The following is a 288,358-nucleotide window of genomic DNA, read 5'->3' on the forward strand; positions in this document are numbered from 1 at the left end:
TATTTAAATATTTCCCTCCCAAGGTTGTGAAGAAGAAAGATCCTCACTGATGTCTCCAGATGGAAATTAGCCCTTCACATATAATTTGACATATTAAAAGAAAAGCTTCCCAGGAGAAAGCAAGATATTTGTTGCATAGATTGAACTCTTTAAAAGGGAAAAGCTTGAATGAATTTTGAGATGGCTACTTCACATTTTCAGAAGATGGATACTGAAAAAAAATTAAATGTAATGAAAAAAACCCCACTAATATAAAAAACAATAATCTGTTAATGCTGTCTTTCTAAACACATATGCAGATTTTTTTTGATGTAATGACAAAATATGATCCACTGCACAAGTGTGATATTTCTAAAAGAGAAGAGAAAGAAAACAAAACAACGCTGGAGAACACTGGCTTAATATTTCAGAAAACAGTTTAAATATTAAACTAATGTAGGATCAAACTGATAAAGCTTCTATTTTTCTCCTCCCATTCAGAATTTCCATTATTATGACTTCAGGCAACTATCAGAAATTCTATGTTGGAATTCATTTTAGTAAGGCACTCAAGCCTGGTCTTAATTTTGAAAGCCAGTGAAAGTAAGAGAATTACTTGCATGCTTAAAGTTAAGCACACTCACAAGTACTTTTTCCCTCCAGAGCAGCATCCCTTCATCCCTAATGAAATCAAAAGGGTATCTTATACCTAAAATTAAGATGCTATACCTTTTATTAGTATCCTGTGGATACTGAGGTCAAAAGCTGATCTGAATGAATGAGGCAGTCAGGCATCCCAAATTGCCTAGAGCTATCACTGATTCTAGGGTGCCTCCATTTTAAACACTAGTAGAATGTATAAGTGAGGATGCTTTCTGACTTAGCTCTTTTCTTGTTGTCCTTGGCGCTTCTGATATGTCCTTGACAGTGACCTTTCTTCACAATGCACTACTCAATGGAAGTGCATGGAAAGTGCATTCTCTTTCTATGGAAAGAGAATAAGACCTCAGCCCAAGCACTCTAGTCATATATCATATCAGTTGCCATCACAAAGATATTTGACAGGCACCAGCTTAAAGCCATAAATTTTTATCATTTCAGCGACCTTGGCTCACCTAGCTTATCAATGTTGAATACCTAAATAATTATGAAAAGGCCATGTTGAATGCGTCTTGGAGCAATTTGGTCAGGTAGAAGATGTCCTGCCCATGGTATTGGGCTTGGAACTGGGTGATCTTTAAGGTCCCTTCCAACTCAAGCCATTCTACGATTCTATGACTCTATGATTCTATCATGACTTTCATTCTTTGCATCAGAGAAGGAAGGCAGGCAAGATTGACTCCTTTCAGTTAAATTATAGCCATGACAGGGACAAATCTCAGAGTTAGAGTGATTCATGGACCACTGGTATTGATGAGATCATGGTGGATAAGCATGCACCAATATGCAGATTTAGTGTGAGTGTTTTACGCTAAGGTTCAGCTAAAAAGTTGATGATGATGTTACTTGCTTGCTTGTGAAAAACAGAAAGGAATTTCTAGATCCGAAGAGCTTAAGGGTTATAATTTGTTCCACTTCAGACAGATTTTAGCATGCAATCACGGAATCACAGAATGGTTGAAATTGGCAGGCATCTCTGGAGGTCATCATCCAACACCCCACTCCAGGTGGGTCACACAAAGCGAATTACCCAGGAATGTGTGTATATGAGGTTTTTTTAAATCTTCAAGGAAGGACACTCCACAACCTCTCTGTAAAACTTGTTGCAGAGTTCAGCCAGCCTCACAGTAAAAAAATGCTTCCTTCTGTTTATGGAGCCACTTGTGCTGACACTAAACATTGTAGATTTGTCTTGTGTGCATGGCCCCTTCAGGTATTTACATACGTTTGTAAGATGCCCCATTAGGCTCCTCTTCACGAGGTTTAATGGTTCCAGTTCTCTCAGCCTTCCTTACATGTGAGGTATTCCAGTCCTTTAATCATCCTTGTGACTTTACAGTGAACTTCATAGAATGTTGAACAGAGTTTCTGTTGATAGAAATATTGGCACTTTTATGTGCCACAAAGGAGAATAAAAAGTAGACTTTCAGAGGAAATGTCCCTGTGTTTTGATGTAAAGTAGTGAACTCCAAACATGATTGGAAAGAGCTATTTCACACCTGAACTGAGTTCTGGAAAACATATAATTCAGCCATAATCAGCCATCTTTTATTGGAGATATGATGTAGATGACATAGCCAATTGTTTGTAGCATCTTCTATTTGAGTAGAGATTCTGACCACTATTCTGATCAGCATTACTCAATAAGTAAAGGACTACATAAAGAGGTAAGAACTTCTAATAAAGGCAGACGGTAGCTAGACTATAAAAAATATTGCTTATTAATTTTTTTCCTTTGCTTCATATGGTGATTCTGCTATTGCAGGCTGGGTGCCAATAATTTGGGGTGGTGACACATGGGACTAATACAAAATGTGTTCAGTTTATAGTTGGGCTAAAATAGAAGCAAAGTTGAAAACAAGCAAAGTTTAAGTCAGGCAGTTTCAACTTTATAAACTTCCTTGCTCTAGTTTAGAAATATTACTTGTGATGAAGCAAATCTGTTGGTTCTGGTGGGTGTAGAGCCCCCAGTGCAAGCTGTGAGATCTCTAGCCCAAAGAATCAATAAATCTTCTAATTGTGTCATGCCACGTCTGTGATTTAGACTGCAATATATTCTGTGATTTGTTTAATAAACTTGCAAGCTTAAATACCATGCTTTTGTGGGATGCTCCCCTGGGATTCATCCTTAAGGGTGCCCAAATGTATCTCCTCTTCCAGTGACCTACGTAGGAAGTGACATGAGACATGTGGTGGTTTAATTAGCAAAATGTTGGCATCAGATTAATAAAGAAGAGAATATCCTTTTCTAGAGTTTCTGTTTCATATAAATATCTCTCGCAGAGCTCTGGTTCCATATGGCAATTAGAAGTACTTGTTAACAGTTGTTTAGGTATATGAATAATGAAGGTGAATTTTCTCCAAGACTGAAAGAAATAAGGATGGACAGACTTGTTCAGAGGGAATCCAAACTCATCAATCCACAGATAAATACTCATTGATTTTTTAAAATTCAAACTTACATTGTAAGCTTCTAATATTCTCATTTCTGGGTAGGTTTTAAAAACTATAATTACTGTCTTTAATTACTTTTTATTTATTTTTGCACTGCTAAGGGTTACTTGGAAATAAGAGTCATTTTTTCATGAGAAAAATCAACATCTGAAAGAAGCACTCATATAGGAATTGGAAATTTTATTATCTGCATTAGTTGAGTATAGTTTTTAAATATAGTGAAACACGGGGTACTGGATTTAAAAAAACAAACCCACAAACAATAACTATAGTTCATTTATTCAGCTGAACTACTTTTTAACTTTGGAACACCCATCAGAAGACAAAAAGAAATTTTGAATTTAAACATATTCAGAATCTTTCAAAGATTCTTTCATTCTTATTATTTGAGAGGTGAATTGCAAAAGTCTGCATTTCATCCATAATATTCAATATTTTTTTGATGACAACAGAAGTCATAGAATAGCAAGATTGCACATATGTGCAAACTAGAACTGCAAGAGGAAAATTCTTTGGGGAAACTTCAGTAAAGAAAAAAACCTTGAATTAAGACTGCTAATGTATAATTGTAAAATTTTCCTCCTTGTCTGGAAAAGAAATATCTTCAGCTTTCTTGGGTTTAGGAATGTATTGTTATGCTTTGTATAATTGACACTAAGATTGCAAAGATAAAGGAAAATGGAGGTAAAACTATGATGAATATTTTTCATTTTTTTATTAACCCAAAAGTGGACTTTGGGAGTATCACAATCCTCACTTTTGCTCTTCCTTTGCTTATTTCAACTTCTTAAAAGAATAATTAGGAATAGTTCTGTTATTTGTATGTCTTCTGTGGCAACTTTTAGCCACATTAAAAGAAGACCTTAAAGATATCAGACACAGATCTCGACAAATAGACTAAATAGCCAGACAGACAACTGATGATCATGACTGAAAAAAAAAATCCTTTAGTCTTGTCTATCTCTATTAGAAGAGCACTTCACTTTCTTGGACTTCTGTCATCTTCTGTGATGAGGAAGGCCAAAGCCCACTTGGAATTGAGTCTGGCAAGGGATATCAAGGACAACAAGAAGGGCATCTACAAGTACATCAGTAGCAAAAGGAAGATTAGGGAAAATGTGAGGCCACTACTGAATCAGATGGGTGTTGTGATAATGGAAGACACAGAGAAGGTGGAATTACTGAATGCCTTTATTGCCTCAGTATTTACTGCTGAAGTCGACATTTGGAGTACCAGACCTCGGAGGTAACAGAAGGCTGAAGAAAGGAAGACTTCCTTTCTTCTTGGTTTGGGTTAGAGATCAGGTAAACAGACTTTATACCATAAACCCATGGGCCCTGAGGAGATACACTCATCAGTGCTGAGGTAGCTGGCAAATAGCGTTGCTAAGTCATTCTCCATCATCTTTGAAAAATGATGGAGGATGGAAGAAGTGGCCAATGAATGGAGGAAGGACAATGTTACTACTATCTTCAAAAATGGCAAGTAAGAAGACCAGACAAACTTCTGGCCTGTCAGCCTCACCTTCCTTCCATCCCTGATAAAAAGATGGAGCAGATTGCCCTGGAGGTCATCCCCAAGCACGTAGAAGAAAAGAGGGTCATTGGGATGGTCAGCATGGATTCACCAAGGGGAAATCATGCCTGACCAATCTAAAAGCCTTCCATGATGACATGGCAGGATGGATTGATAAGGGGAGAGAAGTGGAGGTTGTCTACTTTTACTTCACCAAGGCTTTTGACACTATCTTCTGTGACATCCTTCTTATGAAGGATGTAAATTTGAGAAATGTGGATTAGATGAGTGGACAGTGAGGTTGTTCAAGCACTGGCTGAGCACAGAGGATCATGATCAGTGGAGTAGACCCGACTGGAGGCCTGTAGTCAGTGGCATTCTGCAGGAATAAATACTGGGTCCAGTCTTATTTAACTTGTTTATCGATGACCTGGGCAAAAGATAGAATGCACACCCAGCTGATGATTCAAAACTGGGGGGAGTGGCTGAAGGCTGTGTGGGCATTCACCAGGACCCTGGTAGTCTGGTAGAGTTGGGTGGAGGAACCTAATGAAATTCAACAAGAGCAAGTGCAGGGGCCTATCCCTGGGGAGGAATAACCTCAGGTACCAGCACAGGTTGGTACTTGACCTACTAGAGAGCAAATCTGTGGAGAAGGACCTTGGAGTCCTGGTGAATGACAAGCTGACCATGTGCCAGCAGCTCTCTTGCAAACAGAAGGACCAGTGGCATCCTGGACTTCATTGGGAACAATGTGGCCAGCAGATCGAGGGAGGTGGTCCTCCTCCTCCAACTCAGCTCCAGTGAGGCCGCATCTGGCTCTGTGTACAGTTCTGGACTCCTCAGTACAAGAAAGCCAAGGAAAGGATTAAGTGGAGTGCCACAAAAATTATTAGGGATGTGAAGCATCTCTCTTATGAGAGACTGTGGGAGCTGGGCCTTTTAATCAAGAGAAAAGACTGAGAGGGGATGTCATGATGCATATAAATATCTCAGAGGCAGATGCCAAGAGGATGGTGCCAGACTCTTTTCAATGGTGCCCAGAGACAGGACAGAGAGCAACAAGGCCATGAAACAAACCACAGGAAATTCCACCTCAGCATGAGGAACTCCTTTACCTTGAGCATAGCAAAGCACTGGAACAGGCTGCCCAGGGAGGTCATGGACTCTTCCTCTCTGGAGACATTCAAAACCCACCTGGATGCATTCCTGTTTCACCTGCTCTAGGTGACCCTGCCTTGGCAGAAGGGTTGACTAGATGATCTCCAGAGATCTCTTCCAAACCTAACAGTTCTGTGAGTCTGTGAATCATGAAGTCATGGGCTAAAATATTTTGGTACCCTTCTGACTGAATTAATTCATAGATCGTTTTAATTCTCACATGACTACAAATAAATAAATTCTACTTAGTAGTGTTTTATGTTCAACCACATATTCAGAATGATATTATTTTTCACATTTGCCTTACAATTATAGATATCTTATTATCAGAATAGAATATTTTATTTGGAAGGGACCTACATTGGCCACCTGGTCCAACGGCCTGACCAATTCACAGCTGATCAAGTTATTGCATGTATTTAAGGCCATTTCCAAATACCTCCTAAGCACTGCAGCTGTCAGCTACCTCTCCAGTAAGCCTGTTCCTGAGTCTGACCATTCCCCCTGTAAAGAAATATTTCCTAATGTTTAGTCTGAACCTGTATTTTGCACCTTCAAGCTATTCCCATGCATCCTATCGCTGGACATGGGAGAAAAGAGATTAGCACCTCTCTCCACTTCCCCTCCTCAGGAAGGTACCAAGAGCCTTAATGCCTCCAAACTCGACAAACACAGTGTTTTCAGCCGCTCCTTACAGGACATTCCTCAGGTCTTATCACCAGCTCTGTTGCCCTCCTCTGGATGCATTCGAGGGCCTCTACATCCTACTTAAATGGTGGGTACCCCAACTGCACAAGATGTTCATGGTGAGGCCACACCAACTCTGAATGCAGTGGGATGGTCACCTCTGACTGGCTTATAGAGCTGTCTGATGCACCCCAGGATGGGATTTGCCTGCTGGGCTGACAGGGCTCACTGCTGGCAAGACTCCCAGGTGCCTTTCTGTGGGAATGCTCTTCAGCCACAACTTCCCAGCTTGTGCAGGAAAATTTGTACTTGAGCCTGGCATCAGAGTTAATTGTGGTTGAAAGCTTCTCAATTTTATTTATTTGTTTTCTTGTTTATTATCAGAATGGTTGAATATCTGTTGTAGAATTTCAGATTGCTTGAGCAATGTGTCAAATTCTCTTTACATGTGATGAAATTGTTTTATTCTGCAAAGACTGTGCCCCGCAAAAGGAGAGGAAGCCCATTTTTTTTTTTCTTAAATGTATGTAGGTTAGCAAAAACATTCTTCAAAGGATTTGAGTGAGACTTATGGAACATATGCAACTAAATTATGATACTTGTAGAATTCTTCAAAGACTGTGCAACAGGATATGGTTTATATTGTTATCTTGGTAAAACTATAAACTCAAAGAGCAACAGATCTGCAAGAATGATTTTCTCAGAAAACATGCCACTTATGCAAGCTAGACATTCAAAGCTAAAACATTGATTTAAAATACTTGGGGTTAGATTTAATGAAAAGAATAATAAAGAGTCCTTGTGTTGGTTAGTACAGACAGGCATAACATAGGCTTCCACAATTTATTTCATCTATTCACCTTGTCCTGCTGTTTCACCACTGCTATTTCAATTTTGAGCTTTGTGAACAGAGGCATATCCATGTTCTGAGCTCTACTGGTTAATATAACAGTGATTCTGTTACAAAGGTAAAAGGAGAATAAAATAATCAGGTTTTCCTTTTTTTTTTTTTTTTTTTTTCATTGTAACCTCTATGTTTGAAGCTAAATTCCAGTAACAGAAAGGTTAGTATCTTCATTGAACAAAGAGGTCTTCATGGACTGACTCCTTTGAAATCAATGGGAGTTTGTGAGAATCATAAATGGCATTGGCAGGGAGTAATTGCAGGGTCAAGGAACAGTGTGTCAGAGCACTTACCTCTGAGATATTTCTCTCTGCCTATCTGTTAGCAGCAACAAAGAGAATTTCTTTCATTTTCTTATAGCAACTGGGCCTTTTTAAATAGAGGAAGAAAAATAAAACATGAATTCATTCTTACTCAGATTTGAATTGAATGAATAGAACTAATGTATAATCTTCTTTCTGCAAAGTGATAAATATTTACAGTGTGTAATGAGATTTCATGTCAAAAATTGATGGTATTTATTGTGTTTTAATAAAAGCAGATTTGAAAATGTTAGTTTTATTAAAGAAAAGAAGTGTTGAAAATATTGCCATTTTCACATTTGCTTTTTCTATGGAGACCTTATATGCAAAGACAGATTTTGAGCTAACTATATTACTATGGAAATCAGTTGCAACAGAGTAGAAATGGTATGAAATAATGAAAACATTAATACTTCTTTACACCTTCTTTCATTTATTTATCAGTTACACTCTCCTTTTTTTTTTCTTTGCTATTAAGGCTCACACATTCCAATAATAAAAAGGTTTTCCATCTCTTTTCATAATTTCTTTTCTTGATGCAAATTTCCAGAATTTATAACAAGAAACAGACATTTCATACACAGAAATATGGAAGGTAAGGGCACTGCCATGTAGGGTGTTCAAGTTAAGTGCTACACAGAGCTTTGTATCTCAGTGAAGAAATTATTTTCAGCAATATGCTGTTGTTAGAAAGAAGCTGTATCCTCTCTCTTCTCAATGATGAGTCCTACCATCAGTTACTTCCAAACTGACTTATGGCAGTACCTTAACAAATGTTGCCATTAAGTAATCTGCTTAGTCTATAGAGCTCAGCTTTCTTGGGGATCTAAGACACATTAGTCAAAATATCAGTACACAGGTGCTGAGTGCTTGAAAATATCTATGGGGTTCCTTCCATTTGTATAAAACTTTTAATCATTTAATGTTTCACAAATAGATGAAGCAGGTGATCAGGCTTATTTTTAAAAAGCTAAAAACTCTAAGCACACTCTAAAGTAGTTCAATAATATTTAGTTTCCAGGTCATGTAGCTTCAAAATCCCTGTTGGCTGGTATTTATGTTAAATTAGTGAATGATTTTCAAAAGGATAAATGTGCAAGGAGTTTTTGTTGTAAGTTAAAAATATAAAGGAGGAAAGGTGAGGGCCTATAGTAGGATGTGAAATTTAGCCTATTTTGTGCAATAATGATTTTTTAGATTGCATGTATGTAACATGCATGTGTGTATTAGCATGTGTAACTCCTTAGATCAGCATTTGTTCTTCAGGCAAACAGAAAGAAACCTCTTACAGCGTCCCTTTAACTGGCATGAAGCCAACCTTGCTCATTTTCTGCAGCTGGCATGAAAATAAACTCATTTTCCAGAAGTGACCCCCATTATTTCATTTTTCCTAGCTCCCAACAAGTTGATGAGCTATAATACAAAGCAAAGCAATTAATTGTTATATGGCATCTTTGTTAGAATAGTAGTGGTGATCAGCAGTTGGGGAGGAGGAAATAGTCTTGAGCATGTAGTAAAATACAGATTTTCAGCAGAATAAATAAGTAAAATGGCTTCAGATAGAAGTTACATACTATTTAGTCATGGGTGGAGAGGAAAAGAAAGGTCTTACGTAAAGTGGCCTGGAGATTTCCCAACTAATTGAGAGAGCTTTGGGGAGCTTTTTGGTTTTTCCTTTATTTTTGTTTGCTTTTAAAATTCTAACTCTCCCTTCTGCACTTGAAATGCAAGCTTCAGCTTTGACAAGGATGGAATTCTCTTCTAAGAAAAGGTGTTGCCCTACAGTGCTGCTCTGCCATGGAGAATTGCAAACCAGAGAAGAAAGTCACCCAGTTAATCAAGATTAAACATTCTATGGCATAACACCAGACATGGCCTGGGCTTCTGTCTACGGGGCAGCTGCACCCAACCAGTAGATATTTGTTGTGTTTCTTGTTGAATTCTGTTCCACTCTATATCAGTGACTAAATATTGATTGAAGTTGCACCGGAAGTTCAGCCTCTTCCTATTTCAGCATTGCAAATGTGAGTCACTGGCTGTTCTGTTAGTAATTGAGGTCTCTTCCTTCTTTGTCACACTGTCTTTCTCTCAGCACTTCCATACTAAAAATGCACAGGAACTTCCAGGAAATTTTAACCTCCTACAGATTCTTCCCTGATTCTAGTTCTGAACTAGGGACATTTAGTGGGAGGCCAAACCAGGGAAGACCATGATAAAATATAAGGTATTATAAAGCAAGTCAGTGAGGCCATTACTGTCATTAGAAGTGGAGATTACAACTCTACTTTTGTAGAGAACTGCCAAAGCTGGACAAGATTTGGGAGGGATTTTACAGCAATGAATGACTAAGAAGACAGACAGTAACTCCTAGAGAGAAGGTGAGAGTAGGAGATCATTAAAGTAAAAATGGAATATTGCAAATAACACATTTTGGTACCTGATATTTGTCAGATAAAGAGAAGAGCAGCAAGATGTCTTGCTGTTGAAGAAGGATGAAAGAAGCAATTGTAATCTGGATCATCATCTGGATTCCATGGAAATGACAATGAATTAAGTCTACTACCTATGTTACTTTAGAAGATACCGTAGAAAGGAGAAGAGCCTGGGGAAACAGGAATGCAAATTGAGAAATTCTTTTTAGCAGCAGTATGACTAACACAGTCAGGTTAAAACAAATTTATTTTAACAGATTATTTTTAATCCTTGTCAGTTTATCACATTCCCTTGCTGCTGGGTGTACATCTGAAGAGTATAAAGGGTGTGGGAACATTAAGCCAGGGACCAGAAGGATGAGAGGGAAGATCTAGGCTGTTTAAGATGGTGCTTTTATCAAGACCATTCTTTATCACACTATAACTTTTCTGCATGCTGTGATGCAGGCCACATTTCTTTCCATGATCAAACAGCTAAAACCAATTCCTTCTCTGCACCTACACAAAGAGATGAAAGATAAATTTGGAGTGGGTAAGTCACTTGATGAGAACTTAGGGTCCAAAATACCTCTCCAGTTAAGAACATTTATCTTACGGATTTACTACAGGTCTTTGGAAGGTTATCAGAAGCCCCTAATACAAGTTATATATTAATGTTTTAGTTGTTATCTGCAGAAGGACTTATCTTTACCAGTAGTGATTCTATTTTTCTTAAGCCCTTTCTTAAACTACAGAATAAGCAAATCTTCTGCCAAGCTGTATCTCAAACCTGGGCTAGAAGACCTTACTACAGACATAAAGGAAGTAGTCAGGTGTCTGTCACCTGAATGTGAGGTTCTAATTCTCATGTTCTGAGACAGCTGAACTGTAGCAGATGTCATGGGTATGTATTGTGTTTGGAACATCTGCCTTCTTCAAGGCTATCTGAGAATGAGGTTTTTTCTCTTTTCATGCTGTATCTTTTGATGAAACTGGCAAATGCAGCAACTTTGAACCATGAACCACTTGAATGGTATGTGTACTTGTTTCCCATAAAAGACAATGTTTTCTGTCTTGCTGACAACTGTTTGAACAAACCTACCTCACTGCAGAAACATGCAAGTTTGTGACAAATGTGTCTCACGAAGTCTTGGTATTGCTGTACAAATGTAGGAATGACAGTCACTGTGTGAAAGTGAGTTGGTGAAGAAGCACCACAGCAGCAACAACAAATATTCTCTGTTTGGTCCTTAATTTTGTGTTAGAAACTACTGTCCCAAGGAACTACGATAAATATCTTGAGAGAAATTTAAAGATTGATCTCTTGAATAGTCTCTGGTGGAAAGCAGTTTCCACCTATGACAGAGGACAGCAGGAGTCTTGGACAGCAGGAGAGAGAAAGGAGGGGAGACAGTGCTGTCCATAAACAAAATGTTGATGGAAGAACAGTGGCATGTAATTTCCTTATAATGTGGCATACAAGGAGGAAAGATGCACAGCACCTCTCTATCAGGAAATCCACTTAGAAGTATAAAAACCAGCAATTATTCAGCTGAAAACCCACAACAAGAACTCAGTTAAAGGTTACCCAATGGGGTGGCATCAGTAATATTTACTGTGACCTTCTGCTTTAAGGGAGAAAGGAAGAAAGCCTGCTGTAATTGGAACAGTAATGTCTATTAAAACGTTTTTGAATTCTGTTAGCATTGCATTTCTATTTGGCAGGACTTCTAAAATACTACTAAGACTGACTGTAAGGCTATAGTCCTACAAACAATATATGAGGAGAATATATGTGACTAGTCCCCATACAGGCTTGTGAAGACAGTCACAAGAACAATCCCATGGAATTTGTAGATCAGAAAAAACATAGAAGGAGGACATGACAAAATAATGAAGAAAAAGCACACATATGTATTTGAGAAAATATTGAATAGAGTCTGAGTGCTATATTCTGGGTAAGAGAAAAGAATTAGAAAGTCTTTAATTGTTTTTATGATTAAAAATATCTAACAATACTGAAATGGACTCCCATGTTATTGAAGAACATTTCTAGGCAAGTGAAGACTTCACAACTGTTAAATTTTGATTGTATGACACTATTTTTATAAATATGTTTATAAACAGGAAAAAAATCTGAAAAATTTTGTTAAACCATCTATAATAATTATTGGTTTATGTTTTCTGCAAAATACAGTTCATGTTGACCATTCACTGGGTAGCAGTGGGAAGGATTTTTTTGTTTCAAGACATTACAACATGGCTTTGATAATATTAGTGACAAATCCATCCCAAGTTCAAGTGACAAAATCACAAAGATGGAAAGATTGTGGAAACTTCAGCCCACCAGTGAGATAGTTGGCCTACATAAATCATATTCTACTGAATATCCTTTACTTTGTTATCAACCCGAGATTGACCACTGGACCCATCAAATCTGTAATCTTTTGCCTGTTGGAATAGCCAATACACTATAAACATTTAAAAATAACCAGATCAAAGGCCATTAATTTAGTTATCAGTGCTTCCTGTAATGATTCACTTCAACCTTTCTTCTGATCATCTTATCACACATAGGTTACGTATTTTGTTCTGGTCCTGGATATAAATCAAACTTAAGTCCATTTCAGCAAAGAGTGATACAAAAGAGATTAGTGCTGTGTTCTGAGACAGACAGGCTGACTGTCTCAGCTGGCATAAGCTGTTGTAGTTGCAGGAGGGCTAAGTTATTTTACCCTAGATGAGAATCTCTTTATTGTGTGTCTCAGAATAAGCCTTTATTGAACCAAGCCCAAGGGGAGAAAGGGAGAGAAGAATGATAGAAAGAAGGAGACCAAAAGGTACGCAGGGCAGAAGTAGACAAAACCCTCTTCCCCTATCACTGATTACAAATTATTATACAAGCTGAGCCCCATATTGTATACTTCATTTACAGTAATTGTACAACAGCTGTATAATAGGTGTAGTTTAAGGTATGAGTGTTGCTCAGAGTGTAGCTTAAATGTCCACAGTGAGATGTGAATATGAATATGAATGGTCCTGACTGCATAGTAATTGGTGGTATTATGGGAGTGAATGGAAAAGCTACATATGGATGAATGGGTGGGGCTAGGGAAGGGCGCAGCACAAGAGACTAATGGTAGATTTTATTTTCTCACATAGATGGCTTTTCCTTTCAATAATTAGCCAGCGGCAGTAGAAGCAAATGAACAGAAAGAGAAGGAGACTAGTTTGGCACATTGGAGCTCTATACTCATTACATTAAATCATTCCAATTTCCCTCTCTTCACCCCACCTACCTAGACATTGATTCATCCACGTTAAACTTGTAACAAGTTCCAGCCTGCATGGGGAAAAAGGTTTTGAGAATGTGATAGCATTAAAGCAAAAGCATGGTTGTACAATATACCTTACCACTCTAAATAAACCAGCCAGAAGACGCCCAAAAATAACCAGTCTGGAACAGAATAATTCTTTTTCACACATGCTACTGGATCATGTGTGTTGCTGTTAGGGTGTTGAAAATGAGAGGTGTATGATGCTGTGCAGGAGTGATGATTTTGGAGTCAGAGCTAAGCACAAAATTACATTTGTTCAGTTTTCATCTTTTGTTACAATAAAATTTGGAAAGTGTTTTTCTGGTTTTGCTTGGGGGGTTTTTCCCTTCACAAAAAATAAAAATTCACAAAATTATTTTTGTGAATTCAAGTGCATGGCAATTTGTCCCTTTGATCCAACTGAATATGTGGTTATCAGCCAAATTATGAAATTTTTGACTGCTTGCGTGATTTGAACAATTTATTGCTATATCCTAAATTCTGTAAACGCAAAGCAAGAATTACATTTCACGACAGGAAAGAGACTTAAAAAAATCTTGTATCTGCAGTATCACAGATACCACTCATATTGAAAGTTCATATAAACTCAGAGGCTGATCCTGCAGATGTTAACACTTCAGAAAACTTGAATTCAGTGTGATTTGCTCTTGCAGTACATGTGCTCAAATCCATGACTGTTTGGGGGTTCTCCCTCCAGCTAAAGCGTATGAACCTGATTTTGCCTTTTAGGTTGTAGTGCAAAGCTATACAGTAAGAAGTAGCAAATTATAAAACAATTGAAATAGATTATGTATCACATTAAGAGAAAAAATATATTTTGTGTTAAAAACTTGACAAGTTGGTGTTATGCATATTGTTGCTCCTCCAGGTCCTTGTCTTTTTGATGACCATTTTTTATTTTGCCAAACATGATTTCCTAGAGAAGACATTAAAACCAGAAAACCTAGTATTGCATCATGCCACCTATTTATAAATTCTAAGGAATAAACACAGCAAAAATTAATTACAATTACTCTTGTTCTTGAAAATGGCAGTACATCTTGAAAATGACAAGCAAGAAGGGTCACTATTGCTCACTCCTTTTTTAAAACAATCTTTGTTTACCTAGTTCCCAAGTGTTAAGAGCCAGTACGGTACATTTGCATAGGATAACTAACATATACCACACCATTTTCACGTCTGCAAGTACACGTGAGTAACCGTAATTACACGTGACACCAATTACTCTATTACTTTGTATTAAATTATAATGGAAAATTCCACTAGAGAATTGAAGCCTAATTGCATCTTAATTTGCATATTTTTGCATATTAATTACATCTCAGATGAATAATAAATTTCAGCAGATTTTTAATTTATGCATAGACACAAAAACAAGTGGAGAAATAATTTACAAAAAAATACCAGCAACTATTACTTAGGGCATTCAACTAATTTTGCTTAGTTTAGCAAAACAAAACTTGGTTTGTTTAATATAGCATCTTTAAGCTGATTGCTGTTTATTGCACAATATGTCAGTTTTGAAGCACAGAGAGAAGCTGAGTCTTTTTAATAGAAAAAATAAATGTTAATTCAGACCATTTTAAGTTGAGGGATTTTATGTTTTTGAGCAAAATGTTTGCAGGACATTGCTATTTAATTAATTTGAGAATGGGCTTAATTGTGATCATTTTTTTACTTATAAGACATCTTATTTAGTTGCATTTTTTAATGAGGGAATAAAAAATAGAATATTAAAAAAAGTCTTGATGAGGAGGTTTCTCTGTTAATCAAATGTGGAATGTTTTCTTGTTTAAAGACAGCAGTTAAGCCACTACAATTTTGATGACTATCAGTTTCAAACAAAGGGCAAAATTAAGGCCAGGAAATGCGTAACACTTTAAATCAACATATATTTAAATAATTCTGGAGGTATTCTGTTTATTTCAGAGTAATTTTTTACACCAGAAAAATAGCTACATTATCAAAATTCACCAAAAAATAAAATCTTACTTAAACCTGCAAAGCTTTTCTTAACTTTAGAGACAAAATCATCTAAGTTTCCCCCCATTAAATTCAGCTGGACAACTCACTTATACAAAGTTAGGAAGGTAGGAAAAGGCAGAGTCAATAACAGTGTTTGCTCTTTTTGGCTTAGCAGTTCTCAAATCTTTCTTTGAAAATAAATATATATATATTACATGTCTCTGTAAAATTTATTTAACAAAAAACAATTAACAGTACAAATTTCAAAAAAAGACTTTGCTTCCATAAATTTCAGCCACATTATCGACACACTTAATGCTTTTCAGCCTAGTTTATAAAACTGAAGTCCCTTTACGCTGTCAATTCATCCCAAAGCCTAATCTGGTATGATGCCTTTTGTACCTGCTGCCGCAGTCAATCTGAGACTGCCTGCACAGAGAATAATTCTATTGATCATTTGCCAAATTGTACAAAGAGAATGGATGTCAATGCTCTAAATCAGGAGACTGTCAAGATGAATGAACACAGTTGTCTTCTCCTTTGCTCCAAAAAAATTTTTAAAAACCCACACAAAACCACCAAACCCTAAAGAAGCATATATTTTCTAATTTGTTTTGTAGTGCTGCCACTGTAGGGGCTAAGCAGAATAGGAGAAGACTGTGTAATCTCCAAGAGTCCACTCCATATATCTTCTGGTGCAGTATTCTGGATTTTGCCAGTTGGAATATCCTGGGAGACTGTAAAAACAAATATTTCATAGCGTATGTTTACATTGTACCAGTTACAGATCATTTGTCAAGCAGGAATCTGAAGAATACCGAGCTATTCTTTTTGTTTTACCGTGACTCTTTTTAAAATTAATATATCCCTAGGAAAAGTTTTCTTTTTCTCTAGAAAGCACTGAACGTAGCAAATGTGTTCTTGTTGTGATGTCTATTGCTATCATGTCTCTGGTTTCTGGTATCAGGCGCCTGTCACTTGGTTCCATCTGCATAGCACACCAAATCCCATTAGTAGCACCATCTTTAGTACCCTTCTTGTTAAAAGTTAAAACAGTCCAGCTTTCAAAAATAGCATTCTAATGAGGATCAGAATTGTCCTTTTACATTCTGAACATCCCATTTGGCAGGGTTCAGATAGGAAGAGGGAAATTGCTCTGAATGAACTGAAACGGGGATATGAATCTTCAACTGTTAAACAATAGTTCCCTCTCATGGACGATGGGAGCTACCACAGTTTGCAAAATGTGGCTGGAGAGTGGCAGCATTAAAAAAACCCCAACCAAACAAACAAAAAACCACAACATTTTATTTCTTCCATGCACCATACCCGAGATATTTGCTTATGGAAGGGAGGAGAAATGGTCCCTACAACACTCACCCTTACCCTAGTCTATGGCAAAGGCAGGTAGGACTGCAAGGTCTTTTTTACACTTGGCAAAGGCATGTACTTTTACTTTTCTTTTTTTTTTTTTTTATAAGGGATTTTAACTGGGAGAATACTTTCCAGGAGGTTTATAATAATATTATGTATTGTTTATTCAGTCCTCACCATAACAGAAAAACTTAACATTTCATCTCAATAAAGTACGAGTCAGTGTAAATAACTTGATCGAATGAGATTATAATGGATCATGTATTTTGTAGTTATACTTCAGATCAGTCTTTGATATCTTGAGATTGAGTTGGATCCTGCAAGATAGTACAGCCTGGATCTCCTTTTGGAATTTGGAAATGTAAAGCAATCCCAGTAATCTGCATGGATGTGAGAATTCTCTTCCCACAGCACCTTCCTTCTCCCTTGCATGCCCACTGCAATATTTCAGGAAAAAGTTATCTACTTTTCCTTAAATTGGTGTTATTTAATTATTGTGCTCCTACTTCGGTAACATTAGGTTGCTTTTTCCCTTTCCAGTTAAGTACCACACTGGACATCACAAAGAAAGCAGAAGAGAATTTGCCAGTTTATTTTCTGTATTTACATGTCCTAACAAAATGCCTTTTAGTCCTCTGCAGATCTATTTGGGCTTTGAATGTTAACATTCTCCGGCTTTATTTTGGAAATCAAGACCAGCTTGGAACTGCACTCTTGCAGAGATCTGTTTCAAAATCTCTGAGTAATCTCTCTTTCAGATGTATAGTTTGATCAATCAGTTTAACAAATGCATATAGAAAATGTTGAAGACAGATGACATGTGACATTTTTCCTGGATATAATTTTCGGTACTTAACTTAAGACAACCAGGATATTCTACTCCTCAGATTCCAAATTTATCTTGGTACAAGACATTCTTGCAGATGTTAACAAAATTACTCTTAAATTCAAAAGAATTTCTTTAAAATTACTCTTAATTTCAGAATTGCTAAAGACATAACAAAATTTTTAGAATTAGGATGGAAACAGAAATTATTTATTTACTGATTTATTCTAGCATCTTAAAATGTTTTGGAAACATTTTTTTAAAATCCAACACAGCTGTCAAAATGAACTGTTTGTAAGGGGGGATTCTATTGTGGCATATGTGAAAATATTTTTGTTAATTTTCCAAAGTGTAAGAAATTTGCAGGGAAAAGAAGAAGTTCATTTAATGTGAATTTCAAAATGGAAGTAATGGACAAAATTTAAAATCAATGTTTTTGATTTTAACTCAAATGCTTTTGACATTTGTAATATAATGTCATTTCTGAATCTATGTAATGTTTGTAAAAATATATTGCATGTACAAAATAAGAAAATAATAGTGAAGAAGACATGATTCTGAAAGTCACATCACAGGGCTGTGTGCAGGCGGAAGATATTGATACAAAGGCTTGAGAAATAATTTCTACTGTTTGTCTATAAAGTATGTAAGAAGGTGTGTCAATGCTTTCCCAAACTGCTTTATTCTTGTTCTGATTAATTCAAAATTAGAAGTTAATTCTTGGCTTCTTTTCAGAAGGTGAGCTCTAAGTATCAGTTCACACATTTATGTGATGTGGATGCCTGGCTTCAGGGAGATGAGTTAGAATAACAGCTCATTTCACACAGAAGTATCATACATATAACTGAATCCTAATTTCCCTCCTTTTTAACTCTAATTGCCCCATTTCACTGTGCCATGCACCTGTAATACTAGAGATAAATAGGCTTCTTTGAGGCTGTAATGGTAATTTTTGTCATCCCTGTCCACTTCAAGGAGCAACAGAAGATGTCTGTTTCCACTAGCAACAGAAAATGAAAAAGACGAATTGCAAATCTGGTGCAGCCATGCCTTGTGTAGGCATGATCTTGTCCAAGTGACCAAGCTGGAGTGACCCTAATGAGCTCTAAAATTCAGCACTTGCCTGATACATTTCAAATTTAGGGTGTTTCTGTGATTTCCTCAACTTTTGTGTTGGGATAGATACTGAGAATCTGCATGTTTTACCAGGTGAGATTTCTCATCTGCTATGCAATGTTGTTGAAGGGTAAGCTGTATTTGCAACACAAAACACAAATCCATCAATCCTGGAGTCAAAAGACTACAGCAGCCAAGTGTGACCTGCATAGTCAGGGACTGGCTACCAAGCCTCAAAGCAAAGTAGACCCAGGTCACAGATCATCAACAGGAACAGTAGTATCCTAGAAAACTAAGCTGCTCTTGTGTTTCTACAGTGGATTACATTAGGACCTGGCTGTAGGGCTCACTTTTCCACAGTAATCTCCTCTACCCCATAGAAACAGTAACTTTGACCGCACAGGGCTCTCCCTATCCTGTGTGGACCACCTTAGTTTTCATCTGTGTGCTTATTTTTCCATAGCTGAGCATCCTGACTTTGAGTTAATATTGATCTGTCATCTTTGGGGTTGCAAAAATTAGTTTTAACTCACTGCTGAGATGCCTGGTGGTGGGTCTGGTGTGAATAATATGACAATTGCAGTTGCTTACTTATCCAGGTGCAGGAAAATGCAGGAAACTTTAAGTAAAACATCTGAATACAAGGCAGAAAATGCTATAGAGATTTCAGATACTCTTTTGCTTTCATTTATTGCTTTGGGGTATTTATATGTTTTAGTTTGATATGTACTTAAAACAGTTTTGTACTTTGTTATATCTTTCAGGAAAGCTTGGAAGTAGAAACAGGAGAAAGAGATGCTGAAATAAAACTGATCCATTTCCCTCCTTTACAAGCAGATATAAAGAATAAAATCCATGTGATGAACTGATTGTAGTTGTCATGCGATTTTCTTTGACACTTTTTCACTTATTTGTTTGCAATGCAGAATATAACAGGAGAACGGCCTCTCTGTCCTATTTAGCCAGGGGCTTGGAAGGAATGCTCATCATTGCCAGGTACGAAGATAGGAGTATCTCTCAAATGAGTGGATGTTACTTCAGTCTTCAGAGACCTTGGGCCTACTCTTTTCCTTAAATTACACTCTCATTCCTTATTCATAAGGTTGCCATTTTCCATCCCCGCTTATGCTTTCAAATCTCAGCTTTGGCAAGGCAAGGTTTGCTGAGTCAGTCGTTTTAACTGGGGTGGCTCAGTATTTTACTTTTCCCCGTAGTTTTTTTCCTTTATAGCACCCATGAATGTTAATCAGGATGGGAAAGTATTGGGGAAAGCCTTTCTTTAAATCAGCAAAATATTAGCTGCAGAAGAAAAAGCACAGTGTGATTTGTAGCTGCCAAAACATTTTTGGGTTACTAAGCTGCTTACCATGTTCTTTGTCTCCTATCTACTATATAAAAAGACTGTTTAAAAACTATGTGAAAATTTTCAAAAACACCTTTAAAAGATTCCATTACTTAAAGTGATTTGGATAATTGTGTTCAATGGTAGCCATTATTTAAAAATATAATTAGTTGCTGAACTCAGAGAAGGAGGGAAATTTCTGCAGGTGTTTCTCATTATTTGCTATGCATACAAAATATCTGCATAAATTACCATTATTATTTCAATGTATACTAAGAGACAATAAAGCATTAGCAAGCAAAGGAAAATGTTGTTGACCCACAATCTGTGTTAGCAGCATAGAGTTTTGGCCTTCAGTGTTTTTGAGGCACATGTGCAACAGCATTCAAGATTGAAATTACAATTTTGCACCTGTAACAACATTAAATATGTAACAAGAGTGTATCAGAAGAGTATTGAAAATGCAAAGACATTTGGAGAAAGACAGTAGCACATGCTACATGACTGTGCCACACAAAATAAGCATTGATAGGCAGAACTTTTTGTTCTGTATTAAGGTTTCAGGTAAAGAAAGTCATTTCATAAGATCTGAGCCTCCAAGAATATATTTTTAAATTTATTAAAGCTGCTACAAAATTATTTGTATGTGAAGTGCAGAGGCCAGTTAGGAGCTTCTGACCTTTAATTCTGGTTCTGAGCAAGACATTCTGCAACTTTGTGAAAGATTCTATTTCTTATTCTGTGAAATGGAGCAATAGTAACTATAAGAGATGAACAATAAACAGAAAAAAATCAAGTTGTCTACTAGATCAGTCACTTTGAATATGTACATTCTTCATGAATACAAGTTAGAGGAAATTTCAGGCAATCTTGAATTTCATAGAAATTTATTCAGTTTTAGAAACCTGAGTTATTCACTGTTTTATATGTTGGTGTTTTATAAGCCCTTTTAAAAGTAAGCTTTGATTAGTTTACTGGAATGTTGATGTAAAAAAAAGCATTTACTCATTGCAACAAAAGTTTTATCTTTCCTATCTGAATGTGTTTTATTTTCGTCCTTTTGTTTTTAGAATGTTATCCAATAAAAGGGAAATGATAGTAATCTGAAGTCAATGCATACCCATGAACAGTAAACAAATTAGTTCCCTCTTATTGATTATGAATGCTTCACATCTTATCATAGTAAGTGGTATTCATAACACCCCACCAGGTAGAAAGAGCTGCCTTGAAGGGAGGAATAAGATTTTCTCACAGCAGACACACAGGATGGAATGGTGTCCACATCAAGACTTTTTTAACACTTCAAAGTTCATAAATTGATGATGAACTTATGCTCTGAAGTATTTATGCTGTGAGCAGACTTTGCATTTCACAATACAATCCTATGATGTTTCGTTTCAATGAGGGAGATGCAGTCTGTCTGAGACTCAAGTCCACAAAAAGTCTGGAAGGGCAAAGGATCGTAACTAGAACTCCAACAGAAAATATTAATATACACTTCAAATGCTCATTTGATGTTTTTTACACTAGAACAGAAATTTTTTTATTAGTTTTACAACCCCCTTTAAAAAAAAATCAAAGGAAAATCTGGTGGTAATTGACTTGCATTTTTTACTAAAATAATGCGATATGTATAAATGCAAGATAACAGAGTGTGAATAAAAGGCTTCAGGAAGACTGAAATGATTCACTGGCTATCTACATAGAAACAGATTTCAGTGTTCTCCATTCCCTATTCCTGGGATAATGCAAGACCTTAGACAAAGGTGTATAGGAAGTGACTCAGTTTTTTTTGACAATTCTGCATTTGTAAGTCTCCAAAGTTCTTCTGTGAATTCAAGGATGGAAATTGATATTTAAAGTCACTAGGAAGCATCTCAATGTTCAGGTTCAGAATCAATAGCAGAAAATGAAATGGTTGAGCTATGTCTTATGGGAATCAAAACTTTTCAAAATTTTTGAAAATCAGTTGCATTGGTAAGTAGTCAAGTTAGAAATTTTTAGTCATCCGCTGGTATTTTTAGACCAGTTCATTCCATATACTTACCAACTTTGAATGAGCATTGTCTTCTAGTGAGCAATACTCCTCTATCCTTACTATTCTAATTTCCCTTGCTTGATGTAAAATATTTTCTCTTCTGAGTAGGATGTTCCTTTGGCTTGTTTTGATCTGTAAATTCTTTTTAATTTGGAAGGCCAATATTTTTTTGTACTGTTCTTCGTGGTTTCCTTGTTTTTAACTGGAAAGGGGTAAGAAGTTGTCTATAATTATTTGAAGTATGATTATCCAAAAATGTAAAAGTTGCAAAATTTAAGTAAAGGAAAAGTAAGAAGTCCAGAGCACATGAAAAATTTAAGGATATACCGTATAAAGGTGTCTGGCCAGAATAACTATGTTGTGTGACAAAGACTGTTCTTTTAGAAAGCACCATATCTTTCTTTTACCTAAAAACTAGCTCCATTTAATGAAATATTGCATTTATAAAACTATTCCTCATCCTCCTAAAAAAAACCCTGTAACTTGAAATTCCATGTGGTATACTAATACTTTTAACAGTTCAAGAGAATAGCTGGATACTAGCCTTGAAATTTATAAGGACTCTGATCTCCATAATTTTGGTGCTGTATCACAGTAACATGAAGGAGCAGATTTATTCATTCTTTCTTCTGAGATTAAATGTAATTGGTTTAAAGAAATAATAATTCTTTTGTTTGAGTTTTATGCATTTCTTATGAAGAGCTAACACATTTTTCTGCAGTCTGACAAAGTGAACGGTCTTTTATCCTCATTTCCCAGTGGATAAATACTTTGTTAATTAATAAAGTATTATACTAGCACTTAGTGTCTGCATTTAACAGTGGAAGGATTTTATTCAGATTATGTTAATAGATTGTCTGCTTTATTTTTGCATTAATTACAACCTTTTCCTATGGTGTAGTCATAAAAAAATTGTCCCTATGAATACAGCGGACTTGTTTGGATTATTTTTGTTTGACTGTTCTGAAAAAATGCCTGTTATATATTTTTATTTATGCTATTAGCTGGATGATTAATCATATACTCCCAATTACAAAAAATTGCAAATTTAACTTTTTTCTGCTTCTTAATTATTTACAAGTATATCCTGACACACATATGTATGTGTATATAAGTATTTAAAGCATGTACTAATAGGAAACAAATTTGTGAGTACCTTAGGTTTTCTTGGTGCACTTTTTTCTGATTATGTGACTTTTATAATATCAGCTAAATCACATCCTAGAGTGGTACAGTTGCTAAAGAAAACATATGAGATTTTTTGTTAAGCAAGATTGAGGAATGAGAAAAAACAATAACCAGAATGAAAATAAAATTTCACCATAAATACTTTACCTTTGTAACGGTGTTGTAATTCTGTGCATATTGCTGGTTTGAGTTGGTGCAGAGAAATGTGTAATTGCAGTGGCAGGTTTTTGCATCTAGTCTATGAGACAGTGTATGTATGTGGGAAATAGAGCACCTTCACTGAATGGTAATGTAGGACATTCTTAGTTAGCCCTTACCTATGCTATGTCTATCAAATGAGAAGAAGAAACAGTTTAATTTTCAATGTCTTTTGGACACATTTCCTTGAAAGGGGAAATTATTTGTCACTATAGGAAAGCACATTGTACTATTTGGTTTTATATTTCATGTCTAATAATAGAAAGAGAATCTGCTTGTTGGACATCTAAAATTAGTGAAACCTCATTGCATTCTGTAGGAGTCTGTTCGTACTGGCCTGGTAAATAGAAAGCATGTGACATTTTTAGAATACTCAAAACAAGTCTAGATGTGACCCAAGGATCTAATTCCACATAAGATGTGTTTTAAATTATACTGCAATTAATATTTTTTTCTTCTCTATTTCCCAGTGATTCCGCTGAACTGCTGATACATTGCTAATGAAGGAAGTGCCAAGTTTTCTATTTAACCTCTTATTTATTCAGCTTGTTGTTCTTATTTTTAGAAAAAAAGGCTCTCTAAAGGCATAGATAATTTTTAAAAATCTATCTGCAATTTTAACAAAGATAATTACTACATGTGCTTCATTAAAAATGTCTGAGGTACTAAAGATATTTTCAAAGTTAGAGCTTTGCCCAGGTGCCCATGACTCAGAAGGCAAACAACTGTCCATGGCTTTGGTTTTTTGGGGGTTTTTTTGTTTGGTTTTTGTTTGGTTGGTTTTTTTAATCAATTACAAGTATTTCCTGCAAGAATATGTAATTAAATAAATAAATAAATAAATAAATAAATAAATAAATAAGTGTCTAATTTCCCTGTGTTAAAACTGATGGTCTATACATCACTATCTGCTACCAGGACGTGATTGCCCGCCCCTCTCATACACCCACACTGTGATACCACAATAGCTTAAATGGCAGCCTCTGCACAGAGGTGTCCTGCCTTAGAAGAACTGAAGCTCTGCAGACAGCAATGAGGGACATTGGCAAAACTACCTGCAGAAGCTTACTCGCAGTGCTCACAGTGTGCTAGGATCTATCTAGATCTCTCTGTTCCTGCTTCTTCTACTGTATTCATCAAATTCACCAAGGAAAATAGGTGAAAATAAAAAGGAAAAAATTACAGATACGTCTTCCAGTATTTTATATCATATAAGCCACTTCTACCATCCAAATATTGCTGGTTTTATTTACTTTACTGACCACACTCAAAAAAAACCCCTCAACTGAGTGTTAGATAGAGACAAGTAAGTTCAGGCCTGAGAAGTCTTCTGACACTGGTGAATCTAAAAGAAACCGATTTTTTCAATTTTTGAGACATCAGTTTGTCTCTTAAGAGCTTATAGAATTTTGGAGGCTACAGCATGAAAGCTTTCACAGGCATTTTTCTTGAGGTCAGGAGCATATTTTTGCAGTGAATCACCCAGTAATCCCCATTGCCGTGATGTTTGCCTTTTGAAATGGTTCAGACTTGGAGATGAAACTGAAGTGGAAGCTGTACTCCCCAATGCACGTTTTAAATAATCACCAAGAGTGTGCATGTGAGGTGTTTAGCAGCTACAGTTTTGTTTCACAGATCTGTTCCTGATACATGACCCAATTCGCCAATACAGAGTTGGCCAACTGTATACTTCAGAGGATCTGCTAGCAACCGGATTGCAGTGGGAAAGAAGAATATCATGAGCACAAAAGCTTGCCAGTAACTCCCAGTGGGATATTAGTATTCCAGAAAGGCTCTTAACCTTCTGCTGTTTTCCAAGGAGATTGGTGATCCTTGAGAAGACAACATGGACAACATTGAACATCTCCCAGTTTCTAGGAGATCACACAACTCATGATGCTTCTGGATCCTTTCCCCAGTCTGAAAGCTGCCTGCTTCTGATTACATGGTCCTACCAGATGCTAGTCCTTCATGTTGAAAACACTGTAAAGCTGTAAGAAGAAGCAGAAGACATGGACAAGACTGGCAGCTACCAAGAGGAAGATGCTCAACTAACTAAAATAAGGTCCCTCTCTTTTTTCCTCACTAAAAAAACAGGTACATAAGGGCAGCTTTACTAATTCAGTGGTGTTGACTGAAGTTCTTGCTTGGAAAAAAATCAAACATGCCCAGAAATTAATGGTATGAAGGTGACCTTCTGATAGTACAAAATCTAGTTTTTCTGTGGTACAGAACCAAGAGAACCAGAATGCATTTTTTCTTTGGAATGAAATAACATTTTTAATTATTGTGAAATGTTTAGAGAAACCAGCAGACTGGTATTAGCAACTTTTCCAGATAAACAGGAATCTTTGTCATTAAGCATGTTAAAATTTGATGCAACACATTGCTACCTTTAAAGTGGAACATTTTTCTTTATAAACCTCTAAATATTGTGATAGCTATCAGCTGTCATTCATTTAAGGACAGTGATGTAAAATGGCTGGAATTTCAGAAGCAAATCTGCAGAACCCATTATATTTTTGTAACATATTTGGAGGCTTTCCAAGCCACCCTTTCAATATAAGACTAAGATGGGCAGTATTATTGGACTATTTTTTGATAATGCAGTTTAACAGTTTGTTTGGAAAGCCCTGGGCAATTTGGTTAGTGCTGTTTGATGGAGCAGTGTCATCAGCATGAAGTGGAACAGTTCTGCTTGTAAGTGTCTGGCAGGAGATCCGAGCTTCTGAGCCTCATACCGGCATAAGCAATAAACAACATGTTATTGTATGCTCCATTTTATATTTTTATAGCTGTAGAAAATTAATAATGCATGAGCATCCAATAGGTCTCCGTAAGACTCTGCCTTGAAAATAAAAATACAAACTACAGCTTGTGGTAGAATAAATGTCTCTACTTCATATCTGTGAGCACACTTTCCTGTCTCTCGAGGCAACGAGAACCTGGGCTGAATTCTGGTCTTGCTGAAGTCAGAGCTCCACTAGACCCAGATGTGCCAGCATCTCACCCTGGTTTGCAGTGGTGAATTGTGGCAATGTTGCTGCTCTAGAGACTGCATCAGGTGCTGCTGCTGCTAGGCAGTGCAGATGGAGAACAATCCCTTTTTGTAATGCTCAGCTGCCCTTTTGTTCCCCCATGTTGGGGTTGCAGAGCAGATACTGCATAGACATTCCTTATAAGAGGATATATTTGTATTCAGATTTCCCTGTGCCCATATTCTGAAAATTTATCCTTATTTGCCTTTTATCCTTTTTTTCTGCCAAGAAAAGTCTTCCAGATTATTGATCATCTGAAGCTGCAGAAGGACAGAGGTGCAATGGGGCTGTTGACAGATGAAGAGTTGGCAGGGTCTGCTGCTAACTGTGCTTTTTGATCCAGAACTCTTGAAAACACTTGAGAGCTGGACTGGGTATGATTGTTTCCATACCAGAGCCAATGTGTGAATGCTGCTTATCTGAAACTTTCAGGTAGGATTTATTGGTTGATGCAAAACCAGAAAATGAAACACCTTGGAATTGAGGATTATACCTCAATAACTAGATAATATTGCCAAAGTGGTATTTGAAGTATTTTTAATTTGCATCTTGCAGATGAACCTTTCTTGTTTCATGAGATGGAGTTCAAATGGCATGAGCACTTGAAGCCATTTTCTGGTCTTTATGACACAGCTGCAGAAATCCTAGTTGGATATCCGCAAATTCTTGGATGCTCTGCCACTGAATTAGATCAAATATTGCTTTTCACTTTGCCTTACCCAGGATCTATACACGCTTTACAGCTGTGTGGTAACAGATTTGGGTCTGTGAAGTGCTGGATTACTTCACAGTATACACCAAAGTAACCAAAGTTAGGGTTAAATTGTCCAGGGTACATAAATCAATGCTAATATTGGTTGTGAGGGAGAAAAAAAATCACATTTAGCATAACAGTGGGGCAGTGTAGGTTGGTGGCACCTAGTCTAGAGATGATGCCTGCCTGGAAGACATACTTCCACAGTGTTTTGAACAAATATAAATATGAAAAGCATATTCTAGTTTTGGTCTTCATATTGTGTCTGTGATGTTTCTACTCTGTAAAGCTCTGAAACCTGATTTACTGTATCACATAAAGTAAATTAGAATAAATAAGCTCAAAGGCAAAGATATAATCTAGAAATTCAGCCCCACTTCACTGCCTCTGACAATGAGCCAGTCTTTGGCTGTGTAACTCACCTTTACCAGAAGTCAGGCAGAATTCAAGTGCTCATGGTAATATATAAAAATCTTTTATTTGCCCTTCACAAGAGCTAGGCTCTAATTCCTTATTTATTTATTTATTGTTTAAAGAGCAACTATAAGCAGAAAACTAAGAGGAAGAGATTTAATTTTCATTTTTAGTGTTTGATTGCACAGAGTGACACCTGATGGCTGCATAGAAGATTGTCTTTGTAATGCACATTGTGATAGATTAACAGATTTTCAAGCTAGAAGGATTCTATTAGTGTGAGCCACCTGGAAATTAGCACAGGTCTCATCATTTCCACAGGTGATTCTGGTCTAGCATAACCCTAGTGAAACAATGCCATTCATCACCTGGAAACACAGTGAGTCCTTCAACATGTTAGGGTGTGTCTGTAAAAGGATATAAATTGAATTAATGTGCCCTCATCCTAGGGTGGTTAATGATGTAGGTAACTATTCTGGTCTTCTATACTGTTTGTTGTGGTTTTTGTTATATTGAAGCTACAAAGGTGTAAAAAGTCAGCAACTCCATGGGTAAGTTCTTCTGTTATTTATATAATTTTATGATTAGCAAATGAATGTATCTTGTTGGTTTATTTTCTCTTTCCACAAATTTTCTAGTTTTGGCTAAAAATTCTGGAGCATAGCTATGATCATGTGAGTTTTTCAGATAAGGCTTCTTCTAAAGGTCCTTGGGTGAAGAGGTGGTGGGGTATTGCAGAGAAGGAGAACTTGCTAGATATTTTCAGTGGAGACTAGAATTCTTCCTACTTGCAATAGAAGAAAGGATTTATAATAAAATGTAATTTTGAGGGTTTCTCTTTTCACATTTTGTCTCTATGGGTGTACATTTGAAGCAAATCTAGGTTTCTCTTTCATGTGATGCATGCACATTCACTAGGAGCAAAGTAACAATTCCTGGTATGTCAACCCTGTATCATTAGTCTAATATAATCAATTGCATTTCAAATTAGTGATTTAGTTTAAGCAAAAAAAAAAAAAAAGGATGACGCTAAAAAACAAGGAAATAAGTTAATCTGGTTAACTTTATGTGGTTAAAAGTCTGACAACTTCTGTGGTTAGTAAGACAAATTAAGTTTCTATGCTCTTACATATCATAGTACTTAAAATACCTCTTGGATTTTCTTATTGGAATTTTCTAAGGTTTTTAATCAACATGAATAAACAATAGATGGAAGAGTATTTAAAATTACATTACTTTAAATGTCAACTGTTTTGAACTCCATGGAAAAAGAAACTTGGTCAACACTTACAAGCTGTATTCCACTGCAAAAATTAAGAGACTACAACAAAGAGCCCTTCATACAAAACGTGTACTATTTTCAGAAGCAGGGCTGTGCTTTTCAGATCAGTAGTTTCATGTTTCTTAATTTGTAGGGATTTTTATAAGTAGCTGTATGACAGCTTTTATGATAATATAGAGATCTGCAATGTTGATAAGGACTTAGATCACTAAAGAGAGAAAGCAAACAAGATCAAAAATATGAGAGACAATGCAAAGTAGTGTCTTATAAAAAGGCTGCCTTTATAGCTCATCAGTGCAAATTTCTTGTCAAAATGCTCCTTGAGCTAAGTAAGGGTTACTTATTCATGTGAACACCTGACTTATAAAATCAATCAAGCACTGATATCAAAGATGTCTGGCTTTTACATCTATTCAGGTTGATGCTTCCATTAACTTAACTTCATACTCTAAAAGCGTATTTCATTTCTAAATATGCTGTGTATAACTCATTAACATCAGAGCCCCCAGCAGTAATTGCTTGAAAGTGAGTAAAGAAAATCGGAAAAGATGAAGAGCTGAATTGCCACTTAATGAAAGAAAAAAAACCCACAGACACACACTTAAATTGGCTATCATGCAGTAGCAAGTCTCTTCTCTATGGAAAACATTCAGACTGCATTTACAGTTTGTGTTGAGATGTTGAAAAATGTGTTAAGTAATACTAAATACTACTTAAAAGCTCAATGTGCTCCTAGATGGAATTTAGCTCAGAAATTATGCTTGTTAATGGTCTTTTCTTTTTTACAATATTTTATGCTTCTTCACTCTACATATTGTGGTTATGTCAGCCTTTAGAAAGATCTTAAGAATGAAGTAAAACTCAATTTTGAGAAAGTATGAAGAAGCAGAAATCAGTTTTTCAGAAAACTTCAGGCAAAGCAACACCACCACTTCCATTATCTGATTGACCTTTGGGAACTGAAGTCTTTTGAGTCCAAGATAGGCCTGAGAATGTGCTTGCACATGTTTCTTGCTTGTGGTCACCATGTAACAGAGGGGCTGGCATCCCAGTGGAGTCTGTCAGTGTGGCTCCATTTGCCTTGGTGCAGCTGGATTGATTTCCATCAGCTGCAGATCTGTGTGAGAGTGTGCAGGGATCATCATGGAGGCAGGCAGGCAGCAGCTTTAAATGTTCTAACATCATGAAGGCAAATAAAGGCGAGGAAAACTTTTGTCAGTTTATCAGGCTACAGCATAAATTCTTGATTTGATCGTTATAATGCAGCACAAGGATGTCTTTGTGTGTGTGTGCACTACTAGAAACTGGACTGAAACATTTTGCAGAAACTGTTGGATTTAGATTGAAAACTTATTGTTGTTGGAGCAATTGACATTGATTCCTTGGGTGCTTTTACTCCAGCTTTGAGACAGAAAAAATTTCATGCTTTCAAGACAGTTCTTTCAAATTCCTTCAGGTTGCTGTTGGGGAGAAGAAAGTGATAACAGTGCACTGGCACAGATTAAATCATTCACAACTCTTGCAGGGACTCTCACTGCAGGATGAATATTTGTTATTCTTATCCTGGGAACTAACATTTCAGCTCAATGATGCAGTAAGATTTCTTTTTAAAATATCTATGTAGATGTGATCAAAGTAGGAACTAAATATTTAGGTACATATATGCTGTGTGCTAAGGGTGGGTAGGGATGAAAACAACCACTGAGAAAACTGCTCTACCACTGAGGTACAGAAGGATAGATCAATGTTTTACTGGAGTAGCTATAGAAATTAATTTCTCCCTTTTGCTTTACAGTGTGTTTTTCAAAGGGGTCCCAGGTAGCAAGTTTTGGGTTGGGTTTCTCTCATTTAAATCAAACTCTAAGCTTGACAGGGTCAGGATGGAGGGAAAAACCCCACCACTTTGCTTGGCTGCTGAAGTTTAAAAGAAATACAGTATTTTCAAAATAATAGTGGAGTCTGATTTTTTACCTTAGCAATAAAATTAGGAAACAAGGTATTTATTTTCACACTGCACCTGTTTCTGAACACCTTCCAGTCATGAACAATATGATTCCTATCGGGTCACATGCCCCAACTGATATTTTATCTCCCTAGAATGACAAATGCACGTAGACTTTTCCCACACATATGTATGGTATTTTAGGTGTGCCAAAGCTGTGCTGCATGTTTTTAGCAGTAAAGGGAAAGTTGAAGGCTGATAAGCCTTGAACAAAAGTAAACAACAGCAGTTTTCTGTTTGTTATTTGGATCTACAAAGCCTCATTTTACAGTTTTCAATGTGCTCCAGCACAAGTGTAGTTTTTCTTCTTGCTTCTACCCCCCTAACTCGTATTGAGCCTAATTAACCACTGCTGCCAAGGTAAGCACATCTTCTGTATATATTTCATAAACTGTTCTTGGATTTAAGTGTATTTTTAATACTTCACAACTTTGTGGTTTTATATTGTACATGTTCCAGAAATCTATCTTTGGTAGTTCCTCCCCTTTTCAGGCACATGTTGAGCAACTCCATATTGGTAAACCATTATGACCATCTGCCAAAGCACAGGTGCAGGAATGGCAGAAGTGTGGCTTGCCCTGGGACCTGCACCAACAGGTGGCCAGGTCTTGGTGGCATATATATTGTGGAGTGACATTTTGCAAAGGCCTGATGGCATGTGCTTCGATTGAGAAGGCAGAGCAACTTTGTCTTTGCCACCTCAGCTATGCATTGTTTCTGGGCCTGTTTCTCCTGCCTCAATCGTGTACGGACACTTTTGGAGTTGGCATGGGAGACGTGGCATGAGAAGGTACCACTGTTCCTGTGCACTGCTCTTCACAACAGACAAATGCCTGCTTGGACCTGTGCTAACGGGTGCCATGGAAACAGGATTTGTTCCTCACCACAGTCTGGGCTTACAACCACATGGCTTGCATCAGAAAAGTATGAACTCCAGCATAAGGTTGGACTCATACTTAAAATCAATCCTGAAGTAGCCATAATAACCACTCCACTAGCAGGGCTGAGCTTGCAAGAGCTACTTTGTGCCCTGAAAATGTGAACACATTTGCAGTACATTTCCTTAGTTAGTAGGATTTGTAAGTATGCATCCTGACGTAGCCTTTTCCAAGAATAGAGTCTCTAAGCTGAAAGAATAATAATTAATTTTACAGGAGACAAAAGTCCACAATGAATGAAGTATCAGGGCTTTAAAAAATAACTAAATCTAACAGCTTGCCAAAAATCCCCCACACTAATTATAAAGCTTATATAATTCTTTATGGCACTCATTAATCTAAATTGAAAACATGGGGCACAAATTTGAGCTCACTACAAGTCTGTAACCTGTTACCTTTTGTTTTCATTATCATCTGCTGTTTTTCTATGCACACAAAAAAAATTCTAATCTGAATGTCCAAGTATTTAATAAGTAATTAGATGAGTAACACTCTTGTTCCAAGGAAAACATAGTCTAATATGGAACAAAGCACAAGTAATTAAGAGGCACAAAAAGGAGATTATAGATAACATAAATGGGATCCTGCTGCTTTCTTATGATATTTTTGCTTCATTCTGGAGTTGTCAGATACTAAGTGATAAATAAAATCTGTTATTTCCAACTGCTGCACAAACATGCCAATTGCAGTTTTCTGGGCTTTACTGTTGGACCTGCCCTTGTCATAATGATTAAAGGGGTCAGTTTTCAAGCAAATAGTTTTGTTGTTAATTTGGAAAGTATTTTACAATAGCAAGTGAATGCAGAATTAAAATTTGGAAATGCTGGAGAAACTGGAATTGGAGCATTCAAGATCAACACCATTAGTGGAGTAGAAAATGTGTGGCAGTGTGCTTACATAGTACAAGAAATATTGTGAGACAGGAAAAAATGTGGGTTGCAGAGAAGAAAGACTTTTAAGGGAATATTTTTGGTAAAGACAAAATAGAAGTAGAATTAGTAACTAAAGGTTAATGTAGTGAATTTGGCTTCATTGGGCAATAGGAAATGACAGAGAAATATGGCAGATACCACCCATACTGCCTGTGGGAGGCTGGCAGAGGGAGCTCAATTAATTGTGTGTTGTTTTGAGGGTGAAAGTTTAGGTATTCTAGGGACAGGCCTCCAGTGAGACTTCACTGCTAATCCTAAGATTAGGCTTGTTCCTTAGAGTTCAAGGCTCCAGTTTCTGATACTCACACAGACAGACACATAGTTATCTGACACATTATCATTCACAATTTAAACTGCTTTATTTTTCTATAAGCTTCTAAGCCATCTCAAAAAAAAAAAAAAAAAGAGAGAGAAAAGATCTTATTATGCCTGTTTCTTTTCTCATTCTCAGCTTTCCAAAACATGCAACCCCAATTTTGCATAGTATCCTGTAAAGATCAAAAGCAAGCCCTGCTCTGTCCTGCTTCACTTCTCTCGTATTACATACAGCTGCTGTGCACAGATAGATGCACAACAGACCTTTCTGAGCTATCAGACTTCACCAATTAATAAATTTGTATAATTCAGCCTCTGTCATTAGTAACTCGTGGGAGGAGTAACAGCAAAGCCCGGGATCAGTTTTTTGTTGTTGTCTTGTTACCATTCCCATTACTCTCACCTTAAAGTCCAGCCATTTCTTTTGGTATGACTCCCTCATCCTTCACATAGCAAAGAGGAGGAGGAAGACAGCTCCCTGTCTAAACTTCTGATGCTGGATGAAGCTAGTAGGAATGACGTTTGAAAGGCCAGATGACGCCGAATTGTCACCTGCCTCCCTTGCCGGGTCGCAAAGGAGCTGCCGCGGCTGCGCTGGGGCGCAGTGCGGGCAAGGGGACGCCAGGGGGCGGCCGAGCCCCGCCAGTCGCAGCGGCGGGAGCGATCCATGCCCGATCCGGGTGGAGCGGTCCTCGGAGCTGCTCGGAAAGAGCCAGAGGGGAAAAAGGGCTGAAACACCCGCAGAAGTGTTATAATAAGAATCTACGTGTGGTTTTTTGTTTTGTTTTTGTTTTTTCCTGGACCCCATTAACGCTGTTTAAACCAGAGGTGTTGCAACAAATTATCTGAGAAAATGTTTTAGCTGTGTGCAATAGGAATTTATTAGTTGTGGGGTGCAATTTGTAACTCAGAAGTCCTGAGTGAGACACTTGAATATGTGCTAAGCTTGCTGAACAGCCTGTTTCTCTTACTTGCTTAGTTTTGTGCTTACAGTGCAAAATAAAATTTGTCAGTTCTTGATTAATAAATAAGGCTTCTACAAAGAATGATACCACAGAACTGTTTAAAACACCTGTTCCTCTGATTTAAAAATCAACACGGCTGTACCTTTGAAGAGAGTTAACTCTATGCCTGAAGTGGGTCAAAATATTTCTTAAAGTGCTGGAATGCTGTCTCTAGAGGTTAAGTGCAAATATAAATTTCTGGTTTGGGCTCATTCTTTTTGTTTGTAGGATATGTGAAAGGCCATGTTAAGTAAAAGGTAAGGTGGGTGCATGTGAAAGAAAATAAAGCAGTGAAGGAATTATTTAATAGCCATCTAAAAAAGTCCTGTGAGTTCTCCTTCAAAGAAGGTTTTGAATGAAGGACTCAAAGTATAAATACTAGTGAAATATCCTGTCCATGAAGAACAGCAATGTTGAAAATCTTCTTTTAAGCGCTACAAAACTTTTCATGGAGTATTTCAATGTTCAAATACCTAATTTTGCCAGGAAAAGCATCTAACACTAGATAAATCTAAAATTTTTCTATTTGAAACAGAATAGGTTTTAGGACACAACTGGTTTTGAAGTAATGAGACAAAGTATTAAAGTTTTGAGTTTTTTCCACAGAAAATCACCAATTACTTGTCATAATTGCTGTCAATTTCACAAATTAAGATTGTGAGATTAAGCTTCTTACTAGGTGTCTTCTCTCGGTCTTCAATCTGACAGTCAATATTCAGAATTCTTCCACTTGTGATCTCAAAAAGTTCACTCCTTGGGTTAACATAATGCTGTGGTTTGACTGGCCAAATGCCAGGCATCCAGGAAAGCCATTCACTCACTCCTCTCTGCAGCTGGACAGAGGAGAGGAAATTTAACAAAGGTTCATGAGCTGAGATAAGAGCCAGAAGTGATTATTCATCAAATCCCATCACAGGCAAACCAGGCTCAATTTAGAGATATGAAATTAATTTATTAATAACAAAATCAAAGCAATATAGTGAGAACTGAAACAAGCCCTTAAAAATACCTTTGTCCCCCACCCCTGTAGTATCTCCTGCCCCTCCTTCTCCACTGACCTTGGTGTTTGCAGAGTTGTTTTCACTCTGCTCTCCTCTAGTCACAACTGAAACTGCACCACAACTTTTGTTTCGATTTTTTTTTTCTCAAATCTTTTATTACAGAGGCATTACCACCATTTCTAATTGATCCAGCCTTGGCCAGCAGCCTGTCTATCTTTGGAGCCACCAGCAATTGCCTCTGCTGTACACAGAAGAAGCTTCTAGCAGCTTCTCACAGGAGCCACCCTGCAGCCTCCCCACTGCCAAAAACCAATGCACATAACTACCCACAAAAGTGGGTGAAGCACGGGAGGCCTGTGCTGATTTTGAACTCTCACATTCACGGAATTGTGCCTTTGGGCCAGCTCTTGCTGTCACATGTCAGACTGGTAAAGTTGTTTCACTGAACGGTTTCATACAGTGTTTTCCTGTAGGTCACTTATGGTCCCTTTATGCATGTGCTTGTCATGGTGTTTTCTTGATAATATCATCAGAAGTCACATTTTTGAGTAGGTTCTGAGGAAACACGCGTGGCCAGCCCCATCCCGCACAAAAATGAGCAGCCATTGCCTGAGTAAGAGATGGAATTATGCAAGTGTTCCCTCTTAATCTCTGAAGGAAACCACTGTAGGCTAAAGTAATTCTGTAAAGATCCAGAAATATAAAGTTTAATTATTGCAATTACACACCTGAAACAAAAAGTTCTCTAAATGACCTGGGGGGATTGGGGGTTTGGTGGGTAGATGATAAGATGCTAGACTAATCATGGTCATGTCTTGGTTCCTTAGAGAGCTGGTAATTTCAAAGTGAGGGACTCTGTGTTTGTTGTTGCATTTACAAGGTGTGGTATGCTTAGACATTGCAGCACAGCTTGATCCTCACACAAGTGGCTACATTTGCTTTTGAAACATGTGTGATTGCCTGGTGATTAATGTATGGAATAGTTGAAAGATTATGACATATGCTTAATATGCTGCTTATATATAACGTAGGAGACAAGATACTGTTTGGATTTTCTGAACCAAGCTGTTGGATGTCTAGGAAGTACTTCGTGTTACAGCCAGGCTGTAATTTGGTGCCTTTCTTCCCCTAAAAGAGGCTTTGCATTTTCTTCTTTTAAGGTCTTGATTAATCACACAAAACAAGCTGGTTATCTTAATATATGGTACATTGATAAAACTTCATCCTGTTGTATCTCATAAGTTAGTTTGTGCAGTGAGTGGTAGGACTTCTAGATGCATAAAAGCCATTTTTTCAATCTCCATTATTTGTTGGCTGTGGTATTTTAATTCAAATAAAAGAAGTTATCTGATCTGTTACAGAGGTGGCACAAACCTAGTTTAAAACTAGTTGAGGGTAGTGGCAAAGCAATTTTCTGCTGTCCTGAAGGTAAGCAGGAAACTCAAAATAGTCTTAACACCCTAGAAAAAATACATAATTTCATTCTCCATCCTCTAAATCAGTATATTTTTCTGTTATATAAACCATCATCTCTGGAAAATGCAAATGCTGCACTGAGGAGTCGCACGGAGAACCACAAATGGAAGTGGAGGGTCTCTGTGCCATTTGTGTTCTCTGTTCAACATTTCTCTCTTGTGTAAAAAATATAAAGCGTTTGTCTAATACCTGTGAATCTTTCCTGAATTGGCCACATGCAATTAAAATGTGATGGAAGTGTCTGTGTTGTTTCAATTTGTGAGCAGAGGACAACTTTAAGAAACTGCACTGTGCACTGCCTCTGGCAGCAGAGATGGCCTCAGAACCCTGTCACCAGACCTTGTGCTAGGGAACCTTGTGCCACACGTTGTGCTGACACAGATTTTGGCAGGGCTACAATATAACCTGAGTCAGAGGAAACATACAGGCTAGAAAAGGAATTTGCTTCTTGAAGTTTACTCTGAATTTAGAAGAATTCGCTGATTTGATTCATTGAGTAGCTATTAAACAAATTCCACTGCCAAAAGTAAGGAGGTGGAAACTCTTCCAGGGAAGTTAGGAGCACAAAGGAAGGAACTTGTTAAGCTGGTTTTGTTTGCTTTAGGCTGCTTTTCTGTTTGTTTGTTTGTTGGTTGGTTGTAGTAGTAATGGAATTTTTTTTCTTAGATTATATGAGAAAAGGCAAAGACTGAACACTCTGCAGGTAGAAACATTGGAAACATTCTTGTACATTTCTAGATATGTTGCTAGCCAGGTCTGAAGCTAAAGTAAACTCCCTATGCTGAGTTGATAGATTAAATTTATTTCTTATATCTTTTTCCTTTTTTTTCCCCCCAAACTGTAACAAATTCTTAGATATCCAAGCAAGAGTCACTGAGTTGCCCACAGTGCAACCAATCCAGAGCTTTTGGGCCAAAGTCTTCCTCTGCTAACTTCAGTGAACTGGAGAACAAACTTGGCAGGCCAAAACCAACTTTATGTCGCAAAGTAATACTACTTTCCATAAGTATAACCTTACCTTTGAGTGCATTCTGCTCTTTCAATTAACTGTAAAGAACTCTGCTCCTCTAGCAGTAGAGCACAAATTTTAACATGATAAGCTGCTTGTGAAGCTCTTTTCTGAGAATTGGACTTGTGCATCAGAATCATGAAACATTAGTCATGATTGTTTCCAGGTTACTTTATGTCGTTAGGAAACTGGTTTCTCTTATTTTTAATTCAGGCCATTTAGCAGTAGGTGGCATCCTGCTTTAAGATTAGAGTGAACTGTAGCCTTCCTAGCATGTGTTGTCACTCAGTCTAGAAAGTTCTTAGAATTTCTTTTCTATTTGTACTCGTGTGTAGTATTACCAAGGGAAGACTTTTTTTGGCTTACAGTAAACAGGAATGTGTATGAGTTCTGATGTGAGTACTATATGCTGGAAGCTTGCTAGTACCATGCAGTGAAATTGAATTTGGAATTTGTTTTGCAAGACTTGAAGCAGACCTTTTTAAATCAGGAGAGATGAGCAAAATCATATTATTAAAGGCTTTTATGAGAATCTGGATTGGTTTCAGCTTTCTCAGATGCTCATTGTGTTCTGTCTGCAGTACCAGTGGGAAGTGAAAATAATTAATCCTGAAAATTAGATTGAACGGCTGTTCAAAGCAATAAAAGGAAGGAAATTAATTGCTAGTATTGATACACTATCCTTAAGTCCTCACTCAATATCACAAAGTGTCAGATTATGTGCTTAGGTAGAAGCTAGTGAAAAAATATAACTCAGATGTGTTTAATGGAAAAAATCTAAACCAAAGTTTTGAAAGGAAAAGAGTTAGTGATGGCTCTAAGTGATAATGCAGAAGGAAATTGGGGATGGTAAGAGTCTTAGGAGGTGGATGACAGGGAAATCAATCAGTAACTGAAGCTGGTTTTGTGAGATCTTAATATGCTTCACCAGAATCCCTGTGACTTGAATTAGCTATTCTCTTTTCAGACTCAAAAAAGGTTGTCAGAACTGCTTTAGCAGCCTCCAAAAAGATTCCTAACTTCCTTTTCCTTCCTTCCAGTCCCCTTCCCCTGCCCTGAGGATTCTGTGTATAGAAATACACTTTCAGTACAATTTAAGTATAGATTGCTGAGGTATGCCCGAGAGCATTCTTTGAAATATCAGTGCTCACTCAAGTTTGAATGGGGACTACCAGGAGTAGGTAATATTTGACATTCAATGGGTGAGGTGGTACTTTTATTTCAGTATGTATTTATTTGTGTGGATTTTGGCCAGGACAGATTTACCTAACAGCTGCTCATTCTCTTTCTAATATGATAATTATATCATGCTGAAAAGGAAGAATACCCAGTGCTTAAATGTTTTTGTGTATCTGGCCCTTGTGATGCAAATAAGCAGCTTTTGTAATATTCAAAATCACATGGGTGCTCAACAAAAAATATTTCCTTTATTGTCTAATCTTTTCTCTTTAAGCTGATCACTTAAATCTTGCACAACAGAGCAGCTCTGTTTTAATAAGTGGTAAAAGATTTAAGCCTTGTTAAATGTTCCATGAACACGTACAAAGACATTAAAAGGTGTTTAAACGTTAGTTTGATATGAATTGTGTATTTAACTTCATTATAATAACTCATTTGCTTAACATCATTCATGTACTTATGTAACCACCTGAATGTGGGCTGTGGAGAGACAGGTTTATGAAAGATTTTTTATGGCACACACTTTTATCTCAGTATTTTTATTTCTGAAAGTAAAATGTTACAGTAACATGATAGGTCTTGGGCCGATGCACCTTGAGTATTGCTGTCTCTAGATTCTGCTTCATTACTGATGTATTTGTGAAATATATCACTTGCCCCTTTAATAATAAACAATAACACTGTGTTACATGCAGTCCTGTATTGCAGATGAAGCCTTGCTAATGTTAAAAACAGTGTTGGTGAGTGGGAATTGTACTCCTCAAATAAAATTATATCTTCCTGTTTATGTTTAGCTAATTTACCATCCTTAATCTAATTAAAAAATAGGCAAATATAGTTAGAAATGAGACATGGGAATTTCAGTATGTTAGGCTGTTTAAAAAGTGAGAATGTACTAATGAAGGAGATATAGAATGAGTTGTTGTGAGACAACACATGTGCAAAGCATTTAAGGGAGAAGACACCCCCCCCAATTTTAGTGTCAATTTTATGCTTAGACCATAGCTGGAAATATTATGTTTATATTTTTCCTATTTCAAATGTTACATAACGGTTGTTGAGACACTTTCTTAATGTTTTTAAGGAAAGAGAATGGATTGTTGACTTAACAAAATCTAAATGAAACTAATAAAAAGATCCTTCTTTGATAAATGTAATTCTGTGTACATCTAAAACTTAGTTTTTAAAGCCACATCAAATACAGCCAAGTGAATTAACTAATCGTGTCTGGATATTATTTCAATTTTTAGGTTTTTTTTTTTTTAAATGTTCATCTGATCTGGGTCCATGACGTCTACAGTGATAGCAATAGAAAACTTGCAGTGGAAGCAAGTTTCCGGTGGGAACTCACAAAATGTGTACGTTGTATAATGTTCAGAGCCAAGGACTGGAAGCTGTGTTGTATCTCCAGTGCCATCAGTACAATTACACCAGCAGAGACCTAGGCTTTCTGTCTATTCAGGAGCTTTAAAACATATAAATAATCAGGTCATGCTGTGGCTGGAGGCAAACATTGACCACAGTCCTGGAAAAATGCATGTTGAGAGTTTAATACTTGAGTATGCTTATCTTACAAAATACACTGCAGCAAGTGCTAAGGGTATTTCACTAAACAGAGCTTAATGTTAAGCATATTACCTGTCCTATATTAGTAGACGTTTTAAGTGTTTTGCTGGATTAGCTCTGGAGAACATTAAGCTTGTGCTTACAGGACTAGAGCATTGATTCAAAGTTCTTTTTCAGAAAAGTAAGTTTATTGAAAAAGCATGTACTTACTTGAGTACAAGTGGTATTCCAAATATTTGCAGCAGTTGTGTATATTGCTGAATTGAAGCGGGCCAAAAGATGCTCATACAAGCTCCTTTCCCATAATTCAACCTGTGGTCAGTAAAAATATTAATTTGAACAAATTTCTGCTAGTTATAAGTTAGAGTTATATAGTTCTAGTCAGAGTAGCATATTGCCCAATAAAACTATAGAAATGGAGGCACATGTAGCTGTGAAAATAATATCCAACCTCTTCTATCACACTTCTATAACCCAAAACCACATGAATGATGGAACTGTTTTTCAATTAGCAGTTCATTGGCTTGTATTTTCACCTGAGGAAGCAGTTGGTCCAAATTAATATTTCAAAGTGTATTTTTTAAGTTAATTCTTTCCAGAATCTTTCACATGCTTCTTATATTTTCATTAAAATTGCTTCATGTTCCTTGTGGTAAAGCTGTTCTTTTAGTGATGTAACTGCACTGGAGGAAGAGGGCCCAGATATGATGCAAAGGCCAGACTTCCAAAATGTTCAGGGTCTGACTGCATCCTCCTTCAGCAGCTGCTGCTGGATGGCTGAAGAGGCTCCTGCCCCTATCACTCATCTCTGCTCTCTGCTGACTTGTCCAGCATTGCCTGGGATGGTGGTCCTTGGAGCAGCCTGCCTTAGTCAGATTTATCAAAATGGGCTGGATAAGCAAAGGTGAGGGAATGATTATAGGGAGATATTAACACTGGGGAGAAGGAGAATGGGAGTCCTGATGGCTATAAATAATTTGCTTCGTGCGCAGTGGAGGAGAAAGTGAGAACAACTTCTCATGCCTCCATTGGGACTTCCAGAAAAAACCAGGTGATCCTCAGGAGGCAAAATTACACAGAGCAATAAACTTTTTTGTACATCCTCTACCTTTCCCACCTTCCTCTTTAATCTCCTAAAAATCTTTAAAAATTTGGTCTTTAGTTGTTAGTACCTTGAACTCAGTGTTTTACCTGACCTTAATTGAAGTTTGAGCAGGCTGAAGCTGATCCTTACCCTTTATTTTAGTCAATATGATATTGCAATCTCAGCTGTGATGAGAAGATTCTCTACTGTAATTCTTGTAATTCTCAAGTATTAGTCACAAAATGCTTTAGTAAAGATACAAATATTCCAGAGATAATTTTTGCAATTTACTTTTTGTTTATTCCATGTCCTCTTCAGAGTAAGAAAATGTGGTAATACTTAATGTGAAATGCAATGGCTGTCCATACTTTGGTTTATAGAATGTGAAAATCCAAATGCAATCTTACATTTTGTGTTATTTTAAGTAGGATAAGAGGTCCAAATATCAGAGGTGTTACAATAAGCTTTTTACTGTGTGAAATTGAATGAGATGAACTTTTAAGAGAGGGACATCAATATTTAGCAACTATGAGCTAGAGTCTGGAAGTGTACTCAAATATGCAAATATTCCAAATTTGGAAGACACACTCATAGTTTTGAAATTAAATGTTTGTGAAGAACAACAGGATTAGTCAAAAGTTTTTACAAAAAAACTGAGAACCCCAGTATAAATTCATAAACTTTGTGTGTCTTGTCAAAGAGGAGAGAATTATTTCCAAAGGCAGGTTGCCTGTTATTGGGTGACAACTTAGACTTTGCATTCTGTTTTTCTCAGTTCTGTACAAGAAAATTATTAGATGAAAAATGATAGAATAAGCCAATAGGACTCTCCTTTTACTTATCCAATAACCTACTATAGACTTTTGATTGCCAAATGCTTGTTTTTCTTGTTTGCTGTATGTAATATCACCATGATCCTTGGATTTTTCAGCAGGCATTTTCCCAGACTGTTTGCTTATTATTTATTATAATAATTCCTTTTGTTTTGTAACTGAAACAAACCCCCTAAACCTTGGTTTCTGCAATAGTTATGGTTGCATTTTTGTTCTTTACAAGTTATTCAAGTGCTAATTCTGCACATAGTTTATCATAAAATATAAACAAAAGCTATTTGTTTTGGCAATAAGAGAAAAAATAGCAAAGTGCTTATCTCAACTGCTAAAAGAATATAACAAACTAAAACTACTGTGAATGATGATTCTCTGCCCAGGGCAGTAAACTCTAGAATGTTCCAGCTGTAAATTTATCTTTCCAACCATTTACACAGCACAGATAATATCTGTTTCTTAACCTGTCTATTAAATATCTGACCTAAATTTCAAATGGAAAAACCAGCTGTTTAGATTTCAGGAGCCTATAAGTTTAATTGGCATGTATATTTTAGTAATGCTAAATTTACTTAGGAAAACTGTAAGCTAATACCAATGAGATAATACCATAAACTGCATCTACATGTTTACCTGTGTATATATAGCTTCAAACAAATTGAATGATAGAGATTCCCTTAATTTTCCTTGTTCATCTTCTGACAGATGATCAGTAGTGGAGCTATACATAAAGGTTGGTCCATAATGCTCATATATTTCTTAGTTCACTTGAGTAAATTTGTGATACTTATTTTTGTGAAGCTTTTGATTGGTTTCTCCTGTGGATAGCCTGGTAGAACAGCTTAAGTAGAAAAAATGGTACCAAAAGGTGGGAAAATGAATTCTGTCCCAATCTTGCATTCCAAACTGAATGTTTCAGCTCACCTTGAATTTGATTCCACATTATTTGATCCCACTAAACTACTAGATAGAATAATTCCCACCTCTGCTGTTTAACACTAGATCAAATACTTGAATGAGATCACAGGTTTCTGTTCCTTAGTATGAAACAAATTAATTTAAACCTTAATTTAAACCTTAATCTGAGGAGGTTTTTAGTACAAGCAGCATAATGAGACACTATTTCTTGGAAAATAAATGTGCTTCAGAAGAACACCTGGAAACCTTTTCCATGGCTGAGAAATCTCAAAACAATACTTGGAAAGTGCCCATGGATTTTATATTGTTCAGTTATTATGAGCTTGAAAGAAGCTGTGAGCTTTTTTCTGGACCATGGCTACATTATCTACTTTAATGTTTTAATTTCAGCTCTTCATGGGACAAAAAGTGCTGACACAAATTCTGTACTGAGCTTTAAACTGCACTGTAACAGCAAATGCCATCCTAGATAAAAGATTAGTCTTGAAAATTGTACCAAGAATATACCAGCTAGTCTATGCAAAAAGGATAGGGATATTAATTCAACCTGACTAGGGAGTAGATTATACTATAAATAGGACTCTGAGGCTGCATCTAATGCAAGGCTGGTAATTTCCTACAAAATCCATTGCATGTATAGGTGCCCTAATCCTGTAATATGATCCTCAGTCTAATCCTTACACCTATCTACTATGCCACACTAATTTTCCTGCGCAGAGAGCTCTGCATACCTGAGGCTTTACTTGCTTGGATCTGTTGTGGGATCAGAGCACTGCTTATAGATGGAACATAAAAAAGTGTAAGGAATATTTTATATAGAAGGTAAGCTAATAGAGGATTGACACATCTGAAATCCCAAAATCTTTGCAATATTGAAAAAAATCGGGACAGATCAAAATCTAAAGAAAAACAAAAATTCTTCCGGTTCAAAGTGTCACACGGACTATTTTGCAGTGTATTTTGGAGCTGACTGAAGTTCAAGATTTGTTTCTTCAGACAAAGTCCAAAAATAACCTGTTTCTTCCCTGTTGGAGGTTTGCTGGAAGAAGAGCACACAAAAACTAGATAGATGTGATTGCAGCATAAAACCCCTTAATCCTGATTACCACTTTCTCACAACTGTTTCAGTTACAGGCAAAAATGCTGTTGTTTTTTTTTCCTGGCCTCTGCATGATTAAGCATTGCTTGGATCTTGCTGTTCATTCTTAGACCTGGTGTGCTGCCCACTCTCCTCTCTCTTGATTTTATCTCCTCCTACTTAAACCCTGTTTTGCCTGTTGTCAAGAGTGTTGCACAACAGATTTAGTCCAAAGCTCAGTCCTGTGCCAAACATGGTAACTTTCACTTATTAGATGTTTCCTTAACTGCGTACTTCCATAGGATTTCTTTACCAATTCTTTTACTTAGTCATTGAGATTCTTTTTCTCTGAACAGTAAAACTTCTTTCCTGCCTTCTTTCTCTATCTCTGTCCTTTTGCAGTGTTCCTCTTTGCAAATGTCTGACTCAAAGTACACATTTGGGGAAGACACATTTATGAAAATCTCTCCAAAATAAGCGAGTAATATATATGTTTTTCTTATAAGGGTGAAAAGAGGGTAGTTTTTATAATTTATTTGTGAAGACTTGGAGTATCTCCTAGGTAGAGAAACATTACTTGTGTCTACTGAAGTATCTACTGGTTCTTCTGTTTAAATGGCCTCATGAGAAGAACAACTAATGAAACTCTTATTAAGATGGAAAAGAAGTTGATGAGTTGGAGAAGATTAAAAAGCAAATCAATCAGTATTAAGGCTGATCTGTTACAGCCTTGATGGATCAAGTTAGACTCCTGTTCCTTAATTACTTGCTGTTTAACTGTTGTCTTCTGAAGAACTTGTTATGTAGAAGTAAGACTTAGTGCAAAACAAAAGGTTGTGAAGGATTTCTTGTTTCAAGGGTTTTCAATTTATTTTTAAACAGTAATGCAATTGACTTAAGTAGAAGAAAATTCAGTTATTACTGGTATAACAGAAAAATCATGTAACCTGAACTGTAGTTTAAAAAAGTTTTATTTAAAATCCCTGGAAAATGGCACTTTTCTTATATTTCTGAAAGGACGTATGTATAGCAGTATCTTAACCACTTTTACCTAGTCGATGCAAGGATTCTTGAAAAAACTCTAACCTACTTCAAATAATTTTTTCAAATCAGTACTCCTTTTTTTTTTCCTTGCCCCCCTCACTATTTCTTCAATTAGGAGACAAAGCATTTGATCTTGGTGAGTCTGTATTTATACTAATAAATCTTCTTGGGGTTTCTAAAGTGCATTCACAATTTATAGACAGGTATAATGGAACTACAGGAATATATTTTAGAGTTAAACACATTTTTCTCTAAAAATTTGGGAATTTTCTTAAGCTACTGCTCATGACATTTTGATGATACTTTAAATACACTTTTTTGTCTCTGTGATCATTGTATTTACAATCTTCTATGGCAAAGATTAAACACCTCAAGATACCGTTAAAGTACGTGTCAATTAAGGTCACTTACTATATGTATTAAAGTAGAAGGTACATTTGACCTGCCATAACTATTGCTGCTGAATTATTTCTGTGTAAAACAATGCTAAAATAATTACGTTCACATCATTCACTTATTGTTCAGATATTATGAAAGATACTGAAAAATATACTGATTATACTTACGTAATGGGGAGAACTTCAGTTTTCTCTGTTGGGAGCTTTCTGAAGCAAAACCTAATATCTGACTTCAAGTCATTGCTGTTAACTTCTGCAAAGCTTGCCAATTGCACCTTAGAGAAAATGTGCTCTTACTGTTAACACCCAAACAAGCCATATAATTGAATGGTATTCATATTTACCATCAAAACCCCTAAATATCAGAGAATTATCAACTGTGTCTCTCTAGGAGGATGTTTTTTCGTAGACAAATTAGATGTCAGGTCTAATTTATATATTAAGATAAAAGTCTATTTAAAGTACATAGAACATAGCACTATCTTCTGTGTCTTTATGATATGAAGTGATTAAAAAACACTTGAATGTTATGAGCTTGGAATTTTCCAGTGCTTTTAACTCGTTTTAAACATTAATATTTTAATATTAGATTTTCACTTTTTAAAATGCAGTAAAATCAAAGAGAAAAGAAGGAATAAGACCTAGTAATGCCACCCAGACTTTTTATTAATGAATCCTCTGTCAAGGCAATTGCACTGATAAATCTGAAGATGACATCTAGTGAAGTACTACTCTGTTTCCTTTTGAGTATTCTGTGTCTTGGTAGTCTTTCGTGACTTGCACTGATTTAATACAAACAATGTTGCTCTGATTTCCTGCTCTCTTGTCACTTCATGGATGGTCACCAAAATCTTAATTCACATCAGCACCACAACAGTGCTGGGAACCAGCATAGCTGTACTGCTTAATTCTTTCAGCATTATCTGAAAGAATTAAGGTGCTCTGCAGGTCAGGAAAATTAATAAAGTCAAACCAGCTGGCGTGTCTCATCCTGCTTTTTATTGCTCTGGTGCAAGTCAGGAAAAATATGGCTGAGTCATGTGCGTTATTTTGGTGATGTTGAAGAAGCTTAAGAATAATATAAATTGTGCTCAAAAATACTGGAAAATGAAAAGAAGAAATTATTTTAGACTGATCTGATTTAAGGATTTTAAAATAGGTGTACTTACGAAGGGATTTGTTCTGTCTTTGGAGTTGCTTTTCAATAATGGTATTTAGAATGTGATCATGAAATTTGGATAGCTATTTCTCAGTGTTCTGGGGATATCTGTGTGGAAGCATGGTAGCACAATTTCTAATTACCTTGGAAGGATCTGTGGGAGGAATCACTTTTTGCACCTGCATGTAGGAAGATGATGTTTAAGGCTTAAGAGAAAATCCCATATCTAGAGCTGTGCTTGTGATTATTCTGTATTCAAAGCATCCTTCTATGTCTCTTATACAACCAGTATCACCTCTTAAACTTTTAGACTGAGTTCTCCTTTGTTTTCTCTGAGCACAATCTTGCCTTGCAAATAATTCTGATACTGTACTCTTTGAATCCAAGCAGATAAATGGTAATGGATTGCATTTTATAATGAAATTATTTTAAACTCTGGGTCATAAAAAAGTTAAGTTCTGATAGTACTATAAAGAATATTGTCAAGAGCTATTTTGATATTCAGTAAGTGAATCCACTCTTTTTTAAAAGAAAGAATTTGGAAGAAAATGAATACTCCTCATTAACAGGTGCACTGCATTGGCCACATTTTTTGAGATGTGGAATAATCTACAAGATCCTTTAACATCAGCATTGCCTCTAATGCCACAGTGAGGGTGAAAGGCTTATGACGTCTTTCACACCCAGGAAATACAAAATAAGTCATTACCATGCCTCAGTCTTTTCTGAATTCATGACCTCTCAGATTCTTTTTATCTTTATTTTACTGCAACAATTTTAAGAAAAAAATTCTGTTCCTATTTAGTCAACTATAAGGTTTGTCACCAGAATTGTAGTGTAGCTATTTTATTTTACTTTTTATTTAATATTAGTAGTATTATTTTTGAGGGATTTGGCTTTAGTTTGCAGGGGGATTTGGTTTTGTTTTCTGATGAAAACCAAACTCTACTGAAAACAGATATTGTTTATTCAGCTTTAGATGCTAATTTTGTGCATAGAGTTACATTTCTCCTTTATGCAGTACTTTTTTTCCAATAAACAATGAGTTTTTCCCCACATGATGGTGCTCAATTAATGTTAGAGCAATTGAGTTCCTTCTTAATTCCTCGTTGTTTGAAATGTGGTTCAATAACTTTCTCAATGCTATCCAATCTCTTCAATAACAACTGCTAATTTGTTTCCAGCTTTATCAGAGGTTTTTTGTGAAATTTTGTAGTTTTTTTGAACATTAACCATATCCACACAATCCTTGGAGGTGAAAATTATGATTCTGCTTTTATAGACAGGAAAGTGGAAGACAGAAATTTTATAGTCTTATTAATTTTGAGATCTGATAGTCTATTCACCTTTTTTTTTTGTTTAACAGAGCTACCTTTAGATCTCAATTCATTTTCTACTTAGCAGAAAAGAAGAGACATTTTCTCTCATTGTAAATCCAATGGACATATGAAACCTGGGTCTGTGAATGCATGAAGAGCTTTTAACCATACAAAACACAAATCAATATTGTATAAATCATTAATCTACTTAATTGAGCAATATGTATAATGGAATTAAACCTTATCCATGATTACTTATATATTTCAAAAGAAAACAAAAGCATAAACAGCAGCCTAATACAATGGTGATATCAGTATAATTAGAACCTTGTGCATCTACCACAGTGCTTTTTCAGTGCATTAGTGAATGGCATGTCTCTGAACATCAGGTTTGCATCCTTTAACACCAGTACTAGAAAGAAATGAGCCTTTTGCCAAAAGGTTTCGTGGGTGCCTGCCAGGAGCAGAGGAAAAGTGAGCTTTAAATCTTTAACTTCACTCAAAGTACCACCATGTGTGGGTTCTCCTGCCTGCTTGCAACTTCTTCCGGAACTTAGGATGTAGGAACTTAGTCTCCTCCTGAGCCAGAGGTGCTGGCTTTGCATTTAAGCTTCAACCCAAACTGTCCCTTGTTTGTCAGATTTTTAATTATGCAGCTCTGTTCTTGAAAAGTTCTCTTGTTGGCTTATGCACAACAAAAAGCAGGGGCCAGCATTTCTTGGAGTAGAACAATCATTTATCAGGATGATATTCTCAACACACACTACTTCAGACCAAATTAGCCTGTTCATTGCAGATGAACAGCAGGTTGCCATTCTTTGCCACTTTCTAGTATTTTCAGGCTTTTTCATAATTTCTTTTTTTCCCACCAAATGCTAAGGTTAACAAACAAATAAGTGGGTGGCAATTTCAAGCACAAAAGTAAGCTACAGGCAGTCCTTGTTAATTTGATTTTCACTATGTGCTTTCATTTGCATAATTGTAGCAGGTAAATTGAGGTCAAATCGTAATACCAGGGAAGCAACTCCTAATTTTTCTTCATGAGGTAATTTATGATATTGTGGAATGAGAATAGCAAAATTTGGGAAAATTCTGTTGGTTAAATCATAAATGAAGAAAAGTTATGAGCAAAAATGCTAAACATGCTGCTCCTTGCTTATATTTTGTGCAAAACTCTGCCCATGCCCACATTTCTGGGTAACAAGCAATAATATAGATTATACCATGCCTCACAATGTAATGTGCTATGTTGAGTGCCCAAGTAGCTGTGGATAAGTAGGGGGAAATGTATGGCTGAGACTTTATTTATATACTATTGAGTAATTTGAAGTGGTAAACCTTATTTTCTTAGATAGCCCTTCTGGTCTAAACTCTAAGCCCCTGAATAAACTTCATTTGCAATTTCTGGATGCTAAAGGCATGCTGAAGAGTAGCAGCAGTGCTATCAGTACTTAATTTCTCAGCTTTGGTACTGTTTATCCGCAACTCTTATACATATAATTTTACATATGCTTTTGAATTCACCTAAATCTCCACAGTGAAAAAGAAAGGAATATGGGGAGTGGGCTATTTACGTAAATTGGATATAGACTTATACACAAAAAATGAAAGCTAGATTTCAACTCTTGCTTACCTGTCCTTGCCAGCAAAAATAAGTATTAGGCACTATGTCCAGATATCCACATATTAGAAATTGATACAGCAAAATTGAAAGCTGGTTTCTTGAAACAAGATAAAAATTAAAAATCACCTGGGTTTTTACTTTAATTTCCCTTAAACATTTATATATATATATATATATGTATATGTCTGTGACTGTTCAGAATCCCTTTGCTTTTCATTTAAAGCTTAAAAATAATTTTCCAGGACTTGATTGCAAACTTTCAGCTCCTTCTTTTACCTCCCTTTTACATATGCTCAGCTCTTGTCTGCTTTTCTTAACTATTTCTTCTTTGCTTACCATAATTTCAGCCTGGTAAATTTGTCACTTGAAGTAACTTTAGGAGTTTACTGTGTTTTGCAGTAAGCTCTCTGAAGTACCACTTTGTATTAAGGAGGATTACTCTTATAAGTAAAAGTCCCTAGAATATGCTGAATACAAGTGCAAAATAGGATACTGCACTTCAATTTCTCATCTTTTGTAGTTTGAGCCTTTTTATGTACATTATTTTTGTAATATATTTTATTAGCTCTACCTCAAAGGATTTGGGTGGTTGCTTTGTGATACGTAGAACACAAACACAAAATTTTTAGGAGCTTGTTACTAATTGTCCATAGTATGTAGCCATTTCCACAAGCAATTTATAACAGTAATGGCATGATTTTGGGTACTTGTGAAGAACAGCAAACTTCCTCTTTCCTGAAGTTCTCAGAGATGAAGGGGCTTTCAGCCACATTTGGTATCCTTCCCTCTTGCGCATCAGCAGAATTTCCCTGTTGGTAAAGCTTTCACTGCCATTGCTATCACATCCCCCTGGCTAGTGGTGAATTTCAATAACTAATTTTTGTTCACCCCTATCAGCATGGAATATGCCATGTAACTCCTCTGGCACTTAACCATCCTTTCTGAGCTGTGTATTTGCATAACTGTTTGGCATTCTTTGTCCAAGTTAAGTCCTAAGGCTTTATGAAAACATTTTTGTCTCATTATTAAGAAGTCTCCAGGAGCTCTCAATAAAGTTTTAAGCTTACTGAAGCTGTTATGTCATATGGCCCTCAAAACACTATGATTAGAGCTCAGACTTGGTGTGGCCATTTATGGCCTTGAAGACTTATCAGGCAACAACTTGATTCCCCTGGAAAAATGTCTCTTTTCCCTTTTGTGATGAACAAAATTGAGAAATACATTTATACGTTTAAATGTATATATGGGTTTGCTTCTCCTGACTGCCTGTACCGGGACTAAGAACGCATTCCTTTCTCTTTCATGGCACCCCTACTTAAATGGTGCTTGGGCAGGCCATGGAAAACAATGCAAACTGAAACACAATTGCAGCACCACAAGCTACAACATAGGCAAGCCTTTTGTCAGGTTTCAAAGCTTTGGATTTATCTTAACAACCTCTGTTGCTGAGCACTTTGGCAGAAATGAAAACCTGATCATGCTTTTCAGAATTTTCCAGGTATTGAAATGAGATTTTCTTTATTTCACTAGTGAGTACATGTACCATCAAACCCAACTAGCCAGGGAGGCTAAATGGAAAACTATAAATAGAAATTAATTTTGTAACTCTGCTTATATTGAACTGGAAGATATGAAAATAATAATGAAAATTAAAAATTGCTGGTATTAAAAATTGTATACTTTAAGGACAAGGCTGCTGCCTATATACTTTAAGGACAAGGCTGACATGAATTTGATGATTATCAGGTGGCAAGAAACTGATATACTTTGAGATCTTGAAGACTTCCAAAGTACTGTACAGGCAGTCGCTCAGTTCATGTGCTACTTCTGAAAACTGATCTGGCAACTCTATATAAACTAGTTCATGAAAAGCTTCCAGTACAAGGGCAACTGGACAGAGTCATGCAAACAGACTCAGCAAAACACTGCTGCATTCTCCAGAGCCAAGGTGAGGTTACCGTGGGTAGGCTTTATATTGCACTAGAAACCCTGTGAATCAGCATTTTCTGAGGTTCTGGGGGGTTTTATGTTTCATTATCTGTCGTAAAGAAAGACCATTTTCTCTCTTTTGTAACCTCTCTGCACTGCTTATGCTAAAAAGTGGGCATCAAAGTCTTCTAACCATCTGGAGAAAGAGAATCCTAAATAAACAGGAATAGCAAAAAAATACAAATAGCAGTACTGAAAAATAGCAAGAACCCAACAGGCTTCCTCTGCACAGTGACTTTGTAGATTAGGGAGTGTACTCCCACTTCTTTTCTCTAGGGTCTTTTAATCCTGAAAGAACATGGGGAAGTTTTTCTATTGCTGCTACAGTAAGTGAAATGACTGTACTATGGAGAGTTATCTGGCAGCATTTAAAGAGCCATGGTATCAGTCTGAGCAGGTTACTCGTCTGAATGTGGAATGCCACTTCTTTATCACTATTGTTTCATATTTATTTGTTGGAATTTACACAATAGACCTTCTGGGCTAGGTTATGTATTAATTCTCTTTCTGGCTGGCAGAAAAAAAAATTTTTCAGGAATTTTTCAGGGAAGAATGTTGAAAGAATGTTATAGGATATACTAACAATCAAAAATGCCTATTCCTTAAATAAATGAAATAGCCTAACCATGCAAATAAGTCTGAGGCCACACAACTGGTGGAGAATTATCCGTGTCCCAGTCTCACTCTCCAGTGAGCACCTCCAGAGGCATTTGCTATCTGTCAAGGGTGTTTCTTCTCCTTGCAGCAAAGTAAGCCCGTGCTTTACCCTGCGATATTGTTACTCATAAGACTGAGCCGAGATGCCTGGGACCCTTCTCAGGTGCTGGAGCCGAAATGTGTCTGAGGCTGCTGGGGATGGAGGAGGCTCCGTAGCCCCCGGGGGCCGCCGTTCCCTGCGCTGCCCCGCCCCACCCAGCTCCGCTACAGGTGGATAAAGGTGGCTCTTCCCCAGCTCCCTGCTCTCCTCCAGCCCGTCCTTCCTCACGGCGGCTCTCCACAGGCGCCCCCTCCCCCTCGCCTCGGGAGGGGTGCGGGGAGGGGGAGCGGGCGCTGCCGGCCGGGGGCGCGGCTCCGCACCTGTGCGCGGCTCCCCGGGGCGGGAGCGCCGTGCGGGGCCGGGGCTGACGAGCCGGGGGCTCCCGGCGCCGGAGGCGGCGCGGCGGCATCCCCATCCTCCTTCTCCTCCCTATCCCTCCGCCTCCTCCCTCCCTACCTTCCCCCAGGCGCCCTCTGCACTTTCTTCTCGAGCCACCCTCGGAGACAAACTTTGATGGGGAACCTCGCACCGCGCTGGAACAATGCCGGTTATGAAGGGATTACTGGCACCCCAGAACACCTTCCTCGACACCATCGCCACCCGGTTTGACGGCACACGTGAGTCCGGGCTGGGGCTTCGGACTCCCGGAGAAGGGGATGCACGGGGGGCACTGCGCGTACGGTGGGAGCTTCCTCTTCCCTCCGCCCCCCGGGGTTTCCCTGGTACCAGAAGCCGGCAATGAGGAAGGCGAGGCGAGGGAGCTCCCAACCTCTCTCTCTCCCGCCTGGCTTCTCCACGGCTTTGCAGGCGAGGAGGGCACCAGGTCCCCTCCGTCTTCGCTGCCTTGCGCGGGGGCTCCGAGGGGGCTGGAGCCCGGCTCCCTGCAGGAAAGTTGCGCGCTGGGCTGGGGCTTCCCCCGCGCCCCGGGCAGCCGAGAGACCGCCCGGGAAAGGCACGCTCAGAGCCTGGGCAGGGCTTTGGTAGGAGGTTTGGGGAATTTCTTTTGTTAAGTACCCCCAGCCTTGAGGATGTTCGAAACCTCCCCAAAAGCTGAATTTCTGTGAACCGGGCTCAGCAGGGGCAGCAGCTGTTGCAGGGCCTTGGTGGAGGCAGGCAGGCGGGGACCAAGGGCCCCTCGGTGTGGCGCTGGCAGCGGCGGCGGCTCGGCTGCAGGACCACGGACAGGTCCCGGCCCGGGCGGGTCCCGGGCTCCGCTGAGCTCCCCGCCGCGCACGGCTCCTCCCGCGCCGCCCGCCCGGCCCCGCCGCGCCGCTCCCCCGGCCAGGCGCTGCCTTCGCCCGCACGGCTGGCGGGCTCCCCCTCCGCCGTGCGGGGGGACCCGCCTGTATCTTGACTTTTGCTTCTTCTTTGACGGGGATCGCGCGTAATAAAAGGAGCAGGGAAATAGCGGATTTGGGCCAAAATGGACTGCCTTCCCTTTAATTCCCTTTTAAGAAATCTAGACATCGATAGTGGAGAATAAACAAACTCAGATTTGAGTTGCTGTTAGCTGTTTCTTGACTGAAAACACTGCTATCTAGTTGGTTTGGTATCTTCTTGGTTATTGGCATTCCCTCTATGGTTCAATTACCGTGTGATTAAGACAGCTGAACTGTGATTACTGAATCAGTAAGTTGTGAAACGTCAAGAAAATGATGCAGTCACAGAGATCAATTGCAGAGAAGCACAGAACTGCATTATAACTGCTCTGCTAGTCTGAGGATACACAGATAATTGTGATCCGGGGTTGTGTGTAACTGATACTTCACTATAAAGCAATCTCTCATAAGACTACTTAGATGTACCTTTAAATTCCTTTGACTACAGATCTCAAAGTCCTTTCCCCCCGTCCTCCAACCTTTTATTTCTGTAAAGTGTATGAATATTATTTTCTGCATATTGAAGCATGTGGCTCTCATTAGAGTTTTGTTGCTGATACTGCCATTTGCCAGAAAAGCAATCCTTCCCTTCTTTGTGCTCAGGACCCTCCCCCTTAACAATGGTTTCCTTTCAAAGGATGGAGCACACAGCCTGTGAGCTGTACACACAAACACTTCACATATTCTATACTGTTCTTCAAAGATTCAATTTAGCAAGCAACATTAGTGATGACATCCAGGTCTCTTATTAAATAAAACACCGGAAAAATATCTAATCCTCATCTTCTCAGTGACACCAACAGGCAAGTGTGGTAAAAAGCTCATTTCTTAGATGGATTCTGAGCTACCTTTTTAAGCCAATGATTTTACTGGCTTTCATGAAGTGAAGGACTGACCTTTTCTTAAACAAAAAACAGACCCCAGCATCTTACATTGAAATTTAATGTTAACAACTCCTCTGCTTTTTCTTGGGATATAATTGAAAAAGAATGTAATTAGTTGTTTAAGTTCACCAGAAAGTACAGCACATTATCTATTCACTAGAGTCATTGAAATATTTATTTTTAGTTAGCTTTCCAGAAACTGGCTTAAATACTAAACAAGTGTATTCTAGAAGTTGTCATTGTATGATTACTGGCATGTGAAATATTCTGGGACATTCACATGGAAAGGTGTTTTATGTACTAGGTTTTACACCTAGAAAAACTTTGCAGGAAGATCCTATTCTGTGGAAAACTGCTGGCACATCTCTTAAAATACAGAATAATATAACATCTCCTTTAGAGTTTTAAAGTGATGAATCAACTTCATTTCACCTGAAACAAAGTTTCAGAGATAGAAATTATTTCAGTTCAGAAACAGCTCACCTGCTTTGTTGCTTTGGAAATGCTAAATTTAAATATAAAATGAATACTTTGCCTTGCCAAAAAAATTTCAAAGAAGCACAATTTTTCAAAACGTGTGTACATATCTGACCATCAAGTAGAAAAATTAAAATTATTTATTTTTCCTTTAAATTGCCTGTGGCTGGTATTCCTGAGCTTGCTCAGGTGGCTAAAGCTAGAAGTAGTACCCATGGCTAATCCTTGCAGGAATCAGTCCCATGTCTTACTTGTTTTATGGGTGATACAGTCTGTGGAAAGAGTAGGATTGATACATGACACTGAACCTGAGGTTATGTTTCACAAACTTTGACATCCCACATACTGATATTTAAATTTTAAAATACTATCTCATGTCCAATGTATTTTTCTTCTTTTTTTTTTTTCTCCTGTTGTTTTAATACAGTCTGTAGTTAGCAGACCTCTTTTCAGTTTAAGCCTCTGGGAAGGATATATTATGTTGTCATCAGTGATAGACTAATCCACCAATGCATCTTTAATCCAGAAGAGGGATAATTCTGATTCCGGGCAAAAGTGCAAGAAGGGATTCCAGATAATATTAGAAAATATGCTTTGCTTTGCACGGAATTTTCAAAATTTAATTGACAGAACTTTATAAACTATACTATTGCAATGATTTATGTCTAATTAGCAGTTACAAATTTCACTATGAAATACTGTTATACTGAATATACATCTCAAAAAATGTATAAAACAAGTTCTTGGCAGGTGCTTCAGCTGCTCAGAATTCTCCCAGTAGATTTTTTTTTTTTTTTTTGCAGAATGTTACACATCAGTATTCTTTACATATAAAACCAACAATACATGCTAAAGAAAGAAATCAGATTAATTTTGGGGTTACTATTAGGTGTGCAGGAGATTACAGAAGTCTCCTGCAAATTTCCCATTACCTGTGTTGCACATGTGGAAGAGCAGCATTAAAGGTTTGCTTCTCTGGATTTCCAAGGCAGAGCTCTTGGCTCTGCCTATGTGCTGTTATAGTGACACCTTCTTCCAACTCAAAAAATATCTTTTGTGTACATGATGTCTTAATTTAAGTTAATGGTTTCTCACAATATTTCCTTCTCCATCCCAAATGTAAACACCAAGTCATCCAAAGACTTTTTGCCTCCTTTGTTAACAATGTGCTTATTCCCTATGTGGGAAACAAACATAAGCATTTTCAAATGAGTGGTGAGGGGTTTAAGGGTTTTGGTTGGTTTAGCTTTGTTTTGCTTTTGATATTTTTAAGACAAAATAACATTTTCAAGTGAAAATATTTTAGATATCAACCTATCATTAACCCCACCACCAAGTATTATGAAACTGAATGTCTGAAGTGAGTTATTACACTTCAAATTTTGCATGAAAAATTTTCATATTGTTTCTTCTTAACCCTATTTAGATTAGGCAAAGCATTCAGAAATAGTTGCATGGTAGGAAATTATGTTCTATTGTCTTCATATATTTATACATAAACATACGTACATAAATATTTAGCATGCACCATTTATTTATTTAAATAGACTAAATACACACCAAAGTGGTGAGACTTTCTTGGGCAGTAAAGTTAACAGAGATTCAGCAAACAGCCTTATTAATTTGTATTTAAAAAAGAACAACAATTTTGCGTATGGTGATACTATGAAATGACAGCTGAAGTTCTATAATTATCTCCTGTCTGTCATTGTGATCAGATTCCAAATCAAGTGTGTACTTCACATTCTTATTGACAATTTTACACTATCCATCTAACCTGAAGATCAAGCTGAGTAAATTCCTTCTTGCTCAGTGTCAATGATGATAATTTGTTAATTCTCTATTTGCTGAACAACTTCTATATTCAAATATATTTTCCAATTAAAATCGTGCTCAAGTACTAACAAAGGGATCTTTGCACCCAAACAGCAATTTTCATAACTGTTTGGTTTTTTTCCTTCCTGATAAAATGGAATCAGTTTTCTGATTGTTTTAGTTACCCTTGAGGTGTGATTGAAAAGCACCTGATGAGAACACACCGATTTAAGCATACCAAATGTGATGTCAGCATACTTCTGCTGGCACTGTGGGTAGAACCAGGTTGTCTCTTTTGCATCATTGTCAGTTGGTACAGAGCTGAAAGCCTTTGTACGCAGTGATCTTTCCAGATTGCAGGGTCAGATTCCTCCCCCACTCTTTCCCAGCTACCCCCAGCACTTGCTTTTCTGTCTCACAAACAAACTGGTGATGTCTGCTAAGTTGAACCAATGAACTAACGCTTTCTGCAACTTTATTGTCAAATTCTGTCTCACTCAGGGTGAATCCTATTCTCTCTGCACCAGTCAATGTGCTGCTTAATAGTATCACAGAAACTTCAAAAGCAGAAAAGTGCTTTTTGGCTGCCTGGGGGTTCTCCCTCAAACAGGCTCAAGGAATTGCAGCAGTGTCAGATGTAGGGAAGCAACTAAATTTCCAGGGGGAGGAAGCTTTTCATCAGACTCCAGGATCAGAATGGTCCACCTGACAAAGACAAAATATGCTCCAGTTACAGACTGGGAGCAGAGTGGCTGGAAGGCTGCCCAGCAGAAAAGGCCCTTGGGGTGTTAGGTGACAGCTGGCTGAACATGAGCCAGTGTGTGCCCAGGGGGCCAAGAAGGCCACTGGCACCCTGGCCTGTATTAGGAATTGTCGGGCCAGTAGGACCAGACCATACATGGCACTGGTGAGGCTGCACCTTGAATACAGTGTCCAGTTCTGGGCCCTTCAGTTCAGGAAGAACATTGAGGCGCTGGAGTGGGTACAGAGCAGGACAATGAAGCTGGTGAAGGGTCTGGAGAGAATGTGCTATGAGGAGCAGCTGCGGGAGCTGGGGTTGTTCAGCCTGGAGGAAAGGAGGCTCAGGGGAGACCTTATCACTCTCTACAACTGCCTGAAAGGAGGCTGTAGCCAGGCAGGGATTGGTCTCTTCTTCCAGGCAACAAGTGAGACGACGAGAGGACACAGTCTCAAGCTGTCCTAGGGGAAGCTTAGGTTGGACTTTAGAAAGAAATTCTTCTCTGTCCCTGGAGGTGTGTAAGGAAAGACTGGATATGGCACTTGGTGTAAGCATGATGGTGTTCAGTCATGGGTTGGACTTGATCATCTCAGACATATGATCTCAGATCTCTTTTCCAACTGAGTTGATTCTGCAATTCTGTAAAATCCTGTGACCGAGGAATGGTGACTCAAACTGTGATAAGCACGGATCAAAGTCAGAGAGACTTCAAAACAGTGACAGTGGAAAATATGGTGGTCTTTCAAACTGTCCCTCTGAAGGAATAAGAGCAGGGAAGCTGGTCAAATTCATTGTCATAAAGGTGGGTTGAATTGGCCAGAGGGAAATTTCCAAAGATACTTCTATTGTTGCTCCTGTGTTGATGCAGAATTGCTTAGTGCTTTTATCATATTCTTGAACAAGTAAATAATGTGGTGTTGTGCATTAATTGTTTGTCACTGGAAAAATATACAGTCAACACTGGAAAGAATATTGCCTGTTCTTAGTTTAGAGCCCCAAAAAGCAGACCTTGCCTCTTTCTACTTTTCTCTGTAAGATGTGACCAGCACTGCTCCTTGCTGTAGCTCCATTACTAAAAAACACAAATATGATTTTTAACATAAACCAGGGATTGGCTGTTGGAACCTGTTTTGTGTTGTTACTCTTAGCTGGAAGTAACCAAGTGGCTAGATTAGGCAGCTAACTGGAAAATCTTTTCCTCTTCTTTTGACACAAGTTTTGAGGGTGTAGAACTTCATAATTTAAGGTCAGTTTATCTGGTTTTCTTCACTTTCAGCTGTTGGAGTAACTTCTGATTCTAACTTGAGCTACAATTGGACCTGAAAGATGGAATTGGAAGGGTTTCAAGGCATCTTAAGACCATGTTTTGCCTAATTTTTCAGTTCTAGTCCTAAGGATCTGATTCAAGCAAACAAAAATGTATTCAGGCATTATTTTAATGTGCAATCACTTCAAAATCATGAAAAAATGGCCATTATCCACATTTCATTCAGAGTCCATGTAATTGCTAGAGAAAATACTGATGTATTCAAATTCTTGGGTGATGTTCTTTTTTATTTTTTGCTAGACAGAAATAAGACAGGATGACAAATCTGTAGTTCTTCCATTCAGAGGCTATATAATTCAGTAATCACACTAATCTTAGATTAGTATTTTAAATATAAAGTTGGACTGATAGCACACATCATTACTTCAGAAATAAACCCTGTATTTGAATTCAAGGCAAGCCTTTGAGATTTAAGAATGAAAATGTTCATTAAATAAGGGATTTTTTTTTGCTGAGTAACAAAAGAATATTGTCTTCTGTATTGTTTTTGAGTAGAAACCTGATACACAGTGCAGTGATCAAATCAAATCTGTATATTTGAAGTTACATATATTTGAGTGAACGTGTGCTTTGTGTGAGTGGAAGAAATTTTTTAGTGTTTCTAAACCATAGATGATTATCTGGATTCCCACTGGAGAGTTTGTGTAAATGTCCCTTTATTCCCTTCCCCAAACATATATTACTTTTTTATCTGTCTACACATTTCAATGGCTAAATAGATTTATCCTGAAAACAGATTTCTCTTATTGTTATCATTACATTTGTACATTCAGCTTCTGTTTTATCAATTTTTATTTTATTTGTGCAGGTAGAAATTTTATACACATTCCCAGTCTTTTTGGATGTAAAGGAAAGATGCTCAGAGTGTTTTTCAGGGCTCTAAAAGCACTGCCTCAAGCACATGTAGTAGTGTAAACAAATAGATGTACATGAATATATTAAAATAAATCAGGCAAGATATGGGTTTGCAGAGCATTCACTGCTCCTAGTACTAGTCTGAGGAAATGAATTTTTGAAAGAAAAACAGGGTGCATATATTACATAAGCTGTAGCCTGGAAAAAGTTAAGAAAGGCAGTTGCTACAGCAGTTTTGCATTATCACAAGCAAGCTCATCTTACCTTGTGTTAAAGTGACTAAAAGAAAAAGGCAGGTAAGGAACAACCTGCTCAGAGTAATTTTGTTTCTTGCCCACTCAATCTAAAAATAAATAAATAAGAAATAAGGACAAAAGAAAGGGTGGCAAGGAAAGGGGATGGGGGAAGGGGAGGCACAGCGAGATAAAGAAACTAACACAATATTCTCAAATCTCAGAGAGGAGAGAGATTTCCTCAACAGTAAAAAAAAAAAAAAAGTCTTCTTTTGGACTTTATGGACTTTATCTTGCCAAGAGCTTCTGGCTCCTTCTGTTTTCTGAGACTGATAGTAGTATTCAAAGACTTTGGAACAGGTGTTGTTCTTAAAATACAAGCGCATTCAATGTTGAACTTGACATTAAATATCGTCTGAGCATCCCTAAAGCTTAATGCTGGCTGTCAATCATATCAGGGACAGCTGAAGACAATTGTGTTATGGAGAAATATGTTGTCTTCCCTGTTGATCTTTTGAAGAGAAAACAGCTTCCAGTGTGCCAGCACTCAATTCACTTTCTCCTCAGGCCTTACTTCTGATGACTAGAAGTCTAGGATTAGTTTGCTTTTTTTTCTCTTTTTTAAACCTACAGAAATAAAGAAGGATGCATTCTGAGCTGAATAGACCTGAAATTCATTGTTACAGCTTTTTTTGGTGGCCTTTTCTTTTTGCCTTCCATCTCACTCTATAGCTAGTTATGCTAGGCATCTTATTCCAAAGGTATGAAAGAATTCTGAGCTGGTCCTTCTGTCATTTATCTGATGCTTAGAATGAGAAAATTTGCCTTGGACAAATAACTTGATTTTTTATTTTTTCCCCCTCTAAATGTCAGATAACTCCTGGAGAAGTGATGAGTGTGTTTTTGCTTAAGTTCTGCCTTTTCTTGCATTTTAGTTAGGAATTTCTCACAATTTAGTTTAGGAATACATGCTCATATTAAAAACAATAGGGAATATTGCTTTAGAGGAAAATACTTTTGCAGAAAAACCAATCTGGTTCGTGGAAGATCAAAAAGACTCTTTGGATAGTAAAAAAACTTCAAAAGTCAATAATAATCACAATGTATCATTGACAAACTGTTTTCTGTACTTTTTTGTGTGCTTTTTAATGGTTGAAATCAAAATACATGGTATTTTGATCCACATATTTTTACTGTATGAATTATTTTTGTGAGATGGTAAGACATTCACTGCATTTATTAAACTGGATTGTTTCTTTATTGTGTTGAAAGATCTTGAGGTTTGGAATTTGGACTTAACATTCTATTTTTTTCACTTCCAGAACATTGGGAAGAAGAATGCACCTCATAAAATGTGTAGTAACAGAATTATATGTTAGTGATTTAAATAATTAAAAGTTCAATGTAGAAAAGAATAGTTAATAAATATTAATGAAAGGTCTTGAGCTACACATTTGCCAAGATTAAGGAAAATTAACAGGATCACTGATTTACAGAGGAATATATATGGCTGTAAGTTGTGTCTGCTTCAGTGCTGTAATAATTGGGTGACAGCATAGGAGGAGAAAGGTGAGAGAATAGTGTGGTTATGCACTATATTTTGGGGGCCTTTCAAGGTCTTACTGTAAATTAGTGTATGTGATTTTTAAAACATGTTTTTAATGGCCCTCTTTGAAGCAGAACTATGACTAAGTTATCTTACTCATGCTCAAGAGCTGCTTCTGCACTGGAAACAGAAACCAGAATGCGTTAGAAATCCCCACTGTCTTTGGTACCTCTTTGTATGTTTACAGGAATATTTGTTTTGGTTGTTGGTTTGTTTGGGATTTTTTTTAGTTGATGTACTTGAGATGTTTAGACTTCACCAGCAGAGTGACTCTGCTGGCATGCCTTGCAGAGCAGGCACCTGAGCGTGGTTAGAGCAAGGCATGGCCCATGGGTCTGTTACCAACCACTTCCTGCCTGGAACTAGGCGGGTGATGCTCTTCCCTCGCACTGCACTGAACACGTTCCCTGAGGAAAGGGGTGGGAGGCTTAGCTACCCTCATCAGTCGTGTGAACTCACTGCAGTGCAGCGTGGACCACAGACAGGATTCATCCTTTACACACTTACAGGTTAAAGCATACTTCCAGATTTTCTTCTGATAGGGTGGAGGTTTGCATCCAACTATTTTAAATTCCCTGTAAAATCTTGCTATTTTCCCATCTGAATCAGCAATTTTTGTTTTCTTCAAATTCATTAGCAATTACAGTTAATTATTAATTAGCAAATTTTTGTACCTGTGGAGAGTAGCCATAAGTGATGTCTGAATTTTGAAAAAGCAGTCTTTTATTCTTTAAGAACCTTTAAAAAACCCAGATTATAAGCAACCTTAAACACAAAATTGATTTTTTTTTAAAATTTACTTACAGAATGAACTCCAGTGGTGATTGATTTCTAGAGGTAAGGGATAGTCCTGGGTGGCAAAGGGTACAAGTGATGTTTGGCCAGGAAAGGAAAAAGGAGGGAGCAGCTGCAAAGAAGCAGAGAGGGTTTGACTTGATGGGCTTGCTGAGAGAGCAGCAGGTATTGCTCTAGAATGAACCAAAGGCTTCCCCACGCTGCTGATCGATCCCTGCAGCAGAGGCAGTGATCAACAACAGTCAGGAAGGACAGGTGGAAATTGCTGCAGACATTTAAACACATCAGTCATGATTCTTATATAAATAAGACAGGCAGGTGACGAACTGTGTTCATACAGCTGTCAGCAGGATCCAGATGGGAATTTGGGATTTTGGGTCCAATTACAACTCAGTGCTAATCATCAAATTAGATAGTGGGAGCAGTAACTCTTAGAGAAATGCAGAGACTTTACTTCCCGCATTCAGTTGGAGCTATCTGAATTGCAGTTTTCCCCCCTGCTTTTGTTCTGATTAAAGAAGACAGTTACATATCAAAAATATGCTTCCTTTTGATACCAACAATATCTTCAGAAAAGCAATTATCTATCTGGACATTTCAACACTTAGTATTTCAAATAAGCTTATAAATAGTGAAGCATATAGGCTGATGATAACCTACTTTAATTACAGAAGAAATAATACTTCAGATAGGATAAACAGTTCATTTATTAATTTTTCTGCTGATATGTGTCTCCTGGGAATTATTGTTTGAACTGTCAGGGGAGCTACAGATCTTCTGTTTGTGTCTTTTCTAGTGAATTATTGTAATGTTGCTAATTTCTGCTGGGTTATTTTGTGGGTATGCTTTTTAAACAGACGTAATCACAACCTGGTATTGTATCAATCTCACCTGGAATATATCAAATTAGTGAAGCAATAACTTCATATAAATAGGTATGATCACTCAAAGAAAAAGGTGGAAATAAAACCAACCACTTTATGCATCAATAAGTCTGATATGAAGTACAGGTAAATAGTTCAACTGGCACTCTCACAAGAGATAAGCATGAGGAGTGTCTCTTCCAGGGAAGCAGCAGACTAAGGTCAGGGAAATAAAAGTCATTTATTAAATAAACAATCTGGAATTATTGTAATTATTTTACTATATAGAGTAAATATTATTTCATTTATTATTTTTAAATTATTCTTCATTTAAAAACAAGTTTCCCTTTTATGAGTTCAGTATAGGCAAGGTCCTCTCACTTCCTCTTGCAAGGAAGACAAAGGCCAGGAAGCCCAATGGTAGAAATACTCTGTGACCCACATCACGATAGATGGATCTTAATAAGCCGAGTTTTAGGAGCTGAGTGAAATTATTATGAGTAAAGCTAAGAGGTTAGAATTAATTGGGAGAATATTATTAGGTTTTTCCCTAGCCTGATATGGTTGACAATTTATTTGAACTGTCATTGAAACTAATGCTTCCAGGCACTCTCTTAAAGGTTATGAGACATCTTCTGCCAACTTTACATATTCTGTTTTATGGTATGACTCTCTAAGAAAAGCGAGAATGAAGAAGGAAGTTTTTTACGTTTATAGAATGAAGGCATTGGCTTCCGACCTTTTTGATGCTCAGAAGTCTATAAAATTTATTGTTTGTATTTAATTAAGATGTACATAACTATTTATTCAATGACCTATTTTTCTAAAGCGAAGTTAATGAGAAAGAATCCTTGTACAGTGCTTCTTAGTTTGATAGTAGTTGTTTTTCTAGCTATTAAATTTTGACTTATTGCTGTGCTGAGAACAGTGATTTTATTTCATCTGTTTTAATGCTTAGAGTATTGTAGCAGTTTGCACAGCACTTGAATGTTTCGGTGTTCATTTATCATGGCTAACTCATGGCTTCCAGGGAGAATCTGTGAATGGCACAATAAACTAAATGTAATAACAGAATAGTTTGCTCTTGAAAGCAGGTGCTTCCTGATAGGTTTTTCAGGCTTGGCAGGAAAAGTTTGTGGCAGCAAAATAATGCAATGAGTGTTCCAATAGTCTGGCTGTACAAAAAAATGGAATCCTTCCTTTTTGACAGACCAGTGTTTTCCTTGGCACATAATACAATGCCATCTTGGGCCATATGATGCAGAATATCTCTGGGGCTGTTGATGAAAATTTGGATATGTCTTCCAGCCAGGGCTTGGTGCTCTGCTGCAGGGAAGCACCAATACTTCTATTGTTCTGGGAACCTCTTTTACAGATAAGTCCTTGAATAACAAATCAAGTATCAGAGCTGGCATCTGCACAAACAGTGTGGACCCCTGACAGGAAAGGGTCTAAATTACAGCACTGTCTGAAGGTCACAGGCCTGTCTGCTGGCATTAAGAGGCAAGAATCAAGAGCTGTTCTCTGTATTATCAAAAAAGTAAAATAGCTCCCAGAAATAGACCAAATTTTCTACAGAAATTTGATTTCTTTCTCTAGCACTGCTGCTCCACACTAAAGGATATATTTGTACACTTGTTAAATCCTCAATAGCTCCTACATGAAATTTATACTTGCACTTAAAATCAAACTTGTGGTGTAATTATAGAAAACAAACCAAAACACACTTCTAAAGCAAAAAAAAATTATCTTCAGTTTTTAATTATCTGAAATTTTGGATCAGTCCTGAAATTTTATCAAGTTTTAAGCTTTAGAAGTAATTTTCAGTAACATTTTACATTTTGCTATTCAAGAAATGTCATGATGACCAAAATAATTTCAAGAGCTCTTGTAGCATCCAGGTATTTCTGTTGTTAAAATATGGTGCTAGAGAACATAATAGCTACAACAGAAGAGAAATCGAGAAGTAAAAAAGTGAAGGCTGTATCTTATTTTCAGTAGTGTAAACTACTATGAGAGTTGCAGATACAAGACTTTCACCACTAAAAACCACCCTTGCACCTTATCTGTCCTATTCTTGCCATGAAAGGGAGATGTTTCACACCATTAATCCTTCCAGCATAGTTCCTTTATATGAATGGATTGTTGCACATGAGAAGCATGTTTCCATCTGTATCCTCTGTTTCCAAAATAACTCTTATAAAATGACATCCTGACAAGACTAGACTAGCTGGAAATGTTAAACTTGGCTTAGACTGTACTGATGACAAACAGGAAGGAACAAAGCATGGAACTAGATAGCCTAGGCCACAGAAACTCATCTTGCATTAGAAACAGAAAATATCTCGCTTTTTCTAATCTTATAACGGTCTCAATCACAGACTTTGAAGAAATGAAGAGGATTTTTCATGACAGGAGATTTGTAACAACCTACACTATGATGAAACAGCACGTCTATAAAGAGCAATTCTATCTTTACTTGCAATGCGTATCTTTCAGAACATTAACGCTCAGTCAGCAAGACAAAAGCTTTTCATAAAAATGTGGTTTTAAATGTCCAAGAGGAAAAAAATATTCCTCTAAAAATGTACCCTGCTTTCCAAAAAGTTGTTCTAATGACAGCTTTCACGTAGCTTTCAGACCAAAATCAGAAAGCAAACTTTATGAATGTTTAAAAGGAAAAAAAAAGCCTAAAACTAAAAGAGGAACCCAAACAAACTTTCATCATTGAAAATGGGGCAATAATAAATTGATGTTTTTTATCACATTGATATATTTTTATTTCAGAATTTCAGGATTGCAATATTGTGTTCTACCACATTTTGGGAATCATCAAAACCAGAGTGGCTTTTACTGGTATTAACTGCATTTTCTGAGGGAGAGCTGACTTTATTTTCAATCTACTGTAACTAAAAATAGAACTACTATGAATACTCTAAGGTGTCACTGTTGTTTTCCTGCTTTCTAAGTCATCAAGACCAGAACCTCCCAGCACTTCAACCAAGTGCACTTAGCTACTTCTTCAATGTAGTATCTTTTCCAATTCCTTCCATTCCAGCTGGATACCAGTGACCCAACCTGACTTTCTCCCAAGACAGTTCTTGACCCAGCTCAAATCAGTTGGAAAATTTCTTTTGCCAAGTGTGAGAGAGTTGTCCTTGAAGTGTGGGGACATTTAGTTGCTTCCTCATTCACCAGACTAACTGTAAAAGTACTGTGAGGTTTTATTTTCATAAATAATACTCAGGTTCCAAACTGTTTTGTGAGAACAATAGCACAAGCCCAAGTTTTTCTCCATAACTGAAATATTAAATCAGTGATGAGAAATGAAAACCTTTAGACCGTAGCCCTGGACTGGTCACCTTTATTATGCGGTGAATATGGTACCAATTCAAATGGAAATCTGGCAAATTTCTTTGGATAATCCTTTCCTCTTTTTTCTTAATTAATAGCTTTGTTTCCTAATTTCACAAAGTGTTGAAATTTTAACATTTAATATTTCCTAAAGTATCAGAGATAAAAATCTCTTCAGCTTTTGCAAATATGTGAAAGGGGTAAAAAAGGATTCTGTATGCCAAAGAATCCTTGTTTACCCTTGCAGTTGAGCTGCCAAATGAATATTCTGTAATCCAGTACAGTCAAGCTGACACTGAAATTTTGTGAAATTGGGGCATGAGTAATTTTTCTCCTGGCTGTTTTATAAAATTTATTGTATCCCTTCTTCCCCGATAAATATTGCCGAAAATAGGCAGAGGATTTAGTGTTGAGAAGAGAGGAGATGGGGAGAAGAATCTGGGGTGTATGGCAAACACAGTCACTTAAGTCCTGTTTATTACAAAAAGAAGCAGTACATTAAAACTTCCTTGAGAGATTCAGCAAGCATGGGCAATCCATTGCAGTTCAAATATTACCCTTTAGAACACTATGAAATAGACACCTAACTGATTCTGTATTGAAGATTTCCAATTTAAGGCTTTTCTGGCTTCAGTAACCTAAAATAAATGTGATGCATTAATTTGGAGTCTATTGCTGTGAGGAAGAAAATAAATCAGTCTAAATGCTCAGAAGATAGTCATATATGCTATTTTCCCTTCTTGCTATTTTAGACAGGAGGTTTTTTTAGCACTGAATACCTCTGAAAGGTATGGTGAACATGGCACTATTTTTCTTTGCTGAACTGGTTCAAGTTATTTGCAGAATGGAGTACAGGAAAGTGCTTTTCTTTCTTTTGTCTGCAGAGGGAATCTTACATTCCTAATCTTTAGTGCTTCTTGGATGCACTCTAATTAGAGGTCTAAAATAGACTGTATAACTCCCCTTCATAACTGCATAAAACTTACAAGAATCTCGTAATAGCTCCTCTCAAATCTCTCACATCTGGAAATAGTGAAACCAATTATGTCTTAGAGTTGCCTTTTTCTGCTTTTATGGAAGGATCTTGCATAACACCCTGAGAAGCACACCTCTTAAGAGAACTGATGCAGAAAGTGAAAGAGTGGTCAAAAGCAGAGCCACCTAGTTTCGCGTCTTGCATTTTTTTTCCATGCAGATGGACTTCAACTAATTTTATCAATAGAAATTACTGCCTAAGTGGAATAATTTATTTGCCTGAAACAATTTAGAAATAAATGACACTTAAATGAGTTTTCTAACAACATTCATTTTTACACTGTTTCAGCTCAATCATATATTAGCGCACAAAATGAAGCAGCTGGAGATAGTTCTGACACTTGAGAAAAGACTCAGATTTGTGGCCATAAATTTAACCCATCTGAGTATGAAGAATTTTTTTTTTTTAGAAATGAGTGATATTGATAGCAGTCTTAATATGCACATAATATATTTTCTGATAAGCCATTATTTGAGTATTTATTCAGTTATTTAATATCTTTAATATTGCTGAATACAGTTTTGGTTTTGCCTAAAAATATACTTGAGGAGTATGAACTCAGCTGGTTTTGTTATTAAAATAAAAATCTGGTTGCTATTTGTTTGGGTTTTTTAAAATACTGAAATAATCACTAATGTAATTGCCAATGAATCACACATTGCATGATACTCCAAATCTTCCATGTAGTCTTTTGTGGTTTTCCCCATGAAAACAGTTTCTTCCTAAAATAACAGCATTATCTGGCATGCAGTGTCTGAACATCATGTACTTACTACGTTCTCTGTTGTTCCATACAATGGTAAAGATTATATCAGAGTAGTTTCCATATAAACAGAACCATTGATTTATGACATTTTATGCCATTAAGTACTTCAAAATAGTTTTATCCACTGCTAGGATGAGTTATGAAGTAATACATTTATAACACAAAAATCAGCAGAACAGAAATACTTTTAAATATTCCTTCAGAATCAATGATTGTAAAATGCCAGAACTTTAACAATGAAAAATACATCTCCATTTTGGCTGCTTTGGCCTGCATTCATATTTCCACGTGTAGAAATGGGGTAATAGGGAACAAGTCCCCCTGACAGATCTCAAAATACAGATACAGAATTATTCTGTACAAAATCATCCATATCTGATGAGTCAGCATGTTATATATAACTTGCAGCGCATTATTTTCTATAAGTGACTTCATTTTTGGAAATATAATTTTCAGATAAGTCTAAGGAATGCAGTCAATTTTAGACTAAAATTTGAAACTTCTGGAGGACCAAATGTTTCAGTGTCTTTATTAGGAACACACTTACTAAATGGATTGCCAGACATAGGAAGGGGACAGGCGGGTCCAGATGGTGTTTTCACCATCTGAAAAGTGTCATTCTGTCCATTGATTACAGTACAGAAGTATAGAATAAATGCCTGAAATCTGACAAGACAAAAGGGACCACTAGTGGTCTTTTGTCACTGTCTTTGTATGTCTTTAAATGGCCATTGAGGCCACAGTTCTGAAGTTCAATCATTGAATAATATTGATTAATTTTAATTAATTAATTTAAAATATATTTGTGTATAAATATTATAACAAGTTATAATTGCTGCAGTGATTGAATTCAAAACCAGTCCAGAGGTAAAATTTCTTTCTGACAAACCAAGTTAGTATTGATATTTGAACTTAAGTCTACTGGCCATATTTATCATCAATAGTAGGTTACATCTGCAGAGCAGTGTGTTGAAAGCTGTGTGCAAAATTAAAACTGGGAATGGTATTACACAGGGTTGCTCTGCTTTTACTCTAGGTCTGAACTTAATTCTGTTTTTAATGAAGGTAAATTGCAAATTAAAATCCCTGTATAACTCTGGACTTTCAATGCTGAGGTAAATAGAGTAGATGTAGAAACAGATGAACGTGAGAAGCTGCCCACTCTAGGTTAAAAGGAAACAGAGGTGGGTCAGGAGCGACTGGGTAGTTGTTTGGCACTTACCTCATGTTAGTTCATAATCCCATAAGCCTTTGGGAGATTACTGCGAAACAGAGCAGTCCTGTAACAATGCTTCTCATAGTCATAATCAGGGAAAAAACCTGTTTCCCAGTAAACAGAAGGAGCTCTGTGCACTCACCAAACCATAAGCCCACTCAGGCTAGAAATACTGGCTGCTTGCCACTGTATGCTCTCCTCCACTGTTCCTCAGGAACTGGCAAGCCCAGACTTCAAAAAGGAAAGAGGGCTGAAAATGTCACTCCACAGATCAGATCATTCACAGACAGAATATTTTCCATGGGAATGTTATCCTCATCTCTCTTGATACTGCTTGCAGCTGTGCAAGGTGTTTCATTGCATAATGGGAAAATACACAGGCAGTAAGTTCATAGAAAGTACTTGATGTCTGTGCTTTGTAACACTATTATTATTTTAACTCAAACTAACATATGTCATTGCCTCTTGTAAAGGAGTTTGCATTAAAAACGAGGTGTGGTCTGAATAGCTCCTAAGAGTGGGGTTGGAACTTTAAGGTCCTTTTGAACCCTAATCATTCTATGATTCTAAGAATAGGTCTCCTATATGTCCTTTAATTTAGATAAAACCTGTATGTGTGATGTCTGTATGGTATCTGGGGCGTGTTTCACATTTGCTGTATGCCTTGCAGCCACCAGAGTGCCCTGGTAATTCCATGCAATCTGTGGGACAGGTAGAGTGGGCATGGAGACCTGGTTCATTCCTGGTCTGGAATGGCAGGAAGCATTGCTGGCACTGTGCATGATGTCCTGTAGCAACATCCAGATCCAGTGAGACCACAGTAATATGCAGATTAGACTGCTTTTCTGCAGTTTTCTGGAGGTGGTGATCCACGTGTTGCATTGGTGGTTTGTCCCTCAGTAAAGGCTTTGCCCACTATTTATGGATTTCCCATGGTCATGCTTTCTATCTTGCTCCTTCAGAAGTAAGTCTGTGGGAGTGTACTGTACAAAAATATAGGAAATTAATTTCTTTCCGAGTAGGAAGACTGAGTATGGTATGAGGGCAAATCTGAGGGGAAATTAAGATATCTGATAGTTCTAGAGTTGAGTAGAAAGGTAGAATTTTGGATTATTTAAATTATACCTTCATTATGGCTCTTGAGGCAGTTACAAGGCTGAATAAATATCAAAATTCCCTAAATCAATTTTTTCCATCCTTGAAATTAGACTTCATGTACACTTAACTTGCAAGGGAGCTCTGAAGAATATTTAATGCTTTTAAAACACCTTGAAGATGTACAATGATCTGCAAATATTGGCTATCATTCCTTAATTACTAAGAAATTATTCATTTCCCAAATCTATTAACATTGTTATTATTTTATCTTTGATTACTGCTCTAAATGAATTTATTTTTTTTAAGATATCAATTAAACTTAAAAAAGAATATTTTTTTTTACTGTGGTCCAACCTAAACCTCCTTTGGGGTGAGTGGCCAATTCCATGATAGTCCCACCCCTGTTTGGCAGAGCAGTAGGGTTGTGCTAAGTTCCAGCTGCTGCTGTGATATGTCACTCACAGAACAATACTGATGCTATAATATTGTTTGTTTAACTCCAGCTTAACCAAAACTTTGGATTTTTCAGTGATGATGCCAATTTTGTTTTGGGAAGATTTATGATACCTGCAGTTTCATGTTCTCCAGATAATATGGCCAAATTAATTGAAGCAGAAATGTGTTGTAGAAAAGGGCTTATTTCCATGCTCTTTTCAAAGTTTATATATAATGTCGCTATTACTCCTTATAATTTTGTGCCTCAAATACTCTTTTTTTGTTTCCTTGTACATTTTTTTCAATTAGAGTTATCTATTCTTTCTTAGTGCAATGTATTTTTTTTTGAAAATATCGCAATAAGAAACAAATTATAAAGGATTCTTTTCTTTTTTTTCTTTGTTTTCTTCCAGATATTTCATTGTCATTTTGAAGTTATCGTACTTACATTTTATTCCTTTCTGTGTGTGAGTGCTCTACACCCACTTTCTAGGAGTCAGAGTGATGAATAGTCAGAGAACTTAACAGCTGGAAGACCAGACTTTCTATTTGCTAAAGACTGCTGAGTCTTAAGCCAAAAATGCACATATATTACTCTTTCAGGGTTTATTGTAGAAAAATCCTACTATCATGAACATATTAGAAAGCCTGTTCCAGGAATTTCCATTTTCTTCCTTTCCTTGACTTCAGAAAGTCTCTTGGTTTGGTTTGGGTTTGGTTTTTTTGGGTTGTTTTGTTTTGTTTTGTTTTTCATCTATTTCATATTATTCAGTGTATTTTTACATTCTTATAATGCCTTTTTTTGCTTTCCCATAGAGACGGGGTGTACATGGGCAGTAGAGAGCATGATCACAAATCTCTATGGTCCTCATCCTTTCCAGCTGCACAGCTGGCTGTCCCTCCAGCTGCCGTTCAGTTATCATATCCACTACTCTTGTTTAGGAAGAACTCAATTGCTCACTGGCTGATAATTGTACTCAACCCTGCTGACTCCCGACTTATTGTGGGCCAGGGTTTAGTCTTTACTCCTTTTTTGTGCTCTATGAATTTTTTCAGGCCCACTCTTTAACTTTTTGTCTATAAATCACGGGAGCGGTGGCACTTGATCTTTATACATTCTGTAAGATTTCACCAAAAATAGTCTTTAAAACCTATAAAACAAAGTCTTATGTAATCTTAACAAGAAAAATATCTTCTGAATTGTAAAGTAAATAATTTTTTTCATGGGAATCAATTCCAGAAGTTCATACTTATTTAAATCTTAACCTTTAGGGCCTAGGAGGAAGGAAAAGTATCTACAGGACACTATAGCTCAGCAATAGCTTACTGTTCAGACTGAAATATTTAAAAAATCCTATGCCTATGTGCAGCCAAAAATACATACAATAAATGACGAATGGTGAACCTTAAATCAGATTTTTATTTGAAAGACGATAGGAGAAAATATGGGTTTTTTTAAAAACCAACATTGTAAGTCTTGTTTGCCATCCATTTTTAATAATAGTTTTTCATATTATGTGCTACAGTTTGTGCTATTTCTTGAACATTTTCATACAGACTTTTAGATCAGGATGTGCCATAAATATCAGAGTATAAATAATCTATCATTATACAGACATTTCATAAATAATGTATGGCTGTGACAAGAATGAGCAAGCATAACTTGCAAGGCAACCTTTTGAAACATTGATAAATATATGCAACAAAAATTTGTAAAATTTATTCTCAAATTGCAACAGCTACACACTGATGTAGTAAGGAGACAAAGTGAATGGTTAATACATAGAAAAAAAGAGTATTTGCAGATACTGTTAGTTGTGAATACAGATTATAATTTGCTTTTAAGCTATTGCAGTGCTAGGTGAGAATATTAATACACTATTAGTAAATCAACTAAGGAAAAAAGCTGATATATACTCCACTTCCAAAAATCACGATGTTAAGTAATGGTGTTCTGTGCAATAGTCTATGAAAACTCTTTTGGGAGTATTATCATCAGATGATAAACATATCAGAATGCAAAAGTATAACAAAATAATTCTGCTCAACTATTGATTAAAAATGCAATTTCATTTTTTCCCCACTGTTATTGATTTATCACAGAGCATAATTTTCTTCTTTGTGTGTGTGAATTTGAATCTTAAGTACTTCTTTGTAATTAACTACTTTGATTTCTTAAGCATATTTACACGTAGAATTTCTTGATGAAAACCATTCCTTTCCCTGTTATCTCTTCCAGTGATGATATGTTCCAGTCACTTCTGAAATTTTGTAGACTGTAGCACTTTCTCCCTGAAAACCCTTTCATAATTTTAATAGTTCGTCTTCATGTTTGCATTTTTGCTTCGAAAAAATACACAATTTAAAACTAGAGGCAGAGGCAAAAATATGTGGGCAATTATAAATGGAGTTGTAAGTTAAGTTTTCCTAAATATCACATATCATTATTTCTTAGGGTCTTTCAGCTCCATTAAATGACATGGAAATAACTGATTTTAGCAGAGAACAAGAAATATTTAAATATCTTGCATTATGCATGTTGTTAAGTAGGCATGTATTACACTTTTATTTAATCAATTGCAGTTACCAGCAAATGATATCATGTCTAACTTCTGGTATAATACTGAGTAAAACTATGATCATGACATACTTTAATGACATGCAGGGCTCCAAATGTTCCAATTGTTTATCACTACAGGATCATTCCTCTTCCTTTTTCATGTGTGATTTAGAAGTGGTAGGTCAGATGAGCTTTTGAATAGTGAAGCAGCACTAGGCACCTTCTACTTTCCCTTACAGTCAGATTATCCATTTACATTAATTATAGTGTAGAAAAAATACTCCAAAGACATTCTGTTTATTAATAGTTTTTAAATGCTGAAAGGAGTAACAAGAACCAGCAAAAAGTGAAATTACCCTTCTAAGTGTTTCTAAGTTTGCAGCAAAAAAATACCCAGATGTACATGTGGCTCCTAAATAGAACAGTATTTCTCTACCAGACAGTGCTATGCGTGCAAATTCAGCGTGGGGGGAAACATTCATCTGGGATTGATTGCACTGAAAAGCACAGTGAAATCCTGCATTTTTAGGAAAAAAAAAAAAATGGGGCTCTGATTATTTTGTCAGAGGACAAATCCTTTGCCTATGTTCTGTGCCCCAGCGGCTGGTTTTAAATTCTGCTCAGCAATTTGGTCCCTTTGAAAAGTGGCCTTGTTATCACACTGACTTCTCTCACTAAGTTGTTTTTCTTTTTGTTCTTTATGCTTTATCATCACACAAAGTATCTTCCAGTCCTCTCTGTAGGGAGATTAAGAATAGATTTCTGTATATATCAGATCCCAAGGGGAAGGGGACATCTTTGGGACAATAAATCATATTATTTTGCTTAAATTGCTTACCAAAACCCTGATTTAAGAAACAACTGAAACAGAAACTTGAGAGGAAATGTATGTCCAAATCTAGAGTAGGTATTTTTCTCTTTTCTCTTTATTTTGTTTTCTTTAGTTTCTGCTTGAGTGGAAAAGGAAGGACATTACATTAAGGGATAGGCTTTTTTCTTCTGATTGTGACTGAAGCTTTTGGTTTACTAGACTATGTATACTCAGCTTTTTTACATTTGTTTTTTTGAAATGTGGAACTTCATAATACAGGTGATACATCCCTTTATTTCATCAAGAAAATGATAGATATTACTTTTGCGGCCATTAAGTCTCTATTTTTTTACCCCACAAAATAGATGGTCTTTCTAATAGACCTGTCTGATCTTTCTTTTTTTTTAGCTTTTCCATATTATTTACCTCAATGACCTTTGGGTGTTTCTCAGTTCATCAGGGTTTGTATTTCTTTGACTACAATCACAATTTGATGACTAGATATTTATTGTGTATGCATGTGTAAGTATATATGTAAATCTCATAACTTCATTTTGTATAAAGGAATTTATAGGAAATACTATAAATGAGCATGTGTAAATAATGTTTTTTTAATATGGGGAGCCTAATAGAGTGTCTAAAAACTAAACAAAAAAAGTTTGTGAAAAAGCTTCCAGAGCTGTAGCAATGTTAAATGCTTTCAAAATATTTTGAACAACTTTTCCCCTTTCAGTCACAGTCTCTGGGATGAAACCAAGCACAGAATTCAACCAGTTAACCAGATGTTAGCTCAAATTTATGTAAAGGTGGTTCAGGGAGCACTTGTTGCTTAACTTACATTTTTGTTTGTAGTTTAGTTTTTGTTAGGCTTAGTTTCAGTTACGGAACATGTCAGAACCAGTTTCCTGGCATATGCTGCATCCTAGGGTTATCTTCTGCACTGCGGTGTGTCTCAGTAATGATGGAATAACATCCCCACAGCAATTACACTAAGTAGTGTTGCCTCTGTATTTAATACTCTTTTATCTATTTTAATACAGAGTAACAGGTGGAAATTGGAGGCAACCTGCCGTCAACACAGCAGCCCAGCATGATGTTTTAGCATTTCTGTGAGAGCTACATAGATGGCAGACAGATTATAATAAATGCAAGTAATTATATAAATTTTGAGAAACTCTGTCAAAGTGGAGAGGAATCAATAACACAATGGCTGTTTTCTGTTTCAGATTTGTTAAATAGATATAAAACTAAAGAGTCCTAAATGACAAAAGGGTCCTCAAACAGAAAAGATATTATGATTGGTTATAGTCCATGATGTATGATAATTTGTTTCATTTAGATGTAGATACAAATATTTGTTTAGAAAATGAACATGTGTACTTATGAATATATATCTTAGATTAGATTATATTTTTATAAATCTACTTTAAAACCCATATTTAATAGACAGTAATCTGTCACAAATATTCTGATTTGGTATGTAAATTTTAGAAGGAGGTGAAATTCTGTGAAAACAGACTTTAAAAATATAATCATGAATAGTGGTCATAATTTGTATCTTTAGGTGGGTTTGAAGTGCTGATAAGGATTAATATAATTTTCTTTCCTAGTCTGTCTAATTTTACTTCAATTTTCTTTTTCTCTGAATACATGAAATCTTCTCTTTTTGGAGCAAGGTCTGCTTTAAATTATTTTAATTTGGTTTTTCAGGGTTTTTTTTTTTCTTTCATTCCCTTTCCATACAGTTTTGATTTTTGAGTTGTACACTAGCCACTCAGCTCTCAAGCTAGCTCTTTAAAGCTTCTTCACAGGGCTTTCCCTGTCAATATGTGGTGAAAGGGGCTATCTCAGCACACTGCTGGTTGCAATTTCAGCTTCAGCTTGAAGCATGCATGGCATTTCTATAGAAAAGAACAAAACCTACTCTTCAGGTCAAGTCTCCATTTCATGTACAATCCCAGTAAGCTAACTCTATTGGAGAATGGTTTTAAATTAATTCCAGCTTCACTAATAATAACAACAGGGCCAGAGTCTGCAATCATTCCCTTCAGCCATGGTCTAATGATTATTTCACAAACAGCCATGTTGATTTACAGTGTTTGTATTCTCTCGGGGGTGATTAGTATCTTCACAGAGCAGCCAGTGTAATGGATATTATTAGTGTTCTTGATATGTTTTTGTGCAAAAAATCAGCCAACACAGATTCATATAATTTCTGCCTACTTTGTAGAGAGGTACTGAGAAATACTCAGGAGAAATATATAGCAACTGAAACAAGGGCTCGTGGTATCACCAGGTGAAGACAGATTCAAAGAGGAAGGCAGAAACCCAGTACTGATCATCTATAATGACTATGTTTACTACTTTATGCCGCTAAGAACTCCTTTAATTTCAGTGGAGTCATTTTCAGGGCACATATACCCCAAGACAGAAATTATGAGGATGTACAATTGTAGTAAATTATCCATGTGGGGCTCACTTTCTACCCATTGTGGTCTCTCCCATTATTCCCAGTAGAATCCTGGAGGAAGAAAAGCAGCTGTTTCTCTGGTGCTGCTCTTCTTCAGCAGAGACAGGCAGGTGGTTAGAGAAAAATAGTAAGGAGCAACTGAAGTCTTGAGAGCTCCTTTCTCTGTCATACATCACCAACTGTAGCTGAGGGGAAAAAAAGAAAGAGGTTTATTCCTCTTTCTTTCCTATTCTCTATTTTCTTCCCTAAATCAAAAAGACAAGAGGGGATGGAAGCCAGGTTTTATATACTGGAAGGAGCACTTACTAAATTCTCAGATCTATTTGGTGTAGAAGGAAAAATGCAGAATATGGCCCACTGATTTTTAAGTTTGAGGAAGTAATTAAAGTAAATTTGTTGTGGTTTTCACCCTGCTCTAATTACAACACAGAACACTTAAAATGTAGTTGTTGCCAGATATTTTTGCATGTTCAGTGTTAATGAAAATAAAATCATCCTGATTATCTGACAAGATACATGTAAAGTGATCATAAAATAGATGGAATACAGTATTAATTTTCCTACTGTAATGTGTTGCCAAAAACTGAAGTGTTGTGGTCCCAGAAGTGATGTATGGGTAAATATTAATCTATGAACTTGATATTACTTATCCATATCACGCTTGTGAGTCACAGGAAAGTACATAAAATATTTCATTCTGTCTTTTCCAGTTTTGAGCAGAAAGGTTATGAATCTGTGACATGTCATTATGATCACTAATAACTGAAGACTCTAGTTAAGAAACTGTTTCTGAGGAAAGTAGTCCTATCATAGTGAGCTAAACTTGTAAGAGCTTTCTTTAAAGAAAGCTGAAAATGTGAAATGAAAGACATATTGGTTACACATACATTTAAAAAGGATAAATAAGGGAATTACTCATTTTCCCTCCAAGTGTTTGGATGTATCATTGCAGAGAAGAATCTGGCTGTAGAATGATATAGTCATCTGAACTCTTCCTATTTAGATTCCACATGGCGTTTAAAAAGCTTAACACTTTTTTTTGCTTGTTTTTGTAACTTGAAGACATGTTCAGCATTAAAATAGTATTGCTGAAAATTATTCTGTTGGGCAAAACAAAGCTAGTTGTGTCATTTTCAGCTGACTAAAATGCTATGTAAAAAGGGAAAAGAATTATTTTACATAATGTAGACATTCTGATGCAGAAATTAACTAAGGTTTTTCCATTGCCTTTATTACCTTCTTTACCTCCTTCTCCATTTCATCCCAGATTTTTTTCAGAGAAGCACACAATCTAAATTTAAGGCACGGATTCTTCTATACCTGTCCTAAAATTACTGACTCAAAAAAGGTAGGAATAAGGACTGACATATCTATTATGCTGAACAGCAGACTGTCAGCAATGATGTAGATGCAAAAGGTAAAGGAGGAACAATGGAAAAATACATTATGAATTACATGCTTTGGTGAATCTTTCATGTCAGTTTTATTTTGGTACCACTTAATTATTTTTCAGAGGGACTTGTTTACACAGTATTAGAATAAATTTATTTAAAATTCTTTGTGAGTACTGAGTAAAGTGCTTAAATCTGCAAACTGGTATGTAAGATGTTCATGCAAATGAGATTTTGTGTCTCTTAGTAAACATCTCTACACATATTCTTAGGTTCACAGCATATGCAGCTATGGTTACAAGTATAATGAGTGCAAGTACTAGACAAAGCACAGATATTCACAGTTCCATTGAAGAAAATGGGAAATCTGTCTGCTGTTACCAGCAAGATTTAGCCTGTTCAGATTTCATTTAATTTCTTGTTGGCAGTGGTATCAGTCTCTGCTTCTCTTCAAACGTTAAACCATGTGCTCCTGGCATAAATAGGGGAAATGAGCAGCAACTGAAATGGCCATACACCTGCTGGCAAGGAGAGGAACGAGCTGCTGGAAAGGGCCTTGGTAAAAGCACAAAACAGCATCACGAGGTGCCTAAAGAAATACCAGTGTGGTGCCTTGTGATTTTGAGATAGGGAACTGGATTTAAAGACTTTAGAAGGAGTTATTTTGAGATTTTTTTTTTAAACTGCAAAGTTTACATTTTAGCTGAATTTTAGGAAGTTTTAATAGATAACTGAATTGCGTACAAAGGATTTTGGTAGATTTTATTTAGTAGAAATTGCTAAGTTCACATATTTGTCATCTTCCTAAAGCACACAAGATTAAAGATATATATATATATATATATATATATATATATATATATATATATGAATCTGTACACCTCTTCCTTCAACCAACAACATCATCAGCCAATTCTTGCAGAGCTGCATCTGAGGCACAAAACCATTACTTAGTTTAATATGAAAAATATGTTGTGCTGGTGCAAGGAACACTGAACAGATAGATTTGCATTACTACTACTATCACCATGCTATTAGAACCGGGTGGAGAGAAATAATTAAAATTGATTGATGTTTGCTCTTGGGGATAGTCTTTCCTAGCAGATGAGATATGAGACAGTGAATAGCCATGATAAACATTATTTTTGATGAAACTTGCATCATAGTGTTAGATAATATGTGTTTGTGATGGTATTTGTCACTAGGAATCTTGCGTTCCGAACAGAGCAACAGGCAAGGCTGACCTGGGTTTTGTTTATAGATGTAGCTTCAGAAGTTCTGTAGACTCAAGCACTGGCTTTCCAGTTCTGCAAACATTAATAATCCCTCCATTACAGCTCTTATGCCATGTCTTTTTTTCCTTTTTTTTTTTTTTTTGGCATTGACTAGTTAGTTTAACATAACAAAATGCTATACAAACAAGTGATGAAACAATAACCATACAAAGAATGAAGAGTCTTGCAGAAGTAAGTTTTGCTACCAATCTTTAAAAGGTGTATTTGTAAGATTTTATCCTTACTGGTCCCTCTTTATATATCGCTTTTAAAAAATATCTTTGAATTATAGTGAACCCTTTGAGAAATCCATAATTATAACCTTTCTTATTAACTAGTGTCTTGAAAGATTTAGTATATTGAACAGGAGGAAAAATCCCTTGAAATATTTTCACATTATAGAAAAATGTCTTGGGTTTGACTTGGAGAGTATACTTTTCTTTGAAAAAAAATTGTGAGTGACTTTGACAGATTACATCACGCAGAAGAAAGAAAATATGACATAGATTAGAGATGATGGGAGGTTTTCCCCATTGTAAGGAGGAGAAACATTTAGAAAACAAGAGTTTCTGCCACTCACCTACATGTAATTTAGTGACACATGTAGTAAAGTACTGTCCAGTGAAATATTTAGAAGTGGGGGCTTTGGTCCAATGAAATTTTTAAAGAAAGTTTAAGTGTTGACAGACTGATCAATTTTAGCTGTTGATCAGGAAAAGATGCATTTTACATAAAGGCATGGAAACTCTGAATTGCTATGGGTGACTGTGATTAAGCGAATGCAAATGTTCTTGGAGAGGTTTGACTAGAAAGACACAAAGCCCAGCACCAACAGATCTACATCACATTTGAAATGTCAATCCTTTCCCTAATGTCTTTCTGTTAGGATAGCAGATCTATTTGGAAAAGAGGTGCTGACTTCCTAAAAGAAAAGTGAATAGCTTGACTGTCCAAGATTATGCTACTTCTGAAAACTCCTGTGGCTGGTGATTCAGCCTGTAAAAAACCACTTATCACAGACAGGCTTAGGCTGTGAACCAAGGGCAATACTCCACCAGCCCAGCTGATTGAATACGCAACTTGCTATAAGCATTTTGTGTTTATTACTCTGTGTATTTGAGGAAATATATGTGGGAGATAAATGTGAGCACAATCCTGATGAATGTGTTTAATATACATGGAGAACAGGATTGGATCGTGCTGACTAAACGTTCCAGTCCTGTTCCAGTCAGAAAAATGTTCCAACTCATGAGGGAAGAAATCTGCAGGAAATTGCTGCCTAATTAGATCTTTCATTAATTTGTTCATTCCAGGCAAACCTTTCACTGTGCTTCACTTATTAGTAATGGATTTTTCAACCATATGCAATAGAATTTGGTCTGGGTTTAGGTGAAAGATTTGCAACAGAAATCTTAAGTCTTGTCTTTGAGGTTCTTTCCTTGAAGGTATAAAATGAGATTTCTTCTGAATCCACACCTCTTTAATAAGCAAAAATTCACTAAGCAAAACATTCCTTTTAATCTACTGGTGTCTGTCAAACTCCCACATTTCTTCCTCTGTTACTAGCTGCTTCTTCATAGAGTGTGCAAGATTTAGACAATGTTTAAGGTATCTTTTGTAATTGTTTTAAGTAAAATAACTTCCAAATTAAATAAATACATTAACAAACTGCACAGCTAAAGGACTGTTTTTTTTCTTTCCACTTTGGCTTTTGATGATGATGATCAGGTAAAAAAGAATAAGGTAAGGGAATGTGGTGTAACTGCTGAGTATTGACTTGTGACTGTACATGTACGCCCAAAGATGAGCCTCTGTGTCATGTTGGATAATATCAATTTAGGAGCCACAGGGGTAGAGAGAATCATTCCCTTTAAGAAAGAGGAATAAGGAGGCTTTATGCAAGTATAGGAATGGGTCTGTCTTTTTGTCAAGAGGGTGAAAATGAAAATATAAGTATGAAAATCAATGTCAGATTTAACGACTACAAATATTAGAAGCAAAACTTTTGTTTAAAGTAGATGACAAAATCCCTTCTGGCTATACATATGAGATATTAATGTGGTTTACCATGAGCCAAAGAGTAGTTTTGGAAAAATATTGAATTTGCAATCACGAAGTTAAAATACTCACTGTGACCCTTAGTATAAACTGTAATTTATACATTTGCTGAATTACTTTCTGTTTGTAGATTGTTATTGTAGATAATTGTATTTCATTAGAATGAGAGTTTGGAATTTTCATCTTATATTCTGTATCCAGCTCCTCTTCAAACTGTTTAATTATTTTAAGTATCATAATTACAATGAATTTTCTTTCTCATGTGACCTTAGTAGCAAGTAAGGATTTGTCATACGTGAAGACCATTACATAAAATTGATCTATTTTAACAGAAGTAGTAGCTATGCAGGCAAGTCAATTCATAAATATGAAATTATTATACATTTCAATGAAGTATTTCTTTTATGTGCTTGTAAGTAACTACACTTACTAGGAGATAATTTGTGGCTAGAGAGGCATTTCCAAAAGTATAATTATTTTTAAATTTTTTTTTTTCTCAACTCTTGAGAGAAATAAAATTACATTGATATTCTTAAATAGGAGACTCAGGAAGCTATGACACAGCTATATCTTCAAATGAGTCTCCAGGACAGAAATACAAGCCATATATTTCAGTAGTGCAGCACAACAAAATGGGGAAAAGCTGATGTGGTAAATACAATCCAAGCATACTCAGAGAGGACTGGCACGCCCCTGTGAAACTTGTGGTTTAAGCAGTTTTTTATAAAAAGTTGAAATCACCTATGTTTGTCATCACAAAAAAAAAATTGGTCATAATTACCACAATGGAACAGTGGATGCTCTTCCTGTCTTGGTTTGCCAGTTTGGCTGCATTCATCAAAACTGTCTCTGAAAATAATTCAGGAACAGTATAAACAAACTTTAAAAAATAAATAGAAATCCTCTTCAATGTCATCATGCATTCAGTATTTCATGTAAGTGGTGTAACATTTGCTGTTAAGAATTCTGTTTTTATATGAAATGAGCACACCCCTCCTTCGTACCTCATGTGCCATAGAGCGGAAAATCCTGCAGGATGCTTCTGAGTTCTTAGCACCTGACAAGTTCCATGTTCAGTTTTTGGCATTAGATTTTAATGCTGCTGCTCTTGTTTCCGGACCATTTTCTGCCAAGGAAATGGAATAGGTCTGTAGGTACTTGTTTACAGAATCTTATCTACATCTGCTTTTACATTAATATCATGACTTCACTGAGTTGAAGGAAATAGGATTATTTTGTTTTTTATTTGTCCCTTTATGTGTATTTGCTGTTTTCCTGATTATCTTGTAGTGTTTTGCAGGAAAATATAATGCTGAATAAAATCTTTCACTCATTTAAATCTGAATTTTCTTGAAACATAAGGGTAAGAAGTAAAATGTCTGGGCATATACATTTGAATGCATTAGAGTTTTTTCTAAGTTGCTTTTTCATTATACTTTTTTGACATTTTTCTTTTCAAGATCAAGTCCCCGTGCCTTTAGGGGTTGCTCTGTGGTGACACATAGGTGCCGCTACTTTTCTGGATCTTGTGGCTACTATCAGAGTTCAGGACCAAGGAGATTGTTTCAGGAAAGCTAAATGCTGACTTCTCTCATAATCAAGCTCACTGTGAATGTCTTAATTTAAAAGGATGACATATGGTAATGTCCCATGAAAGCTTATGGCCCAATTCCCACTGGACACATTCAATACAGCACCATCTCAAATACACTTTGAGTTTACTTACCAGGCAAAGAACTGAAAAAAAAAAAAAATCAAGTGGTAATAAAAAACTGTTGCGGTGCACTAAGTCCCGGCTAGATGATAACAGGGGTACGACAGAGCCCCCCTTTCGAGCTCCGCAGAATCCCAGCTACCAGTGGAGGTTCGGCGCAGAAAAAAAAAAATAGGCAGCAGCACAGGTCCGGGGTGGAGCTGTGGTAACTATGCGATGGAAAAACTCCCCGTCCCCGGGGTCCCAGAACCCCCAACTGAGGGCAGACAATAGTTTATAAATGGGGGAGGTCTCAGGGTATGATACAATCTTTAACTAATCGGGAGAACTGGGGCTGGAGCACAAGGCGGGGAATGCACTGTGTAGTGAAGGATTTCAAGGGAGGAGAACACCTTAAGTAAACTAATGGGGTTTCAAAGCATGCAAAACTGACAGGGAAGTTTCTAAAGGGAAGGGCAGGTTCGGGGAGGGATTGACATTTAATGGAAGGAGGAGTAAGGAAGGTTCTGGGGAAAGGGTAGGGACAGGAGGGATTAACAACTGGGAAGGGGAGGGGGTTTAAAACTTGGCATGGAGTAGCTAGGTAACAAACAGAAAAACCGACACTTAACTGAACTAAGTAACAATGAGGGAGCGAGTCTGATTTTAGAAACATAAGATACAAAATGGGGGGCTTGTGCCACTCCTAAGACAGGGGAAGGACTATACAGAGGGATTGCAAAACCACAAATTAAACAGTGAACATGCCAAATAAAGAAAACACACTACAACAACAAAAAAAACCACCTTAAACTTTCTTCTATTTTTCTAGTGACGTTTCATTTTTTAAGTGAAATGTATTTCTCCTTACGTGTATTGCAATTGCCATAGACTGAAGAATTTTACAGGATGCTACTGACTTTCTAAGATCATTTACATTGCTACAATTATTTTTCAGTGTGTTATTTATAGTGGGTCTTCCTTATTTTGAAACAATACGTGCTAAGAAAATTGTGTGAGTCTGCAAATGCAGAGCTATCCCAGACCTGTCAGAGGAAAACAGCGCCAGGCAGTCATTCCATTGCATCCAGACAGAGGGAAGGAGGTCAAGGAGGTGTGATCCATTAATGAATCAGAATGTTACAGCAGGGGGCTGAGGTACCTGCTCTCTTTTTCTCTGTTGCTGCTGTGGTCCACTTCAACTTCTGTTGGGTTACTCTTGATCAAGTTCATCAGGGGCAGGTAAGACCCTATAGATTCTTGGATTGGGTCTTTTTCTGGTTGTTGAAAGTAGAATACTTTCTATTGAGCATCTTAGACTATTTCCAAGAATGTCTTTTTTTTTTTTTTTTTAATGTGCTTGTGGGGGAAAAGAGATAGCAATGCCTTTTTCTATAAGTAATGCATTGGCCTTTCAAGTCAGCAGAAATTATATGAAATTACTAAAATGGTGTAAGAAAATATTCAAAGTAAACATAAACCAGAAACAGAGCTGAAGACATCAGACATATTCAGTTGCAGAGCCTTGTGCATATAATTAAGGAAGATAAATTATCACTTTTTTTTTGTCTGTTTCACTGGGAGTCATTTAATTCTGAAGATGGAGCAATCACAATTCATTAGCCATATGCAACCTTCTCATTCTGAAAGTGCTGTTGTTGTGGTCTTGATGATAACTAAAGAAGTTTAAAGGATGCTTATGTGAACTTTTCAACACCTGCTGAAAATTCACCTCATGTAGCTGCAATCTTCCACTTTCTGCTCCCTTCAAACACCTTTTCTTTCTGGGGTTGAAAACTGTAGCCTGTCATTACTGACCCTGTTCATATTTGCTTGAGAGTCAAGAGAGGAAAACTTGCCTGGCCAGCAGCAGCCAAAACCTTGCATCTTGTTGTAGACTGCATGGTAAGTAAACGGGAAGAGAATCTCATTCCAACACTAAGAGGTGATGGTCTTCCATACATTTTTAGTTGAGAAATTAATTTTTGAAAGCTGTTTGCACTTAGGCTCAGTCATAAACCAGAAAATCCCTTCTCAGTGATTTTCTTTTGACATTGAAATCTTTCTAATCCAGTTGATCTAAAAAAATGACATTGTTAAACAACACAGGCTATAAAAACCTGTGAAAGGGTGCAACCCCCAATGAGAGGGCTGAGGTAGAAGATTTCTGTTCAGTTTGTGTACGCACATTCCTTAGGTTGATGGTAAACTTATGCTTTATGATATGTAACCAGGAAAAGAGGAATGGAACATATATGCAGATATGCCTGTAAATCCTAATAATAAGCTTTTCATGGATTTTATTTCCTTTAATTTCCTTTTCATTTTTGAACAGTAATATAACTTACACTGGCATTTCATTTAATTTTAGAGGATTCTTTATAGCCTTTCACTGAAATCATTATTGTTATTGTACTCTTACATTGAAAAAACAATTGTCAGCAAGTGTGGAATTAATTTCCTCCCTATAAATCTAGACTCATGATGACTTTAAAAGAAGAATAACTTATAATAACAAGTAAGATTTGAGATTTTTGTTTCATTGCAATCTTTCAGTATAATATCATAAGCTACGGGAACTGCTTTGAAATTTTCCAATATTAATTTCATGGATGTAAAGTATCATCTCTAAGAAAATGTGTATGAATCATTAATTCACTGTTTTTTCATTCTCAGTTTAATTTTTTTTGTTCTAGATTTAAAAAATCCAACAAAACCAAACCCAAAACAAACAAAAAACCACACCTTAAAAAAACCCTGCCTACATTGTAGTCAGACTGCAAGTTTTACTCTTTAGTATTATAAGATATAATTTATTTCACTAAAATTCCTGTTCAGTCATTAGTGAAAAGTGAGAGGTTTCAGAGGATGGTACACAATGTCCTGAGCTAACTGTTTGCACAGTATGATTCATCCAAGCTCTTCCTCCTCTTTGGCTTATAGGTGTAGAGAGTTTCTGCCAGAGAAGACAGGTCTCAATTCAGGATGATGGCATACCTCACAAATAGCCTTATATGTTAAAAGTATTTGAGGACAGAAAAGGAAATGTGTTTCAAGTGTGTTCTCAATAGCCAATGTACTGTCTAGACTGTTGGGAAAGCCAAGATATTGTCAGTCAGCACAACCTGAAGTTTATTGCATGCTGTAGGTAACAACGGGGAGCCACAGCACAAAACTGATCTTGTGTTACTAGAGGAACTTGTGATGCTAAACAAATTCAAGGCATATTTTCTTTTTTCTCCTGTCTTCTTTTTGCCATATTTAGCTGGTTTATATACCCAAGCCCTAAGTTCTTTAAAGTCAATCTTTTAAATTAACTTTTCAGAGAGCTTGGTCAAGATAAATCACAGTGCATAGCAAACAAGGCCGTACATAGGTAGCTAAAATTGAGTCCATTGCCTTGTCAGGCCTCATACTGCCTGTAAGAAAACATTTTATGTAGGACCTGTGCTGTAAAACAGTTTTACACAAGGGCACATTCAGAATTTCTGCCCCTATTTATAAACAACATGAGTCATACAAGATGACTCATGAGAATAATTGCATGTAGAAGTGTGGGACTGTATTGAGTAAGGTTAGGCTGCTGGTTCTTGCTCAAGAAAAAAATCCTAACTTGTAGATCATTTGTGTGCTTCCTCGGCAATTCAAAGCTGTGTTCTATGCCAGTGTGGAGTCTCCTGGACTAGAGGAATCAGATATCCAGGCCAGAAAGGCATTTTCCTTCCCAAACATATCAGGAAATTACTATGAACCAGCAAGCTTGACCATGCATATTAGCTGGTGCTTCTCTATAGACTGCATTGAAGGCTTGTTCCAGGAAAAAAGTCACAGGTGACCTCAAGTTAGAGGACGTTTGAACCACTTTTGCATTTATAGTGGAGTAGAGGAATCCTGAAATGTTTGTACCGGTGTCTTCTGTAAACAAAAACAGGCACAAAATGGAGCTTAACCGTTCAAAGGATTGAATTTAAATTGTTTTCCAGTTTTAACAGGTTTTTAAAACATTTCACTCTTTTAAAATTTGTTATCCAGATTTTCATAGACCATGATTTACCTTCTAAAAGAGTAGTAGAGTGGACTAATAAAAGGGAGCTGACCTCTGCTTTTCCATGACCTTTTGGACTGTATTAAATAGGTTGTTCCTCTTCTCTAAATATCCACCTTAAGTCAAAGCCATCTTCTCCCTTTATAACTAGGGGATAGAAATAGACAACTTCAGGAAATTATTCATTTGACTTTTTTGTGACACCTACATCAAAACAGATGAATGGTGACCAGGAAACACCCATCATCCCTCTAAATGTCTTTACTAGACCACATGTCTAGTTCAGATTTGAAGTATATTTAGTCAGGGGAGACTTCACCAAGGTTTAAGGAATGGACTTTTTAAAAAAGTACAGTGAATATATACAGTCTATCTTTTCTTTCCTGTGTGTGGCTGTTGTTTCTTTCCTGTAGGTGATCTGTTGTCTAGGTATCTTTGGGGAAAAAATAGCTTCAAAGACTCTGCTACACAAATATGTCAGAACATGCTGTTATGTGGGTGGCAAGGGCATGGAATCCTGAAGTCTCTGTTTATAATACTTATTTCACAATACAAGAATTGTGAAAAATTAATATCAAAGCAAATAAACTCTTAAGTATTTGCTGTTTCTGTCTTAGATCTTGCAATAGATTTTATGGTGTCAGACCTGTGAAAGAGAAATAGGAGTCTGCAGTGGCAGCCATGTCACAGAAGGAGGTAATTTAAAAGAAAGATGGCTAAAATTTTCCTTTGTTCCCATTAATAGTACATTTGAAACTATGGTGGTCTCTGTCTTCTTATAAAGAAAGCAGCTTTTTCTTATGTACTCTTTAAAATATTCAGTCAGTCTATTAACATTGGGAAAAAATTCTGGAGAAAGAAGTTAGGGGTGACTAAAACCCAAAATGTTTAATATCCTAGGATATTGGTGACTGTGGTTGGCTCAGTCACTCTCTGACTCAGTGAATGTTACCTTTCATGTGGGGTGGAAAGGACTGAGAGACAGAAATTGAATACATAATTCAATAATCAATGTATTTACAGATTAAACCCATTTGGGATCAAATCCTGCACACTGGATAAGTGTCCAGTCTTCTTAATTTCTGATTACTGGTAAAAAAGAAGGAAGGCCACAAGGACAAAGATGCAAGTAAATCTCTTCTTCTACTAGGAAGAGGAGGCACCTCATGTTGAACAAACCTGTATTTCCAGACTACAGCATTTCTGATGAAATTGATTCTCTGTTCTCAGGGTACTCAGTTCCATGGGGCTGTGAGTTTAAAGTCTAAATCTTGTTGCAAGCTTGCTGAAGTTATAATTGACAAATAATGCTGTGACTCTTCTATGTATGCCTCATGTTGCCACTCAAGTTTATGCTCCTACAGTGTAATAAACTTGAATCATGGCATCTAGAGACCACTTTCAAAGCATGCTTAATAAATGCAACCCCTCCATAAACATTGCTTTTAAATTGGAACTGGCAGGGTAGAATACGTAATAAATGTATGCTTAGTTGATGGAAATACCCTGATTTCATTCACTCATAGAAGGAAATCCAGAACAAATAAATGTCAGTTTTAGAGTAGGGAAGTCCTGTTTGCCTGCTACAGCTCTTTATCCACAGGGGGAAGTCTGCTCATTTAGAAATATGCTGCCCTGTCAGACTCAGTTTATTGATATTTCTGCTTATATCACTTGTTTTATTTCAGATTATTGTTGCATTCCTACATACGTTTTGTGTGTGTCCAAAGAAGGCCAATAAAGCTAGGAAAGGGTCTGGAGCACTAGTGAAGGATCTGGACTGAGGGAGCTGAGGTTGTTTAGCCTGGAGAAGAGGAGGCTGTGGTGAGACCTTATCACTCTCTACAGCTGCCTGAAAGGAGGTGTAGCTAGGTGGGGGTTGGCCTCTTCTCCCAGGTAAGAACAACTGGAAAGGGACTCAAGTTGCCACAAGGGATGTTTAGATTGGTTATCAGGAAAAATGTCTTCATCAAAAGGATTGACAAGCATTTGAATGGGTTGCACAGGGAAGTGGTGGAGTTACTATCCCTGGTGGAGTTACTATCCCTGGAGGTATTTGAAAGAGTAGAAGTGACTCTCAGGGACTTGGTTTTGTGGTGGATTTGGCAGTAATGGGTTAATGGTTGAACTCAATTTTAGAGCTCTTTTCCCACAGAAACTGTTCTATGATTCTAAGCTTTTATTAGCTGACTTGGAAAATATTGTTAAATAATTGGTAAGTAGTTGTTGCAGGTAACATAATGACTGCTTAATTAATACTTATTTCTGTGTGCTTGAAGAAATATAAGTACACATTTTCAGTTTAAGCCAACTTCATTTTTTCTCAATATTGTGTTTCTAATCTTGAGGCCGAGCACAATGTCTCAGCTTAAAGTCAGTTATAAACTTCAGTCAGCTTTTCCCAGACTTGATGAATCTCTTCAAGGTGACAATCTTCTTGCAAGTCAAAGGAGAAGGTTAGTATTGGCAAGGACAGCTGCCACATGTCCTGTGTCTTTATCTGTTGAGATATATTAGTGGATTATACAGTTGGCGGTCAGGAAGGTTACCTACCCTTTGTTCTTTGAAATTGTTATATTGCACGATATAACTGGCTGCACGAATAAGTCACAAAGAATTAATTTCTGAGCTCAAAAATAATACACAAAAACTAACTCCCATCTTCAATCTCTTTGCTTATCCTTTTTCAGTAATCTTCTGACTGGGAATGTGGGACTAGAAATGGCTTGTACTGAGCTAGAGAAATTAGTCAGAAAAACATAAATGAGAAAAATTAGACAGGCGAAAGGGGAAATACTAGAAATCAGAGGAGTAAAATAAATATGAGAGAGAAACAAGAAGTATAAAATCTATCCCATGTGACAAAAAACCCAGAACTATCCCTGTCCCCAGTATAATAATTCATGGCAATCCAATGGGTTTTTTTGGGGAAGACTGAAACCCATTTTTATATAATTCAGTCTGGGCACTGATTCTCATGAACAAGTCTACTGTAACTGTTTCTGTGTTTTGATTGGTTTTGAATTTCACATTTATTCGGTTTTGTTTTGCTTCTGGTGAAAGATCAGTTGCTAAGATTGCAAAATAATAATCAGACTTGTAGAACGAGTGCTAAACAACAGTTTCCTCCAGCAGGCCCTGTATGCTGAAGCAGGATCAGCCCAGACAGCAGTTCCATGCAGAGGCAGGTCACATAACAAAATCCATCAAAAGTTCTCTTTTCTTTTAAAAGTAGTAATAAAGGTATGGTTTTGCTGTCTGAAATCTCTTCGTATTTCTGCTGTTAGTGATTTGCAGATAGATGCAATATTGCAGAGTTTTGACATGAATGAATTAACTTCTGATCTGGTGTCAGGGAAAGCACTGAATTTGTTATAGATCTTATAGAGAAAAAAATGAGGATTTTTAAGGGATTGGATGGAGTAGATATTCAGTATGCAATTGCAGAGGAGATCTCAGAAGACACAAAAACTCCATTCTAAACTTATCATAATGCTCTGTGCATTAATGATTGGAAAAATCATATTATAAATTAAATTTCAAAATTTGCATAACACTTTTAATATCTTTGGAATGTCTTTTCTATGAAAAATCTTTTGAACAGTCTATTAACACACTTTTAGAGAGATGCCATTGATGTTACTTTTCTTTCATAGTTTATAAATATTCTAAGTATATTAACTTATCAAGCAATTAGTCCTTTTGATACTATTTTAATTTCTGTCTTTAACAGATCAAGATGAAAAACCTATCAATACATGTTTCAAGCTTGTCACATATTTTCAGATTGACAGCTGAATGCTGTTTGGCACCCTTGTTTTGCAGGGAGAAAGAATTTTAAAAATGAAACAACATCAAGCTAAAAATAGCAGGAGAATAAATAATGTAACATCTGTTGTAAAGTGGAATGAAACAGTTTATTAAAGAGAGAATGTGGAAGTTTAGAAACAAATTCTATTTATTGACAGTAAAACAGCAACCTAAAATGATTATTGCCTTAGTTGCTGTTTCACTGGTTCTCTTTTATAACAATATTGCAATTCAATAAAATTGGTTAATTGCTAGATTGTGATCCTAAAATCATTGTCTCTCCTTCAGTATGCAGAGAAAATATTTTGTACAAAATGCAAATGAATATTATTGAAATCAGAATCTAATTTGCCAGCTGCCAGGGTAAAAGTGCTGGATTCAAATGAAATGTCTTTGAAAAGTGCTAAAACTTAACCCAAACTTCCAGATTTCCATCTCTTCTAGAATAAGATAAATTTATTACTGTTAAATGAGTTGCCCTGGAGATGTACCAGAGTAACTGAGAACATGGAGACTGTGATTTTAAATATATGTATCTCTAAAGACGAAGATTTGAATGTGGGAAAAAACATATATAGATAAAAATGGCATTAATTCCTTCTCAATATAAACTGCTTTTTTTAGGGAATCAAGGAGAGGAAATCATGGTGCTTATCAGGAAAGGATTTATGTTTGGTTCTCCCCTCCTACCTTGCTTCTTACCTTTATATTAAGTAGTAAACTATATTTCAAGTAGTACACAGAACCATGGAATCATAGGATCATAGTATGGCTTGGGTTGGATGGGACCTTAAAGTTCATTTAGTTTTAACCCCTTCGCCATGAGCAGAGTCTCCTTTCATTAGATCAGGTTCTCAGAGTCCCATCTAACCCGGTCTTGAAGCACATCCAGGGATGAGGCATCTACAACTTCTCTTAGCAATCTGTTCCAGTATCTCACCATCTCCATAGTAAATAATTTCTTTCTAATGTCTAATGGAAACCTATATTCTTCCAGTTTGGACCCAGTCCCATTTGTCCTGTCACTACATGCCCTTGTAAAAAGTTTCTCTCCATCTTTCTGTGGGCGTGCTACCAGTACTGGAAGGCCACAATTATGTCATCTTGTATCCTTCTTTTTCTAGGTTGAACAATTCCAATTTTTTCAGCCTTTACTTATAGGAGAGATGTTCTGTCCTTCTAATCACCTTGGTAGCCTTCTTCAACATGTTGATGTCCTTTCTGTGCTGGGAACCCCAGAGTTGGATGCAGTGCTCTGGGTGGGGTCTCACCGGAGCAGAGAGGGAGAATCACCTGCCTAGCCCTGCTGGCCCAGGATGCAATTGGTTTTCTGGGCTCTAAGTGCACCCTCCTGAGTCATGTCCTCTCATCCAGCAGCAGCCCAAGTCCTTCTGGACAGAGCTGCTCTCAATCTGTTCATGGCCCAGCCTGTGTTGGTACTGAGTGTCATCCTGACCCAGGTGCAGTGCCTTGCTCTTGGTCCTGTCAAACCTCATGTGATTCCCAGGGCCCACTGAGCCAGTCCTGCTCTCTCTGGATGACATCCCCCATGCCGACTGCACAGCTTGGTGTCATCAGCAGATTTGCTTTACTCTTTTTTTGATAACATGATTTTGGTCTGCACACTCATGACTCCAAAGAGACAAGAAGAGAAACCAAAGAGGTTGTACTTGAACAAGATTTTGTCAGGATCCGTTCAGCTGAGCATTTTCAGACAGATTCAGAATCTATTAAATGGAGAATAAAGATAGGAAGCAAAAGTATAGAATTTAACCTTGAGTTGCTAATATCACATTTACAAGAATAACCTTTTTTAATGTATATTGTGGCAGAAAAACAAGATTATATGAGACAGCTTTGGCATACATTTGGAATCAAAGTAAAGAAAAAGAAAAAAATGAAGGAGAAATAATAATAATGTGAAATAAAGGGAACTTCAGTGCTCTCACATCTCCTGTAAGAATCTGATGAAGAATTGTAACTACAATTTACATATCCAGTCAATAACAAGCTGGAGAGTTTCTATTCTGGCTACTGCTTTTTAGTTATGGATATGATGTCTTTGAACTATGATCAATTGTATTTAATTTTGAACAGTTTAACAACCCAAAGGAAGAATTAGGTTCAAAACCTCTTAATTAAAAAATAAACAAAAAAACAAAAAAAAAACAAACAAAAAAAACCACACCAAAAAAAAAAAAAAAAAACCAACAAAAAAACCAAACCCAAAAAAACAAAAAAGAAATACCACCCAAAACCCAAAATCAACCAAACAACAAAAAATGTGAAACCAAAACCAAACAACAACTACAAAAACCAGTGGGATTGTTTTTGGCCAAAAATCACTGGCTAAAAAGCCCAGTGACTGAAATCAGAGAGTCATATTTTATCTGGGCTCTTCTGCCCAGTAAAATTATAAAAGTCTATACACTGGACCTTTATACTTTGGAAAACATGGTATGGCAGTGACCTAAAGCTAACACCTTGGGATGAGCAAAACCAGTGTATTTTAGCAATTCCAAACAAAAGTAAGCATACTCTTTATCAATGACTTTACTTAATCTGAATTTATCTAAATCTGTATCAAGAAAAAGATTTGTTTAGAGATTTTCACTTTCATAATTTTCATTATATAATATCGTTGCATCATCTTACAATTCAGAGTATTAAAATCAATATCATAAAGAAAATACTTCTCTTTGCCTTAATTCCAAGAAAATGAGCTGTGTGCCCTATTATTCTCTGTCTGTTCTCTTTCCCCAGAAAGTAATCTTGGGAACTTGTTGGATGAATTTAAAAATATTAAGTTTGTGCAACTGGCCTGCAGAAGAAACAATCAGAAGCCACAAAAAATATTCCGACCCATTTGTTTGGCTCTCAGCACCTGAGAAGTTTGACTTGGCTTACTCACCTTGACATAAGGACCTCAGAAAGAAAGGGAGGAACTGGGGGAATCATGAGGGGAGCATGTAAGGAAAACTAAAACAGAGAAAAAAGAGGATTTTAAGTACCATGGCATAAGGAAAGGAATTAGGAAGATGCTCTTTTCATAGTGGACTGCACTTACAAAGTCAGGGGCTAGGAGCTGCATATCCATATACCTGATGATCCTGGACTGTGTTCCAATCTAAACAATTCTATGATTCTATCATTATACATCCCATTAAAGAAACCCAAATTTTTGTTTCACAGCTGATAGTTAAGGAAGGTCTATAACTCACTTGTTATAACTCTATTGTGAAAGGCCTCCTTAGGATTTTTTTTTTCCCTTGCAAATATACCTGAAATTTGACATCAACTCCAGGAAACACAAATGCAAAGCAGAGAGCTTGCATGCACCTCATTTTCCTGTCAAAACAAACATTGTTTTGGTGAAAGCATCACCGATGGTGCCAGTCAACCATCAGTAATTCTGCATTCTGTGCATTCTGAGATGGGGTGCTGAATGCTGTGGAACATCAATGGGGCACATTTGTCTCACAGCTGAGAAACAGGCTTCTTGTGAATTATCATGTTCCTGAAAAGTTTTATAGATTGCATATTAATGTTGTTATGAATGTGGTCTCTGTTTATGTGACTTTGCAGAGAAAAAATCCTTTTGGAAATGAAACACCTCAGTTACAAAAATAGGATGTCATGATCAATAAAATCTTGCTTACATGTCCATGTAGCAACAGAAGTGTTTGGCTAGATATGGATTTTAATTTTTCTCTGTTTTTTTTAAGAAAAAACTCGTACTGGGTTTGTAAGTGAAATGAAATAAGTGAGCCATTTGTCTCTTCTAGTTTGGTTTGAGTTACAGAAAGGGAAAACTTACTGTTTAGTTTCAACAGCTGAATAGGACTGTGTCAATTACCATCAGCTCTCACTTCTTCAGCATAATAAAAACAGCACCTGAAAATGTCTGACATGTCAGTAAGACATGGAGAAACTAATAATCAGAAATTAAATATTCCAATAATTGCATAAAAATATATTGAAAAATGTGAATGTCACTGGAATTAATTGAAAATGTTGTAACATGGTATCTACTTGTAAAGTGAAATCCTTGACATTGCCTCTTTTTACAAAGGAAAATGTTAAACGTAGATTTTACGATTTCCTTCACTTCTTGTGGAAGATGAAATATGTACAAAAGATTGTTAGGTTACTCTCTTTTCTACTGTGGGCATATAGCTGATGGAATAATCTGGTTTAGTTGTATCCCTTGAGGGCTGGCATAAGATCCAGGGACTCAAACTCTGAATGAGGCTATTCATTCTTCTCTGGGAAAGCCAAAATGGAAGAGAAAGCTGTTCAGGAAGGAGATTAGTTGTTAAATGCTGCAAAGGCAAAGGTCCACGTGACTAACCTTTGTGTTATAACCTTTTAGTACCATAGATTGAAGATCAAGAATGTGAGAGTCACAGATTCTTCCTTAATTCAAGTTTGAGGCAAATGCTATTTCTGTCCCACTCTTGTTATTTCCTGTCTCCTGAATCCAGTCAGAGACAGATAACATAAAAATCAACATAAAGCCCCTTTCCTAGGGATTCAGACCACCCAAAGAAATAGGAAATAGTGATAGTTCTGGGAATTGCAGTGGCAGTGGAGGCCAGAACAGGTGGATAAAGAGATGAGAAACAAGTTTGACCATTGTTTAAAACAGAGGGCCTGGATGACTTCTACAACTGAAATAAACTGCTGACAGTGCCTCTGGAGAATGAAATTTAGTGTCTGTGTCATGGAATTTGGTCCTCCAAATGCCATTTATATATTACCAATTTGCTTTTTCATTAAAATGTGGGGATAAAACACCAAACTGAAAATCCTTTACTGAAATATCTCCAGTGCACTATTTCCAGAGCTCCAAGCCTATTTACTCTACTTACATGCTGCAAAAATGTTGGTTAATGCATTATTGGGGCTATATCCTGAGAAGAACAAAAGCTTTGGGAAATGGTTTTCTTTATTTCTTTTCTTAATTGATTTTTTCCTCTGTGTGCTGTTTTATATTTTCATTACCATGGTGCATGAAATGGTGAAAAAAGAGCTTATCCTTATTATCTTATTACCTTTGGTTTCTTCTTATTTTTTAAAAAGCCATTTTTCATAATAAAAATTCACTTACTTGAAACTTTGATTAAATTTTTATTTCATTTTAGTCTTAGTTTAAAATATATGGATGTGTTTGAATAATTTTTTTAAGTCATACTCTTACTATGTAGAGATTATGTGGACAAGGTATTTTTAAAAGCAAATTTAAATGTTAAGTAAAAGCTAGTTTGTAGTACTTCCAGAGAAATACATTATAGACTTCCTGCTTCTGAAGAACCCTTTGAAATATAGTCAATTAGTTGTGGGCTAGAAACATAGGGAAGCACTGCTCTGGGACAGGCCCAAAACTTAATCCTATGACAGTATTCCAATTAAATTTGAAGGATTCTATTCAATCACGTATTTTTATATAGCGAAAAATAAACTTCAAGGTATTATTGTAAAAAAATACCTCTTATGATGGCTTCAATTATAAGCATATCTTAATTATATCTGAAAGTCACTGTTTATGCGCTTTTGTCTTTGAAATATCTTTAATGAAATGGAATGAGGAAGTGAAGCCAAGAGGTTAACAATCTGACCTGCGCAGATTTGTATCCCACAGTGTCCTCTGGAACTGGCAAGCCAATTATGTCACTAACAACTTTCCTGATTTCATCCCCATTTTTTAATCATTTTTTTCCCCTATTTCTACTTTTTTCCTCTCTCTGTTCACTTCTTCAATGTATCTTGATTAAAATTTTGGCCCATGATTAAAGCAGCTTAGAGGACTTTTTAAATTTTTGTGTGGATATACTCATAAAGCGCCCTAGAACATAAGCATCTAACCAAGTGCAAGTAGTTACTAACACTGACGAAGGGCAGGGAGTGCAATGGGAAAAGGGGAAAAGGAAAACCATTCAGTAGCCACCTTGGAAAGCGGTGACAATATTCATTGAAGAGTTCCGGGCATTTCTCTAGTGCAGTGGTTGACAGTAAGGTAGATGATTTTTCACCTGGTTTTTCTCTATTGTTACCCACTTTTATCAGAACCTTGTTTAACCATCCCTCCCTCTCTCCACCACTGGTTGTTATCATTAAATGAGGCATTAGTGCCGATTGATGAATTAGCCAGCAGTGATGTGTATTTATTACTTGTTAAGTTTGTGTATACACATTTTACAGGTTAACATTTATTGATACAAAGGTCAGTGTTAATTACTTGCATGTGCATGGTGTTTCAGTTCTGTCTGATAAACTGATATTGAAGTGAGATAAGGAGGCAGTGGGAATGGAGGGTCATTCTTAAACCAGTGTTTGGTGCTTACTGTGAGAGGCCATCACTATTCAGCCTTGCAGGAGCAAGGCTAGGAGAAGTGTGATATAAAAACTTCAGTATGTGGAGAATAAAGGTAAAATAATACTAAAGAGGCTGAAAATAATGCTTTGTAACCTCTCTCTGCCTCAATAATGCAGGTAGAGGTTACAAAGCCATAGTATTGCCAAGGCCAGGGTATCAACGATACCACAAAACATTTGTTCTTATTTCTGATGCAAATCCACCGCGTCATGTTTTTTATGCTTGTGTGAGGTTATTTGAGTTTAAAGGTCATGTTTCATACCTTTTTTTTTTGTTATTTTGGACCAAGAGTTGTAGGTTTTGTGAAGTTTTGCCCAGAGTTTTCATTATTGCTGTTGTAACTTAAGAAAGTTAATTTATGCTACTTTGCACAGTGTGCATAATTACCCTGTTTATTTTTATTTACAGATATGGAATGGTCTGAAATGGAATAATTTTTCTACATCACAATACAATCCACAAGTTCAGTCTCCTACTTCATGTACCTTATTCAATTAGTATAAATAGAAAACTGCCAAAACCAGCAGCCAAAAAATGTACCTTTTTTCTATTTTCTCAGACCAATTTCAAATTAAGACATTAGTTCTACAGTATCTCACCTACAGATGTTTTTTGACCTTTATTTACAAGAAGGGAAGACATGGGTACAGTCAGGTGCATTTACTCAAGATTTAGAGCCTGGCTGAGTAAATGTAGTACAGAAGTGTTCTGATTTCTCTCCTGGCTTGACATTGATGTTACCCACTTCCCGTGCTTTAAGATGCTTTAACACCTGGAGGATTTTGGTCACCACACTCTCCATATATGATAAATAAAAGTCTTTATTCTGAGTAATGCCTTGAAGATATCGCTTCCAACTGTTCCAGTGGAGTTGAACCTCCTGACCCCAATACTGAGGATGAGTAGGGTAAAGGAAAGGTTTTATACTGCTTCGGTGGTTTGGCCACCTGTTTTGCAAATAGCATTTTTGTTGGTGTTTATGATGCTGTTGGTTAAATTCTCCAACTGATTTTGAATCTCCGAACTATTTTTTTTACTTTCAAAACAGTATTTAGAGTCGCAATGAATTTCCACATTTATAGCATCAGATTGCATAGGAAATGCGGCAGTATAATCATGTTGTAATTTATAGCTTTCTTCTACTTTCGGTGTTTTCAGTAAGTGTAATTTATGGAACCTTATTTCTGTATTTTTAGTTTTTTTTTTCTGTTTTCTCAGTGCCGCTTTTACTTGATGAGATAAAGATATTTATATCTGGCTTTCTACAAATTATTTCCAAACTCTCAGAATGAAAAAGATTAATCTCTCTAGCATGAAAACTTTGCAACCAGATACAAGTACCTGCTGCCATTTGTAAAGATACTTTTCATCACTTTCTTCAGATCGGGCTCCAGAAAAACTAAGCAAGACTTCAAACTATCTCCCATAACAACACTGGAATTAGACTGCAGCATTCTTATACCTTTTTCCTGTGGAACAAAAAAGTTGTGCTGCTTATGTCTAGCAAGTATAGCACCAGCAACTGGGTTTTTTTTTACTTTAAAACATTTTGGACCTGTTAGAAGAATTTAATTAAAAACTCTAGTGGAATTTGTATGTTCTGACTGATAGAATTCTCAGAAATATTACCTGGTTCCCTAATGATACTGATTCACTGCAGTACAGTTAATAGGTAATATTTTCCTGGGATTTTTTGAGGTTTGGGACTTGCATTAATTATTGAACATTGGCCTATGGTTCTCCTGAGAGTCTCTTTCTGAAATAAGGTTTGGGGTTTTTTATGTTTAGGTAGCACTTTGGGGAAAAGAGGTGGGAAGGGGTATTGGTTTTGTTCCGTGGCAGAACAAAACTTTTGCTTTAGAAATGCCAAAGCTGGTTCTGTGATACTTAGTCTCTTTATTTCATGTATAAAAGGACTAGAAATAGAACGAAGCAAGCTGACACAAAAGGGTCTAGATTTGGGTAACTATCTTCAGTCCTGTCATTATTTTGGTGTATTTCTTCACTTATCTGCACTGTTTAAGTCCTTAGGGGTTCAGTTCAGTGGATTTCTTTATAGCAATCTCTTCCTGTATCTGATTTCTTTCATTGAGACAATACTTAGTCCAAAGTTGGTTTTTTTTTCCTTCAAAGGTAATCAAAACCTTGACAATTCCACTGTGTATTTATATATGTGCTTCTTTATTGCAAAGAAGCACCAGATGTTTTGTATCTTCAGATCATATTCATTTCTTCATCCAAAATCTGGATTTTTCTCCAGAAGACCATCTTATGGCAGTGTTCACGTCAAGCCTTTCTGGTTCCCCAAGCAGCTTCTTCCATAATTATTTGTATATCTTGCATAAACCAGGAGGTCCAAGCTCAGGTACTCCTGATATGAACTATGCCAGTCCTTTAGGAGGCCCATAGAAACTTTATTATAAGAAATAATAGCCCATGTCTATTTCATACATCTGCTTTTCCATTAAGGTTATTCTAATTATTTATTTTACAACAAAACTCCTCCTTCCACGTATTTTTAGCATTTTCCCCTGGATTTTTTATGAGATCATTCTTACTTGAAAAATCCACCATAAGATGATTAGTTTTCCTTTGACTATGATAACTTAATTACTTTCTCACCTGTAACCTCTGTCTCATCATTTTCCACCCTCAAAGTTTTGGTTTTTTACAGATCTTGCTCAAGACAATATCAGTGATCCCTGTATTGAAATTCTTAGGATATTTTTATTCAGAAAGGATGAGTTTGGGATATACTGTGTAATTCTTCATTATGGCAGACAGTGCAGTATACAACTCTCCCCTCTGGAAATGGCATTTCCTGGACACTGTTCATTATTTTATGAACAACTTTTTAATATGATTTGTGTCAGTTTTTCAGAAGAGCATTTTTGATAAAGGCTTTCTTTTCCACAGCATTATTTCAGATTAGTGTTCCTACTCTGAGAAAACTGTGTGCAGAAATCCTTGTTGTTTCCAGAGAACTCATTTCACTGGAATAGAGCACAAGGGAGTCTGCTTTTTCTCCCCATTAAAATTAACTCAAGATTATCCTTTAATTTCAGGGATTGAGAGATGAGCATATAAACTACGAAGGTTCAAACCGGTTACTCCTAAAGTTCTGACACCTTAATATTGAAGTACAATATTTATAAGGGAAAATCAATAAGTAAAACTCACCACTAGCTGTCATTAAATTCTCATGGGAGTCATAGGGGATTCTAAAAGTGACAGTGAAAAGCCCAGAATTTATGTATAAGGGCTAGTATACATGAAAATCAGCTTTGAGCCTCTGAGTAACAACTTCAAGTTAGTGTAGCACTTGTATAAAATGGAAAAAAGTTTCTTATTCAGAGAATATAATAGCAACATGTGGGATCTGAATAGATAGTGGTTTTGACATTGTCATTTAGGTATCTTGCCTGTGAAAATGAAAGTCATATGCAAAACTGAGGATCCTGCATCACCCTCTGGGAAGCCCAAGTGCTTCATTAGGCAGATGGTGCTGAGGAAGGATGACCACTGTCCCTTCTGCCTTCAATTTAAAAAACAGATGTGGGTCTGGGTTTTGTTCTGAGGCTACATAATTTTGTTCAGGTGAGGAACCTTGGTATAAAATTCCCCACTGTCACCAGAGGAGAATTAGTATGGTTATGATTCATGACTCACTGGAGTCTCTCCACAGGGGACAGCTTGGTCTGTTTCTTCTATGATCAGTTCCAGGTCTTCAAGTGGAATTTCTCCTCCTTCATTCTTGGGAATGGTGGCTGAAAGTCCCCTTTGCTCAGCATGTGGACAGTAAACACCTTCTGGCCACACATGGTAGAAGCAAGTGGAAGGACCATAAAGATTTTCCACTCTCTTTGCACTAAGATCTTTTTATATTTCTGTAGAAAATATTTGTTTTATGTCCTTACTGATAACATTCTTTTATATAGAATTTATAGAAGCCACACTTTTTTTTAAATGGTCACTTTAAAGGGGAAACGAATTTCCATGAAATCTCAAACTAGTTTCAAATCCCTGGCAATATCACTGCGTGTTCTTATATGTGGTCCTTTACTGCAAAAAGTTCCAGATTCTTTGAGTCTTCCAGACCATATCCACTTCAAGTGCTAAGATGAAAATTTCCTTGAACTCCACATCATCACATTATAAAGACACTTAGCTCCTTGTTTCCAGTATAGATGGTATCAAGATACTTCCCAAGCCCCTGTGCTACCATTCCACAATTAACACAGTCTAATAAGAAGAAAGGAGCATTAGATTTCAAAGAGCCAGGAACATGATCTTTCAAAGCCATTTCTCACTGGCTACAAAAGGTCTAGCTTATGTTCTTCCTCTCAGTTGTGCAAGAATAAAGCCTGGTAAATCTTTTCCCCTGTATTCTTACACTAGCTCTCTCAGCAGAATCTGTAACATGTGGCTGCTCATATATTGCACTATCAGTAGGAGTGCATACATTGAGTGCAAGTATTCTAAGGGTTATTCACTGCAATGGCATTATAAATAGGTTCATCAGGCATGTGTGTAGTAAAGGCAAGTCTAGGATACTAAACCCACAAAATATTATGAAATGGTGAAAATTTAGTATGCCTGTAAACCGAGCACCAGTTGTGAGTAGATGGCATAGTGCTTAATACAGCAGTAAACAAAACGGCTTTTAACTCCTTCTTTTATTTCTACTTCAGACAAGAGACAAAGGAAGCTACAGCAGGATCACATTAATAAATATTTGTTGATGATGTGGCCCTTGTCTTTGAAAATATTTCTATTCAGGAAGAGTGTTTTCTTAAACCTTTTTCTCGTTTGAACACTTGAAAGCAAGTCATGGTCTCAGGCTCTTAAATCATTGGGCTGTATGATTTGAGCTCATGAGAACCCTATGTGATAATTTGACTTATAGCAATTCCATTTCTAAATTCCAGGTGAATCTTAAATCAATGGAACAGTTGGGGAAAAAAACAAAGAGCAAATCGAATATAGTTAGGCTAAACAAATGTGGGGTTTCACCCCCGGATTGGGATGACCCCGAAAGATGGAAAAGTCCCTCCTCCAACCCGTGCCTTCGAAGAAAGACTCAGTAGTCTTCTGTTGTCTGTTCTCAAGGTTGTTTATTGTTGGTTATCTACAAGATTCTTCTCCCTGAACTGCTGTGGCCCGTTCAGCAGCTCAGACAAAGGCACTCTGCCCTCCCAGGGGGCTGGTGCTATCTTTTATATCATATATTACGTACTACATGTTTATGCTTTTTCTCCAATGCCTACTATCTATATTGAATGGTGACTTTCTACTCTAAACCAATCTGTGAGTGCCAACACCACCAAAGACATGGAGGCTAGGAAGGAGAAAGAAAGAGGACAGGGCACACCCAAGTCCCTCCATCTTAGAACTCCTGACCCCCAAGTACAAAACTTGGACCCCTGCGTACAAGGCTTAAAACCCCCCTGTACAGCACTCAGAAATCCTACCCTTTACTTCGTGACTACTTCTACTACAATATCTAAACTTTTGTGACTTCTTGTTCTTCCTGCAAAGTTGGTAAACTGTTCCATGGGTCAGATTCAAAGCCACAGGGGTTTCTGGCTGCATGCCAGGGTCTCAGATGCTTTTGACCTGGGTCTGGAACATCCGAGAATGTCTGTGGGACATTCTGAGTTCCGACAGTGGATGAACTTAAAATTTCAGTGTATTTTATTGGAGAAATTAGAAAACAAGATTCCCTTGGAAATGTGAACCTGTGCACCCTGCTGTGCAGTGGGCACTCACAAAATGCACTGAACAGCAGCTGAACTCCCTCATGAGGGATATAGGGTTCAGTTCTGTGAGAAAAACAAGCACCCAGCAAGTAAATTCTGGATGATACTGCACATTGTCACAACATATTGGTGACTCGTGAGTTGCAGTGTCTCTTGATTGCTAATATCTTCATTTCTCTGATTTTTTTCCCAGTGCCATGTGCTGTTTTACTTGCCACACTTCAATGCCTATAAAACTGGCATGTAAATATTTGACAGCTGCAATATAGCTTTTTAGTTACATCTGCATTGTGCACTGGCAATCACCACACAATCAATAACACAAATAAAGTTCATAAAATATAATATAATATAATATAATATAATATAATATAATATAATATAATATAATATAATATAATTAATATAATATTTTTTTACTGAAAAATAAAATTTTGTTAATATCCAGAAAGCTTAAGAGTGGGTAAAGAAATATTTTGTTGCAACCTTGATTCACCTGATATATGTAAGTTTGTAATTCCAGGTAAATATAAAATCAAAAACAAAGATTTATTTTAGACTAATTAATATTTCCTTCTGAGGAAAAGATGTAGCTATTTGCTTCTGCTAGTGGAGCTTAATTTTGAAGAATTTGAAAGTCAACTCCACTGAAAGTTTTTCTCCTTTACTATAGTCCACCCTTTACAATTGCACTGCTTGTTTATTTGAAAGGTGCTCTGTGATGATAAATCAGCAGTACTACTATTTCAACAAAGTCCTTCTCAGCCTTATATTATAGAGTTTAGGTAGATTCAAATGATACTGAGATTGGAAAAGCAATAGGAACAAGCACAAAGATTTCTAATGGAGGAACAAATGATTTTTTTTCCTTGCTAAGATGCCAGAAGCCCATTTTACCACGAGGTTCGCTACTGCTTTCGTTTCTCACTTTGTTTTTCTCAGATACAGTCTGGCTTTTTGGTCTGCTTTCTTACAGGAGTAGGTAATTTTACTGGTCATGCAGAAAGCTGCAGTCATTATTCCAGTATTGACCTGATGCACTAATGGCACAGAAAGCTGGGTTGGAGATCGTTAAATACCGAGTCTCTAAAGTGGCTTATGATCTTGTGTTTGTCAATAAGACTGGGAAATGATTTAGCAACCAGATGCCCAAATTTTGCTCAGATATCTCCATGCTGAACTGCATTGCAGATTAACTCTTGTAGCTATAAATATTGTATACAGTAAAGCATTTTCACTGTCAGACTAAATATTATTTTGTAAATACAAAGTGAAAGGTTTATTTCTTAGCTGCTGAATTCAGAACTTTTCTACTTACTCTAATTATTCCTGTCAGTTCAGATCAAGTGGGAACTATGAAAGCTCCCCCCTTTAGCTGAGTCCATAGGTCTGAGTACTTCAAATACTGATTCATAACTCTAAATTTGTAGCTGTTACCCAATTTTATGAATTATTGTAATGAAATGAGTAGGCCAATTAAATCAATTATAAAGGCTACAGTGAGTTACAGTTGTAGATCTTTTGTTCATCAGTCCATACTTGTACTCTATAATGCAATAATTTTGCCTCTCACTGTACTACTATAAATTCATTGGAATAGGAATTCATTTTCAGAGAAGAGTGAGAGAAAATACCAGTATAATCAGCTTTTTTCCTGATTTAGATCTAGATAAGTCTTCACCTCACATTAGTGACCCAGTCAACTGTACTGAGATTTTTCAAAAGGAAATTTAATGTCTAGAAGTGTATGCATTATAAAAATCATCTTGGTCTCAATCAGATTCAAAGGACACGAGCTGGCAAATTATTTTGAGCTCTAATTAAATTCACTTGCATCTAAATGTGCTGACATAAAGCTAAATGTTTTCATGCAGTGCTTTAATCATTCAATTAATCAGTAATCTTAACTCTTAATGTGGTCATGTTCTCTGTCACGGTAATTTGCATGAACCTGGAATGAGATTTCCCTTGTTAAGTTGCCTGTGTACAAACTGTGGAATCAAATCTAAGTGTAGTACATCCTTCCATCTAGAAGACTTGTGGACTGTTCTACAAGATGTAGAGTAACTATGTGAGTCACTTGCTTATTTAATGCAGCTTCTTCAATTGCTAAAGATTTTTTCTTTTGTAGGATTTTTTTCTCCCTCTTTAATTCTTAAATAATTTGACATCTAAAATTAGAATGGTTGTTGGCTTTTCTCAGTTGCAAAAGAAGTCAGGTGTTCTCTTCATGAAAACTTCTGGACTTTGATTGAAAAGAACTGTGAAAAGAACCAGGGAAGCACAATGATGAGGTTTACAGCAGACATAGCCAGAGTAATAAAGCAAAAATCCTTTTGTCATTTTTTGCTGGATGTGACAGTAGGATTCATGAAAGGAGTGCAGAGTATTAATGTAACACAGTGTCACTACAAACAGTCAGATAAATTGTGGGCATTATTTAGGAGGAAGAGTATTGCATAAAGCCTTTTTCTTTATCTCAATTCTAAATCTCTATCATGGGATGTTTGCTGAATAAGATTCTCTGTATCAGATGGCATGAGATCTAAATTTCTGTTATTCCAGTTATAGTTTTTGGGTATCACATCATGAAAAGAGGGCAATATTGTCTAAGCCTGTGATTGAAGGTACAGTTGTCATGGTTCTGGTTCGTCTTATTTGATTGTCTCTGGCTTTATGCTGTGTTTCTGGCAGAAATTTCTGAAAACCACATGAGTCTTCCATTGATCAATGTCCTATCCTCTCCAGTATGTTCTACTTCTGAAATGAAGGCAGGCATGAAAGTTCCTAGTAGTCTTCCTTCAAACTTTCATGTGAAAAAGTAACTTGATCTTCATGGAAAATGAGCTTAAAGTAAAAGAACCACAACTGAAAGAGATCTGCTTTTAAATTGTGCTAGCTAGCCAGGGACCTCTCTCATATTCATCCATCTCTGCTGACTTGCTGCTGAAGGAAAACCTTGTGAATGTTGGATATTTTGTGTTTAGGCTTCTTTTCCCATCTTAGCAGAAGCACTTTTAAATCATCCTTCACACAGCTCTCACAGGCTTGGACAAACAATCAAGAATTTTTATCCAAAGATAATGTACAAATATCCAGTTTGAATTTTTTTAGATTTATTTTGCACAGACTTACACCACTTAATTTCTGAGCTGAAGCCTAGGGTCAAGTGGTTAAAAAAGCATCCACTCTGCCCATTCTCTGGACTCTCTGGCAGTTTCACTCCCAGCTCAGAGACTTTTACTGCTGTCACCGAGGCCCCATCCTCGTGGGTGGCCCCAGTGACCCCACAGGTGCCTGTTTGACTCCCCGCACACCCCACACTCACACAGTCAGACCAGGTTTCCCTCCCAGACCCACCCCAGCTCTCCCAGAGCAGAGCTCGGATGACTCTTTCCTTAAAGCCATTTGCTCATGACACAGAAACACAGAAACGGCCTCAGCTGATGTCTGCAAGGAGGACCCTCAGCAAAGGAAACCCAAGGATTCTATCCCCTCGCAGTCTCTCCTCACATAAGTCTCTCTTTCTCCTGAGTCCTCTCCTGCTGTGTCTCCCAGAGTCCATCCACCTGGTTGGTACCACCCATCTTTGCTCCCTTTGCTAAGCAAAGAGTTGGCAGCTCATTGTCTCTTGTCTCGGGCTCCCACCCAGAGCTCAATTTGCATCTCAGTGAGCAGTTGGCAAACTGAGCTATCTGCACCAGATTTATTCCTCAATACTGCAGATATGTTCTTTCTTACACAGATTTTCAGCAGCTCTACTCTGTTGCTCCAAAGGCTCAGGTTTACATCTTTTTCAATAGATCAAGTATTTTGCTTGGATGTATTTTCTTATCTAAAAATAAAATTAAAAAGAAACATCTACCAGTAATCTAATATTGTCTACTGATCAACCAACCTGATCAATAAAATAACTTAATATTCCAGCCAAAGGGCTGAAAGCATAATATGGAATTCAACAACTTCTACATTATTATGGAAGTGTTGCAATCTGCACATAAACATATACCAAAATATATTGGCCTACAGATTTGTATCACTCATTGCAACTTTCCTACTGCAAGTTCAAAAATAAGCAAATGTGTTGTTTTCCATTCCATAAGTTTCTAATAAATTATTCTAAAGAAAATGTCATTTTCTTACTCTAGATTTTAAAATCCAGCTAGTTATCCTTGAAGATCATGAAATTAAATGCTGAATTTGTTATTTGTGTCGCAACGAAGACTGAATGATAGAAATTTCACCCTCGATACTTGTTTTTTAAAATATTTTATAATGTTTTACATACACAAGTAATAGCAAGTGATATTAAAGATTTGAAGCTATAAAAATAAATTACAGAGCTAAACAAACTTTTAACCAAAATATTTTAAGGTATGGGTTTGTTGGGCTTTTTTTAAAATTTTCTTTATGCAGTTGGTAAATATTAATCACTTGATAAATGTTACTGAAGAATTGGATGACACAATGGAATTACTTGGCATAATATTCCTTGGTCCTTTTTAGTATGACACGAAATTTTTTGACAAATTATTTAGATATGTCCTTTAGTTTGGGGTTATAGGTGCATCTCTCTTTTTTTTTTTTTTTTAATTCAAGCTCAAGAAGAGCAGCAAATGTAATTCTGATTGCATTTTCCTGATGCTTTGCTGTTGTACTCCAAAAAGTTCAGTAAAATTGGGCTTACAAGCCTTATCAGATACTTGCTGATATTAAGAGAAAGATTGGCTGTTATTCTAGCTAGTACTGGATTGGCATTTATAAGTAAACTGGTTTATTCCATGAATATTAAAGCAACCATAATTATTCTGGGTGTAAGTGACAATAGAGTTTGGCCACTTTATATTTTTTATAAAACCATGGTATGCTTGGTAAGCTCCAGTGTATTCCTGTTCATAATGACATTCATTCACTACTGCACATCCTCTCCTCGTTTTGTGTCCTTTTGGTGTTCCAGATTCTGCTTCATACAACTCTCAACAATTAGAATTAAAAAGAAAAACAAAACCCCACAGCAGTCTTTGCATCACATAATTGTATCGTAAACAACAAGAATCAGAGAAGTAAATTAATTTGCTAGCTACAAATGTATTTGGTATGAATAGTCTGCTGGACTTGCACTGTCACACTTTCATTATGCACAGCAAGCATATGATTTTAATTCTTTTGGCAGTGTGGGGATTTAGTTTGGTGTTGACAGGGACAGCAGCATGTTAGTGCATGAATGGTAATGATACTTATTCCCCAGTTAGGCAAATAAAAATGACAGGCTAAGTCAAGCACTGCACAGAATGTATTTTAGAAACACATTATTTGGTAAATGGGAAAAGGCTGTTTCAACACACAATTTATTGAAAGAATTTAGTTAAATTTGTACAAAATATAGGTAACTGAAGGAAAGTCTTGAGAGAAAATTCGTCATTTAATAAACCTCCATTGTCTTTAAAATATTGAAAGCAGTATAAGACATAGTGTTTTATCCCTTAGGTAATTAAAGAGTAACATAGCTGGTTTTTGGGATTTCACAAATGTAGAACTCTTGTGACAGTTCAGATTGAAAAACAGACTTATTTTTCCTCTATTTTAGTGTATGGATTCTGTTCCTCCCTTCCCAGTCATAAATAATATATCCCTTTATGGATATTAGGTATAGCAAGCTGAGTTTTCCATTAAAATAATTCATTTCTTTCTCTTTAAATTTATGAATATTTATCAAGGGATTATGGGTTAGTTAATGGTATTTCCCCTTAATACATACACATGAATTCACTTGCACATAAGTCTGAAAAATGAGAGGTGTCTGTCTTGGGACTAGACTGCTCCTAAGCTCCTGCTAGCAAGCTGTAAGATAAACATTCCTTAACAAGCAATAGGTAAAAAATAGTCTTTCCTCCCTCCATGTGAAATGTAGACAGATTCTGCCCATAAAACTTTTTTTTTTCACTTCAAGATAAGGACACACAGGCAAACCGCCTGTATGAGTAGTTCATATGTTATCTGGAAAGGGTCTCCCTGATAACTGAAAAATGCTGTAAAGGGTCAGAGTTGTTGACATGGCTTGAAGATGAAGTTCTTAGGTACAAAGCCCTCAAAAACATTTCAGAGAAGGATGGGAATGAGCTATCAAGCTGCCAACAGGTTCAACTGTTAGATTTGCCAAAGATTTGAAAATCAAATTAGGACGCCACCATGATGTCCATGTCAATACGCTACTCTTGAATGTATCATACATGATAGCTACAGCTTAAACACACTGAAAAAATATACAGAGCATTATGTAAAATGGAATGGTGAATCTTTGATGTGCCTGTTTCATATGGGAGAAGTATGGTGGGGCTCCAAAAGACAGGTAACTGATTTTGAATGAAGTCTTTTTTCCTCAATAACAAAGAAAAAAAAAAAACACAAATGAATAAAAAACAAACCAAACAAAAGATCCAAAAATCAACCCCACCTCCCATAAAAGACAAATAATTCCTTGTAGTTTAGAATGTCCCTAATTCCATGCAGCCTGGTGTGTCGCTCAACTGTATTTTTAAGGATTCCCTTGCAAAATTATATAGAATAAATTAGTTTGCTTATATAGGTCAACATTATCTTATTGAGATTTTTGGGTTTTTTATGGTGTAGCTGGGTCTGTTCAGACTGCAGAGTAGTCTGAGTGTCAGCACAACATTTGAAATTTCTCCACAATTTTGATATATGTCGCCAGTCCTTGGTCAAGTGGTTGTTTTAATGTGCTGGCTTCTATCTCAGAGGCAATTATCATAAAGTATTCCTTGAAGAGACAATGAGGCAAACTGTACAAAGCCATGAAGAGCTATTGCATATGATCTGTGGACTAGATCTTTGACTTAATTTCAGAATACTAGTCTGAAACCAGAAGTTATATCCTTGTTTGCAGGCAGTTGGGACTTTGCTTTACAGTATCTGTCCAGTTGTGCCTTCTTATGATGCTAAAGAAAGAACTGCGTCAAGCAGTGCAGGATTTACACTTTAATTCTTATTTTACTTTTGTGTTCTTCTGCAGATAGTAACTTTATCCTTGCAAATGCTCAGGTGGCTAAAGGATTTCCCATTGTTTACTGCTCTGATGGCTTCTGTGAGCTTGCTGGATTTGCACGGACTGAAGTCATGCAGAAGAGCTGCAGCTGTAAATTCTTACTTGGTGCTGAAACAAATGAGCAGATGATTCTTCAAATTGAGAAATCGTTGGAGGAAAAGATAGAATTTAAAGGAGAAATCATGTTCTATAAGAAGAATGGTAAGTCTTTCTTTTATGTTCTGTTAGTCATAAAGAAACAGCATAAATGCATATAATATATAGTGTTCATTTCTAAGTAATAATTTATGTGTGTCTATCATCAAATCTGTGAGAATAGATTTGAATTATGACAGACCATGTTTATATTGGTGTTGTTGATTTTATTTAAATATGTTACAAAGCTGCATAGATTAAATTCAGGGTTCTAAACTACATTGTGAGGCCTTTTTGCAGTCAGTATGACACTTTTTTCTGCTCTTTCTTATACTGAAGTTTTTACCTCTTATTGCTGAATCTGGAATGAAAATATTCATATTCACCACAAAACAAGCTACGTAAATTTTTCAGTGCCATCAGTAAAATGCTTGAATGTCTGAATGAGCCAAGTGATGTCTTTTCAATGCTATTATGCATAAACAAAATAATAACAACTTTCAAAAAGTGAAAAAATTATATTCAAGTATGTATTGTCACATAAAGAAAATTTCCAGGCATTAAGCAACCCCATAGACTATAGGAAATTTCAAGTTACACCAGCAGTTTTGACTCTTACGGCAAGGCAATTATAAGGAAAATTTCATAGTCAAGATGTATGAGGCACAGAAGGCAGCAACCCATGATGCATACTTCCCAGCTCCTTCCATTTATATCAGTGTAGTTTTTCCATATTTCTATTGCCACATTCATGTGATCTCAAAACAGGTGACACTAAGTTTGAGATAATGACAGGATTTCAACCACGATAATAGAGGCAAAGTGATCCATGGACTCAATGGATCCATGGGTGCTGAGTATCACTTTATCTTGCATTATGTGGCTAGAGTTTATAGGCATATGTCTAGACCACATTTTCCTCATGGATTTTCTCTTCTTCTGTCTTTATAAATGAAACATTTTCCTTTCAAATAATATTACTGCTATTATATTCTTTAAAAACTGATTTTCTAAAAGGGATTACTGCACAATAATACAGTGACAACAAAGTGATTTGGAGTGTTAGGAGATGGCAACTTCAGTTCCACTAACAAAAAAAAGGAAGAATGTTCCTTAACTGGCTTGTGTTCCTGATTGCTGCTCTTCATAGTATAAAAGTTTGAAGTTAATCTGGAAGATCCTGCTAAATGCTTCCTTGTCTTGACTTTTTGAGAAGGCTTCGGAGTGTGTGAGAGGGTTTGGTTTTGTTTTTTAGCATATAGAAGAGACTCACACAGTTTCCTGAAATAGTTTCAGGAAGGTTATGCAAATAACGTAGTTCCAAGTTGTAAAACATGTCAGAATATAGGGGGGAAATTGTTTTAAACTGGAAAGATAAGAAGTGCTTTTTGGGGTATTCTATAGTGATTACTGGGCATGATAAGAAGATATTTCAAGGTATTTAATCTAAACAAGTAAAGCTAAGACATTCATTTCATTGTCTTTGTCCTGAATGATACATTGTGATTCCTTTACATTTTGAAGGGGTGCTTTAAGTCTGTAATAGGTCTGATTAACACAGGCCAGAAAGAGATTGCAGGTCAATTATCAGAGAAGTAGCTGAATCACAGATAAATAGATAAAGAGAAATTGTTGAGGCTAAAAGAATTCCCACTCTGCATCCTACCTGCATCCCTCTGCATAATTTGACTGGAAGCTTCCCCAATACATTTTCTGCATAAGAATAAATTTCCCCAACTGCCCATTATATTTTTCATTTCCATGTGTTTCTGTACCACTGGGTAACAGAAATGAATAGGTATTAAAATAACATGAGAGTTTCTTGTATAAAAGCTTAATTTATCTTAAAAAATAATCTGTTTTTTCAAAAGAGCTGCAAAGCACAGGCTCCAAATTTGGCAATACAGCCATTTTAGCTAAATGTTTTTGCTTTTGGGTTGGGTTTGGGGTTTTTCTCAGAGGAAAAATTGAACTTCTGAAGCTGTTAAACTTATTCAACTTTGTTTTTGTCAAGAAAAAGTATTTAAAAATATTTTAAGACATAAGAACTTTGGGAATAATATTCCTGAAATTATTGCATGGATACTTTCCAGTATATCCAGTATGGAAAATCATTGATTTTTGGGCTGATATAATGCCGGGAACATAGGTCAGTGGGAGACAAGCAGCTAGCAATGCCTAGTTATCACAGAGCCACATTTCAATGTTTTGCTAGGGCTTTAGGGTGTCAGAGGGGAACCCCCATCTGCCTTTAGTCTGCTATTTAGCACAGCCTTGCTTTGTAGGCCTAACTACAAGACCAAATGAGCATTTCCAAGCCTCAGAGGTAATTCTGAGCTCACTGAATTCTTCTTGAAATCTTAATAGTTAGTACAACATTATGATTAAAAATTACTATGAGAGACATGGATGTATAAATGCAATAATTTGTTGTTGCTTTGCTCTTCTGAATTTGGTCTAAAATGTAGATCATATGTCCTGTTTTTTGGGGAAACATTCAAGGTTACAAAACTGAACATGAATCTATTCCTTAATTGTCACATTTTTCAATATTTTTAATTTGATTTAAACTTGTGTCAAAGCTGATTCAGTTTTTACCATTAAATTAAATTGTTCATTCTAAACAAGCAGCTTTGATCTTAATTTATTATGCTTGAATATGGACCTTTCACAGTTATTTAACCATCGTTAAAGAATTCACATAACACCTCTGCTCAGTAATTGTTAATTAAAGGAATGATTGCTATAATAAAAGAAAACCCAACAATTCACATGCAATTTCATGGAAATTCCAGACTGCTCTGAGCTGATACTGCAGCAAGAGTGGTGTGCTAGGAGCTGGGTAGGAACCTGAGTAAAGTGAGTTATCTGTCTGTGCTGGATGAACCGCAGTATTTCATTCTCTTTGTCATTTGGGTACGGATTTCAAGAGAAGAATGATCTTAAGTAGTTGTGCTCTGACCAATCCTTTTGAGACCACAAGAAGTGGACAAGAACTTTTTTTTTATGTGTGTTCTCATTTGGGAATTTTAATGAATTCTTAGAATAGGATAAACGGGTTGTAACTCCTCATCCTGAACATTTTCTGCCATGCTAGCAACAGAGCAATATTAGAACCATGGCAGCAGATAAAGCAGCTTCAGAGAGAGATGTCTTTTGAAAATTCAACTCAAAATATACTTTTCATCATAGTTACAGTATTTATTTTTGTTCCTCAGAAAGTTTCTTGCTTTTTCTTTGACAGAGCTGTATTAGTTTCTTGAAGACAATCAGAAAAGGAGACTATTAAAAGACAAGGAATTTTATGATTGTTGCCTTATTCAGAAAGTTTTAAAATTATATTGCTTAGGAGCTGATTTTTTTAACTTTTTTTTTCCTGATACTATTTCTACATTTTCTTTAAAACATCTGCAACAAATTAAGTTGTCAATTATGATAATAGAAATGCAAATTAATCTTTTGGAATTCAAGTGAGTAGTGAGAGAAATGCTCACTCCTGGATCTCCTGTTCAGAACAATCTAAAAGCAGTTGGACACTATGCTGAGGAGATATATTTAAATAAACCCTTCTTTTTCTCTCTGTCATACCTCTTGCGAAATTTGTCAATAGCAAGTACAGGCAGTTAAATGAGGTCTTCACATTCCCTCAAACTGAAGCACAATTAAGCAGCTGTGTGGATTTTTTTTCCTCTTTCATTACAACCTAAGATAATGCTACAATAAGCCCTATTATCAGTGACTTAGCCCAGTCTAAGCTCTCCATCTTCAGTTGCTGAGAAGGTCACAGCTTGGGTCCCTTATGACCCCATCAGATTTATTTCCTTTGTCTCAAAATTAGGTTTGTAGTGTTTGAAAAGAGGCCTGTGCTTACATAGAACCTTTTAAAACATGCAATAATTCCACAGCTTTCCTTCATTGAGAGGAAATTGGCCTCTTTCTGTGTATGTATAAGTAGTGTGAAACGCAATGTAGTCAGCAGTGGCCTCTTGTGGTTTGTGGACATTTGAGAGGCTCCACTGTGGTGACCATCATATCTGTGCACCCCAGAAAAAAGGCTGTTTGCACAAGCCTTTGTGCATAGTTAAAAATCCCCACTGTAAGAGGACTGGAGCAAGTGGGTGTTGCTGGGACTGTCTTTACAAGGTGCATTAGGACTTTGGTGCAAGCAGAGTTTGCTTTGTCTGTGACAGTTAATCAGGACTCAAGGGACACTGTCAGCTTCCATGTGAACACTGATTTAAACACTTTCTGGGACATGTCTTAGGCATGTCCTTGATCCCTAAACGTTTGGTAGGTAAATTGTAAGGTCAGGAAGATATGATGTATTCAATTTCTGTATTTATTTCTCCATTAATTACAAATCAGTAAGATTAAATCAAAGTATTCTATGTCTTCTCATCATTGCATGAGAATATCTGTCTTGATAAGGCTGTATCCATATCTGGAAGGTTTGGATTAAGGTATTTCAGATGGACAGAGCATGAGTAGAGAAAGGGTGAAAGTCAGACCCTCTTACTGAGCTCCTGGATTCATCAGGCAAAATGCTGTTTGAAGTCTGGGTGTTCTCACATGAATAGCAACGACAGACACAGGTAAATGAAATAAGGCTAAGGCCATGAGACATGATCCATTGCCTCTGCCATGTTTGTGGTTGAATAACTTGGCTAGAGAATAGCAAAGGCTACACAACATTATTTATATTTAATGCATTTCTTGTGTTAAGAAAACAGAAAAGCTTTTTTTTAGATAAAGAGTTCAATGTTATTTAAAATTTTAGAATAACTAATTAATTATGAAGAAATTGAAGAGAAATTAAGTTCTGTTAAAATGAAAGAAAATTGGTTTTTCCTCAAGCTTCTCTACAGAAAGTATCTGCCTTTAACAAATTCCTGATATACACCATGTCTTTTGGAAGCTAAGCCCAGCAATAAGAAAAGAGACATTTATTAGAATTTTCTGACTGAAAAAAAATCTGTATAAAGACCTCAATTTTCTTGTGACTACTTTCTACTATTTTTTAGTGACTACTTATTAATTTTCTACTTATTAATGTAGAGGAAGCCACTTGACAAGTTGCTTGACAAAGCAGCTTGTAGCAATGTGGTCTCACTGCTGCTCCACTGCTTCTCTGCCTTGAAAACCTCATCTAAAAATTAGAAAGCTAAAAAGCTTTTGTGGTTGGCTTGCTCACATTTGCTAAACTATAGTTCAACATACAGGAGGAGGGAAATAAAAAAAGCAAGCAACACTGAAAGATTAATCTGAAGGAAAAATCTAATTGCAATTACCTGTGCCATAAATAAATAGTTTGTAACTTTATAAAAAATATTTTATTTTTTCTTCTTTCTTTTTCTCTTTTCTTTCTTCTTTTCTCTTTTCTTTATTCTTTTTCTTTTTTTTTTTCTGTTTTCTTGTTCTTTTTCATTTTCCCCTTTCATATAACTCATTAATCATTAGGAAGTCTTCCTCTTTAAAAAGCAATATAGAATATGGACAGAAGACATGTCCTTATTTTCCTCTGTTTTACAGAATAGGGAACTTTTCTCTCCTTTTCTCTCCAAACCCTTCATTTGCTTGGCCCATGGCTTCTGATGAAAGGTAATGTGTACCTCTTAAATATTTTGATGTTTTAGAGACAGTCCCAACTTTTGCAGCAGAAGAGGAAGACAGACCAGGCTTGTGCTCCTCTGTAGTGCCCTGGCTGAAACTTTACAGAGGCCTGGGTGAAGCGGTCAGCAAAAGCCCGAAAGAAGACAAAACAAGGGATAAATTTCAGTTACAAGGGAAAAAAAAAAAGGCAGCAAAATCCCCTGCGTGCAATGTGATCTAAACTATCTGAGGTCTTTTTCTAGAATTTAATGAGACATCAACAAGACTGCAGCTCACTGGCAGTGCTGATACTTCATTCTGATGGCATTCACAGTGATATTAGCTAATAGCTTTTTTCAGCAGCAACATGATGTATTAAAAGCATAATTCACTGAGAAAAGACTTGTTCTTCTAGAACCACATTGATATGTAAATAAATCTGTGTGAAATTTTTGTGTTCCTTGTTGTATTGCTACAACTTGATGCCCTTCACTGCTAACAGATGCAATTAGTGTTTCCACACAGGCACCCTGGGCTTCCAGCTGCACCTGGCATGAATGGCTGTTGGTACTGCTGGATTTTTTTTCTAAAAGACATTTAATTTTGCTACTTTTTATACGTCCATTTTTAGTAAGAGTTATCAGTATACATTTTAGAGTAAGGTGTTCACAAAACATCAGACTAGTCGCCTTTCTCTTCGAAATTTTTCTCACAATTTTATGGCCACACTGAGTCTGCTGCTTTTTAATTTTTTTATGAGATTTAAATCAAGCTTTGGCTAAAAGCTGACTTGGGTGCCTGTGCTTCACCATGAGTTAGGCTGTTCTTTGGATAAAGAAAGTTCAAAGTGTCATTTCTCCAGATGACCATATGCTTTGGCTGGCATTTTCTTATTTCATCCCTGATCCCTAAATCCACATTCTGGATTATGATGCAGACTATTTGCTGCTTCCTGGGCTGACCACTGCAATGGGCTCTTGCTTTAGCTTCATAGTTTCTTGGAAGGTGGTAGAAGGCTCATGTTAGCACTGTCTACTGAACCCTCTCACTGATTTGGGTAGGGAATTGCAAAAGCAATTTGATTTCACAGAGCAGTTAAATAATTAAAAGGTTAAAACCTGCTGCTTTCCAGCTGATGGGGTTGCTATGATTTCATTGGCCGGGCTCAGAGACTGTTTACAGCATGTGCTCACATGGACTGAGGTGGTGAATTGGGAAGATTAATCCTCTCTACCATCTTACATAATTGCTCAGTGTGTGTTTCAAAACCCTTCTGTACAAAACCCTCAAACCTGACAGGATGGAATTATCAGTTCAGATCCATGACTCAGCTCCATCTCAGGTCCCAGCTTTAGCCCCCTCCTTTCAGAAAGGTGCCCACAGGTTCAAGTTCTTGAAACGCAGTCTCAACAGAAAATCTATAAACTTGCTGAAAACTTCTGAATAATATGAACAGATAAAACAAGGATTATAGACAAGAATTATAAAGCAAAATATTTTCTGACCTAACCCTGTGGCAAAAGTAGTGTAAAATAGCTTGATCAGTTTCTAAAATGTAGTCTTTCAGTGCAAGTGGATGAGTAACCAGTAGCATCCCCTTTATCTCCATGTCATGCCTTTAGAAAACTTTATGAATAAACATGAGGTTGCAGCCAGCACCTCTTCCAGTGCTGGGAGATCTCCCATTCTGCAGACGCCAGACTTCTGTTTCTAGGGGCTGTCACTGGCAGAGACACCAAAATGAGAATCACAAAAAAATATTTTGCAGATATTTTAGTTTATATAATTATCACTTGTTTTTTGAAACTGAAAATGTGAGGTTTTTTTCATAGGTGTAGTGGTCTGCTTGGAGATTGATGGAGTTTTTGACTGCAGTAAATTTCACATCATCTTTGAAGTCTCTCTTTTCAGATAATAAAATAATGAACTTAAAAGCAAAATAATGTAATTTGAAAACACCGTTATGTTTAAGTGAATATGTGCTTTAACTCCTTCAGATGTGAAAATATAAGGTGACATTTTTGAATAATAAATACATTTTTATTCATACTCATATATGAATATATATGCACATATATATGCAGACATACATAATGTATTTGAGAGATCATCCTTTTTTAAAAAAAATTCTTGCCTTCTTTTCAGAAATGCATCCCTCAGTAGGCTGAGAAATCATATTTACTGCTGTGTTTACATCTACATGTTGACTCTGAAAGTCCAAAAGGAATAAGGATCATAGGTTATAAACACAGTTTTAACAGTAGATATCAAAAATACAGTATTCAATGGAAAGAAAATTTGGCTTATTTGGAAATTTGCTTGAGTGAAAGCAACGAAGTAAAGACTAAACTGATCAGGAGGGATCAAGCCTGCCTATTTCTGAAGCAATCTGTATAAAGATATTGAAGAAATTCTATTTTGTTTTGTTTTCTGTTGCTTTTGTTTGGTTGGGTTGTTTTTCATTTTAGCCATAGATATTGTATATTGGTTTATATAAGTATATTGTCTCAATTAGTAGTTTCCCAGGAGTTAGTTGACAAATGCTGAATGCCCTGTACTAATATAACTGTGACAAAGTAATTATCATTGGAAGGGGAGGGAGAATAAGTTGCAGACTGATAATGTTTATGAGTCTGCCCTGAAGCTCTTTGCATTTAAACAGAATGCATCTCACTGACTTAACTTAGTTTTTAGATAATCCTGTGTGTTTTGCTAATTGTCATAACTGCAACCCAGTTAATGTATTACATCAGGGAAGTACTTATCTCCCTAAATGTCGTTGTTTTTTTTTTTTTCTAATCTGGATGGAGAAAGGAGAAGGAAATTCAAGCAGACAAAAAGAAAGTGGTACACTTAAGGATAGTGTATCTCACATGGCATTAAAAGTCATTGCTTAGTTCTCTGCTTTTGTTCGAGGAAACTCAGGGTAACTAGAGGATTTTGAAATAGTTTTATTAATTAGGGAAGATAGTGGAGCTATACAACAAAAGACCAGAAAGCTGAGTAAACAAAGCTGAAATTTAGATGTGCTGGAGCTCATAAATGAGTTTATATAAAATTTTCACTGCAGACTGTACTAGCTGTTGCCTGCAGAGACTGTTCCACTAAGGCTGGAAAAGACATGCACTCAAACTAGGAGCTGCCATAACGCTGACAGTCTGTGTCCAAAAAGTGACAAACAGAAACTTTAGGGTTGTGAATTAAGCTTCTCTCTGCTTAACACTGGCAGTTTGCAGGAGAGGCAAGGATAGGAGATTGCTGTGTTGAAAAGGGTCTTCTCTTAGGGCATCCTTTCCCTCTTTTCATCTCTACATCATGGCAGCAATGGCAGAGAAAGTTGGACATACTGGGCAGTATGAGACGTATGAGGCACTGGATTACCTGGCAGCAGAAGGGACAGAGCATAGGTTGAAGCTGGGCACAGATAAGGCTGGGAAGACATGGATGGATTTGTGTATCTCTGATGAGATGTAATAAATTTGAATAATTGCACATGGTACTCCATAGGTTATATAGAGGATTGTGGAGCTATTTTTAGCAAGTTTTAAATCAGCTCCACAGGATTATAAATTCCCTACTTACTCATACTGAAATACAATTTTTGCTTTGTTATTACAGTATCTTACTATCATCTTTCATCTACCAAATTCTTGGGACACAACTGTATTCTGCTCTGAGATGTAAATAAATTTTGAAATGGATCCATTTTGGATGCATTAATGGATTAGAAATCCATTTTGGAAGAGATTTACATTGACTGTTAAAACTTGTAAGGAGATTTTCAGGATACAAGTGTGACCTGGTGGCCACACAGAAGTAGGGGAAACAAGTTCTTGAGTATTCTTTGCCGCTTGTATGAAAATCTAACACAACCACCTGTTCCCATGTAAGTCAGTGTCATCATAGCCCACATGAGTTCTTAATTTTGCAATTTTTTCTGACCAAAGAATGTCATTAGGTGTAGCAGATAAGCTGGCACCTTCAGTAGCAGAATTCAAGAAAAATAAATAATAGATTTTGTTATCTTAGAAATTTGATTTTTGCAGGGATAATGGAGATGGATGAGGTGATAATTTGCTTAAAGCATCAGAACTTTGCATTTTCTGTATTAATTGATCACTGTCAAAGTTATGATATTTACAAAAGAGAAAGTACTTGAATGTATAGCTATAGGGTTTTTTTGCAGCTCATTTCCTTTACTGTTCAGTCCAGTTGCAATTTTTTAAGCATTGCTTTCTTTGCACTTTGCTCTCTTCAACAAAATGTTGACATCTTGTCAAAAGCACTTAACTTTCAAAATGATGTGTTATCAGTGAGTCTGGGAATTTTTGGGTAAGCTGATGAAAGAGAGAGTTTGGTTTCCTCAGACAAAGTCTCTGGCATCCCAGCCTGCCAGTCTTGAAATGCACACTTTCTGTGATGGAAAAGTGGAAATGATCAGATTTAAATATCTCTGCTGTTATGATGCAGGTTTATTTTGCTAATAATTAGTAACCACCAATGAGACACTGAGGACTGTAATGTTGAGGATTTAGCATCAATCTTGTTGACAAGTTATTACAGCTATCTACATGAAAATATTTTTATCTTTGTCTTCTAAATCCCTGGAAATAGGGTGATGTGTTTTAATAGTTTTCTTTAAGGCTTGATTTGCATCTCCCTACAAGAGCATTTAGTTTACTAAGTCATCTACTTAAGCAAAAAGAAATATTCCAGATTTATGATGGCTTCTGAAGCCTAAGTCTGCCCTCTTATGCATATATATAATTATTCCTTGAAGAGCTCTTGTTTTGTGCCACAAGACTTTTATATCTAGTATGCAAGCCATTTAAACTTTCTTTCTTTCTTCAGATACTTGGGCTCTTAATCTAGGAACCATTGCATTTGGTTAATTTGATGTGTTATGTGCAGAGCTTCTCACAAGAGCTTGATTCCTCTTCCTTGTGCCTCAGAGAAATGGAGATAGATCACAGAAAATTTTGTGTTTCTTATTTCTGACCCTTGAATGATGGAAGGGACCACATAAAAAGGCTCAGTGTCCCTCTAGAGAGCAGTGTGGCAGGAACAGTCCTGAGGAATTGAAGTTCTGGAAGAGGATATAACCACACCAGTGAAAAAGTAAAAGGTAGCCTTAAGCTTTTCCTCCTGGACAAAACTATTCCTAGACAGTCAAGGTCAAAAGGAAGCCATAGCTTGGCATGAGTAGCGCTCATTCCAAGTATTTCTTAGATATTTGTATTGCTTAAAAAGTATAAAGTAAAATTTTAACAAGATGGGTGTAGAGCTTATTTATTTTGTTAAAGAATTATGTAAACTTTGCAGGCCATCATCCCACATCATATCTCTATTATGAAACCTCTGCAATACCCAAATATCCACCAAAGATATTTCTGTTCTGAGTATTTCATTGGGCTCTGTCTGGGGTGAGCATGACTACAGATTACCTGTTATCATACAGTGAGTGCTCCCAGCTCATCAACAGAGCTAATGGTCTCAGTCCGTCCCATGGTTCAAGCAGGCTTTATTTTCTTGTGAAAAGAGTGTTTGGTTTTGAAGGCTACTGGCATTCTAATGACAGGGTTTTGTATAAAGTCTCCCTTTTAAATGCTGTGGTCTGTTGACCCTTGCTTTGATTTTGGTCTGAGGACAGACTTCTAGCTGTCAAAATGAGGAAAAGTAGAAAGGGTGGTTGAGAGAGTGACCATAAAGCACTCTCTTTTTTTTTGTATATACAAAAGGTGGACTATAGCTAAATTGCCTCGTGATAAGATTATGCTTCATTTGGTTTCTTTTCTCCTTCCCTGTGATGTGCTTATATAAGCCTTGAGGATATTAAAATATATTTTGACCCTTCATAATGCAAGAGAAAGATAAGATTCTTTCTCCAAGAGTGGTGGCTTGAAGCAATAAAAATAGTCTGTGTATAAATAAACCTCCAAAAGAAATTTCTTTGGTAGACGACTCTTGACAATACAGAAAACCTTTGTATGCACCATCTGAAGCAGGGAAGGAATTTCTGTCTCACAGACGAGCGCATTCAAAAGAACCATATCAAAATAGGGCACTACTTTTTTTGATGTGGAGAAAGTTCTGCTTTTGGTTTATAGAATTATGTGACGCTGGCTTTCAGTAAATGCTATGTAGCGGATTGCATTGCAGTTTATTTTTCCGAGGATGCTGCTCAATAGTGAAAGAGAGAGAGCTCTTCTGTTCTTGACAGAATGCAACCTTATATTGACCTAGTCCTGACCTAAAACAGATCATCTCACCCAGTCTAAAAACAACTTCATATTCATTTGCTCCTTTCAGAGAAAAGGCAGAAAAACCAAATAAAATAAAAACACAGAAAAAGCCCCACCAAACCAACCAGCTCAGATTTAGAACTTCTAAAGATTCAGTGTATAAATACAGCCAGAACTGACAGCCCACCACACAGCGTATTAGCCTGGAACTCTCCAGGAGAGAAGTGCATGTATTGGATGTGTGATTTTTTTTTAGTGGCACACACCATATTTTATACATGTTTGCTTTGCTTAGTCAAAATATTTTCAGATATATTTACAGAGAAGGAGAATGAGAAAAGAAAACAAAAGAAAATATGATTGTGATAAACTAAATGATGACAGGATGTGGGACAATTTCAGTGACCAGTGTTCAGTGACAAACCTGTAAAGAATTCAAATGCATTTTGATTATACAAAAGAGCCAATGCATTAAGCCATTAAAAATTAAATAGATTTGTCTCTAACAATTAACCATGTTCTAACTACTCCCTTAAGCCTACAAATTACCATTTCAGACAATATTACTGTAACTGAGTTAGGTTTGTTTGAAATGCCTGATATTTGCAACTTTCTGGCCTTAATGGCTAGTGTGTGTGTGTGTGTGTTTAGATAAGACATGTAAAAATTGAAAAGAGTAAGATATACTTCCACTTCTGAAGGACATAGAAACATCTTAAAAGACCACTGGCCCTCTTGATGGTGTTTAGAAGAAGGAGTTGAGATAGAGACTTCTTGCCCACTGAAACTGCTGGTAGAATGCATCCGGGTAGAAAGTAATTTTGCCAGTAGGATCTGGGCCAGTTTAGAAGTTATGATGGTATTTTGTAAAGATTTATATTTCTATTTTTAAGCATTAAAAATTCTTAATGCTTTTTCTCCTTGAATGGACCACTTCAGATTGGGACAGTGTGACTCTAAATTATTTTTGACAGTAATGCTATTGAGCAGTTTTTCCCAGAATTTTTAATAGAGTCAAATCTGTAATAAAAATAAAGGAGAATGGAGAATCAAAGTGGGAGAAAGAGCAATAAAAATGTCTTGTTTCTGATTCTGACATGTTTTACCTTCTCTTAAAAGGACATCTTTTCTTGCTTTGTCTTCAAAATAAGAATATTTAAACCGAATACAAAGCCAATCTGCTTCTTTCCACAGGTTTTTTTTCTGTCCTCCAGTTTTCTTTTCTCTTGTTCCAATTTCTCCATGTCCCTTCTTTAAATACCTTAAGTGGAAGTGCTGGCCGATTGCTGAACTAGTAATGTTAGTCTCAAAGGTGCCTGTGTGACTCTTGGAAAGTTTGACTGGGGCACAGAGGGCCAGATGAATTTCCTTTGAAGCATATTTTTTTACCTTTAACTGCTGTGGTCCTTCAAAAGAAAAGCTTCTCTTTCACCTATCATGCTCATCTGCCATGTTCAAAAGGCTGCCAGAGAACTTCCACTTGAAAATCTAAATCATAAAACCTGACTGTGATCTTCCTGTGCCCAGTTCTTTTTCAAAACTGGAAACTTCAGAAGACAGCACAGCAGGAAGTGGCTACTCTGCTTGCTGTTCCCAAGGAGCCCTCCAAAGCTCAGCTGATCATTTGGCAGTAGTCAGCTGGAGAAGCAGTGTTCCAGGGAACCAGTCCTGTTTCTTTTCTGAATTTACGTAGACTTTTGTTTGTAAATGAACGCTAAAATAGTACATTGTGGAGCAGCAGATTGTGGAAGTGTAAAGGTGTACAAAAATAAATTTTAAACTCTCTAATAGTACTTAGATCTCCTGTAAATAATATTTGTGGGCTGATGGTGGGTGAAAGCAGTTAGCATGGATACCTAAAACCTGCAAGAGACAAAAGTCTGGTACTGGGCTGAGCTACCCCAGAATGGATGGGAGTACAATCTAGGATGCTTGCATCTAGGCATCAAATATTTTCTTCTTCCAAGAGGTGTTGATAGAAAACTTATGAATTATGTCATTTGAATTGAACAACATATCTTGCAAAAAGGACGTGTGAAGCAAACAGTAAGAATTTATTATAAACTGCATCATTGTGTAGCAGGTGTGGACAAAGAAGTGTTCACAAGAATTAAAAATATTGTCAAACTCAGTTTTGTCCAACCTGAGTCCTAAAAAGGTGAACATTATGAAACTAAAGAAGATAGCTGATATTAATTTTAGAGATGATGTGTGGTATTATATATCTCACTGTCTGTGCAATGAGTTTTTTCTATTCTAAGTCTGATATCTGATTAATTTAAATATCTTTGAATTAGTGAAATGATGTTCTGACTATCAGGTCTTCTGTCAAGAGGTTTTAATGAGTATCAAGGCAGATGATTAAGGTAGATTCTGTGGCAGACATGAATGCTTCAGATGCCAAGTTAACAAAGTGAAAGCTATTCCAGGAAATAAGCAACATCAGTTGAGAGTTCAAAGGAAAGCATGGTTTCAGAGGAGTAAGCAGCTTCATTAAACTCTATTAATGATCCCTGTAGATAAATTTTGCATTTAAATTGATGTCTTGTGTCTGGAGAAAGGCGTATTAGAGAGCTTCAACCAGTGATGCAAAGTGATTTACATGAGCTGAACATCTGTGATTCCCTGACTACTGACCTCCTAAATAAGCAGTTCACTTTTTCCCCCGCTCTCTCTGCTAAAAGACAGCTGTTTGAATTAAATTCATTCTTTATCCTTGCAGGGTCTTCATTCTGGTGCTTACTGGATATTGTTCCTATAAAGAATGAAAAAGGAGATGTGGTACTCTTTCTGGCCTCTTTCAAAGACATAACAGACACAAAAGCGAAGATTGCTGCAGAAGACAAAAAGGAAGGTTTGTGAGAATTGCAAAAACATTGATAAGAACCAACATTTCTATGTTTTTAAGAATTGCACCTGCATGAGCATTCTCTCACACGTACACTATTCAATATAGAGACCTCATACTTTTTTTCCAAAGAGGAAATTAATATATGCCATGGAATGATAAATAATCTGTTTGGGTTTTTTTTTTTTTATTATTATTTACATCCTGCTGCAGGTTCTGTAAACTTGGAATTTAGGAGACAGAGTATTTTGTCCTAAAAATTAAAATTGATTTCATGTACCATGATTTAATATACTTACCTTCTAGATTTACAGAAGTATATTTTGGTATTTTGGAGAAGCTTTGGACCTTTTTGAAAGTTCCATCTATGAATCTGATTTTAGCATGGCTGAGAGTAAATGAACGTGTTTTTTCATGTTTTCCAATAGGCAGAATTTAAAACAGCTTTAGAAGTTATTTTGCCTATTGGTAAGCATGCATTTTCTTGTGTCATCTCATTTTCATTACACTTTAAGTTATAAGACTTATTATGTCATCAGAATTAGCATAAGAAATAATTTCTCAGTTTTATTTGCTTCTGAAAGGAAACACTGCAAAGATTCTGTTCCATGAATTTGGAAAATTGTCTTATGGTACTGGCTCACAACTGCCGTAAAATAATTTTGACTGTATAGTGCAATTAGGGTTTGCTAAATTTTGCTAACTCAAAATGGGGGAATGAAGGCTACACAGTGAACATTGAGTTGTGCATCAAAGGCAGTGAACTTATTCCAGATTTGCATTTTGTAAAGGTATAGTGAACCAATGTTTTCGTTTTGTAATTTTTCAGTCTCTAAGGAACTGCCTAGAAAGAGTGTATCTGTAGACACCAAGAGTGGGTCTCGGAATTCTTTAAAACACCATTGGTGTTGTATTTCCCAGCCTGGTACTGCTCTGGGATCTATTTAAATTTTTCACCCCATGATAGCCATTGATCTTTGCATATCCCAAAAACTACATAGTTATGGCTCTTAGAACACATTTACTCCTTGTGGATTTCTAAAGTAGGGGAATAATTATTATTAAACTTTTTTTAGGTTTTAAATGTTCATTTATCAACAAAAAAATCATATTTCAGTTACAGAGATGTGTGATTTCAGTATTCTTTTATGAAATTTTAGTACTTTAAACTGTAAAATATTGTGCTCTCTTGTGCTGATTAATAGTTATAAATTAACACTTATGCTTGCGATGTCTGCCTCTTGTGTGTGTTTGGACAAATAACTTCATCTTTTACTTAATTTTCAAGCTCTGAATATTAGAAGGTTTAGCAGGGGAGGAATTTTGCATCCTTCACTTTTTGAAGTAAATACATTTGAAAGTTTCAAAGCTGGAAGATTGAAAAATGGTTTTGAAGTAGTACACAAGTATATTTTACTGCTTTTCCTTACATTCAATTTCAACCAATTGCTACCTCTTGAAGCAAAAAGATAAAAGTATGAAAAATATGTTATCTTGTTTCTCCTTAAGCCTCAGAAAACGTTACTCTTATAAAAGTTTTAGGAAAGTAATTTCTTAAAACCTGACACATGGAACCATGTAGGAGAGAGATTGTCAGAACATCTGTGCACTAAAGGCTAATGATTTACTTACAAGTGATGCAAATTTTCAGGATAGACTCAGTGAGAAATCACATTAAGTATGGCGGTGATAACTTGAAATAGGTATGTTGCTGATTACTCACAAAATGACAGCTATTTTTTTCATTGTTTACCTGATAAACATTTTGTAGCTGTGTGCCTATTTTAGGATGGATTAAGATGGTCTTTTGATGCGGTTTCATACAAATTATAAATCTAAGCAGATTTTAACTCCTGTTTCCTGTAGCACGTTTACAAATTAATACAACTCTGCTGTGTGCTGACACAGGAATGCACTTGTGCAGGGCTACACCACACCAGCAAATGCCCATTCAATTGCCACAAGAATGAATATCGACACTTGGCTTTCTTCCATGATGTATTTTTTTGGAGCATCATCCTGAAACTTGGTTGTTCGATCCCTTCATACTAATTTGAAAATCATAACAATCACTTTATGTTATTAGCATCATGGAAGCAGAAAGTAGCACTTAGTGTGGGGCTTTGACAATTATAGCATTTCATTAACTAGAGTGAGATAACAAACAGGATTTAGCCATTTATTCAAATTTTCTTTTAAAATTCAGCATTTTAATTTGTGTATATCCGCATGACTATATAAAAATAAATGGAGAGGTATACCAGGACTTTTTTAATAACATTAAAATTCTTCCCCTGCAGAATGATTTACTAGTTCTCCAGTGGTGAATATCATCTCATTATTTTCAGAAAATAATTTCCAGTACAATCTGTGCAACTCATTCAGTACCTGAAATTTCAGAATATTTAACTTCTAGAAGTAATTGGTGCTTCTTTACTTAGACCACAGCTACTATCAGGAATGTGCAATGCACCTTGTAGTAACAAAAGCTTGAGTTGATATTTTGTTTGGATGTATGAAAAAACCTTTTTAATGTTCAGAGATTGATTTACTTTTTCAAGGATAACTGAATTTGTCTTTTCAAAAATCAAATAATTTTTAAACCTGTAGTTGAAACTGAGCTATTGCTACAAGGCAATTGCCATTATGCACAGTCCTTGCCTTTTTAACATATCTCTTGAGGTTAGACTGTGTATGGAAGGAGAACCTAGACACAAACATTCTCAGTGTGAAACTATTCTGCCAATGCCAGGCCCCTTTAGCAATGTTTTTGTTTCAGTTTCCATCTTCTGTTTTCTGCCCAGAACTGACTTTTATGACTTGTATGGGTCATTAATAGTTACATTCCATCTCACTTTAATTTCTAAACTCCTTAGAAAACTTATCTAACAAAATTTTTTCATGCTCATTTTCTCCTAAGTCTGCCCCTTTGACATCCCACCAGCACTTTATGGTAGTGCACTGTCACTGGTTGTGCCTCCAAAAGCCTTCTCCAGACTCCTACTTCCTCAGGTCTTTCCTACTTTTGATATCACCTGTTTCTTCTGTAAAATCTTGTTCTCCTTGTACTTTTACAATGACACCTTCCTGAACTTTATCTTCTGATTTTATGGCCTCTTTCTTCTTGTGCATTGTGCATTTACTTTTGCAAATCTCAGGAGCCAATGGTGTCTGACTTTCTGCAGACATTTTCTTATCAATTTTATCTCATCTGTTCACACAACTTCAGTTGGTCCTTTGTGCCAATGTGCCTTGCAGAAGTCCACTTTTTTACCTTATTTTCCTTTTCCCAGCCCAAATGTCAGATGTCGTCTGTGACCTTTTCTTTTGAATGTGTCATTCCAAATACAAATTTAACAGGGTTTTTTCCTGCTTTTCTTCTCTCTATAAAAGTTTCCAGTGAAAAGAACCCTATCAACCAATGGGAGAAGCAGACTTTGTTCTAAGACTCTCACATGAGAAAAATGGAAAAACACGTGCCTGAGAAGTTTGACAGACTTTAAGTGCTGTGACAGTCAGCAACTTTCATACTTCTTTGGTTTGGTTTGGGTTTGGTTTTTAAGTCAATTTGACAATATCCTTGAAGTCTTCAGCTTTTCAGTATTGCTAATTTGCCTTCAACAATACACATTTACACATTTGCCCTACTTGTAAGTTTAATGTAGAAATATGCTCTGCTTTCCAGCTGCTTAATGATATCTGTAATCATTTTGCTGTTGAAAACAACTCGCCACCTTTTCTTCCTAAAACAGTGCACTTTAAGCAAATTGAAGGTCTTTTCAATATGCAGGAAAAGATTTATTTGCTTTTTTTTTTTTAATAAACTCTTTCTTAAGTGGATTTATGGGAGTTTTATTTTAGCATCCTAACTTACAATGAGCTACTTTTTGGTAAACTGGTTCTAAGTTCCATTGTCCTTTTGGAGGAAAAGTGATTAAACTGAAAATTCTATTCTCCAAATCTGGACTCTAGTGTGGCACGGCTGGGTCAATGCTTTTTCATTTCTGTATATGACACTAGAATATATGCAGGAATTTAGTGGAAATACAGGAATCCAGGTAGGAAAATAAGAAATTAAATTGTTATGTGACTAGTTTTAGACCTCTAATCAATGTGCTAACATGGAATAACTTAGATTACATAGATGCAGGGTTCCACTGCTATAGTTACTGCTAAAATTCCTCTGATTAATTTTACTCATTTCACAAATATATTGGTAATATATTTGCTTTTGTTTTGTTTTTTATTATGAAAATTTTGAACTCTTTGTTTGAAAGCAGTTATTTTAGGACAGGTTTTTCTCAACTTCATTCCAGAATTATTATAAAAATGTGTGTAATATATAGTAACCACAGAACTATACAATATTTGAGGTGGGAATCTCTGGAGATTATCTGGTCCAATTTCTCCTTCTCAAAGCAGGGTCTGATTGAACGAATTGCCCAGAAACACGCACAGATATGCACTCAATAGCATGAAGGATGGAAACTCCACAACTTATCGGGGCAGTCCGTTCCTGTGTTTGACTCTTCACAAAGAAAACAAAGTATTTTCTTACACAGAATCTCATGTTTTAGGTTGGTCTGCCTGTTGGTAAAGATGCCTTCACTCTCAAAATAATGTGAATTAAAAGTTGGACTACACCTTCTGCCACAACAGATTAAATTAAGCTGCATGTTATGGTTCAACTGTCTGGTTTTTTCTGGCTTCTTAGTAATCCTTAGGTCCATATGAAATTCTGAGGAGACAGATTTATTTTGATTATGCATCATTTGTTGGAGGGAGGAGTTGTTCTTTTCAGTGTGCCAGAAGTGAAATACCATGTGCCAAACATTTTACATTCCAGATTTTTTATGTTTAAAATGTCTATTTGGAGCAGCGCTGGTCTCCTGTAAGAAATTCTGCAATGTGCACTTTGATTTATGCTGCTTAATTACTGTCTCAGCTACTTCATGATTGCTCAAGCTACTGCAGTGAATATTCCGGAGACAATTTTTCATTTTAAAGCTTCTTATACCTGTCAGGAGGCAGTATGTTGGGATGGGGAACATAAACTTACAGTCCCCTAGACTTACAATAACCAAAGCAGCTAAAATTTTTTCAGGGTACACAGGCACCATGCAGTTCTATCAATGGAGGAGATGGGATAGAAGAAGAGTTTTACCCCAATATTCCTGCTGCCCAAAGGAAGAACATATTGAAGAAGCCTTTATTCTGCAATGACTCTGTTACATCCCCCCCAGATTGATTTTGCTCCTGGCTCACCATCAAAGTAAGAAGGGTCTGAAACTCTTCTGCCATCATTAAAGAGAAACTCCTTTCCTCCTGGTCTGTGGACTACAGTTTAAATAATTAAGGGACAAAACTAGAGCTGCCTTCCTCTCCCTGTTTCTTTTGGCATTTCTGAGCACGTAGATGCTCTCCCTTTCACCTTTTCACCTTCTTATCCAAGCAAATAAGTTTTATTTGAGCCTTGAATCTTTAGAGACATATCAATCTTTGTAGCTCTTGCTTTAGCCTTGCACCAAGTGTTAAATGCAATTGGCAGTTCCATTCCAGCAGCTCTCAGAGAGGAACAGGGCATGTTCTGGAGGTGAGGGAAAAGTGTCCTTTGTGATATAGGTAGAAGAATAATAAGAAATAAGACAAGCAAAGTCTGGTACTTGAGCAAATGCAGAGCAGCAGACTATTCTGGGATATTCTGGAAGGTTGAGAGAATATATACATTAGTAAACAAAAAGTTCATACTCACCAGTTCCTAGATAAATTTATGCTGTTGCTTCCAGATTTTCCTTAGAAAACAAGGTTACCAAGGTGAGGGAGAAGGGAGAAGTTGTTGTTTGTTTGGGTTTCTGTTTTGTTTTGGTTTTCATTTTGCTGGCAGATTGTTGAAAAATATCTTCAGGCATTCCTTTTAAAGTTTGAAAACTCAGCCATGTAAGACAGAAAGAGAAAGCATGGAAGAAACAGGGACTATCTTCAGTACATATGTTGCTGAAGCACTTTTCAGAGTTGTGTGTGTGGTAGGTGATTTTTGAATGAGTCAGACAGTTTACAACCTTCCTATATAATTTACAATCTTTATTATTTCTGTGGGAAAAAGAATCTGAAAAGAGAGAAATATCTTTAAAGACTTCTACTGGCCTAGACACAGCCTGGTATCTTACATTTTATTTAGGGACCATGAGGACTAGAATGCATATTTCATGTGTACTTTGTGTTCAGAAACACATTTAGAAGGCCTTGGGCCATTTGCAAAATTTAACTGTAATTACAGTTATAGGGTGTGTAGTTCATGCTGCAGCCCCTCAGAGCAATTCTGAGGTCCTGTAAAGACACAGCAGGTAAGATCTATTATAAGTGAGTTTTGCATAGCTGTAGAACAGATTGATTTAGAACTATCCATCCTAAATTCTGTACTTAAAATTGTAAAAGGTTGGGCTGAGGGCAGGTCACTCTCAGAGTACGAGCACATCATTCCTTGAGGGATAGTCAGAGATACTTTCTGGGTCTTTAAATGACCACATGGAACATACACACACATCATAGGATTTTGAACTTATATATTTATCTTAAGTTTAAAAACCATTTTTTAAAAAATCTATCCCCCCTCCTCCTGCTGTTTTAACTCAGGGCAAATTACATTGATCACTAAACATTTTTATGGGGGACTTATGTGGTTCTATATTTTACATAAATCTATTAAGAACACAAATCTTCAGTCTGAAAAGACATGCTTCCATTGCAAGACACCAATTTTTTGGGTAAATGTATTACTATTTTCACTTGAGTAAGCAAGGTGTACTTTAACATCATCATCTGTGCAAATGTCTTAAAAATTATTTTTGCTATTAGTGACTTTGAGATTATGATAATCTTTTTCTGAATATAAAAAGGAGGAGAAATATCAATAGATAAAATACAATGTTAAATTTTATGGAATTAAAGGAAAAGAGAAAAAAACCTCAGGTTCCATGATATAATGTCCTTACATACTACACACTTGCAGAGGAAGAGATATTAACACTTGCTGAAGAGAATGAAAAGTTTCTTGGTGACTTAAATAGTTGGCATAGGGGTACTTGAAAAATATTTCAAATATTCTCTTTATTGTTACAATTACTTTTTTTTTTCATAATGATATATGAGCATATCACTGTCTCACCAGCTTTGTGGAAATTTGCTGAGGGAAATGCAAACTGTTCCAGGAAAAAAACAGTCACTTTGAAAACAGCTGGAAGTGAGTGATGACCCAGCTGTAAACTCAATGCTACATTTTATTCTGTAAGAACTAGATATGACCACTCACTTCAGTTGAACCAATAGACATGTCTCAAGTTTGATGACATGATAAAAATGCCAATTTTCCAATTTGTGAGACAACTCTAGAGTAGTAACAGTAGAAAGTTTGCAAATAAACTATTTTTACACAATTATGAAATTGCTATTTTTGAATTGGAACATTTTACTTCATTACAAAATTCTGTAACCTTTGGCAGTAGTATTAATAAATGAGAAAATAGTTTAAAGTAATCCACTTTCAGTGTTCTTCTGGTGAAACTTAGCCTGTTGGAAGCAGTTGAAGGAAGATATGTCTTTTGGAAGTTTTTTTCCCAATTCTTTTTATGAGTTTTATGAGATAGACCCAAGTACAAGCATCAAAAAAGGAAAATTTATTTATTTATTTAGGGGTATACTCTAATCCACCAGCAAAACGGAAGAGGAGGAAGAACCCTTCTTTTGGCTTTGTACGTCTCTTTCCTCACATCTTTTTCTTCTTCATAGTGGAAGAATCAGCAGACCAAAATGTGGTGAAGGATTTTTATCTCATAAGCTGTTTAAAAGTCTTTCTAATTCATAAAAACATTAATAGTAATGCATAAAATTGCTTCTTTTCTTTTTCTTTCCAAAGCTGAATTTTCTCTGAAGGCATAATACTAAAATTATGATAATCATACTGTTGATTCTGTGTAAAATTTGCCCCTTTAAAAAATGTTCTGTAATAATATTTACAGTGTATAGCTGCTATGTGTGTTAGGTGCATTTTCTTATTGAATCAATTAATCAGTTAACAGAATTAAAAAAGCAGCTAGAGGCTAGCCTGGGTCCACCATACAGTGAAGAGTTTTGTGAAGTGTTGGTTGCTGTTGACAGTGAGAATGTGTCATACAACCAACAGAACTCCTGCAGCCTCTTGCCCATGGTAGTGCTTTTATTCTGTCATTAACACCAAAGAAGACTTTTATCAGTTTTCTGTTTATTGGAAACTGCTGGTGTGCCGTCCCCTGAATAATAACTGAAATTTTTTCCAGATTTTTCAAAAGCCTAGAAAAAAAATTAAACCAACTTTCCATATAATCTGGTTTTAGAGGTTTTATTCGTGTTCATTCAGAGTTGCTTTACCCCAGGTGTCTCCTTCAGAATTTCCTTGGTGGTTTGCTTTTCTTGAGGATTGCCTATGAAACATGTTTTGTGTCAATGATACTGGATATGTTTTTAAACCATTGTGTTTCCTGCAGGCATCATTGTATATATTTTATTTCACATGCATTACTCATGGGGGCCTATTCAAAGATTGCACTTTCTGTTGTGGTATTCCTTACCTTATGATGCAAGTGATGAGGGTTTCTCAAGATATGTATTAAAAAGGACAAAAAGAACTTAACTGCACTTCTTACAGGAAGCCTTTTATAAATGGAGTAGTAAGATGCATAAATGATGGACAAATTCTTTACAAATCATTCACTGAACCCAGGTTCAAAAAGGAACAATTCAGTACTTGTAAGATATTCCAGGTGAAAACATATCTCTGTGTGACTAGACAGTGTGGTTGTGACAGCATAAAGATGTACACAGGAAAGGAAATGGGGGAGGTTTATTTCCCTGCCTGATTTCAGAACAGAGCAGCAGGAGAGATCACACAGGTACAACAGTACACCACTGTGACTTGAGCAGGGAAGAGTCCAACCAGCATCAAAAATCACAGCATTAACCTGGTTACTAAGCATTTTCACAGTGTTCCTTCCAGTGTGTGCATGGAGCAGCATCATGGATTTCTTCAAGTCTGTCTGTATCTGGATACCTTTTAGCAATGGAGTCTGTCTCCCTCCAAGTCATGCCTCCCCATTCTATTAACCTTAAATGGATGATTGAAGCCTTATGTTCTTATAAAAACATAAGAAAAGACAAGAGTTACAAAGACATTTGTGTCTGGATGTGCTTTCTTTTGCTGCAACCTTTCCTCATAAGATTATAAGAAGTCTTAAGCTGTTAGGAGGCTAATGTTAAGCTTAGCGAAGAGATGTTCTGTTATTTTCTTTTCTTAGAAAATACTTTGTAATTGTCATGTCTGATGGTTGTGGCACTATACCCATGTTCATTCGAAAGAAGAACAATCAGAAGGACAGCAGTAAGAGTTAAAGAAATGTATTATCACTTTTATAAAAAAAGGGGAGATAGGACTAAATTTCAAGCAACCTTTTTAGGAGCTGTCTTGGGGAGGGGATTACCATTACACAGGAAGGGGTGTGTAGAAGCACTAGGAAATAGATCCCAAAATCTGGGATTTTTCTAGAATAAGATTTCTCACTGTTTTTGGGGACATGAGAAATCCTTTTGATTTTAAGCATGGGGCAAAAATAAACCAAGCTGTAATAAAGTGACTTTCTGCTTATGCTTGATTATATTCTTGGATCTATTTTTCTAAGATCAGCCATGGGAAAAAAAAAAATTAAAAATCAAGTCTGTCAGGTATCTAAATTTTTGAAGAACCAGAGAGAAACAGATGGAAGTTTATAAAAAATGAGCTGTCTCTTCCAGAATAGTGAGCTGTGAACTGAGTTTGACAAGAAAAGAGGGAAGTTACAGAAAATAATCACACACATGCAGATGCATACCTGAACAATGTAGTTTGCTAAAGCTCAGGATTGATTCCTTTCCTGAAGGCATTGGGAGATGAGAAAGCAGGAAAATTCACAAATGTCATTCACTTATTTATAAACTACTGACATGTGCTCTGATGGCATCTTATCTTTACAATAAATTAATTTTTTTTCACTTCTAATAACAACCATAAAAACTTTTTTGCCACTTCTGGTTAGTAAGAAAATTACTACTTCATAATTAATGTAATGCTTTCCTTATTGATGCATGCTTTTCTGTCTCTTGGAGTTGAGTGACTCCCAGTATTAATGCAGAGGTAGCATTAATCCTTTGTGAATAACGTAATCAGCACGTGATGGAAGCCACTTGCTGTGAAAATATGCAATTGGTATGATTCTAAGTGCCATATCAAGTCCCACAGCCTGAGCAGGTTAGTGAGTATGACATCCTTAGTGACTGAAACTCTGAACCTAGGTAGGAGAGATGGAATCTGTGTAAACTCGAAAATTATCAGGCTGCTGACACATAAAATTTAAAACCTTACAAGGAACCTGTCCTCATTTAAAGAGAGGATGGAAAGTGAAACTCTGTATCAGTAAGTACATGAGGAGAAAAAGAAACAATAACTGAATATGTGTACATTGACTGTTTCCACAGTCTCATGGCATTCTGGAAAGAGATGGAAATGTGGACAGCTTTCAGCTCAGGACTCAGCGTAGAACAGAAAGGTATATCTGAGGTTTAGGAGTTATAAAGAAAAAAACCTGAAGGCAGTATTACACTATTGTACCAGGAAATCATGTATCCGTAGCTTGAAAGCTACATGTTGTTCTGCGCATAGCTACTGAAAGGATACGTTTAAAGAATATATTTAAAATGGCATGGGTGATCTAGCTGAGGTAAAGAGAAGACTTCTAATGTTGACCAGAGGTAAGGAGAGCCACTTACATGCTGGAAGGCCTCATGTTGCTGGGGATGTTGAAAGAACTCAAGGAAGCCACCTGAAGGCACCAGGAGTGCCTTCTGAACACAGCTCTCACAGTAGGTCTCACAGATCACATCACCAAGGCTGTTTTATCAGTCAGGCTGGACTACCTCGGGCTCTGTAGGCTTAGGACAAGGACAGGTATTAGATAGGGTACAGCATGAGGATGAAGGCTTTAGCTAAAGCATCTCAAAAGCATTGCTGGCCAGAAGCTCAAGAAAAGTGTTTTCCCAGCCTGCCTCCTAGCAGATCCGAAGCCTGTTTTATTGCCTTCTTTTGGACACAGTAGAGTGAACTGAGTGGCCTCATACAACATGGCAGTTTAGGTTGAGAAAGGGAAAAAACAGAGGCCTGTAAATAGTTTTAAAGAGAATGTCAAAGTCATATGACAAAACCAGGCTACTATAGCTGAACAATTATTCAGGGGAGACCCAATTCAATTGACCTAAATTAATTTTTCCTCAGAGAAAGAGATAAGCATTTTGTTCTTACCCAGAATTTAAGAAGACTCAAAATTTAGTTTAAGTGGTTTGATGATTGACAGATTTTTAAAAAAAAAAAACAACATTAATTTATTTGGGTCTTTTCCTAAATAATGCTTTTTTGTTCTAGCTTTCTTCATTGTAGCTGATACCAATGTGTGTTGGAGATGGAAAAGTATGAGGCTTCTCCATCTGCACCCTTCAACTTTTGAGTAGCGATTTGGCTTCGCAGTACAAAGATTTTCCCTTCTTGGTTTTTTTGTACTTTTCTTTTCTCCCTTCTCTTTACTGACAAGTTAAAAAAAAATCCTCAACTAGAGAGTGCTTTTGCATGAATTACACGAAAACTTCTTTACAGAGAAGTTTGGAAAATTTTTCCTCCTACACATTTTGATATGTATGGTTTTGTGCTTTTCAGCCAAAAATACATCAGTCTCCTATAATACAAATCTTTCTTGCTTTTCTAGGCAGGTTTCAAGATGTAGCTATTTTGCTTGCTTCTAAATTCTTGCTCTGCTAATTAGTTTTGTGGTTTTTTAATTTTTTTCCCCCTTAATTTGTATGCATTCAATTGACTTTAATTAAACCTCCTTGACAGACGGCTTCTTCCTTTAGTCCCATAATTTCTTTTTTCTTAATCCTGACACATCACAAAAAGTCTGCTTTCATTTACTCTGGCATCAATTCACTGTAATTCCATCAGAGTGACTGGAATTACTTTGAATTTACTGCTTTATAAGCAAGAACAAAATTTGTTCCCATGATTGACAATTACAGACATTTGAATGGAGGTAAAAACCACAAACCTTTCCAAAATAATGTGCAGTCTTTACTCTTAATGGGTTTCATGTCACCAAGGAATATGTCACACGATTTTGCCGGTGGCCAAGTGGTGGGAAAAAGAATCTAAACACATGAATGTAAGAATTGGTTATTTCTAATGAGCAAGCTTACAAATTAGCATATTCTGACATAATGGAAGCCTAGTACAAGTCAGACTCTCTGTTTTTAAAAGGTACAAGGGATTATTCTTTTTTCTTTCTGTGAAGTGAGAGAGTAGGATCACCTCAAGGATATTTTTAGTGGTTACTTCTAGACATCCTTCCCTCTGGTCTGAAACTGTAGAAAGTACATTTATCTTATCTATGAAATCAGATATTGCAATTACTTGCTTCTGAGTTTTGTGAAGGCATTTGACAATTAAAACTTTGCAGTGGTTTTTATTTGCCCTTCAGGAGAGGGAGGTTTTGTTTCTTTGCTGCAAAAAATTAAGCAAAAGCTAAGGTGTGCATAATATTTACATTTCTACCGATGTCTGAAATGTCAGTAGTTCAGGTCCCAAAGGTTAAAGTGTTATTTCCTGATCTTTAATGCACTCTCACTTCTGTTCTGCAGAAAAATGGAAAGGAAGAGGAAGAGCAGGATCGCATTTTGAGTCAGCGCGCAGACGGAGTAGAGCTGTCCTTTATCACATCTCTGGACATCTACAAAGAAGAGAGAAGAACAAATTAAAAATTAATAATGTAGGTGAAAAAAAAAAAGAAAGAAAAAAGAAAAAGAAATAGCCTTTGCTGTAAAAGGTCAGGGAGTACTTGAGATATATCCTGATCACAATTGTACAGTGACAAGGATCAGAATGCTTCTCACTGAAGCATATTTCTGCCTACTGTGGTGTTTGTTACCATATAGCAACATAGTGTATTTAATCCTACTGTAAACAGACATTTAATGCCATGAAAGCCACATTATAAAATTTCTCAGAACTTGGATTCCACAGGTTCTCAGAATTTTAGGTTACAATTTACCTTGTCATATCAATTATTTTATCTCAATTATTACTATTTACAAAAAAAAAAAAAATATAAAAAAGAGACTCAAGGTCTTCCTCTAGCTGAAACTCTTAACGCTGTTAAGCTCCAAAAGGTCACACTTCATTTAGGCAAGTTTTCATGTGAATGTCTCCAACTTTATACTGTGATATTTATCTTTTAATTTCCTAATTGAAGTAGTAATGTTTCTGTCTTCAAATTAATTCTGTATTCCCCTAGTAACTATAAATAATGAGTAAGTTCACAAAACATGCTGTGAATGTTGCTAAATCAAACCACAGACAAACGAACAATATAGCAACAGAATGACTTCTAAAGAAATGTTAACGAGAAAAAAAATAACTCCCCTGCTTTGTGCAGTACCAATTAAAAGCAAAAATACTTAGTATAGATTAAGGACATGAAAGTAAACAACTGCTCTATATGTCACAGGACATACAGCCACTTCCACTAAATTTAAATCTTAAATGTTCAAAAAAGATTAAATATTGAAAAATTATTAATTTTTTTTTAAATTTACAAGCATTTCATATCGAAGAAACATAATAATAAGGGAAAAAAACCTGCAAAATATGACCAGGTCTTCCAGGTTTTCATTATAAGTAATATGATAATATTTTAATTATATAGTAATATGATAATATTTTTGGGAACATGACTCTTAAATAGTGTTTGATGCCTTACCTGTACTGTCAAAATGCTAGTGCAGATATTCTTTTACCATGCTAAAACATTTATTCTGAGACTGATTTACTGGCTTTAGTAATAATATGAGGAATGCTTTCTTTTCATTATTAAAAAATGGGCTGACTGTAAAAACAGTGAGAATTCAGCTGCTTAAATCCATGAATAAGAACCAAGAACGGAGAAGGCAATGACATCAGTATTTCAAAGGAAACACAAAGAGAAAGGCTGTGACAGACAAGGCAAATGTAGTTAAGTCTACGGTTATGCAGATTTTGTCTTTTTAATTTCATTGTGAATAACTTCAAGATCAGAGGTAATCCTAGCTTGCTGAATGCACAGTATTGTTTTGGGAGGCTCTTTGTTACTGGCCCAGCATTAACCAGGAGCACAGTAACAGTGAGCAAGAATTTTGTTAGTAAATAATGCAAGACAGGTCAGGTCCCACATGCTGCTTTTTGGGGAAGGTAGGTGTTTTTTGTAAACACTATGAAATGTGAAAACTAAGAATTTCTACAGCTTAACACTGCAATCTTGGTTGCATAAAACAGTGGTAAGACACAGAGTCAAGACAAAGCTAGCTGAGTGAGAAAGGTAATCGGTTCTGGAGCCATGTTATGGTAGATTAATATTTTGATTTAGATCATGAGTGCAATTTTAAAGTAAACTAAAAAGTTATTCCTACTAATTGTGCTTTCATTCACATTAACTGGATTCCTGCAGATGAAATTAAACCAGGAGAGGCACTCCAAGTACTAGAGCTGTTCAGTCCCTAGGACCAGGCTAGAGATAGTCTGAAAGAACTTCCTCACAGCTCTGTGTGTAGGATGTTTTTTTCAATACCAGTTGCTTCTTCCCATATGTTCCTATTTACAGTACTATGTCTTTTTGTATACAAAGATCTCACCTATCTGTCCAGTACAATACTATTGCTCTGCAGGGAGAATTAGTTCAACAGAGGAAGAAATAGTTTGCCAGATGCAGTCCCCTCTTACTCCATTTAATCTCTAACTTATTAGTCTTCTTCCTGCCTCAACATTCACAAAAGTTATTCCATGAACACCTGTATAAATGAATGTGAGGTCTAGGTTAGAAAAAAAAATAACATCTGTTCTTGCCTGCATACGTTATTATGATTTTTTTTACAAAAACATCAACTACCTAAGGGCTCCATTGCAAGAAATGCTTCTGTGTAGTCAAATAATTGTTTTGTCTCATTTAATTTTTTCTCTCTTTTTCAGAATGTTTTCGTAGATAAACCAGCATTTCCAGAATACAAAGTTTCAGATGCAAAAAAATCCAAATTCATATTGCTGCATTTTAGCACTTTTAAAGCTGGCTGGGACTGGCTTATTTTACTGGCAACGTTTTATGTTGCTGTGACTGTACCTTACAATGTTTCCTTCATTGGCCATGATGAGCTGTCTACAACTCGAAGCACAACTGTCAGTGACATTGCAGTGGAAATTCTTTTTATCATCGGTAAGATTTGTTTGGGGTTGTTTGGGATCTCTTTTCTGACATTTAGGATTTTCACAGAATGAATAATATTTCAGAAAAGGAAATAATCATCCCTTTCATGACTTTAAAGAAAATCAGTTTTAGCTGTATGGCTTGATATTTTATCTGAACTTTAGATCACCTTTTTTTTTTTTTTTTTTTTTTTTTTTTTTTTTGACTTTAAATTGATTTGGATAGTTCTGCTGTTACTCTAAAGGAACTTTTGATTTCAAGGTAGATTGAAACCCATTGTTTCACCCTGGGGATACCTCAAACCTTCCCTGTATAGGGATATACCCTAGAATTGCTACAGTTTTGTTCTCAATCTATTGGAGTAATTTTTTTATTTCACACTTAGAAGAGTCATAGACCACAAGCTGAATAGATTTTTAAAATATCAATCTAAGATTTAAATTCATACTGCAATAACACACATGTACAATATCAATATGCTATATTGATACCTGGAATAAAATATGAGAGGTATGAGTTTGTCACCTAATCCATTCTCTAAACTTTTTATTTCTGTGATCCATTTAATTCTTTTAACTCTTAAGAATCAAAAAGGAGACAAGGTCATATTTAATAAAGGCTCTGTATTTTTTTTTTTTTGGTAGTATCTTTTTTCAGTTTATTTCTGAAGATTGTAAAGAATACCTGAATAGAGTCAGACAGATTTTCCCCCAAGATCTTACTGTTACACTACCACTCAGTGCTGTCACACTAACAAACCAGAGCTCAGATCTGTTGCTACATGAAGGTGGAGAAGCTATCATTTTTAAGAACTATACCAAGTTGGGGATGTCTTTCTTGAGCATGAAAAGGGTTCAGATGGGTTCTGAGAGAGAAAGTGTCTAGATTTGAAAAGACAGGTGTCTGCTAATGAAGGCAGGAGCCTCTCTTGAAATTGAAAATGTAAATCCCCTCCCTCCAAATTATAATTTTGAAATAAAGGGGCTCTCAGGTAAAGATATAAGAGTAGGAATAACAGTTCTTTATTAGGAAAAGTAAAAGGAAAAAAATTAAAATAAAAATGCAGTAACATAAAACAACACTGACAGAGTTGGAATATGACCTGACACTCTGTTGGTCGGGGTGTTGGCAGCAGTCCCATTAAATAGTGGCTGCAGTCCTCCTGCAGTGACAGGTGTGGTTCTCCTGAAGCAGTGATCCTGTAGAAGGGTGTAGTTTTCCTCTGAAGGTCCAGTGGGGTATAGATGGGCCTGGTTTTCCTCTGGAAATCCAGTGGAAAAGGCTGACTGTGGTGTTCTAAATCTCAGATTATATCCCGGTAGGAATGCTTGGCTCCTCCCTCTGGGCAGAGCTTCTCAAAGTGGGACGATGTAGTTCTGTCTGTCATGCAGTGAGACTCAATGGCTCATTAGCAGAAAAAATCTGTTGTGGAAGAGATTTTAAAAAAACTGCCTCACCTGGTTCTGACAGATGGCAATAGAATACACATCGCTGGCCACATCTTGCATTTGAAGCCTAAGACAGAAAGAGAACAAAAAACCCAATACAATTATTTTCAGGTTTGAAGCTTCTTTCCACTTTAATCTTCCTTATTTTTTTCATGAAAAAATACAGCTTAGCTCAAACATTAAAAGCAGCCTTACAATCTTCTCTAGAAGTAAAGAAAATTGAAACACCATAAACACTTATAAATAACTCGGAAGATTTTCTTTTAAAAATTTTGAAAAGTTTATTCCTTTTCTTTGTCAGCTTTATTGTAGACAGTAAGACTGGTAGGTGATGTGGCTTATGGAAGAATCAGATATTATGATGAATAATTATTTGTTTCTTCCTTTGGTCATTGTTTTGTCATTAGACTTAAGGTCTAAATGTCCGTTTTATGTTCAGTGTTAGATCTTGGTAGACTCTTTCACATTAATGCAAACAATTCACACTCAAAGATTCTCAAGCACTGCAGTAAGAAACTTGCATTCTGCAATGCAGATCATCAAGGATCATCCTGTGTCTTATGTAAAAAGAGTAAGGTTATGACTCTGGCCAGGCATAAAATAATGCTACATTAAGAATACTAAATAAATAATCCCACTTGACGTACCTGGATGACTTTATAAAAAGAGTAGATTCAAGATTACAATATTTTGAAAATGGTGTAAATAACTGGTTTGTGTTATAAATGTCTTTATTTGAATATAAGCGCAAAGGAGTATGATCTTTATCTAACTGATTTATCTGCTGTAGTATTCATTTGAAACATGAAAGATGGTGAACTGCTCAGTGTTACTTTTCTGGTTATATATTTTGCTGGAAACATTTAGTCTATATATCAGTAAGTCAAAAGCAAACTCACCTCTATGACCAATAGAATGGCTGAGTAAAGAAAATAAAGCAAAGAAGATTTTCTGCAAATTTTACTTTATACTTTCTAGTTAGATTTTTGGTCTGTAGTTCAGGAAATCACACTGTGGCTGTAATTAAATGCATTCAAAGAAATGTGCATGGAGCACTAGAAGAGACTTTGTCTGATCATGTTACTGGTAACCACAAACACTGTACTGTAGGATACCGACATTCCTCCCGCAGAGTTTGAATAATGACTCAATTTTCCCCAGAATAATTTTCTTTTTCTAGAGTTATTATCTGATTTAAATCTCCAGCTCTGAGGAAAGGTTTATGGAGTATTTTCAGGACATTGTCATATGGCATTTAAATCCCTGCAGTGAATTTAAAGAAAAGAGTGTGTTTATGATCATCTCTCAAGGGTCCCTTGTCTGTTAAAATGTTGAATTAATGTGGCTCATAACATGTATAACTATATTGAAAGTAGTAAGATTGACAACATTCTTAAATTTAAGCATAAGTTTCCAGGCATTTGTTGCATTGTGGCTCTGACAAGCATGTCTTTGATGGATGATCTATGTGCTCTGAGAAAAGTCAATGAGAAATGTTGAGAGAAATTCTTCTTATGATGCTGCTGCCTCAGAAATGCAGTGGGGAGATCTATCTGATATAGGATCTTCAGTTGTATCACAGCTTTGTAATCACAAAATAGTCATGGATTGAAGAAATAGAGTCTATCTACTTTGATTTTATTCATATTTCTGAGAACATGGAGCAACATCCATTTTATGAGCATGGTTTGCATAAACACTCATTTGGACTTGAGAAGGTCTTTGTTTTTAGCTGTGTTATCCATAACTGGCTATATTCTTGGGCATATGGTGTGACTCCTGAGGATGGTTCTGTGGTCCAGGAACTGGACCTGATTATCCTGGAGGGTACCTTTCAATTCAGCTTAACCTGTGATTCTGTGGTGTGTGACAACCTTTGCTTAAGCAGGATAAAAGTACATATGGAAGTGTTCTTCTGACTTGGGATGCTTACAAGAGCATTGATAGGAAAAAAATATTTATGAGAAAAGCATCTAGCTAGAGATGTAACTGCTTTAGCCTTTAAAGCTGTCTAAAACACAGACAGGAGATAAACAATAATTATAGCCTGTTTTGTGACATTTTCTGGGAAGAGCATGAAGGGAGAACCTAATTAGGTCTTCTCATATGAAACTAAATCATTCACTTGATGTTTCCTGTGATAGCTTGTGTGATGTTGTATTTGAGTGTACTTCCATTATCTGTTTTCCTTTGTTATGTGTGCAAACCTTCCCTAACATCCTCCTGTAAATAAATCTTTTGCTTCCTCTAACCAAAGATAGAGTAGAATTAGTTTAGTTTTAAAATTTTTATATTGCCTTATGTATTCAAAAACCATAAAGACACACAGAAAAAGAAGCTTGTTGCCTTAATGTATTTTAAAAACTCATTAAAAATAGCTTAAGAAGTGTTTTATCTGGTGAGGGCTATTACCTGCTTTATTGCACTATTTGCTTCAAAGTTTATGCTCCTGTATTTGCACACACAGTAGCTGAGTCCTTCATTTCTGGATAGGTATGTCTGGGAGCCTGAATATCAATACTTCTAAGAAGCATAATGGATCTTGGTTACTTTTCAATAATATTTTTAATGTTTTCTGTATTCTGGAGAAAAAAAAGCAGGAGAACCTCTCACCAAGTTCATTCAATTTAATTAGTAATAACCTTCCAATTGCATAATTTTATTCTTCCATAACTATCCAGTGCAGAGTTTTTGTTTCTGCAGCAGTTTCATTCCAGTTTCCAGATATTGCCTTTCTTTATCCATTTTGTTTTTTTAAAAATTTATTGAACATCTTGATTGAAGAAAGCAATAATATCTGAAAAAATTATCAGTACTTTATTGTCTACTCACAGGACTATTTGAATAGGAGGCCTTCAACAGGAGTTGGGACCAGTGCACTGGTTCAGTTAAAATATGTACAGGCTTTCTGGGTAATGGTAATGCATTATTTGCTGAATAAGATTAAAAGGATCTGAGTATTTTGTATCTAAGTTGGCCAGGAACAACTATAGAGAGAAGAGCTCGATTTTCTGGATCATTTAGTTTCTAGTGGAAGACAAACACTGGATACTAATTATGGCTATAAAATTATACTTTTTATGAACAGACTGGAGAGTTATGTTAAGTGATTTCCTGCAGTGTACTACTATCCCACCTGTGGGGGAAAAAAACCTACATACATCCCTCCCTCCACTCTCCACACACATACTGGCATCTCAAGACTTGATCTGTGGTTTACACTTCAAAGAGAAAAAATTTTATTATCTTCATTTACACTGAGATTTCCTCTATTTGTATGTATATTTCTCTCTGTCCCACTAAATATTATTTAACAGTGTTTTACCAGAAATTTATGATTTTTTTTAAAGCAGTATGTTTAACAGCCCTAAAGCTCTGATTTGTGTGGCATGACAGTGTAGGCTAAGGGAACTTGTGTGGCCATTACTATCAAGCACAAATGTAAATGACTCAAAATCTTTCAAAAACTGTTTTAAATCATATTAAGTCCTTTAATCTCACACATTTAATATGTAGAGACTTAAAACTATGGTATAAACCTTGTATAAATTAATATAATCATTCATGACTTACACTGTAACTCAAGTATGCATATTGTACTGAAAATAAGATATGTTGAATGAAATTCATTGGAATAAGATGAGGAAGTATTAAATGCTATAAATTTTATTAGATTGCTTTAAAATGGAAGGCTTTTTTTCTTTTTTCTTTTATCTTCTTATTCATTATTATAATGATTATCATTTCCTATCTTTACAAATGCACAGAAGGTAATTTAAAACAATTTCTTTGTCTGTAGGACACATCTAAGAAAACTTCAGCATTTTGAAAGGAAATGGTAGTGTCTTGAAATTTTGAAGGTGTGGTTTTAGGTTGTAATAGTCTAAAATACAGGAAAGGACCAAGGGAGTGGCTTGAAATTATCTCTGGGAATTTATTTCTAAGCAACAAATGGTCTCATCTGTGAATGCATATGAATAGGGCATGTAAACAGAGTCACATTGTTGATACACATACTATTTGAAAGAGAAGTTCATGAGAAAATGTTCATGCTCTATGGATTGCCTAGTAATGTGAAAAACAGTGCAAAATATTTATGCTGAAAAGCAGCAGTAAGTTTCCAAAAAATTCTCCCTGAAAACATCAAACTCAGGTGGGCAAGCTCACCATTAATGTTAAAAATCTTTCCACTAACCTTTCTTGGATACTTGTAAGAAGAAGAGATGCTTGCCTGCACGCAAAATGCTGTTTCCGTGCACAAAAACATCAACCTCGACCTAAAGGAGAAAAGCATAAGCCATAAGTGATAATTTCATGAAAGTATTTCTGTATCTTCAGGTAGATGCAGATAAGTGTTATGGTAATAGAAGCACCCTGAAAATTTTACTTGTATTGCCTCCACTAACTACTCTTTATCAGACAAAAGTTGTATTTTTTATTTACTCTCCTATACTACAGTGATAATACAATATTGTATTTTTCAATAAGATTAAAATCTTTAAATCTTTTCTAGGTAATCTAATCTAGGTAATTTCCATGGAAATTATTTGATGCTTAATAGTTTACCACACTTTTTGTGAATTAGCATGTGGTTTTTTTTTTCCTTTTCTTTTTTTTTCTGACTTATGGGTATTATCTATGTGAATTGCTGTCAAACTGCAAGTCAACAAATATTTTAGCTATTCAATATGTTTGAGGATTGAGTCTGTTTTCGAAAGATACAGCATAGTATATTGTGGGGTTTCCAGCCCCGGATTGGGGTGACCCCGAAAGATGGAAAAGTCTCTCCTCCAACCCGTGCCTTCAAAGAAAGACTCTGTAGTCCTCTGTTGTCTGGTCTTAAGGTTGTTTATTGTTGTTTATCTAAAAGATTCTTTTCTCTGAACTGCTGTGGCCTGTTCAGCAGGTCAGACAAAGGCACACTGCCCTCCCAGGGGCTGATGCCATCTTTATATCATATATTACGTACGACATGTTTATACCTTTTCCCCAATGCCTACTATCTATATTGAATGGTGACTTTCTACTCTAAACCAATCTGTGAGTGCCAACATCACCAAAGACATGGAGGCTAGGAAGGAGAAAGAAGGAGGACAGGGCACACCCAAATCCCTCCATCTTAGAACTCCTGACCCCCATGTACAAAACTTGGACCCCTGATTTTTGGCTGCATGCCAGGGTCTCAGAGCCCCCTGCCAGCGGCTCAGGCCATCCAGGGCACCCAGAGGGATATCCTGGATTCCGACAGTATATAAGAAAAATAAGTCTTTCCAGTTTAGTGTGTTATTATAATTATCATGATATGTGATGCTTTTCTGGTGTGTCAGCTACTATGGGACTGAGAGTAGCTAATCACAGTTAGGCACCCTCATAGTCAAAGAAAGCAACAAAAATGGGCGAAACCCAAAGGCTAAAAATCAAAGAAGCAGGCAAAAGAAATTACCCCCCTCTGTTGACATTGGGGTGTTGGTCATTCATATCTACAGCAGCCAAATTATGGAGTTTGATAGAACATATCATGTCAGTGCATTATCACTGACCATGTCCTTCTGGAAGGAGTGACTTTTGTTATAAAAATACCCACTCAGAATATGTCTTCAGATTTCTTTTTTTATATATACTAATGGGTAATTTACCCAAGAAAAACAGTATTTCCACTTGGATGTAACTTCAATATAACATTACTTTCCACTGTAATAACAAATAGTAAGGAAGAGCAAATCAGACTGTCAGTTACAGATTAATTTTGGGAGTCAGTTCTGCTATGATCCATCACACCCAAAAGTGAGTTTTCTTCCATTAATATCACTGAAAATGTTGTTTATTTGACAAACTTGAGTGAATCAAGGCTTAGAACATACATCATAGCACTGCCTTAGGACAGGGACCATGCCACTCCTCATGTACTGTGCAGTGATAAGCAACTTGGTGTCAAATGCCACATAAACTCTTCTCACTGAAGAACTTTGCCTGGTAAAACAGCTCAGTGTATTCAATCATGACTTTAACAGCAAAAGCTCTGAATTAGAGTTACTCCATGCTAGCAGAAATCTCTTGTTCAGAAGTCCATCATGTTACATAATATCATGTGAATTCTGGTAAAGATTTTAAGAATTTGTAGTTTTTAACCGTGTTCCTGCTGTTCATCTGAACTCTAGTCATTCAGCTAAAGCCTGACAAGACTTCTTAAAAGAGCTTCTTCCAATGGAGGTGTAATGTGGCTCTTAAATGAGTTTTCCAGACTCTGTGTCTGCCCACACAAACTAAATGGGGTTGTTTGCACAATATTCTGAAGTGCTAGTGACCAGGAGAAAATGATATTTGGGGTTGCACTCAAAAGAAAATAGGAGGGAGAAGTATAATTTATAACCATATTTTATGTTTTAAATGTACAATTGCTTAAGGACTAATTCTAATCCTTTTCCATAATTTTCTTGAATGATAATGCTCCCCAATGAGATTTTTTTTTTTTTCTGTTTAAACAGTGGAAGAGAAAAAATTTTCCTACTTAACAAAACACCATCCTGGTAGTACAATGATGGGTCTTGATATTCCATTTTGGATATCAAGTCCATTAGGATCTAGACATCATATCTTTGGATACTTAATTTTTTTAAGTAAAAGCAGTATATCATTTGGTCCAACCTCTTCCTTCTCATCAACACAATACACCTGAGACTTCAGTTATATTTAGTTTTGTATGATCTTTCAGTTCTCAAAGGTTCTGACAAGAACTAGAAATTTTTTACCACCTAGTTGAGTCTTAAATAGAAGATGACATATTTAACCCATGTGTTAAAGAAACTGCATTCGGATAAAGCATGTTTTTCCTGAGGGACATCAACTCTTCTTCAAAGACCTTAAAGAATCCACAACTCTATTTACTTGTAGCTTGTAAACCACATATTTCTGTTTTTGGAGGTTTTTTCCATCAACCTGCAGAAGCGACATCTTGTTAAGTGTTTGATTTTTTAAGTGTTGCTACTTCCTTACTCTTATTTTGGGCACACTGGATTGTAATTTAACATCTGATATGACACAACCTTGCTTTGCTGCTTCATTCCAAAGTTAAACAAGAAGTAGGTATTGAATACACTTGGATTTTATGCGAGATTATTATTAGCTTCTCTTGTAATTACATGAAACTATTTATCATTATCCTTACTATTTACAAAGGAACCAAGTTTTCTACTAGTGTTTCTTTCCTAAAACTGTAATTTTCCTTCATTGGAACCAGTGATTGGGTACCAGTGATTTCTTTCTCTTTCTCAAACAGGTCTAGGTTTTCATTACAATTTTTCTATAGTTTATATCGGTTATTACTTAATATCAGTTCACCATTTGATATAACTTTCTAAAAAAGAAGAAAAAAGTACTGTTCCTCCACCAGCTGCAATAGGCTTTTAATAAGACATAATTTTGATTATATTATTTATATAGTATGTATTTTATTTTATTTTATATATTTATTGCATAAAATTTCTATATTTTAGTACTTAGTTTATTGGCACTTAACCTTTGCTGTGCTTTTTTTTTCTTGTAAGCTTTATTTGACTTCATAATGGCTCAAGATCTTACACAATGGTATATGATGAGCATTACTTTCTTTTCCTACATAAACCAAACTCCAGCTCCCTCACCTGATCATGTCAGCATCTGAAAAAAAATCATCAAGCTAATTGTGGTTATAAATGTCTGGAAGGAAGATGCTGAACTGAAAAATCACACTTCATTTGAATAAATTTTTCCTAGGCAATTTACTAGGAATGTTTATCTCAACAGCAGAATTAAAAATAAAAGTTTATATAGGGACAGATATATTGTTCTTCAAACAATATGACACTAACATTTCCTGGAAACTTTCCTAAAAGCTCTCTGGACAGATTCTAATCTCATTATTCTCGTATCATTAAATAAAATTTGCTAAAACAATCAGATGCATGAAGGAGCCTTAACTTTGGGGAAAGTATTACTAGCTAAAGACAACCAATGTAAAATCACATAAAGGAAAGTGAAAAAAAAATACAAGAAATTAGAGTCGAGTCAGTCATTCCGTCTAGAAGAGGGAGATAATGTAGAAAACTGTCTTTGAAAATTACTGGGCTTAACATACTTTAATCATCTAGTTTTCAATACAGGTTTGAATGACTGCCATCTAACATCACTGCTTATATGTATGCCACTTGCCCTAAAGGCACAGGGTTTTTGATCTCATTTATTTCCCAGTGAAAGACAGTTAAACTGACGTACATTACCTTGAATTTTCTGAAATTTAAGACTGTGTCATGGGCAGTTATTGAATCACCTGCCTAATCCTGAAATATTATTCTGTTGTAACTTGATCATGTGTTTAATCCCAGCCGGATTTATTTTTTAAACAATCAAGCCTAAAGAGAGAAAAAAAATGTCACAGGGAAATCAGCTGCTTCAGGTAAAATAATCCTTTTTATGGGTAAAGTGGCTCAGCTGGCCTCCAGCTATTTTTTCAACAGGGATTAGAAATTGAGATTATACAAAACCCATATTGTACTTTTAAAATTTTACAAGGGGAAAGCATCTTAATGATTGATAGGTTAGCTGGATGACTATCGGTTGGTGGCTTTTATTCCCTTTATATCATTTAGGAGACCAATCTGCATTATGCCCTAAATAGAACCTCCACTTTTTAAACTTTTTTTTCCCCCTTTGTTGAACACCAGCTTCAATTGGTGTTTTCCTACTATTCACTGTGTGAATGTGTCTGTGGGTGAATGTGCTGCATAGAAGAAATCTAGAAAGAGGCAACTTGGTCAAGGATGTAGCATGTCATACAGAGCTTTAATCCAAGAGAGGTCACCAGTTTCAAAACCTTATGAGCTTGCTTAGATTTCCCAGCTCTTTTATGCCCAGCTGTGAAACAAATTGCCCTTTCTTAGGAATCAAGCATTTCTAGGGTGTGGGTTTCACACTGGAAGCTTGTGGAAAAGAAAATAGTCACCAATAGGTGGGTAAAAGCCATTGGAGCACTCAAATAAGGAAAGTAATTGGTTATAGCTTTCCAGCTATATCATCTTATTGGAATGTTATTGGGATATATCATGTATTTGGAATGAAAATCTCACAGACCCATGTAGGCATGACAATTACAAATTTGGAAGACATTTGGGGGATAATGGTCCATGTGTTCTGGTGTTTACTGCTGTGAATTCTGTGTAAGAGCTTAATGGGAGCAAAATACATGAATAAATTAGGAACTGCAACTGTATATAGATTACAATTTTAAATTCATTTCATGGCTGAAAAAGCTGGGGTTTGTTTTACAAAAATGCATTTTCTGTAATCTTTCAGTGTATCTTTGCATGAGTTTTAGAGATACCATATTTATTACAAGATTTTATTTAAGGGGTGTGTGTCCACCAGTAGTGGAAATTACAGGCTGTGAGAATCCATGCAGATGGAGCTAATTAGCCGTGGGATCCAACCAGGAGAAAAATCACAGTCATGGTTTCACAAATTCACTGTTTATTATCGCTGCATGCCTCTTAAGGACTTAGTGCCTGAAGGGGCTTCAGGTCTGTGCTGTGTTGGGTTAGTAGGAAAAGGAAGAGAGAAAGGGGACTCAGAGGAACAGGACTCAAAAAGTAGGAAGTAATTGCATCAGCAGGGAACTGTGATCAGAAGGTGTGTGGAGCAAAAGCCCATTTTCCTACACAGTGTGCAAGGGTGAGGTGACTCTTACTTCCAAGCCTCTTGAAATTGGAAATCTTGGGTCCTCCCTTTTGGGTGCTTTCAGGTCAAGTTTACCTTTGTGTTCAACAGAAAAAAAGAGCCTTCACTGCTTGGAAGGCTGATACTCTTTGCTCAAGGTTCACACACAGCAGTGTGTGCAGAAATGAGTGGGGAAGGAGGAAATCGTGGCTGATTTAAGACACATTGGTGTTTATTAACACAAAGTGTGTCTGTGTTATACACAGTATAAGTCTTGTGGAAAAGGCCATGTAGTTAAACATTATTTGAGGACCTTTGTTAGCATCAATAGGACAGTCTAGACTTTATACTCAGCTTTAATTTGCTTGAATCCTGACCTTTTTTCTGTCTAATTTGAACTGAAATTAAATTATGTAACAAAATAAGAACTCAAATTTTTCCTAATGAAGATGTTTCACTCTTTTTTCCCTCTCTACATCAAGAAAAATATGGTATTTAGATATGCATGTGCTGTGCTTCAAGACAGGTGTAATGAGTTAAGCAGTTTGATATTTTCTGCTGTTCTTCCTGCTTTAGTTTTAGGCAACTTTGTAATGATATTTCCTATGTCAGAGACATTATCTAAATGCCATGTTTTGCTTTCCTGAGCACATGACATGTGTGGCTCACAAGACCAGTTAAAAAGTGATCATTTCCTATCTCACATTAAAAAAAATTGCAATAAAATAAATTCAGAGGTTTTTTTCTTTAGTAATTATCTTTGTTATTAATTTTTGGTGAGAGGTGCTAAAGCAGAAGAGAGATTGCAGTCTTTGTCCCAGCCTGAAACAATCAAACACAGCTTTAAATATGAAGCTTTCGCAGTCTGAAGTTTTTGTTAGAGCATACTTAAAGATAGTATATTCAAACATATCTCTTGTAGAAAAATTTTAACCCACCAATTATTCAAATATATTGGAGTCACTTCATATAGGATTTAAGAATCAGCTCAGAGATTAAACGTCCCTCTTGCCTGATTTACAGATGTAAATGGACAATCGTTGCCCTTCATGTTGTAGGAAATTATTAAAACTCACCTCACCTCAGAACATTTGGAGCAAACTCAGCACTAGAGAAAACCATTAGTCTTGAAGCCCTTGAGTTATCTGCAGTCTCCAAAGCTTTACATTATTGATGCTTGTGTTGAATTTGAGATTGTTCTTTCAATTGTCATCAGCTTGTAAAAGCTACTGCCCAATGAGAATAACAAACAAGTTATAAAATATTAAATAATGCATTTGTATTTTCTATTTTTGCAGTAGTAAAGATATTATTAGTGATAAGAAAATATTTTTTAAAAAAATGAAAGAGTAAACCTTCACTTAAAAGAAATGCCAAAAAAACTGTGGAAGATATAATTCCTAGAAATAATACAATCTCTCAGAAGAAATGGTCATTTCTAAACTTGTGTTAAAGATTTTGTTGTGCTGTTAGACATTTTTTGCCTCAGGAGTTCTTTTTTTTTGTTGTTGTTGTTTTTTTGTTTTTCTCCTTTACAGATTTCTCACTAAGTACTTTTGCACACAGTTAAGCTGTAAATAAGATTGCCCAGATGAAGAAACTTTTTACACCCAAGTATAGCTCAGAAAGTTGTTAAGAAATACAAGATGGATCACACTTACTTCCTCCCCTCTGGACTTTTATCTAATAAGCTGGATGCAGAAAGAAGCACTTAACATTTCCTATTTTTTTTTATTTTTTTATACATTGCTATAATCTGGGGCTGTTGCCCTAAGTTGCTTTGATAAGATGGCAGAAAAGGGTGCAGTGCAGAAAAACCTCTAATCTCCTCAATCTTGAGCAGCAAATTGCATATGAACATTGATAAGCCTTTGGTGTACTGGATGTACTTACATTTAAAGCAAGAATTTATCTCCTCTTCTGTTAAAGCTTTAGTGGTTTCCCAGACACTAATGGGCAATAAATAAGCAAATACTTTTTCTGACTTTGACAACTACCCTTTGGAGTTTGTGACACAAATGAGAATGAGCAGTTTCAAAATACTAGTGATGCGAATATCTTTATCTTTCTTATCTCTATGAAACAAATCTTCATGAAGGTGTTCTGTATGTGACTGGTGTTGCCATACTGATCTGGAAATGTGGCTAGTAACCAACTTTCTCTACAAAGCACCTGTGGAGTTAAACTCACTGCCTTTCTCATTATGAACTGTGTGAAATTATGCTATATTCCCATCGTAGTTGTATTATTGAAAATTTAATAACATTTTTGTAGCTTTAAGAATGCCGGGACACTTGAGACTACTTCATGAGGTAATCTAAAATTATTATATCTCTGATTTCACTTATATGTTCTCTTCAGCCTGAGGACCTGGTAGAAGGAAAACATTCTTAAACCATGAACCAATTAGGACATGCAAGACCTCAGTCCGTGAACCAGATAGCTGCCAATGTGTGTCTAGGTCACTTTGTGTTATGGTTTTGCACTAAATTCTAAAAATATTGCAGAATCAACACTGTGCCAAAAAACAGAGAAATTCCCCAAAGATTTCATTTATTTAGGAGACCTGACTCTACTGGGCCAAAGGGAGGGTCAAGGTGGCCAAGGTTAAACTGTTAGAAATAATATAGGTTTATTACTAGCAAAGTACAGGTTAACCAGTATGACAAATGATCATAGCAGGCTGTCTAGCTTCCAGCTGCAGAAGACAGCATAAAAATTTTCTGCTAGTGAAACCTGGCAAATTATTATTCTTCACACCCAGAACATTAGGACTTGGGATTTGATCAAAATTTATCCTAGATTAATCTTTTCTGCTACCCCAAAGGAGTGATCCAGCATGATTTTCTCTGTGTGCTGAACCTCTCTCTTGTTCTTTTTTGCCCCCAGTGGGGAGGAAAAAGGTTGTTTCTTGTCTTCTTGAATACTGTAGTTAACAGGCTTGAAGAAAAGGTCATACTTTATGCAGTTTTAGTGCAGCCTACCTAAAGAACTTCCAGGGAGAAATGCAAATCAATCTCTTTTTTTCCCCTAAAGCTATTTTGCTGTAAAACACCAGCCTTAATGGTTGGCTAAATTCTTTTCTGACTCTGTAAAAGTTACATGAGTAGTTCTCACTAATGTTAGTAGAAACAGGGTGCATAGCTTGAGGACAGATTATAGTCTTTGTCTTGTAGGACATGAAAATAATTGAGACTTTGTTGTCAAGACTTGAAGTTTTTTTTAAGTGCTAATGTGTTTTGGCAAGACCTGTCAAAAGTACATCTCATACTGAAAGACACGCATCCTGGAATGTTAGATGGGAACATACAAAATACACAAGTCACCAAGCAATTCATATCACTTTTGTGATCTCCACCATAGCCCAAAAAACCCCTTATTAAAGTGTGTTCAGCATTTTTGAGTTGATAAAAAAATGGTTATCCTTGAGGATGACATTTGTCATCTGTGCTAAATAGTTATCACTAAAAGATATAAAATCACATATTTTAGATAAAACAATTAATGGTTTTTTATTTCAAAAAATATAAATAATTTTATAGACAAAAATAATACCCTTATTTTTTTCATTTAGAAAAATACTAATATTTGTACAGTTTAAAGATCAATATGTGTGGATGTTGTTTTTTAATTCAAACCTGCTTTTAAGTCAGTGAGTGATAAATGTTTTAGACAATTTGTTTACTCCTTGAAAATAATAATGCATTCATTAGTTTAACTCTGCATATGTACATCTCCTACTACCATGGGTTTTTTTGTTTCTATATTAGATTATTCATCTGATATTTATGATGCAGAAGAAAACCAATCAGCATTATTCTGGATTCCTGGTGTTGTGCCCAGGAATTAAGAAACCACTGTCTCTGATTCTGTTCATTCTTTGTCAAGCAGATATTATTTTAAATTTCCGAACAACATATGTCAGCAAGTCTGGCCAAGTGATATTTGAAGCAAGGTCTATTTGTATCCACTACGTGACTACGTGGTTTATCATTGACTTAATTGCTGCACTTCCTTTTGATCTTCTTTATGCTTTCAACGTCACTGTGGTAAGTAATAACCTGTCTTCTCAATTGCTTTCTTTTTTTCAAGAGGAGTTTGTTGATGTGGGTTTTTTTCCCCCAGATTTGAAGACTGTATTAACTAAAATACCTAGGTGTCTTTTACAGCTTTGAGGTGTATTTTCACCCTGGATGCACCCATTTTTTTAATTCAATTATGTTTGCTCTGTAAACGGTTGCATTTATGTTAGCTTCATGTCTAATTACTCAAATACAGTTTGCTATGACTTTTGCTCTCTTATGGTTCATAAATTCAGTCCTTAATTTTTCAAGACTCATACATTTTTGCGGTGGTAAAATAAATCATTGTTATGATCGGCATGTTTATTTAGTCAGGAATCCTCTTTACTTGTGGGAATTTTCATGCAAAAAATTACAGCATGACTACTAATTTATTTTTTGTGTGTTCTAACATGTATTGCTTACAATTGTCACTTACTTTGACTTTGGTTTCAACTTTTTCTTTTTTTTTTAGGAATGTAATGACAAAAAGCTCAATGTGCTTTGAAAATGTTTGTTCTAAAATTCAGTGATGTCACAATCATGATGGATTATATTTGTGTTGGCTTACTTATGCTAAGACAAAGGTTTTTAGTCTGCTAGCCCTATTGGATTTTGTAGAGTAAGGATCTACAAAGCAAAATTGCAATAAACAAACAAGCAAACAATTCCCCCCCCCCCAAAATGCAAACACTTCCTGCCCCTCTGAATCAAAAGGTTTAGATTTTGAAAAAATATCAGCAGATGTTTCTTAATTTTGTGGATTTCTGTCATAAAAGACTAAGGTTATCAGCTGCCCACTTTCCAATTGCCATAATTTTGATCTTTCATGAACAGATGCACTCAATTTCATTAAAAGTGAGTTACAGACTAGCACAGAGATGAGGCATAAACACATACCAAATCAAAAAACAAACCAACAAACATAGAAATACATAGTCAGGAAGGGTCCCGTATAAGGCGTCATGCTTGATTTTATCATTTAGTTTCATTTCCTTCAATGAACTCCCTTTTCATGTCATTTATTACATAAAGAACCATCAAACTAATGCTAGTACAAATGCTTTTTAGAACTTGATAGTTAGTTTCACATTGTTCACTGTTTCTTTATAAAAGGTGGGTAACCTTTTTAAATATGTTACTATCTTGGTTTATCCCTTACACTCCAACCAAACAGCCATCATAATGCTGTTGGTTTTATTTCTATTAATAATTTTCATTCAGTTAACCATGTTTGTTTTTTAGTCAAAGAAAAAATTTAAAAACCTGAAAACAAATTTTTGTCCCCAGTGGTGGACTGATAAGATTTCCATACTTAATTCAGGGAAACAAAGTACTATCCAATGATTATTTTTACAATTAAAATGCCACATTATTTAAAATTCAAGATGATTAATATGCATCTCCTGTCGTACTTTTAAGCTTTTTCTGTTAATAAGACCTCTGTATGATTCCTAGATGGGAACACAGTGCCTTACTGTATCAAATCTCCTGTGGTCACAAGACTTGGCAACTGTTAATATAAACCTCAAGATAACAATGACTTATCAACTTTCTCAAAACAGGGGGAGGTGTAAATCACACTACACTGTTTTCAGACTTCATGATTTAATAAGCCATTTCCTCATGTCTGTTCTCAGATTTTCACTTCATCGACTTTCAGATGTTGCCTCAACAGAACGGTGAGAAGGGGCATCAGGGAGCATCTCACCCCTTTGCTGCTCAGGCCCCAGCACAAAGGCAAAACCTTTAGGGACGCTCTAAATTCTGCAAGCCATAGGTATAGTGCCATACATACCTGTGTATGTATGACACAGATATGTCATACCCCAGCTGGAGATTGATGGAGCCAGAGTGCATGTAAATGCTGTGGAGTCGTTTGCTGGTTTTGTATATATTTTGAAAGAAACAAAAGTTAAACTGTATGAGTTGGCTCTACTGCCTTTACACCTTACCTGGATTCTGCCCTAGCATTAAAATCAGGGAGATTGGGAGATCAGAGACCACAGGCACATTCCTGCCTATCCGCAGTGCATGCAGAAACCCCAGCCCCTTCCATCCCTTTGTTCATCTCACATAAAGGTTCCCTTAATTTAGGGAAAATATGATTTCAAATGTTTCCATAAAAACCAGGCCATTAAGCGCTAGTTACAATGATTGAATTGCTCCTTTTTGAGTAGCTATCAATGGTTGTAGAGCACAAGTATCATCATTTCAGGAAAAGCAAACATCCAGGTGGAAGAAAAATGATTAAAAATCTACCCCACTAGTAATTTCTTAAAATATATCCTGTTTCTTCATTAATTCATTTTTTTATGTAGAAGATGATTCTCCCAAGCAGAGGATTTCGTCACTGGTTTGTAGCAATTTTATTTTTGCCAGTACTTCTCAGGACTATGCTGATTGAGTTTGTGTTAGTCTCAGATAAAATTCTGTTCCTGTCCTTTTGACAGAAAAAGGTTAACCCAGCTAGTCTAAAATGATTAACAAAATGGAAAATTTTGATGATTTTATATCTGTGGGCAAAAAGAAAATCTATGCAGGCACAAGTATGAGTGCTGACTCCTTATTTTGTCTTCCTAAATTTGTGACATAGAAAAAGAAGCTGCCTGATGGCATTTTAGATCTTCCAATGACACATTGGGCACGATACCAGAGGAGCATTTGGCACGACTAATGAGAAAATTCGGTGCAATAATACATGATTAATTACATCTGTGTTCAATTTTATGAAGAAATTATTTTGAAATGGGGCAAGCCCCTAGGCCTTAAAATGAAACCTGCTTCCACATTAAAAAGAATATTATGATATATGATTCATGTCTTTATATCCGTAGCTTTACAAAAATGCTCAGAATTTAGGGAAGACTGATAACTGACAGGGCACACATAGAATTATAACAGTCCTTTTGCAATTTCTTGTTTGTAGGAATCTTAAAAAAAGAATGAAATAATTTCACCAAAACTATCATTATTTAATTGTGATGTTCTACAACATAGGCTCCCATGGGAAGATGAACGCTCCCGTGTGTAGGCCATAGCACATACACATTCATTATATACAAAGTCATTCCACAAATGTTTGTACGTTACTGCTACACCTTGAAGAGTCAACCATGAATGGGGACACATTTATAAGTACAAAAGAACCATGTTTGGTTCAAACAAGCTGATGAGAGAAAAGAAATGGAGACTTTGTAAAATTAATTTCCACTGAAACAGAGGCAGTAGGTACAGTTTCGTGGCAGTTAAAGAATATGTATAAATTAAAGTTATGTGATTGTAGTAATATAAACATGGCAATTACTTCAAATATTTTGCAGCCTTCTGCCCTAGATTTGCAGATATTCTTGGGCTTAAGGCCACAGACATAACAAATTCTCTGGCACTGTAGATGGAGAATGACATAGAAATGAAATGCAAGAAACGACCTTGTAAATATTTGTGTGCTCAAATGTCAGACCTTATTTTAACAATGTATTTTGAAAAATGCCATATTTTTGTTGATTTTCTTTTTTTCCTTTCTATATACATGAAAAAAATGTAAAGGTTCTTGAGAAAAAAAAAACCTTATTAAATAATGGGTGGCAAATATTGCCCTTTGAAGAGGCTCATGGGAGAATTATTTATGCACTACCAAAACTGTAGTGACAAAAAAAATAATGCTTATAGATTTCTTGTTTTCTTTTTTACAGGTTTCTCACATACTTAATTCCTGAGAGTGGAATATAATCAATGAGTTGTTAAATCTTTGAAAAAATCAAAAACACCTGATGTTACAGAATATATCAGTCACTTCAGATCTAGCTGTTGGTGAATGCACACCAATAAAATTTAGATTTCAGATTATTAGCTTTGGTAACAGAAAGGCTGAACGTCAGAATATTCTGGATTAGAAAAAGCAGAAGGATATTGATTGAGCTGTGTTTTTAGACTTGATTTTGAGAGAGCTCTTTACTGTGCTCTGGGAGTGCTGTGGCAAGACACATCAAGTCTGATGTTACTTTTCCAACTGGTGTGGGTATCCTGTATCAAGCAGGCCTTAATCCTACTGTCTCATTAATGAAGGAAGCAAAAATAAAAGCTTACTGTTAGTAAAAATTATGGGTATTTAATCTTAGACAAATACATTAAAATTGTTTGGATCCTAATCTGTATATGGTTTGCTAACTCTGCCCAACAGATGAAACACAAGCCAAGTACATTCCCGACAAAACTGTGGGCTGTGCATGATATGGTGAGGATGCAGGTTGCAGGATGTTCTGGAAGGGTTGGGGTCATCCGGAGACCGTTCACTTTATTCTGGAACTCCTCTAAAGCCAGAGCCATACACTTCATAAACTGATGTATACTTAGGGTGCTGAGCAGACTAGGTGCTGCTTTTGCCACATAAACTTGAAAGGCAGTAATATTTTAGTTAAGGATATTAAGAAGCAGTATTAGAAGTTTTAATGAAAGCTTTTTCAGACTACTGCTTAGTGCAGAGCAGCAAAATATGCCCTGGTCCTGAACACAGGGTTAAATCTTAAGAACAAATCTGAGCCTTCTCTAACTTCTCTGCTTTATTGTTCTGCAAAATATCTGCTATTTGTTATTGCCTCTTCCATGAAAAATTATAGGCTGGTTTCATCTCATACACAGTTTAATTAGGTCTGCTGTTAACTGAAGCTGAAAACCATTGTGTGCTTGGAGATACTTATTTTGTGGTTTTGTATTGCAATCAAATTATTTTGGTCTGTTTTACAATTGTGTTTCTCTTCTAGAGCTGGGGAGACTCAATTTTTCACAAACCCAAATTTTTAAGATAAATCTGAAAAAACCCTGCATGAAAAAAAGATAACATGAAAGATCTCCTAGTATTTCAAGTTTGTTTGGTTCATATCAGAAATAGTAATTGTGTATTTAAACGCCTAAATTTCACACTCTTTTTGAAGCATCTTCTTTGCTGTTCTCTGCTGTCTTAAGATTTAGTCTAATCAGCAATGCAGCTGAATGAAGAGTGGGCAACATTTCATAGAGCTTTAGAATTTCCTTTCTTGAAACAAGAGAACTGTGTGATAGAAGTAAGCTGCTGCCAAGCTGTTTAGGTGCTGACAATTGGTTTTGTCTGCCTGTTCTCCCAGGTTTCCCTTGTCCACCTTCTGAAAACCGTGCGGCTCCTGCGCCTGTTGCGACTCCTGCAGAAGCTGGATCGCTACTCCCAGCACAGCACAATCGTTCTCACGCTTCTCATGTCCATGTTTGCCTTGCTTGCTCACTGGATGGCCTGCATCTGGTATGTCATAGGGAAAAGGGAGATGGAGCAGAACAACCCCCTCACTTGGGACATAGGTAAGTTCTTCCTTCCCGCGTGGACATATACACACATGTGTATATATCCATAAATGTATGTAAATATATAAAAGTGCGTGTATAAGTCACTCAAAATTTCAGGTTTTGTTCAATCTTATACCATTATTTAGTGCTTTTTGTACAGAAAAGGAAGAGACTGGCACTCTGAATTTCTAATCAATCTGAAGAAGAGGGTTAAAATAAAAATCGTTGGAAAAAATAGGAAATATATTTAGATTTGTAAGAGTGATTCAAAGTTTGGAAAATTCAGGATCTGTATGGGGAATGACTAGACAGACTGTGTAGAAGAATAGATTAGACAACTCATCCTGGTTTTGCAAATCAGGAAAATTCATCAACCAAAACATTCCCTCAAGTGTGCAGATTATTTCTTCTGATGCATTGAAACAGATAGGCCCTGAAATGTCTTCAAGTTAAAAACTCCCTCTAAAATTACTGAGGATCTGCAGGCTTAAATTTTTGCAGAGCAGATGAGGTGTTTTTTTAATGGAATGCTCAGTCTTAGTCCAATCTTCATTCTGATCTGAGTGTTCCACATTAACTCTTCAGATTTCAAGCTTTTCATTTTTTGTAATGAAACATCTTCCATAAACAAAGTTTATTTAAAGGTGAGACAGTTTCCCAAGACAAAAAAATATTTGGTGTGGGAAAAATAATGCAAACACCTGTGACCAAAGGCTCAGTGATATGCATTCAAACTGCAGATTGTCCCATTTTTATCTCCTTTAATTTCTTTGGTTCTTCTTACTCCTATTATCATGTCTCTAAATATCACCTAATTATGATAAATCTGAGGGGAAAATAACAATTATATAAAAGTACTTAACCTCAGAAAAGTGAGGATGCTGGGTCAGGAAGAGAAAAAGAAGAAAGAAGAAAGTTCAAGAAATATGTGTTTCTAGCTTTTCAATAGGTTACTTGAAGATTTGTGGAGTCTTCTTATTCTTCTAAGTTGATTGTTGATTTGTCTTTTCATTTGTAAACCAGGTCTGGGACCTGCTGCTGAAGTCTTTATAGAGAGCAAACTTCTGACAGAAAAGACTGCAGCTCTAGGGCAGAATATACAAAGAAAGCCCACTGTGCAAAAATTGGTCAAATACCGCAAACAGAGAAACAAATCCAGATAATAATAATGATGATAATAATGTCTCTCTGGTGGGAAGCAGCTCTGAAGGCACTTTGTCAGCTTATGTAGGCCACAAACAATAGCTGCTTTCAAAGCATTCATTGCAGAACATATGATGATGGCGGGCTGCATCCTTGCTCCCTGGGTCGGGCTGTTGGCCATGCTCCCCATGCTCCCTTTTCCCTGAGGCAAGGCCACATTCAGAAAATGCTCCTCATATACCCTGGGGCTCTTGGCACTTATTACTATGAAAACATTAACCTTCACTCATCAGTTTTGTCCTTTCTTCGGCAACAGCAGTAATAACCAAATGTCCCAACAACCTCACTAGAACCAATCCCAGTTTAACTGGAGCGGAGACATTTCCCAGAAGTTCCATTTGTGTCTCAGTGCAGGGGGTTGTATCTGGGTTACCACAAACTGATCATCTTCCAGTGGGCTTCCCAGGCTGGAACTGCTCCTTAACAGCCTCTCTCCACCAACTTACCTCAACCTGTGACAATCAGGGACATTACCTGGACAGCTGTTGGTAGTGCATTTCCACATTGGATGGGCCAAAGCACTTAGTGGTGGGTGCTCTCAGACTTCCACCTTCTGCAAGGAAAAAGGACTTTTCTATTGGGTTTACAGACAGGCATTCTTTTAGGGTTTTTCTTTCCTAAAGGTATGAGTTTGCATTTTTGCCTGGAAGGCTGTTCTACCACCTTCGTGGATGGTCTCTAAAATATTTAGATGCTATAAATTTATAATATAAAAATTATACTGCAATGACTGCTGTAATGCTTCTACAGATATTAGTTCTAGAGCTAAGTTAAATAATTTATAGCTTTGGGGATTTATTTGGATTTTTTTGTTTGTTTGGTGGTTTTTTTTTTAATGAAAAGGTTTTAAAATGTTAAAGTTTTATAATGTTAAAATATTAGATACTGGTTGAAAGAAAAGAGCTCAGAAAATTCCAGATATCTGTCATGAAGTTTTTGTTTTGCAAGGACCCCTCCACCACTGACAAAATTTCTGGTTAAGCTTATGTGTCACATATATGAGCACAAACATTTAGATTATGTAATTTTTTCAATCAGTAAAAATTCTGCTGCTCTCCACAGGCAAACTACTTGCTGATGAAACACAAAGAAATTAAGTCTTGGTCCTCTGTGTATCTTTTGCTATTCTGGTGATTATATGTAGCCGGCCTTTCTTTGTCTTTTAAGAAAACTTCAGATGACAAGTTCACTACACCTCATAGCATCCACACTGGGGATATTTTGAGGGGAGAATAGAAGTTGTAATTTAGAGAATGAGTGATTAAGCAAAGTAAAATGAGGTCTGGAAGTCATAATAAATCATAAGTAAATAATGCACACAGGAGAAATCTTGCTTGGGGTATAATTAAGGTAGTATTACTGTAAGGCACTGTTCTCCTAAAGGAAGACCTCAGCTGAAAAATTTGTGCTGTTTTGGAGAGTGTGTAAAAGAGGTTTCTTACTGCAGGCAAAGCAGTAGAATGTGATCCTTACTCTTATACTTACAGGTTTTATTTTTTTAACTTTTAATTTCTATCTATTAATACCAGAACTGGAGAGTCAAGTTTCCATCAATGCATCATACACAGAGTTTATTCTAGCCTTTGAGAGGCTTTCTAATGGCAAACATTAAAAAAATACCATACAAAAATTATAATTCCTATACTGTTTTTTTTAATTAAAAGAAATGCATCTCTTCCTTGGAAATTCTATTTTTATTCTTCACTGGAATGTCTCAGGTGATGTCCACTTGAAAACAGTATGGCACCATGAGTATGGGTGCTGCAATGTATGGAATAGCCAAAATATGGGAATGGGTTTGCTCTAAGAAAGGAAAATTATGTCTGGAATGAAAAAAATATTAATTTGCTTTTTATGTTTGCTGCTATTTTTGGGGGGTAGAGGCAGAGGGAGAAAAAAATCTATTAGCTTTTACCTATTCCATTTAGTGCTTCCCCAGACAACCTGTAGCACAGATTTCAAGACTAAGGTTTGCTAACACTTAAAGCAAACATTTTAAAGCTGCAGCACTGTTAACATAATACTTTGAACCTTGCTATGCTATCAGATATGCACCATGGCCCAAATCTAGCAGCATTTGCTTCTCTGCATCTATTACTCTAGCTAATTTAAACAACTGTGGTGCTTAATTTGCATTTGAATTGGGGCAATGGGAGTGATAACATTGTTCCTATGAAAATACCCAGAACAGAAAATGGCATTTGCTTTGTTCTTCCTGGACCTAATTGTAAGCCTTTATTTCACTTTTTGTCCTTATTCAGGCAACATTCCCATGGCAAATAATTTAAAAACATGGTTACATTCACAAATTTAGCTACTACGTGGTTGTACGGCTAGAAAGGTGAAGTGTCTGGGTCTATTCCTGATGAAGTGTCCTGACATGGGGGCATTGGGACATAATGTTAAAAACTCTTGCTCAGCTCTTGCTCAGCTCTAGTATTGCTAGATTTAACTGATTACATTATTTGAAGGACAAATAGCATGGGCACTGCTTTTAGATGCTGGAAACCTTTACCTCAGCAAATTCTCCCATCTTAGGAAAGAGTTGTTCCATGTGCAGCATTTTGACTCTAATGTCTGGTAAAACCACAAGTCCTGGACAAATCATTCCCACCCACTGGAGACAGTGGTACTCTTTTTGTCCTGCTTTCCCCTTTTGGCATTTTCAGGCCCCTCTCTGTTACATTTCACTTTGTTGCCCTCATTTGTTTTCATTGGTGAAACAGATGTCTCAGGGGACATGGCATGATCTTCACCAAACTGTGGAAGGATACATTTTCTGTTAGCTGACTTGGAGTAGAGGCTAGACTGTGTTTAGGTTCCAGGCTGGTCCTAACACTCCAATTCCATTGGCTACCATTTCTATAGTTTAATTGGCATCAGATTTAGGCATGGGCTCTTTGTTTGCTGATTGCTGGTTTGTATTAATATATACTGAGCCATATACTATACCTTTTAAAGATCTTATTAAACATGAGAAAATGATTTTTCTACCTGACTCTAGAGGAAACAGATAATATTGAAAATATTTCCTGTTGCTGAAGGCATTCATTCTGTGAGAACCATGTGAGCTGTTGAAACCCAGCTGTCTTGAGTGTAGCAAGGAGATTAGGAGAGGGCCAAGAGTCAGGATGCTGGCTCCCTTAGATAATCAAAACTGTCAAGCATAATTTGTGCCACTGTCTCAAAAATACATTCTTTCCTGTCTACCAGAAATTTAGCTGCAACTTTTCATTATTCCTACAGTAACACAACATTCTGGCTATGGATGGGGTTGTTATCAATGCAAAATACAGTAAAAAAATAACCTGCCTTTTTTGTAGTTAATAAATGCTTTCTTTGGAATAAGCTTTAAAATCAGGCCTGTAAAGGACATTGTTCTTCAGCTATTTAAATTTTTATTTCAGTTGAATACCTCAAGTTTCATCTCAGGTTTTTACTCATTTTGTATTAGTTTTTTAATGTACAGCCCTTTTGAAAACAAGAACTCAATTTTGACTAGACCACATACTCTGCAATATAAAACTTCCCACACACTCTTTGTTTATCACACTCTTGCAGTCAGAGCCTTTAGGACTTAGATGCTGACTCCCAGTGAACACTCACAATTACCTGTCAGTGGCAAGTTACAGAAAAAGGTGCTCAGCACCTGAGTGGTGCCAGTAGGATATTTTGAAAACAAGAACTGTGCCTTTCACTCAGGTGTTATATGTCCCATGTTGGACTGAAGTGAACAGCCTGAATTCAAAAAACTACCTTCCCCACTGAGTTCTTCAGTAAATTTAGATGGAGGGACAAGGTGACTGAAGATCTCCACGTGGTGCAGATAGGAGAGAACCTCCAAGTATCTTAATCATGTAAAGATTGTGGTGCTTCTGGCCTGATGCAGAAGTTGGCTGAAATAGGTTTTCCAAAATGCATGTTAGATGCAAACTTTAGGTTAAAACCTTGAGTTCAGGTTCCTAGATTCTGCCCAAGTTGTTTGTCGTCCCCAGGTAGCCTCACTCTTGTCAGAATTTTGTAAGTCAGCATCAAGCTGGAATATCCATTAAGAGAGAGATTTACCTGTAATTCCCTTGAGTTTCAACAGCCTGGGCAGTTTTAGTGTCAGGAAGTTTCTTCCTAGTTTATGCTAAGAAACCAGAGGCAGCTGGTTTTAGTTTTCACATGGTTCTGAGCAATTTTACCAGGAATTCTGAAGGTACAGATTTAAGCTTATCCTTGACAATAGATACTTGTGACATTGGTTTATTTACTCAGGTTAAAACTCAGGCTATCTTCTTTTCAGAAGAAAGGCTATTTTTAGGTAAGTGTATATCTGCTAGTTCTTCCACAAATATTGTATGTTAGTGAACTAACAAGTTTCTGGTGTTCTTAGACCCAGCATAACCATTAGGTAAATAACAGTAGAAATCATATTGGAAAAATCAGTGCCATTACTTCCATTCTCGACCAATACAATATGTAATTTGTCAAAGTAATAATTAGCTTTTAACTCCTGGTGTTTTCATATTATAGTAAGTCTCAGAATGTACTGTAGAAGCAGGTAAATATGAATGCATTTTTGCAAAGCAAAATTACTTAAATTAATAGACATGACAGAAGACTTGGTATGAAATTTGAGCTAGATCTTTCTTTTTTATATATGAATTATCTTCACTATTAATGATCTCTGATCATTCTGGCTTTGTCCCTGTACAATATTTCCTTCTGCTAAAGGATTAAAAACTTGGGTTTGAATGTGACATGAGCACTTTTACTAAACCTAAGCATTCAATAAACATTTTAAAAATATGAAAAATAATTATATTTTTTTTAAATGAGTGATTATAAGTCTGCTTTTGAACCCTCTGAGACTCATCCTTGCAACACATTCTTAACAACATTGGCAACCAGGAACTTATTTCCAAAAAACCAAAATGAAAACTGAGATTTTGTGTGATCACAAATCTCCAGGTAGTGGGGCTGTCAGGAAAATCAGCTAGCAGAAGACACATGGCAAAACTGCAATGCTAAGGAATGATCAGGTTTTGGACCTAGATGATGGGAATGTTTGGTGCATGCAGGTTCGTGTACCTACTTCTAAATTCCAGACCTATCTTCTGGAGTTTGAGCCTGGACCTACATCAAAACAGCTTCCAGTAATTTCAACAAATGTTCAGCTTGTGAAGAGCTAGTTCTAATGAGCTCCAACTGGAGTCTTGGGAAAGGCTGCAGCTGGCACCTGCTCTGGTGCTGTCTGGCAGATGGCAAGGCTCAGCACAGGTGCCCAGCATGCCCTGGTCTGCTTTAGTGGGAACATCAGTTCCGTTTGTTTTGTGGCACTGTAAGAACTAAGTGAATTCTCCTCACTGCCAGAAAGAGTACTTGTAAATTTCCAAGGATCTCAGCCAAGAGAACTGTGTTCTACTGTAAAATATTGGTCTGGTTTCACTGCTCCAAACACACATCCATCAGGTTAGAAGTGACACGTGTAGATTTATGAATCCTTGTGCAGAACAAGAAAGAACATCATGCTGACTACACTGCACAGCACTGCACAGATATTATAGTGTATAAAATATTATAGTGCTAGCTCATTCCCCAGCAGTGATCAATTGTTCACTTCAGTCTGTCATCTCTCTACCTGAATGTTTGACTTTAAATTTCTTTTCCAGTCTGCTTCATTATGTTCTCAGTTATGGGTTTTCTTCATTTTTAGTCAATAGTAATAACAGAACCTGTTCCTCTAGAACTATGGTGCTTTCTGGTTTTGAAGATGCATCTTTAAGAAAAAGAGTTTTAATAATATACTTATGGCATGCATGAGTGCTGGTATCTTCAATTTAGTAAAATCAATTTTAATGCTCTCTTGACCTGGGGTACCTGTATTGAAGGTCCATTGTTGTATGGAAAGAAATACCTGTATACTCACCTGTCTCATTTTTTGGTGGGTTTTTTTTTTGTAGGAAGCAGGGCTGAAAATTCACTGCTAATTAATATTTGAAGGAAATGGTTGATGGTTACCACTCTTGTGAAGTATTTGGGGTATCAGTATCTGAGGGACTCAGCCAACTAGTTTAGGTGGTTTCTTGTAGCATTATAGAAAATAATTAGCCCCTGGAGTGTCATAGAGAAATAATAAATTGGAATAAAGTAGACAACCAAAACAAGATGATCACTTTGAAGCTATGAAACTTTTCAAAGTACTCATCTTACAAATGACTACAAACAGTACTTATTGCGTTGCACATACTTTGAAAAAGACAAGGATATACCAAAACTCTGAAGCATTACGTAGTGATGAAACACTCTAAAGCAGTTCAAACAGAAAATTGTAATCCCAGGAGAATATCTAACATTGGAATGCTTTTAAATAATTTTATTGCTGTTTTTAATCCTTAAAAGTTTTAGTCCTCTGTGAAAGTAATGCTTTTATTGTACACGCAATCCGTAAATTTTCCATGAATTCTTGGAGGTTCACAATATCTAGATTGTTAGAACAAATATAAATAAAATCATTAAAATCATGAAGAAATTATAATTAATGTACTATGTATTTCAAAACAACTAAAAAATCTTTATTTAAAGTCTGCTGGATATCTTACCTGAATGGTGAAAATAATTTTTTATGTAAAACACTATATATGAGGCCAAATTTGGAGAAGCTTGTGGTGTGAAATATTAATGAAAGAAAATTTTTTTGTTTGTTTAATTGGGTTAGACTTTTGAATAAGGTAGAAATGAGAGAAAGTTCATCTGTCTTTTGAAGAAATTCTATTTGCAGATAAACATAGCTCTTCATTATTTTTAGCACAATAAAAGCAGAGGCACATATTTTCTGTGTCTGTCAGTCGGTTAGATTGGACAGAGGGAAATTTAACTGCTGCAAGGGAGTTTCATGTGCAAAACTGTAATCACCAGATCATATGTGGGAAGTATGTGGAAACTTGTTTGCACAAGGTAAAGACCTATGCTTACAAATTAAAGTCTTGGAAAGGCTTATCTGGAACCCTGGCCCTGCTTCTTTGCCTGTTTTTTATGTTGAATATATATTACATAAATAAAGATACACCAAATATGAATATACTTTCTACAACAATTTTTCTTCCTTAAAATCCCTAATTTCAGACCACTGTATACTAGACCTTGCCAGGGTTTAAAATAAAAATTTATATTTTAAAATATTCACAGAAATTAAGTTTGTGGAAATTACTCACTTTCTATTTGTAAACTCAAACCAGTGTTTTTGAGGTGCAGGTGTGTGAAACTAAAATATCATTTATTGAACTGAACTGAAGCATTCCCTTTGCATTTAGATTAACATCAATTTGTATTTTAGCTGCTCTGGGCCTTAGTAAGTCTTCCCTGCTGTTCTTTCCTGTAGGCTTAGTTCCTTGATTACACACCATACTTTGCCTTCTGATTGAACCATTTTAAGCAATCACCAAATACCCCAGGACTGAGATACCCCATTGGATTTGTAGCCCAGAAAAAAGCAGGCATGAAAGTAGCTTATTAAATCGAGTGTGAATTTTTTACATCATTATTATTACATTTCCAAGATTTTGTAACTAGTAAAAAAAAAAAATTTGGACAGTTTTTAAGTCAAAGGTAAAAATCTGGCATTTGGACGAAGCTCCTGAGATTTGACAGTGTCCTCCTGCATTGAACCACAGATTACCTGGGTATCATTTATTAATTCTACAAAGAAGTTTTTATCTTAATGGAAAAGCTGTATCTGGACCAATTTCTGCAACCATGACAGAAATTCTCAGAGCCACACGTAGGGGAAAAATCTGCCTAGTAAACACCCCAGAAGAGGGGATGGTCCCAAGAGCCAGGCTTCTGTAACGCCTTTCTACATGGCTTCTGTAATGGGAACACCAGAGGGTATAATTAATTGCAAGTTGAAAATATTGTGCACAGAATCTCTGTTCAATCAATTTGAAGTTACATCAGAGTCTTTAACCCTTTACTGTACTTGGAACTGTAGATCTCTTGTCTGCAGAGAGCCTCTGGGGTTTATTTAGATCAGTCAGATAGTTGAATCAGGACTACCACATGCAGTAAATCGGGTCAAACACAGGTTGCTCCATCCAAGTCCTGAAAACCTTGGCTAAGTAGCTTGTACTAGGGTTACACTAGCCTCTCCTGAGAGCTTTGTACAATTTGCTAAAACATTAGTGTCTCTTACACATTGGTGTTATAGGAAGTTCTGTTACGACTTTGAAATTTCTACTTCTGTTTTAAAGCTCATGGCTTAGCTGTTCAAACTATAACTTTTTGATCCATTTCAAACCCACAAAGCTTTTGCTATGTATTTTGAAATCTTTACAGCAGCTGCTTCAATAGGTGATTGGACTGCCTCTCAGTCCCACAGGTAGAGATCCTAGGGTGCTAGAGTGCCATGTTGTGTTCCAAAGACATCCCATAATGACTGAAACAGCTTTTCTTTTCTTTTGTAGCACAAGAATGCTTTAAATTTTTAATGTAGAGATGTCCTTTGCATATATTCCTATTTTCTATTTATCCTTTTTACTCTGCCCTTTACCAGAGCAGGTGTTTGATAAAAGAAGGGTTTTCTGCGGCCAGAATAGAAAATCATATCTGTATAGAAATGAAGAAATTATTCAAGAGTCTTTGCTTTCCAGTCTCTCTTCCATTTTCCTATACCCTGAAAAATATTTCTGTTCCTTTTGTCCTTTCAGGTGACAGTGCTTAAAGTTACCTAGTACTTACTTTCAGTCAAAGAAGCCAATGTGAAGCTGCAAGAGTATGTCAATGAATTCTGCAGCATGTAAAGTTTTTCACAAGACACATTCTGTAAAAGTAATTATACCTAATTATTTTAAATTGTTTTTCTTTGTCAGGTTTAAGAGAGCTGGAGATAAAAATGCTAACGCTTAGGATTCCCTTATGTCACACACTTCAAAAAGACCTGTCATGTGTGCAGACACAGATGAATTATTTCAGAACTGCATCAGCTTTAAAAACGTAGTGTACTTTTCCATTAAGTCACCACCTTTCTTCTTTACTTTTTACTCTTTCTTTACATCAAGCCTAAGCTTATTACACTGCAAATTCCTGGGGCTTTTTTTATTGTCTTTAGATACAATCCAGAGTAATAGATCCCCTGTTGTTGATCTCCTCCTCACAAAAGCCAAATATGTTTGGATTTAAACTTCCTTGGTTCAAGTGGCACATAATAAAAAAAATGAATTGAAAAATGTTACTTATGTTGTAGAATCAAGGAATAAAAAAACTAAGACAAAGCAAGAACAAATAAAGTGCTAATACCATTTGTCATAGGGCTGCCTGTCAGAGTCAGGTCCCTGTTCAACACAGTGGCTCCTTAGATAAGAGCACAAAGGAGAATATTTAAACAATGCTGTAAAATCTATGGAGCAAGCAAGGAGAGGATTGTAGCGAGGGTTAGCACACTTAGCTGTTATCTAACCAGCATGGATGTCAGCAGTAAAGAAGACAAGGAGAAATGGATGTCATGTAGGCTGCAGCAGTCTATGCTGGCCCAAACTGAACTCCATACCGTCATTACCATCTCCTGTATGATCATGCAGGCCATTCAGATGGAAATTAGCATGGTTTCATTGCAATTCTGCAATTAACCTTTCATTTTCAGTTAGACCTACAGAAGGAAACAGTTTCTGTGCTGAGGCTTCTGCCTCTGCTTTAAGGCTTCTGCTCCTGTTTTGCCGAACTAGGAGACTGCATTTGAACAGTAGATGCTGAGAGTTGACTTGATTTCTGGAGTGGGAAAAATGGCAGGAGAGGGGAAGGTACCACCTGCCAGAAACCACTTCTTGCATTACTCTGATTTAAAAAGAGGAGTCTGGAAGAAAACAGCTCTACTCTTTCAGACTGCTGACAGTTAGACAAAATGAAAATATAAAATATGTGCAGCAAATAATCCTGCTTTTCTAAAAAATATAATTCCTCTTCATATCTTGCTCTTGCAAATAAACAATACTTTTTTTTACAAAGATTTTAAGATATTGATTACCACTGTCAATACTTCCATGAGAATTTATTTGCAGATTCTGAGTCAGAACTTTAATGTATTAACTCTTAGGACTAAGAAATAGTCATAAGAACTGAAATACTTTATTTTGTATTTATTTTTCTCTGATGGTGAGACCTGAGCAGGTGAGACCAGCAGGGTAGGGGTGAGATTAATTTACCAACTATGCCATGCTGCATACACTTAGACACAAAGCTTTGCTAGCAACTTTAAAGCTTACATTCTGCAAGGCTGTGTTGTGTGGGAGATTTTGACATATTTTGATAATAAGTATTTCATTTTAAAGTCATCGCTATTGCTTATGGAGGAGAGTGCTTATTCCTTTAAAAAGACATGAATAGCCTGCCTGTAGTAGCTTAAAACCTTTTTGGCACGATTTGGACTCCAAACACATAAAGCTGCAAAACAGGTTTCTAACTATTTAGCTGACACCATAAAAAAAAACCTCTTTACCATCAATATTATTGCAGGAACACCTGGGGTGCTACTTATGGGTCAAGGCCCTCTTGTCTCCATTGCTGAATTAACACAGGATAAAAAGGCTGCTCTTGCCCAAGAGGATATTACAGTCTAAATATAAGTCCAGAAAAGCTCTAACAAATGGGTACAGACTGATGGAGCACAGGGAAGCAAAGAGGGCATAGCTGGACGTGCTCTTTGCACTGAATGGACGACCAGCACAAATGTGTCTAATTCCAAACTTAGCTGCAAGGCATTTAATAGCCTGGAAAATGACAGTAACAGTCAGATTGCCTAAGGAGCAGTAATGTTAAATACTGAAACTCTTTCTACATTGACACTGTGAGCATTTCCTTAAGAAAGATGATATTCACATAATTTGCGTACTTCTGAATATGGCCTTACAATTTTTTTTCTCAAATTACCTATATGTTTAGATTTGTATGGTTTACTTGTAATCTAAAAATTAAGTTAACATTATACTATTTTACCAAAAAAGTAGTTAATTTACTTATGCTACTATTTTTCTTTTTTAGTATAAGAACCCTAGGAAAAAAAATATACTGGGGAGAACAAAGCAAGATAATTTTCAAAAAATGAAAAAGAGTTTTTCTTCACTCCAAATACGTTAATGGCATTGGAGCTGTTTGTAAACTATTCCTAGTAAAAATAAAACTTTTAATAAAAATAGTTACCTATATTAAGTGCTTTGCATGTATTTTCTTCTACTATTGCAGAAAGCTGATATTGAGAATTTCTCCATCTTGTCCTTTCTTTGGACCTGATGGTCCAAAGGTCTTTTCCAATCTAGTTGATTCTGTGATTCAGTGGTGTGGGGAAGAGAGAGTAAACAGCTGACTTGCAAAAGCAAGAGGGATTTAAATCTCCCACATTTTCAAACATAGTCATCTAACAAATTACTGTTGAGAAGAGCTGTACTAGCTTATCACAGAGAAGAGTTTCAAGAACATTCCTTTTCTAAATGACTCTTTGATAAATGAGGCTGAAGGAAGTTATGACCTAGTTCTGCAGGAATGCAGGTGCACTGACCATGTACACTGGAGTTTCTTTGCAACAGTAAGTCTAAATGTTTAGAGAACTGTCATACAATATCAAGAGGAATGTGTTCCTTTCTGGTCTGCTGAGTCAGCTCTTAAAATCCTTATAGATAGCTCCTATATGTAATATAGACAGGTCTCTGCCTTGGAATAAATCTATCACTACTGTGAGGGGAATCTTTATTACATTATACTGTGAGACTGGTACGGAGGTATATTGGAGTCTTCCTCATAAATATGAGTAGCACATCTGTCTGATTTGTTTAGCCATCCACAGAATACCAGCTGCATGTCCCAGAGATGCAGTCTGCAGCCTTATGAGGCCGCAAGGCAGTGTAGGGGTGAGGGGGACAACTCACCCAGAGCCTTATGGAGGTGAAAACCTCTGTGTTCCTGCAGAGCATTAGCTGGCTTTTTGGAGACTGTCTTGAAGCTCTGCCCAAAGGGATATCTCCCCCCAGTATCACTCCTTTCTTTCTTCTCTCACCCGAATAAACTCTACTTATAGGCATGAAATAACTTCCCTGGAAAGATAATACTTTGCCGCGTGGAGAAGAAATGTAAACAGCTAATTCATATGAATTATCTAGCAAAGAAGCATCTAGGGCTTTGACTGGGAAACTTTATTTGGGCTCTTCCTCAGGGATTTCTCACAATAGGACAAAAAGTAAAAGTGCAAAACTTTATTTTGCAAACGAAGATAGGACATCATCTATAAATTTTAAGATTTAATGCATCAACTATAGTAAGTTTCTGACTAAAAACGTGCAGGGCTTGAAATGTGTGAAGCTGTTGGTAATTCATGTACACTGTATTTTGTAGAGTGTTTATGTAGCATTTTGCATTAAGTGGAAGATGTGCCAAACTCCAGACTCTTCTAACTTGTTGCTAACTAAATATTTTTAAATATAGCTTTCCAATATTGTTTTCTAATAAAATGCTATCATTGCAAATATTTAATATCAGGCCGTTTTTCTACTATTTTTAAGCCATGAACATGCCCAGGAATGATTAACCAGAGGCTTTTTGCACTATAATTCTTATAATGCCTTCACTGGGGTGGATTGCAAGTTTCCCATAGGAGGTACCTCTCCTTGCACTGATAGCTAACCAAAACAAAAATGTAAATTATTTAACAGACTGCAAAAATGTAAATTATTTAACAGACTGGTAATGACAAGAAATTACTTCCTACAAGGAGATTTTGTACATATCTTGAAGGTGGCATCAATTTTACCATGAGAAAAAAGTGCTACTTTTTTTATTCTAAGTAGTGATACTTGCAGTTTAGAGTTCAGTTTTGTTAGATAGTTAAGGCCTAATTTTCAGGTTTTCAGCACTTCTGTGGCCTCAGCTCTGTTTTTCTTGTTATAAGGAACATTGCAATTAGAACTTAGATCTTTTTTTCCCTCTTTTAATTCCTTGATTGAGCTCCTCTTCCTACTGAAACTGATTAGTTCATTGAGTATTTATTTCACCATGAAAGTTTCATTTTCAGGGAAAACAATGGGTCAATATCTTGTTATGACTTTGTCAAGTTAGATGAGTTAAAGCTCTGCAAAATGTAATTTTTTTTCATGCTACCTTCTAAGTGCACATTCAAGTAGAAATACAACAGCCAATTTATTTACAAAGAGTATTCGTTAGCCTTATAGAAGAATTCACCTTTCAACTCAAATTAACTTTTGGCAGACCTGACAGAGGTTAAGCTTGTATCTAAAAATGCTCTAACACAACAAGGAGTACACATTTAGCTTGGAAAGCTTTATGGGTTTTGAAAGTATTTTAAAAACATCTGTCTCAACGTAGGTCTCTAGATAGTCAAAAATTTTCCCTAAGGATCTTGGGGATGATACAGTTACTTCCAGATTATTGTACCTGCAAAGGATAAGGTAGGCATTCAAAAGGAGCCAGATATGAAGGTATTCATGTCACCTACCTGCCTTTGACTGCAGAGGTTTGTGCATCTTGAATGTCCAAGCCTTATGAGCAGTACAGGAACCTTTAATATTTGTCATTGTTTTTCTCTTCTGACTGCATTATGTCCAAGTTCAAACTTTCTCTGGATGATGTTACAGATGCTCAAAAATCAGTGGTAAAATTCCCAAAGTCTGGCAGAAGATTCCAATTTCATCTGATATATGTCCAAACCCTGATTTTTTTAATTTCATCCATTAAAATAATAATAATAATTTTAAAAAAAAAGTAGATGCAAAAGTCTGAATTTTCAGCTTTATTAGGAGTGTGTTTGTGCCTTGGATTTTGGCTCATGACCATCTCTCTCTTCATGTGCTAATTTGGGAAGAGATATAATAAAAATTCTGTCCAGTTTCTCTGCAATGGAAATCAAATGGTATATTTATTGAATCTATCCATTCCTAGTGTTCACCTGAATTCTAATATGATAAGGATCCTCAAATTTGCTACTGGTGGATCTATAATTTTGGAGAGATGTCTCATCATGGTTTGTTTCTGAGAATGATATGGCTTTGAAATTCTCAGCTATTTTACTTGTAGTTTTAAAATATTCCATTTTTTGTAGTTTCCATTGTTTGCAAGCTCCCCAAAAATATGCTGTTAATATTTTCACAGGGATGTTTAAATCTTATATGTATATACATCTGAGATCTGAAGCATGAAATCTTCTTATATAATGTCCTCTCCCCTCTGAAGATTTTATCTGCTGAATAGAAAGAGGCATAGAGTACTTAATGCAAAAGAGGTTATTTTTCTCCTTTTTAATTACACATTAAATGGGATTTTGAGGTGTTTGCTTTTTATCTTTTTCTTTGTAATGTGCACATTCTTCAAGTAAATCCATATAAATTTCCATATATGTCTGTAGAAAATCTTGTGTAGTTTCCATCAAAGTAATATCCACATCTCGCATTTTGGCACTTGAAAATCTACTCAACCAGAGATTAAGTGTAATCTGCTTGTACAAATTTAACATAGCCCTTCATTACCTGGGTTAGCTGATGCAACCAATGCACCAGAAATTTGCCAGGGATTATGACCTTAACATATAAAATGGGGGAAAATACTAAAATAGACAAAAACTAGATTTAAAAGTATACAGATAATGGGTTTCAAAGGAACGAGAAAGGCAATGCTATGATGTGTGGAGGGCAGATACCCCTGCCCTGCATTGATCCAAAGCATTAATCCCCATCCTTGCTGCACGCATGACAGTTCCAAGTCAGCACAGCTGGTGTCTGGGCTCTGCTCCCGGGGTCACACAGGGCAGCCTTGAGAGCATCTCTACCACAAGGATTTCATTCACAGGCAGTTGAGATAAAATTGTGTTTCATATAGGTCCAGTTAAACCTGTTTCTTTTTTATGCCATGGCAAAAATTCCCCTCCACAAAATTTGAATACTGCAGTAAGTGTTCCTTTACTTCTGTAAAACTACCAGTCTCATTCAGAGCCATGTTGTGTTTTTCTAGTTTAAGGAAAAAAAATCATTAAATTCATCATAATAAAGAATATACTCTGATAAGGACCATATTTTTTCAAAGCCGAAATAAGAGGCATTTAGAATAAATTATTTTGAGACTTACTTTAACATTTTTAAGCAGTCTCAGTGCTTGAGAAATATAGTAAGACAATAATTTGTCTTTATCATATTTGTTTTCTTTCTCATTTTAGGTGTCCACTCTTTGCAGGAAAGTCTGTGAGCAGAATAAAGAGCAAGAGAATTAGATTAATGCTAATTGTTCCTGATTGTCCTGCAGCCATTATGATTATGTCTGTTACAATAATATCAAAATCACTCCAGTTTAAATTTCATGCATTGCTAATTAGCTTTCACTTATCTTGAATACCAGCTAATTTACTTCAAATATAATCCTCTTGGCCAGAGCTGTTACTTTGTACCCTGTACTTGTTGACATATCATAAAGACACACTTCTGGTTTCCGCTTACACAGACAATGCTTATTTATTGTCTTCATTTTGAAAAGAGCATAAATTCATGTCCTGTATTTTAATAGAGTGCAATTCTGCCATTTGAGCACATGTGTTGGAGCTGTGTTTTCACATTCTCAGAACCTGCAACTGTGACACATTCTCAGGACTGCGTCTTGTTTTTTTGGGGTTTTTTTGGGGTTTTTTTGGGGGGTGGGAGGGAGGGGGAAAGTTTGGGGGGGGAGGGTTAGTACCTATTTTTTTTTCCTAATTTGTGTGAAAGAAAAGCCTGATTCATGTTCTACTTATTGACCCAGTCAAATAAGATCTGGCACTCCAGAAATAGCGGTTGAAGGTATGATTTCTCTTGTCATCTCTGGGGTTCTTTAATCCTAAAACCATCTGCTCTGGTACCTGGGAGCCTCCCCTAACATGACAGGCAAAGCTCCACCATAAATCAAACCTGTAAACAGATGATCAGGTTTTGTGACAATGAAAGAGTAACAGCAGTATTCCATGGGGTGAAATAGTAAGAATGGTGCTGTTTGGTCTATTAATAGTCTGGGGAAAAAATACAAATGTTTTAGTAGGGAAAAGTTGCACATGTCAAAAACATTTTGGCTAGACAGGGATAAAAAAGGCTTTGAAGCTCTTGTGAAGAATCTGAGTAATCACCATGAGAACAGAGGCAATGATTTTTCAATAATGCAGTCATACACACAAGAAGTAAAATTATTTCATCTTCTTATACACCTTTAGATTCTGAATGAATTATATCAGTCAGCAACATCTAGAGAGTAATTGTGCAAAATTCTCTGGAAGCAATCTTAAAAATGAAGGTACTGTTTAAATGTCTAATAAATTTTAATTAGGGTTTGATATGGTAACATGTATTCATTATGCTGGTCTAAAAGATCTCATCTCAAGTACAATATTAGCTCTGGCCTCCCCTCTTCAAATGAACTTTAGCTATGATCCATTCTGAAGAAGCTACACAGACAGTTGAGGGAAGTGATTTGGACATCTAAAACCTGTAATCCCAGGTGCTTTTACCTAAAAAGAAGGAAATTCACCTACTTGGTCTCTCTTCACAACTGTTCTGCCTTAAGGTTTATTGTGTGGATGTTAATACAAAGAAACATAGAGATGGATACAACCGAGAACGTTGGTTCACTGAAATCAATAGAAACTTGGACCATTTTTTCCTCATTTAAAATGGAAATATGAGATGTTTATTTGCAGATCAGAGGGTACTGCTAAATGATGGAAGGGTGGTGTGCTCTGCTGTGCAAACCTACAGCTCTAGATCTGAAGTTAGGAGCTGTCAGCAGCAATCAGGGACTACGGCATTGGGAACCAGCACAGCTCTCAGGCTACACAGTGATTTTAATTTAAAAATGCATTCTAGTGATGAAGGATCTAATTTCTCTTGTACAGTTTTTATCTTCTCCTAAATGGCACTAAACTTTCCACTGCAACACACATTAGTAGTCACATGATAGTGACTTCTGTGTTGAAACTTACAATCTACTTATATCAGAAGGCTGCATGTGCTCCAGTTCAGGACATTTTTCTATTATTATTTTTTTCCAATTGAGTCAGAAAAACAAAACTCAGCCTCAGACATACTCCTTAAATATAATCCTCACTAAATACAATCCACAGTGTCCTTTAGTTAACTCCAGCATTTCTCACTACATATTCTCTTTTTCTACTATCAGCTTAGTATTTCTTACTCTCTTTCCTTAGTAGCATGAAAGGGCCAAATATAGTCTGGCCCTGAGTAAGGCTGAAATACTGTTTAAACATCAAAAAAGGTGGTTATATGAGAGCAGATAGGCTTTTCTACCTTCATTTTCCCCATAGGAATACTTGAAATCCCTAAATTTGATGTGGAATCATATCTGAGAGAAACTCGGCCTTTGTCTCATACTTTTCTCTTTTAGCATCATCACTGCCATTGCTTTCAGACATTTAGGGATGCTCTCAGAGGCGCCCCTTATCCGCACCTTTTTACTCTTCTTGACATTGTAGTGCAGAATAAACCAGAGACTTTGGGCCTTTTTTTAACTGGAAAAGAAAACATTGCTCCTGTTTTTAAAATAAGTGCTATAGTTAATTAATGCATTAGAAAATGCAACTCATTTCTATGTTTTTGAAGTACCAGACAGTATTTTGGTATGTTAATTGTCTGGCATAAAAAGAAAACCTAAGTAGTAGTATAGAATGAAGCTGCAAATTATAGGGAGTATTGTACATACTCAAGGCAGAGAAAGCACTGAGCCAGGGGAAGGACTGATTTTCAGGATGTCTAGTAAATGAAATAATGTGATTTACATCTAGTTAAAAAGTATGTCATTTATGAAGGTTTAAAAGCTTTTTTTAGGCTTTTGCTGATACTTGAGCACTTACCAGATATAAGTAAATGAAACTCAATACAGATTCTTACAGCAATTTTCAAAGTAGCCTAATGGAGGTAGATACCCAATTCCTATTGACTTTTCCAATGGGACTTGATTACTTAAGTGCTCTTTTTCCCTTTGAAAGGCCTTCCTCTTAATTATGCTAATTGGGGCTTTAAAATGTTTTCAAAGTCAGAGAACTGTGCCTAGACAATGCTAATTCTGAACCAGACAAGATTCATAATGCTAAATTCTAGGAAGCTCCCTCTGACTACAAGGTATATTTACTTTTCTCTTCTTCCCTGAGGGCAGAAATTAATTACTCAAGCTTGCCAGAGAATTTGCTGAGAGCTGTTACCTACAGGAACTGAAGAGGAAAAGGCATTAGTCAGTGATGCTACCTCATTGCATTGGCTGATGAAAGTATTTACACCCAACTGCATCTTGCCTCTACCCTGAAACTGAAAAAAAATGCAGTGCTATCAACAAATATGAGAAGTACAGTTGATCTGGAAGATATTGCAGCATTTTATATACTCTGGCTGAAATATAATTTTTCATAAGTTCCTGATTAAGATAATCTCTGCAAGCCAAAATATAAATGAGAAGCTGTAAACATGGTCTTATCTACAAGTCAGAGAAATATATTTTTTGGGGTTTTCCCTTTCAGAGATACATTTTCTATTCCAAGTCTAAATCTCTAAATAAATTTACTTCATAGCTTTTCTTTACATTCCGGGCATTATTTTAGTAATCATTAAGAATTGCCAATCATTGCTGACTGCTGCTGTCTTAGCTCAGTGATAAGCCATATATCCTACTGAGGGGATGATTTGTCTGACCTTCAGTTGTACCACAGAACTGGACATTGAATACTAAACTCATCTCAGATACTGACTGGTATCTTGGCCAGAAGTGTTTGCTAGAAACTGTAAAATTATTATATTGGTATTCTGGTAGTAGCATTTTTGTAGAAACATTGTGGATACTTCTACTGATTGACACAATGTAGACACATATTCTGTACCTTACTTTTACAAGCAGTATGAATCCTTTAGGAGCAATGATGTTTCAGTAGGGTTGGATGAAAACCTTGAACATGGAGTTTTAAATGAGAAAGCAATTCACATATGTCTCCCAGTTAAAGAATGCAGTCCTGCATTCTTTAACTGCATACCTTTCCTGGATAGCACTGGAAATGCAAGAAAAGTGAGAAAAATGTGAATACACAGGCTGAGAATCAGTGCCTCTTAGAACACTCCAAGGCAGAAGATTTTCTCCTGAAAGACATATCTGTTACAATTCTTTAAAACAGCTTGTTCGTTTCAGTTTTGTAACTGAAACAATCTTGAGCTGATCTTGAACTTTATGATTGTATTGCTTTACACTAGGTTTAGATAGACCTTTTTTAACTTTGTCTCCTCTCTGCCAGAGATTTTCTTAGGTTTTTATTCTATGTTCTTTAATGCTTGTGATTACATTCCCTACTGTAGAAATATAGGAATTAAATCTGCCATACAAAGGACCACGCTATTGTTGGGGAAATGTAGTGTAATCTTAGAAAAACAGTAATGCACAGAGTGATGGTATCGATTCAGCTGGGCTTCTTTTTTTTTCTTTTTTTTTTCTTTTTTTTTCCCATTTTGCTCTACTTTCATTTTAAATAACTGGGAGGCACAAATATGAAATAGCCCCACTTGGTCAATACTATCTATCCAGGCAAAATCAAGGAGATTTTTGTATGCTTACCTGTCTGTTGGTAAGGTAAAACATCCTGCTCAGTACTGCCATTGTATGACAATGCAGATTGCTTTCATTTATGCTTTTGATCAAATTCCCTGTCCTGCACAGAGTGGATCAGCAGGGTCATGGCCAGACCTTGCTGTGCCATTACCCAGCCCTTCTGGCTGAGCTTTCTCTGGATAACAGCATGCCAGAAAGCATGGAACTGAGCATGGGAGCAACCATGGTTCAGCAGGTCTACTCTAGGTACTAAATTCCTACAGACTTTTTTCCAACTTGACTGGAAGTGCTGGGACAGATACTCTAAATCTACCCCCTACTTTTGCAGACATTCTGTGCAATGAGATTTCCCCCAGTTCATATTTGGATTCATTGAAATGGATGCGACTGAAGTGTAGAGAAAATAATCTTCAGGAGGTGATTCAGTCAGTCAGGTCCCAGCTTACAAAGCGGGACCCCCAAAGAATTTTTCTAAAAATAAAACTCTGTCTGTCAGGATTATTTTCTTTTGGCAGTTCTCCCTGTATACCCAAGAAAGATTCCCAATCTCCCAAGCAAGATGTTTAACAGGCAAAACTGGGCACACGAATAGATTTTTATCCTTCTTTTTTCCCCAGTCTTGATTTTTGTGAAGTATTGTGTTTATGTAATTCATTCAGGTTGTGTTTTCCAGCTGGATATTTTTTCCTGCATTGTTGCTTTGGGGTTGTTTTGTTGTTTTTTTCAAATATCTGAGGCAGTAGCTAATTCTGCTTTCTCTGACACACATAGACCCATTTATCAAAATGAAAGGAAAGATTTAATGAACAATTTAGAAAATACTTACTGAAGCATATTTTGAAAATTAATTCCGGTTTGTACGTTATGTTTAGTTCTTTGCATCTTTTCTACTGTAAAAAGAAACGTGAAAAGCTCTGAATATGTAATTACTATTATAATGATTTAGTCTTAGAATGTCAAAAAGCTTTCCAAGCATTAATTAATGGCAAGAATCAAATGATGTTGCATTGTTGCTGCGGTGCTATTAGGTGAAGATTTTTTTCTTTTTAGCGACTTAATGGATTTTATAAATTATATAATTAGACCTGTAATATGCAATTCAAAACCACTTGATTTCAATGCAGAAATACAATTCCTATCATAAAAAATTGCATATAAAAATAAATATCCCAGAGACACAATACTTAAGTGCTGCATAAATTCCCACAGTTTACTGTTATTTGTATTCTCGGAATTATGTGAAGAATATAATGTTTTTAAGTAGATTTGTGGGGGTTTCTAGAACTGTTTTTTTAGTATAATGTAAAGTTTTTACGGTGGTGTCAGTATTACTAAAAAGTAACTCTTTTTTATGCTTTGTTTTGCAGGTTGGCTTCATGAGCTAGGAAAACGAATTGAATCTCCTTATTATGAGAATAATACACTTGGAGGCCCATCAATCAGAAGTGCCTATATAGCTGCCCTGTATTTCACTCTCAGCAGCCTCACCAGTGTTGGATTTGGAAATGTTTCAGCCAATACCGATGCTGAAAAGATCTTCTCTATTTGCACAATGCTGATTGGGGGTAGGTACAATTAAGTGTCATTTCAAACCTTTTCAAGGAGTAGGAAAAGTCAAATAAAAGCTGAAATTTTGCTAAGTTTCTTAAAAGAAACCCCAAACAAACACAGTGGAAAGCTTAATTAATTTAATTTAAAATGGCAAAAGAAGGAAACAACTTTGTTTGGTTTACACTAGATAAACTCTCCCAGGCAGATATATTTCTAACCCTTTGTTCACTTCTGGTGAGGAAAGACAGTGTTTCCCACTGAAATGCAAGTTCACATTATTAACAGTGGAAGTGGCCCAGCCATGTGTTGGGGATTTCAGTCACTTGCGGCAGACGCTTTTCCTGACAGCCAGGTATGATGTGCACACCAGCTGCAGCTCCATCCCCACACCAGCCCTGGGAACGGTGATGAGGGGAGGTGGGCAGTTCACAGGACAAAGTGTCTGTGAGCTGGTGTGTATCTTATCTGAAGGACCACACCAGAAGGAGAGACAGGACAGAGCCAGGAGACTGTTTGGTAAACCTTGGCATACAAATTTTTTTTTAAATGCTGTTCAATTATCATAGATAAAAATTTGATTCAGAATTGAATCAGAATGCAGTTTTTGGATCATATTTGGAGCTCTTAGTTACATTTTTATTTATTTTGATTACCTGGCTGTACTGTTGGAGTAAGCCACATGCTCATGCATGGTCCCCTTCCTTCCGCTGAGGCACCTGGGTACAACAAGCAGAGATTTGTAAGCCAAGTCCTTTAGAGAAAGTACCAGAAGCTCTGTCTTTACATTCATCTTCCTCCCACAGAAAATCAGTTGTTTTATTTCATGATGTGTTACATAATGCAACTTAAAGATGTCACACTGGCCATGAAGGGTCTAGCAAGTCACTGCTAGAGTACTCTGCCCTCCCTTTTTCTTTCTGCTGGCTTAGCTGTTCTGGAAACACTAGCAGGTGTTTCTCCAGGGCTATTCAGTAAAGCCCTGGGTGTCAGCTTTGCTCTATAAATTCTCCTGGCAACAAGAAATTGGAAATTTTACACTTGAAAGTCAGAGAACATGAAAAAATTACCTGTAAGATATATATTTGCAGCATTAAGTGGTAAAAGAATGTTTCAATGAATTATTTTCATTTTCCTCAGTCCTGAAAATGAGAGGCAATAATGTAATGAATCATCCAAGAATTAAATTTTGGGTTTCACAATGTCACAAAACCACAAGCAGTTTATTAATTTATTTTGGTGGCTGCATAAAATTATAGTTTTAAAATACACTGTGGTCTCTGTTCTTATGGGTTTTCACTGCATAAAACGTGTTGTAGTGAAGGAAGGAGTTTTCATTTCTATCAAGAAATCAAGAGGTCTCCTGTATAAGACAGTGGTGAATATTTAACTCACTTTAACATGGCAGAGCTTTCATAAAGTAGAATATAGAAGGATCCCATACATTTATTTGGCCCAGTTATAACAATTTCACATTTGTTTCTTGTAATATGCTCGTACATTGAATAAATTGTGAAGAGCTAGTCAGGTGAGTGGAGTAAGAGGGAACTGATGACTGAAAGGTGCATCTGCTTAAAGGCAAGCAGGTAGGAGAATGGATTTATATCTGCGAGGGTCCTGTGAACAAGATATGTGCAGGTACAAAAAGCAGAGCAGGCCAATCTGCAGCTATTTTCCTGAGGAATTATATTCTAGATGCTATTGATGAAAATGAAGAAAATGTGAAGGAGTTAAAATGATACTGTGAACATTGGTAAGCATGCCTTAGAAAACTCTGTTAGGAGTAAAGTGCTATTCTGTATGCTTAAGGACATTATGGCTCATCATTTCTTAAAGCCTATTTTAGTGTATTTTTTCAGCTGATATTTAATTTTAAAATTCCCTAATGGAAAGTGCTGTTCTAAGAAAAATTTGTGTCAGTTTTTCAGACTTTTTGATTAAGCCATTAGTTAATGAAATTTCAGGTGTAATGGATAGGGTGAGTTAGTTTATCAGTAGTTTTTTCTATCTCTTTAATGTATGACGCTTCTATCTCTTTCATCTCTTTAATGTATGACGCTATGAACTGAAAAAATGAAGTAAATTTACTTAAATCTTGAAAAAGTTGAAGACAGAAAAGAAAAGTGTAAACTTAACAAATAAATTGCGTATAGAATGCCTTTTTCATATTTACTGGCCACTTCACATTAATTTTTATTTTGCATAAATTTGGCAGTTAAATTTTTTAAAAGTCATATTCAGAAGAAAGATCTTGTTCAATACAGTAAGTCTTCTTACTGTAGTAAGAAGTTGGAAAGAAAATTTACTTATTAAAATGTAACCAGAATTCCTAGGACACCGAGCATCTCTAAAATATTGATCAGATCTGCCCTTGAGCAGGTGATCATACCGTATTCTGTCTTATATTCTCCATGTTCTTTCAGCAAATAATGTGTATTTTTGTATTTAAGAGATTGGAGGCCCACTGATGTGTAGGGATCAGCGGTGTTCCTCTGTTCCTTAAGCAAAATGTGATTTAAAGTATATATTAAAATAAGGGCCACTCTATGAAATACAGTTCCTAGAAGTTTTGAACTTGTCCTACTTGAGTTTAGACAGAGGTGTAATAGGTTTCTTACAGAAAGTAGGGTAAGTGTATGATTATTTGATAAAGAATTCTAATGCCTGTCACAGCCAAGAATAGCTTGTCATTATGAGAAGCAGTTGCCTTCCAATATATATAGGCGAAGACAGATTCTACCACAATAATAAAATTCTAGATGATATTTGTGCCTATAATAACATCACTGAGATCTCTACACTGTCCAGCTCCTAACCTCGGAGTCTGATGAGGGACTTACATCACATGCGAGTCTTATGAATTTGCATTCATACACCATCTAACATTTTATCCCACCCCCTTTTTAAACTGATTATTGCATCCTTAAAGAAGTTATACTATTTCTTTAACCTATTTATCTGTGTCTGGTTGAATAGTTTCGGACCTAGCTGTCATATTTCTAATATCATATCCTGTATCTAGTATTACACCAGTCAGTCCCTCACATTCTGTTGCTCTAGCTTCTGACATTAATGACCTAGCAATTCACTGCACCATCATGAGCAACACCTAGTTGAAATAGCTGATTATTTTTAGAAATAAACTTCCAGTTAGGCTTACTATTCTTACTACATCCATAATCCTTTTTTTCTGCTATTTCTGCACTGCAGTTCTTTATCTATTTTTCTGCACTCCCTTCACAATAAGGACATATATATTGTTACTTGCTCCTTTGCATTTTTCTCAGCCTGTAAAAGTTTTCTAACACTCTAAACTACAGAATTTTCTATTTCTTCCATTTAAAAGTGCATCCTTTCCTCCTGCTGTTCTCCCTTGTCTCTTCTCATTCACATTGAACTTCTGTAAAGTGATATACAAGGTCAATAACTCGTTTGTCTCATTTATAAACCAATTCCTTTGTCACTCTGAGAAGTCCATCTCCTTTCTTTCAAGCACTGTAAAGACAGATGTCTCTTTAGAGAAATAATCAAGTTTTTGAGTTTTTTTTTAAATCAACAATTTGTAGATGTGTATGTTCTATACATCAGATCAATATCACATGGCAAAATATCAATTTTGCCATGATTTTTCCAGCTCAAGTAAGCAAATACATTTCTGCACAGACAAACCCAGATGACCTATATTTATAAATATTTCTTCAGTTTTGCTTCTGGTTATTTTATTCCCAAGCCAATCACTAATTGCAGACAAACTCCAGGATATCAGAACGATTTTGACCATAACTGACCCTGTCAAGCAACATAAGAAATCAGGTTGTCTTTGAATTTTTTTTTTTAGGCTGAAATTCTGCTTTACAATGGGGTTGCTTTCTGACTTTTTTAAATATTGCACCCAGAATACTATACATTTTTAAATGTTATTTACAACCTTCTTCCACTACACATGGTCTCCTTTAGTAATTGTTTTTATTTATATGAGTTCTCTGAAATCTATTAGATTCTGTTTAGTTTCCACCTGACCATTTGAGTCTAGTTTCCACACTGATTATTAGTATCTCATTATTTTCTCAGCATACCTGCCTGCATGTGTTCCTTCTTGTGCTTTCTGCAAAGGCCTGTAGTGACAGCACGAGTGGGAATGGCTCAAACTGAGAGTAGGTTTAGGTTAGATATTGGGAGAAACTCTTTACTATGAGGGTGGTGAGGCTCAGGAAGATGTTTCTTAAGGAAGTTGTGGATGCGCCATCCCTGGCTGTGTCCAAGGCCGGGTTGGATGAGGCTTTGAGCAACCTGGTCTAATGAAAGGCATCCCTGCCCATGGCAGGGTGATTGGAACTAGATGATCTTTAAAGTTCCTTCCGACCCAAACCATTTTATCATTCTACGATTCTGTGTTCTGTTTTAATTTTCTCTTAGACTATGGACTTAATTTGACTTAATTATTTTGTTAGGTACCCTGACTAGATAGGATAAGTTGTTGTTCTACCCTGTCCCATGACGGTGACTCCTAGTGTCTCAAACACCAGAAATGAATAATCATATTAATACCACAGTATTAATATATCATTACTCAAGGAGTTTTATATTCAAAAGCTTTCTTATATCTCTCAATCAGGAAATTTTCACTCTGTGAAGATGCTGTTTATGTTCTGTGTTAAGTTTTATTGATCAACAAATCACTCCACATTGCATGTAATTTCTATACTTCCTAGCTCTGATGCACGCCTTGGTGTTTGGCAATGTGACTGCCATAATTCAGAGGATGTACTCCAGGTGGTCCCTTTATCACACGAGAACCAAGGACTTGAAGGACTTTATACGGGTCCATCACCTGCCACAGCAGCTAAAGCAAAGAATGCTTGAATATTTCCAAACCACGTGGTCTGTCAATAATGGAATTGATTCCAATGAGGTAATAAAACAAGGGGGTATTTGTGTTTGATTGTTTTGACTATGAACTATGACTATGAGTCAAGGAGGGGGGTGATTTTTCTTTTGTCGTGCTGTGTTTTGTGTGAAGTTACATAGCAAAGAAAACCATGCCTAAAAATAAAACTGGATTATCCCAGGAAGAGGGTACACCATTGAAAAAGCAAGTTTAAAACATCAAATAATGTAGAAAAATTCAGTCCTCTGTGATTCTCAAATGCTGAAGAGGCATTAATCAGAAACCTTTTAGATGATGCCAGCAGAAATGCTATAATGAGTATTTCTTTCTGTCTTTCAGTAAACAAAATATCTACAAGGGGATTTTAGGTCCTTTCTAAATAAGGGACTTTGATGCCCTTTCCTTCCTCCTTCATCTCATTTATTCCAACACCGTAAACAAATTATTTAGGCTGATTTTTTATGTTATTTATATCACTACTTTTTTAAATGTTGCACAGTGTAACTTGAGAATGAAATCAAAAGACAGATTTCTGGTGGTGTCTGTGCTTGCTTGTTTTAAATTACTTATCCAGGTTATGTCTTACTGTACTGCAGGAGAAATAATGGCTTCTCTCTGCTGGAGTGTTATTTGAATGGAGCACTCCCTTTAGGTTTCTTGTTATCTGTGTTATAAAACTCAGTGGTCTCTAAAGATAATGTGGAAATAAGCAGAAAGATTTGAGGTTTGGAACATTCTTTTCCTGATAAATTTTTTTTTGTGTTGTGCACAGCACAAAGAATGGGATTTTCAACAGCATCTTAGCAACAGAAGGAGCTTAGTAAGATTTACAAAGGTACAAAAATGACTTAGATGTCAAAGCTTTCCTAGATGTTGTTAATGATCTCCTTCAGCTTTTGTACTTTCTGTACCTTTAGTCATACTGAAAGTGAGTGACTGCTGTACTACAACCACAGCTCCTGGAGAGACCATCAGTCTTTCATTATTTCCCTCCTCTGGATAAAGCACCTTGTCTGAGCCCACCTGGTCAAGCATTGGCTGATTGCACTGTTCAGTTGCCACATCCCCTCAAGCTACAAAAAAACCTATATTTGTGGACTTGCAGCTTGGAAGGAAAAAGTGAGACCTCATGGTCTTTTAGTTTCCATAGGTTCTTCTATTGAACATGCAACTTGTCTCCATTCCTTTCCCACCCCTCCTTCAGTGTCCAGTTACATTATTAAAAAATGAAAATAACAAGAAAAAGACACATTCAAAGCAGGTGATTTTTTTAGTTATTCCTCTTGCAGTGGTTTTACTATAGAAGAAGTAATATTGCATATTGATGAATTTTATAGAGTTCTCTGTTTTCATTGCATATGTCACTGCATACAATAGTATACCTGAGCAGCCTACTGTGTTCTACCACAGAGAAGAGCTTGGATGAACTTAAATTGTGCATTAGAGGGAATTCATACAAACAGTATTGTTGACCTTTTTTCCTGAGGTGGTTTTTTTCTTGGTGAGGCTTTTTAGGATTTTTTTTTCATTTTGGTAGTAAAAAGGCATATATTTATTCATGTTTTTCCTGGAATTTATCATGTTAAAATTCCTTAACATAGTACATCTCATCAAAGGGATAAGAAAAATCAAAGGGAAGTATTTGCAACAGTATGACATGTGCCGCACCACTAAATCAGGCCACTTCTGCAAAAGTGGAAACAAATAATTTCACAAATTTTCTCTTTTTCATCATTTTTTTCCTTCTTTTTGGACAGCTTTTAAAAGACTTCCCAGATGAGCTGCGTTCAGACATCACCATGCACTTGAACAAGGAGATTTTGCAGCTTTCCCTCTTCGAGTGTGCCAGTCGTGGTTGCCTCAGGTCTCTGTCTCTGCACATCAAAACCTCCTTCTGTGCTCCTGGGGAATACCTCCTGCGGCAGGGAGATGCCCTGCAAGCGATCTACTTTGTGTGCTCAGGTTCTATGGAAGTCCTGAAGGACAGCACTGTGCTGGCAATCCTTGGTACGTTCACAACCACAGACTCAAAGAGGAAGAATTGTCCCCCAGTGCAGGAGAACCTTCACTACTAACTGGTGGCTTAGTGTTTCCTAATTGTCTGATAAGAAAGAATTTGTTTAATTTTAACCTGCAATACCAATGCAGATTCTGTGTACGCTCCTATTTTTTTTTTTTTTTTTTTTTAGTTTGAACTTCCTTACATTTTGACCTAAGGAGCTTTCCATTGCCAGATTGTTAGCTGTGCAGCATTTCACTTCTGGTTTCCTTATTCTCTCTTCTTTTCATGTAGACAGGTACTTGCAAACATTTGACACAACTTGCTGCTTTCTGCTATATTTGGTGATGGTATTGACAGCTCAAAGGGCATTGATCATCAGTTCTAAAATCTTTCATGAAAATTAGTGTCCGGGCAATGCTCCCACTAATGCTCCCAAGTCAAAGAAAGCAATGAGAGCCTACTTTTTCATTCTTTGGCACTTGCCTATGAACACCCTTGCAGAAAAGCCACGTGGTGAAAAACATGTTGGCTCTGCTACCCCAAGCCACTTCATACTAACTGATGCTGTCTGCAGTCATCTGAGTATATTAGAAATGAGAAAGGCCAGAAATTCTGTTCTAATAAATTTTCAGTTGTTGTTTGCAAGATACCCATTTTTACTTATTGAGGTTTGAGAATCTCTACCTATAAATTTCTGTGATTTGCCTCAATCTAAGTCCTACTAAAGAAATTCCCTTTATCTTCAGCTAAAGGATGATTAGACCTGACTCAGTTAACGTTTATGAAGTTCTTTGGCAAAATAAAATATAAAATTTTACTCTAAAAGTATAGAATTATTTTATTATGATTTTAATATCTGTTTATACTTAAATGTATTCTTCTTTCTAATGACTTTTAATATTCTTATAAAACAGAGTTAAAAAGAACATTTCCTTTTTTGCTTTCCTTCCTGTTTCATGGGATTACACTAGACTGTTGATAATGGAAGTTTCTGGTCTTCTGTAATTGAATTTCCTTTATTTTACTAGAATGCATTTGATTGGTCCTTTTTAGAATATAAATATGATACAGGTCTTATTTGTTTCAGAACATTTTAATTCTATTAGATTGACAGTCCACATCACTGCATCTCTTGTCTGTTTTTAGGAAGTTTAAGAAACTCTTGATTTCATTGGCTCACATAGATCAAAGATATAAAATACGAATTATAATAAAATATAAGCTAAAAGCCAGCAAAAGTTAAAGAGGCAGTTCCATTGGAACTATGATTTTTCATTAATGATTCCATCTTCAGACACTTCTGAAAGTGTTAATTAAAGCATCATTGTGTTGTAGTGACAATCAAAACAATAAGAAAGAGATTAGTGGATTTCTGAGAGAAGTTATGAAATTATAATGCAAAAACATAAACAGAAAAATAAGGTTTTTTTACAGGGAATGGGAGCTTCATCATTTAAACCTAATTAACACCAGCAGAAGGTGAATGCATCAAACATGTAGGTCCCTATGAGAAATTGTGATGCTGATGTCATGTAAATTCCAGAGAGCAGTTTTTTTCCCTGACCATGCTGAGGTACTTGCAGTTCCCAGAATATTTTATAATTCTGTCCTGATTCTAATTCTAATGGATTAGTTTGTATTTACTGAACCATTCTCGCTAACGAGCAATGCAGCAACTCAGTGAAATGGTCTCATTAAATACATCTTTGCTTCCTCAAGAGACTATTACTTTATCTCTAATAATGATGGTTAGGATATATTTTATGGTAAAATATGTTTTAATATGAGTTATGTACTGTTTGAGCATATACCTTTGATTTGTTAAAAATATTAGGCATAAGTTATTTGAAAAATATCCATAATGAGAACATTTATAACTTTGACTACGTCCCTGATTTTTTGAAAAACAGATGTGTCTGTGAGAAACATGTATATATAAGTTTGTTATCCAATTAAAGAAAAAAGAAAAGAGCTACTAAGAATAGCTGAAATTATTCTGTTATGTAACAAATGTTGACATTCAAAGTAGATTCATTTAATCACTTCATTATTTCTACGTGACACTTCAGGTTACTACCTATAGCCTTTGCTGCATGATTTTCATTTGAAAAATAGGTTATATTAGCATTACCAGATCAATTTTAGTATCTTTAGGCTTGAAATTACTCCAAAATTTTAACTATGATCCAATAAAAATCTAACATTTTTCCCAAAATATTTATGCAATATGGATACTAATACTGTTCGAATATCTAAAAAAGTTTCTAATTAAGATGTTTAAGGATCAGTTTTAATATATTTGAAATATTCTTTCCCTTGTCCACATAAACAACCAGCAATGAATTAACACTGGCAGCCCCTTGCTTAATAGAATGGAAGAAATCTAAGGAATTGTTGATTTTACAGTAAAATGTAAAAATGTATTACTGCTTAGTAATGCTTTATGCTATATTTTATAATGTAGCAACACATGTTGTGTTGAGCAAAGACAGATGTTATTGTTACCTATCAAATTTCTCTTTCCCAGACTGACCTAATCTCATACTAGTTCTCATTTATACTGAGATTTTTGAGACACTAAAGTAGCATTAATGTATGTATTTCCTAGCATAAGAGAAAATCCCTCCCTACCTTGAGTTTATGATAAGTACTTTTGAGAAAGTTGCTGAAGCTCCACATAAATAAGAAAAAAAATATTTTAAGGTACTAAAAATGGTATTTTAAAGTGTAAAACTATCCTATTTAAGAAGATTTAGGGATGGTTGGCTGATTAGTTTAACTTACTCTGCAAGCTGGCCATTTCCTGTGTAACATAAAATTGGAATCACATGCTGGGTGGATTTTCCAATGTGACAGTCTTAACTTATTATTTATTAATCACAGAATAACGTAAGATTGAAGAGATCTTCAGACCTTCAGAAGCTACCCAACTTAAACCTGCTTAAAACAGAGCAAATTTATCTCTGAGTCATAAGGCCTATGTCCAGGCATGTTTTGAACATCTCCAAGGATGCTCCCAATTCTACAGCCTCTTTAGACAGGCTGTTCCACGATTTCCTGACTTTTATTTCCTGATTTATAATGAGGATTTAATTTATTACACCCTGTTCCCAGTACATCTTGTTGCCCCATGCATTCTGAAGAGAAGTTTAACTCTGCTTTCTCTACTATTTTCTGTTGGGCTGTTGAAGACAGCAATAATATCCCTCCTTAGCCTTTTCTTGGTGAGATGGAGCAATAGCCTGTTTTTTCAGCCTTTTCTCATAAATTATATTCCTTAATCCCTGACTCTTGATAGCTTTTTTTGGACTCACTCTAACATGTCAATATTATGTCTTCTACTGGGAAGCCCAAAACTGGACACAGTGCTCCAGATGAAGTATGACAAATATAGAGGGAAAGAGTAATTCCTGGGACTTTCTGGCTCCATTCTTGCTAATGCTGCACAGGAGGTCATTGAACTTCTTTGCTGCAAGGACACATTGTTGGCTCATGTTCAGCTTGTCCACAAGGACCCCCAGGGCCTTTCCTGCAGAGCTGCTGCCCAGCTGGTCAGTTCCCAGTCCATACTGCTGTAGGGAGGGTTTTCATCTCAGGTATGGGACTTGGCATTTGGTTTTGTTGAACTTCATGATATTTCTATCATCAGCCATTTTATCTTTCATTGAGGTCCCTCTAAACAGCAGCTTTGTCCTTCAGCATCATCAACCAATTCTCCCAGTCTGGTATTGTCCACTCCATCACACTGCCCAGGTCTTTAACGAAGACCATCTGCTTTAACTTTTAGGGAAAACCTCTGGTTCAATGACTACACTTTGGAATTTATATCTCAGATCAGATTTTTATGGGAGCTTTTAATTGTAAAATTTTTGTGCTCCTCAATAGATGATCAATTGAGGTTTTTAATATAGCCAGTGTTCTAAGGCATTCTTGCCCATACATGAAAAAAAAAAAAAAAACAGCATAAGAATTCTTTCTTAAGCCATTTTTTCTTCTTGACAAAAACATTAAAATGCTACCTTAACACCTGCACGTTTTAAGGCACTCACAAAAACCCCTGACAACATCTATTTTGAAAAATAATTGCACCTGTTATTAGTTACTGGTGTAAATCTTCAGTTTATACATATTTAATTTATTGCTCCCTTAAATCAGCCAGTTACCTGTCTGGAAATCAGTTTTTCTACCTCCAATTAATTGTGTATAAATTTGCACCTGCAAAAAGAGGAAAAAAAGAATTAGTCTATGATCCTTTAACATGTTATTAATTAAACAAGGCGTTAGTAACAACGGGACTTCAGGTTCAGGTATAGCAATTATATTAAACAGTTTTATGATTCAAAAAAGTAAAGAATTTATGATTTGAAGATAATTATTTTTGTATTCTCTTTCAGGTAAAGGAGATTTAATTGGAGCAAACCTATCCATTAGGGATCAAGTTATTAAAACAAATGCAGATGTTAAAGCTCTAACATACTGTGACCTCCAATGTATTATACTCAAAGGTCTCTTTGAAGTGCTCGACCTTTACCCAGAGTATGCTCACAAGTTTGTTGAAGACATCCAGCATGATCTCACTTACAATCTAAGAGAAGGCCATGAAAGTGATGTAAGTATCTCTAAAGGTCTCTAGTTATTGTAATCTTTCAGGTGTTTCACATACCTCAGTAATTTCTTATAATTTTATCACAGTAAAGACATAATATGCAAATTATGTTAAAGGAACTGCTGATTCCATTTGTTTGATAATTCAGATATTACCTACATGAATTTTTTATCAGTTGGTAAGATTACAAATATCGAACAACCTCCCTGCTTCTCATTTTCCTTAACATCATCCATGAGACAAAAATCTTTGTTTTTTTTTAATATTTTTGTTTATGTCTAAAAATAATTCATAGTTATGTAAGCTATTTGTCCAAATAAAGGTTTTTAGCCATACCTTTTCTTGAAGCTAATGTGCCAGCCTAATGAACATTCAGTTCATACATCATTGGTTATCACTTTTAGTAAAGAATGTCATCACACACACTGAAAATGAAAAACAGTTGTTTTTCATACATTGCAATTAAAATGTGCTTTTCTGCTTAAACGAGTACTTTATTTTGGAAAAAAAAAAAAAAGGCAAAACAAATAAAAACCCAAAACCCAAAACAAAAACAAAACAAGAAGAAATTCCAGATAAGGCGCTCCTGAAAGGCTTCAGTACAGACTCACCAAAGTACTTTCACTGATTATATGATTACTTTCACTGCTGTCTAGAAAATATGTATATTTGGATTTTAATAGTGAAAAGCTTTTATGACATCTCTCTTTTTCTGACTTTATCACATGAATGCTCAAAGACAGTTATAGCCAAACTTTCAATTTGGTGTTTAACAGTTCAGGTGTTTGTTTTGTTCTTCTCCTAACACAGAGAGAAGTAACATTGGAAAAACATGAATTTTCACTAGGATACTCTCAAAACAAGGGACAAATATAATGCCAAGGAAGAGTGCATCAAAGTACTTTTCAGTGCAAAACCCCAATGAGTTTGATATATGGGCTGATTTTTCCACATAGCTTCCTATTAGGTGCACTTTGGTGCCTGTGTTTCCACAGCAACACTCTATTAAACCATTGCAGCAGAAAGGAGTCCGTATATAAGTGTGTACTTCTGGAGAGGAAAATAACCAGGGTATTTCATTTGTTTGTCTCTTGAAATGTCTCCAAACTTCCTGCTGCTGAAAACAGCAGCTGAGACTACACAGCTGTACTGAGAGCCTGGTGATCAATTTGTTTAACACTTTTCCCTTTGGGAGGAATGTTTGATCTGAAAAGGAGTAAAACTCCACGCAAAGATAGGGTTTGAAGATGATTTCATTCCCCACTACAGTTTTGTCATGGAGCTTGATGGATGCCCTCAATGTGTTGCTTCGTGCTCTTCTGTATGGTGACAAATCTGGGGGTCACCCCCTCAGCTGCATTCAGGTTTTATAAATTCAGGGAACCCAATTAAAGTCAGCTGGGTGATGTACAGACTCTCTGCTGAGAGCAAGCCTGCAGCAGCCTTGAAGGTGAGTGTTTCTCAGGCTCTCTGAGAAGAATGGGATTTAAAGTAATGTGGGACACATCCAATCCTTTCTGCTTTAAAGTAGAAAATATTTAGAGCATTTTTGAATCTATGCCATGTGTTCATGGTATGATCTGTCACCTTAAAATTAAAGGAAAAAATATCCTGATATGGAATAGCATCCAGTATCACAGGCAGATGAATAGAATCTAAGACAGATTATGAGTGCCACTTTTGCCTACATCTTCTGCTTAACTATCCCCTCAGCTACTATTTCTCTTGCAGTAGAACACCTAATTTCTTTTCCAACTGTTTCACTTACCAATAAGGATAAACAACATAAATAAGGCAGCCAAAAATTGTACCACCACAGAAACAGGGTTCAAAAAAGGAGGACAGATATCTGTCAGTAGCAAGTGTGCCTGGTCAACCACTCACTTTGCTTCAGCAGGAAAACATCCTGTCTTTGCTTCAGCTGGAATATACTTGCAAACAGAACTAATTGGATTTATCTGATGGTTACTCTCAGAGAAAAGTAAGCGCAAAGTTTTTAGGTGCACAGTTTGTAGGTATATTAATACGACTTCTTGCTTCTTTTTGTTGTTTTTTTTATTAAATACAGTACTTGGGAATGGTGTTATGGGAGAGCTTGTCAGCTAGGCCACTGCATCTGAATTCCCTCACCCTAATATAGGGAGATTTTACTTTTGAGAGTATCTGTGAGTTCTGCAGCTTTATGGGATTTTTGGGTTTGGAGAACTTTTCCATAGTTAAACAGTAAATCTATTCATTTGAATAAGTGTGTTTTTCACTCTCTTTTTCTTGGATGCTTTAAATGACTGTAAATCTGTAGCTGAATGTGAATTTAATGCTTAAAATGAATCACTAGCAGTATTTAGGGTCAGGTGAACTGCAGGGTGAAATAACATGAATTTCCCCACTATGACTTGTGAGCTGTCTTTCAGTGTTGACCTAAAATGTTGTTGCATTTTCACTCGAAGTCTGCAAAATCTACTGTAGTTTGAAGATTTATTAAAAGTTCAAGCCAGCATTAAAAAGCTGAGAATGAACAAGAAATTATACCTGGTTGTTCACTATCCCCTTTCCATCTTCATTGTTCTGATGAAAATTGAATCAGAGATTTGAACTGAATTAGAAGCACATGGACAAAAAAGGGGTCAGAAGTCATCTGTAGCATCCTTCTCTTGAAGTGTCAGAATTGGATACTTGGAAGATTGTATATCTTCCATATTTACACAAACACAAAAAGGAAGTATTTTAAATGTTTTTTCTTGGTTCATTTGCAAGTCTAAGAGGATATATAATGATGTGGTTCATCTGCACTAAACTCCGAGTAAGGCATGACTGTGGAAAAGGCTCATGGACTTCCATAGTTGTGTCTCTTTCTCTTAAAATAAGGAGATGTAACCAGCTCTCCCACTAACAAGCAGACTGGTTATAGACTTATTGAAAGAGCTGTTTAGCAATCTCAGAAGAAAAGCCCAGATTTTAAGTATAGGACCAGACAACTGTTTCAGGCTCTAATGAGTAAAAGGTAGAGAAACAGGCACAGAATCAGAGAGATAGTAATTCCTGGCTTAAGAGTTATCATGAGGAACCATTCAAATGCTAAGTGATTTATTATTAAAACCATGAATGTGTGTTCAGCCACACTGGCAGTGCTACTTTGCCATCATTTTATACATTTTGATCACAGCAAGATATGAGCTAGGAGAAGAGACCTTTTGTTGATTTTGTGTATTCTGCCCCTTGCTTTCTTTGCTCCCTTTTGATCAATAAACTAATAACTGTGTTTGTAAATGTATTCAAATATTAGGGATAGTTAGAAAATACTAATTTTTCTGGTAGCTAAAGTTGACATTAAAACAATTCAGCCATTTCAACCACTTTATCTAGGTCTGTGACTATGTTGTCATAGTAAGGAAATAGTTTGCTGAGTGACACAGATTTTGACATGTGCCTTACCCTATCTGTACAATTTTTCACTATGAATTACGCATTGCATATGTATTAGGCAGAGAGAATGTCCCATATCTGATTTGTTAAAACTGAGCACTCAGAAGAAGGTTCTTAAAAGGTATGTGGATACATCTATACCCATACATTAATATGACAGAAACTGGAAATTATTTTTTAATCCACCTGCCCTGGAAAATGTTTTATTTGATGCATTTTAGCAGCTGTTCACAACTCTGAGTTATCCTATGAATATCCTATGAAGAACTCAGAATAAGTAAATGCTTGGACAATATCTTTGTAGGCTTTGGGAGAATTTATTGTTTCTGATTATTTCTTATGTACATGCAAAAGAATTTACATTGTAGACAACATTTTTCAGATTAAAAAATAAAAGGTTGGTTAGAGTCACACTGATAAAAAGAACAAGAAGCCTCCTTGGCATCTATATCATCAAGCTGTGATTAAGTCCCAAAGGAAGACAAGGCACATGCAGGCACAATCTTTGTCTCGCTAAAGCTCTATCAATGTGAGTCATTTTCAAAAAGAAGAGGTTATACTCCTGGAAGAGCCAAAATCTCTGTTTGTAGATAGGACTTGCAACTAAAAAGTATCTACTTTTCCTTTTGTAGACTTAAAAGTAGTGTTCTGGCCCCTAGAAAAGCTTTCCTTCCCCTCTCCCCAAAGAAGAAGCTGTTCTCTAAAATGAAAACAGTCCATTTGTGAAATAACAAGGAAGGGCTGATTCCATCAGTGTGTTGCAATGTAAATGAAACACAAGGACAAGGTTTCATGAAAATGTGGTAGATTGCTTCTCCGGCAGGGAACATGGAGTCTTACGGCACCTTAGCCAGGCTCCTTGATAATAAAATAAATAAATAGACCAATACATTTTAAAAGGCAATCTAGCAGCCAAGAAGCAATAAAACAAAAGGATCTGCCCCCATCTTCCCTCTGGAAGGCATTATCTGACAAAATAGGGATTTGTTCTTGTCCTTTGAAGAGGCTGGTGTTTAGAATTTATTAAATTTTAATGACTGAGTTATGAGGAATTTTTAATATCATAAAGTTAAGGTTGTTATTAGCAATATCTAAGAAATTCCAAGGGATGCTATTTATTTTCTATTGGAAAATCTGACAACTGACCAAGTCAATTGTTTGTAAAGCTGAAAATAGCTCTAAGCTCTGGAGCACACAATAGGGGGCACAGCTTGGGAAGAAAAAATATCTACAAATTCTAATCTAAAATATACTGAGCTTTCTGGCTCGTTCCAGCTAAGCCTTAAGTAAGTATTTTAAAAGCATATGAGTAATTCCTCTCCATGTCATTTTAACTGCTTATTTGAAGACTTTTATCTTTCTTTGTTCTACCTGTTGGCATTGCCCTTGTAGTCAGAAAATGAATACCAAAAAGTATTTGGAATGCAAGCACAAAATTGACATTACATCCTGCCTTGCCACTGTTTGGTTTTCAGCTAGTAGATTACATATTTGACATGAATTCATTCTTGCCTTTTTAGTCATGCTTTTCTAGATCTAGATTTCTACTATGGGTCATCTGAATTTATGAATGCTGCTTTCCAATATAGCAATAACACTTTCTATTACATATTTGATTATTTATTATGAATCAGCATTGAAAGTAGTGTGAAATTTCTGATTTTTTTTAATGCATTGATTGTCTGCATAGAAAGTAGTATTTCACATTAAAGAAGCAAACAACCTATCATATTTGCTACTCTATAAACATTAAGAAAAACAGCTTTTTTTTTAAAGTTGTTTTTAACTTTGGCAAGTTTTATAAGATAAGAAAACCTGATAAAACAGTCAAGAATTACTTATTTATCAAAAAGCAGGGCACCCCCGACACAGGGAATGATTGGCATCTGACTCCACTGATTCAGAAGGCTGAAAAATTGCTTTATTAAACTATATTATATTCCATTATACTATACTATAACTATACTACAAAGAATACTGAAGAAAACTCATGACTGTCTCCTGACAGTCAGGACACAGCTTTTTCCAACTGGCCAAGGAAACAAAACACTCCTCAGCAGAATCCAACTGACAAATCACTTCAGGCAAACAATCTTCCTAACACATTCCACATGTGCAAAACAAAAGGAGCAGCAAGTAGAGATAAGAATTTTTTTTTCTCTTCTCTCTGTGCTTTTCCAGAAAAAAACCCTGGGAGAGAGAATTATGTCTCTCTGTTCAAAGAAGGCAAATGCCACACTTATTGATGAGTTTAATTTCCAAAATAAAATTTAAAAAATCTTATTTCATGGGTATTACCTGCATGTTTATAATAAAAGTCATGCATTTAAAAAAATGAATTTCCAAATCAGCTCTCACTGCACTGCCGTACTTAGTCACTATTCCTCTACTCCAGCCTAGATCCCAGCTCATCCTGCACACTGTAGGACAATCACAGGTTGCAAAGTATTTTTAATAATAAGTAATTTTCATAGAACATTTCCCAAATAATTCCAACCAACTTTTTAATAGAGGAGATGTTTTTTTCACACCACCCAGCAGTTATGTAAAATGGAATGGTTTACCTTAAAAAAGTCAATCAGTCCTTTTTTAACAGTAGGGCTGGATAAATTTGAGGAAAACTTGTAATTTTTAAATATGCTTAGAGCATATTAAGCATCCATCTTTGTCAGTAGCTTGTTTGGTGGAGGATCATGTATTATTATTGCAGGTGTCACTCACTGGTGTTTGTCAGTAAGTACATCTTGCAGAATAAGAGACCAATCAATGCCAGTTTTTGTGTTTCTATACAATTATTACAACAGGTAAAATATAGAATTGAATAAATCACCTAAAGCAATGGAAGTCTAGTACTTATCTGTAGGATTATTCAAAAAGCAAAACCCAACAAACAACTAAAATAATGTCTAAACTGTGAATCAGCTGTTTATGGTCTTTCTCTTTACTCCACATCACATGGTTCCCTTTGCTGTAGTTGTTCTGGTAGAAGCCCTAAGTGACTGATGGCTGAGCAGCCACTGCTTCTGCCCAAAAGACACCATCTATTAATTTTTCCTTTATACCTCTTGATATGAAGTGGGGTCTATAAACTTGTCAGTGATTATAGTGTAGGAATGAGGGTGCTCCTCATACTGTCAAAAACTAAACTAATTTTAAAACTGGTAACATATAATTAACTTTGATTCCTGTTATGTTCATTGGAGTAGGTCTCTTACCTTTCTCTGCGCACGGACTACTCTCCAAGTAGGGTTGCTGTCAAGTATAACTCAGGGCTCTCACATTTTACAAGCTACTCAGATTTTCCATTTATACCTCTGGGACAATCTGGATTTTTTTTTTTCCTTCTTCCCCCCCCCCCCCCCCTCTCTCTCTCTCTCTTCCTCTTCACAAAAAAAGTTACTCTATTGGTGAACAAGGCAGCACTCACACGATGCCATTTACACAGCTCAATTTCTTTATTCCTATGGAACAAGTCATGCAGCTGTACATGGGTGTGAGCACTGGCAAAAACAAACCAAATCAGAGCAGTTCATTCACCTGTTTTACACTTTATTTTTGATATTAAATGGATGAGATGTATTTTGGGAATGAGCTCTGCCCAATAGCTCTCTGCAAGATATTCCACAGGTCTCCTACCCATATTCATGACAGTAAGAATGATTTGGTGGATCTTTGCCTATTAAGTTGGATGCTAGTTTCAAACAAGGAAATCTACTGCAATAGCCTCCTCCCTGTGCAGGGTACAGTCAGTCCTTCCTCCAGACCCTCAGCCTGACAATTAACTTCTTCATTTACTGTGGGAGCAAGGCACCTGAAGCTATAGTGTAGGCCAGGTCTGACCCCTTTTTTTCTGGTCTGGTAGCTCATAAAGCTTTTTTACTAGCAGTTATTGATGAGCCTGATGTGTGTGTGGTGCCTCTGAGCCATCTCGTCCCCCCAGTACCCCTCAGGATAATCACCTCAATGTTGTGTTTCTAATATATTCTTTGATGTGGTATGCTGCTAAAAAAATATGCAACAAGGAAACATGTAATTCACAAAAGATAGACTGGTTGGGCTTTTTATTTTCTTTCCTAATATCTTTACCTGAAGAATCTTTTTTCACTAATTATCTTCTGCTTCATTTCTGTAGCCTTCAGTTATTCTATTTTTTTTTTTTTTAATAATGACACAGACACCTACACTGTCTGGTTTTGTCTCTAGTAATTTATTCTTCTTATTTGCGGTCATTTTGGTCATTTTCCAGTTAGAAGATTCATCCCACCACAACTTATTTGAGCAATTATGAAATCTTTTCCATTAATTTTTTTTTCATTTGTTTCTGTATTTTATAAATCTTTCCCATTTTACACCTAAAACAAGTGGCCAATTCACTGTAAGGGTGAATCACAGAAGATATGGAAAAGGACAAAGAGGAGGGGAGGAAATTAGCCTATTTATATTAGTCTGGGACTATGTTAGGTATATGTGACTCATCCCCAAATTCCAACTCTTTTACTTTTGTGAATGGATTAAGAGACAGGAATTATGAGGTTTACATTATTTATTAAAAGCTTTACATTATTTATTAAAAGATTTTCACAAGCAGGCCTTAGCACTTCCTTGACAAATAAAAAAAATTCATTGTAACTAGAATTAACAGGTTTAAATCAATAAACTTCTAATTTTAGCTTTTGATTCTTTTTGAACACTCTCCATTCCCATTCACTTCCTGGGATTATTACATTCTGCATCAGATTATAAAGCTTAACCCGAGGGTAACATGTTGAAAAAAATCCAGGCTAGCAAAGCAGCTTATTGATGTTTCTAGACTGTTGTATGAGGAGGGTATAAAACACTGTGTCAAACAGAATTTTAGACAGGAAAAGCTCCTGGCTTTCAGAGTATTGCCTTGGAATCTAACCATATTTCTATTTTAATTAGACAGGCATGCTAGGGGATAACTTTTTTCCAATATGTCTCAGTGTGCCTTAGGGAACTTGATAATATTACTTTTACAATATTAATATTATCTTTGTCTCTACGCTGTAAAAAATGGAAAATAGAATTAATCCTAATATAGCTAAACTTTAAATTATATCAATTTGGGAAGTGGATTCATTTTTAGTTGTTTTATATTATTATTCCTTTTATTTTGTGTTGATAAAGCACTGATCCATTGGGGACCTTAAATTTAGAAGCTCTTTTACAATAACTTGTCCTTTTATTATCCTGGGTAATATAGGACTAATTAATGAAGGAAATGAGAGTACCACAATGTTTTCTACAAAAACATTAGTTCTGAGGGCATGGACTACCTTGATATCTAATGTTCATGTCAGAGTGGCTTCTGTGATGAAGTTTCTACATGACTTGCAGAGTCATTATAACCTCAGGATACATGCTGAAATGTGTAAAACTAAATGTAGTGTAGCCTTTGAGAAAACTGCCTATAATCTTTGCAAGTTGTGTATCAAACTGGCATCTTACATTGATACAAGTGTGTGTGTTCTCAATTTTGAGCTAGTAATGTTTTTAGAGCAACTTTTCTTTAAACATAACAGAGCAGTAGAATAGCAGAGCTTGCAAAGGACCTCTGAAGGTCATCTAGATCCACCTCTCTGCTCAAAGATATGAAAGAATGTAAAAACAAAAATTCGTTCTGTAAAAATGCAACGTTTTAAAACAATATATCTGCATATTTTTCTTTTTAATTCTATATATACTTTCACCCAGTAAAACCAGAGCTACAAAACCTGCCTACAGGAGCGCAAATACAGTTATGCTGAAAATAGATTTGATACCCAAGATATATATTACATTATATTATTATAATCATGTTACTGTTTACCACATCACTGAAAGCGTTCAATGATGTGGTAAATAATAACATGATTGCAATAATAAATGTATACATGCATTTTATACACATATACTGTATATACAGTACAGTACTGCATATATGTAAATAAGTGTTCAGAGACAGATTCCATTGCTAACCACACTTTGTTCAGTGTTCATTCCATCATTGTCCAAAACTGATATTGGATTTCTATTACTGTGTTTCTTTTTATGCCATGTTAATTCAAAAAATTCAAGCAATTTTCTTAAAAATTCTCTGTGTCTGTATTGCTGTCCTCAGGGAGGCACTTGCTAGCACTCATCCCACTCATTTGTGCTGTCAGGGCTAACAAAACACCTGGCCAACATTGGGAATATGTACAAGTATACAATTGGCAATGAGAAATTTAACTGGAGAATATTCTTCAATATCCACTTCATTCTCCCCCTCTATTCCTTTCAAGAGACTCTCTGAAGTTAGATATACATATTTATATAAATACTAGCATGAAGCTTCATTTAAAGATAAAACAAACATAATAAACACAACTCCTTCATTGTATCTACAGTCTCAGATTGAGGAGTCTATCAGAATATCAATCCAGGGCCAATCATGCAAATAGTTATGAGCCTGTTTAAAACTTTAGAGCTGCTTGAAGTTAAGCATATATGTTTTATTGCTTTGGAAGGTGTTAGCCTTTATTGTAGTTTCTATTATCTAAGTCTTTACTTGACTGTAATCAAACTGTAGGAGTATTAACAAGCTTTCTCCACTATATCTTTTTTTCTACAGTAATCTGAAAGCTTTTCCAAAAATACAACCTGCCAGACAGTACAGTCAGTGCCAGGTCTATTGTCTGTTTTAACAATTCCTTCTTTTGTTTTCTTTTCATCTTATTGATAGACTGTTCTTTTTTTCTTTTTTTTTTTCCATTTTTTAATTCTTACTGCTACAGAGCTGCAGATTTACTGTGAAAGATGCATTTTCAGAGCAGCTGAGACCCCAATTTCTTCTCCTGCTTTGGGGTTCAGAAAAGAGATGTAAGCATATAGAAGTAAAAATTACTAATTATACCATCCATGTTTCCCATTTATTTATTCTTAATGTGGCACAAGTGGCAGAGATATTAGTTTTTGCTTTCTGTATAATCTTTTTAACAAGAAATGCAATAGATCCTGTATTGCTAATGAAACAATTAAAGTATAATTTTAAAAAGATAATGAATGAGGTTAACATACAGGTTTTAAAGAAATGTATAAAAAGTAAACTTTTAACACCAAATATAAAAGCCCATGTGAGAATTTTGCAACCAAGAAAGTATTCAATTGTAAAAAAACAGAACAGCTACAGAACATTTGAACCAACTTCACAAGTTAATTACAAAGAAACAAACCACTAAGGACAGCAACTTAACAGGAGATTGCAGAGATCCTGGCAATTCACAATTACTGTCTCCCTAGGACAAAACACCTGTGACAAATCTGCTGTTCAACTTTTGCTGCCAATTCAATGTAGTCTGCATTGTAAGAAGTATCAGTGAATGCTGAAAACACCTGCTTCCACAAAATACTCTTTCTTTATCTGTCCATTAAGTGAGGAAGAGAGACAAGAATAACCCTGAGAAAATACAAGAACAAGCCAATGAACAATAGAATGTCCTAAAAAGAAAAACAAAACAAGAAAAAAACACAAAGGGGGTGGGGATGGCAAATTGCTCAGTATAAAACAATTATATCTAACAAGCTCTTTGTGAGTGATTGAGTCTTTTGTGATTTAGAAGACTTGTGATATTTCATTAAAAATTTCCTAATTACAGAAAACTGAGGCCTGAGCACATATGAGGCATTACGTTTTGCAGCAGTACAATAATCTCTTGTTATGTACTTGTATCTTTTACCATACAGTAAATTTGGAAAGAATAGAACATCTGGCATGCATTCTTGAGGTTTTTTCCCACCCTGCCAGTTCTCCTAAATGGGCTTTTCCCATTTCTGAATGCTGACTAAGAACATTAATGCTCCAGTTTGATTTCAAATCCATTCCTGAAAATGCATTTTATCCTTCTGGCTCCTCAATATTAAGAATTATTCATGTATTTTAGTACCAATGATTACAAGAAAATAAGTGAAATTCCATTTCTATTTTTATTCCTACTTTTTGTGAAGGCAGCAAGAACCAGACCAGCAAACACTGGTAACATTCTATTGAGCCCCAGCATGTACACTTACTGGCGGGACATATAATGTATTAGCCTCCAATTTAGCTGTGTCTCTATATTTTTCTCTACAGGGTTTTATCATTGGAATTCATCTTGAATCATTGTACAGCTAATTACCTGAGCTGGTCCCAGTTCCTGGTAGAGATTCTTTATAAATGACTACTGCCTCTTGACACTGAAAAAAATTTCACATCACTGGCTTTCAACAGCAAGCCACTAGTGTTTTCAGATGGAGAAATATTCTTTTTGTGCTTCTAATAAGCAAGGTTAAGGATTACTGAATTTTTAAAATCTGTGTATTAAGATATTAAAAAAAAATTGAAGATTCTAGATTTCTGTGATTCCATAACTGGAAGAATTTTATATGAGTCTGCATTTGGTACATGATTTATTATTGTTTTGTCTTGTAAAATTAAATTTAGTAGCTGGCTTCACAAGACATAAAGAGAAACCAGGGCTGACATCATACTTTATTTAGACTCTTTGACTGTATTTCACATAACTCATCCTAGCATCAAACTTTCTGGTTTTTTCTCAATGCATAGTAAGTTAAATATCTGGGGTTTTTTTCAGCAGCCCTTATTCTTTAAGAGTTGTACTTCTTTTAAAAGGCAGGCATACGAGGTATTTGGCACACTCTTGGCATAAGGAAAAATAGAGCATTTTATAGAAGACTGCGCTAGTGTGTTGCCTAAATAAAAGGTTCTAGCATCCTAGAAACTAGGGCAACACCTCCTAATTATTTACTCTGATACTACATTTTTACAAAGATAAAGCTATGTGCATAATGAGGACTTCTAATTTACTGCACTTTGACTGGCTTTGTCCAAGGTCTTTTTCATCTTTTCTCTCTGAGACTGGAGGGAGATACAGAGAGGAGGTGCTGGAACAAGTTTAGAAGTGAAATCCTTGAGAATTCTCTCTGGACACAGATTAGTTTCCTTTGCCAGCTTTCAGCTACTAAGCCATAAAGCCCAGGCCCCTGTTGTGTGTGCAGGACAGGCAATGAGTATGGTTGCTGTGTATTTATATAGGAGAAATTACAAAGCTCTTTACTGTGGATTTTGCTCTAGAGAAAAGATAGCTTATAGGTCCATAGTTTATTTTAAAATATCAATACTTCTGGATACTGATATTTTATATAGTCCCCAGAGGGTTAAAGGAGCTAGTTTGGGGGAGCAGGAGGAGTCTGATAAGCAGCTTCTCACATCATGGGCTCCATGTTTGTACTTACTCTTCTTTTCTGCTACATGGCCTCCTGAGAACACTCCCTGCCCTCTTTGCAAAAAGCAGCCTGCCTTCAAAAATTCCTTTACCCTTCTCTTGGAAAGGTCACAAGGCAACTAGGTGCTGCCACTAACCCCATTTGCTGTGCAGCCAGCTTCCCCCTGCTGCAGCGACCAAGCCAGGGTGATACAGAGCAGAGATGGATCGATGGGTGGCTGGGGCTCCTGTGCAGAGGAGCAGCAGGGAGGTCCAGAAGCAAGGGCACAGTGCTAGCAACTGGTCATGCAGCTTAAAACCTAATGATTTCTTTGTCTGTGTTTTCAAGCTGTATAGCTAGGACTAACAGGTATTCGGGGGGGGAAACAGCAACATTAAAACAAAAAGTGAGGGAAATCTTCACCCACCTTACGAATTACAAGCGACAAGTCACTTCTAAAGACTTCAGCAGGAAAATGCATACTTTCTGAGATGTTTTTTTGTGAAGCTGCTAATATTTTGGATTTGCCTGGAATTTTAATTAAGGCTGCTATTTAACATTCCTCTGTGCCTAGGAACCAAGCAAACTGATGTCCCAAAATTCTGGGCACAATTTTAAACTAATATTTTAAGCATATGTGCAAAACAGGCCAGTAGTACTTCCTAATTCTTTAATATTTAGCACATTTAATATTTATATTTAGCACATTTCCGGTTTCCTCTCATCCTGAATCTTGAAGATTGATTTTTCAGTTGGCACAGATTAAAATGCAACTTACGAGATTTCAGTATCTGACATCTCATTCTCTGCTAATATCATCTAGTACTCTATCTAACTCAGTAAGAACACAGCAGTTATTTTGTTTACACAGCCTCATTATTGCAGTTCTTCTGTTTGGCAGTTATTAGTCATTAGTATTTCTACATTTAATGATACACCTGCTACTGGCTTGGCTGTTGTGGAGTAGGGTTTCTGCTTATGAAAACTTAAATATTCTGTATTTGCATATTATATCACTACTAGTACCCTCACTACAAAACAGTTTTTAGGTTAACCGGAAAGACTTGGAACAAAACAAAAAATTCTAAAACTACACACAATTATGACTTTCAAATCTGCGCCTAAAATTTGAATATTTAGGAGCTCTGAAGACATTTGTCAAACAAACTGAGACGTTCAAATGACTTTCAGAAATGCCTGACTTCTACCTATGTTTGGAGAAAAATAAATTGACTGATGGGTTAAGCACTTTTGGCCTTGATACGTGGGTTTAGGAAAGCTGAAAAAACGTCTCAAAATTTTACCTGGCAGACTGAAATATTCATATAAATACAGTATATAGGCTGCCAGAGACTTGCCCACAGTCAAGTGTGGACATTCAAATAAACAGCAGAATTTTCACAACAGATATTACTCAGGAGTTCCAGTGGATTTTATTTGAAGTAGTTACTCTTGAAAGTTGCACAATTTTTTTTTTCCTTTTCTTTTGTTTTCTGTGTAATTCAAGGAAAGAAATTATTTGGGCCTTGAATAGGTTAGATACCTCTCCCTCAGGACTACCTTGCTCCTACTTGCTTCAGTCCCACCATTGCTTTTGAAAATTCCTTTAAAGATGCTGGAAATACTTGGTTCATCTTCGCATACAGACTAGGCTGGCACAGGAGCTAAAGCTAAGCAGGGCCAATGTAGAGCACTTGCTCATGCATTTCTACCAAAACACCATTAAAATCTACCAGGCATGCTTTCATACATCTACATTTATTTGCAGGTTTGGAGTCTTGATCTACTTTTTTTATTAAAGTAAAATAATTTCTTTCATTAAATCACTTTTTATTTAAGATGAAACAACTTTTTTTTACTCTCACAGCACCTGTTTGTAAGGATTATCCTTAGTTCAGTGTCATGTCACCATTTAATTTAATACAGCCATTTTATCATGAGTGTCTTTTCTTGTATTGACATAAATGTTTTGGTTTAGATGTTTGTATCCCATTGGAATCCAAACTGTACAGATGTACATACTTCCTACCTTTTTGGTTTGTTTTTTTCAGGTAATATCAAAATTATCCAACAAGCCTACATTATCCCAGGTATGTTGATCACATTTTAATTATGCCAAGCTTCACTTTGAACATGCACATAATCATAGCCAGAACAAACTCCTTCCATTCCTTCTTTGAAACAGACTTCAGTTTTTTCAGAATGAGAATTCAAATAGCATCCTGCAGATAGTTCTGCCACTGCCCATTTTATGAGTAACAGCTTATGATCTTTTTTCCCAGGTGCTAAATTTGAATATTTTCCTATAGCAACTACATTTTAGATACATGGCTACCCAAGCCAAAGTTTTGAATATGGGTAGCACTCGTTCTCTGTAGAGTACAGGCAGTATCAGTGCCAGGTCCTGTACAATTTAATCATCATGATTGCCTTTGAATGACTACTACAGTTGACAACAAGGCTTTTCTATTTTATAAAGACATACCTTCTGTCACAACTTGGAATTCTTACCTCTTCATATATACCTCAAATTAAAATATACCAGTTCACTAAATCTGTCAACATACACCAAGAGAAAAGCATACATCCAACGAAAGTATGTTATAACCAAATTAAATCTATGCTGCAGAATATTTTGACAGATGTTAATAGGGGCTTAGAATATTTGGATAAATTCCCCAAATCTGTATTTCCACCCAGCCAATCTGACTTGGCCTGAATGTGGGATATCTGACTATGCAGGGTCATCTGAGGTTTTCTATCTAAAGCTAATAGGGCCTTAATCAAGCTTGATTAAGAGGACTAGCCTGTAAAAAAACCAAAAAAACAACAGCTCCCTTTGAAACCATGAAGTTGCATTTGGTTTGTTAATTTGACCTAGAACGTGAGTCTGCCTTAGGCCACTTACCTACTACCAATACAGAAGTTGTACCATGGGAATGAATGGAACTATTTCTGAGTCAAGGTTTGATCTTGTCTATGTTGGCACTCATGATCAGCGTACTTTATTACTATGAAAAAAAACCACTCATCTACCTTGCACTTTAATTAATACATAAATTACAGAACCCAGGTCTATGGTGGCTCTAAATTTCCATGGTTCCAACACCAAGCATCTAAATTGCATTTTTGTTCAAAACCAGACATAGCTCTGCTTTCTGATGACTCAGTTCTGAAGCCGAAACCATCACACTATTGGCACATTAACAGGACTTGGAGTGAACTGAAAAGTCTGTCTGCCATCCCAGCAATTACTTCAGTTACAAAAATTTAGAAGGATTCAGAGACCATTGGGCTTGAGCTAACTGGTGTAAATTCAATTTATACATTATATGTATAACATATTATATTCCACGTGAAAAAGTGATATTATTTGAATAATCAGCCTCGGATCTCTTCTGTGGACCACCAAGATTCTGGTAGCATAACACTCAAGAAATAATGCCTCAGCTAAACAAAATTAATCTTCTCAAGTGTACATATGGCAAATAGCTTGTAAAAACTAGTCATGTACCCTTTCTTGGTAACAAAACATATTGCAGTGGGTTTGCTGACCATGTCACGAGTGACCTTTTTAATTTGTTTGTATTTTTCTTGTGTCTGCACATATAGCTGAGGCTATGGATAAATTCCAAAAGAGCTCTCTCTAATGAGAAATGAAAGCTGTGTTAGGTCTGGGTTTGTTCCAGAATGAACAGCAGAAAAAATGGTTTTCTGCAACATCAGGCTCTGAATTTTACACTAGTATGTATTATTTGTTATTTTAGACAGAGCTGAAGGGAAATGGAAATATAAAGAAGAGACTCCCTTCAATTGTGGAAGATGAAGATGAGGAAGAGGAGGGAGAAGAAGAAAGCAGCACCCTTTCACCAATTGATACACGAAGCACAAATAGCTCTCAGCAGAAGAAGACTGCAAGCAGCAAAAGCCACCTGGGGAGAAACTTGAAGCAGCTGGCCTCAGGAACTGTACCCTTTCATTCCCCCATCCGTGCTTGCAGTTCAAACCCCTCACGAGCCAAACATGAAACAGAGCTCCATTACTACTCTAGAAGGAAGGAGAAAAACCTTAAATTGTACCTGTCAGCACTGACTGCCAGCGGCCCACCAGATCTGAGCCCAAGGTAATAGTTATGAATGGTCATTTTCCTATCTATCATGAGACTCCTGTAAAAAAATCATGATTTTGACACTGTAATAGTTATTCTTTAATAGTTTATACTCCTGTTCATCCCACATTATTGTAGGGACCGTTGCACACTATGCAGAATGTTGTTACGGCTTTAGAAGTTTATTGCAAACTTAAGTGTTTTACCCATAAAAAGGGCAGTAAAAAAAGTGAGCAATTGCAAAAATGGCTATTTAAATAGTCTGGCCTTATGGTATCATTTTGTCTATAATATTCATTTCCCCAATAGCACTATGAAACATTCTGAATCCATCAGAGGTAGAAAAACTTAGAAAACAAGTGAATGAAATTATAGCATAGCCATGAAAATACAAAAAATTACTGGAGTACTGAACTATAATGGAAAACAATTGCCAAGCAATTTTGGAAAATATTTAGAGGGTTTTTTTTTTTTCCTTAGAGACAGGAAATCTGATAATGGAAGTTATACAGACATTAAATACAGAGTTTAGCAAATCTGTTTTGTTGTGTCTTTTAACACAAAGAAGCATCGCAAGACAGTTTATTGAGGTATTACTAGTGTAAAATTTAAAATATTTCCAGTTTTTAATTTGTATCTTTTTTTAATTTGCTACTTACAAGTGATTTATGTAATTTGTTGCTGAATTGCTGCAGTGCAATCCTCGTTTTAGTACCAGTTCTTTAGAGAAATCACAAGCATACATACAAGGAGATGCGGTAATTCATCTTCCAGTTTAAGCTTTGTCTTCTATAAATTGAAGTGGTTTACATGTTCAAGCACTTCCTTTATTCATTAGAGGCAGAGTGGAAGTTTCAGGAATTTGCCATTGCAAATGTGAAATAGCCAGAGCTTGAACAATGTTTGTTTTACTCTGTCAAAGCACACGTCCCTACACATGCAATTATAAAAAGGACATGGCAGATTATGTAGAACCCTTTCCCCCTCATCATGTATTTTATTAGTACAGACACATTTCAACTAGTACCAGGATACAAAACAATTTTAGATTTTCATAAAATCATAGAAGTTACGGAATCATTTAGGTTGGAAAACACCTCCAAGATCGAGTCCAATCTTTGACGAAACACCACTATGCCAACAAAACCATAGCACTATGTGATATTTTCTCATTTGTTTTCTAGATCTCATATGAATTTGGTTCAGTCAGCTATGAGTAAAGATCATTGTCATTCCTATAAAAAGTAGTAATTCAAGGAAAAACTACTTTTTATATTTTCTGCTGAAATGTAGTCTTGCTCATTATTGCTCTGAACTTACGCAGTCCGATGTTGGCACCCAAGGCTGCAAAAGGAAATATGAAAATGTATGTTTACAGCTATTATTTCCTGTTTCCATTCATAATTTTTTAACTGTAGACTAATCCTGTTAACAGGCTGGAAAACTGGCCCAAGATGTACATTTTTCAGCCCTTTTTTTTCCAGACAAAACATTTTAATATTATCTCCTAGAAGGAGTTTATATTATTAGAATATTTAAACTGGCAAGTTAATACCACTTTAAAAAATAGTCTTATGTGTTTCCTTGCAAGCATTAAGGAGAAAATAAGACCTTAATTAAAATTCTCATTTACATTTGGTGTTGGCAAAGGAAGGCAAGAGAAAGACAAGACTCTGATTGAAATATCCAGTCAATGCTGTTCTGAGGTGTATGAGAAGTTTCTTAAGAAAATTCTGCTGTGGATGTTTCCTAGAGGAAACTAATTAGAACTCTTTATAGGTGCTTCAGGTTCTTTCTTTGTGCCCCACAGTGAAAGGAATAAAGCCCAGAGACTGTCAAATTTTTAAAGAGCTCTTGGTGCAAGGAACAGAAGCTAGATTTCTAGAATAGAGCCCTAGTCTTCCCAATTGCTTTTTGGGTTCTGCCTATGAAGTGGAAGAGCACCAAAAGGAAGAAAATGTAAGCGATAATAAAGGCAGCCCTAGGAGGAGGTTTTATGTAATTGAATCTCCTTAGACCCACACGGAGGAATGCACTCTAGCCCTAAGTAACTGGATAGTAGAGGTCACATGTTAATATTTTCTGACTTTTTTGGCTTCTAAGAGTGGAGTTTTCTGTCTTCAGGAGAAAATTCAGGGCTGTACAATAGCTGATTCAGAGAGGGGTGAGCCTTACCAATTACCTTTGTCCCATCATGTTTTCAATTTACTAGGTTATGTAGCTCCCCAGCGAGTTCTTTGTATACGAATAAGCATATTGAACATTACGTATTTTCCACATAGAAGTCTGGCACTCCCAACTAGGTATTTGTGCTAATATAATTTCCTTTTAGTCTGCATCTTTAAACACTATAAAGAATGTAGCATCTATAAATTCCAAGTCACATCTGAGTAAGCTTTCTCCTGTGTGCTTTAAAGGCGGTTAAAATGTTATCATTTTTTATAATTAGAAACCCCTACAAGAGTGATATTGGTGTTTAAAATTTGCCTTTTGAAGCAGTGAGGCCAAATGACATTAAACAAGTTTTACAGCAAATTTCAAACAAAGTAATCCTTCTGGTTTTCAGCTGCAGATAGCAGTATAGGCTAGGGCTGCTCAAGCACCATATTTGAGTCTCCTCTTCTACCAGAGGCTGATTAAGATTACAGTCAAGTCTAGCAACATCCAGCTGGCATCATGACCACTCAGTCATGACATGGAGACCTGAATCCATAGGAAGAGCCAAAAAGGACAAGAACACATGGTATTCATACGGAGGTCTGAGTTACATGAGTCTTTCAAGCCCAGTACATCACAGATATTTCTGTGTTGTTTGTTCTTTTTCTCCAGGCATTTTCAGTCAAGAATCTTTCCTGAAAATGTCTTTATTAGATGAAAAGTTGAATGTCCATCATCACAAATTAATCCCCAATGACTGAGAGGCTAAGAATTTTTTATCTTAGCCCTTCCAGATTAGTATTTAACTCATCTGTCTGCTGTAAGACAGAATATAGAGCTTGTTCCTGGACAAAACAAGAAATTGATGCTTCATATCAGTCAACTGACAGTTGTATGATTCTCTTTTATTGACTTTAATATAGTTTTCTTTACAGTACAATTTATTTTAGCTTAGAACAGATAATATTCTTAATTATATATATTTTAATACTGGGTATTGATTCCTCCAATACCTGTTTTCCCTTTCCTGAATGCAGAAATCGATTATTGTATAAAATACTGCTGCTTTTTTTTTTCCTTTGGCTTTCTTGACACTGCAAATTAGAGATAACTGCTATGCATGGGTAGAAATAACTGGCAAAAATGCCTTTTTTAATAGTCAGATCCAATACCATTATTAATGTAACTGGGACACTGGAGACTGGTCTGAGTATCTTCCTATATGAAATTTGCAAACAACATTTCCCTGCCTGAACTAGTTCATTTTAAAGAAATTTAGAATAACTATTTGCATGGAAATTATACTTTTGACTGAAGTTTACAGAGATGTTTTCATAAATATATTATGTTCAGGCTTAGGCTTTGCCCAAGTAAACCTAATATAAGAGCCTGATTATGTGCAGGGAGATTTTAGCTTCACAAGAGCATAGTGAGGCATCTTTAGGTTGTGCAGAAGAAAGAATAGCAACAGATTACTGTAGATATGAAAAGCAAAATAAAGTCCATGAAGTTTTGGAATGGATCCAGAATATGCTGTAAAAGTCATGAAAATTTTGAAACCTCAGTTAATTACACTTGGCCTCATATTCCTTCCATTATCAGTAATTTTCATTTTTAGTGACTCACAAGAAGTTATGCCAATATAATAGGTTCTGCTTTTCTCTAAACTTAATGTTGTGAAAAATTTACCATTGTTCAAAAATGTGCCCTTTAGGAGTAATTTTTACAACATAATTATGGACATGATGTTTATGAAACTGCTCCATTACTCCAATTTTTCTCAACAGAATTGTCGATGGGATTGAGGATGGAAACCAAAACGAAGAAAGCCAAACCTTTGACTTCAGCTCAGATCAGCTCAGGCAGGAATCCAGGTTATCTCCTACAACTGGAGGTGAGCATTGCCTGGGGAAATCACTTTTTGGAGAAAACAGTTTTCATAACTGCTTTTTGTTCCCCTTTGTTTCTTTCATCCTCACTAGTGGCATAAATGGGTTAAATATATTTGTACTCTCAGTACCATTTCAGCACCACAATTGTAAAAAAAATACAACAAGATCGCAAAGGTCATTTGTTGTTTTCCTGCTAACAGACAGTCATGATAAAACATTTTGAGGAGGGAACTGTTTTTTCCTGCATTATGCTTTACCAGAAGAATTGTATGATCTGCCTCATGCTCCCAAACCTTTGGTCATAGAAGGTGCTAAACACAAGGACAAAATTGAACATAAAAACATTCTAAGACCAAACTGGAAAAAATACAAGCCATAAGTAAGAAGAAAACAAAAACAAACAAACAAAAAACCCCAAGCAAACAAACAAAAAAACCCCACCCAATCAATTAAAAGCCATATGTAAACCTGGCTCTTAACGTTTTTTAAGATATTTAGAGAAATTGAAGGGTATGGAAGTATACAGATTTTTAAAAGAGTGAAAGCCTTGAATAACAAGGGGTTTTAGGAAGGCTTAAATCGCCTATCCCCTGAAAAGCTTGGTGAAGTAGCACCACAAAGCAATGGAACTTGTTGAGATGGGGGAAAAAAAAAAGATAAAAAGAAGAGACAGAGGGACTGTTTCCAACATCCCCTCTTTTAGAAATACACAGTTCCCACAAAGCTAAGTACCTATATCATGCAGGCAAATAGGATGTATATTGTTTCTCTTAACACCGAGCAGGAAAATAATAAGTGAAGTTTAGTCATATTTATGATTTTTAAAAAGTGTTGAGCTGTCACATGGATGGCACCAAGGCTGTCATTGTCATTCATTCCTTTCAGGTCCAGAGTGAAGAGAGTAGCATGGACTTTATTAATTGCACTTCTCTCAAACATTCTAAAATGAACATTAAACTCATGGTTTAATTTCAATTCTAGCCAACTGCAAAACAGGTTTAAATTTAAAGGATTGGTGAAGTGCATGAACAGTATGATCATTTCTAAGTGATTATAATCTTGTCATTTACATGAATTTGAATTACTTTCAGAGGCTGAAATTGGTGCTGCTGTGCTCGTTATCAAAGCAGAAGAGACCAAACAGCAGATCAGCAGGCTTAATAATGAGGTAACAAGATTTTGTGGGGGTTGAAGGATATAAAAATGATTCAAGGAATGCTGGAGAAAACTCAAGAATACGATAAATGTGTTATAAATGAGTATACAAAACTGGATGAGGTTCCTACATGTAGGGCAGTTTGGGGCTTTTAACTCATTCTCAAATTAATTTTCTACATGAAACCTACGTAAAAGTTTGTGTCACATGCTAGGGCTAAAAGCAGAGTGAAGTAAGTGTACTTGATTTTCTTCGGACTTAGTCTCTTCTGGGTATGCCTCTATTTGTCTCATTCCTCTCATTATTTCCCCAAGTTCCTTCTCCCAGATTTTCTTGTCTTGATGCGTGTTGCGCTTTTAGGGAATTTCCTTGAAAGAAATGCAAATCCATTCATGTTCAAATTTACATAAAATGATTCAAATAATTTTATCTGTGTTCTACTTAGTATGAAAGAGAACCTCATCCCTTCCTGCTCAAGCAATACGACCTGAGGAATGCAAAGCCAGTAGTGTTCAGTGACACTTTCTATACGTCCCTTTTAATAACTTCAAACCTGTAATCAACTGTCAATCTAACACTAAGGAGATGTTCTGTGGCTGAACTGTTTCATTTACACAGCCCTGGCAATACTTAGCTAACAAGATTAAAGCAACAGACTAACTTCACAGTTGTACTGCCAGACTAAAATCTGTTCCCAGCCTACTATGTCTTTCAATGTGGAAAAATTAGAGACAATTCCTTAAACTTCCACATGAGGAAACATTTAAATAAGTCCCACCACACAGTTTCACTTCTTCTGTGAGCTCTTTGGTTACCAGAAATGTCCAAGTTTTTTTATTCTTCCTTCTTTATTGTGTACATTTAATCTAGTTATCATTTCCCACTTACAAAGTATTGGGCTTATAAACCTACTTCATCCTTAGTCAGCTTAAGATGATTAGATAACTTAAATATCCTTAACTGAAATTGCATGTGTAGTCAGTTACTATAGTTACTATGGAGGCATCATCTCATTTGTAGTCAAACTGTAGAGTTCAGACAAAAGTCTCATGAGCCTTGACTATGGGTCATGAAAAACGATGGGTTTTTATAGGATTTAGTCAAAGAACTCAAAAAAAACCTTTGAGATGTTCATTGACACCACCATCACGGTAGAAAACTATATTTCCTATGTAATGCTTTTGAAACACACAAGTCATATTGATTCATCCCTTTTGAGGACAGTCTTTTTAAAATCGGAGGATGTATTATGTGGCTGTCCACAAGAGGCAGTTGGAAATATATCATGGTGACAGATGTTCCAAGGCAGGCATCTTGTGGATCAAACAAACATTTCAACCGGAACAGTTCTGAGCTTCTCATTGCTTTTCTGGTGAAAAGTGATAAATAAATCTTGGAGCTGGGCAATATGCTAATCAAAAAAAAGAAAAAAACCTCCACATATTCAAGGTCATTTCTCTCCACATGCAATTTTAATTTTGCTCTAATAATACTATCTGAACAAAATGTAATGCAACTTGTTCATTCACATCAACATAACACAGGCAGTAGGACTAGATTTAGATTTCATAGGTAATATTCTGGGCTCAAATCCCAGAGATGGATGGGTATCCTCCAAGTCCTCCCATGGATCAAAATTTACATTGGAAAAACCGTATGACTGAAAGGCTGCTTAATTGCATATTCTACATGTACTCAAACATACCCCAGCTGGAGTTTGTGAAGTGATAGTACAGAGTTGGTGCTTACCCAAATGAGTTTCTGGGTAGCCTTACTGATCCACAGTACCTGCTGCTTGGGGTTTTTTGTTATTGTATTAAGTATAGGATATTTTTAGACCCAGTGTTTTTATCATTCCATCATTTGATGATGACCAGTAATGGGAACTTAGCACTGATGCTGCAGCAGACTACTAGCAGTAGTTAAAATACCAGCAAAGTCAGAAACGAAGCTCTCTAATAAAGACATGCAGTCTCCTCCTGGTAAAGGAAATATGAGAAAACAGGTCACAAGTAGCCAGCAGCAGTAAACACTGTCATTAATATGTTTTCCAGTGGAGATCAGAAATCGATGAAAGAATGCAAAAATAACTGCTTTCATGAAAGGCAATTGTATTACAACAGTTCACTAGGTAGCTTAGAAACATTTCAGCTGATTATGGGGGGTAAAAGACATGTGTCTTTCCATTCAGACTTTCAATACAGTCTCTGTTTAGCAAAGCAAAATCTTACCCCAGAGAAAATTCTACAAAATTAGCTATGCCTAGTTTAGAAATACAGATGAGCTCTTGGCAGTATTTTAGGTATATGGTATTCACTACATAATCCAAAGGACATTTCATTTACCTAAGAGAGTAACAGAAGTCAGTGCCTTGCTTCACTTCTCAGATTTGTTAACTTTAGTAGTAATAGATGCACAGACTTCCTCTAAAGAGAGTAGTCTCCAGAGTCAGCACAGTGGATGTGAGACAAACTTGAACACACCCCTAACTGCTGTTATACAGCTCCATGGTTTGGCTGCTTAGCCAGTTAACCACCTTCTTCACTTCCTCACCTAACTTCACTGCTCATTGAGCATTCGAGCTGATACAAGAATTTCCTGTCAGTTCAGTATTGCAAGGTAGAGTGGAATAGGACGACTTTATCTCCTACCATATTTGTCCCCTCCTCTTAGAATAAATAATCACTGAATAAGGCAGGCATGATATTCATTGTAAGTTCAGTAACTTCAGTATACGTCAGGTGAGAGCTAGGGTTCAGGTTCTTGTTCTGGTAAAAACACAGTTATTTAAGCAATAGTTTCAGGATTAAGTTACTGAATATTTATTAGTATTGTCCATTTGCTGAGCTGGGAAAAGCTTGATTCAAAGAACTGCTCCAAACTAAGCAGAACAAGAATTCAGGAAGAATATTCTGCCTTGCAAGTGTGTGTCCTTCCTTTGCAGAGATCTCTACACAGGACCTGGTCTTTCCAATGCATTTGTCCGCAAAGGCTGATCAAATGAGTGTATCTGAACATTTATCATATTTTCAGAGGCACCATTTACCTGATGCAATCATAGATAACTACTAAGGAGCCCACAAAGTAAAAATAGGAAACCACTAAGCAGATTTTCTGAGATATACAGATGGACAAGACATTTAGATTAAAGCACCTGCCTATCACTGTCCCATTGCCTGTATCCTTGAAGGCTTTTAACTCTCTATCATTTGAAAGCCATTGTATGAAAAGGGCAGAGATATACTCTGATTCAGTTTGAAAAGCCAAACCTGAATTATTTAAAACAGATCACTTGAAACAAGAAAAATACCCAATATTTAGCCATATTTGCCCCCTTAATTGCATGCACACATTCTCCATTCAAAAACACAGGTACATGATTTAGAGCTCAGATAAAAAGGCCATCTCATACAGAAGACAAACTCAGATTGCTTTGTTGTGTCCCCTGGTTTCCTCATATGCAACCCAGCCTCAGTGCAGCCTCCCTCAACCTCAGAAATCTGGGGGCTGATTCCATGTTTTACCACATTAGTAGATCCCACAATTACAGTACTAAAACAGTAGAATGAACACAATACTCACATTTCTCCCATTCAACTGAAAAACTAACAAACATGAGGAAATATGAATAGGGTCAGGTTTTGAGCTAGATAATTGCCTTCTATTTAGCTCCACATTGGAGCACTTAGTGGAAATTCAGCTATTTTTAATTTTAGGTTTTTAAAATGCAAGTACTTAAAATAAGCATCTGGCACTTATGCAGAAGAGAGAAAATATATTCACAGGGATATTTAACTTTCATCTAACAAAAGGAACAATTCTAAAAAAATATGTTTATTTTCCAAATCATAAGTTTTATGCATATATAATTTGAAAATAAATTTCAATTCCAGCTGCCAAAAATCGATCCCATTCTCCTCTCAGTACAGAAAAAATACATTTTTAATATTAAAAATATATGCAAATGATAATGAAGGCCACCAAAGAAAATTTGGTGAAGCCAGTCAGTCTTCCAGTTTTACATTGGGGATATATTGTTAAAGTTCAATTTGCAACTTGAGAGTTCATATAATGAACTCACTTGACTTAGAGCAATTAAATACATGTTCTTCTTAACAAGTTCATAACTCTATCATCACACAAGAGAAATCACTTTGCAGCAAGGTTATCCCAGTGATTTGGTTTGTAAAACATCTTATAATCAAGAAAAATGTGGCAAAAAGGGAACTAATGACATTTATAGATGATGAAAACTATTAAAAGTAATCTACCCAGTTTGGATTTTAGCCATGTAAATTTCACATTAAAGCAAAAACAGAAAACCAAGTATCATTTTTATGAAGAAATAAAAGCTTTTTAAACAATACATGCGGACTAAATTCACTTTGCCTACTGAGATTTTTAAAAATACATCTTCTTTTTTTGCACTGAGATTCATGTTTCCAAAGAACTTTGTTGTTTTGTCTCTCTACCCTCATACTTTGATAGCTGTAGAGAAGCCTTTCCATCAAACTTTTTTCTTATTTTAATGTTAGTTTAATAGGTATTGGCTGAGAAAGGTAACAAAAATAGTTGATGCTCTGAAGCTTAGATTATATTTTTTTAACTAGAACACACTGTACATACATAGCATGAGTCCCATATGCTGTGGTGTATCCCTGGCACTTTTCCTTGGTGGAAAGGCACCTGAGACAAAGGAATTAACCAAGAGGCAGCCATGCAATATACAAATCAACTGGACATCAAAAGCTGACTTCAAATTTGAATAAAAAATATTATCACCATGACAGATGAGGACAATTGTCCAGTTAATATGTAACAGGCATTTCAAAATGTTTCTGTACTCATAGCACCTATTTTCTCAACACCTAAATGTGAATGTCTGTGGGTATGCAAGTTCATAAGTTCACAGCTTTTTCTTTTTTGCCTAGAAGATCATAAGAAAAAGTTGATTGGTGTCCTCCTTCTAAACTCAATTTATTCTGGAAACATGCTATTCCAGCAGATCTCAGCAAACCAAATTTCTTTTGATTTTCTTTGCCCATTACATTTGCTAAAGCTCTTCACTGGTATAATTTTCTTTTGAATTGTCCTTCGTTACATTTTGGAAGTCATTGACAAAGTACACAATGTCAAGCAGCCTTAGTAATTCCTTGTGAAAAAAAACCCTTCTAGTTCAATTAAAGAAGATATGCTGTTTGTGTATCCTGGGAGTATGATTAATGCCCACAAAGTGTCATTCAGCAGACCTCTATAGACATTTTTCTATAATACTTTGCATAGGCAGAATATTATATTCATGCCTCTTGACATTTTCTTTTCAGATGTAATGTTTAGCATTTATCTTTCTTGAATTTCATATTACTGATATTTAAAAGTGAACATGAATTTCATTTAGATATTCAAAATAAACATCAAATAAAAACAGATCTGGATAGGGTGCTGAAAAGAATATCTTAAAATGCCCATGGATGACACCTAGCTATTGGTCATAAATCATTCCAATCATGTAAGAATACAGCTTATGGTGATTATGTCCCATTCACATTTTCTTGTAGTTCTAGAAGAGTGTCAGATGGACAGTAACATCTTAGAAGTCTTCTGACAAGATGTGTATTACATCTAAAGTTTCTTCTTTTATTTTTAAATTTAATTTAATTTTTTTAAATTTAAAACAGCTAGCTCTTCAGTTAAAGCAGAGAATTATAGTTTTGCCATGTTTTATTCTTAAGAGCCATAATGTTGCCTGTGCTCTTTTAACTATTCATTTAGATGCCCTTAGAAATTGTCCGCTTCATATTTTTGCCCAATATCATATATACTACCTCAGGTTTCCTTTCATCAGTACGTATTGCCAGATTCTCCTCTCCCAGCCACCTGGGATTTCCACAATCCTCCATTTTCTCTCAATCAATAGCTAGTCAGTCAGTTTGTCCCTGGTAATTTTTAATTCCTTGAAGCAATAATTTCCAAACCTGATTTTCTTATTGCCACCATTATGATGACATAGTCCTGATTCTTTGCCAATCTGAAGGCAGAGTCCACATCCAACAATCACAGAACCATGAAATGGTTTGGGTTGGAAGGGTCCATAAAGATCATCCAGTCCCAACGCCCCTGCTATGCGCAGGGAGACCTTCCACTAGACCAGGTTGCTCAGAGACCCATCCAGCCTGGCTTTGAACACCTTGAGGGAAGGGGCACCCACAGCCTCTCTGTGCAATCTGTTCCAGTGCCTCGCCACACACACTGTAAAGAATTTCTTCCTAATATTTAAACTAAACCTACTGTCTTTGTTTGAAGCCATTACCTCTTGTTCTGTCACTACATTCTCTTCTAAATGATCCCTCTCCATCTTTCTTGTAGCCTCCCTTTAGGTACTGGAAGGTTATTTCAAAGCCTTCTCTTTTCCAGGCTGAAAAATCCCAATTCTTTTAGCCTTTCCTTGTAGTCCAGGTGCTCCATACTTCTAACCAACTTTCCTCTCATAATGCTCTGACTCCCCTCTCCTTCCCACTAGATTCACTCTCAGTGAAGAGCCACATATTATCATTAAAACTGCAGTTTGGGAACCCCTTTTCTAGACTGAATTTCATGGGACCCCTGTTAACTTGAATATATTTAAATACTCTAGTCCTTTATGCTTCTTTCATTTATCCTTATGTGTTTAATAGCAATAATCTTGGTGTCCTAATTTACCCAGACAAACTGGTCACTGGAACTACCAAAGAGCTGACTAGAGAGTCAGCAGACAAAGGACCAAATTTCCTACTCTTATACGGTAAAGCCAATTGCACAACATTCCAGATTCCTGGATTTATGTCACTGAAAGTGAATCATCATATCATTGTACAAATCCTATAGATTTAATCTGAACTCAGATTAGCTGCACTGGATTTTTTTTTTCTTTCTGCAACTAGCTTTGTTTCCAAAGCCATTAAGTCAGAAACATCTGTCACCACAATACCAATGGCCACAGAGCTGCTGATAGATGATCAATGAAGAGTCTGTCTCTGCTCAATTCTTGTTTCATTCATTCAACAAGAGTCAGTAAGAAACAGAATACCAGCAGTTAGTCAATCTGAGCCTCAAAGACAACTCATTCCAGCTGAAAATCTCCCTGACTTAATGAAAAACCAGAATAGAAGAAGCAATGAAAGACCAAGAGACTAGAGAAACTGCCATATGCAGTGCAAGCCAGGCAGCTCCTCCACTTTGCCAAAATACAGCTTCCATTTCTCAAGAAGTCAATATTCATCTTCACTTCTTCGGGTGTTCAGAAAGAGTCAAAGCAGGAAGATATCTGGGTCTGAAGTTTGAATTTCAAAAGGGAGTAAACACAGGGAGAGAAAAATATGTACAAATAAGAATCTAATCGGCTTCTAATCAGAAAAAAAAGTCTTATTTTATCCATTATTTAAATTTAGGGTTCATTATTAAAGTCACCCTACAGCATTCAGAATTATCCAGGAACAGTGATGAGAGCTAGACATTCCAGTTTAAAAATAGTCTTTAAAAAATAGAAATTGGAATATATAATGGGAAGAAAAAGAAAACTGTCCAGCCATTTAAACAAGCAACAAGCATCACACCATTCCTACCTAACTGCATGGAACAAAATACTCAAACTGCTGAACCGTTTAATACTGGTAGTAAAGAAAAATACTCTTTCTTCTGAAACTGTCAACGTAATTTTAAAATACAAAATACACCTACTAAAAATTTTATTTTAACCTCTATTTTGAATATATTCTTTCCTGATAACATAGTCTACTAAAAAGGCACCAGCACATTGCTTTCAACCAGTTTGAGAAGCACCTCTTGCTACTTGAAGCTAAATCTGTATAAAACCCAGTTTCTACATCCGGAAACATTGCAGGACCTTTTTCAAGTCCTAGGAAGTGTTAAGGCAGCATTTCGAGTATATTTGGGATCTCAGAGATAATTTTAAAGCTGTCTGCCTAGCACAGCAGGAACCATTTGTACCAGTAGCTGTTTTGCCTAGCAATAATCAGTGAGCTCCTGAAAAGAGTGCAGCCTCACTGGCATGCCAGGAATTAGCCCTTTTTCCTCAGGAAGAAACCATACTACTTTCAATTTCTCTTTCATAAACTTAAAATTCCTTTGGCTTTTAATCTCTGTTCTTTTGCACTTTCCCAAACACTGTGAAATTGTTAATAGTACTGATAACATTTTTTCCCTTGTTACACCTTTTTATTTGGATCTGCTCAGAGTTCTCTTTAGGGTGTAAAAATAATAGCACAAACAGTGTAACATTGGTAGGAACACTAATATTATGCTATGCATGCATAGAACTACAATATTATAGAGATATATGATAATTAATAGCAATATAGATACTGGAGGCTTAATCTTGTAATCTTGTCATTGTAAAATCCTGAAAGCTACTTTTTTTTTTTTTTTTTTTTTTTTTTTTTTTTTTTTTTTTTTTGGTGTGTGTGTGTGTGTATGTGACATCCAGAATAGGTCCAAGCAGATCTTACTAACTGATAGTGGTGACTTAAGTTTGGCATAACTATTCTGACTATCATACTACTGGAAAGCATTAAAGCCTACTTTATAGGGGTTTATCAGGTAAATTCCTATGTGCGTGCAAAAGGAAGTTTGTGAGATGAAAACACTCTATGAGCTAGCTGATATATCAAAAATAGTGTATCTGGGCACTAGAGCAAGTTGCAATAAAGAGAAAGTCAGGGCTGCCACAAGTGCTGATGCTGGGATTGATTCTTGCTATATTTTCTTAATGATTTGGCAAAAGAAACATGCTAAATGATGATACAACTTCTAAACAGCTCATAAGTGATGAGAAATGGAAAACAAAAATGAGGATCAAACCAAACAAGACATTTTAATATTGCGGATATTTTCACACAGCATTCATAGGTTAGGTAAGGTACATACTCATAAGGTAGTGTCAACATTTTTATTTGCACACCTGCAGAAAGCCCTGAAAAAAATGATGCAAGTTGGGAAATTATGCACAGAAAATCGTTGCTGTATCCATGAGGTGTGGGGGCCAGTGATGATCCTAAAAAGAACTGATGACCAATGAATCTAGATAGCCATGAGTTTGATTGTCTGCCTTCCCCCATCCTTCTCAAAAAAAGCTTTTGGAGGTTTTGCAATACCATTTTCTACGGTCCAACAGAACATAGGAGTTCTTGTGAAGCTGATTTGTCCAGAAATCTCAGTGCTTTCTCACAGTCTGACAGTACCAAGAACCTTCACTGGCTGCTCTGACCCCACAGGAAGCCTGTTCACAGAAAAATTTGGCAGCATATTTTAATTTCTCACATTAACTGAAGTTACCAGGCATTCAAAACTTCATCTCTGCTGACAGAAGAGGATCTCATAGCATTTTTTTTATCTACCATGACTCAATTAGACGAGGCAGAAAGAAAGAGAAGTGTGGAGACAGAGATCTTGTCACCTGCCACTCAAGAGTCTCCTCCCTTTAAGGATTTTCTCACCAGAGGCAGTGTGATCATTACATAATTATTAAACAATATATTTCCCTCTAAGCTCAGAGAAAAATAAATAGATCTATAGGAACTGTATTGCAGCTTCCTACTTTCTTCTCCAAATTTCTTTATAATTACTGTGCCTGTAATAACACAATCAAACTCAGCCTGAAATGTATTTCCAGCAGATTTCTTCAGAACTATCCTGAAGAAAAAGGAAAATTAGTCTGTAGGTCATCTAATCAGTGATGTCTCTACTTGAGGTCAAAGAAAGTCTCCCTGAATTAGCTATTTTCTTTTTGACACATAGCTTGAAGATGAATGTGCAGTCATGTCTTTTTTTCAACAGAGTAGCATCAGTATGAGAAACTCTATTTTAATGATAATGATGGTGTTTTGATCTAAAAAAGATTGATAACTATCACGGAGACAAATTTACTTTCTACCCTTCAAAATGAAGAGTGGGTTACTTTTATGTTTGAGCCAGACTTTTCTTTGCCCAGAACATCCTTAAAAAGGCCTAAAAGTTGTCCCCATTAGTGTTCAGATGCCAGTCAGCTTTAAAGCACAAGTTCAGAACTTGCCAATCTGATCCCCACCAAAAAAGCAGTGTTGAGGAAAGACTTCATGCTCTTTATGAAACCAAATGGATGCTATCAGCAGTTTCAGCATTTAAGAGAAAGGTTTAATAAAACATCTGATTCTTTCTTTTGCACATGCACCAGAGATATCTATGCAATGGATTAATGTCTGTTATATGTTGTACCTTTCAAGCACACACAAAAATGCATGGAAAAAAACTGTTCCACAATATTATATTTTTTAAATAATTAGAGGTAGCAAGTAGGTTTTAGAGTTTTCAGTTTTTTCCCTCTTTTTATTTTTAGTAGTAGTCCACAAGATTTTCATTTACCTACTATTTGCATCCAACAACTTAGAGTATGGATTTCTTTTATTTTGCTATGAAGACAGCAGTATACTTCATATGTATTTCTAAATAAGATTTCACAAGACCTCATTTTTACCTAATTCATCAGCATGAAATCATTTAATAAGAAAATTTTATGGTTTAAAATATTTAATGATTAATCAAGAAAATATTGATGTCATACTGCATCTGGAAATCAGCTCAGTTCTGACCCTATGACTATTTTTTATATACAGACAATAATTTGAAATCAGATTAATTAAAGTACCTGTAAGGACTATTTCCCATATATACACTAGCAAAATGCATTCCTTTAGTGTAGAGACACTCTGCCAAAGATGAGAATTGCTATTGCTAGAAAGAAAAGAGGGGTGTATGTACGTATTTTAGGCATGGTGAATGAATAAATACTGTGATATTTTGCCCTTTCACAACAGATGACATCCTTAAGTCAAGAAGTCTCACAATTACGTAAGGATATGAAGAATGTGATGCACCTTCTGGAAAACCTGCTCACATCCCAGAAGCCTCCAGGATTCTGTGCTGTGCACAGCCTATCTCGGAGTCCCACAATGGACAGTCTGCAGCCTCGAGTGGCTTGGACTACACATCCACCTTGCTCACACATCCAAGCTGGGAACTTCACTTGCACCAAAGCACAACTTTGTCACGGAAACACACTAAGTGACATTTGGAATACAGATCTGTCTTCTGTAGGCAGCAGTCCCCAAAGGACTGAATCCAACCTGCAAAATTCTATGGATGGTGAACTTTATTATACAACAGGCCTTCAAAATTCCCCTTCCCAGTATCAGGTAATTCAGAAAGACAATCTGCAATTTTTAAGGTGCACCTCTCCCCATTCAGACACTACCCTGACTCCTCTGCAGTCTATTTCAGCAACACTTTCTCCTTCAGTATGCTCTTCATCAGAGACATCACTGCACCTAGTGCTGCCCAGCAGATCAGAGGAAGGGAGCTTTAGACAAGGAGCAATCAGCTCACTAAGCCTTGAGAACCTGCCAGGATCATGGGACCTGGAAGGAACAGCCGGAGTAACTTCTGCACAGACTCCAGATTTCCCAATAGACATTGTGACAAGCACAAGAGATGTTAAAGATAAAGACTGCCAAGCCATAGATGTATGAGAAACAGTGAAGTGGTACTCAAAGCATTTTCCACAGCTGCCAGTTTTAAATTTAGAGAGGACTGCAGGACTGCTTTATTTGATCCCCGTTTTGGCGATCATGGAGACTTACAAACATCAAAATTCAGACTTATAGAAAGTAAGAAAAGGTAATGGCTCATACTATAGGAAAAACAATAAATTTCTAGATTCTAGAAGCATGTTGAAAAAACATTTTGAATACAGATATAACTTGTCTGTTTGACAGACTTTTGTGATAGTCCAAAGACCCTGAGGGTCAGAGCAGCTGGAAGTCTAGCACAAAGAACTGTCGTGGGTGGCTTTTGTTCATCGAAGCAAAGGTTTTCCCTGAGTGTCTGACTGTTGTTCCCAAACAATGTCTATGGCACTGTTTGCTTCAGGTGATTGTGGGTCCTGCTGGTCTTTTTGTCAGTTCTGTGAAGGCAAAGGACATTCGCTGCATGTCATCTAGACAATCAACCAAATAGAGCTGCTAGAGAGTGCTTAGATGTTGCACGTTATTTGTCATGTAAATGAAACCTCTTAATTTATCTAAAAATACTATTTTTATATACTTGGTATGAAACATGTACCTAAAAATTATCTAAAATATTTATAAAGAGAATAAGAGTTTGGTTTCATTTTGGTAAAAGCTTGCAGTTTTAACAAGAAATGCACTAGCATCATGTATTAGATCAAATATAATTTATTGTTAAGATATCATGTAGTTTACAAATGGCTTCCCTTTTATGTGCATGCAATTTCCAATGAATGTACTCATTCTGGTGGAATACAAATAAATTAAGGTATTATTTTATTTAAAAAAATAAAAGAGCTGGAATGTTGTACCCTATAATAAGGTATCACTACTTAAAAAGTGAGTTGTTATACTGATAACATTAAGTACTCTTGGTTTGTGTCTTAGTATTGCATTGTCATTTGTAAGACCAAGTTAACATTTTAAAACATATTCCTGTTTAGGGGCTTTATATCTGGTTAAGCAGATTAAAAGGGATGAAAACCAATAAGCAAACTGAGGAATATTAACGGAGAAAATAACATTTTTAGTTAGTCTGAATCAAAGAATTAGGATTAAAGTAGTTATTTATTAATTGATCTTTTTGTTTCATCTCTAAAAACTAGCTTTGATTTTAGTCAGAATTTTTTTAAAAGAGATACTGTAGGTTTGGTTAATTATTTAATCCAGAATCTGACTTAATGCCCCCCCCCAACATTTTTTTATGGTATTTAATGTACTAGAAACATATTGCTACAGTGCAATCAAGGCTACAGCTTTGCATTGGAATTTTGATTTTTATATATAAAGATGTGCAGTGAGCATCAAATTTACATATCCTTTAACAAGCTTTCTAAAAAAAACCCCATGCTTGCAAGCCAAAATAAATGTCCTAAAATGGATAAGTAAACTAAGTTATATTTAATAAGTCATGCAAACTGGTGGTTATCAAATTAAAATTTTTACAGAACACATATTAAGGTTTAACTTCCTTAAGAGGAATTTTTAATGGAATCTTCAAAGACAGAATATATTTTAACATTTGGATGTGTGTGGGAATACAAATCCCAGTTGATACTATGTGCCCAACCTGCATCCTTCCACAGCCATTTTCCTACTGGTACAAACTAGGGATGAAGGGTTATCTCCCATTTTGGGCTACCTGAATTTTGCCAGAGTGTCTACACCTCAACGTGAGTGTTTATGTACAGGGTTTCTTACTTTCCCTCTCTTCCAGTTTTTACTTAATCTAAGGTTAAATAGAGAAGTACTGATTAAATAAATATCCCAGAATTTTTAAAAAATAACAAAATAATAATAGATAGTAGCAAACACAGCAGCAAGTACAGTTCTATGGTGTTTCTGCAAACAGTCCTGGTTCACCTTTAGCCATCTGCTGTCACCTACCCCACTTCAGCACTGGGCAGAAGGCTGGGGGAGGCTGCCTGCTCTCCACTCCCAGGGCAGGAGGCCCATCTCACCTCAGCACCCTACAGCCACAGTCTTCTCCTGTGCTCACCACAAGGCACAGCTCCATGCTGCACAGCTCTCCACAAATCCTGATTCCTCAGCACACCATATTCCAGCTATTGACTGAGAATGCACAAACACGCCATGCCTAGTTCCCAATATCGCTTAACAATTTCCTTTACACAAAAAAAATTGGGAGAAGCATTTGCTTTCTCATTTTATGACATATAAACCACTATGCATATGCATTAAGATTTATGGCATTGTTTTGGGGGTTTTTTTCCAGTATAAACACTGGTGTCATGAGATTAAAACCAGATGTTTTGTCCTGGAGTTTTTGTGTCAGTTTTGTATGAAAGTTTAAAAAGGTCAGGGGAAACACAAAAATCCTCTTTGCATACACAGCCTTAGCTTTAGTGTTGTGAATTTTATTCTCAAATAAAATAAAAAAGGCATGTGCAGTTATTACATAGCAATAGCTCCAGGATATCTGTGCTAAATTGTTCCTTGTTTCAGCAACTGTCAAGCACAGTCCAAATCCCAAGCAAATCCCAAACAAAGCTGGCAAACACTGTTTGTACTGGCCATAGTTTCAAGGAACACACCAGAATTGCAGAGATTCTGTTGGATGGGCATCACACAGGTGAGTGCACTTCCTTCCAGGGACAAGCTCAAGAACTTCAGACAAGGAAAGAACGGCATCTTCATTCCAGGTGTTGTCTTTTAACCCCAGCCAGCACCCAGCCCCATGCCACCACTCACTCATTTCCTTTCTGTCAGAATAAGCAACAAAATTGGAAAAGTAAAAGCCAGAAAACTCATGGGTTGATATAAAGCAGTTTCTCAGGGAAAGCAAAAGCCATGCATGCAAACAAAGCAAAGCAAGGAATGAATTCACTGCTCCCCGTGAGCAGCAGGTGTTCAGCCATCTCCAGGAGAGCAGGACTCAGTCATGCATAACTGTGACTTGGGAAGACAAATGCCATCACTCCAAATGTCCCTCCCTGCCTTCCTCTTCCTCCAGCTTTAGTATGCTCAGCATGACACCATATGGTATGGAACGTCCCTTGGGTAAGTTGGGGTCAGCTGTCCTGGCTGCGTCCCCTCCAACCTCCTGAGCATCCCTCACTGGTGGGTGGGGGGAGGAATAGAAAAGGCCTTGGCTCTCTGTAAGCCTTGCTCAGCAGTACCAAAAACCCTTTCATCACCCTGTTTCAGCACAAATTCAATCCACAGCCCCATACCAGCTGCTGTGAAGAGCTGGTATGAAGAGCTGTGTGAAGCAAATTAAAAATCCCAGCCAAGACCAGCACACCTGGCCAAAATCAAGTAAAGAAAGAGGAAGGTCTTGAGGGGTTGTACTATTATAAACTCCCTGACACTATCATAATACATAAGTCCCAGGAAAAGCATTCCCCAAGCAGCTTTTGTTGGAAAGTATCTGCAACCAGTGCAAAAAATTTCATTTTTGAAGGTGAAATGAAAATTCACAGGGACAAATGTGAAGGCTTATAATTTTGAAATTGAGCAGTATCCAAGCAAGATTACCATGGACATAATAATTCTATACACAGAGTGGAGTGGATATCTGGGATTAAAGCAACAACCCCTGTAATACTTACATGTTACTTTCAAAAGACTCTCAGTATGAAAATCAATACAAGCATCCCACGCCCTAACATCCAACCACCCAGTTCAGACAACTGAATTTATTCCTTTTTCACTAAGCTTTACAAAAATAAAAAAAATTATTTCCAAGAGATTAACACTTGAATTTGTTCTCTCTTCACGTATCTCCAAGAACCCACTGATTTTTTTTGGTTGGTTTTTTTTGGGGTTTTTTTTGTTTTTGCTGTGGTAAGTTGAAAGGTCCAAGAAATGGAAAGGTTGGAAAAAAAGTAGTGAAGATCTTTCTCTTCAATGACACTGAATTTTACAAATTATGCATTCCAATTGTAAATGGCTAGTATGGATTTAACCATAGAATCAATAGAATTAATATGACATGCAATAAATGCTTTCACCAACAGGCCTCTGAGAAATATTTCCTCAGTTTTCAAATTTTATTATCCTAAATGCTGTGTTATTAACCTCACATACTCAAAGTTCTCTGACAGGTACCCTAAAAGAGCTACAACTTCAGACAGATATTTGAATGCATTCTGTTTTTTCAAATGCCTTTGGTGTATAACGTTGATTTCTCTCAAAATGCAAAGATGTGCAAGAGTTAACACTGTCATAAATGACAGCTGTAGGAACAGCTGCATAAACTTGCAGTTTTGCCTGTTGCCAAATATTTTGTTTGTAACTCTTGTGATGCCTAAGGGTCCTTTGTGCAAAAGAACCCTAGGGTCTTAGAAAACAATGGTGGAAGTTTTAAGTAAATCAAAGAGCAATAGAAGACTTCTCAGGGAAGTGTGCAAATATCTTGAGCATTTTTTTTAATTAAAATCTCATAGGCCTTCACATCTAACATCCACAAATCCTCAGGATTTTTTGGACAGTCAATGCAAATATCCAAAATGTCTAAGCACACTTTATCTGCACTTAAATTTCACATTTCATATTAGTGGGTAATGTTAAATGTATGTATTCACCCTGTCCTGGCCTACATAGTAACTATTCTGATTCATTATTTTTAGTGTAGTCTACTTTCTGGCTTCTTCATTGAATTAAATAGACTATGTTCTTCTTCTTCTCACCCTAATACAATAAAAAAATAACTGTAGTGACTAAAAATTCACATATTTGGAGGAGTTTGCCTTCATGAGGCACTTTTAAGAGTTTGCTTCCTGTTCAAAAAAATCAAAGCTTCCTACAAGAAGAAGGAGATTTAAAAAATCCCACTCAGTGTTAACCTCCCTATGTACAAACAATCAAATCCCACACACCAGTTCCTTCTTGACTCTGCAGTCAGACACAAGACAAAAACAGCAGCACCCTGAGACAAATTGGAAGCACAAGCCTCAATAGGCAGCAATATTACAGACTAATTATACCTTTTTAAAGGCCAGCATTGTCAATCATTTACTTCCTGACTTTCCTTACATGATTTTTTTAACTTAACACATATATCTAGTGCTGCTGGATTTCATTTCCCCACCCCTACACAGCACTGATCCACAGAAATACAGCTGGTATTCTTACCAGAAAAATGCCAACATTATTTCAGTAACCATGCAAATAGCTTCTAAGCAGAATTTTAAAGCCTGCAGTATGAAAATGAATGAATGGGTTTCTTGCACTATACTTGTTTGTAGGAAAGGGAATTGATAAGCACTTCATAGAAAATATTTTTCATTTCACCCACAGTAAGTTTGAAATTTTCCAAAAGTAAATAGCCAAAGTCTCTTCTGTGCCTTTGCTTGTAAAGAGATTGTGGCAGGCAAGGACATGACACAGGATGGACAGGAACACCAGCGACACACGCATTCTCTGAATGCTACACTATCTCATAACACAATTTTTAAATGTTACTTAGTCATGATTGTCAAGTAGCTTAAATGTGTTCAAAGACATGCAATCACCTCCTTATTTTTTCCCATGCAGAATTGCCAGTTTGTGTTACAGATTGGGCCAGAGAATCTCTGATGAACGTACATATAGAGCGTAAAAATAGTTACTGGCACTTGTACCACAATCACAGAGAAGGCAAAAATTCCTTATTCCCAACCTCTCCAACAACATGAAAAGCTTTTTTTTAAAAAAACAGAAAAAAATAAAATTGCAGCTTGGTCTTTTGTAAAGCACTATACATGTATTAGGTTTGCACAGCCAGGTTTTGGTAGCAACGGCTGCAGGGGTGGCTTCTGTGGGAGGCTGCCAGAAGCTTCCTCCATGTCCAGCTGAGCCAATGCCAGCCAGCTCCAGAATGGACCTGTCAGTGGCCAAGCCTGGGGCTACCAGAAATGGTGGGAATACCTCTGTGATAACAGATCAAAAAAGAAGGAATAAAAAATTCTTGCATAGATGTAATTGTGGCCAAAGAAAAGCAAGGTAAAGAAATGTGAGAGGAACAACTCTGCAGACACCGAGGTCAGTGGAGGTGCTCCAGGCACCATAGCTGAGGTTCCCCTGAAGCCTGTGGTGAAGACCATGGTGAAGCAGCTGTACCCCTGCAGCCCATGAAGGTCAAGAGGGATGCAGAGATCCACCTGCAGCTATGGGGGAGACCCACACTGGAATAGGCTCCTGGCAGGGACCTGCAGACCCAAGGACAGAGGAGCCCACATTGGAGCAGGTTTCTGTGGGGGACTCATGTTGCACCCAGCTGTGCCTGAGGAAATGCACTCCGTGGAAAAATGACCCACATTGCAGCAGTTCATGGAGAATTGCTTGTGAGATGGGCTCACTTTGGAGAAGTTCAAGGAGAGCTGTTGCCCATAGGGAAATCACGCTGGAGCAAGGGAAAGATTTCTTTCCCTAAGCAGCAGGAATAATGTATGGTGAATATTTCTCATTATACTGCTCTGATTTTCATAGTAAGAAATTTAAATAATATCCCAAAATTGAGTCTCTTTTGCCCCAACAGTATTTGCTGAGTGATCTCAGACCTTATCTCAATCCATGAGCCCTTCATTATGTTTTCTCTCCCCTACAGATGCAGAGCAAAGAGACAGAGAAGTTTTGGAGGATGTTTGGCATAGAGGGTCACCCCACTAGACTTTTTGGGGCTGAAACCCAGGAACATAAGGGTTTTGAGAAAAGGATGGTAATTGGGAGAGGCAAAAAGGATCTCTACCTCAGGCAGACCCAATGCAATCCTTAATACTCTCCTTCAGGACCAAATTCTCAGCAGTAACAAGTATAGGGCATCCAAGGTGATAAGCTGCCTATTCATGGTGCATAACAATATGTAAATATTGTGTTCTTTCAAATGTTGGTGAGAACAGAGTCTTCGAGCAACCAGCTGTTATCAAAAGCTGGTGTCTATATAGCTACGTACTAGCAGAAAAATGAAACAGGTGAATCGTAAAAACTCTCAGGGACATAATATCCTTACCAGAACCATAGCACAGCACAGAGCCTTTTGAAGCATTGGTCGCCCTTTGCTTCAATAAGAAAATTGTATTTGAAAATAAATGGCATCATATGGAGCTTAGTTTAGCAATTATTCACATTGCAGTAGAAACTGGAGCACCTAAAAGAGTTCAGGGGTCTGTTGTATTCACCACAGTATATGGAGATAATACAAAGTTCAGAGAGCTTTTAACCTAACAAAATAAAAAGGAGTTGCACAAAGAGAAAAAGGAGCATGAAAAATTTATCCAAGGTCCCACAATAGCTTGCAGGGAGGCAGGAGCAGAACAGCCAGCTGCCTGAGCATGGGGCCCTCTGCCCAGCCTGGGGGCAGCAGGCAGGGGTGGACTCCCTGCCTGTCCTGCTGCCCAGCAGAAGGAGCAGTGTGAGCTGCACCAGGAAACAGAGCCCTAGGAGAGCAGAATATGTTTCCAAGCATAAATGCTAAAGGATTCCCAGGACTATGCTCTGTAAAAAATAGAGTACCTACAAACAAGACATATGGGAGAGTTGTCTGCAGTGAGGGCTGTATAGCAACAGCAATTTCTGTAGCTGAACTTAGTAAGTTTCTGAGAGCAGGTACTTGAATTATGCCAGCTAGTTTGATAATTAATTGGCCTCTTTGTGTGTGCAAGATGGAATAAAAGGAAGTCTCTGAAGGCCTTGCGTAAGGTTTATATTGCACCTGCAATCCCAGGTTAGCAAGAGCAGCACAGCAGCCCTTTTCCTTAACCTGCCACCAGACATAAAAATCACATCTGAAAAATACCAACCCATGAGGATAAAGTTTGCCTCAGTCAAGTATTTTTAGGGGCAAGAAGGCAGACAGTGTGTTCCAGCAATATGCAGCACATCTGCTGACTCTGCATGCACAGCTGTGCAAGCCACACTGCTGCTACAGCCAACCTTGCAATCACAGGCAGCCAAGTCCTTGAGAGGTATTTTACATCCTGTGCCTTCACTTCTTCTACACCTTCTCCCCCAGTCATTGTGCAAGCAGTAGTCAGAAAACCCAGGCTCTATCTGATACCAGAAATCAACTATAACTTGGGAAACATTGTAAAAAAGATTAAAAAAACTTGGAAAAGAAAGGAAATAATTATACTCAATGCTGCCTCTCAGCATAGTCTTTGTATGACTTAATATCCACTGAGACACCCAACAAGGTAAGGAAAAAGCTGGCAGCTTTGGGAATGGGAACAGGCTCTCCCCACATCAGCAACAATTAAGTCCTTCACAGTTATTTACAGTCAAACTTCAAGTTTAACATTTGAACAAAATCCATATTGTTAACACAGATGGATAATTCAATGTTTACCTAATTTTCCAGGTGATGTTAAATAGGCTGATGTGGACAGATATTCTTTTGTGGATGAAGATGTTAAAACTGGAACCTGCCACTAAAAAAACTGGGTTTTTTTTTCCCTAGGAATAGGGAATTAAGGTATTTTGTTGTATCTTTAATTTGAAGAAAAGCAAGGCCTCCTCAGCATTCATATCCTTATCCTCAGCATTCATATCCTTAAGCAATTAGGTTCAACTAACTTCAGATTGTCATATGCGTATCGTTTCAGATTTTTATTTTCCATTTAATTTAAACTCTCTACGTGTGGTCAGTTGGTCCAAGGTTACCTTCTACAATGTCCCGCTTAGAAGTCCAAAATAGACTTAGGTACAGGACCTTCCTCTTGGTTTTTTTTCAGTGACCATTTGGTGATTAAATCTGCAAGCTGTCGTCTCTCCAACGTGTTTTTTGCCTACCACTGTTAGTGGCATTTGTTCTCCAAACTATATTTGAGAAGTGAAAGTTTCCAACAGTGAAACAGTTCCCAGTTTTCTTTCTCTCTCACAAATAACAGCACTGAACTTTCCAGACACATCCAAGTCTAGTCTAGAGAGTTTATGACAAGATCCTAATGTTTCTAAGGTCCCTTGCCAGCTCTAAGCTGAGTTGTTCAGGGTGGAAGAATATTTAAGGGGTTTTTTTAAGTCATAAATGCCACTGGCAGAAATTAATCTCTTTTTTCCTTAACTACAGCTTTATTGTATTTCTTCAGCCAGGGTATGACTCTCACACAGCCTGAGCTTTCCAGAGTAAACTCTGGAAACTAATTCTTAATATTGATGTGAATCCATTCTCACTTTCTACTTTCCCATTATTGTTTGGTTTAAACCAGAATGTGGTGACTTAGAAATAACCTTTTTCCTCTCCACAGGGAGAGTTCCTGAGCCTGTTTTTTTTTTTTTTTTGGTTTCCTGAGCTTGTCTAAACTCTGTCATGTGAGCAACAATGGTATAAAACGAATGGCTTAATTGCAAGATAAAAGGAATTCATTGTCCTATTCAAATATTAAAACTGCTGATCCACACAGAGTCTAAATCTATTATTTTTAAATCAGTGCCAAATGAATGCTGGTTTTAATATTCATTGTATGTGGGTTAAGTGGCTGTTACAGGCTTTATTTACGACAGAGGTGCAAGGTGGCCTGGAACAATGTACTTTGCAACTAATGACTATGAAAAGGACATGCATTTCAGTTTGCTATTGTTCTTATTAATAAATAAAGAAATCCTCAGAGCAGTGGAAAGCAGATAACGTAGCACATAATGATTCACTGCCAGCTGGAAAACATTTAATAAGAAAAAGCTGTAAAACAACAACCAAAGACAGACTAACTGCAAGGGAGGGGAAAGAATCAGCAACACACAGGAAGGGGATTGCAAAAGCCTATAAATGTAAGGTTCATCAGAAATCTGTGGCATTATCCTGAAGCTGGGATGGATACAAGAGCTGTCTGAAATAAATGAGGAACCTCAGGACTTAAGCTTTTAGTGCTGAAGTCTTCTCTTGTTAGTGTCAATGACAAAAATCAGACCAAAATTCTGATGCTCTCGTTTTCAGCTAATGACCCACAGGAAGGCAATAACAGAAACCCAGAACCTGCCTGAAGTTGTCTGGTTGTTTAGAGTACATCAGACTGCAACTACTCAGAAAGACTTTTTCCCACTAGACACTCTTTTCTTAATCTTGGGTTCTTGTTTTATTTTTCCACACAGGTTCTTAATTTACATTCCAGTTTGTTAACTTATATTTTCACAAAAGCATTTCTGTGGGGTTTTTTTGTCTGGTTATTTTTTAGTTGTTCCATTTTTTGTACATTCAGGGCATATTTCCCTTTCACACTGGTTGTTGCCCATAAGAAAAAAAAAATACTGTATAGTCTCCAGCTAATCAAAGACGGAACATCCCTATCCATCATATTAAAGCTAACATAGCCTCCGCTTCATAAAATGAGAAAAATTGATATCTTTCTTCTGCTTTCTACTTGTTCTTCTTTAGGGTGCAAGGCTGAACTAGCATTGGCTTTGATGTGACTCAACAGCAACCGTATGCAACTCTCAAAACCACCAGAATTAGGTGTCCATTCAAACTAGTGGGGTAAAAGCCGTAGACCAATAACTTAAATACACATTCAGCAATGTACTTTATGTGCCCATAAATGATGAAGGTCTGTCAAACACTTGGTACACTGGGAATTTTCAGGTGAAACAAATTTAACTGGAAAATTTAGAATCACCGAGCCTGAAATGCTTTCTAAACATATCTAAATTGCCACTGATGTTTAATAAAATGAAGATAGGTCCCAGTCAGTAAGCCTGATAGTCTTTGGGCTTTTCGAGTCTGCTTTTCCAGGGTAGCCCCTGCTAAACACAACACCAGAGGTATCATACAGGTATCATCTGCGTGATACCAAATTGTGGGTGCACTGAAAATTTAGATCATGAATACTAAGGAACCCTAAACCCTAATTTTTAATCTCAAGGACTTTGAGAACTCAGCTTTGAAGTTTCAGAAACTATGTCATATGCATACTAGTAAATAATTCCATTTCGAATAACTACATAGTACAAGATTTTGAAAAGCTTAAAAAAAAATCTCTTGTTTGCTTCAGATATAGCTAAAATACCAGCTGCTGATATTTCACACTGAACAGAAGTTCCAGCTTTGGACCACCACATCTCAGGTACCTTGCTAAGGTGTACTTTATTGATGCTGCCTCACCAAATAAGTATCCTCCTTTGTTATGCTCATTCTATCCGAACATTTCAGAAAATTATTTTGAGCTGTTATTTTTCCATTAGTACTGCTATAGAATACTGAAAAGCCCCTACCCCTTCCTTGCTTGATCTATTGTGAAGAGACCATTTTCTTCCTGCCAGTGCTTTCAGCTAGCTGGGTGTGTGAAGGTCAAGGTGCCTTCTCTCTGCAGGCAGAGCCAGTCTGCAAACCACAGATACCACTTTCCTATTGTCTTCTGGTCCAAGCAGGAGCATGCATTTCTCATCTATTACAGGATGAGAAGCAGTTCACTCTCTGAGCAACAACTTTTTGAGGACACCTGAAAAATTATATTAGCCCATTGTCTAGGGAGGGACATTTTTTACAGAACTTAGATCCAAAGAGAATACCTCGCTCAGATGGCTGCCAATTAAAGCTTTATAATATGTAATCAATCTCTCCTCTACATATCAATCAGCATGCTGCCAGGAAAAGCTTTTTCACACGATTCTCTAAAACTGTTTTTAGATAAATTTCTAATACTTCATGTGTTATTACCAATTTCCTTTCTTTTGATAATTCCTTGCCTTTCACATCTAAAGTGATGTGCTGTAGGGATGGGAACACAAATTTCCAACCTGCAGGTAGTTTTCTGTTTGTCTATTTATACAATACTTTTGTCATCAGGTGCAGTTCCCTGAGAAGCCTGAACTGTCACAGCAGAGTATATGATCAGCAAAGGAAAGAATCAGATCCCACATTGGCCAGGCTCACACAACAACAATAAAAATCCTCACCTCTCTCACCTCTGTCCCTGAACTCTCTAAGGAACCACTAAGCATCACATGGAGAGAGCAGTTACTTGAATAGCTAGCGAATGTCATTATAACTGAAAACTAAAATTGTCTGAGGTAGGCTCCACTTCAGGTAAAATCACTAAGTAACGGTTTCCAGCAAGGGAAACAGGAATGCTAAGACTCCAGTGCTGTATCAAACACATAGCTGTGCTGTTAAGACAAGTTTCTTGCTGTTTCAACCTTTTCTTTCCATTCATTTTAAAACCAGGTATAGAAAGCCTGAAAGCAGAACACTGAACATCTACTTAAAAATCAATTTTCAAATTTCCAATTCAGCAAAAATTTCAAACTAATTTGTTCTTGTTCAAAGTGAGATAGTCCCCAACCCAGTATTTACATTTTCAGCGAACTAAAAACGTGTTTCTTTTTTTTTGTCTTCTATGTACTTCTGCAGCTGATGAAAACTAAAATACATTTAAGTTACAAATAATTCAGGATTAGGCTCAAATCTGTGTCTGAAAAGTCAAGCCAACCTAGGAAAAAGAAGACAAAATTCACAGCAAAATCAAAACAGATGGCCCAGCTGGAGCTAAAATTTCATCCTACTTTCTTATTCTTCCTACCTATCTTCCCTCAGCTTCATTTCACTCCACACTCCATTTCACAAGAAGGAAACAAACAGCCCCCAAATTAAGCTTCCTTAAGAAAGCCCATTAAAAACTGGATCAGTTTCCATCAAGTTGACTCAGACTCAATGGCACCTTTGCCCACAGAGCAAGTCTTGTAATTCATGTCTGAGTACTCCAATGTCCAGGATGTAAAGGACTTTATAACCTTCAGAACTTTTATAACTTGAGGGTTCTTTGGCTGCCATTTTAATTTGCTCCCTACCCAAAATTTTTTATTGAATTGTGATAATCCTTCAAAAGCAAAGTCACAACAGTAGGTAAGAAGCTCCAGCAATGAACCTCCAGGGAGGGAGGCACTTCTACTGCAATGAGAACAAAAAAACCCCATGAGAAGCAATAAGTAAAGTATTGGGAGGAGTATACGTGTGTGTGTGTCTGTATGTGTGAGTTAAAAAATAATGGCAGTGGAGCTGGTAATTGCTGGGAATGGCAAGAAGCAGGTAAAAATTCCAAACCAGGAATGGACAGAATGACCACAGCAAAATATTCTGCTGGGGAAATTATAAAAGGTTTTGACAGTAGAAAATTCTCTGGGATTTTTGACAGCTCACAGCAGTGCCTTGTGACAGCAAGGCACAAATGCATAGTGCATACTCTGTGACAATGCATAGTCCGTAACAACGCATAGCATACCACCAAAAGCTTCCTTTTCAGTAAAGAAGATACATAAATTGCCAAAGCAGCAACAGCATGGACAGGAAAAGCAACTTGCCAGTGAGAAATACCCAGCAGTTTGGCAAGGAAAGCAGAAGCAGGCATGAGCTCTCTGGATTTACAGGACAGATCCCCTCCAAACAGCCCATACCATCTCCCAGACATTGCTAAACGCTTCACAGGCCAGCTTACACTCAACCCACCTTGGTACTGGTGCACATCCTGCATTTATTTAGCAACAGGCTGGCCACCAACACCAACAGGACAGTCCCCTGACAGCTTGCACAAGCCATTCAAATGCTAAAGAATTACATGATCCATATGAAAATTGTACCAGTCCCCATCCCCAAGTTCCTGGTGACACTCAAAGTGAAAACCGTGGCCTCGTTATCTCACTCAATTGCAGTAAGAAATGGATGCAACATCTTTCTACTGCTCTCCAGGCAATTTGCACATTTCCTGAATGTAATTTTGAATACTAGTAACACCCAATCCCTGCCACACAGAAAGCAGCGGGTAAAAGTTAAAAAGGCAAAAAAAAGTCAAAATACACAAGTATGTGCCTAGGACAAAAAAGTTATGAGTGTTTTTGTCAATATATGGTTAACAGGAAGAAATGTTAGAGACCTACAGAGTGATAAGAAACCCTGAAATAGAATAAGGGTATTTAACACGGTCATATATATCTAGATACTGGGATTTTTTTTTTAATACCAAATAATTCATAATATGACAGCACCAGCTTCACAAGGTATATAGTTCTGATATGCAGAACTATATGGATCAAAAGCATATGCAGAGACTTACATTAGTACATGCAATGTGAAAACAGGTGATATCACCTTTGTAGTGTAACTTCAAACTTTTTGGGGATTTGTAAACAAAGACCAAGTTCATTAAAGTTATAAAGCCATCACTGATAAATATTTTTCAGCCTGACATGAACACAGTGTTAAATTCAGGTAGCACTTTTTGATGTTGTGAGCATTGTGCCCTCTTCATAGCCTCCAGACTGCCAATCCCTGATGAACATGATGCATTACTGGAGTCATTTGCAATCTGAACCACATCCACATGACTTTTATTTACACAATTGAACTTTCATTTTCACAAGAAACCCTTTCTTCTTTTGAACGAGAGGAATAATGCTGAGGTTCAAAGAAGTTGCACATTTCTGTCATAAACTTCAACAAATGAACAAAAATAATAGACATCTTTTCTATGACTTTTCCTCTCTTTAGTACCCTCCCTCTTGTCACACCATTACTAGTTTTATTATATGGTTATATTTCTATATTTCTTTCACACGTTTCCATTTTTTTTCTCCACATTTTTATGCCTAAATGTTATCTAATATTTCTTTGAATAGTAGATGTTACCAAGAGGAATAAGTCATGTCCAAAGCCACTTTTAACTCCCGCATGCATCACTAGCAAATGACGTGTAACAGTGGTTTGCAATAATACTGTGTACAGAAGCATTTTTGAGTGCTTTTCAAAAGGAACATGTCTATTTATCATCTCTCACTTTCATAGAAAATCCTGAATAAGAAAATTCTCATTTGAGTGTCTACCACTTCTCTTAAGCTCTCTGAAGAGCAAAGCATATTGCCTCTGACAATTTTAATTATCTTTAATCTGTTCCTGAAAAATCTATTCCAATTATCAAGAGAAACACATAAAATCACTACCTTATGAACCATAAAGGCACAGTAGAAGGAATGCCAAGGCTTTTTTTTCACAGAAAGAGCAATTCGGCTTTGGAATGGGCTGCTCAGGGAGGTTGTAGAGCCACTGTGCTTGGAAGTGTTTAGGGAAAGACTGGATGTAGCACTTAGTGCCATGTTATAATTGACAGGGTGGTGTTTGGTCATAGGTTGAACTTTATGAACTCAAAGGTCTTTTCCAATTGAGCTGATTCTGTGATAACAAAGAACATCCAGAAAACATATCCAGGCTAGCATGTGAATTAAAAAAAAAAAAAAAAAAAGCCTAGAAATTGAGTTGTGATGTCCTCTTACCCTTTTGCTGCCTTCTGAAATTATCCAGAGAAATTCAGATACAGAGAAACCAGAACCAGGTAAACAACCTGGGCCTGCATACATAAAGAGATTTTTTTATGGTGACATACAAAAATGAGACATTGAAATTAGTTGGCTGAACACAGTATTTAGGCACAGCAAACATGAAAACATGCTTCCAAGAATGCAGGCTTGGTTGTAGGCTATGAAGCTGTTTGCATTGTTTGATACCTTTTAAAAAGACTGAGGTTTTCATTTGTTTGAAAAGTAAATGCATTTGACCTTCATATTAAGGTGAACTCTGCTATAGTGGAGCTTACTGCAGCAGGCTGGAATGCAGAGTGGGATTGAAGGAGCACCCAACCTGACTGCTGGGGACCTCTAAATGTCTGGCAATTGCCCAAAAATATTTTTCCCCATTCTGTTGTCATAATGACAACAGTCATTGATAAATGTGTCATGTGCAATGCTACATTCAAAATAAAGCTTAGGATACTAGTCAGGAAAGTGAATCAAAACATTTGTTGCCTTTTGAATTCTGTGCCAAACTTGCTACTGCTTTCCCTGACAACTCTCCCATCTTTAATAAGGAGTTAAGATATTAAAAAGTTTTTAAGTAAATTTTCTTAAAAACATCACAGTCATTTTTCCTTCCATGGGAAATACAGACTTGTATCCATTCTGTTTATAACTTCCTACCTTACCCTCTGTATATGTTTTCTTTCCCCTTTACATCTTTCTCCTAGAAACCCATCCACCCATGTGCACTCCACATGCCAAATTATTTCTGTCATCACATAACACAAATGCCTGTTACAAAAGATAAGAAAAAAGCCAGAAAACCATGATGACACCCTTCTCTTCCTAGCACCCTTATTATCGCCATCGTACTGTATGCTTTCATATTGCAGGGACATGATTTAAAACTTCCCCTGCCCCAAGACCCAGTGTGCAATGTCATGTACCACAGCACACATGCAGGTCATGCAGATCATCTCTGTCATGAAGAAAATGACAAGTAGAAGAAAGGAGGACTAGACTGGAAAGGTGAAAAGCACTGCCTAGGAGAGTAGTAGACGTCCAGCTCCTACCACCTTGCTGCTGTTTCCACTCAACTACTTCTTTGTGTTCCAAGTCTTGGATCATTACACTTTTTTAATCAATTTGTGCTGCATCTAAATATTTTTAAATAAGTCTTAATGGACGGCTTATTGATGAGTTGTTTTTATAGCTGCATGACATGCCATACATTCAAAAGAGGCATGTGTTTCAGCAGAGGCAAAGACAACTATAACTTACAAAAGACTGACTTTTGCATGACAGTTTTTTACTGGATGTAATTGTGGTTTGAAAACACCTACCTTCATAACACGTAACTACCTTTTTCTTAATAATCTTTATAGTACAACTCTTTATAGTACAAATATATCTCTTAGAGCTGTGTTAGTGCAATCAGCTGAGTTACAGTACTTGAGCACATTATACTTTCTTAAAGCTTCTAATGATTGACTGTCAGAATAGTTAGATAGGATTCTTCTGTGAACTTGCAGACTACACATAGCAGATACTCAGGTCTGAATTATTCATGGGCAACAAAAGCAGAATTATTTGCATTAACATTTTATGTGCTGCATTTAAGCCTAACCTAAGAAAGTTATCTTGAAAGGGATTAAATACTCTGAGTGGAATACCTTGTCTCTTTCTACACTTGACATCATTTGCAGTAAAGCCACTACTGGCTGTCTTAAAACAGATGTGTTTGTTTATTTACCCACTGTATTCAAGAGTGTCTAGTGACTTACTATAGAAAACATGTTTTAAAAAGTATAGCTTGTCCCCTTTCAATGAATGTAGTCAGATTAAATGCAATGCAAAATTTGCTAACAGGATAGATTGGAAAAAACACACTCTTGAAATCCACAGTAGTCTTATGGTGTTCAGGTGTTATTTTTAACTACAGCAGTATTGTCAGGAGGTGCCATATGGCATTTGTATGTAATACATCACCCCACTACATTGTGACCTTCTGACAGGAGACAAAAAAATCTGCCAACTTTGGCATTCCCCACAGTGATGACCTGTCTTGCTCATCTGTGACCAGCACCAGTGCTGTCCAAGAGGTTGCACAAGGGTTCTTCGCTCTCATCTCCCTTCAAGTAACACTTCTTTTCCAACAGGTGAACAATAAAGCTAAGAATCCCCTCATTCCTCCCTTGCTTATTATACCATGGACTTCAATATTTACGTGCTGACCAGGACTTACTAAAAAATTGTCCCAGAATCAGGTGGAGTGTTTTAGTCTGTTTGAAGAAGCTGAAGCCTTCAGTCAGAGTTCTTGGTGAGGCAAAAGACTGATCTCCTGGCACCCTTCAATTGCTGTTAAAGACAGATAAAAAGTCAGCCTCACACAATAATATTTCTGGTTTTTGTGTGCCCATTAAACCAGAAGTAAATGGGTGTGTTTTGTTGTGGCCTGGCCTCATGGCACTGTCCTCATCACTCAGACTAGCAGAAAACTCCAACTGCAGGGAACACATCAAGTTCAGAATCCACCCTAAGGAGGAGAAAACCAGCACACAAAGATGGCTGAGGCTACTACCATATGAAATACCACATTCCACAGACATAAGGAATATTTGAAGGCCAAATGTGGAGAAAAAAATGAAAAGAATAAAGAACTTAACTAGAAGACAAGCCAAAAATACCTGCACAATGTCAGTCCCACAAAATGAGCTACTGAATCAGTCTTCTACCAAAGACTCCATATCATTATTTCAATCTACACATCACATCATAATCTAAACTTTTAATTTACAAGCAGATCATTTTACAAAGAATGTAAGTCATGCCTTAATTTAAATTCATTTAGACTGTCAGCAGTTATTTTATCTGAAACTGAATTTGATACATTTTTAGCTACATGTATTTTATCTGTATAAAGCATACTTTTAGCACCAGTTCATATTTGTAACAGTAATATAAAAATACCTTTTTTTGAAAAAAAAAATACTGAGAACTGTCTTCATAAATTTTAAGAGCATTTGTAGTATCTCATTCAGCTGGTTTGAGGAAAACCAGCTAAAAGGTATAACTCTAAATTACATGACTGCTCTTTCACTCACCTGCAAATATCAGATTGCAGATTTAGATTTCTTTAATTGACAAAGGCATGGTGTCATAAAAAAAGACATTGCATGAGCCTACAGCAGCTCCAAAAAAAGGCAAAACCTTGCTGAAACAACTAAACACCTGAACTCCACCTTGCTACTTAGTTCCACCATGTCAAGATACAAGACATACAAACCAGAAAACTGAAAGCAACCTTCCTGCACTACTTGTTATTGTTCTAAGAGCTGTTAATACTCATTAATTAGGTAGATGCAGGCCTTTGAGGGCATGGGTGGTGCCTTTGTCAACTTTGCATATGCATTACACTTCCCTACACAGCCATTCCTTTTGCCTCCTTAATGTTTCTCTGTACTGCTGACATTAGTATCAGCTTCCTTGTGTTTTCCTGCTTCCCTTCAGTCCTTCTGTCAGGCTGAGCAGCAGCAGCCTCCCTTTGGCACCCACAGCCCTTCATTGTTAAGCACAACAGGTGGTTTTTTTGGTTTTTTGTTTTGTTTTGTTTTATTTTGAGTCACAAGCTTAGTTTGTTTTCCACAAGCAATTTGCTTTCACATTTTAAACGCTTGAGCCAATTTAATAATCGTGAGTGATAACCTGACAAACTTTTTCCCACTGAAGAGAGAACACATTAGACTTGCCAAAATAGAACAATGTTTCTTCATCTTCAATACCAATTTGCTTTGCTCCTCAAATGAGGAAAGCAGCTCCAGTTGCTAAGTACTGGCCCGTGAAGAAAATCCACAAGAATGTGAAAGGCCCATGTGTTATTCAAGTTTCTCTGAGGCAGACTTGTGGTGAACAGACCTTGGTCTCATTTAACACAAACCACAAGGTAATGAACAGTTAGCAACCACCCAGCAGGTGATCTGTGAGTATAGAGCCCTTAAAGTGGTAAAAAAGTTCAATAGAAAGTTACTCTCCCATCAGCCATCCCTTTTGTTAGCATGTGGGTTTTTTAAGTGGTAAGTACTCTACAAATAATATTTCTTTTTAAAACCCTACCATAAGTACTTTCTACAGCTTTTATATGATATACAAATCAGAAGTTTCCTTCTTGCACAGAGAGGTGATGTATGGCTGTGCAAGAGGAGCTGTAACAGCATGTGCTTGGCTCTACAGTTTTGATTTATTACATTAAGTTGTGAGAAAACAAAGGCTATCTCAAAATACTGTAGCACATATGTTCATAGAGTTATTTTTAGACTTGCATAGATTTCACCTAAGAAAACAGGTTGACTTATGCTGTGCTGTGTGTAAACAATACCCTGTGGGCCTGAACGTACCTGAAGAGTCTATAAGCGGTGTGATTTCATTAAAAAATTAAATGTTACAACACGGAAAGATTCATACTTACTGCTGTATTGCCAGCATCTGCCAAAAACTCTTCAATATTCTGACAAGCATCAAGATGGTATTGATGCTGTTACTTTTAATTAAACTTAAATTGATGTGTGCCATGTTTGGGGAAGATGATTTTTACTTTTTAGCATCAACTGTTTGTGCTTTTGAAATCAAAATATTCCAATTTACTTTTAATTTTTTTCTTCATTATAGACTGCAAATATCTAGCAAACATTCATTTGTCTTCTTCTAAAGAATTTTATTGTGGAAGGGAATTACTGATTAAATAGCTTTTCTACTAGCAAATTTACTCAAGGGTTGAAATAGTGAGGATATCATTACTGAAAAAGTTCCATTCAATCATTTGGTAATAGGATCCAACCCCATTTTCCTTCACTGTTCTAACAAAAATTTGTGTCAGTGCCAAAATTTTCAAAGCCTTGTTTGTGTTTCAAATAAAATGTATTTGTTAACTTAAGGTAATACCATAAAACAAGCTCTGTGCTTTTCCAGAACAAGACTGGGAAGCCATGTTTCTATGGCTTTCTCAGATTGGAAAGCTTTTTATGACAACTGAGTAAAACTTTTGTTATTTAAAGCTGAGGCAATGCACATAATAGTTAAATAGATTCAAACAGTTACAACTATAAGCATTCTAGAAAAATAACTTCTCATATGATCAACAGAGTCTGTTGTGTATGTGTTCTCAAGAAGATCTTTTTATACTGGACTTGTTCTAGTGCAGACTTTTACAGTTTCCCCTGCATTTGTTTTGTGAAAGAAATTAAACCCAGAAGGACTCACTCTCTGCTGCTTGCTCAATGATTCAAGCTCAAAACCACTACAGAATATACTGGGAGTAATAGAGACTGAGAGAACTTATGGAGAGCAAATATTGTGCCATGATGCATACTCATGAGAGCTCACATGCAAACTAAATCTTGGCCTTTTCCAATTTTCACTGCTTAATTTGTCAACTTAAATTGCATACCATTATACTATAGCAAAGTTAAGGGTTTTTTTCTAAAGCATAATCACAAAAACATCTTCTTTTTACCTACACATGTACTTTTCAAGATTTGCCAGCTGTCTTTATCCTTTCTTTTTTTTTTTCAGCACTGGCTGCTATAGTTCTAGCTAAGTTAAATGAGAAACTAAGTTTAAATCCCTAGTTTTGTAAATTCAGTCGCCCTAGAACACAGCTGTGTACCCCTGTGAAGTGCCCCATTCAGAGACATGAACCTGATGTTTAGCCAACATCTAGCCATGTTCAGCCAGTTTAGCCTTGGAAAAGACAAAGCAACTTTGCTGCAGGCTCCATAGGGAAGTGCAGGAGCTCTGGGCTGTGTTTCTTGCAGGGGATCTCTGCCTGCCCCCAGGCAGAGCAGGCAGTCATCCATGGAACACTGCAACATGCTGCTAATGATTCCAGCTGCAATCTCAGCTCCACCAGCTGCTGCCAGGCTAAGCAACAAACTGGATGAGACCAGTGGAGTGACTGTACCACTCTATTTTGAGTTCTTCTAACATCAGCTTGGGGTTATCCAGTTATCATTTGCAGAACATTTTAATACTACGAAACTTACTGAAGATAACATCTAATTACATTAAAGTTTGAATATCTGATTTAAAGGCAATGTACCTCAAATGTAAACAAAAATGTCTTAAATAGAACACTTGAACATTTAAGATGGCAACTATTATCTTTCTTCATTTCATAATTTCACTTTTCTGCCATTTAATTACATATATATATATATATATATATATATATATATATATATATATATGTATTTGATGTCTTTCTTGCTCCCAAAATTTCTAACCAATATTTTCAGAAGTCTTTCTCCACTCTGATTATGACTACATGATTACTATCATTTGTGAGATGGAATATTTTAAAGCATAGAAGTGTCATTGATGGTGGTAATCACTTGCTAGGAAAACAGCCAGCTTCCCATTATTTCTCCAGTGAAAACATTTGACTAATGAAACTGGTGATAGACCAATTGTAAAGGCTCCTCTGGGGCCCATTTCACAGCAATACAGCATGCTTCCTTTCAGCCCATTACTATCCTCTCCAGATTTCAGGATGAAAATAAATTCAAAAGGAGTTCCAAGTCTGATTCTCATTTTAAAAGTTTTTTTGGATCTCCAAAAGACTAGCAGATGTGCTTGTCTGTTAACTTCTCTCATACTCCTACCTCTGATAAAGAATTTTATCAGGTTATTAACTGCAATGAAATATCAATCATTAAATAAATATGAAAGCATTTTGCAAGGCTTTAAAAATCTGGACATTCTGTTCCCCTGCCAAACAGTAACAGATGTTGAGCCAGCTTTCAAACAGATCAGTGACATGGAATCAATGTTTGTTTATACATATTAGTTCCTGAACACAAACGGTGTGAGATACATTTGGTCATGATCTTTTTGACAAAATGTTCTAGGTCTTGGTTCTTTTTATTTTTGGTACAGATGAGGGCAAAGTGTTAGAAAAATATTAATTTGCCAAAACCAAAACTGTTGGAAAGACATTACAAACTACTAATATCAACTCCCTAAAATAATTTAACACACTTGCCTAAAATGTGTCACCTCCTTTTAGGTCACACATTCAAGTGAAATATTTGAACTATAATATTTGAACTAGACTGATAACACTTAGACAACACAATAAAAATTAGCTGCAGTATGCCAGCCACATCAAACCAGTTATCCATGAGCCTGTTCTTCCCCGCTTATTCATCAGAGCAAAGAGAAAAAAAAATGTGACATTAGACAACTTTGCACTTGCCAAAAGAGCTATCCCATGCTCATAATTTTTTGTTGAACAAACAATACATATTTTTTCAGGTATTGCTGTCTTTAGATTTCACTTGAGTTTTATTTACTCCTTAAAAACTCCATTAGATCATTTAACATCCTTTTGTATCAGCCACAAAAACTGCCCATCATGGGTCAAAAGGGTTGAGAGCTGCATGCTGCAGGGGTACTTCCATGCCTCATGAGCTGCTTCACTTCAGTCAAATCTACTTCCTATCCTCATCCTTGCAACTACATAGTGTCTCTCCCTCAATTATCAGCCTGGTTGTGTCCCAAATCACAGTGCAGTGAAAATCCTGAAAATGACTAATTTTCAAATTATATGTATTAAGGAAGAATTTTTTTTTTTAATCTAAAAGTTTCCAGCAGTAATTTGTCAGCTTAGGCTCCCACATGTTGTTTTAGTTTACCCAAAGAGGCAGTCAGTCTTTTTGAGAGAGTAACACCTAGTGGCATACCTGAGCACTTCACAGCACTTTGAGTACACTCGATGGGAGGGCATGGGACAATTTGCCTTATCTCAGCATCCTTGCTTTCTTTCACTGAGCCAAAAAAAATTCTATGCAGCTGTGTCAATGCTGCTGGTTTTAACTTGCATCAGGACCTAAACCAAAAGCTTGCTTACTAAAGCATAGGACAAAAATTATTCCCTCAAAACCAGGAATTTGTTCAGGGGACCTGTGGCACACAGTTGTTCTCCTTCAACAGATCCTCTGTTGAAATATCAACAGTCATTACTGCTGCTTAATACTCCAAGCACTCTTCCCTCTGGGATTCCCAACATAAATGATCTCATCCTTATGGCACAGCTAGATGGGAGCTCTGGTGGAACACATGCCTGTGGTCAGTCTCATGGAAGTGGCCTATGAGCCTGCTGGCTTGGCTCAGAGCTACTGCCCTTCCCAGCACTTCTGCCAGTGGAGCTTCATGTCCAAAATCAGTTGCTGGGGATGACAATGCATCAGCAGTGGAAGCTGCCTGTTGTGACAGCAAAACCTTGGATGCAGCTAGATGATGATTTTAGGGGGAAAAGACATATTGTGATCAAGGTATCTGTTAGATCCTACCCCATAACTTGGTTGCAGGAATATGAAATACTGAATGAAAAAATATTATTACTGTGATAAGTTGCTGTAAATAAAATTTTCTCTTCTTTATGGAAAAACAAAGCACACTATAGTTGATCACTGTAAAAAAAAAATGCTACTTATACATGTACTGCCTTAGGAAAGCTCTCACAGGCTAACTACTAGAGGGCATGCTATAAAACAGACTGATTCATTTGCACTCTGTTAATGGAAAAGTGTGTGTTTTTGTTAGTTATCTGAGACTGAGTTATATGTTATAGGGTGTCCCTGAAATAATCAGACCCTTCAGATCTCTGCCATGGAGGTCAAGAAGGTTGCTGAAAGGCAAGATCCCTGTTCCAGAGGAAACTAGACAGATTTTCTTTCTAGTGTCCTCTCAGAAACTGTGATGTAAGCATTCCACAATTTTCACTCTTATGGGAAAGCATCTTCTTCACTATGCAGTAATTTTAAATTGTTCCTACTTGCACCATTCTAAAAATAATTTCCTCCAAAGCAATTTTAAGTTATATGATTTTCTTATATTGCTCTTTATGTTCGTTATACAGCTTTTGAGATTTGCATTACAGATTAAAGAATTTCTCTCCTACAGAAGCCAAACTTGTACTATGTTTATGGCACCCTTCATCTCAGATTTATATTGTACGTGAATGTATCTCAGGCAACTTAGCATGGAAATTTTGTTTTGACCGGGTACAGGAACAGAGCTTTCAGAAGCTGTCATAAACATGAGTCTCGCCCATGCTATTAAGTCTTTTTTTTTCCCACATCTTTTCTCTCTATAGTACTCTGCCAATATGACTGCTCATTGGATAAAATAGGATATTAAAATTACAGCTAGGTTCAGTGTAAACCTTTAAAACTTTCTCATATCAAATTTTATTCTTCTTGTAGTCCTTTTCTGACGTATTACACTAAAAAAATCTTCTTGCTTCCTTAGATAACCCAGACCTGGATCTCTTCCCCCATTCTCCTTTGGGTTGTGTAAGACATGCTTTGTAAGCATGTGAATGGTTTTGCACTGCTGTAGACATATTTAGAGGTAATTTAAGAAACATAGTAGTCAGCAGTGATAAAGATTATAACCATGCAAGGAAGTGTTTAAACACCCCTCTCAGAGATTCTGAAGTCAAACTGCCAGATACTATAAATTTCCATTCTTTTATTTATTCACTTTTCTAAAGAAACAGAGCTTAACTTCAGTTATATTTGGTTTCGAGCCTTTCCGTCACTGACAAAAGATAGCAAAGATAAGTTAGGCAAGTGAACTTTAGTTAGTTAGTTAGACAAGTCACTCAATGACATTTATTTTTCTCCAATATGATAATTTTGAAGAACATATTTTGTGAATCTCTAGTTTCAGAAAGCATCGTAACATCAGATGGAAAGAATCCTTGTGATTCTATGAAAATACAGACAACAGGAAATACCTAATTGCTATTTCACAACATCTGGAACAGTCCTACCTCCAGTGATGAAGGATAATCTTTCACCTGAGGCAGTGCTGAGGAAAGCACCTGACAGAACTTAGGCAGGGAACGACAGTTAAGCAAGTCCCCACAGGTAACATGTTGTCCAACCTTGGCTGAAATGTCTGGTGGGAAATTTTGGGTGAAAGGCATCTACATTTGAGGGTAACACAGTCAAGGAAATGGAAGATGTATGTGACAGACCATTTGAAAATGGAAAAATCTAGTAGCAGTGATAAGGTTTGCTCCTCATAAGCATTATTGCCTGTGCCAACCACCCTCATCTCCATTTGCAAGAGGCCTATATTGTACAGTCCTTTCCTTGCACAGCCTTTACTCTGATGCCTCTTGTTTTATTTCATTCAACTGTATTCAATTAAAACAACCCCACTGCTGATCTTACAGTTTCCATGTAGAAAATCTCCACTGAAATTAATGGATGATAAAGAAAATTACCTTTGGATGGAGCAAAGCAAAACAAGAATTGCTGTAGCAGAAACTCTCAGAGTAAGAGAGCTTTTCTGAAGAGCTCCGGAAATCAGAAATACAGTCATCCAAAGAGATGCTGTCACCCATGCCAACACTATTCTCCATGCTAGGAAATCCTCTTTGGAACAGAAGAAATTTTTTAATGTATCCCAGGGATGAGACATAATATAGCTATAGCCTGAACTGTGGACTTATTTTACCCCTGAAAGACCTCATTGCCTCTAAAATGACACCAAAGGATTACAGCTACTCTTTGCTGCTGCAGACTTTTCAGCTTCATGCATTTCCATTGACAGTCTCAGTAGAATAACCTCTGGCAAGATGGAGTTAAAGAAGAGAGATTCCATTCCACCAGCAATTTGTTACAGAAGAAAAAAAAAATTAAAAGGGTTAAAAATAAATCCATATGATAAATTCAGCTTAAAAAAAAATCATAGCAAATACTTAAGTATGGGAAATTGTTCAATAGCAGCCTGTGAAGCCCATAAAGAAGAAAACAAGAAAGGTGTCAAAAGCAACTGTCAGGTACATGCAAAAAAGACAGAAACACCAGTCTGTCAATTGAACAAGTCTTCTAAGAAAAAGAAAATTATATGGTAAAGAATGTGTAATTTTTTTAAACAGCTGTGCATAGTTAAACTTGAATATTTTTCACAGCGATTGTACACAAATTCCATACATACTGGCAACTGAGAAAGACTTAGATTAGCAAAACTTCTTTAAAATGTGCCTTCTGCTACAGTAACAGAATCACAAGGAATCACACAATTTGCTAAGCTGGAAGGGATCCATGAGGATCATTGAATCCAACTCCTGTTCCCGCACAGGACCATTCCCAAGAATCACACCATGTGCCAGAGAGTGTTGTCCAAATGCTTCTTGAACTCTGACAGGCTGATGCTGTGACCACTTCCCTGGGGAATCCATTCCAGTGCTCTAGTTTTCCCAGAAACGGTAGAAGCTCAATTTCCTGGATAGCTTTACTTCTCTAAAGTATGGCTGCAATTGGCCATATTGCAAAGGCCATTTGAGAAAAAGTGAAAACAAGTCCATAAAACATAAAACAGGCGTATATGCACACTTACAGCCAAAGGAGACAAATAAATGGCAGAAGAAATCAAACATAGCAGGTTTATTGGACAGGGATGAGATGAAGAAAATTATATGAATGAGCATTAGCTGATTCAAAAAAAAAACCTCCCAAAACTTAGCAATGATCAAGAGGGCAAGAAACAAAAATAGCAATGGAGGAGGAAGAAATAAATTGCAGCTGCACGCTAGGTCAGCACAGGCATCCAATCAAGCAGCTGGAACCATGCTGGGGTTCACTGATAAAAAGCATAAAGTTACCCACAAAAATCATAGTTTCAGGAACACGATCTAGTTTGCAGCAGCAGAAAGATAGAAATATGGTAGTGAAAGTAATTAATCTGGATGATTGGGAGGGCAGAAAGGTCAATAGGAGCTCACTCACAGGGACACTATAGCAAAGGTGGACTCAGAATAAACACCATGATTCACAGATTAAACGTCTGGAACAGACTGGGACAACAGCTTGTACCAGCAGGAGCAGGGATGCTGAGTGTAGTAGGTGGAATAACACAGGACAGAGAAAACAAAGTTGAATGATATAACTACAGATGGAAGAATAACTGTCCTCATAAAACTTTCCTCGTCACCAAGAGCAAAGGAAAAATTTAACTAGTATTATTATAAATTTGCAAATCTTAGAAGGCAGACACCATTGTAAAAGTTACAGACTGAACTTATACTTGGTCCACAAAACACTGTGACAACTTTAACAGAAATACAGCACATAATTTAACTAAATAGGATCCCAGGTGCTGAAAACTGGTTTAAACATACAGACACACTATTCTTCAAAGACTCAAACGAAGGGGGAGTTTGTGTTAAAAGGAAACCCATGAAATTGTGCTCAAATCCCATAACAGCTCAAATTCATACCGTGAAGTATCTACAAGTAAAATATTTTGCCTTTACCTGTTTACCTTCTCTCTTAATTTTCTAAGGAAGAGGCAAAGAACTCATTTTTGATGCAGATACATCTGTCGATCTTACAATTCGGACTTGGAGCCCTGACAGAATGTAAACAAAATGACAGCATGGATTACATTAATGTGAAGAAGATAATGCTTTTCCTTCATAATGACCTTCCAGCAATGAGAGCTGAGAGAGCTAGCAAAGTCAAACGTGTTTTCAGATAGTAAGAAAACGGGTGTCTCTCACCAGTGGTCACTGCTGCCTCAAAGGCAAGCAAGATTTTAGCTCACATGGCACTGTTACCATAAAATTGCCTGTGCCTGGTACCTGGACAGCTGAGTGCTGCTTCCTGCATCTTTGACAGCTGGGGAGACAGGTTATGCTGCTCTGCATGCCTTGCAACTGAGGGCATTGATGGACATTCATGTAAGACGAGCAAGAGCAAGGCTGCTTAAGCTCCCTTCTTCAAGGGGTGGGATGAGAGCTCAAGGCTGTTCTTCACTTTTCATCCTCTCCACTCTTGGAAGTATCAAAAGGTGTTGAGAGATTTCACATACTCCAAATTGCAAAGCAGCTTTAATTTATCTACATCAAGAAAGAATCTAATGCAATGCCACCTAGACTTAAAGTGCCAAGCCAAAGCTTGGACATAGAATCCCTGGTGAAAAACATTGAGTACATCTTGCTTATTTCTGGGTTTAATTTCTTCTAGTCCCTGGCTATCTCTTTTCATTATTCTGTATTACCAGCATTTTTTCTCTGCCTCAACTGTTCTTTTTTGTTAATTGCTGCTTTCCCTTTGTGCAGGTACAGCACACCCATGGTGTTTCCTCTGCAACTGAACTGTAAACTGTGGTACTGCACAGCCTGGCTAGCTTGGTGTTTACTAAGCAAAAGCAAGCTGCTCAACAAAAATTTTTTTAATCATTCACATCTTTCTGAGCAGCAGTGAAATCCTGGCACATCCTCTCCTGTAGACTTGCTACCTAATGCAGGTTCAAGTGCTGCTGGCACTCATTAAGAAAGAAGAATTTCATTGCTCTTTGGCAACAAATGAAAGTCATAGTTCCTGGTGAAAGTGATTCCTTGATCCAGCTGGTAGACTGCCCAATCCTCTAGTTTCACATCCGAAGCAGCTCTGAGGGTTAGCCAGGCTATTGGAATGATGAGGCTCAAGCACTGGAAAGTTTAACTTCATTTACTTCCCTCATCACGTGACAGACAGATCCATCTGCTGGGCTTCTGCTGACTCAAACACTGAATTCCCCAGTGGCTGTTACCACAAAAAACTTTTATTATTTTCCACTGTTTTGGGTCATTTTGCCATGTCCCAAGTTCCCCTGTGTGCTAAATGCCTGTTGTTTAAAATCAGAGGTTTTAAGGCAAGTCACTAATTTTTGGTGTCACTGTTAAAAGTGTGGGTATTTTCATGGCAAGCAGTCGCTCTAAGGGAAGGAGGAACAGCAGGTAAAGGGGAAACTAAGTCCTTCAGTGCTCATTACCTAACAGGTATTGGTGTTAAAATCATTAGGATACTTTAAAACCTGCCTATAGTGAACAGAGATAAATGTTGTGGAGTCACACCCTCTATCCTGAACATTCAGTTCACTAAAACAGCAGAACCCAGAATTCTGGAGCTGCTGAAGCCTGAGTGGATATTAGATAGTGAACACTTTGATTGTACTATTTTGAATTATTGTTCTATTTATTTTGAATTACTGTGTTATTTAGCCTAACTGTACTATTTTGTAGGCTGCTGTGATTTCAAGTAATTTTTCTGACTTTACAGCTGTGAAGAGTGAGTGAAAAATGTCAGTTTTAACCACCAGTGACCTCAGTTTTGTTAAAACAAGGATAAGAAATCCGTGCACTCCTAGGACTCCTGCTCTGGACTACCCCTATATTACATCGTGCTGGAGGAAACTCAGCATAGTAGCTCTTGTTATCATCATACACCATGATTCTCTTCTAAACCAAAACTTGCCACGACATTCCAATGCTCAGAATCTCACATTTTTTCCAACTCTTCCCTTTCCTTTTTCCTTCTGATAGTTGTGTGGCCTTTTTCCTTCTGATACTTGTGTGACACAGTCAGCTTCTGTTCAGGTTCTGATCCATGCTACCTCTCAGATATTTTAGTGAACTCCTAACTGCACAGTTGTTCCTCAGGTTAAAATCGAGGGAACTTCCTCAATTTTGTCTTCATAATAACTGATAAAAGCATTGAATTGTATTTCAGACAGGATGGATCCCTTAAGCATCCTACTTTGTTTACTCATCCAGTCTGCCTTTTTGTCCCATGACTACTGAAATTCTTTTTTACTAGTTACAATTAAATGTATTAAGCTAGTTTGCTTGTGGGAATATAGTCCATATCAACAAGAAAGTTTTATTGAAGATATTCAACATCAGTTTCTTTTTTCTATTCAAAGGCCAGTTACCTTGCCCCTGGAAGAAGTTAGATTGGTTTGACATGACTGTTTTCAACAAATACAAATTGACTGTTACAAGCCAGAATTTTCCTACACATGTCACACAGGCTAATAAGATGCCTGTAAAAAAATGACATCAAGACCTTTAGCTTTTATCTAAAAGGCAATTAAAGACAATTCCTTGGTATTATAGAGGTAGCACCTTACTCATGTTGCATTTTAAATAGTTTTCCAAATGCTCCCAAACAACCACATGAAAGAAAAAATCTGTAGAAAGATAGAGATTAATAGAACTAAGATCAAGGATTTTTAGAATTTTAAATAGCATCCATAAACTACAGTGATCTTAACAAAAATGTCCAGATTTTAGGGCATGCAACTCTTTCTTGAGCAGAGGAAAAAAATATATATGTTCTTCTCAAACAGAAAAAAGCTATTTGAAATCTGAATGCTACCACTTCACCACAGTGGACGCTAGGTTTTATCTTGACAAACATCACCTCTGGTACTCAAAGTCACTAAACTTATCCAAATTTTAAATCAGCAACAGGTTTCATTGATATCAGTGGTCTCATGGGGATTTGTAGCTTGGTTTTATAATGGACTTGATTGTCCTCTGGATTACTTAGCTTTGATTTTTATATTAAATGTATCAGAAAGTTTTACTGAAGCCATTGTTATCTGATATTCATATTAAAGACAGAGAGAAGACATTTATTTTTTTTCTGAGGTAGTCAGTTCTTTCTTTGTTTCCCACAAAATTTCAGAGTAACAGTGGGGAGGCTGAGGTAAATACTATGTGCTCTCCTAAAGCACACATATATAAATCAATAAAGCAATTAAAGACTTAATTCTTCTAATGCAACTGAAAAAATTAAATTTTCAAGAAAATGTACAGGTCCTAGATTTCCATTTCTAGAACCAAACAGGCTTTTTTTTCCAATTATACCAGCAAAAAGTCCTGCTAAAAAATCCCTCTCTATTCAAAGATCAACCGTGGCCTTGGTTAAAAAGTGCGAGGTGGGGATCTAAAAAAAAATTAAGCACTTTCTTGAGTGCAAAGCATTCCTGATGATTCCCCTGGAAGCACATCTGCGCATTGCAGAGGAGCTTGCTATCAGAGATGTGCATAAGCACCATTATTTCCAGATGCAACCATGGAGGTAAATCCAAACACCTTTCTGTGAGAGAACACTAAACCAGTCCAGGTGACAACTAAAAACCCAGACAGCTTTGATTGTAAGGCTCATGCTGGTGAGATAAGAGAATTGGCTCTCACTCCACCTTGCAGCTTACACACCAGTAGTGAAATGGCTTTCAAAGCTGTTTAATTCTAGTCCCTACTGCTCTCTCCATGGGCTTTACTGCTGCAACCAACACATATGGCATTTTGCCTGTTCTCCATGACATTTTTATTTTTCTTGGTTTTTAAATCACCACATGCTTTCTCATATTTTTTTTCCAGGTCTGGGAATTAGTTTGCTTGAATAAAAGATTCATCAGCATGGGTAGTGGGAGAGAAGGGGATGTATTCATGTCTTTGCAACTAAATACAAGGGGAGATTGCCTTTCCCTCCACATCTCATCTCTCAGCCAACACAGGAAGATAAGCATCCCAGGAAAACAATTCAGAGCACCTCCTTCTCTACAGGGATTATGTAGGTGTGTAAATTAAAAGCCAAGGCTCAGTTAGATACAACAAATCTCACAGTACAAATAACTCCTTCCTCTTCAGAGACAAAAGAGCATTTAGAGCTGGATGAACAATAGGAAGACTCACAACCATTTTAGGAGAAGGCTGTCATACCTGTGGCGTAGATCTGTGCAGGTGGACAGGTCTGTTACACCTATGCTGTGCTCCTGAACACAGCATCTGACTCTGTCTTCCTTGCACTGAAAAGCAGAATTGTGTAAAAGCCGTGTGATCTATTTAGACAGCTCTGTATTATTAAACTAGACTATGTATTCCTCTGCAAGATCACATTATAAATCCGGCTGCTCAAGAACTGAGATTAATTCACCTAAATTCACTAGACCGGTTTAGGAAACACACTCATGGGATGCTATAGTGTTGAGGGGGAGCAATCTGCTTTCAGACTGTTAATACATAAGGGACATCCAACCCATCTTTTTAAGTTTCCCTCTATGAGCATATTTTTTCCCCTCCTTAGCTGTTGTCAGATGAAAAATCATTTGCACCTGATGGGTTGATACAATGCTTATTCTTCAAAAACCACCAGTCTATGGAGCCACACAATATTCATTCTGTAAGAAGACCTGGAAATCAACCAGCCCAGTTATGCCAGCTTTTACTATTTCACCAGGCAATCAGGTATGACTTTGGGGTCATCAACCACCAAGAACCACCAAAGAGACCCCCAGGACAGAAGAACACATGCACAGAGGGTAGGGAACATATGTCAATGCATTCAGAAAAACCTATGAATATGCACGTGAAATATCCAAACAGGACCTTCTTCTGTACTTAGCAGGCACGATATTTCAGAGGAGATATTCCCTCATGCATCCAGCCAAATAAAGTACATTGGAAAAGGGAGTGGCTCCAGGCTAGGGGAAAGTCAGACAGGAAACCTAAGCCCAGCCCTTCAAGCAATCAAACCCATGACCTTTAATGAAGATGAAAAACTGCCCTGAAGGGGTCCAGGGGAATCTTCCTCAGCTGACCCTCTGGTTACATTACTGCTGGGGAATGAAAAGATTTTGTTTAGTTTCTTTTTTAGTTTGTATAGAAACAACTTATTCAGTATTGAGCACCTGCAGAGCAGAACTTGGAATATATTTAAACCCCTTAAGAATCAATAGGGATGGTGGACAGCCAACAGGTTATAGTTCCACCTACTGTAATGAGGAAAATAATGGAAAAAGAAACACAACAAAACCCATTGGGGCACTGAGTCCATGATCTCTAGTCTCCAAAATTCTGTACTTTTTGAAAATTCTGTACTTTTTGTGTGAATGACTTAAATAGCAAAATCAATAACAGTGAAATGTCCAATTTGTTTAAAAAAACATCCTATAAATCAGAAAAGGTCACCTCCTGCGACAGTAAACAGGGAAATTCACCTGGAGATTACTGGCAAATAGGTTTCCCTGAATTACCTAGACAAAAAGGGTACAGGTATCTTCTGGTATTGGTAGGTACATTTTCTGGATGGGCAGAGGCCTTTCCCTGTCATACAAATAAAACTAGGGAGGTGGTAAAAATTATGCTTAAATTATACCAACCTGGGGATTTTGTACATGTAAAGACTTGAAACCTTGAACCCTTGAAGGAAAAATGGAAAGGACATTTCCAAGTCCTCCTGGTAACCAACACTGCACTTGAAGTGGAAGGAACTGAACCCTGGGTTTGTCACACACAGGTAAAACCAGCAACCACAGATGAAACACAGCAAAAACAAGACTGACACTGTACAGAGGGTTTTTTTTTTTCTTTTAGTTCTTGTGGGGTATTTGCATTGCTGGGCAATGCACTGTTCAACGTATTTGCATTCTGTTTAGAGACATAAATCCTATTTATTGTTGGAGGTATGGAATATATTTTTCTTGCTATTTCTAGCTCATGTTCCTCCCAAAGAAGGCACCATCAGGTAAAGAGATTTTCAGTAAAACTGCAAGAATTCCAACAGATAGACAGTGGCCTTGACTCACACTGCTTACAAAGCAGAGATCAAATGTGAGTGATATACTTGGAAGGAACAAAAGTGAGGAAAAATCTGCATTGGATGTTGCTTTACTGCAGAATGCCAAAGCTTCAGCAAGTGTACCTTTTCTAGGGGCTTGAATGTAATTATGAGTGACATAAAATTTCAGTTTCTGCAGGGGGCCAAAGCAATTTTTCCACTTTAATTCTTCTCTCTCTGACTTTCCTCTATGTCAGGATAATGGAAAAATCCTCCTTTACTTCCATGGCTATGCATGGAAAATACATAGTTTCTTTATCAGATTATATTGCAGCAGATAATAAAAGAAAAATGAAACACAAGAGTATTCTCAATCTGATAGTAGTGTATGGCAAATCATTTTGAACCACAGGTGCAGCAAGACAAGTCTGGAGGCTGACAATAAATTTATGTAAACTCAGAAACTTAGATTTTTATTTTAATAAAGGAGAATGCCAAAGGCAATCCCCTCCTGAGATGGGCTATTGAAAACAGGAAGGTGTGAGAATGAGCAAAGAGGGAAAGCCAGTGAGAAAAGGATGCATCAAGAAAGGATGGACCCAAGTGTTTAAGACTTCACTCTTGCACTTAAATCAGGTGTGAACTTCTTGCTGTTAATTCCCATTCACAAGCATATTGCTTTTGTGAGAAACAATAGCCCAGTTGGTGAAGTTTTCCTATCCTTTCCCATCTCCTCACTTCCCTGTAAAAGCTACCACCTTTCTCTCGTTCAAGGTTTCTTTGCCTTCACCAAAACAATAACTGTGACCTCAATCTGCAGTTTTTACACCAAAATCCCTTGAAGTATCAAACATCGAATTTCAACCTTAGCTATGGAAAAATTTCAGGATCTAAGTTTTCAGACAAATGTACTTAAAATACACCTGTGCATAGGTGCAGCATGGAGGAACCAACAAGCCACCATAAGATGCAAGCCAATGAATCTAATTTTTCAAAGTATTTATACAAACGAGTGAAGGCACAACAGTAAGCTTAAAGGAACATATTTGCAGTTAGCATGAAAGGCTGAAGTAGTGATATACTGTAAATTAAAAATTCCAGCACAAACACCAAAGGCTTCTCACACAAATAAAGAACAAATTTAAGCTGTGGTTCCAAGAATGTTTTGTTTTGAATTTTGGAGATGTCAACCATGTATTGCTGCTCACTGTCCACTCCCCAAATAAAACAGAAACAATTTTGTCAGTGCAGTAATATATTGCCTCTCTGCCCTTCACAGCATGAAAATAATACTTTTAAATAGTTGCTAAATTTGAGACAGTTCAGTTTACATAACCCTAACCCTGCACCCCCTACTGTTCTTCTTGTATTGCTTCAGAGAATGGGTGGGAAAGACAACACTTAGGCCTTTTCTACAACCAAACCCAGAACCTCAGGTGTGAGCAGAAACAGCCTGAAGAGCTGTTTGGAAGAGCATTAAGGCTAAAAACCTTTTAGAAGCATCAGTAATTTTTCAGTATTTCCCACACGCACCTCGCTTGCAGACTTTATCGGAAATGTACACCTATCCCCAAGAGCACAAATACACCAGACATACCTTTCTCGTAAGTAAGAGCAACTCAAAATGTGGGAACAGGGCTAAAACAAAAGGTTCTAGGTGATGCAGTCTGGGGGATTTGGTACACCAAACACACCTGCTGAGCAGAAATGTCTATTGCTTCCCTCCCTATGTAGCAGGCACTCTGCCAATTTGTCCCACAACTCCTCCTTTCCCCCACTCAGTGCCTACCTTCTCCTTCATTACCAGCTTCCTGTGGCATCCACAGCAGACATTACCCTGCGGTGTGCTTAAAGCAGCAACACTATCCTTCAGGTAGCCCCCAGGGGCCAATGTTAGTCACAAATACAACAGGAGAAATACACATGAAGTACACCTTAATGAGCAATATCCACTTTAGCCTCTCAGACATTAATTGCTTCACTCTTCTCAAAGCTTTAGGAACAGAAGTTCCCACAGGATGGAGAGTTGGCACAAGGTGTTTTCTCCATAGTAACCTCTTGTTTCTATTTTGTCCTTAGTGAAGTACAGCTGATGGGTAATAGCTTGCTCCTAGGTCAAAGCTGAGATATTAAAATGACTATCAATAGCCATTTACGGTGCTTCTGCCTCTTTACCGTCCTTCCTCGCTTCATTTCGTAAGAGAAAAACACACAAGTGTTCCAGGGGGACACTCCCTGGCAGCATATGGGGGCAGTAAGACTGTTCTCTCTTTCCAGCTCACAAGATATTCTGGCAAAGGCAGCTGTTGGAATTAAGCTGGAAAATCAAAGCAAATGTGTCCATATAGTACTGAGTAACTTCTAGAAGGTCGCATAGGACGAGAGGCCAACGCCTTTCTGTACGCCCTGATCTGCTCACAGCACGTCAGCAGCAAGCAATATATTTCAACATATATTTGCATTGCCATCAAGCTAAACATAAGAGTTTGAATAGATGCATACCATCCTTCCAAAGGTAATATTCATGGACAGGACAAGGTTTTGTGAGTTGGTTTGTTTGGTAAGGTGTTTTTCCGTTCCTTATTTCAGCCATATTCCATCCCGCTCAAAACAGGGCGGGAAAGTCCCCTTTGGGTTTGGAATCAGCATTTCAACAGAGGGTACTGGACTGCTGGGGGACAATATGTGAGAGAAATTGTCAGAAATTACCTGAGGGTGTATCTGGTGGGTATGGGGGCATTGTTAAACCATCCCACTGCTCAGGTGTTATAATCTTTCTGTTATGACTGTGACTCTCCATAAACCCTACTTCCATGAGATGCACTTGATCTCACACTGGAGCCCTGACACCTCAAAGTTACAGTAGCAAGTTTATTCACAAAGAGACTCTAAGAGCAGAGTTAATCTCATCTCTACATTGCCAACTAAATCAGTTAATATCATGTGATGGTTTAATTTTTAAGAAAATCCATGAGGGAACAACCCACTTTGTCATAGAGGAATGTATGCAATTACATAATAACAGCAACAAGAACCCCTTCTTCCTTCCTACACTAGAAACACTAGAATAGAATCAGGAGCTGGAAAAATTAATTTCAAATTTTGTGGAGGAAACAGACTCTTGATTTATCAAGATAAATAAAGGAGTCCTGAAAAGACAATGAAGCTTCTGTTCTTTCAGTTAGAAAAAAAACCCAGCATATAACACCTCTTCTGAATTACATGCTTCCTTCTGAACAATTTGCATATTTTTCTATTGAATTTCAAAAGAGTTAAAAGCAAAATTAATGTGATTCATTGTGAATGCCAGGAAGACAATTACAGCCCATCAAACCTGCACAAAAGAAGGACAGAACTGATGTGCACAGTAATGCAAGACTTTTTTTTTTTTTCCTTCTTTTAATGCCTTATTTAGATTCAGCTAGGCACAAATCTAGAGGTTAAGTCTTTTTTATTCATGCTCTAACCCAGCTGTCCAGCTGTCCTGGTGTTATCTTACAATGTGTTCACTAGCCTGACTTTCAGAGATCTTACACTAAAGAGCAGTAATCTCTTCTTTAGTCCATCCAGCCTGAAACAACTATTTTCTTTACTTGGCAGTCCTTTAAAAAACATTAGTCTAAATATCCTTCCTTCTGTGGATTTTTAAGATTGGAATGCTTTGAGTATCATCATATAAACTTGCTCAATACACCATGCAACTGGTTCAGGAAGGGAGTTACAGAGGTTTGATAGTATGTGCTGGCTGTGAAAGTATCTCACTACTTTACTGGGGAAGGAATACCTGATAATCTCACTTTAGACGCCCATTCTGTCCACTCACAGGATCCTTTGCACCACTGTCTGTGTGTGGTTTACAGTACATATGCAGGGTGCATATGAGTATTTGTTCTCATGTGTAACAGTCACTAACCCACCCCAGAGGTAATAAAGACATTTTCCACACTTCCTTTTAACAGAGCCACCCAATCTAGTGCATAGTCTGCAAGGGAGCTGCTCACTCTGAGATTCTAGAAGCGTGGCAAAGGAGAAACACCAGGTTTCTTGTTTCTGCAGCCAAAGTTTTAGGATGAAGTTACTGTTTCTATTACTGAAAAGTTCATACAGACAGCATTAATAGACAGATTCCTACGACCTCGAAGCTTTCTTTTAAGTTCAACATGTGTACTACTGGTTTTGACCTTATCTATAACATTATTAGTGATTTGATAGATACCTCCCTACCTGCTTGAATCCTCTGTTGAACACACAAAGTATGTCTCAAATGTCTCATTTGAGGAAAAGGTGATATTCTGTTTGAAAAAAGAAAACTTTTACACAAAACTGAAAGAGTTCATCGTCAGCCAGCCCTCTATTTATTTAAAACATGGATCTCTTCTTAAATACTGAATCAAGTTTCCACTCTCAGCCAGGGAAACTCATCAATGCAGCATATGACAATTCTGCTGTTGTAATCTCTACAGCTCTTGTTCCAAGAGGATCCAGCTAGTTTTACCAGAATGTTGCTCTGACTGACCAATATCCCACATGACAGCTGACAGCCTTTATACATAGGAAGCTCATTTATTCTCATAGGGGAGGATCACAGTTGGGATATTTGTCTCCCACTTGCAAAGCATCTGACCTTTTTTACTTGTCCTGGTGCTAATAAGGGTATAAAGCAAGTAAAAAAACTTGCAAAAAAATCCCTCCTTAGTTACTGGTCTGAAGTTCTCTACTGTTTTTCCTTGTTTCAATGTTGAAAAGGGAGACACAATACAATACGTGTAGATCATGCCCAGTCTTTAAAGTATAGCAAAGATTAAACTGAATTTTCTTCTGTCATTCAGGAGCATTAGTTAGATTTTTTTCCCTTTAACAAACTAGTGCCATGTAATTCTTAATTTTTTCAGGAGATCCGTAAGTGACTTTCACTGCTGGAAGATTTGTCTATGTTGATCTTTAACCCAGCAGCAGGGAGTGAAATGCCTTGTCTGTAGGCAATGTATTCCTCCATTCAATTTCAGTTCCAAAAATAATTGAGATTTTTCATTGGTTATTTTTGTTAGCCTAAATTAAAAGTGAATCTAGCATCACTTTTACTTACAGCATTTTTAAATGAGACAACTAAAAATGCTGAAGGAAATTTGGAAATAAAAATTGATTAAATGTGTCTTTCCATTAAATGCAATCTTTCCATTACATACTACTAGTTAAAAATCTAAATTCGGTCCCTAAAGTTCATGTTTTATTTAGACTAAGCATTTGAAAATTAATTTTATCCTCTCAGAAGAAATTCTTGTCCTGATTTGGCTCTAAGATATTCGGTGTTGTATCTCCTTCAACAACATGTTTTTAATTTGTTCCTTTCAATGCAATTATGAAATACTTAGAGACCTGTATTCACAATGTCCCTCATGGCCACAGGCCTCTTATTTCTGTGGCTATTCATAAAGCCATAGAAAGTTAGAACTTCAGACAAAAGTACATTATTTCAGTGAAGATCTTCTGTAATGTGCTTGCTGAAGGCAAAAAAGTTTGGCTATACTCTATTGCTTCCTAAGTTACAAACAAAGAAGATATTATGTAAATCAGAGAATGTAGAAATCACTTTAATCAAATTTTCCCTGGCAAAATTCTAGGGTCAGACTGCAGCCTGGAATTCAAATAACTATGCAGTTTGAAGAGGACATTCAATATGTAGTTATTAAAAGAAAAAGGCATATGGTCCTCAGTCATAAAAGGATTTTGTGATTTTCATGGCCGTTCTAGGTTTTACCCCATTAAATAGGAAAGATTTCAGCCATCACAGCAAGATAAGATACTCATCATTGCAATAACAAGTAAATTTTTATCATGTATTACATCAAAAATTAATAGAGGATGGAAACTCTTCAAAATGGGGGAAAAACACATCTTTCTTTGCTCTCAATAGGTGTTTAGCTGTGTTAGACAGAGAGTTAAGGACCACTGCTACACACTACAATAGCCATTGTCCCAATTTTCCAAGCTGCTAAAGACTCACTATTATCCTGATTTCTGATTGCTGCAGCATTAAATATCTGATTAAAGAAAAGCCTTTCCAAAGCACTAACAATTGCTTTGTTAAAATGCTGGATAGCTTCACAATCCCTGCAATGAAAACTTCTGTTCTTAATTCTTTATCCTCTGAAGCATTCAAAGAACTACATTAAAAATAAAATAAAAAAACCTGAAGATTGAAAGGGTTTGGGGGGGGGGGGGGGGGGGCAGGTTTTTTTGTATTTTGAGAGTATGAGAATAATATTTTATGCTTCTTAAGGAAAAAATGCAAAAGAAACCTTTTAAAAACAAGACTGAAATATTAATAATAAGGATACAATGTCTTCCCTAAAAGCAGCTTCAAAATAAAATATAAAATATAAAATATAAAATATAAAATATAAAATATAAAATATAAAATATAAAATATAAAATATAAAATATAAAATATAAAATATAAAATATAAAATATAAAATATAAAATATAAAATATAAAATATAAAATATAAAATATAAAATATAAAATATAAAATATAAAATCTGTTGAGCCATTTACACTAGTTTTATGTGAACACTTTAGCCATAAAACTGCAAAGACTTTACAGACAGTGTACTCTTCCACAAAACAAATATATATTAAATCCCTCCCAAAAATATACAGAACTAGATTTTTAAGGGGCAAAAGCCTCACATAGTATGGATCAGAACCGATTATTTACTCTGTGTTGAAGTCTGATATGCACATTGAAATATAAGATTTACCGCAAAAATAAATTTCTACATTCAGCATAACAATTCACAAAATAAGAGGCTAAAGCTTTATGTTCTTAAGAAATACAAATTACTTTTCTGAATATAAGATTCTGACAGTAGGTTTTTATTTCAGGAAAGAAAACAAGAAACAAAAAATACACATACACACACACACACACACAGAATCTGTCATGTCATAAGTCAAAAATCAACAAACTTTTCTAAGAGTAGTTTAATAATTCACACAAACAGGATGAAAAAAATGAAGTTGTGTGTTTCAGATGGAAGAGCCCATAAAATAAAAAGCAAGATCTTTATCTAGCTCCATCTGTACCACTCCCACACAGCACATATAGAGTTGAACAGACCACACAGAATATTGTGACATTCCAAAACTGCATACATTTAGGAAATTGTACATCACCATCTCAGGGCTTTGGAAGAATACTTAGCTAATACCTGCTTAAATACTGAAGTACACAGACATGTGGCTCTAAAACCAAACCATTTGCCTGGATGCCATTTAATCCTCTTCTATCCAAGTAAGATCAGAAGCATTTGAGCCATATCCAGGCTCAAGTATGGCTCTAATAAGAGTGAAAAGCAAAGCAGCCCGACTCTGGAGATCAAAGGTCTGGTGTGTCAGCAGCAGACCCAGGCATCCTGTGCAATAGCACTGGAAAGTTTTCCTGCCTGTGCCTATCCCATCCATCTCATTTTACCCCACTCACTGCAAAGCCTACAAGAGTCACAGAAATGGAGATCTGGTACTGACTGACTGGTGGGCTGGTGTAACACCCACAGGCCTCCATCAGTGTCTCTACATTTTCTTCCAGAGGAACCTTTACAATTCTCTGCTGGAATCCAGCTCCTACTCTAGAAACATCCCATCTCTCTCACAGCAAGCATCCCATAAAGGCAATATATGTGTGGCCCACCATGGAGAAAGCTATGATCTCAATTCTATTCCAAATTCAGTAATTTTTAGCTGGTTACTTAAAAAAAAACCAAAACCATAAAACCAAACAAATACCAGCAAACCTTATCTGTTTTCCATCACTGTCCACATCAGAGTTTGAAGCCCACAGGAGGTGCAGTTTCTGAGGTACCAGGAAGGAGAATAGGGTGACTCAAGCACACTTTTAAATAAACAAAATTAAACCCCAAACTAATAAACCACTTAAGTCATTCTTTTACCTTGCTATCACAACAGGCTATTTAATATGATCAAAACAGAAAATCTACTGAAATTCACAACTAGAAATCTTTCTCAACTGAAAAAATCCCATTTGATTTTGCCGGTCAAAATGACCATGTTTCCTGTCTGCCTGTCCTCACGACAGAAAGTCATTATAAATTAAAGAGAAATGTGAAACACATTAACCTGGATCAGCAAATTCATAGTGGTTTGATTGTACACACTTTACATCAACAGTTGTTTAGGAGACTAATTTGACTCATCAATATGTATACATCCACATTTCCTTGTGAACTGGCCAAAAAAATGAATCCTCACTGACCTGAGCACCTGAGATTTCATCACTCAACACCTAAAGCAGATTTCCCACACAAAACTAACAATGTACTGGAAGAGAAAAGCTGTTTAAGAGCAAAGGAGCAGATAGCTCCTCATGTCTAATACCATATCCTACAGCTCAGATTCCCAGAGAGTTTATCATGCTTTACATGAGACAGATAAATATTTCAGTGTAACCAATGTGTCTTATTCAGATGAAGAAGGAGGTCTGAGAGAGACATGCAATTGTCTGTGCTTTTCTAATGCCAGCACAAAAAACTGACAAATACCTATTACATTCTCTTCAAGGGAAAGGAAAGAAAAGAGTACTCAAAATTAAATTTCAAAAAATGCTAAGAAAAAAACAAAAGGGATGGCAATAAAATGAGTTTTTCATATTGTGATAAATCACTCTGCAACTGTACTTGGATTTTTTCACCTATGAGCTGAACTGCTTTGATATGTATAAATTATGGTGCTTGTATAAGAACAAGTGGACAGTATCAGGCCTGGAAGCTTGAATTAATTTTGATTTCCTCTTTATGGAAGTTTAAAAGTCACAAAAACAAAAGAGAGAAACAATTCAGCACCCATGGAATCTAGAGAAGGCAAGGAATTTCATAGAAATAAAATACCCTAGGTAAATCAAAAGATATTTCCCAGTCACTAAATGCTTCAGTTTTTTATGGGAGTTTGGATTTAGTGTTCATGTCTATCTTTTATATTGGTTACTCAAGTAACTTTGCTCAAGAAAAGTTATTAGCTGAGCAAATAAAAAAGGAAATAACTTCAACATTATTTCATTTCAACCTCTTTATTTTTAATGCAGCTTTCTGAGCTGCACATGTATTTCTTTCTCTCACTTCTGCTTCATTGGCCTGAAAGGAAGAAAAAGGGATAGGACAGACAACAGCCAAAAACACATAGTAGAAAACATTTGTTACCAGCAGGGCACAAGGCTTCCACCCACCACTCTGTCTACTTGCTCCCTATCCTGCCAATCCAGCATTTCCTCTACATTCACCAGTCAGAAAGAGGCCAGTTTATGAGATAGATGCATTGCTCATACAAATGATACACAAGGAAAATTAACATGAGCAAGAAATTATTCATTCCAAGAGTCTCAGTTCATCAAGGCAGTTGCCCAAGATCAACACTTAAATCTTCTGCCACATGGATACCAACAAAACTCCTTTTGTAATACCATTTAACATTTAGGCTAACTGAGGGTTGGAAGAAGATAAAAATGTAAGCTTTTCCTTTTGTGACTTCAAATGCCCTGCTTGACATCTGACCTGATATTCTGGATGGAAGGACTAGAGAGGAGAGAGAGGATGGAATTTGTTCTCCAAAAGTCTTTATTGCCAGAGGCACGCTGCTCTCTGCAGCACCTGCATCCCAATCCTCCCATGAAATACATAGCTCCTGTCTTCCCACTCTCTCTCCAACTCAGATCCCTCAAGCAGAGCATTTCTCTGCTCTGTCACTTTCCTAGGTGGCAGGGAGAAGGCTGGATACAAAACAGGGAGAAGATGGAGTAGGAAAAAAGAGCAAGAAGAGAGTGAACACAGTTCACCTCCAGCTCTCTTTCCTCTTCTTCTCCCTATGGCCAGAGCAGTTGGTTTCTGTGCAAAAATTGCAAAAGTGCATTGCCCTGGGTATGTCTAGCTCAGATGTTCCCAGGGCACATCTGCACAGGGCAAGGGACTATAGAAACACTATAGAAGGACTAAAGTTTAACAATTCTTACAGTTTTTGACTTCACAATTCAAATTTAACCAATGGTACTCAAATAATATAATTTAGTATTGTGATAAGCTATGCTATGTTATGTCTTTGTGAAGGATTCTGCAGTGATATTTCCCTGCTATTTGGACAGTGGTAAAAAGTACCTGATTATTAAATTGACCTGTTTTCCCCTTCATACCTTTTTTTTTGTGTTACTTCTGATTGTGTCAGACAAGCTTTGTGCCTGCTTACTTAGTAGGGATCCCTTTACCTGCACTCTCTGGCTGTCAAATAAACTTAACTTAAAGCTTGCTCCTCCTATACTTCTCTCCTTTGGTTCATCTTCATCAGCTTCTCAAAAACTCCTTTACATTTGTCTCCTATTTCCAGGCAGTTTGGGTTTTATTCTCGCTCTTAGAAAATTCTCTTTTCCTGTCCAGGCTCCATTTATCAGCTTTACCACCTGGTTGACTCATGTGACGATAAGCTGCAAATTCTCTTTAAAACATGTTTCCACAATACCTGCACAATTCAATCAACTGTGCAAAACCAAGAAATCCTGGGAACCTGTGTATCCCTCATGACAACTGAACTGTAGCCTTTATCCTCATATAATGATCTCCTTCTGAAAGCAGAAGACTGAACAATGTCAATTCCAGAAAAATTATTGAATCGCTTATGTTTGGAAGCAGTCTGAAGCTGAAAGGGAACTGGGGAAACACCACAATGAAAGGAATCCTGAATTCCTGTGTCTAGCAAAAACACATTGTTCTATTTTTTCCCTACAGCCTCCACACATTATTCTGTTCAACAGATGGACACCTGTTCATTGCAATATTTTGTTCTCTTGTTGTTTGGTTAATGTGAAGCCCTAGATTTTCTTTACTTCATATATTCAACTTCAGTCCCAGGCCAGACTTACAGTACCATTTCTACCAGCTGTCTAGTTTACATTACGTACTTTATAACTACAGCATCTCTACTGTCCTCTCAAATTCTAAATATTTGTGGTTTATAGAAGAGGAACCAAGAAGACCAAGCCTTCCTTGCATTCTGGGCTCCACTGCCAGCACCCCAAGTCACCTAGACTCTTAACAGACCTGAGTTCTTAAAAGCTCTTCAGCTGCATTTTCTTCCTTTCAAACGGTATCTCAAAGGACTTGGGTGTTGCTGCAAATGGGCCCCCAGCCAGGTAATAATCAGCATTGACTCTATGATTCACAGAAGGTTGTTCAATCTCTTTTTTATTATTATATCATTATTAAGAAACTCATTGTTTTTATAGACAGTTATGATACACCTGGACCTAATTGTTCCTTCAATCCAAACACCATCACCATTGGCTAATTAGGATTAGGAAATCACTCTTTGGTAAACAATTTCCATAACACATTCTACATGTTCACAACAACAGGCGCAGGAAGTGAAGATAGGAATTTTTTCTCATTCATTTTCTCTGATCTTCTCACAGCCTCCCCCAGAAAGACCTGGGAAAGTTATGTGTTGCTGTCTGTGGCCAGAGAGCCGCTGCCACACTTGGGCACCAATACGGTTGAAATTGAGCTTTGCTCAGCCACTCTCAATTATTCCTCTGGCTTTTAGAGGCTGTTCTTTCTTCAACTGCTGTCTCAATGGTCTTAATGCTTCTACTTACTAATCTTTCCTGATTGTCTGAAAATGCTTGTGCAGGAACAACTTTCCTCAATGGAAACGAAAACATTCCAAATGAACTTGCTACAGAGAGCCAGCCTTTTGATTTCTTGAATTGCTGATGAATATCCTGAACATAAAATTTAAGAACATACTGGGTTAATACTACATTTGGACTAATTAAGAGACAGAGAAAAGGTCCCCGACTTTGCCACACTCCTAGTGTAAAGACCAGTTTCTTTAATAATTTGAACAAAGGCAGCTGTTGGGATCAAGAACTTCCCACACAGTATTAGTGTGTCAGTTCGTGCACTACAGACACTGAAACTTCATCTTTGAAGGGAAGGATGTGTCAAGCAGAAAAGGAACATCTGGATCCAAGTATTATCAGATGCCTTCACAGGTAATTCTCATACTTCCTTGGCAATTGCAGTTGTACCATCTTCTACCATCTTCTAGAGCATAGATGTACTACTGATGCTGAAACCCACTCACTGCAAAATTGACTGCAGTGCAAAACACTGACCTACAGTGCTTTGTACTACTTTATCACAATAAGTATAGTAAAAAAAAATAATGTTAAGACTAATTCGTGCAACTACAGTAACTAAAAGCAAATGCAGCAAAAAGACAAACATGAGCATTAACCTGGCTGAAAGAGAGAAAGGAAAAAATATGGATTATATTTTGTAACCAAACCTATATGCAAAGATGTAGTCCATGTAAGAAGAGAGAACTGTGAAAGAAAAACACTCAGTGGCTTCTTTTAAATGCAAAAGTTTTGGTTTTTTTCATTGAAGCCAAACCTAATTGTTTTCATAGTACAATGTTTCAGAAATAATCCAGTTCCTAGCAGGTGACAGCCATCAGGTTAGGGACTGAAGAAGTACGAAGAAGTTGAAGAAGTTCTGCAAACCAGCAGAAATGTCCAGACCATACACTACTCCAAGGCCCCAGTTTGATCACTCCTAATGATTTTGTCAATGCACCAAAATATTTTGAGACCTAGTCTTTTGTAGCAACATTTCAGGATTGGATACCCCCAAGTTATTTTAGACACAGGACATACTGACTCTGCCCCCTGTCTCTTTCTTTTATTAGGGCCTTTGAAGGAAGAGGAGGGACACTTATCATCAAACGTAGCTTTTTTTAAGTCTTCCCATACCTCCAAAAGCAAGAATACACCTGGTAAACTGGAGACATCACAATTTCTCTAGCACCTTTTTGCTTGTTTAGATGCTTGCTTCACAGTGCTATTATCATTACACACAAACTTCAAATTTAAAGTTCTCTTCAGTCACCAGTATAAATGCTCTAAGATGATCCTCCCCCAAAGCCATGGGCACTAGGCAGGAAAATAGAAGGGCATTGGCTCAAATGCATTCTCCATGGACACCCTGAAATGCTAGAATTGTAAAATGATTGTGTAAAACTCAAAAGGTTTCATCTGCCACACTGCACCTTTAAAAAAGGACTAACAAGTACTAACAGAGAAAGCTTGAACATGACATTTCTTCATACTTTCCTCTGTTTGCAGGTAGCCAAAGGAATTTTATTTCTAATGGTGTTATTATACCGACTTTCTCAAAAAATAAATTCACTTTTTTAAAAGTCACAAAACCTCTGTAGAGCACAAAAGACTGATATATATATATATATATATATATATATATATATATATATATATATCTGCCACTGTGCACATTGTTAACTCAAAGATTTCTTCTTCTCTTCAGTGCATTGTGCTCCTGGCACATACTTTCTATAAATAGACTTCACTCTGATAGTCTCCCTTTACAGTTATTTTGACATCACCACCGAACGTGCATTTCCCAGAGCCTTGATTTGGTATTTCCTATTTTTTTTTATTTTCTTTTTTTTTAAATCTTAAGTGCCAAGTAGCTTTGCCTCACAGGAGTGTATCCATGTATAACATGATGTGTGAAGAGCTTTGTAACACACAGTTTTAATCATTATTAAACCAAGGGAGACGAGAGAGTATGCAAAACTGAGATAACAGTAAACTTGCTCAGGTGACTCTGATCACATAAAGGGATGTTGGCTTATGCTCAAGGGATTTTTTGCCACTCTGTAAGACTGAAACTGTATTACAAGCTTGTCCTGGTTGCAGAGAGGGGGCAGAGGGTGTGTTTCTTACACCATTGCTGTTTTGCTTTCAGTAAATTGTTATCTCAACCAGTATGCCCTATCTTTGTCCTGCTCTTACCAGAAGGAGCAGGGTAAAGAGACATGGCTTATTTGGAATTTAATTTCTTGCTTATATTAAACTACCACAAATCTGTTCATTTTCAGAGAGTAGAGCATTCTCTTTTCTCCAGTGGCATATTTTTGGAAGTAATACGTAACAAAGAAGTATTAATATTTGATTCTTCGTGATTCTACAGTAGGATTATATTTCAGTAAATCTTAGACCTTATTAAAGAGTAGTAGTTTTCTGCAATACAAAATTAGTGTTATAAAAAGGATCCAACAGCAAGTTGCAAATCCACTTGCTGTTGCAAGTGTTTTTGACAGCTCAAAAAATGAGAAAAATTGGTTAATTTGAAAAAAGAGCACTAACTTCACAAAAGCTTAAAAAATTATAATATCACCAACTTGATCAATCACAGTGTCATGGTCACGTCAGTACGAAAAATCATGTTCAACTGTGATAAAACATTATATAATAGTACTAGTACTTAGCACAGAACTGTTTAGATTGTAAATTAGGATACCTAGGAATAGACATCCTGTTTTAGAAAACAGTTTATCCCTAAAAAACTACAAATGGCTGATTCAGAGTTTTTGCAAGAATGATTGTCAAGTCCAGCTCAGGAATAATTTGGTTGAGTAGAAATGCAGTGCTGTGGAGATGCCTTCTGATATCCTTTCATGTAACATTTACAAAACTCACAGAATTAAACTGATAAATTAACTAACCTCTACCTAGCTCAGCACGTATTCCTGCCATGAAACACATGGTATTTCTGTGTGGAGCTCTCTCTAGTTCATTTTGAATCAAATATTTGTCAAATCCAGGAAGAGAACGTGGGGTTTTAATCCCCATTTATCTGAGTAAACTGGCATTTTGGTTTGTGTTCTGACTTGGACTACAAAAATGTGTGAACCAAGCTGATCTGCTCTTAATCTTGTGTGTACTCCAGTGCTGGCTACAAGGGAAGGTACAACACCACTACTGCCACTGCAGTATGAGTGTATTCATTGCATTTTATTTAAAACTATCAGAACTGATTCTGTTTCATGAGAAAACTGAGTGATTTGACTTTTCAAGAAGGAGGAATTCCTCAACCTATTACATATACACACAGCTGCTGAGTGCAATCCCGAGGACAACCATGACTCAGAGACTTTATTCTATTAAAGGGCAGCTGAGTAACGTGGCTGAGAACAACCTGAATTTTGCAAGAGTTTTTCCTTATGAGTTGTTACTTCTAAGGAAATAAGGCAAGCTCTAAGAATCAACCTCCTGCTACCCTTCTTCCAGATCTAATCCAGACAATGTTAATGCGATTAAAAAGCTTACAAGTTTACTGGCACATGCAGCATCTAGCACAAAAATCAGTTATCAATAATCATACAGTAGATGTTTCTAGGATTCTGATGCTGCAGTCCATCCTCAATGACATAAAGGACTTTTACTTGTTTTAGTGTCAAATTTTAATTCTCTCCTCCTCAAAAGGTATGAATTTGCTTCCACTGAAAAGGAGCTTTTTTTGTGGAGTTACTGAAACCTGAACATTTGTTTAAAAAGACTTAAGTAGCCCCTTTTTGTTGTGCAGTGCCCGAGCCTCATCAGCTAAACACTTGCTCAGGAAGGCCCCAGATAATGAAGTAAGACAAGACAGTCTCAAAAGAGAATAGCAGGTAACTTAGCTGGAGAAGGGGAACAAAATGTGTCCCTGGGACCTCCTCAAATAAGTGGATGTTAAAAGGCAATGTTAATGGACTTGCACAACAAGGGCTTTCAAGGATTAGGTAGACAGGAGGGAAGGTGGCCTTGCTAAACGGTAGGATTTGTGATGCTCTGGAATTAAAGGTTTACTTCTTATTGGGAATCAAATTTCAGGAGATGTCAGAAAATGCATTTTTCAGAAGCAGAGTCCCAGAAAAGAAAAAAGAAAAAAGAAAAAAGAAAGAAAAAATAATTTTAGACAAACCATAGAGCCAGCAAGCCTTAGATCGGAGTGTTTTGCTCAAACATATACAGTATTGATTCTTAACCATAAGAATATTTGACTCTTCTAAATCAAGAAAATGAGCAGGATATAGAACATATCTGTCTGTCTCCAAAGCAACAGGCTGTCATGCATAAAGTCCCTTGTTCCATGAATCCTATAAGCATGTTTTCTGAATATTATATCCTGTTTTATCTAGATTTTAAGCTGTGAAGCTCATGGTCATACAAGAGAGATCATTACAAATTTTCAGAAAGATAAATGAAGCATACAGGAGGGAGAGATTTCCCAAACATCACAGAATTGCTGCATGGCAAGAAACCAAATTTTTCTGCATTGCAGCCAAGTGCCCTACTTTGAGACCATACTGCTTGACAAGAACAGGATCTGCTTTGTTTAAACAGTTCCAGCCTTTCATTAGGTCACACCCCTCACAAGGCTCCCACGGCTTTACAGATTAGAATAAAAATTGTGAATGTAAATCAAAATTTTGCTGAGCACATTATTGCTGTGGCGGGAACCATTATTTGTTTCAAAGGTTAAACACAAAGGAGTTTTGCCATGGATTCACAGTCTTAGGAGACCACTTCCTCTACAGCGCACTTCTTGGTACAGAATGACTGCTCCAGGGTTATGTGCAGTCTCTCCACAGCTGCTCTAAGGTTTTCCTTGCCTATAAAGTGCTTCCAGAAAAGAATTCACTTATTTACATGTGTGTTCAGAAAACAAACACAAAATGGAACCTAAGAATTCTGTAAAGTGTCACAAGGACCACAGATGTGTTTTCCTCTCCATTATGCTGTCTAAACTCATGCCTTTAACTCTTGAGTATCCTTGCCCCAAACAGCCTCAAGTAAATACATGGAAAACATGACAAATCCATTCTTGGAATAGTTCCACGGTCCATTGGAAGCTCCCCCTTTCCTTTAGTGCACGGTAGTGCTTAACCACGTTCATCTCGATAAAATTCCAATTAAATTCTAATGAATGCTGTTATAAAATGTGTTTGGTTGTGGGCGCTGTTTCTTTTGTTAATAAAAGCACTCTAAATATTCATTACCATCCACACTGCCACTCCATTCTTACAGAAAGAAGGAAAAAATTGCTCGGATATTTCCTGTAGGCAACTATCCACAAGGCTGAAATATCATTTAACATAAATTAAATTTCTACAGCTAATGATGCTGTTTTGAACAAGACATACTATGAAAACAGCAAGCACATAGCAGTGGATTTAACCGGTATGAAGTTAAATCCAATTAAGTTATTGATGGCCAGTATCAATAAAATTACTGATGCTTATTCTGGGAGTTAGAGTCAGTGAAACCTTCCCCATGAGAGACAGCACCACTGATTTGCTTTGTCATACCAATGTCTTGTTTTCCTATTAGGAATCTCAACAGTTTAGTCCTACAGCTTATTAGGAGCTGTAAAAATCACAGGTAAAATAAGGATTGGAAAGCTGAAATGATGATCCATCTACTCCTTTGTTTTCCAGACTGAGGAAACAGCAGGGGGTGGGGAAGGTGGAATTGATAAACAAAACCAAGGGGGAAAAACAAAACAAACAAAAAAACCTAACACAAAATAAACAAATCAACATTAGCTCTCTGGAGCACACTAGAAAGCAACACCTTTAGTCGTAAGGAATCATCATTTTCAAAAGGAGGGGTGGGGGAAGGAAATCCTACTGCACATTTGCAAAGATCAGCTGCCTTTGTTGCAGAAAGCCTTTGACCACAAATAGACTCCCCAGGACACTGATCCTGGGACGCAGAGTCCTTTCAGGGCTCAACTCCTACTGAGATAGCTGAGGCTTATGTTGCAGTGCCTGAAAAGAGATTGAAATGCAGTTTGTACTGAGATGTGCAACAGGATTCAGATCACCAGTAACAGGATGCAGGAACAGTCCTGTACAGTTTGTGCCCACCATCTTCTTCAGTTTCATGCATTGTCACTGCAGAGAAACCTTTTAGCTTGAAAATTTTTCTCAACAGAGTAAAAATCTTTTAAATGGCAAGTAGGGTGGTCTTCACACTGTCCTCACACAGTGTGGGCTGGGAGACAGCCAAATCCTATTCAAAACTGTTGTCTGGAAATGCTAGAAAAAAACCAAACAACAAAACAACAACACTCCCAAAGGCACACAGGAAAACAAAATGTGCAGTAGGGCCAACTCAGCCCACCTGAGGGGTACAGGAGGTCAGCACAGAGAGCCAGATTTTTTTCCATCTTCCTCTGCATAAAGTCAATCCGCTAATTTGAGTGGATTCCCTACCAAGCCAGTTGACAGGTAGTAAAGATGCTCTCATTTCCCTCCAAGCCTTGTAGCATAATATCATAGAGACTGCTTGTTTTCTGGCTGGCTTGGATCTCAACAGAGGTTCAGCGATCTGAACCACAGCAAAATGCAAGAGAAGAAGCATTCTTTAGTAGAATTGTGTATCTCCAGTGGTGATTTCTTAACATCTATAGGGAGCAGTAGCCTAAGAACCTTAACCACACACCACTACCTTCTCATTACCAAGAGCAAAATGCAGACAAAAATACCCTGGTTATAAATATCATAAGAGCAATTACAAATAATTCATTATTCTTTCAACACCTAACTACCATTTTTTAAACACAGAATATGTCACCCCAGGTGAGGTAGCAGCAACATCTAACATGGTAGAAAATAGCCACATTCCCAATGGAAAGAAAAATTGGAAAAGTCTACTATACTGCTAATTTTTTAGCTACACATCTACATCCCACTTCAATGAGTTATTAAAATCAGCTAGACCATTCTAAGCCACTGGAAAAGCATGGTTTAAGCTGGGAACATATGTAATTCCAATGCAGGAGGAATTAAGTGAGAGCATTTGGAGTTTCTACAACAATCCTTTTGTTTACAAGTTCCAGAGCCTTTACCCCCATGAGGACATTGCTGAGTTAATATTGTGCAAAAGTGATGGATTTAAAGGTTACCTCTCTTTTTACAGACATGTGAAGCACACACATAATGTCACACAAAATCCTGAGCAAATGGATGTTTAAAGCCATTCTAATGAAAGAAAATAAGAATAAATGTCAGCCAACAGAAAATATCTATTTTGCCTTTTAGGTGCACTTCATGCTCTGCTTCATCCTCTGCACAAATTCTGAACAAGCCATCAAAAGGCAAGGATTATTTTCTTTAATCACCAGCTCTTGCCTGTTGGCAGCAGTTCCAGTCCGCAGGATTTCAGAGAATTTCTTTTATGCAGACATGGATTTACTGAGGAATATAGATCTGGCCCTTTCCCTCACCCCTGCTCATTGGTCCTGCTTGATCTGTGCATGAACGCTTCCCTGCCATGGTCAAACCACAGTTGTCCCCTCACCCGCCTCATTTCATCAAAAATCTAAAGCCATTCACTTTCCTCAAAATGACTAATGCCCCTACTGTGGGATACCAAGGGGTAACAGAGCCTTATCTTCATACACCTAACAGTTAAATCCATCCCGGACACTACAAGTGATAACCATGTGATAACCAAGTGATTGCCACGGAGCTCTCACATTTATCCTTCTAACAAGTTTGACCTCTGCTATTTGTGTAAAACCTGAGCTGCAAGAACTCCTGTAGGTATTTAATCTGCCTCAGTGTCATTTAGATATTAATCATTTCCTCACAATCTCCTACTCTTTATGCCACTTTTTAAAATTTTTATTTTAAAAAAAGGCAGAATAAAACCACAAAAGGGAAAAAAATAATTCATACTAAATGTAGACAGTTTTTAGAAACTGCTTTTGGAAATGCAGTTGAATGCAGCTGATATTCTGGGGATTTTTCTCAATTAAACTTCTAATACTTATTTGTCTACAGGAAGACATATGGTCCTGTTCACCAGTTTCCATGAAAGATTCTATTCAGATTAGTACCACATTTCTGAAGCAAAACATCATTTAGGTTTACAGTTAAGATCAGGAAAAAGGAGAACAGAGGCTTAAAGTTGAGCACTTCCTACAAGGAACAGTAGAAAAAATATTGTTACTGTAGTACATAAAGGCAGAGGTTTGCCTTTAAATGAGGGTTTGCTGTTTGATTTGGGATTTTTTTTGTTTTGTTTTAGAGATTGATTTTGGAAAAGTGACATAAGTCCATTTACTAGGAAGTTTCATATTAGGGCAGCCCTGTCTTTTCCTGCACCCCACCTGCCAATTGCCTCTCCTGCCTCAGAGAACCGCTGATCACAAGTAGCAGCTCCCATTTGTCCCACTGGTTGTGACTGTTAGCTGTCATTCTGTCACAGCAGTAGCTGGCACTGGGATGGGTTGTGTTCTCTTTTACTGCAGGACTAGGCCAGAAGGGGTGTGGAAAGGCAGACAGTGACTGATGCTGCAGCTGCTCTTGCTACCATCTGAAGGCCACAGTTCCTTTAGAGGGGACAGAACCAGCAAACCAAGAACAGCCTTTCTCAAGGCAATGAAGGGCCCTGGGATCACTTTCTTCAACCAGACTTCTCCAGGCTGTAGTAACCTTTACAAGTGTTCAAGGGGTTTCACATTGCTCTGAAGAGTGATGTCTGCAATTCATTGTTATGAACCATATCATGTGCAAATACTTCTGGAGATGCTAATAATAACAGTAATCATAAATAGCCAAAGATGCATTAAATCAACCACAATTAATACCAGAATTTTCCACATCAGCTTTACTGGGAAAAAATTATTTTCTGTAAAATCCAGTTTTTAACCTTTAAAGTTTGCTATCTTCTTAAAGCCATAACAAAGCAAGGATTTTCAAGCTAGGTTAAATCATGCCTTGTGATGTTCACTTTTTTTTTTGCAAGCTGTCTATATTTTAAGCTGACTCTTGTGGCTCACTTTTATAGCATGGCTCCACATCTCAGAAATATATAATTAAACTTCCCTGATCCCTATGAAAGCTTAAAACATCAATTCTTAGTTGAAGATGTTTATGGACATTCTATAATGAATAAATTCAGATATGTAACACAAACACATTCACCCTTTATCCACAATTTTTTGAAAAGCCCAGGCATATCTGATCTATTTAAGAGCCACAAAAATTTATTTCTATTATTTTCAGAAAATAATTCCTACCTCCCACAAAGCACTCTCAAAAAGAAGATATTTATGTAGTCATTTCCTACATTCACTGCATTCATAAAAAAAAAAACCATAAAAAATAAAAAAGTACCTAGTCCAAATTCTTCCACATTCAGGGAAAAGAGGAATATTATAATTTAGTTTTCCCAACTCCAAAGACCCTTCCAGACAGCACTTATCCCAATGACATTCTGAATTTTTTTCTTCAAGGGCCATTTCTACAGCTCGTGTTTTGACCACACATTTTGTTTTCTGTAGCTTCTCTGTGCTATTATGTGTATATATATATATATATATACATTATATATCTATATATATATATACATTATATATCTATATATATATCTTTACAGGTCTCTTTCTGGCCAGGGTTTCAGTGCCCTATGTCTGACAATATATTTAGAACAAAGTAACTCAAACTGCTAAAAAAGGGTTTAACTCCTCATGAACAGTCATGACACCACCTTTGGGGAGGGTTTACTCAGTCCACAAGGAACTGAGGAAGCTGCTCCCACTTGAAGCAGCTACCATAGAATTTGAAGAGATTTGTTTCAGGCAGTCCCATTTAGGATACCACCAACCTTTTCCACATGGTTTTTGATGGATTATCTTGATTTGGCAGTCTACAACTAGTAACCACTCAAAATCCAATTTTGAGACGAGACTGAGAATCTGAAGCAAAATTTAAACATTAAAAAATCCCCAAACCCCCAAGCCACAGAGCAGAAGGACTGATAGGTAACTTATAACAGAGATGCTTTCCCTTAAACAATGAGTCAACAGTTTCAGTAAGCACACAGCTTTTCTTTCTCCAAAGTTATTTTTGCTCATTCTCTGAAATGGAAAAATGTCTCTACTGTAGCTTCAATATATCTGAAAGCTTTTGTACCTCCTTGTACAAATGTAACTATATAAATTAGATCTCAAATTTGTCAGCAGCATACATTGTTTTTGTTGTTGTTTAACAAAAATCACAAGAAAACTGTTGTTTTTTGGTTTTTTTGGGTTTTTTTTTCTGAAAAGAATCAGTTAAGCTTTGGGCAGCAGAGGTGTTTGTTTTTGAGTCTTTCTAAACACAATAAAAATCATCTTGAAAAATAATGTTATGTTTTCAGAAAGAGACAAAACACACGGTGCACCTGAAGGCTCTGAAAAACAAATAACTCATGTTTCCATGGCTTCTGCAGGAAGGTAGTGTGTGACCGTCTCCCAGAGTCTGATAAGCTCCAGAGACTGATGGTCCCAAGGCCACAAACTCAGCCCAACCTGCACAAGGCCACTAACGCACACCAGCATCAGCAAGGAGCTGTGCAAAGCAGATCAGGTGGAGTTAAAGCCACAGGGATATTTGTGTGCCTGCTGGAAACAAGGTCTCTGGAATCTGGCAGCCTCTGGGCATCCAGCTTGGGTTAGCCCACAAAGGGTACTAGAGAGAAGGTGTGAGTGAGTTAAGAGCTACCTACCAATTATTATCTAATGAACATAGGCATTCTTAATAATGCTGGTGTTCTGTGACTTGCATCCCCATAGAAATGGAAAAATGAAAACCACATTGCATGCAGTAATAATGTACTGATGTCTTTATAAGGAGAAACTTTGATCAAATATTTGCCACTGGTGCTTTTACAAACGTGTTTATAGGTGTACCTGGAGACTTCTATTTCAGTGTAGCACATTTATGTATTTAGTCTCCAAAAATAGTCTCTTAAGTAATTATTATTGCTAATACACTGCATCCCAAAACCTCACTGCTTTCAAGTCCATTTCACTGTCCATTTCAGAAGCACACAGGGCCAGCTTTTGTCATTTCCTCCATGCCCCCTTTAAGCCAGCAACAACTTTATGCTTCCACAACAAAATACCCATTAAAATTAAAGGAAAAAGTCCTACTTGAAAACTCTAATTTGAAAAAATCCACATTACTGGATGCTTTCACATCTTATTTTTATATACATAGACATAATTCTGTTTCATATCTGCTGTCAGCACATATGTTGCTTCAATAAATTCTCATTGCATACAAGCTCCATTTCACACGTGAATGTAAGCAAAGACTGTCTCACTTAGCACCTCCAATCCAGCTTAACAGAAAATACAACAGGCAACCTGCTTTCCACAGCACCATGCTGATTGGCATTAGCTGTGCTAACATTACTGTCTGATTGCATCCCGTATCAGTCTCACTCATCTTGTCTAGTGGTGGTGTCCAGGCAACCAGCCCAGTTACCGAGGTTATTTTGTCTATTTTGTTTAAGTGCTGATGAGATCTTCCCATTTCCTGGAACTTCTCCAGACTTGCAAGACTTTTATATAAAAGAAAATCGCAACCAATATTAATTTTTGCAGCAGTTCTTAGTAAAACTTCTCTGTGAACATTCAGAAAAGTTTTAATAATAGTAAATGAAAAGCCCTCACAGCCCTGTGAATTTCTCAGTTTGATATACATTAGCATGCATCTACCCTTACTCCTGAACAGTAGAAATATTAATTTTACAGATGCAAAAAGCTGGTAAATATGGTTGCGGTAGTTTGTTGTGTTACTCTCTGCAGCTCTTCATTCTGCCTGTTGCTCCTTGCAGTCCTCATTGCAGGAGTTGAAAAAAACTCAAAAAACCAGAAGCAGCGCCCAGAGCCCAGCTGTCACAGTTCACAGCATATTGTCTTAGGCAGTTAACACCCATTTACACTGAAGCCCAACAGTGGAGTCACAGCTACACAAGTTTCTCCTCTTACACTGGAGAGGGCATGGAAATTGCTGGAGGATTACAACTGCTACAGATGCTTACTTTGTGAGACTTTTGCAAAAGGTCTAATAGAGAAATGGTGTTTTGAAACAATAGCTGCTACATGTGGCCAAAGAGATTTTTGGTTCCTTTTTGGCTCCCTGAAAGTTGTTCTGCAAGTTGTTACCTGTTTAGATTTGGATATTTGTTCATTTAGGTTTGTCTTATCACAAATGCTTGCAGTGAAACGCTTTCTTTTCCTATTATAAAATTTAAAGTCTGTGTTTTAACTGTAATGGAGTATCAAACTATTATTACAAAAGAGTCAGGGAATTTTAAAATTTTTTTCTATATCCCATATTGGCCTGAGGAATTAAAACAGGCAAGTTAAAATGCCAAACTCTTAAAGGAACTTAAATAATTTCATTAATAATACAGGTGAATTATGTGTTCAAGAACCCAAACACCATTCCTCTGCCTTGAAAAAGAGATCACTAAGCAAATGCAAATTGCTTGCATATGCTTTAGTTACAGCTGTTTTTTTTTCTTTTATACAAAATTTGTGGCAGGCTGCTGAAAACCCTGGCAAAAATTTCATTTGTTTCTGTTTGTACAAATTATTTCTCAGTGACAGATAACACTAGATGAAAGAAAGAGAAAACTTCAATATAAACTAGAGACAGACAACCCCAGTCTCACTCTAATATTTTGTGATTTCTAGCATCTTTATTCTCTTGGATGAGCTGTTAGTTTTCCAGTTGGATTTGCTATCTTAAAGGTTTTTTCCAACTGTAGTGGGCTGACCCTTGCTGGATGCAAGACCCACCAAAGCCTCTCTATCACTCTCCTCTATAGCAGGATGGAAGAGAAAATAAAAGAGAAGATTCATGACTTAAGGACCAGGAAAGATCACCCACCAAATACCATCACAGGCAATACTGACTTGAGTGTGGGATATTAACTGAATTTAGTTAATTACAACATCAGAGCAGGATAATGAAAATTAAATAAACCCTTAAAAACACCTTCTCCCCATGCCCCGCTCCTTCCCAGTTCTACCTCCTCCCCTCCAGCAGATCAGGGAGGTAGGGAATGGGGGCTATGGTCAATCCAGTCCATGTTGTTTTTCCCACTGCTCAGGGAGAGGAGTTTTTCCCCTGCTTCAGCATGGTGTCTCTCCCACAGGAGACAGTTCTCCATGAACTTCTCCAGTGCAAGTTCATCTCATCAGCAACAGTTCCCCACAAACTGCTCCAACATGGATCACTTTTCCGCGGGGTGCAGACCTTTAGGCACAGGCTGCTTCAGCATGGGGTTCCCATGGGGTCACCAGTCCCTCCAGAAAACCTGCTCAGGTGTGGGCTCATCTCTCCACAGGTCTGCAGATCCCTGCCAGGGCCCTGGTCCAGCATGGGCTTCCTTCCCATGGGGTCACAGCCTCCTCTCAGGCATACACCAGCTCTAGCATGGGCTCCTCCATGGGCTGCAGGTGGATCTCTGCACTCCCACTGGCCTCCATGTGTTGCAGGGGCACAGCGGCACCACAGCCCACAGAGGAATCTCAGCTCCAGTGCCTGGAGCACCTTCTGTGCTGACCTTCCACTGACCTTTGTCTGCAAAGCTGTTCCATGAAGGAAGCTTCTGGTAGCTTTCCACAGAAGCCATCCCTGTAGCCCCTCCAGCTACAAAAGCTTGGCCATGCACACCCAACACACCAACCATTTCCACCTCTGAAATATCAGGTAGATTTTCTTTTTTGAGTAGGAATTTTAAAACATTGACCTTTAGTTTTAGGACTATTTCAATACTTGTATTCTCAGTATTCCCCTCTTACTACAGAAAGATGAATAGTTCAGCAAGCTGGACTCTGACCTGTAGTTCAGAAGATCCCAGAATGAAATCCCCAAGTTATCACCCATTATTCAGTGAGACCCCCTTACAAGTCACTAAGGGAATAAAGGTCTAGAGAGATGTAGGCAACAGATACCTGCACCTCTGACTCCAGGCTATAAGACAGGTTAAATACCTCAAGAAATGTTAAAAGTTCAGTAAATATCAGTTCAGAAGTATCCAAAACATATCTAGTGAAAAAAAGAAAAGAAAAAGGAGCACAGATCACAATCCTATTTAAGCAGTGAATTAACACTGCTTCCCATCCATACAATCTCCTCTATTTTAGAAGAGCAGTGCCTTTTGTTCTTTTTATTGAGTAAACTTTGGTTAGTTTTCTCAGAGTTAATTTTCTAAGAGACTTAAGTATAT

General features: G+C 36.6%; 1 protein-coding gene across 4 annotated transcripts; it reads left to right on the forward strand.

The window, feature by feature from the left end:
• Positions 1 to 52,630: 52,630 nt before the first annotated feature.
• On the forward strand, positions 52,631 to 229,767 carry KCNH8 (potassium voltage-gated channel subfamily H member 8). 4 transcript variants are annotated; one of them, XM_038128326.1, is made up of 16 exons: positions 52,631 to 53,183; positions 110,726 to 110,955; positions 125,443 to 125,574; positions 138,313 to 138,440; positions 140,672 to 140,912; positions 155,930 to 156,087; positions 161,223 to 161,430; positions 183,576 to 183,773; positions 188,469 to 188,668; positions 190,402 to 190,651; positions 195,041 to 195,255; positions 209,970 to 210,008; positions 211,686 to 212,041; positions 215,971 to 216,077; positions 217,167 to 217,243; positions 228,079 to 229,767. In XM_038128326.1, the coding sequence occupies exons 2-16, from the start codon at positions 110,826 to 110,828 to the stop codon at positions 228,787 to 228,789; spliced, it is 3,150 nt and encodes a 1,049-aa protein (XP_037984254.1). In that variant the 5' UTR covers positions 52,631 to 53,183; positions 110,726 to 110,825; the 3' UTR covers positions 228,790 to 229,767. The 4 variants fall into 4 exon arrangements, with proteins under 4 accessions (XP_037984254.1, XP_037984253.1, XP_037984252.1 ...); XM_038128324.1 differs by having other exon boundaries at positions 52,632 to 53,183; positions 110,722 to 110,955; XM_038128325.1 differs by lacking the exon at positions 209,970 to 210,008 and having other exon boundaries at positions 110,722 to 110,955.
• Positions 229,768 to 288,358: the final 58,591 nt, after the last annotated feature.

Source organism: Motacilla alba, chromosome 2, assembly GCF_015832195.1.
Source record: "Motacilla alba alba isolate MOTALB_02 chromosome 2, Motacilla_alba_V1.0_pri, whole genome shotgun sequence".
Classification (NCBI taxonomy): Eukaryota; Metazoa; Chordata; class Aves; order Passeriformes; family Motacillidae; genus Motacilla; species Motacilla alba.

Bases quoted from the DNA above. Each gene is read 5' to 3' on its own strand.
- KCNH8 (XM_038128324.1), top strand. From the start codon at position 53,108: ATGCCGGTTATGAAGGGATTACTGGCACCCCAGAACACCTTCCTCGAC. The intron at 110,956-125,442 runs GTAAGTCTTTCT...TTATCCTTGCAG, and splicing joins CATGTTCTATAAGAAGAATG to GGTCTTCATTCTGGTGCTTA. The intron at 188,669-190,401 runs GTAATAAAACAA...CTTTTTGGACAG, and splicing joins ATGGAATTGATTCCAATGAG to CTTTTAAAAGACTTCCCAGA.